The following is a 288,358-nucleotide window of genomic DNA, read 5'->3' as shown; positions in this document are numbered from 1 at the left end:
TACCCATAGATGTTTGTGTATAACTAGGGATGTATGCTGTGTGCGTCGCTTAGACAGGTGGAGAGAATACGTCACTTGTTCATAAATAAAGAGAAGGAGAGAGAGAAAAAATGTGTGGCGAGATGCTCCCTGAGTCTGACTTTGTGTATGCATAGTTACTAATATGAGTAGGCTTGGCTTAAGTGTGTGTGTATCTTATATGACTGTGTGCGCTGTCTGACTGATGTAAATGTGCTGCCGTTGAGCGCATGGTGCGTATGTGTCGAAATAAAGGATGTTTGTGGATGAGTGTCGAAGCAGGTGATCGAGGCAGTGAAAGGAATAAAGAAAGAAACCAAGGACAGGGGTGAGCAGCATAAAACCAAGAGGGGGAAAAGAGAGGAGGGGAAAAAAAAAACGAGAAGAAAAAAAAAAACAGAAACAAAACGTAAACATTCCAATTAAATCACTGACAGAGAGTGACGGTGTTAATTCTGCTATGAAATCACACTTTAAGATGCGATTTGATACTGGTAAGTTAAACAGATGTTAATGCAAGTTAGTGTGAGTGGATAGGGAAATGGTGTAGCTGATTCTTATCTGGTGTGAGGTTAATACAGCCACGGAGTGATGTTGGGGTCGCGGTGGAGCTGTCCGTCCATGTACAGCCGGTCTACAGCGATGACAGCGCGGGAGCCCTTCTGGATGAAGCCGCGTCGGATTGGGAAGAGGACCCTGCGTCGTTCCAAGATCTCTTTGGGGAACTGGTCGTTCACGCTGAAGTCCGTTCCTTTTAATTCCCTGCCGCGGCTTTTCACATGTTGCTTTTGTTTGAAGTGGCCGAATTTGGCCACGATAGGACGTGGTCTCCCGGCCGTAGCCCGAATGGGGCCGAGGCGATGTACCCGATCGAAGACGATGTTCTTCACAGTGTCCTCCGGCAGCTTCAGGTGGGTTTTGATGAAGCTTTTTACCGTGGTCTCCGCGTCCTCCGCCTCCTCGAATATTGTGGTCCACAGAAATGACTGCCTCTTTCAATGCATTAAAGGGAGCGCTGACCTCCGCCCCTTGTTTGGGTCTGCCTGACTACCACTTACCATTCCATCTGTACGTCACAGAGAACGGCACAACCTGCACAGGTGTACTGGCCCAAGAGCATGGCAGTGGCTACCGTCCAGTAGCCTTCTACTCAAAGGTGTTGCCAGCAGTAGTTCAGGGAATGCCGGCCTGCCTAAGGGCAGTAGCAGCTTGCTCTATCATGATAAGGGACTGTGAGAAGCTCACACTCTCACATGACACTATTCTACACACCAATCACCAGGTCACGACCATTCTAGCAAACATAACTACACAACATATGACTGCACAACGTCGCTCAGGTTATGAAGCTACACTGACCTCCACAGCAAATCTCACTATAAAGGCGAGCAGCACACCCAATTCGCCAGCACATTTATTGATCCGTATGCTGTGTTCTTCTGACCGACAGGATGGCTCAGACAGGCTTGACGATCATGACTGCATGACACGTATACAGGAATCCACAGCACCACGTCCAGATTTAGAACAAACACCTATCCCAGACTCAGCCGCGGTTTATGTGGACGGGTCCTGTTCAAGGCCGAATGACAACTCATTTCTTTGTGGCTATTCAGTGGTGACATTGCCTGACATCATACTAGAGGCTCACTCATTACCATTTCACTCAGCACAAAAAGCAGAGCTCATGGCTTTAATAGGCGCCTGTGAGCTCCATTTGGATAAGCGTGTGACAATTTACACAGACAGCCGCTATGCGTTTGGCGTCGTACATGACTTTGGCACATTGTGGAGACAAAGAGGATTTAGATCTGCTGATGGAAAACCGATTGCTAATTCTGATCTTGTGCAGAGACTTTTGCAGGCTATACAGCTGCCATCGGCCGTTGCAGTTGTAAAAACGAAAGGACACAGTACAGCTGACACAGACGAAGCAGCAGGTAATACCTTAGCAGACGTGACAGCCAAGGCTGCAGCTGCATCACAGCTCCCACCTCCACAGGAAGTATTATCTGTGCCCCTACAGCTGCCACTTGTTACACTCCCAGACTATTTAGACACAAATGTTGATTTAAAATTCATACAAGAGCAAGCCTCTGCATGTGATTACACCTATTGGGAGAATAATGACTGTACCTTAGATGACAGGGATGGCCTATATAAAAATCTTGAGGGTTTGATTGCCCTCCCATCTTCCCTGCTGCCAATCCTTGTCCGACATTTTCACGGTGTGAGTCATGTCGGACAAAGAGGGGTAATAGGGGCAATAAAATCAAGATTTGTAATTGAGAAAACATTGCATGCAGTAAAAAGCATATTAGCAACCTGTCTAACATGTGCACGAACTAATGTAGGAAAACCAAAAGCAAAACATCAGCATTTACCACAACCAGATTTTCCATTTCATACATTACAAATTGATTTTACACATATGCCAGCACAAGGAAGCATCAAGTACTTACTGGTAATAGTGGATCAATTTAGTAAATGGGTAGAAGCTTATCCAACCTCAAAAGAAACTGCACAAGTAGTCTGTCAAAAGTTGTGCAATGAAATAATACCCAGATTTGGAATACCTCACCAGATTAACAGTGATAGAGGACCCTCATTTACATCAGAAGTAATTCAAAAGTGTGCCAAAACCTTAGGAATAGACTGGAAATATCATGTGCCATACCACCCTCAGAGTTCAGGAGTTGTAGAAAGAATGAATAGGACCATAAAAAATCGCCTGACTAAAGCAATGATAGAAACAGGAATGACCTGGGTCAAATTACTTCCTCAAGTCCTCTGTGAGATTAGAATGACTCCATCCGCAGCAACCAAATTATCTCCATTTGAAATAATCATGGGAAGACCATTTCCAACACCATGGTCAGCTTCCAGAGGGGCACCGCTATTGGAAGGGGATGTAGACACTGCATTGTCCGACTATGTCCACAATCTGGTAGAAACACTGAATAATAACTATCAGAAAGTTTGTCTCTCCCAGCCTCTCCCCTCCACAGATCCAACCCACAAGTGGAGACCAGGGGATGCGGTGTTGGTGAAGTCGCTAAAACCAAGGACACTCGGGGAGGCCGCGTTTTCCAGCCCCCAGACTGTACTGGCAGTGACGAGAACCAGCATCCTTACGGACGGACAACCTCAGTGGATACACGCCAGCAGGGTTAAGACCAGCCCAACCAGACCATCTCAGGCGTCGGATCAAGCAGACGACGTCTCCGGCGAGCCAACGCCCGGAACCAGAACAAATAAATACACACGGGTAGATGACATCTCCGGCGAGCCAGCGCCCGGATCCAATCCACCTACACACACGCAATCACTGATTAACACACAACGTCTGAAAGAGCCACAGCAAGGTACTCGAACATCCAGCAGGAATAGAAAGCCAAAAGTACCACATGATGTCTAACCTGATAAAGCTAGACTCATTCCATCCTGATAATGGAGAAAATGAAATGCCCATTGTCATCACACGGCGCTTATTCAATGTCTCTCGAACCTGGGACCAGGCCAGAAGACGACTGGAGAACTGTTTTTCATATATATTTAGGTTATTTATCATATCTATCGCATTAACCTTAGGATTTTTCTTTGCTATTTTGTATTGTAAACTGCAACCATGTTCACATTTCTGCAGGTCATATTTTGCTGACGATACCTCATGCTCTATTTTGCAAGACACCTACTTAATACGCTCTTCACGTTCCCTAAAATCAGTAAATGGCAACATAGACGCCACTAATAAACCATTTTATGCGCCCTCTAGAGCAGGAGTTAACTCCTGGTATGAAAATGCTAGAACAGCTGCTCGTGATTTAGGAAACAGTAATTGTTATGTCTGTTCAAAGGGTAATCCAGAACAGGTTATAGTGGGATACCCAATCTCAGGTTTTCCCCTGACAAAGATGCTATTCAATAATGATAAAAAGGGGCCCTTAACAGCAATCATGATGGAAGTGCGAGCAGAACTAAGTCCTTTAGATTGTTTACTCATATACGCAGGACAAGTCTCTGGTACAGATGTCAGAATGATTGACAACACTTCCTACCCTTGCATGAAGCGCCCCGAAGACCGGACTGAACCTCTTTCGCCCCCAAAACAGATGCGCCATCACCCAAATATCTCGATGATATGCATACACCGACCAAAGCTTAAAAACATAACTTATGACGCACAAAACTATACATTTTTTTCTGACTTTCCAGGAGCACGCTGTACCGAAACATGGTTATCAGCGAGTATTGACAGGACAGAAGATAGAGATATGTTTTCTTATATACAGGCATATGTTAGTAAGTATTCAGTAAAAATCTTGTATGCCCCCAACGCACTGAACGACTCATATTGGGGAGGCATATTAAAAGGCTATACAGCTTCGCGCCTGACCAGACCAATCCCACATGCTTATTGGATGTGCAATAATACCCTTAGAGTGGCTTTACCTGTTAATTGGACCGGTACCTGTGGTCTAGTAACTTTAGCTCAAGAACTACTAATACAACAAACCTCGGATTTGCCTGTATCCAGCAGACGTACAAAACGCTCCACTTACTCACATAACATTTACATAGATGCTATAGGAGTTCCACGCGGGATACCAAAGGAATTAAAGGCACAAGGAGAAATATCAGCAGGGTTTGCCTCAATACTACCTTGGATACAGGTAAACAAAAATGTAGCCTGGATCAATTATGTTTATTACCATCAGCAAAGACATACTAATTTGACCAATACGGCCCTTACGGCCCTAGGAGAACAGATGTCTGCTACCTCTTTAATGACCATGCAAAATAGGATGGCCTTAGACATGCTGTTAGCTGAGAAAGGAGGTGTTTGCGCGATGTTTGGAGATGTTTGCTGTACTTTCATTCCCAATAATACCGCCCCTAACGGTTCATTCACACAAGCTATGAATAAACTTGAAGCATTACAGATAGAACTAAGAGCCAATGCAGGTCACGGTCAGTGGCTAGACAAGTGGCTGCAGGACACGTTTGGAAAATGGAAGGAACTAATTGTAGCTTTTGTAACCATTGTAGCATGTATTATTTTGTTTTTGATGATTATTGTCTGTTGTGTGATACCCTGTGTACGTTCAATGATAACCCGTATAGCTACTAGTACAGCTACTTCAATGTATTTGCAATTGGCACAAGTTGACCCGGATTATGTGTCAGGTGTCATCAATGATGATCCTGATGTATGTATTGAGCATTAGATTGGGAATTACTCGATTGTCCAAGAAGAGAATGAAGTTTTCTTCCTTTTCTTTTTTCTTTTTCCTTTTTTTGAATTTTGATATTACGCTTGCTCGAAGGACCAGTTACATTTATGATTTGTTTCACATTTATGATTTGTCTTTATATTATGTTATTACATTCTGTCTTTATACTATGTTATCATTTCATGATAAAAGGGGGGAACTGTTGTGATATTTTGATACTATGGTAGCATTTACAGGATATTGTTTTATAGTGATATTATACAGGAAAACTGTTACTCAGTAAGGCCCATTTACTAGTTGTTTTTCTCTTTCTCTCTGACCCAAGAATTAATGTGTAAGACTCACAGGCTGGTACCCCAAGGTCGAAAATACCACAGAGACGAGACCACTTCCTTACTCCCATCCTCCCTTCCTTATCCTTTAGAAAAGAGCTTGTTAAAGGCCAGGTGGTTTGTTTCAGAATTCACTAATGAAAGAACTCTGTATTCTATGTCTAGGAGTGTATTTTGCTGGGATGATCATAAATTGTAGCTGAACTGATAAACTACACAAAGGATACTTCTTTGCTCAGAAGGCAGGAAGACGTTTCCTTATTTGGTCTGTACCGGTTTGAACTGAGAACCTGCTGACACACGAACCTTTTTTTCCTCTATATAAACTGTTGTATACTGAATAAACCTTTGAGTTGATTTTGGAAGAGCAACCTGAAGCAGTTTCTGTATCATTTTGTTCTCCTAACTGCTCCCGACGTCGTAACTAACCCAGCTGAACGGCATACCTGAGCGTTACTTTGAATAATTAGGAATCTTATAAGGAAAGGACAAAACTCTGCTTATCGGTGCTCACGCCTTGGAGGAAACCCGATCCACGGAGAAACCCGGGACGGAGATTTCTTTCACTTGGTACTCTTAGTCCACCACAATGTATCCATGATAGGGACAGCTAGCCTCGGACCCCTTAAAACCAAGAGAGCAAGACCTGACACTGGTTGTTTGGGGACATCTGGCAGGTGCTTTTGATACAGGACTCAATTGAACCTTCAAACATGAGACTACTCTTGACACCACAGTTAACTTCTGTCCCTGCTGTTACAGCAGAAGATTGGTGTTACTTTACCAGCTTTAGTGCTTGAATTTGTTTTTTAAGACCTTGCTCTGACTTTCTGGGTTATAAGATTTTGCTGCAAAATGTCCATTGTCTCTGCAGTGGTAGCAGAACTGTTCCGTCAGATGCTTTGTGGATCTGGAGAGGGAGCTGGCCGAAACTTCTCCAGCTGAAACTGTTGCCAGTTTGGCTAGAGTGCCTGATGCTGTCACTTATTTATTTTTTGGACTTGAGAGCACTGGCTGAACTGATGGTACTGAACTGAGGAAACTGCGACGTCAGCCTTGTCTTCAGGAAGACAGTTGATTCTGAGGTGAGTATACTTTACCCAGGGAAGATACCAAGTTGCAGGATTGTGTGCAGTGATGCAGTAGAAGGCTGATTCCAGCTCCTGGTTTAGACTTTCAGTTTGGCCGTTTGACTGAGGCTGTGGTTGACTTTGGCCCCAAAGGCGCTGCAGAATGATTTCTATACTTGCGAGACAAACTGGGAGCTTCTATTCAAGACAATTTCTAATGGGATTTCATGAAGTCTAAACTAGAGATGGACCGATCCGATATTACGTATCGGTATCGGTCCAATACTGACCTAAATTACTGGATCGGATATCTGAGAGAAATAAAAAATGGAATCCAATCCATTAAATATCAGAAAAGCACCTCACAAAACTTGCGACACGGCGTAACTCGCCTCATAACCTTACCACGTCGGAGCAGTATGCATCACGTGATAGAGCGGCTGTGGCGTGCGAGACCTGTCGGTGGTCTGGATAGCATTTGGAGCTTCGCTACCAACCCGGCATTTCATCTCCGACAAAGTTATCCCCGAGAGAAGTAAAGCAAGTGTGTAAGTCCATCTCTGAATGTTTGCAAAGCATTCCTGCGTTAAGCTTAACAACCGATTTATGGAGCGACTGCCTCTCTCTCTCCCTCTCCTGCTGCTACTTCAATCATGAAACTGCTTAATGATCAGCTGATCGGCTTTTCTGTCGCGACTCCATCTCTCTTGGTTGCTTTTGGCCCACTTTGCACCAGAAAGAGGGAACCAGCGGATAAGCAACAGCAGCACGTTAATTTATTTAATATTACTTTCTACACCAGGATCTCTTTCTACGTAGCTGACGGCTGGTAACTGTGCAGGGGCGGATCTAGCGAAGTTTAGCCAGGGGGACCGATAGGGCATGAACCGGGAAAAGGAGGCACAAAGACATACTTTTCTTTCTTATTCTCATTTAAAATGTCGAGCTTTTAATAAATAATTATCCGAATCTTACACCCAAAGTCCATTACTGTATATAGTAACTGTTAAGTCTAATATACCCTAGTAAGCTATAGTACTTTTTCCTTTAGGAAGGCACCCTCTGTGCAGTCTGCAGTTCTGTAGAAGAAAGATGTTGAATCTATTTAATTATTCTTGAAAAAAAATTTATTTCTATGCATTTGTTTCACACTGCATCAAATTAAGGTTGATTACGTTGATTAAGCATCATGAGGTGGAGCATGTGGGGTGGTTCCCTAGTTTTCTTTTTTTTTTGTTGTTGTTGCTGGGAGTTGGAACCCTATTAGTTAGGTATTTCTGCTAAGTACTCTTTAAAATACCAGAATAGGGAGGATGGTGTAGGTTTAAGTTTATTAGATTGACCAGTGTTGCTGAACTATGAAATATATATATTTTTTTTTTTTACATACAGGTATAGCAGAATAGCTTTAGTGTTGTTGTTTTTTTAAACTTGAGTATGAACTTATACAAAATGCAGCAAGATATTAAAAAACTGTTTTATTGATTAAAAAACACACTATATCGGCTTCATATCGGTATCGGCAGATATCCAAATTTATGATATCGGTATTGGAAATAAAAAAGTGGTATCGTGCCATCTCTAGTCTAAACACATGGTCCACCATGAGCTTAGCAGTCTCTGCAGCTGAGGGGAGCTCATCTAGGGGGTGAAATGAGCCAACTTGGAGAACCTATCAATGACAGGGAGGATCACAGAGTTTCTGGTGGAGACAGGCAAACCATTGAGTCTCTTGGTTGTCCTAAGGTAAGTGAGGTTTTTATGATCTGTAAAATTGGTAAATAGGTATCCAGTTCCCTCAAACAGATGTCGCTACTCTTTTAAGGCTAACTTGACAGTATGTGATGACTTTTTGCCATTTTTTTTACCAACAAAGTTTCAGCTATAAGGTCTTATGTCTCCTTGCCCACTGCCTCAGACCCCAGACAGGAACTCCTATGTGCTCAGCTGTTTTAGAGCAGTTTGAGTTTGTTTCCTTGAGTGAATTGTCTGTGGCAGTTTAGCACCTAAGATCATCACACTGTCCATCAGATTGTCTTCCCCCAAGTCTGCTTAAAAATGTGTTTAATACTGTTGGGTCTTTTATTAATTAGAGATTAATAAAAGAGATTAATTAACACTTGCTTTGCTACAAGCTTAGTCCCATCATGTTTGAAACAAGCATGTTTAATTTCTCCCTAAAAAACACAATCTGGACCCAACTGTTCTGGCTAATTCCTTTTAGAAGTTATGGACAAAGTGGTCTATTTTCAGTTCAAGCCCACCTTGATCTTAACGAGATCTCTGAAAAGTTTCAACCTGGTTTTAAATCACTACACAGCACTGAGATGGGTTATTAATGATATTCTTTGAACAACAAGAGGGCAGCCCGGCTGACAGCAGCCTTTGACACGGTCAACCATGATATCCTGCTATCATGGCTGGAATCATATACTGGCCTGAAAGAGTCTGCTCTACAGTGGTTTTGGTCCTACATATCTGGAAGGACTTTAACACAGGTCCCCACAGCTCTAAAATAGCCCCTCTTAATTATGGTGTCCCTCAAGGCTCTATTTTGGGTCCTGCCTTGTTTGCACTGTATATTTTGCCACTGGGGTCTATTTTCTCATGGTACAACCTTTCATTTCACTGTTTTGCAGATGACTTGTAGATCTATCTGCCTTTAAAAGCAGGGATAGACTCACTTTAGCTATTATTACGCTGCCCTGATGACGTTAAACAGTGGATGTCTTTAACAAAAATTAAATGAAATGAAAACAAAACAAAACCAAAGTTGTCATTTTTGGTAACTTAATGAACACATTGACACTCCTCTGGGGCCATTATCTTCCTACTGTAAGTCAAATGTTAAAATTCTTGGTGTGTACCATTGTGGTTCCTCTAAACTGTGTGGGCAGGTGAGAGACTAGTCAAGGTAAAGCCATACCTCCGGCTAATGTCTTTGAAAGTGTTATTCGTCTATTCATTACTTGCAGACCTACTGCAATTCTCTGTACTTTGGTTTGGACCAGGCCTCTCTTCATCATATCCAGTTGGTCCAAAATGCAGCTGCTCATCTGCTAACTGGCACAAAATGGAAGGAGCATATTACTCCAGTTTTGACCTACACTGGCTTACTGTTCCTCACAGGACCCAATTTAAAATTGTACTTTTTGTTTTAAATTACTTAATTGCCGAGCTCTTTCTCACCTGTCTAAGCTTCTATTCATTTATGCTTCAGAAAGAACCATGAGGTCCAGGTCAGAACTAACTTTAACTATGCCATGGTCTAAACTTAAATCCTGTGGTGACAGAGCCTTCTCTGTGGCAGGTCCCAGACTCTGGAAGAATCTTCCTTTTAATATTGGATCTACGCAAATGCTTTAACGTTTTAAATCATAGGTGTCAAACTCTGGCCCGCCGTCCAAATTTGGCCCACAGCCTACTTACATTTGGCCCGCGAAGCCATACCAAATTACTATCAGAGCTGGCCTACTGGTATTATACAGCTAATATACAGCGGGGAAAATAAGTATTTGACACATCAGCATTTTTATCAGTAAGGGGATTTCCAAGTGGACCATTGACACAACATTTCCACCAGATGTTGCCATCAAGCCAAATATTGACGTCATACAAACAAATCAGAACATATAAGTATACAAGTTAAACCACAATAAATAAAGTGAAATGACACAGGGAATAAGTATTGAATACATGGAGATAACAAGGGGCAAAATGACATAGAAAGCCAGGAGATCACCTGAAATCTGTCAGTATTGATAGAGAAATCCTGTCCCCTATCAGTACTAATTGATATCAGCTGCTTTAGTCCTAATTGATGGCCTATAAAGGCTCCTCATTACCCAGAAGGCACACAGGAAAGACTTCATGATGGGTAAAAGCAAAGAACTCTCTCGAGATCTTCGTAATCTTATCGTTGAAAAGCATTTTGATGGGAATGGTTATAGGTGCATTTCCAGAATGCTGAATGTTCCTGTGAGCACTGTGGGGGCCATTATCCGGAAATGGAAAGTGCATCAGTTCACCATAAACCTGCCACGATCAGGTGCTCCACGCAAGATCCCTGTCCGAGGAGTCCAAAGAATAATCAGGAGGGTTCTCCAAGAGCCAAGAACCACTCGGACAGAACTTCAGGAAGACCTTGCATCAGCAGGTACTGTTGTTTCAAAGAAAACTATAAGCAATGCACTGAACCGCCATGGCATCCATGCACGCTCACCACGCAAGACTCCATTGCTGAACAAAAAGCATGTCAAGGCTCGGTTAAAATTTGCGCAACAGCATTTGGAGAAGCCTGTGGATTATTGGACGACTATAGTATGGTCAGATGAAAGCAAAATTGAACTTTTTGGCAGTCATTCTACACACCATGTTTGGAGAAGAAATGGCACTGCTCACCACCCCAAGAACACCATACCAACAGTCAAGTTTGGGGGTGGAAGCATCATGGTTTGGGGCTGCTTTTCAGCAAGGGGTACTGGCAGACTTCATATTATTGAAGGCAGGATGAATGGAGAGATGTACCGGGACATTCTGGATAGAAATCTGCTGCCATCTACCAGGAAGCTAAAAATGAAAAGAGGGTGGACATTTCAGCAAGACAATGATCCCAAACACAAGGCCAAGGAAACAATGAAGTGGTTTCAAAGAAAGAAAATCAAGTTGCTTGAATGGCCCAGTCAATCACCTGACCTAAATCCCATAGAAAATCTATGGAGAGAACTGAAGATTAAAGTTCATAAAAGAGGCCCAAGGAACCTTCAAGATTTAAAGACCGTTTGTGTGGAAGAATGGGCCAGAATCACTCCTGAGCAATGCAGACGACTGGTCTATCCATACAAGAGGCGTCTAGAAGCTGTAATCACCAACAAAGGCTTTTCTACAAAGTATTGAATAAAGTGTGTTCAATACTTATTCCCTGTGTCATTTCACTTTATTTATTATGGTTTAACTTGTATACTTATATGTTCTGATTTGATTGTATGACTTCAATATTTGGCTTGATGGCAACATCTGGTGGAAATGTTGTGTCAATAGTCCACTTGGAAATCCCCTTACTGATAAAAATGCTGATGTGTCAAATACTTATTTTCCCCGCTGTATATATATTGTTTAGTATTAAGCTTTGCTTGTTCCATATTCAGTTTTTTAGCAAAATGTGTTTGAGTCCATAAGAAAAGATTCATTCTTATATCTGGAGGAATAAATATATTTCAATAAATATTAACGTTAGCCCGCAACTTTGTTCCAGTTTTGAATTTTGGCCCACTGTGTATTTGAGTTTGACACCCCTGTTTTAAATCATTACTAAAGACAAATTTTTATGATCTAGCTCTTAACACACGCTGACCTAAACATTTTGGTTTTAACAGCCTGAGTTGTTGTTGTTGTTTAAGTTGTTTTAAGTTGATTTTATTTATTTACTTATTTTCTCTTCTATATTTTATTGCATCATTGCTGTGCATTTTATTTATTTTACATTATTAAACACTTCGTTCAGTATGGACTGTTGATAGTCCATCCATTCGCTACCGCTTATCCTTTTCAGGGTCGCGGGGGGTGCTGGAGCCAATCCCAGCTGTCATGGGGCGAGAGGCGGGGTACACCCTGGACAGGTCGCCAGTCTGTCACAGGGCTAACACACAAGGACAGACAACCATTCATACTCACATTCACACCTAGTGACAATTTGGATTATCCAATTAACCTATCCCCACAAACTGCATGTCTTTGGACGGTGGGAGGAAGCCGGAGTACCCGGAGGGAACCCACACAAACACGGGGAGAACATGCAAACTCCACACAGAAAGACCCCGGCCTGATGGTGGAATTGAACTCAGGACCTTCTTGCTGTGCGGCAACAGTGCTAACCACCGTGCCACCGTGCTGCCCTGTTGATAGTGTGCTATACAAATAAACTTGACCTTGACTTTAATTAAGCATTAAGCAGGTATGAGCACTTCCATAAAAGCATATAAAAGTAAACTAATATTAATGCTACCCTTGAGGTACTTTTAATATTAATACTATCTCAGGGAGGAAAGATATCAGCAATGATCTTGGAGAACCAACTGTTGTTGGGTTTTATGGTCATTTCCAAACTATCTGGACCCATCAGTCTACAGACATAAATGTTTTCTGTAGAGGAAAATACTCCAGACCCTATTCAGTAAAAAAATTTGGACAAACCATGTTTTAAATGTACATGGAAAATTTACATATATACAAAGATAATGCTGGCTGCACTCTAACAACTAAAACTGACATTTACTTAAACATTTTGAGGCAGCACTTTTACACTTAAATATATTGAGTAGATTGGAAACTAGTCAAATCTGTTCAATATACTTGATCAATCGAATAACTAAAGCTTAAACATATTAAATTGAAATAAATAATTGTAGTTGTTACACAAACATGAAAAAATTGAGTAAATAACACTGACATGCTTGGTCAATGTAATGTGACCCCAAAGCGCTTTACACTACATTCAGTGAGTGTGTGCATATCAGTGTGTATGTATGTATGTGTGTGTCCAGAGTTCAGCTGAGACAGTGTCCTTCGCCCTGCCAGGCTAAGTAAACAGTCTTCCAGCCAACCCAGGTGGCCTTGCATGGAATGGGAAGAACAGACTCAACACAGTCGTTATCAGGGTGTTGTTGTTCAGCTCCAGCCTTGAGCACACAGCTGGCGCCGAAGGGATAGCCGCAATAAAATGGTGGTTTTTCTTTTATGCGAACAACTCCTGAGAATTTCAAAGCTGTTCTTAACACCCCAACACTGGTCTCTCCATCTCCCGTTGGAGAGCCGCGAGCTTCTCAATGATGTTATCAGACTTGCGCTCCGTGGTCTTGTCATTCTTGTGCTCAAAGAGCAGATTCTGAAAACTCACGACTGCAGTGAGCTTCTCCAAGATGTGATCCAACTTTCACTCAGAGATGTTATTCTGAGTAAACTTCTCCATGATGTAATCCAATTTCAAATTCTAATTCAAATTCTAATTTTATTTGTCACGTACAAATACTTATTTTCCACCCTGATTTACGAATAAATTCTTTACAAATCCTACCATGTGGATTCATGGATATTTTTTTTCACATTCTGTCTCTCACAGTTGAAGTGTACCTCTGGTGCAAATTACTGACCTCTGTCATCATTTTAGGTGGGGGAACTTGCACAATCGGTGGCTGACTAAATACTTTTTTGCCCCACTGTACATTCACGGGTAATTTAGAATCACCAATTAACCTAACTCTAAAAACTGCTTGACTTTTAACTGTGGGAAGAAACCAGAATACCCAGAGAGAACCCAGTGCAAACTAGCCAGATTGCGGATTTGAACCCAGGACCTTAACGTGAAGCAACAGCACTAACCACCATGCCACCAATACAGACTTAACAAAAGTAGGAAAGCTATGATTTCAAGGCTTGATGCAGAATTCTTTTGTACGTTTTTGTCCTTGACAGGTTAAACCACAATAAATAGCAATAGCATACATGTGGTGCGTGTGTAGTTGTCTGCCTCTTATAACTCCAGTGATTTTCCTGCAGTTTGACATCTCGTGCGATCTTGTGAATTTCATGAGTTCAGCAACTAACCACTCTCACTAGATTGTATCATGTCATCTCAACAAGAACAAATTAAGTTGTTGAATTTCGTACAGATTCTTCATGATTTAATTACATTCATAGAAACATGAAATTATTGTTTGAATTACAAGTTAGAGTTTTTTAATGCAAGAACCACCCAATTTACTTAGAGGCGGCTGCTCGACTTGACTGACATGGATGCCTTCCTGAAACCACGATCCAAAGCGTGCGAGACTGAAATCCCGTGCGGTGTCGCAGTAAGTTATTGACTTACTTCACTCGAACATGATATGAACAATTTAATCTAGCCTCTCTGCATATCATGTAGTTTCTACACTATATAGTTACACTTAACTTTAAAGCATGAGGCACTTATGTTACATACACGCAAGATGCTTACATAAATCCAAGAGTTGGCCAATCCCTTTTTTTCAGTGCAGGGAAAAGTAAAAACACAAGACAAGACAAGGACATAAGAGGCTAAGCAGGGAAGATAAGGGAGAGGAGAGGAGAAAAAGTGCCACTGCCTTCGCCGAGAGCCAAACGATACATAATACATGTATGAAAAATGACCACATGTTAACATTTTTCCAAATGAAAAATGTATTTTCATAAACATGGCAATAACTAAAAACAAACAAGCACTAAAAAGACAAGAGCCTTTTCCCTTCTAGCTCAAAGCCATACATACTTGAAGGCTAAATGGCAAACCAGGAGAGCAAACACAAAAGCTCAGAGTATTTAAAAAATGAAATGAACAAAACAATGAAAAAGGCTCATGGTAGTCAATTACTCTACGTTATCGTGTTTTACTTACACTTTGCAGTTGTAGTTGCTGACAATAAATAATTTTGATTTGGATAATTAATGATTTTAGTACAAGATACTGATAAGTATAGATACCTATTTCTGAAATATTTTGATTCAATTTTAAACAAAACTATTAAGCACAGGCAAAGAAGTTATTCTGTGAACCAGATACTGAATTTTTTGTCTGAGATAAATGTAAATAAATACCTTAATTTAACACAAACACATAAGTTAACATTTTAGACATTTATTTCAATTTATCAAACTCAAATAATTACTAAAAGGATACTCATAGATTTTATCAGGCTCATCTAACTTATATTTATAGTGATATTTACTAAGCTTCTGAATGATGACATAATCTACAGTGACTTTCTATCCTCTGCGAGAGTTGTATTATGTTTTTTAATTTAAAAAAACATGTATCTAACATTCATAAAGTAGGAAGTGTGGTTACTGTCCGTACCAGTGAAGAGTTTGTCGTTTCCACAACACTGTTTTCCTCCCAAGGAAAGCCTTTGAAAGGAATGACTTAAAGGCTCTGGAGGTCTCTATATGTGTGTGCAAACTTGTGTCAGAAAGTTCACCAAACTCAGATATGCACAGAATACGCACAGATACAGAGAGTACTCCTCACTGCCGTGTTTGTGCTGCACTTTGCTCAGAGCAGTGGGAAACCGTTATTATGTAACACATGCAACAGAAATGAATGGGGCAGCACTGTGCGTGACGCATCTCATGTGAAAGGACCTTTAGCTGAGTTTCGCTAATGTCAGTTACTGTGAAACCATGACTTGCAAATGTGTTAATAATTTTTATTGATACACAAAAAAAATTCTAGGGCTATCAACACCTATGTCATGCAGGTGATCAGGTACCCTGCTGGGAAAATAAACTGGCCAAAAGAGAAGACAGAAGCCACTGACATCAAGACCAGGAAGCTCCTGACCATGCATGGAGGGTTACACCCCAAATCCACTAAGTGAAAGGAGGAGGCTGGGGACATACTGTCACGGCTGGGGCGGCAGTCGTGTGGAGGTGAGGAAGGAGGATCCAAAAGCAGACGGTGGCGGAGGTGCAAGTGGGTTTTATTTACAGTGCACAATAACCAAGGTGTGGGCAGAACTGAACATAAACCTAAACTGGAAAAGCTAATTACAAAAGGAGGACATGGAGCAAGGAGCAGAGAGACACGGAGAAACACGGAATAACATTAAATACACGGCAGATACACAGAGAAACAACTCGTCATATTGCAGCCATTGCAATTATTTTGTCCATGAAACCATAAAGCTGCACTTTCTTTTGGCCTTATAGTCTGATTTGTCATAACTTTTCCATTTTGTGGTAAGCTTTTCTTTGGCTGTCACTTCTTCACCCTGACCTGTCTTATTTGGCTCAGCAGAACTGAAATATATATCCTGCTGCTTTTACACACACACTCACATAACGCTCAGTGATTCTCTGCGCGATCAACCTCTCACATGTTTAAGCTGCGGGAGATTTCACTTGTCATGTTTGCATAGTAAGCTAACGATTAATAAGACGATGTCAGAGGAATTGGTGCACAAATTATCATCACTCACCAATCAGTGCTGTCGCTCTCTATACACAGTTCGCACGATTGCAAAGTGAAAGCAAAAAAACAAGCGCAAATTCAAACGCGATTTCAATATGTCACATATTGACAGTGGCTCACCGATGCCAATGACATAATAACCCAGCTACATTTCCGAAAGAATGCAAAAGCATTGACATGTATTTTTCCTTCCTACGATAGGCCGACGGGCAGGGCAGAGATAGATTTTGGTAGCCCGACTGGAAAAATCGCTAGCCCCAGGACGTCGGGCTAGCGATTTTGCGAGCCCTGTATCTGATTGAGGAATCACTCATCTTTGGAAAAGAGAGTTTATTACAGAGAAATGGCTCTTTCCAAAATAAAAGCTATACTATCCGCTTCTTCTGGGCTATATTCTCAGCAGCATATTAAACATATCAGGTCCCCATAAGGAGAATCATGTGCTAACGGCTGTCTAAATGACTCGGGTAAAGTTAGTAGCATGCGTGCTTGTTGTTTTTGTCTGCTTCCACTTGTCTTTGCACTAGCATGATGTCGGCGTAAATGTGCAGTCATATTCGTTGTGTTCACACTAGTGCTTTCAGGTTAATCTCGTTGAAATGACCTTAACGCCACAACACGGCAAATCTCCGTTAACGAGCTACCGCGGATCGCCCCGTGCGTGGGGCTGGACGGCCAACACGTTAACGAGCTAACTGTGCTAACACACTAGCTCCCACCCATGTAATTGAGCATTGCGTGGCGCATCCAACATACTGTTTTACTTTAGTCCATGACGCGCTTACCTTCAGGGTCATACGTCACGTAAAAACCAAAATAGTTCCAAAGGCCAGATCTGAATGAGGGTGGGGGAGGTTCAATTTGCCATGTTGCAACGAGAGCTTAGCTTCTGTCTCACTAGCTTGCCCTGCGCTCAGTGAATCTGCGTTCAACTACTCCGCCTAGGCTGCACTGTCAAGTGCAGATCCACTGAGCGCTCAACACAGACAGCATCGTCAGAAGGAAAGTTGATAAAATAAATTCAAATGTTGTATTGTTCATACATATGCGTACCGAACCGAAAGCACTGTATCGAACGGTTCTATATCGATACGAGTATCGTTGCACCCCTAATAGATAGCCCCTTCACTCACGTCACTGTATGTAGCTACCTGCACCTTTCACTATTGAATAGTTGTTTTAATCACGTCTTTGTAAATAAAAAATGATCCACATTGCTCTCCAGCCTCCATGTGTTGAGTCTGCATTTTGAGTCCACTTTGCTATATGTAAGGAAATTGTCTAAACAATTTGTAAAACCCTTCAAATGAAATCATAAACATGCATTTTGTTAAATCTAACTCATAATTGGAAAAATCAGCTGAAAATCAATAACAATTTCAAGAAATGACTAATTTGCTATTACTGCTGGGACTGCTCATTATGGAGTCTTAAATACTACTACTACCTTGATAACCCTACTTTCTCCACACAGTGAGAAGACAATACTTCCCTTTGTGCAGCCGCCTGAAATGGATGATCTCTGATTACATTACAAATAGCATTCCCCATTCAAGTCAACAGAAAGGTTTTCAATGACAGCTCACATGACAAAAGGTCAGCAGCAGGTTCAGAACTGCTAATTAAGTCCAACTGGTGAATGTCAGATCCACAAAGGCCAACTCTAATCCCCAGTCCTGACTAAATAGGGATTTCTGATGTGTGTGTGTGTGTGTCTGTGTGTGTGTGATGATAGCTGACACAGAGAGCAAGGTGATGGCTAGAGGTGTGTCTTTCAGGACTGACTCGTCATCCAGGCAGTTTAATGTGTGTATTCAGAGTTATACTCTATAAAGAAAGAGACTGTTAACCACAGATGAGAAATGCAAAGGGTCAAACAAACAATAAGTATTTGCACAATGTTTTGGAGACAAAGTTGATCAAACTCCCAATTCAGCACTTACAGTTAGTCTGTCTTTTTTATTTTATTTTTTTTTTTTTTGCCTGTCCCGTTTGGCTCTTTTGCATCAGAATTGTTGTCTAAAGGCAAAGAAAGATGCCCAACGGATTTACTTTACCAAATTGACCATCCCAGCCTTGCCGTAATGGTCCATTTGATTCACCTTTTATTGTTTATTTTATTTTCACTTACTGAATACAGGACAGACTTGACTGGGGGAAAGAAGGGGAGAAAGAAAGAGGGAAAGAGAAACAACTGAGAAGAGGGACGGAGGAGAAGGGCAAAAGACAAAAACCAACAGAACGAGCAGAGAAAAAAAGAAAAAGAAAAAAAATGCATATATCAATCACCTGGATCACCTGCTGAGAAAGAAAAAAGAAAACAAGCAGAAGAGAACAAGAGTAATAGAATAAACAACATCACAATGATATATGGGAATATGACAGTAAATACTAAATATTAAACATTATTGTGCAGCACATACAGTGGGGCAAAAAAGTATTTAGTCAGCCACCGATTGTGCAAGTTCCCCCACCTAAAATGATGACAGAGGTCAGTAATTTGCACCAGGGGTACACTTCAACTGTGAGAGACAGAATGTGAAAAAAAAATCCATGAATTCACATGGTAGGATTTGTAAAGAATTTATTCGTAAATCAGGGTGGAAAATAAGTATTTGGTCACCTCAAACAAGGAAAATCTCTGGCTCTCACAGACCTGTAACGTCTTCTGTAAGAAGCTTTTCTGTCCCCCACTCGTTACCTGTATGAATGGCACCTGTTTGAACTCATCATCTGTATAAAAGACACCTGTCCACAGCCTCAAACAGTCAGACTCCAAACTCCGCCATGGCCAAGACCAAAGAGCTTTCGAAGGACACCAGGAAAAGTATTGTAGACCTGCACCAGACTGGGAAGAGTGAATCTACAATAGGCAAGCAGCTTGGTGTGAAAAAATCAACTGTGGGAGCAATCATCAGAAAATGGAAGACATACAAGACCACTGATAATCTCCCTCCATCTGGGGCTCCACGCAAGATCTCATCCCGTGGGGTCAAAATGATCATGAGAACGGTGAGCAAAGATCCCAGAACCACACGGGGGGACCTGGTGAATGACCTGCAGAGAGCTGGGACCAAAGTAACAAAGGTCACCATCAGTAACACACTACAATGGCAGGGAATCAAATCCCGCAGTGCCAGACGTGTTCCGCTGCTGAAGCCAGTGCATGTCCAGGCCCGTCTGAAGTTTGCCAGAGAGCACATGGATGATACAGCAGAGGATTGGGAGAATGTCATGTGGTCAGATGAAACCAAAGTAGAACTTTTTGGTATAAACTCAACTCGTCGTGTTTGGAGGAAGAAGAATACTGAGTTGCATCCCAAGAACACCATACCTACTGTGAAGCATGGGGGTGGAAACATCATGCTATGGGGCTGTTTTTCTGCCAAGGGGACAGGACGACTGATCCGTGTTAAGGACAGAATGAATGGGGCCATGTATCGTGAGATTTTGAGCCAAAACCTCCTTCCATCAGTGAGAACTTTGAAGATGAAACGAGGCTGGGTCTTCCAACATGACAATGATCCAAAACACACCGCCCGGGCAACAAAGGAGTGGCTCCGTAAGAAGCATTTGAAAGTCCTGGAGTGGCCTAGCCAGTCTCCAGACCTCAACCCCATAGAAAATCTGTGGCGGGAGTTGAAAGTCCGTGTTGCTCGGCGACAGCCCCAAAACATCACTGCTCTCGAGAAGATCTGCATGGAGGAATGGGCCAAAATACCAGCTACTGTGTGTGCAAACCTGGTAAAGACCTATAGTAAACGTTTGACCTCTGTTATTGCCAACAAAGGTTATGTTACAAAGTATTGAGTTGTATTTTTGTTATTGACCAAATACTTATTTTCCACCCTGATTTACGAATAAATTCTTTACAAATCCTACCATGTGGATTCATGGATTTTTTTTTTTCACATTCTGTCTCTCACAGTTGAAGTGTACCTCTGGTGCAAATTACTGACCTCTGTCATCATTTTAGGTGGGGGAACTTGCACAATCGGTGGCTGACTAAATACTTTTTTGCCCCACTGTAAGAGAAATAGAGAACTCCAAGAAGAAACAAAGAGAGCCATTACACTGCCCATATGGAAAAGAAATAGCATCTACATGAATGTTAAAATCACCCACAATAATTATTTTACCTGAGCTGAGAACTAAATCAGATAAAAAGTCTGAGAAATCAGAGAGAAACTCTGTGTAAGGCCCAGGTGGATGATAGATGATAACAAGTAAGACTGGTTTCTGAGTTTTACAGCTGGGGAGGACGAGGCTAAGCATCAGACTTTCAAATGAATTAAAAGTCTGTCTGGGTCTTTCGTTGATTTTTCCCATGCATACATGTGACCTCTGTATAACATGCATGTCTACGCAGGTCTGTAATAAGACTTCGGTGCCCATTGTGTGAACTTTAATCAGCAACGAAGCATTGACAGTATTTACTTTCTCTTGGTGTTTAAATCCAGAAATGCATATTTGTAAATGCCTCGGCCGTCTCCCCCTTCCTCGCTGTCTTCAGGTCGCTGTGGGAGGACCATGTGCGTTGGTCCAGTGTTTGATTATCAGATCTCTCTGGGGATGTATGTGTGTTTGTGTGTGTGCCAGTATGACCACATGTAGCTTATAATGAGCCCCAGTGGGGGCTCTCCAGAGGGCCTGTCTATTGATCATTAGCCTGCTGTCCACACTCTAATTTCCAACAAGCAAGCGACGGTTGTAACAAGAGGTCAGATTGCCTGTTACTGGGTGTGTGTGAATTCATGTCTGCATGTGTGTCATGTTAGATTTCACTTGCTGTTCTGTTCAGAGTATGCCATCTGATGTGGAAAGTCTAGGTTTGATATTTGTGATGCGTGTGGTGAAGCAGCAGGCTGGCTCTACTTATTAGGATGTTTAAACTCAGAAAGTCAGAGGTTAGCAAAGTATGAGGACAGCACGCTGCTGTAGAGGACTAACACTGATGTTTAAAATAGTCACTGTCATCTACCGCATGTACAGTGGTGCATGACCGCCTGACTAAAGCTATTTGAAACAAAAACAGCTGCTTTTGCTCCTATATTACTGCTGCATGTGGCATATTCTAATCATTTACTCAAATTTTGTTTATTTTGTAAATACCCCACAGTATTACACCAACCAGATGCCAAAAGCATGCGCAACTTCCTAATAGACAACCAAATATCAGTATAGAACTATGTATATGTACTGTTTTACTTCCATGGCCAAAGGTGTAATCGAGTACCTGTTTGCTTTTACAAACATTTTTGAAAGAGTTTTGACAGAATAGATTGCTCTCAGGAGGTCAGTGAATCCCAATGAATTTCAGTGAATTCACTCACCATTTCAGGGATGCTCTCCACTAAATATTCCACGGTCTGTGGTATTATAACAAAGTAAAAGTCATTGGGAATGACAGCAACTCAGCCACAAAGTCACATAAATTGATAGAGCGGTTACAAAATAAACCTGGGGCCTAGGGCATCCTGGTGCCACGTGCACTTATGGACACCCTTATGTTCAAACATGGTGTTCGATAAGGACAAACTGTGGTTTGCACAGAAGTCCAACAACAAAACACCACTCGGATTAAGATCTGAGAGGCATTCCTCCCAGTCACACCCCTCCAGATCTCACTGTGGTTGCCTACATGAACCTTGAAGTCTCCCAGTAGGACAACAGAGTATTCAAGTAGAGCACCCTCCAGCACCCCGCCCAGGGACTCCAAGAAGGCTGGGTACTCTGAACCGTCATTCAGCTCACAAGCGCAAACGACATTCAGGACCCGCTCCTCAAACAGAAGGTGCAGGGAACAAACTCCCTCATCCACTGGGAGAAACCCCAACCTACAGGCAACAAGCCAAAGGGATACCACCCCAGCCCGCCGCCTCTCACCAAGGGCAAATCTAGTCTGAGACAGAGTCCAGCCCCTTTGAGCACATTGGCATGGACCTCATCGAGCCATTTCACCAGAGTGCACGTGGCTATTGCTTTTATTAACTCTGGTGGATTATGCAATGTGATACCCGGAAGCAGTGCACACCATTTCTGTAAAGAGTGTGGTGCCGTTTCAGGTCATCTCTCGAGTTGGCATCCGAAAGACATACTGATTGACCAGGGCACACCATTCAAGGCTCGCACACTGAAAGAACTGCATAAATTTGGGGATTAAATCTGTTTCGACCAGCGCCTACCACCCTCAGACTGATGGGCTGGTGGAGTGGCTGAATAAGACTTTAAAGTCCATGATTCGTAAGTTCATTCACGAAGATGAACGCAATTGGGATTGCTGGTTAGACTCCTTAGCAGCGTCAGCAACTCCTGTATAACAGAGGGGTTAGACTCAGGCAATTTTTACTGGGAGACAAAGTGCTTGTGCCCTTCTTCTAACTCTAAATTACTTGCCAGGTGGCAAGGGCCCTTCGTGGTCATACGGCGTGTGGGGGACGTCAACTATGAGGTTGTACGGTCGGACAGGGGAGGGGCCACGCAGATATATCACCTCAACCTCCTGAAAGCATGGAGAGAGGCTGGAACCACTTCTCTGGTGAGCCTGTTTAAAGAGAGAGATGAGTTGGGGCCGGAGGTGCCAAATTCCACCATTCCCACCTCCCTCCATTGTGATGACCATCTCAGACAGGCCCAGAGAGCAGATGTTGCCGTGTTGCAACAGGACTGTCCTGGCCTCTCATCGAGCACCATTTTGAAACGCAGCCTGGCATGACGGTGTGTTCACGGCCCCACAGGCTTCCCAAACATAACAGGCAAATTGTTCAAAGGGAATTGGCTGAAATACTAAAAATGGGAGTGATAGAAGAGTCACACAGCACCTGGTGTAGCCTCATTGTACTTGTAGTGAAGAAAGGTGGGTCTATACGGCCCATTTTTTCACGACACTGGATTTCACCAAGGGCTACTGGCAGATTCCAAAAAACGGCCTTCTCCACTCCATACAGTTTGTACCAGTTTGTTACACTTCCATTCAGCTTGTTTGGAGCCCCAGCCACTTTCCAGTGCTTCATGGACCGGGTGCTACGGCCGCACGCTGCATATGCTGTCGCCGACTTGGATCATGTGATCATCGATAGGGACACCAGGGCAGGTCGCCGCGGTCCTGGATTCCCTGAAGCAGGTGGGGCTCACGGCCAACCCAAAGAAGTGTGCACTTGGACAGAGGGAGGTACTTGGGGGATGGGCAGGTGCGTCCACAAACGGACAAAATAGCAGTGATTGCATCCTGCCCATGCCCCAAGACCAAAAAGGAGCTGAGGTGGGTTTTGGGGCTGGCGGGTTACCGCCCACCTTACACTGTAAAAAAGATCCGTATATTTAACAGTGAAAGACAGTAAATATACGACAGGAAAAACCTGTTAACTATAAAACAGTTTAAAACTGTTGATTTGATGTGAAATTGCCGTAAAAAAAGCAATGTGGAAAAACCGTAATATGTACATTTTTTCTCTGAAAAAAAAATACATAAACCTACTGTAAATCACTCTTGCATAGTTTTTTTAACAGAAGATTCCAATAAAGTTTAGAACAGGCAAACACAATTGTTTTTACATTTATTTATTGAAAAAAATACAGGTTTTAATTGCTGAATGTAAGCATGGTTGTGCTGGTAATGGATACATGTTGTAATATGACTTTGATTTTTGCATTAATTTCACATAATAATAATAATGGATTAGATAGCGGTTTTCAAGAAGCCCACAGCACTTTATATTAAATCCATTCTTGATTCATAGCACATTTAATGCAGCATATTCTTTCTCAAATTGTAATATAACAGGTACATATGTCCCAAGATCTTTACACTAGAAATGTATTAGGGCAATTTGTGGATGTAGTTTTTGTAAAGAATATGGGATGTAGCTGTTAAATCTACATTCTGTTGAACTCAATAAACCATGAGTTTAAAATGTAAAAGCTAACAACAACTTGAGAGACCTACAGCTAATGATAGACATGCTATATTATTGAGTGAATTCATATAATCCCCAAAGTGTTAAAATAATAATCTGTTGTCTGTTCTATTTATTCATAGTTAATTATCATATGAAGAAAAAAGATTTTAAAAGCACCTCCTCCCAAAACTAGGCGATTTCCCCTGACGTTTAGAGCACCATTTCACATCAAGGTGCCTGATATCAAACTGGCCAATCAGCGCACTGCATCAGGCTCCATCGCAGACAATGTCAGTACAGCTCCACACAAGTTTTGCTTTGGACTACGGCAGCACGCTATCTTCATTTTCGTGGACTTGTTTCTCATTTTTTAAATTTAACATCTGCCACAGCTCGTCTTCAGTTACTACGGTAAGAAAATAATCCAACTTGGTTTATTTATCGACAGCATTGTGTTGCAGGCAGTGAAGGCACAAATGATAAATTTACGTTAGCTTTAGCTCATTTCTAGCATTGGCGCTAGCTACATCAAGCTGAAAAGAGCCTTGCAAAGCCAGCAGTGCGCGTTTTGAGACGTGTTTTGGAGACTGGCGTATTAACACTGGAAACCGTCTAATTAGTATAGCTATATTTGAATGCTTTGTCTAAATGCGGCTTGGATTTTCCCGCCTTGTTTGACATCCGGCTGAAGCTTTAAGTTAGCTAGCCTCGCAGCTGTGTCATATTGATTATGTATTTTTGCAGCATATGTGGAGAATCGGTTCAGTCCGTGAAAGGTTATGTTTTGCTGCATCATAATCAACCCCGGTGTATTTTTAAATGTGTTGAAGTAAGTTGTAAGCAGGTTTTTTCTGGATATGCTGCTTTAAAGTCTCACTTCTACCGCCACCACACTGGTACCGCAACTGTTTCTCAGAATGCTACCTTAATGGGTTTGAATTGCACTGTCTCACTTTGTGAGGGAACTAAAGCTTTGATTGCTCACTTAAAGGAACACATAGAAGAGGGACGGCATGTAACTTGTCCAGTGAGAGGATGCCAAAGTGTGTTCTCTGTAAAATCTACATTTACCTCCCATATGTCTAGAAAACACAAAAGTTTGGAAAATGTGATTTGTGGTTTAAACAAAGATACTCAGTCAGAGAGTCCATCTACAAGTGCCACCATACATGAAGGTGCCAGTGTATCAGATACAGAAGACCCTGGTATGGATGGGTCTAATTTCAGTGACCTGTATCTCCAAGCTGGTCAAGAAGGCTCACCAGCACCTCTTCTTCTTGAGGACTCTGAGGAAGAACCACCTGTCCTCAGACATCCTGGTGAACTTCTATCGCTGCACCACAGAGAGCATCCTGACCAACTGTATAACAGTCTGGTACGGGAACTGCTCTGCCTCGGACCGGAAGGCGTTACAGAGGGTCGTGAAAACTGCCCAGCGCATCGCCGGAGCACCACTTCCTGCCATAAAAGACATCTACAGGAAGCGGTGTCTGAAAAGGGCTGGGAAAATCATCAAAGACCCCAGTCACCCATTACATGGACTCCTCACCCTCCTGCCCTCTGGGAGGCGCTACAGGAGCCTCCGGACTAAGACCACCAGGTACCGGAACAGCTTCTTCCCCACAGCTGTCAGACTCCTGAACTCTGCCTCCTGACATCTAATTTTTAATCCTACAACTGTTTACAACTTGCATAGTTCCCATTTCTGTATAGCTGTATATCTCAGATTCTGTAAAGTTATTTATTTCATATTCTGTATAGTTTTTCATATTTATATCCTGTTCATAGCCTGTACATAGCTTGTACTCACTACAGCCTGTACATACTTATAGTTATAGAATATTCACAACATACTTCATACCGTGTACATTATAACATACCATAATAGACCCATTTCTGTAATATACTCACATATCTATATTATTGCTAATATATATTGTAATATATCTATATCACTAAAGCACTTCTGGATGGATGCAAACTGTATTTCGTTGCCCTGTACCTGTGCATGTGCAATGACAATAAAGTTGAATTCTATTCTATTCTATTCTATTCTAAATGTATGTATGTTTTACATTAAACTACAGGGACAGCATCTTCTGCCAGCATCTACCATTCAAACCATTGTTGAAGAAATACAAAATATACATGAATTGGGACAGATGTATACATTGAACAGACTAAGCTCACTTCTAAAAGATATGTCAGTTTCAGATGAAGACATTGTAAAAATCTGTGACAGAGTAAAACAATCTGACTTGTTCTCAGCTTGTCACACAGGGCCCCTGAGAACTGCTTATTCAAGAGTTCAGTGCTTTAAAGATGTGTTCAAGTATGTTGAACCCAGAAAAGTGTTTTTGGGCAGGGACGAGAACAGGATGGAGAGATTTGCCTATTATGTTCCTCGGCTAAATACTTTAAAGAGTATGCTGGAATCAAGTTTTGGCAAGGCCTCATATCAGTGGATCTTAATAATGTTTCAAGACTAGATGCATTTGAAGTAGTGAACCCACTTGGTTCTGCAAAAAAGAAGCGCAAGGTTTTGGCTGTGTACTTCTCTCTACTCAATATCCCCCCCCCCCCCCCCCCCCCCCATGCCCGGTCAAATGCTGATCATCTGCAGCTAGTGTTACTGTGTAGGAAGAAGGATTTCAAGGAATTTGTCCATGAAAATGTTTTTTCAGAACTCCTGACTGATTTGAAGGTACTAGAGGAGAATGGGATAACAATGGCAGACAAACCTGTTGTGAAAGGAGCACTCTACTGCATTGCTGGAGACAACCTGGGCTCTCATTGTATGGGGGGTTTTACGGAAAATTTCAGTTCATCAGTGTACTTGTGCAGATATTGTCTGTTAACTCGAACTGAATTTCAGGGTGCTGATCCAGCAGTGCGTGGAGCTCAGCGGACCCGAGAAACGTATAGATCTGCCACTGAACAGCTGGAAAGAGAAGACGTGTCAGAAGTTCAGGTCTATATTTAATTCTTTACAAAGCTTTGATGTTTGCACACCTGGCATGCCCCCATTTCTCTGTCATGGCATCTGTGAGGGTGTCCTCTCATACGATCTTGCTCTTTACCTCAAGTACTTCATCAACACAAATAAATGGTTCACCCAATTCTGAACAGGCGCATCAAGCAATTTAAATACAAAGAAACAGATACTTCATCCAAACCTTGTGAGGTCAGTCCAAAAACATTGAAACTTGGTGGACAAGCTGTTCAAAATTGGAACTTCTTGAGACTTTTACCTCTCATAATTGGAGACAGAGTGCAGAACTCTCAAGATGATGTGTGGCAGTTAACGTTGCAGCTCAAGGACATTGTTGACCTAATTTGTGCTCAGCAAATTTCCAAGGCTCAGGTTACTTATCTGGATGCTCTCATCCAAGAGTATTTGGAAACCAGAAAGGTGCTGTTTCCTAATATCAACTTAAGACCTAAACACCATTACTTATGACATTATCCAGGGCTGATCCTAAAATTTGGCCCTCTCATCAGGCTGTGGACAATGTGCTTTGAGAGCAAACACAGCTACTTCAAAAGATGTGCAAGGCATCTGAAAAATTTCAAAACTCTGTGCTTGACTCTTTCAGAGAGACATCAGATGTTTCAGGCCTTCCTTTCTGCTGGGTCAGTGAGTCCTCCAGCATTGCAAATAAAAGACTACTCACCATTTTACTCAGAGCTTTACAGTGAGCAAGTTAAAGACGCACTCCTACATTTTGGCTTTACTGAAAGCAATACAAAGATTCCAGTTGCTGTTCAGTATAATGGCTTTACTTACAGGAAGGGTCAGTTTATTGCCTCTAAGTTTGATCAGTCAATGGAGTTTGGTGAACTTCTCCTCATTCTTATTAAAGATGAGTCTGCTCTTCATTTTCTCATGAGAGTTTATCATGCAGAATTTCTTTCTTGCTACCACATGTACTCTGTAAAAAATGACACTGGGAGATTAGAGTGCAGACTCATCAGTGAACTGATTGACTTGTGGCCGTTATCATCTTACGTGAACGGATACCAGATTGTTCCACTGAAGCACAGGGTCTTGTCAGACTGAATGCCTTGATGTCATTGGGCCAGAGCCAAACTGTTTGTATGTGTGTCTTAACAGATATGGCTGAATCGCAGGTGCTTACCTTAGAGAACATAGGGGATGCAATTGCAGGAGTGCTTCTGGACCTTCCTGATCAACTTCTCAAGTCAGTAGAAGATACTTTGAAAACAATTGGTGCAGAAACCACAGATGATTTAAAGTACATTACAGAAAATGACCTGCTGCCAGTGCTCAAGCCCATACAAGCCAGAAGACTAGTGGCTGCCTGGACCCAAAATGGTAAGTGTAAAACATTGTCACCACACCAAATGCACAGAGGGCTGTTGAAGTTGGAAATAGTTAGAATATGAGTGTTCCTGAGTCTGATGATGTGACCATCATTATTTAACCATGCTTTCTGTGTAAATAAAACTTGGATGCTTTGTGGGGCAGTTTAATACATTTTGACTTTCGAAATGCAGTCTATCAGACAAATTGCATTATTAAGTTTTGACCACGCTGTGTAACCTTAATATCTCAAAATGTATCTATGCAGTGCAGAATTTAACATAACAGAAAACATGATTTAATGCTTTCATATCTCCTTTTTATGTACTTTTAAAGTCTCTGGCACTTCGACACCAATCGCTGTACATTCCTCTCCAGTGGATGTCCTTCTTTCTCCACCCTCAATTTCTTCTTCACCAATATCATCCACCACTACTTCATCACCTTCAGGAAACTGTACGCCATTACTACCAAACTGGGTAGAGAGATTTGAGATACGATGGCAGAGGCTCCCTGAGGAGTTGGTACAGAACTTGGAAAGACAGAAAAGACCAAGCGCAAGACAAAGACGAGAAATTGTAAGGATTGTGGTCTCTGAAATGATGAAGATTTGTAAGAATCCAACCAAACACAATACTACAGAGATAGCAAAAAGGATGGTGGCCAAGTATTCCAAGTCTCTTCAAGATGTGATTGATGATGATGTTATTGGACCTGGATATCATTCCCTGGTAAAGCAACTTCAGGCAAGAGTTGAAAATGTCAAGCGACCTGACACACCAAAGGTAAAAAAACGCAAAGCAATAGATGACAACAACGACACAGACAAAATACCAGCTGAACAAAAAGGGTTCAAGACACATATGGCTGTATGAGCTGGGACCCAAAGCATTTGCCACTCTCTGAGACTGTGGAGAGTCAGCTTGAAAAAAAAAGAAGAAAGAAATGAAGAAGCTGTTTAAAAAGAATAACTACAATACAGATGTTGTGAAAGAACTAGTCAAGTGCACGTATTACACACAGCATAAAGACATCAACAAAGGGGCAAGCATCCAGAAACTATGCCAGGAATGGCCCTTTCTCTTCAATGAAGTTGGTATGACGGCACAGTTCCAAGAACTGACTGGTGTGAATCTGATGGAGACCTTCTTTGCCAATGTAGACAAAAAGGGTGCACGTCTGTTAAAGTTCCTCAAATATGTTGATGCACAAAAGCACAAGCAAGTCCTGAATGCTGGGGTCCGTTCTTCGTACCTCGCTAAGTAGGTTAGCTGGATTTGATTGTTGACGATTTCGCGTGATCTTGGATCGTTCGGTTCTCCGAAGCTCATCCGGGACTTGCTGTCATAGCAACAGATCCGTAAGCGTGAACCTGCTCCCGAGCAGGCTTACTTTATGTAAACAGGATTAGATCGCGGCCACTCAGGTATGTACACTTCATTTATACGAAAGCAACAGCGATATTTTCCCACTGTTTTACCATAAATAAATATTATCAATGTAACTAAAGATAATGCAGTACTTGATTCTTTTATTGATTCCATACAGATACATACAGGTCACTTCCTAAAAAAAGGGAAATGTACTATTAATCATTCTATTTCATGTATTTGATTATTTCAAATGTAATCCATATTTTAGAGTAGTAATAGTAAATTACTTCATGTAATCAAGATGAGAGACCACGGCTATAAAAGCGAAGGTGGATTTGGGAAGTCTGTCGCAGCCATGTCCTGTCCGTATACGCGAGCCACCCATTGCGGAAGGTGCGAGATTGATAAGGAGAGTTTTCAGAATTCAGCGTATATTGCGGGATAGACAGGATCCTTTAGCTCAGCGCGACAGTGTGCTCATTGAGAGATATCGATTTTCCCGTGAGGGTATTATTTACTTAACCAACTTGTTGACGAGGGGGTGCAGGACCACCACCTGTCTTTTTTTTGCTCTGCCCTTTTCTTGGTTGCTGTTATAAACAAACAGATTATTTCAGGGTCTCTGTTCAAGAGACTAAAAGCAATATAAGTGATAAATATTACCATTCTGTAGAATATTCTTATATTTCACTTTTACTTGTTCCCATGTTCTAGTGGGTCCTGTCGTGGCTCTAATGTGAAAGAGGATATAATATAATATAATATAATAGCTTTACCCTACCGCCTACTGGTGTTGGCCAGAGGGGCCGATGGCGCGATATGGCAGCCTCGCTTCTGTCAGTCTGCCCCAGGGCAGCTGTGGCTACAACTGTAGCTGCCTCCACCAGTGTGTGAATGTGAGAGTGAATGAATAGTGGCATTGTAAAGCGCTTTGGGTGCCTTGAAAAGCGCTATATAAATCCAATCCATTATTATTATTATTATTATTATTGTTAAATTACTTACGAGTTTAATTTGTCAGCAACTTTCTGCCAGCCCTCTCTCCTTGCTTTTGCAGCCTTTGCAGTGTTCCCTTGCGTTTTAATTAAACTCTGAAATCCCTCAATCAAGAGTTCTTGCTCTGCTGCCGAAAAATACTGAGCGCGCTCCTTCGACATTTTCGCCGACCAATCAAAGGGTTGCCGATCAATGTTTCTACTATCGATGCGTAGCCCCTGTTAAGCCACCCAGTGAACTCACATTACTTCATCCAGCTATACTAATCGTCAACAACAGGTGTGTTCGGAGAACCGGGATAGCGAGCTCAAAGTTGGCGCGATGATTTGATCTTGGATGTGTCATTTGATCTTGGATGTAGTAAGCGAGTTACGAAGAACGGACCCCTGTTCTCTAACTTCTGACTGAAAGAGGTCAGTCCAGTGGTTGCTTGCAAGAAGTCATTGAGATGATGCTTCTTTTACTGGCTCATTTTGACGAGAAGGAAGAGCTTCTGTTCCACTGCGTTGAGATGACAAGCCTTGCAGAAGATGTTCAGATGGAGAAAGTGCCACCAACACTCTTCATCATTGTTTGCGGTAAGCTGAAAGAGCAAAATTCAACAGGTTTTTTTGTTTTTTGTTGTTGTAACTGCCACGTTCTTGTACTCTTGGCTTGTTTAGTTTCATGTTCTGTTGCTTCCACACTAATACACTGGCTAACACAACCATATAAGTTCAGCTAGTAACATAACTCATCATATGATGCATGTAACAAGTATCTCTGTATTTGTATATATTACTCTCAGCATAATTTGCAGATGATAATGGTTGTAGCCACTGCTATGCTTTCGACCAAAACAGGCGCAGCTTGATGACATCATCAACATGTGCTATCGCGATAGAGCGGTATAGTCAAAATCTCTATCGTTGGCCAAATTTATATCGTTTCTATCGTATATTGTTTATATCGCCCACCCCTAGTCACTAGGTGGTTCCTTGCACTGTAGCCCTTCAACTTTGAAGTACTATACAGGAAAGGATATGTGAACTGCACAGCTCATTTTCTTTCACGGGTCACTGAGCCCGTGACCTTTAAGCCAGTGTTTCTCAACCTTTTCCCAAAAAGTTGATTCTGTTCATCTGGACATTTTCAGTGGGAGAAATGTTTCGTCATTCATCCAGGTGACTTCTTCAGGCTCAGCTGACTGCAGGTTCCCAACCTTATAAACAGGACATTTGCATAATGACTGAAACTAGCACCACTGATTGAACAATGGGCTGGGAGGTCAGTTCCTTGATCATTAATATACTGAACAAGTTTGGTTAGTTTTAGAAAGGTTTATGATTTTGTAACAATAGATATTTTCACAGTGTTAACTTGAAGCTCCTCTTCCTGAGTTAGAAGAGTAATTTGGGGTGAAAAACATTCATTACAAAGACATTTGTAATATTTCACAAACAAATGTAATCCCGGAGCAAATATACTAGGGAATCACCTTTATTTGTAAAAAAAAAAAAAAAAATTAATAGGAAACAGAGCCATTCATTATCACAACTGACCAGTGAACTCAGCTCATAAAAGCCTGAAAAATGATGTGAAAATTCAGTTTCAGAATTTGTTTCAATCAAGGAAACATTAAATAGAATATTATGTGCCTCAGCACAGACTACAAAGGCATTTACAAAAATTTTGCCAAGCTGTTGGACAGATGTTCATCTACACACATAAACACATAGGCACCTGATTTCCATGACAATCAACATGGCAGTGTTTGAAGCAGGGGGGCATTTTCACAGCAGGAGGCTAATTCCTGCATGCTCGGCCAGGTGGCTACATCCTCCCCCTCTCCCACCTACGCTCTGTGAGCGAATCAGTTTTTTTCTTCTTGTCTTAATTTTTAATGCTCTCATGTATGGCCATGTAAAGGAATTCATGTTTGCAATTTGACATATTTCACTATGAAACTCTGTTTTGATAGGATATCATTATTTGAGGCCTTTGATCACAGTATTGTTTGATTTATATACATCAAAACAATGGAATACACAAGCACAGGTTAATAAAAGACATGATTTCTCTTGTTGCTATATAAATAACATAAAATAAATTTGCTCAGTGAGTTTATTAGCTGACATAATTTAGCCTTCTCAAGCTTTCTTTGCTTCCTAAGCATAGATTTGAACAAGCTACATTAAAAAATGTCCTCATCTCGATAAACAGAGTAACCACAATGACATGCTACAAGAAAAGGTCCAAGTTTACAATTATAAATATCAGTGGGGTGTTGCACTCAATTTTAATTCTTCTGAAAACGAATTTGGAGGTTCTGTTTTTATTTTTCTCTCTATTAGTCGAAAATGAAAACACAGACACTGTCAGCTGAAGTAGAACGATCATGTTGGCTTGTATGTAGTGTACTGCTGTTTAATGATACTGAGTGCAGAGCCTGTCCAGAAAGTCATTAGTTATCATTTTTAGACAGTTTACAGAATTTGTCTACATTAAGTTAAAGGACAGCTATAAGGATACACTGTGTGTGTGTGTGTGTGTGTGTGCGTGCGCGTGCGCGTGTGTGTGTGTGTGTGTCCGTGTGTGTGTGCGTGCGTGTGTGTGCGTGTGTGTGTGTGCGTGTGCGTGCGTACGTGTGCGTGCGTGCGTGTGCGTGCGTGTGTGTGCGTGCGTGCGTGTGCGTGCGTGCGTGCGTGTGTGTGTCCGTGTGTGTGTGCGTGTGCGTGTGTGTGCGTGCGTGCGTGCGCGTGTGTGTGCGTGTGTGTGCGTGCGTGCGTGCGCGTGTGTGTGCGTGTGTGTGTGCGTGCGCGTGTGCGTGCGTGCGTGCGTGTGCGTGCGTGCGTGTGTGTGTGTGCGTGCGTGTGTGTGTGCGTGCGTGTGTGTGTGTCTGTGTGGGCTGTAGTGGTCTATATTTTTGCAGGATTGAAGTGATTAAAAAACGACAACTTGGAGTGATTAATTTACATTCCTTAATTTACATTAATTTACATCCCAACCAAGTTTGGCACTTGGTTGGGATGTATACGATGGAATAAGAGGCTTGAAGCCACATTAATATTAATAAACATATTATCAGTATGAGTATTATTATTCTGAAGCATCAAGATGAGCAATTTCATCATCGCCGTCTTAGTTGCAAAATCCATATGTGATGAGTGAGGGAAGGTTCTGGCTTTTGAACCATCAGCTAATGACTTATTACCTTGAAGTCATGGAATGTCATTCACTTCCTATGGGTGTCATGTTACTCTAAATAACTTCCAGTATGTATGTAGCTGTATGTATGTAGCATGTAGCAGTCACACTAATGTTTTATCAAACTCAAGCTGTGACTTTCTCATTTTACATGTTAAAACTTGCATGATGTCAGTATTTTTGCAGTCTTGTATATAAATGGTATCCTGTTATCCAACCTTTCGCTCCTCTGAATTCATATTTAGATGTGAAAGATTGTGATGGACCGAGCAGTGAAGGAAACTTAGGCACAGGTTAAAATCCAAAAAAATTATTTTTTATTTAACCCAAAAAACATAATTGGTTAAATCATGCAAAAGAATCAAACTCTTGGGCCCATAAAAGAGGTCAAAATAACAAAACTCTACTCAAAGTTGACAACACTACTGATAACTCAAACAAACTGACCTAACTTAACGAGACAAAGGGGAAACTTAAATAGTGGCTGATCAGCCCACAAAAACAGGAGAAGGGGTAAAACACAAAACCTAACTAAACCAAACATAATGAACTCCAATTCCCCCCCATGGTCCTGAGTTATGGCATGAACCAATTTGCAGTCTTCCTTTAAACCTCGCTCCGCCCCTTTTCCACCTCTTGGCTCCTTAATCAAGGGACTGGAACAGCTGCAACTACGGTAACTCAGAAAACAAGAGATTAATCATACATAACAGTGTAAACTAAAATGTGCGCACTTATTTTAGAATGCAGTGTTATGTGGATATGTGAATTAACTCTAAACCAAAACCAGTTATTTATTGTCCTGTAAATTAATTCCTATATTTAAAGAAAGACAAATGTGAATGCAATGTTACTTATAAGCCTCTACACCAGGCCTGCCCAATCCCAGTCCTCGAGAGCTACTATCCTGCAGCTTTTAGATGCATCCCTACTCCAACACAGCTGAATCAAATGGTTTCTCTTCAGCATGCCATCATGTTTGGCAAAGGCCTGATAACAAGCCATTCATTTGATTCAGGTGTGTGGGAACAAGGATGCATCTAAAAGCTGCAGGACGGTAGCTCTCGAGGACCGGGATTGGGCACCCCTGCTCTACACTAACATGGTGGTATTACCACTGTGTGGCTGTAAGTGCAGCCATCACAAAGATAAACAAACTATGATGTTTTTCATGCTGTCAAAATGTTGAATCAGTATGACAGGAATAATTAACAACTAGACTGCACTGCAGAAACTTGTACAGTATAATATGATTTATACTGCTCCAAAAATTAAGTGAACAATTTAAAAATCTAAGATTTGAACTTTTGGCTTTGTTCTAATTGAGCCCTTGTGTTGATAATTTAGGTTTCTGATGGTCTTTATGTCATTTTGTTCTCAACAAATTACACAGTGTATGTCAGTAAGATTTTCAGTGTAAATACTTCATTCATCAACATCTGATGTGTTCCCTTTACTTTCTCAGCAATATAAACGTTTGCAGTATTTTCAGTTTTTGGTTGTATTTTGTGCTTTGTTGTGCGTTTGTGAAACTTCATGCATCTTTAGATGTTCAATAAAAACATCTTCAGATATTCAAATCAACAGTCCCCACTCAGTAAACATGCAGCAACAATGTAACAGTTAGTCTCTAAAAGCCCAGAATTCACACTCCATACTGGCAAAATAACTGTTTAATGCAGCTGATCTCATTTACTGTAGATTATTCCACAAATGATGCATTGAACTACAGTTATTGTGAATAAATAACTGGCTGGAAAAAAGGAAGTATAAATGTTCTGGGGTTTTCTTACACTCCACTGAGTACACAGTCAGTAATTACACTGACAGCTAGCCGTGTGCATGCACCATGAAGAAGAAAGAAATTAATTAGCATTCACAAATATCTAATTTTAGGACCAATAGCAAATATTCACATTTCAGTTTTGTCCAGGTGGAAAGAGTTCCATAGTAGCATCTGATTAAACTCCCATCTTTACTGGAATGTTTCATTTCGTGATTCCAATTCAAGTTATTAGGTTTGGCTATTGTTATCGGGGCAATTTATATGCTGATTGGCAGAGGGAAGTGATTTAAGTGGGCTGAGGCTAGCTGATCTCCATGGCCGACACTCTGTCCCATGGATCACTAGATGCTCCATTGCCCACTGAGCTCATAGAGGACAGTGAAGTGGAACCCAGAAATCGTCAGAGCAAAATGATAAATCTCCCTCTATTTTCATACAGCTACGCTTTTTAGCTTTTTAGCATTCCATACACAGAACTAGACCCCACTTTATTTCCTGTGTGCCTAGGCCAACCATGGTCAGTATCAGGAAGTGGGCCAAATGCATTTTCAGTTCAATTCAATACAGACCAGACCTTAAATTAGAATTTCAGAATGGTCAACATGCCATTGTTGCACATTTAAAATGTTCATTGCCATTGACGTTAGACAGAAATTCTCACATTTTGTGATCAAACCAGACCTATCACACATTTCCATAGCGGTGTACTTATGTCACTGTATGCAATATGAGACCTGCTCTAAAAGCGATGTCACCCTGAAGAACCAAAGTTCCACCTGATTTAAGTTATCACTTGTTGTCTTTTTCAGTTCTCAATTGCTTTCATTGCCCCTGCAAATTCTTAGCTCTCTTCCTTTTCTGCCTATTTTACAGTCAGTACAGACAGTTCTTATGATCAGTCATCATAATGTGAAACAATTGTCTGTAAGAAATGCAATAGATTTTAATTAATTGAAGGATTATATTGCTGAAAATTGTCCCTCTTAATATCATGCACAATCACTCAAAATTCCAGCTAAATCATCGTTCAAGATCACAAACATAGAAAAGGGAATTCTAAGCATGCCCAAAGGACCTTCCTGACCTTCTCAACCTGACCTGGGGTGTAGGACGCAGCGTGGTTTGGTCTGACAAAAGTAACTGTAAGTGTATTAAAGGGAGCAGGAAGTGAGGCACAGGTTTGTCAACAATGAGGCAGTGATTCAGCTCCGATTTTGGAACTTTTGGTATTACAGTTTCACTTCTTTCTTATTTCACTTGCTGTCAACCTTTGATGTCATTCACCTTTTGGTGGTGTCTAAGTACCTAAAATATTTAGTTCAGTTCAGCCACCGACACTTGCTTTGGGAACGATTGTGGTTTAGATTAATAATGTCCGAGTTAACAAGATTAATCTTTCGGATTTAATGATAAAGCCAAATTTTCCTAAATAAGTTCAATTTAATTCAGTTTTACTTGTAAAGTGCCAAATCTCAACAGCTGACTGGAGGTGCTTTATATTGTAACGCAGTGGTCCCCAACCCAGACCGGTCCGTGGATCGTTTGCTGCCGGGCCACGAGAACTACAGGCTCAGGTCTGACATTTATGGTTTTCAGGGTTTTTATCGTTACCTCGTTTTCCTGGGTCTTTTCCCGTGTTGTAGTTCTGTGTCTTATTTTGAAAGAAATGTTTACACGTTACCATAGCGACCAGAGGGCATTAATGGCAGAGAGGAGGATGTTATTGTTGGCGCATTTCACAAGGCCGCTGCTAATAAAGTTACACAATTACACAGTGAATTCACGTTTATTATTATAATTACAAAATACCACAGTTTTGGTCGTGGTCGTATCATTTTATTTTGTTGTATTTATCCGCGACACCTTAGAGACCGGCCCGTGAAAATATTGTCTGACATTAAAACCGGTTTGTGGCGCAAAAAAGGTTGGTATTGTAAGGTACAGACTCCACAATAATACGGAAAACATGATTGGTGTAATCGACATGTCATTTTATTTTATCAGGAAGTCCTAAAAACTCCCTGAAAAGCCTTCAGCTAATCCAAAATGCTGCAGCAAGAGTCCTGACAGGGACTAGAAAGAGAGAGCGGATTTCTCCTGTTTTGGCTTCCCTTCATTGGCTTCCTGTTAAATCCAGAATTCAAAATCCTGCTCCTCACATACAAGGTCTTAAATAATCAGGCCCCATCTTATCTTAATGACCTTGTAGTACCATATCAGCCTATTAGAGCACTTCGCTCTCGTTCTGCAGGCCTACTTGTTGTTCCTAGAATATTTAAAAGTAGAATGGGAGGCAGAGCCTTCAGTTTTCAGGCCCCTCTTCTGTGGAACCAGCTTCCAGTTTGGATTCAGGAGACAGACACTATCTCTACTTTCAAGATTAGGCTTCAAACTTTCCTTTTTGCTAAAGCATATAGTTCTGGACCAGGTGACCCTGAAAACTCCCTTAATTATGCTGCAATAGACGTAGGCTGCTGGGGGATTCCCATGATGCACTGGGTGTTTCTTCTTCACTCACTATGTGTTAACAGACCTCTCTGCATTGAATCATATCTGTTATTAACCTCTGTCTCTCTTCCACAGCATGTATTTATCCTGTCTTCTTTCTCTCACCCCAACCGGTCGCAGCAGATGATTCCTACATTTTGTGAGATTGTTGCTTCTAGTGGCTCTATAAAATTAACACGAAGCAACGAACCCTGCCTGGTATCCCTCTGTAGATCGAAGCTTTGGGAAGTGAGGTTGTTTGTCCCAACACATGCATTTGTAGAGCTGTATAGTTTTTTGATGAAGAATGAAAGAAATGCAAATTTGTTAACAACTGGTGAATAAAAATGAGGCATTGGAAATTGAGCAATTTTTTTTTTAATCTTCTGGATGGGAGCATGGGATCTTTGGTTTAAGAAGCAGCCTAATGTTGGCAAGAGTCTGTGTTTGGAAATATGTTATAATTCTGAAATTGAGTTACCATTCTGAAAAAGTGCTAGCATAGGCAAGAATTCTCTTATACTGCTGAAAAAACATCTGGACCAGAGGGTTTATTGTTTGGGAGATGCTGTAGAGCTTTGTGAAATTCAGAAATGCAAAAAGGTGAATCCAGAGCCACAATCAGCTTTGGTAGATTTATATTGTTAAGATATTCTTCAATGGCAGCATTATATTAATATTTGATGAGTGTGGAGCAGGGAAATTATTTTACTGCTATTGTTAAATAATAAATATAATCTGCAGCATGGATATTGCATTCAGAGGTTGAACAGTGTGTGACTTTCAGAAAGACTAAGTGGCAGGCTGACAGGAAGTTGCAGAGAGTTTGCAGAAGTGAAAGCAGGAAGTTATTTTGAGCAGCAGGCTAAGACGATCATTGCTTTAACAATGTAACAGATAGCTTTAAGATGGCCTTAAGATGTTTATGATGATGTTAACTTTGTATTTCAGGTGCAGTTATGGCTATTTTGTACACATTGCATATCTGTGCTTATTTGAGTTGATGTTCAGGTTCTTTAAAGGTCTTAAGCTTCACTAGTGAGAGTGTCTAGATGATCCATGCTGAGGGAAAACTAGAACATAGAAGGAATTGCAATACATGCTTACAAAACACTTATATCAGGTCATTTTATATTAAGGTTTTAGTAGAGGTTCTTGGTTAAAACATTTATTTAGTAGAGGACATATACATAGTCTCAGTTAGGTTGTAACACATAAGGATGAGCCTCTGGTCTGGTAAAAGGTCAGAAGTGCGAGAGGTGACATAGAGGCTGAGTGAGGTCGTGACACACACACGAGTTAGAATTATTTATAGGAAAGAGGTTCGTCATGTCTGGTTGGAACTGCGAAAGTGTCTCGGTAAAAGAGGAACCGTCCTTGTCTTCTCGGCAAGAAAGAGGAACTGAAAGGTTGACCAGAGGAATCGGCCATGAAAATAGAAGATGATGTTCTTTCAAATTGGGTTAAAAGTCATTGTGGTGTTGATCTGATCTATGTATAAAATGTATTTGTGACGTTAAAGGGGCGTCATTAAATTTAAGCCCTGACAGTATAAAAATCTGTGTATGCTTTGAGTAAGTTGAAGATCAATTGCTGTCTGCGTACAGAGTTGTCTTCCCACACGTGTGTGTTCATTAAAATCATTGTTTGACCAAGAGCTTCTGGACCATGGGTGGTTTGTACTCTCCTTCCTCAATATTTGAACCTTAACATGAGTATGAAGCTTCCCGCATAGCAAAATTGGTATGGCCCGGATCTGACCCACACAATGTGCTTTCACATGGCCCACATACGGCAAAGAATGACAGCGCTTTGGTGGCCCAGATCAGGCTTGCCAGAGGTAATCCACACATGGGTCAGCACAAGGCTAGTTGCAGACACTGTTGGGGAATAACGAAATACATGTACCGCCGTTACGTATTTAAAATACAAAATATGAGTAACTGTATTCCGTTACAGTTACCGTTCAAAAAGGTGGTATTCAGAATACAGTTACTTTGTTGAAATAAATGGATTACACTGCGGTACTTTCCTGTTTCATATTGTCGCGGGTCAGGACTGTTTGGGTTTTGTTTGACAGCTACGTTCTGTTGTTCCAGGCGGCAGCGTTATGGTTGCCATGGTTACAGGGCGACGCTCTCTCTCTGCGACTGTGTTTCCTGGGTGAGAGAGCGCCTTTTCGTTGTTGTTGTTGTTGTGCTAAGCTAACAGGCAGAATGCTACAAGCATAGCTCTAAAGAATGCAGCATCATGGGCAGTGTAGTCCGTGCTGCAGGGAGAATGGACTGCCATACATGTTATGTGTCTGTGAGCGAAGGAGGGAGAAAAAGGAAAAGTACGAACTGTCACGGAGCAGAAACGGGAGCTGGAAGCATGTAAATATAATAATAACCACTGCAGCCAAGAAGAGTGCCTGACGAGCCCAGTTGTAAGTAAGCTATTAAGACTCGACTGTACACCGTGTTCGTGTTTTCCTCCGAAAACAATAAGTTCCGTTGGAGCAGTCTTTCGACGCCTTTCTCTGTCTCTCGCAAGAAAGTTGACCCACACAACAAAGTAAAGCTATTTTTCGGCTACGAGCCGACAGGGACCCCGCCGTATTAGTCAGAGGTCCCTTTACTACAGTTCGGAGTCGCGGACCTTCAGTAACAGTAATAAATCACACAGCAATAGTACATTCACGTTGTTGTAAAAAGCATGCTAATCTATTAAGTAATCCAAAGTATTCAGAATACGTTACTGTCATTGAGTAATGTAACGGAATACGTTACAGAATACATTTTGGGGCATGTAATCTGTATTCTGTAATGGAATACATTTTAAAAGTAACCTTCCCAACACTGGTTGCAGACACACTGGTGGTTCTATGCTGACCCATGTGTGGATTACCTCTGGCAAACCTGATCAGGGCCACCAAAGGGCCGTCATTCTTTGCGGTATGAGGGCCATGTGCAGCCACGGGCCAGTTGTAGACACATTGCTGGCCCAGAACAGTTTCAGCTCTGGCCCCAGATGTCAGCCTAATGTATCTTAATCAAGCCATATAATAATAACATGCGCCGGAACATAATAGTGCAAAAGTAACATGACAAAACTCTGTTCAGACAGTGAACAGACTGATTTTTATATAACACTTTCCCACTCTCTCTGATTACTCAAAGTGCTCTATATAACATTCGAACAATCACACACTTTCGCTAAATGGAGTGCTTCCTAACTACATTCGTACACATTCACACTCTTGACATGCAGACCGGAGGAGCCAGGGATCGAACCGCTAACCTTCTGATCAGTAGGTGACTTACCACAGCAATTTCTTAATGTTGTAAACCTGCTCAACATTTGGCAATAAAACCCTTTCTGATTCTGACTTGCTCTACCTCCTGAGCTACAGCCACCCACTGGCAAAGATGAGTAAACCATCACTAGGTTTTGGATAAAGTGTACACTCACAAACCTGCAAACCTGCATTTGAAAGGTTGGCTACCATACGCACACTGAAGGAGCTGTACGGGTTGTTGGGCATTAAGGCTATCCGGACCAGCTATTCGGACCAGCGTCTACCACCCACAGACTGACGGGCTGGTGGAGCGGCTGAATAAAACCTTGAAGTCCAGATCCGTAAATTCAGTCATGAGGATGAGTGCAATTGGGATCGCTGGTTAGACCCTCTGTTGTTCGCAGTGCGGAAGGTTCCCCAGGCCTCCACGGGATTTTCTCCCTTTGAACCGTTGTACGGCAGGATGCCACAGGGGGTGCTCAACCTGATTAAGGAAAACTGGGAGAAAGGTCCAAGCCCTGCAAAAAGTGAAGCTGCACACACTGGGGAGGCTCTCATGGGAGAATTTGCCCCAGGCCTAGCAGCGTCAGCAATGCCTGTACAACAGAGGAGCGAAACTCAGGGAATTTTCATCGGGACACAAAGTGCTTGTGTTACTTCCTTCTACCAGCTAGAAATTACTCACCAAGTGGCATGGGCCTTCATGGTCACACCGCATGCGGGGGACGTTGACTATGAAGTAGTACGGTTGGACAGGGATGGAGCTACACAGATTTACCACCTCAACCTCCTTAAAGCCTGGAGGGAGGTGGAGACCGCTTCTCTGGTAACCCAAGTAAGGGAGAGAAATGAGTTGGGGCTGGAGGTGCCAAAATCCAACATACCCTCCTCCCTCCATTGTGATTACCATCTCACACAGGCCCAGAGCACGGATGTTGCTGCATTGCAACAGCGCTTTGCTGACGTGTTCTCCCCCCTACCCTGCCGTACTTCTCTGATAGAGTACCATTTTGAAACAGCCTGGTGTGACGGTGCGTTCATGGCCCTACAGGCTGCCTTTGCTACAGGCTGCCATAAAAGACAAATTGTTCAGCAGGAATTGACGGAAATGCTGAAGTTGGGGGTAATAGAAGAGTCGCACAGCGCTTGGTGTAGCCCCATTGTTCTTGTGGTGAAGAAAGATGGGTCTATACGGTTCTGTGTCAACTATCGCAAGTTAAATGAGGTGTCATGTTTTGATGCTCATCCCATGCCCCGGGTGGACGAGCTCCTGGACCGGTTGGGCACTCCTCACTTTTTCGCAAAACTAGATTTGACCAAGGGCTACTGGCAGATTCCCTTGTCTGCAGAGTCCGAGGAAAAAACAGCCTTCTCCACTCCATACGGTTTGTACCAGTGTGTTACACTTCTATTCGGCTTGTTCGGAGCCCCAGCCACCTTTCAGTGTCTCATGGACCGGGTACCACGGTCGCACGCTGCATATGCTGCCGCCTATGTGAATGACGTACTCATATATAGTGAGACGAGGGTGGGGCATGTGCGACGCGTGGCTGCGGTGCTGAAGTCTCTGAGGCACGGCCAACCCGAAAAAGTGTGCGGTTGGATGGAGGGAGGTACAGTATTTGGGGTACCACTTGGGGAGCGTGCAGGTGTCCTCAAGTGTCGATTGCATCCTGCCTGCGCCCCGCCTCAGTCGGGCAGTGAGGATGTGTGGCGTAGGTGTGACCTCTGGCCGGCTGCAGAGGAGGGGTGGCGCCGCGACCTCCCGGGGCAGCACAGAGGCAGTGTGAATAGGTGTGCTGGGATCAAGTGATTGATGGTGACTCTTTTTACGTTGACAGTGATGGGCGAGAGGAGCGGACGTGACAGCGGAGTGGGAGTGCCTGAGTCCCCAGTGTGATTAAATAAAAGTGCTGTCACCACGCCAGTGGACTCGTTGTGTATGCATGTCGTATTTGGTGTTGATCATCAATAATGTTCCCAGTTACTCTTTAAATAATATATAGTTGTTGTTGTTTTTTTGATTAGCTTGTTCTTCAGCCATGTTCAAAGTTCTATAAACAGCCTTTTTTATAGATCACCTTACTTACGATCAGTTCAGCCTTGGAGTGTTGTTCTGTTCATGATAGAGGTGCCCAATGACGCACAGCTTAAAAAGTTCATATAAGGAGCCTTCTGAGCAATTGAGGAACGGAAACAGGATCTTGCATATTTCCAGGATCTCCTTGGGAAACTGGTTGTTGACAAGGAAGTATCCTTTCAGCTCCCATGCGCAGTTCTTCTTGTTCTTTTGTGAAGATATAGTTATAACTCACGCCGCAGACCTGAAGCTCAATAGTTCATTGGATTTTTTTCTTCTCAGAGCCAGGCCTCTTGGAAGTAAAATATACTTGGTTAGGCTTAGCTCTAGCCATTTAATGATTCTGTAATTACCCCTCTGTGTGGGGGATAGCTTTGCAATGACTGCGGTGCATGGTTCAGAAAACTTTTCTGTTTATCATCATGGATTTTACTGAGGTATGATGTCCAAGAATATTTTGTTCATCCATCTGAGAAACTGTGCAATCAATTTACTGATTAACAGTCATCTTGTGATTTTGCAGTTTAGTCACTGCAAACCAGAAAACCTTGGCCTCTTTGGTCTCATGTCTGTCTACTTTCTTTATGTTCTCTGATCAGCTCATTGTTGTAAAAAAGCATTTTCTAACTTTATAGAGTCACTTTTTAAACCTAAAGTCCACTTTCGGATGAAAATGGCCTGTTGTAGTACTGCTCTGAAGATTTTATTTGTTTTTGACAGCAAAATTCAAAACATTGGTCACCTCAAGGCACTTTTCTCTGATATCACAATGTCTTTACCTTATAGAATCAGAGAAAATTTTACCAATCAATCAATCCCCTAAGATTCTTTTGGTAATGGTGTGAAGGAACCATTACCATTACTAATTTGGTAATGGTTCCAAATGAAAGGTCTTTTAACAGGAAGGTAAAATTTGGACTAAAATGAAATATGGTCCAAGAGGAAAATTTCATTACACATATTTTATGTATTCCAGTGGAAATCACCCAGATGAGATGCTCACAAAATAATAATAAATAAAACAGTGTCTCTATTTTGCTCCTGTACTTCTGTCTATCACAGACGAAACTTCATTATTGTATTTATATTGCTCTTCTCTAATTAGACCATTATATTTATTCAGCTGAATATATTTACTCACCTTCACCTCACAATATTACAGGACAGAAAAGAAAAAAACACACACTCACACATGCATACTGAGTACAACTAAAACACATGCATAACAGAGACTTCTGTACACACAAATTACACATGCACTTACACACACATTTTGACTCACAAAGTGAAAGCACAAACTCACTCACAAAAAGTCATTAGTGCAAGTGCCTCTACTAGTTCACGAAGCAGCTGTGTCTTTGACACGTCCACACAGTGCACCACACTCAAGACTAATGATGCCTGAAAGCTTCCCTGTTTTTTGATGAGTGTTTTACTGCCTGCTCTCCGTTTTGCATTGAGTCTGGGCAGGTAGTGTCACATGGCTTTTTGACTGAGTTTTTGAATACCGCCTTTGATTTTTGTTAGTTAATGCAGCCCTGAAATAAAAGGTGGCATACTAATGCAAACCAATAAAAAGCTGCAGGGTCTTCTTATGTTGCATTCCTGTCATACTATATTTATCAGAAAAACAGCTTAAGCCTGTGCCATGCATTACTCCTAATGTGCATAAGCACCAAGAAGTGTGAGAAATGGGGACAGGTCTGGAAGGATCCCGACCACGGCTAGAGGCCAGCCTGCTGGGAGTAGGAACAGACTGCCCAAAGCATCAGCATGAGTGCTGGGGCCAGAGTTCAGAAGAGAAAACAGAAAAAGCAAGGATATAAGAGCCACAATGGTGAGGGGTCGCTAATGGCCGACAGACCAGAGAGCCTGCAAAGGCTGAAAATGCGAAGACTAAATGAAGACTGAAAGTTGCAGAGGCAGGACAGAGAAGAGCCTGCGATCAGGCTTGGGCTACTGATAGCCGACAGAGAACCTGCAAGGAGAGATCCCGACCATGGCTAGAGGCTAGCCTGTTGGCTGGAGGAACACTCCAGCCAAAGGATCAGCTTGAGTGCTGGGCCCTCCAATAGCAGGCCACATTTTCCATTCGATCAGAAAGAAGAACCGAGACAGTGAAAGAGCTGAGGGATGACAAAGGCCAGGAGAGCGGTAGAGCTGAGTTAAGGCTTGGGGCAGCTGATGGCCGATAGAGAGCAGAGAGGCTGCGAAAAGCTAAGTTGCAACAGACGGGGGAGAAGACCCTGCATTAAGACTCAGGCTGCTGTAGGCTGGAAGAGAGCACAGAGACCCTAATGAGGCGAAGAGTTGGCAACAGGACAATGAAGACAGACTTGGATACCACCACTAGCTATATGCCGACTTGTCAGGAGTTTAGACTTGAGTGTCTTAGAAAGAGTAGGCAGAACCACAGGTTAAGAAAACATGATTTGAGCAACCACATGGGATAGTGTTGAATTGAAATGGATGCAAAAAGAAAAGGTCGCTGATAACCTGCAGTCCATTTGGAGACGAGTAAGAGGAAAGCTGTTTATAATTGTAAGGAGTTACCCTACGCCTCCGAGGCGACTTTGATGTGATTGGCACTATCGGACTTGGGTTGGAATGAAAGGCTTGTAAAGCTGTTGAGGCAGCACCCACCTACCTATTTATAGACGATCTTTGAAAATGAAACAGTAGATAGACCTATTTACCAATTCTAAATGCAGGCCTTCTTGAAGATGTACCTTTAGTTTGGAACAGAAAATGGAAACAGTTACTGCATAGAGTCCAGGAAGATGCTGCTTAATGGCATGAAATATAGGGTATGGTGCATGTATTACCAATTTGACCTTATATACTTGAATTATTCCAATGGAGGACCACTCCTGGTAACTATTACCAATGCTAGTATGCCCATAGGATGGTGCTAAATGTTTAGCGCAATGAAAACAGAAGAATAATGAAAACAAAGGACATACCATTGAAAATATTTAACGGGTATGACAAACCTTCTGAGGCAGAAGCCTAAATGATAGAAAGTAGCAGAAGTTGCACTGAGCGCCAGGATGAACAATCTAAAGGAATGTGCATGACTGAAGAAGGCAAAATAAATTGACGAAAGAGATTTAGATCACCAAGCAGAGAAGGCAGGCATGTTTAATGGATGAGGAGCTCAGAAATTTGAGCAGCATTTGATTATTTAGGATGCCTAAAGTGCCCAGAAACTCCACACCTGGTGCACAAATTGATTTCTCATCTGAGAGGAGAAAATTTATGAAACGCGTTAAGATGAGAGAAACGCTTGAATTGGCTAGCGAACAATCAGTAAGCCAATACTTGCGAGTCATGGAGGCTTGTGATACTAATAGAAAAGGTTGAGGTTTTGCGGGGTTCTTTTAAATATAAGGCTCCTGATACTGGACTGAATGAACTTCCACATGAACTGCTCATATGGATAAAATTCAAAGCTAAACATATCACCCTACACTCTATGAGGAACACAGATGCAGGGTGTTCCTGATTAAACGATTATATGAATGTGTGCTGAGGCTGTGTTGACTGGCCTGGAAGAGGTGATTGGACTAGACCAGTGATGACACAAACAGCTTGACAGCATGGGAAAGTGGGAGTGATAAACCTTAGATAAACCCTTAAATAAAAGAAGTATCTGTATCCCACAGGCCAGCTGGATACATAAAGATGTACAAAGGTCAGTCACAACCACATACCATCAGAGGTAATTCAGGTGTTGAAAATCGGGCTGAAAGAACAGATAGATCCCACTGATATCAAGACATAAAAATTCCTCACAGTGCATGAAGGCCTCCACCTGAAGTCCGCCCTGAGGTTCTTGTAATGAAAAAAAAGAGAGCAAGGACTAGAAAGTGTCAAATCCACAATCCAGGATGAAACATTGAGCATTTATCCATACATCAGGAAGATACCGCCCAAGATGAGCTAAGCCAACAATGGCTCAGGCAACTGAAGACTAATGAACGAACAGGAAGAGAAACTGTTGTGGACAGTCAAGCCTCTATGTGGGATGTACCATCAACAGATAGAGGACAGCGGCTGACATCAAGGAATCCTACCAGTGCCAGGAAAAGGTCATCCTAAACAACAACATAGAGGCTCTGATCACAAGAACAGGCCCTAAGAAGTCTACCAAAGGGAACAGGATTCATGGTACCCCAGAGACAATCAACACATACTTTCAGGATTTGAAGGACGTATAATCCAAGTAACCATGTGACTGTGTATACTGGGAGACACAAGTCTGGGATAGTGTACAGGAACATCTATGCCCCAAATGGACCACAAGTCCCAAAGTCCTGATGGGTGACACCACCAAAGGTGGTTTAGAACAACAGTCCTGTGTGACTTCAAGTACCAGACAGACATGAAGCTACTGTCCAACCAAGCAGACACAGGCAAGGTTGACAAGGAGCAGAAGACTACAGCTGTGACAGCTTTGGCAATCCCATCAAATAGCAGCATCAGGACAAAGAAGCACGAGAACACAGAGTTGTGACTGTATATTGTAAGGAAGGTGGGATTGAAAGAGTCCCCCAGCTTACCTCTCATCACATCTGAGAGAGGATAAAGGTCTTAACATCAAGCTTTTTATGTTTAAAATGATACAGAGTGCAATAACAGATTTTATCAATGTGCTTTTGGTAATAGTTACCATCTTTATTCATTATCAAAGACATAATCAATCAATCAATCAAAATTTATTTATATAGCACATTTTTAAAGACCGAAGTACACCAAAGTGCTTTCCAGTAAAATCATGATACAGATAAAAATCACAATATAAAATATAAATTACACATATAAATAAAATATAAAATAATTACATAATCTAAATGCAAAGCCAGATGTAAATTACCCTAATTAGCCTTGAATGCCAGGTTAAACAAATACGTTTTTAAACGTGATTTAAAAGACTGAATGGAATCTGATGCGCGAATATGAAGAGGAAGAGTATTCCATAACCTGGGTGCAGCAACGGCAAAGGCACGGTCTCCTCTGGTCTTCAGCCGAGACCTAGGTTGCACCAAGAGCAGTTGGCCCGATGATCTTAGTGCTCTCTGAGGGCTGTACAGACAGAGGAGATCAGCTAGGTAGTCAGGTGCCATATTGTTTAGAATTTTATAAGTAAACAATAAAATTTTAAAATCAATTCGATATTTGATAGGAAGCCAGTGTAAATTTGCCAGAACAGGTGTGATAGAGTCGTACTTTCTAGTGCCGGTCAAGAGACGTGCTGCGGCATTCTGGACCAGCTGCAAACGCTGAAGAAGAGAAGATTGTAGACCCAAGTAGAGTGAGTTACAATAATCCAGTCTTGAAGTGATGAAAGCATGAATGAGTTTCTCCAGATCTTTGTGAGGTATGTAGGGTTTAGCCTTAGAGATTAGGCGTAGTTGGTGAAAGCTGGTTTTTACCACAGTAGAGACCTGTTTATCTAGTTTGAAGGAACTATCCATGAAAACTCCAAGATTCCTAGCAGCATCAGTTAGGTGGTTAGCAACAGGCCCGAATGTGCCAGTCAGTTGTCCCAGAGGCATATTTTGGTCAAAAACAATAATTTCTGTCTTCTTTTCATTTAAAGTAAGAAAGTTACGTGATAACCAGTCTTTCACATCGCTCAGACAATCAAACAGAGGATGTAGTGAAGATGAAACATCCCCAGTCAGGTGGAGGTTGATTTGAATATCATCAGCACAGCAGTGAAAAGAGACATTATGTTTTTCAAAAATGGAGCTCAAGGGCAACATATACAGAGAAAACAACACAGGACCCAGTACCGAGCCCTGGGGCACACCACAGCGGAAACGGGCAGAAGAAGAGGAATATTTTCCCATCATGACAGAGAACGACCTCTCAGAAAAATATGATTTAAACCAAGATAGAACATTTCCTTTAAGGCCTACTACTTGTTCCAATCTTACCAAAAGGATATCATGGTCAACCGTGTCAAAGGCTGAAGTCAAATCCAATAGAACTAAGACCGCAGAGCGCCCAGAGTCGGCGATTAGAAGAAGGTCATTGAAGACTCTTAGTAGGGCAGTTTCGGTGCTGTGACGCGGTCTAAATCCAGACTGGAATTTATCACTTATACCGTTTCTCTCTAAGTGGGTCTGTAGTTGCTGAAGCACTATTTTCTCTAAAACTTTTGACATGAAGGGGAGTTTAGAAATCGTAATGAAAAACAATTTCAACATCTGCATATCAGTGTCTGTGTGCGGCTGCAAAAATGCGAAAGATAAGAAAGGTTTCACCAATTCTGAATAAGAGAAACGGTATTAACTGCAGTAGTGGTTGATCACAGAACCGTCATTTATAATTGATTTTTGCGATAGTTAATTGTGGTTAATTGCTTAATACTGAACCAAATATAATCACATATAAGTTTAATCGCTATAAGGAAAAAGAAAGTATGGTTCTAATGGTTCTAGTGAGAGGCCTCCCCCTCAGAGTCCGTATGAAGACAGCCTTGGATGTGTGTTTGTGGAAACGTTGGGCAGTGAGTGAGCGACACCAAGGTGCAACTAATCTTAGATAAATGTCTCAATTTAAACGTATGATTTAATAAAAGAAATTGTATCGAGTATATTGTGATCATCAAACACAGAGTTTTGAAGAGAAAAGGTTAAAGAAAGTATTCCTGGATTAAAAAGAGCAGAAATGGATGTTCATGTGAAAATGAACTGAAGATAAATTACACGAGCTGAATGAAACGTGAAGTATTAATATGTGAATTATTGACAAATTACAATAAGTATAACACAAAATAGAAGAAAATGTAATGAAGCTAATTCAAAGTTTAAACTGTGTTTTAACTTATGTCTATAAAAAGTCATATAAGGAGAGGATTATGTGGTGTTGCTGGACATTGGAAGATTATATGTCGACAACTGTGATTGGATGTCCAGAGGGGAGAAGAGGGAGGGGAGGAAATTGGGCAGATGAGTATAAAAGATAGAAACAGCACCTAGAAACATTCTGGGACACTTCCTCTAATTCTCACAATGAGCAGACTCCAGAGAGTCCACAATTATATCAAACAACACTAGAGGGGTTACCGAAACTGTAAACCTGAAAAAGTTTTGTATTCATTCTTTTTTCTGTCTGCTCATTTTTTTTGCTGTATTTAAGTATAAATTTTCATTGGATTTTCATTGTTCCCTGCTGGACTTGTCTTCTCTCCTATTGGACAAAGAGAAGGGCACTGGTGGCCAAGGCGTGTTCATTCTCTCAACCTGTCTCCTCACAACAATAAGAACAAGGTCAACACTGAGTCAGAGTAAGTTCATTAGATAAGTATAATTCAGTTCAATTTTATTTATACAGCACCAAATCCCAACAACAGTCACTTCGAGGCGCTTTATATTGTAAGGTAGGCCGTACAATAATAAAAAGAAAAGGAGGAATCTCAACAATCACATAAATATTAGAAAGAGATATCGGGAGCTGAAATTAGCAAAGATGCTCTATATGCATATATATAGCGGGAGGTGCCCACAGCAGCACCTGCTGCTTGTTGAGAGTAAGAGCAATACCTGCTTTCACACCAGAAAGTCATCATAAGTCTCCAATAACACCAGCAAAAGTCGCCAGATTTGTCGCTAGTTGCTTTTTAGAAAGAAAATTGCTAAGGGTGTCTGAAAACTCGCTAAAGATAGCGACAAAGTTGCTAAGTTGGCAACACAGCTTGATGAGTTCCAAGACTTGGACAATATTATACAGACCGGAAAGACAAAAGTCAAACTTTTTGGAGTGTTTGAATCCCATTAGGAGGAATGGGAATTTTGTGCAACAGAATGGTATATAACATGGTTGCATCACCCCCACCGAGGTCTCCTGTGCGGACTTTGCTGCTGTGCAGGACAGTTTATCTTCATCACTGATTATCTCTGTCTTTGGTATTTTGGATACAGAAAATAGGTGATTTCTTTTTCTCTTTTTTGCCATGCTCTTACACCATCAGTCACAAGAGACACACACACAGAAACACACGCACACTTGTGTGTGTACCCGGCCCCCAAAAGGACATTGTTGCCCTTAATCATCACTAGTGATGCAACTCAGCTTTCATATCTTTTTATATAACCATTTAAACCTATTTACAGGTCAGTCAGGTGTTCTGCATCAAATAAGCAGTCACAAATCTAATTTTATTTTGCCTAAAACGCCAGAATCGCAGGTTAAACCTCACAAAATTTAACCTAAACAGCTAAAACAGTAAATGAGAGCAGGAACACGGATTCTGCACAAAGACATAAACGCAAAGCACGGACCCACTGACGGATCAGAATCAGTGAGATGTCGCCTTTCTCACCCGATGGCACGGACATGGTCGGGGCTGAAAGCCGACAGCTTGCTGATTCTGATCCGTCAGCAGGACCGCACTTTGTGTTTACTCCCTTTTTGTGATAGATTCTGAAGCTGCAGGTTTTTATCTCTCTCCAAACAATATTGACTGAACCAGCAGCAAAAGAAGATCCAAACTACGCTTCACATAAACATCGTCATGAATTCACTCTAAGTTTTGCTGTTTTGCTTCCACCAGGATAAAATCACACTCCATGCAGAGCTCGCTGTCTCTCTGTACTTCAAGAACAGTTTTCCATCTAAAAATCTGTTTTCTGCATTATTCTCTTACTTATTACGCACCAGTCTACCGTTGTTTACAGGCTGTCGGCTGCGTTTTTTTTTTTCCTTTTACTTAATTCCGAAAAGAAAGCCTCATTTCTGCTGTTCAATAGGCTACTAAACAAATTTTAACTTTTTAAAATGATGCAAAATTTCAAAACGCTCAGCTGTGTCTCTAATCAAACCTTTATAACTTTGCTCTGCTTCTCTTCAGCTGCATCAAGTCATGTTCATATGTTGATTAATGACTTTCTTTCGTTTTGATCTACTGCAGAATATTTTTAAGGTAATCTGCTATAAAATCCCAGGCAAGGAACGTCGCCTTCATGTTTTTCTGTGTTTTATCCTCAGTTACTTTGACACAAAAGCATCTGCTGTGATGTTTACACTTTTGATAAAGTCTTGCAAGTGTCAGCTTTCTTTTTATAGATATAAATATACGGAAATGTACTGATACGTGATCGGAATTATAATATTTCTGACCTTGTGAATCAGAATCGGATTGATTCTAGAAATCAGTGACAATACCCAGCCCTACTTGCGGCCGCAGCACAATGCAGCGGCTTCAGCAATGGAGATGCTGAACATGGTCTATTCTATGTCCCCAGTCTCCCTCGTAGTACTGTTGAAGCTCTGCTGGAGGTGTGAGTTGAAGATCTCGCGGACCAGGGCCTCTGCTAGGCATTCCCAGCACACCCTCACTGTACGTTTAGGCACGCCAGGTCTGTCCAGCATCCTCCCCCTCCCACCTGATCCAACTCTCCACCAGGTGGTGATCAGTTGAAAGCTCGGCCCCTCTCCAAGTGCCCAAAACATATGGCCTTAGGTCTGATGATACGATTATAAAATTGAGTGTCCTGGTGCCACATGCACTTATGGACACTCTTATGTTCGAACATGGTGTTCGTTATGGCCAAACTGTGGTTTGCACAGAAGTCCAATAACAAAACACCGCTTGGGTTCAGAGCCGGGAGGCCGTTCCTCCCAATCACGCCCCTCCAGGTCCTGCTGTCATTGCCCATGTGAGCATTGAAGTCTCCCAGTTGGTCAAGAGAGTCCCCAGGTGGAGCACCTTATTCATAATTAAGAATAATTAAGTCATTCATTACGGAAACAGTGAAAAACAGCCGAAAACACATGAGCTGCTGCTACCAGTGCAGCAGAGCACCATGGTAACTAATTTTATACATTTGTTGTATCAAAGTAATTGTAAATTGCACCTTTTCACCCACTTCCCTTAAAGTGTGAGGGGGCTCAAACAGCAGTGTTCAGCTTGCCTCTTCCTTGTCTTCTATAGCAGTCTTTTTCAAACTGTGGTACGCGTAACACTAGTGGTACTTGGGTTCTCTCTGGTGGTACGCGGGAAATCTCCAATTTTTTTAAAGATTCAATAATATACCATTGTGGAGGTATGCAAGGACGATACAAGAGTTCCCAAGACTCTTCTGGGTAAGAAGATGATGGTAAAAACACAACCCTTTTCCACTGTGCCGTCGTGCTGCGATCCCAGCCACCATCGATGAGTCGGAGGCCCCCAGGAGAATCGTGGGGCCGCGGGAGATGCCGTCAGTGAGTCGGGAACTATTGCCTGGATGCCGAAGCTCCTAGTATCCAGGAGAATGCAATCCGCTTCTTCTGCGAGTGAGCAGTAATCCTTCACGGCAAGCACAAAGCCATGCAAAAACCACAAAGGAGGGTCATGAAGCCAAAAATCCGGCAGCTTAACTGCCACAGCACAAATTAAAACGTACAGCTCTGCTATCACTTTCAACATAAATGAAGACAGGAAACTAAGCAGCAGTGACGTTTGTAGGGTTACTGAAGTTGGGCTAGCTGGTATATCATGATGTGCTACGTGGTGGTTAGCTACACAGCTATGTTAGCATAACATAAACACAGTGAAGCTGGAGGATGAACGCTAACGTTTTCCCACTCAGTGAGGGTTCTCGATGGTTAGGAACAAATGTAATCACATGGCAAGATGCTGTAAACGGACCAAACTTCAGTCAGGAGAACAACTGCAATATAAGGTTAGTCATTCATATACTGCTGCATTGGCTGGGCTGTAGTTACATCGTAAGGTTTTAAAAATTGAGCTTTAAAATGATTAGTAGAGATAGGCCGACAGTGATCACTGACTTTTTTAGGGGCTTGTTGAGATTAAATAGAACAAGATAAAAAGCATTAAAACATGTTAAAAACACAACAACCTTAATAAATGCAGAGTAGTTTAGACCCGGAAGCAGGATTCATCACATCATCACTTAAAGATTGGCTATCCCACCTAATATGAATGTTTCAATGCAGTACAGTTGTTATTATTATCACTCGTCACATCCTGTTTATGACACTTCAAACAAATAACATTCATATAAGAAACAAAATTCTCTTGTGTAAACTGTATGTGGTGTTTATTAGGCCTATACTACTGTACTTTAATGTCGGTCATAAGCCATATATTTTATGAAGTGGAACCACTGCTCTACAGTATGTATGTCAGAAAGCCTTTCTCCTGGAAATCAGCCTTGCTTGCCCACGTTAGGGCCCTCCAACTCTCCCTTTACCCAGCAACTTAGAGATGCAGTGAGCAGGTGGTTGAGCATTTGGATAAGATCTTAAAATCTATCATTCATAAGTTCATTTATAACAACAAACACAGTCAGAATCAATTGCTAGACCCTGTGTTGTTTGTAGCAAAAGAGATGAGCTGGTATTCAGTAGAAAATTCAAATTCAAATTTTATTTGTCACGTACACAGTCATACACAGTACGATATGTAGTGAAATGCTTGGACAACTGCTCGTGACCTAAAGAAAACAAAAAAGGAAAGGCTATGAATAAGATAGGAAATAAATATGAAAAATTAAAAAGGGTAAATTTAACTAGGAAGGAATAAAATATAAATTAAGGTTAAAAATGAAATAACTGTACAACACAAATTAGAATGAAGGGTAAATTTAACTGGGAAAGAATAAGATAAAATATATAAATTAAAGTTGAAAATAAAATAACTGTACAACAAAATACACAATACACAATATAGAACTATATAAGAATGTATGAAGAAATCTAAATATAAATAAATATATACACAATAACAGCAGCTGTACAAGTATTAACTGGAAATGAAGAATATAGTGACCAGTGTTGTGCAAAACCAAAGTCCAGAAAGTCCAGTGTGTGTGTAAGAACCATATGTGTGGGTCAGTACTGTGTGGTGGTGTGATTGAGAGACCGTATCGCCTGCGGGAAGAAGCTCCTCCTCAGTCTCTCTGTGTTGGTCTTCAGGGAGCGGAATCGCTTTCCTGACCTCAGCAGAGAGAACAGTCTGTTGTTGGGATGGCTGAGGTCCTTCACCATCTTCCTGGCCTTGGTCCAGCACCGCCTGCTGTAGATTGAGTGCAGGTCAGGGAGCTCGGAGCGGATGGTGCGCTCAGCTGACCGCACAACCCTCTGTAGAGCTCATCTGTCCTGCATGGTGCTGTTCCCGAACCAGGTTAAGATGTTTCCCGCCAGGATGCTCTCTATGGTGCACGAGTAAAAGTTCCTGAGCACCTTGGAGGGCAGTTGGAAGTCTCTCAAGCGTCTGAGGTGGTAGAGACGCTGTCGGGCCTTTTTCACCACGGTGTTGATGTGACAGGACCATGACAGGTCCTGCGTGATGTGAACTCCGAGGTATTTGAAGCTGTCCACTCTCTCCACTGGGCACTCGTTGATGACGGGGGTCTGGTAGTTCCTCTCCTGCTTAGTGCTGAAGTCCACTATCAGCTCCTTTGTCTTACTGACGTTTAGAAGGAGGTTGTTCCTCTGGCACCAGTTCTCCAGATTCCTAATCTCCTTCAGGTAGGCCGTCTCGTTGTTATCAGAGATCAGGCCCACCACAACGGTGTCATCAGCAAACTTGATGATGGTGGTGGAGCTGGTAGTGGCCACACAGTCATATGTGTACAAAGAGTACAGCAGGGGGCTCAGAACACACCCCTGGGGGGCTCCAGTGCTGAGAGTGGTGGAGGCTGAGACATGTCCGCCCATCCTTACTGCCTGTGGTCTGCCAGTTAGGAAGTTGGAGATCCACTGACACATAGATGAGCTGAGTCCCAGATGCTCCAGCTTGGTGGTGAGTGTGGAGGGAATTATGGTGTTAAATGTAGAGCTGTAGTCTATGAAGAGCATTTTAACATAATTCCCCCTTCTAGTGTCCAAGTGAGTGAGTGATGTGTGGAGGAGATGAGAGATGGCATCGTCTGTGGAACGATTTGGACGGTAAGCGAACTGTAGTGGGTCCAGTGTGTCTGGTAGTGAAGAAATGATGAAGTCTCTGACCAGGCGTTCAAAGCACTTCATCACTACTGAGGTGAGGGCTACAGGGCGATAGTCATTGAGAGAAGCAGGGTGGGGTTTCTTCGGGACAGGAACAATGATGGACTCTTTGAAGCATGTGGGGATCACCGACTGAGATAGAGAGATGTTGAATATCTCAGTGAACACAGGAGCTAGCTGGTATGCGCAGTCTCTGAGGATACGACCTGGGATGCCGTCTGGTCCTGCTGCTTTCCTGGTGTTCACTCTCTTGAAGGCTCTCCTTACTTCATGCTCGGAGATGACGAGCACGTTTCCGGTGCTGGCAGTATCTTCCTGTCTGCAGCCCTTAGCGCCGCTAACACTAGCATTGTTGGAGACCTTAGCTGCAGCCTCGAAGCGAGCATAGAAAGTGTTCAGCTCGTCTGCCAGAGTCACGGCCGCGTTCGTCATACCGGTTGTTGGTGCTTTATAGTCCGTTATTGTCCTTAGTCCCCGCCACAGGCTCCTAGAGTCACTCTGTTGGAGTTGTGACTCTAGTTTCCTCCCGTAGCGCTGCTTCGCCTCTTTCACCGCCCTCCGCACGTTATATGACGCGGCTTTGTACGGGTCCATGTCCCCCGTCATGAGTCCCGTGTTGTAGGCAGCGGTGCGGGATCTCAGAGCGTCGCGGATGGTTTTATCCACCCACGGCTTCTGGTTGGGAAACGTTGTGATAGTCTTTGTCTCCACGGTATCATCCGCTAGTTTCCCGATGAATCCCACAACCGCTTCCGTAAACACGTTGACGTCATCGTCGGAGCTGTTTCTGAACATGCCCCAGTCTGCGTCATCGAGTGCGTCCTGTAACGCGGCCACCGATTGATCCGTCCAGCGCGCGACCTTCCTCTGAACCGGAACTTCCTGTTTCAGCCTTTTTTGTATTTTGGCATTAGGAAGATGGCGGCGTGATCAGATTTGCCAAACGGGGGGCGGGATTGTGCCTTGTAGCCGTCCTTGACCGTAGTGTAGCAGTGGTCCAGTGTCCTTTCACCCCTGGTGGGGCAGGTGATGTGTTGATAAAAGTTCGGCGCTGCGCGTTTGAGGTTGGCGCTATTAAAGTCCCCCGTCACAATAAGCGCAGCGTCCCGGTGTTGTGTCTGGTGCTGTGTGAGTGCCTCATGCAGCTCGCATAAGGCGGTGACCGTGTCCGCTTGTGGTGGAATATAAACGGCACTTACAATGACCGATGTAAATTCCCGAGGTAGATAAAAAGGACGACACATGATGGACAGTAGTTCCAGATTTGGTGTGCAGGAGCGTGTGAGAGGAACAACGTTCGCACTGTTGCACCAGTTGTTGTTCACCATTAAACACACGCCGCCTCCCCTTGACTTCCCCGAGTCCCGTGTCCTGTCCATGCGGTGAACCGAGAAGAACTCGGCCGGCTGGATGGCGTGGTCCGGCACCGCTGGGTTCAGCCATGTCTCGGTGAAGCAGAGGAGATTGCAGTCCCGAATGTCTCTCTGGAACTTTACCCTGGCCCTGAGGTCGTCAAGCTTGTTCTCCAGTGACTGGACGTTGGCGAGCAGGATGCTAGGCAGAGGTGTGCGGTGTGCACGAGCTCTCAGCCTGTTCCTGACGCTGGCTCGCTTCCCTCTAGGCCGCCGCCGCGGCGGCCTAGAGAAAACCTCGTGGGGCCTTTTTATGGCCTCTGACAGTGGACTGTGCTTGTCCTGCTAGATCTCATTTCGATACTGTTGACCATAACATTTTATTAAAACGATTAGAGCACGCTGTAGGTGTTGAAGGTACTTCACTACAGTGGTTTGAATCAAATGTATCTATAACAGACTTCAGTTTGTTTTTGTAAACACAGAGTCCTCTTCACACACTAAGGTTAATTATGGCGTTCCACAGGGTTCAATCAGAATTAGAAAGACTTTATTTATCCCCAAGGGGCAATTAACATACAGCAGAGCAGCATGGCGTTGAAGGCAAAGAGGCTAGAACCAATGCTGTTTACATTATACATGTAAACAGAATTATACATGCAGTATCATTAGAAGGCATAGCGTACATTTTACTGCTATGGAGATGACACCCAACTTTTTCTCTGCATGAAGCCAGATAACACACACCGGTTAGCTAAACAGCAGGGATGTCTTGGCTTGACTTGAATGATCTCCAATTTTCTGCTTCAAAATTCAGATAAAACTGAGGTTATTGCACTTGGCCCTAAAAGTCTTGTCAGATGCTTACTCTGGTTCCTGTTTTGATAAAGCATATGGTTAGGGATGGATATTGTTGATCTACTCTAATAGGCTGCTGGGGGATCCCAGTGATGCAATGAGTGTTTCTTCTTCTGTCACCTTTTTCAATCACTATGTATTTATACACCTCTCTACATTTTATCATTAGTTATTATCAATCTCTGGCTCTGTTCCACAGCGTGGCTTTGTCTTCCTTCTCTCACCCCAGCTGGTCGGGGCAGATGACCACGCCGCCCTGAGCCTGGCTCTGCTGGAGTTTTGTGCCTAGAGCAGGGGTCTCGAACTCCAGTCCTCGAGGGCCGGTGTCCTGAAACTTTTCCATGTGTCCTTGTTGCAACACACCTGAATAAAATTAGAAGGTCATTAGCAAGAGTCTATAGAACTTGACTGCATGCTGAAGTGGCAACCTCTAACCCTGCTCAAGTAAATTTAAGTAAATGTACGCGTTTGGAAAAATGTACTTCTAAAAGTACTTTTATTGGACCATGTTCATTCACTCATGAGCTGCTATAACAGGAATCAAATGGCTGAATTGCCACCTCAGCAGTCACGTTCTATAGTCTTGCTAATATCCTACAAATCGTATTCAGGTTTGCTGCAGCAAGGAAATATGGAAAAGTTTCAGGACAGCGGCCCTCGAGGACTGGAGTTTGAGACCCCTGGCCTAGAGGCAACTGTTGTTGTGATTAAGCACTATATTAATAAAATAAAATGGATGGATAAACACAGTGTATAGAAATAATAATAATAATAACAAATGCATGCTCAATCATCCAGGTAAGTAAATCCCAAAAAATTGACTTTCTTTATCCATCCTTTAACTTGTCTTTATCCTTCAAGCTTGGGTCCTCTAACAGAGGAGTTCCTCTTCTTGCCAGAGATCTTCGATGACGACAGGATATTAGCTTGGTTGTTATCAACCACCCTAGGGGGCATATCCCAATTTGACCTCAGGTCTTCAGGCAGAAAAAAACAAGAAACACGAGGAGCAAGAAGCATGAAGATACCAAAAGCATCTTGCTAAGGTGTTACTTGCTATGGGAAACTTATTAGTGTGGGAAAGGTATATAGTTGAGCCAGTATATATTTGATCCCATGTAGATTAGAGAAAACCCAAAATAAATTCAAGCTTGTGCACCCAGTTATTGTTTTTTTTATAATCCCCCTGGAAAGAGAAGAGTAGGATGAAATCATTAATAGTGGATGCTCATAAATGGTAAATAGTCTGATTCCTATATACGGCCTTTCTACTCTATACAACATACCACATTCACCCAGTCACACCCATTCACTTCCTTCTATTCCTTTAAGTGCTTACTAAGAGGCTAAAACAACTTGTTTCATACAGTGGATGGTCTAATAAGCGGCACCAAAGCACAGAATAGAAATCATACAATGCTCTTCTACTCAAAATAAATACGGTGCCCTAACTTAATCATCTTAAGTAAACTCTACTCAATTTTTTGGAGGCAACGAGTTTGCATGGTTTTTTCCAGTCCTGTGAACTAATTAGATTTTACAGTGCAGAGTACAACAACACAAATATGAATCTGGGAAATTAAAAACTCGTTTGGCTCTCGGCGAAGGCAGTCACACTTTTTCTCCTCTCCTCTCCCTTATCTTCCCTGCTTAGCTTCTTATGTCCTTGTCTTGTCTCGTGTTTTTACTTTTCCCTGGAACACTCTCTCACAGTCTGTGTCTAAAACCTAAAAGAGAATTATGGATTTGATCAACTGGTCTCTGAATGCTATTGACACCCTTTTCTCAATGAGAAGTCTGGGCTCGGGAGAGCCTGAGTGCCCTGGAGGTATTTTCCCTGTCGGATACACGATGGACGGGTGACAGACATGGAGGATCGTGTGCCTGGCGGGACTGTCGATCGAGGACGCTGAAGATATCTATCTATTCGGAACCATGATAACAGGGTTCTTGCTGATCGGAGCTGGCTTGGCCCTGGCTTATCGGAGAATTAAGAGAGCGGAACCGGCTGTTCAAACCCCCACAAGGCTGCTCGCTGGGATTGAAACGATGGGACGAGGCACGACTTCTCAGAACGGGCTCACTGAGTGCAGCATGGTTAAGATCTTGGAGAAGCTTACGGCTGCCGTGAATACTCAGAATAAGACCTACATTGGATTACATCATGGAGAAGTTCACTCAGAATAACACCTCTGAGTGAAAGTTGGATCACATCTTGGAGCAGCTCACTGCAGTCGTGAGTTCTCAGAATCTGCTCTTTGAGCACAAGAATGACAAGACCACGGAGCGCAAGTCTGATAACATCATGGAGAAGCTTGCGGCTCTCCAACGGGAGATGGAGAGACCAGTGTCGGGGTCAACGTGTTAAAGAGCAACTTTGAAATTCTCATGAGTTGTTTGCACAAAATAAAAACCACCATTTTATTGCGGCTACCCCTTCGGCGCCAGCTGTGTGCTCAAGGCTGGAGCTGAACAAAAACTCCCTGATAACAACTGTGTGAAGTCTGTTCTTCCCATTCCACGCAAGGCCACCTGGGTTGGCTGGAAGACTGTTTCCTTAGCCTGGCAGGGCGAAGGACGCTGTCTCAGCTGAACTCTGGACACACACACGTACACTGATAAGCACTCACTCATCCCCCTCCCCTTCCAACGCCTTCGATGCTTGATGCCTCCTGGGAACATGAGGCGGGTCTGGGCCCGCGCTGGAGAGTCGGTGCAGTGGCAGGATGGCTGCTGTGTTGCCTGGGATTACTCCTTTTCCCTACCCGACCCTGTTGCTGGCAGTGTTGGGAAGGTTACTTTTAAAATGTATTCCATTACAGAATACAGATTACATGCCCCAAAACGTATTCTGTAACGTATTCCGTTACGTTACTCAATGACAGTAACGTATTCTGAATGCTTTGGATTACTTAATATATTATCATGCGTACATGCGTACACAGCAATAGTACGTGAATGTACTATTGCTGTGTGATTTATTACTGTTACTGAAGGTCCGCGACTCCGAACCGTAGTAAAGGGACCTCTGACTAATACGGCGGGGTCCCTGTCGGCTCGTAGCCGAAAAATAGCTTTACTTTGTTGTGTGGGTCAACTTTGCTAGCGAGAGACAGAGAGAGGCGTTGAAAGGCTGCTCCAACGGAGCTTATTGTTTCAGAGGAAAACACGAACACAGTGTACAGTCGAGTCTTAATAGCTTACTTACAACTGGGCTCGTCAGGCACTCTGTTTGGCTGCAGTGGTTATTATTATATTTACATGCTTCCAGCTCCCGTTTCTGCTCGATGACAACTCGTACCTTTCCACTCCCCTTTTTCTCCCTCCTCGCGCTCACAGACCCATAACGTGTATGGCAGTCCATTCTCCCTGCAACACGGACTACACTGCCCATGATGCTACATTCTTTAGAGCTATGCTTGTAGCATTCTGCCTGTTAGCTTAGCACAACAACAACAACAACGAAAAGGCGCTCTCTCACCCAGGAAGCACGCAGTCGCAGAGAGAGAGAGAGAGCGTCGCCCTGTAACCATGGCAACCGTAACGCTGCCGCCTGGAACGAAAGAACGTAGCTGTCAAACAAAACCCAAACAGTCCTGACCCGCGACAATATGAAACAGGAAAGTACCGCAGTGTAATCCATTTATTTCAACAAAGTAACTGTATTCTGAATACCACCTTTTTAAACGGTAACTGTAACGGAATACAGTTACTCATATTTTGTATTTTAAATACGTAACGCCGGTACATGTATTCCGTTACTCCCCAACACTGGTTGCTGGTCACGTGCTCTATAATGTTGTACTGTGGACATTTATGTGCTTTCTGTGCAGAGGAGTTTTTTTGTTTCCTGTTCTGATGCTGTCCTCTTGTAGCCCAGCATGAGCAGAGGTCTCTTTCTTTCCTCTTGTACTTTCCCATTGTAGTGTACATTTCAGTGTTATACTGTAATGCAACCGTTCTCTGTTTCTGAACATGCCCCATCCCCATGTGATGTCTGTGTTGTGTGTGTAAGGTCGGGGGGCGGGTTCATTCCACTGCAGGGCAACCTGTCACTGCCTGTGGCGAATAATAATAAAATAAAATTTTAACTTGAACTTGAATTATAGATTATGTCTGTGAGATCAGATGATTTTCAGAGCTCACATAAAGCTCCTTTTTTGCTTTTCTTCTTTAACGTTTATGCATTTGTTACTGCATGTGGTCAGAGTTTATACTCTATCAGGCATTGTACAGTTTTGTGCTTTATGAGATATTGTCATCTCCCTTTGGAACAGAGATGGGGCCCAGCCCTGCACACCTGCTGGGAATCAAAACAAATTTCTGTCCGTTTGGGCAGAAACATTTAGGCCTATTGTACTACAGTGGGCCTGAATAATACACTATTTGCGGCTGCATTATCATTATGTGGGCTTGTAAGCAGAGGATGAAAAAACAATGGGATAGTTAGGGAGGGGACAGCAATAGGAGTATGAAACAATTTGGTTTAGGAGAAAAAATGCCCTTCAACAGAAAAGGCCCTGTGGTCTGCATGTGGTCCTAATTAGAAGGCAACATTTTTTGACGGTAAATTGATTTTTAATTGTTCAGTCCCTGATTCATCCAGGTGGCCAAGTTCTCCTATTTTATCCCTCTCTGTATGTCTGTCTCCCTCCCTCTCTTTGAGTGGAACATGTTTGGAGCTGCCTGCCACGCTTAGCAGCAATTTCCTGAACAAGAGCAATTCATTCAGGATTAGACAGAGAGGAGGGTGCTAGGAGGGGGACACTGGAAACACACAAAAACAAGAGTTCATCCATAATTGTCAGTGATGCTTTTCTACTTTAGTCATTTTGGATGTGGTACAGGGGAAATAGTCACAGTGGATGTTTCCATTTACCTTCATTTTGTTGCCTTCTTACCAAGAAGCCACTCAGACTTGTGCAGGCTAATGGCTGTGATGGTGTGTAAAAGCAGTTTGACTGCACTGATCTACATCAGCCATTGTTGAAGCAGGCCTGGGGATTTTCTGATCTGATTACACTGCCACTGGCTGCGCATGAAATCTGGTGCTGTGCCAGTTCATCTGGTGAATGGAGGGGAACACTGGGAGTCTGTGACAGTGGGGTGACACCAGTATCTCCCTTTGTCAACTCCGCTTTTTATTAAGAATCAGCTCTTGTCACAAGGTGATCTGTGGTCAATACTTCTATTTTTGTGGTTATATACACACTATAGCGTGTAACTGCAGCCTGCTCTGTATTAACTATGAATTACATGTATTTTGTCAGCTGCAGCATAACAAGTGATATTAGGATTCACAGCAGTTTCATAAATATATGAAACATAAAAATGTTAAGTTCATTTTAAAGACTGGCAGCTTTTCCAGTCTGAATGTGATGTTGTGCCAAAGACGTTTTGCTTTTCCAACATGAGCTCTATAAATTCTCTTAGGCTCCTCTTGTTTGTGTGTTACTTTTATTTGGTTATTTATTCAATTCGTGTTTCAATTTCAATTCGCATTATTTCTGTTATTACGGTGCATGTGCAATACGGCAATATCCAAGCTGACAGGCAGGTTTCTCATGTTTCTCCTTCGGACTAAACCTAGCTGTACGGTTCAAAGGACTTAGTATGACATGGCTGCATACTCTACATTACAGCCTGGATTCCCATCTACCCGGATGTATAACTCCATGTCACAGTGACATAGTAACACTGCAGTATATTGATTAATACAGCCGTGAAACAGACTGTAAAATGAGGTGCATGCAAAAAGCTCCAGGAGCAGCTCTCTGAATATCAAAAGTCTTACTTTGTGGTAATCTTCTCAGCCACCTGTGGAACAGTATGACTTCTATTTTTAGATACAATCTGCGCATTTTCTCACTTTCAGTCTGCAGCTCTGAATACCCATGTGTTCAGTAACTGTTGTTAAATATTTATCGACCCCAAATCCAACATCACCTGCTCAGTATCCATTGCAATGGCTTTAAGTACTCGAAGGATCGAAGGAGGTGTGACCTTTCCCTCTGCTCGGACACACCGTGGCACCAAAATGAGGTTCATGACATCTGTGATCACTCATCTGCATGCATTCCCTGGTGTTTAGGCTGCAAGTCTATTCTTTATATCGCTTTTATGTTCCCACCAAGTCAACCTCCAGTACAGTTCCTCATCTCTTATTATCGCTTCAAAAGTCACAGTTTCATAGAAATTCACAGAAACTGTAACCCAGGTGCATTTTTCCTAACATCTGTCTTGTTGAACATTAGTTTATATGCAGTGTTGCTCCATTATGATAGCAAAGATGTTGAAATGGAGACATGATTAAAAAGTGAGAAAATCCTTAGCAACGGCCAAGCGAATGACCCAAATCACCAGCTGCTGTCATCACAAAGCAATATACGCACAATGCACAAACAAAAGAAATGAGTTCACACAACAGTTGGGAAAAAATGTCTGTAAAGCTGCGTTTCCATCTTGTCCTTCCACCACAACACATCTCTCACTTTTTACACACCAGTGTTGAAGCCAGAGCGCCAACTGATGTGATGTTTGATTTTTACACCTGCGCTGACGACGTTTCGTCAGCGCAGGTATTTACAGCGAAACAGGTATTTACAGCGAAACAGTGAACCCTGACAAAGCTCATCCACCCATGCAGCAGGGAACGGTCATCACTGTCACCATCACAGGATTTCCAGTCTAACAGCCACAGAGCTACCCCCACGCAGACTGCCTGTTTTCACTGTGAGAGAAAAGCAGCCACGCTGAGCCTGGGAGGACGTGCAGCTTTATTTTAAAAATCAATCAGACAGACAAACTGGTATGAAATGGCAGGGAGATAATATGATGGTGTGGCGTGGTGACCTTTAAACACGGCCTGCCGCTACAGCCCAACCACCACAAAACCCTGACCTTTGTAGAAGCATTACAGAAGCCTCTAATCTGAGAGCTGGTTGGGGGATGGGGACACATGCACACATATGTACCTAATTTGCACAGGCATGGACACCACCTTGTATTTGTTTCATGCATATTTATGGATAAAGGCTGACACACGCGCAGCCATGTATTTACAGGTAGACACACGGAAACATATCGTGCAGACACACACAAACAAACACACACTCAGCAGCCTTCCAGTTGGCTGCAAAGGCCAGATGTGATAATGGCTTCCTGTATGTTAATGCTGCCGGCTGGAACGCCTCTGTCTGCTCCTCAGTATTCCGCTCAGGTGACGCTCACATCATTTTGAATTGCAAAATGCCAGAAGTGGAATGACACATTGTTTTTAATGCCATTGCCAGTGTGCATTTAGAGAAAATACAGAAAAAATATCCTGTGGAGTGTTTGAATAGATAATTATGTGCGGCACTGTGTGTGCATATGTAAGTACGTACGTGTGCAGAGTGCAGACTGAGCAATCTGACCCAGGCAAGTGGAAGACTCGTGGTAATTGTTGGAAATGAGAAAATGGATCCATATATATTGATTATCTTCGTCCATTAGGAAAAATTGGTGATGTTTAAGCAAGTGATGTGATGACACATCAATACAAGAGAGCCAGGAATAAAAAAAATAACATCTATGATTCCAAAGGAAGTGCACATTCTGGCAGTCTGGTTGAATAGAGTCTTATCGAGAACTGCTTTGCTGAAGAGGAAATATATGACTTTTTCAGCTGAGTTATTTCTGCACAAACCGTCTGCAATTAAGAAACGGTAATTTATGGTTGGATGTCATTTGGCAGAGGAGGGAGAAGAAAGAAGAAGGTGGAGAAATGTTGTTTTACTATTTAAAAATGGGGATACTGATGCACATTGTTAGACAGTCTCCAAGGAGACATTGATAGTGCTGCAGTGTTATTCACATGAATAGTGTCATGGTGAAAATGAAGCAGGATATACGACCCTGAGTGAACTGCATGTGATCAGTGTGTAGAAGTGTCTTCCTGCACATTCCTGGCGTCATGGCAACATGACGCCAGTGCACTGCAAAAATGCCCAAGTGCTTAAATACAAATAATCTGAAGTATATTTATTCGTAATGGAAGAACGAACAAAGAATTTCTTTGTAGTGAAGCGAAACTGTGAGTTTAAAACAATGAAAACTTTCTAGTGAACTCCACTGCAATCAAGCTATTCTGCACATACTCTGGATACCTTCTCCACTTTTAATATTAGGCTGCAAGCTTTACATATCAATGAAGCTCATAGTTGGTGCAGGATCAGGTAAAACTGTCATCACTCATTGCTGGCTCTTTGGTTCGTTGATCCAGTTCAACACAGGGCTGTGCATAGCTTTCCATTTACTTCTGGTAGCTGGTAGATCACAACCAGGAAGTGTGAGCAACTACGATGAGGATGAAGAGTGGAGATGACACACCTGTGGATGGAGATGCCTATGAGAGAGAGCATGGACTGTTTATGTCTGTGAAGGTTCTCAGTCATCCAGGTCATCGTAGTCAAAGGAGCTTGCAAAGAAAAGCGTCTGGACTTCTTTAAGTTGCTTGAAGACGTTTCACCTCTCATCCGAGAAGCCTCTTCAGTTCTAAGGTCAAGTCAGTTTCACACCTTGGCTCAGGCGATTAGAGGATCATCAGGGGGTCCTTTTGTCCCTCTGTGGGGGGAAACTCCCACTAGGTTTATATCTGGGACTCTCCACCATTTGACCTTAGAACTGAAGAAGCTTCTCTGATGAGAGGTGAAACGTCTTCAAGCAACTTAAAGAAGTCCAGACGCTTTTCTTTGCAAGCTCCTTTGACATGGACTGTTTAATTCACGCATGGAGAGAGTTTGCACAGGTGTTCCCCTGCCAGTAGGAGGTTCTCTAACATGAATGGGTGGGAGTAGATTGCCTGTGGCCCACTTCCCCCAGTAGATCATGCTCTCACCCCATTGATTGCACTCGCTAGCTCCCTTCTTGTGAAGGCCACATGCCCGAGCAGAGACTCTAGGGTTATGGATTCCCTGCTGGCTAGGCTACACAGGGCCATGTCAACTACCTCCCCATTGACTTTTCTTCGGGCCAAGCCGGCCAGCCCTCTTCCCTGTCTGCCTTACAATGCAAGGCAGCTTGGTCTGCTCTGGGGGCAGAGCCTTGGTTTTAATTTTCCATGAACTGGGAGACCACCTGCAGTTCCTCCGCAGACCCCGCCGTCATGTCCATCCCAAACTTTACGATCCAGCGTCGACCAGAGCTCAGCCACTCTCCCCAGTAGTTCCCCAGACAAGGCTGAACAGCAGCAGGTGTGTGCCATCATCCCCCTTAGGTGTGACCGGCCTCCCGGGGGAACACACTCACCTGTGAGGACTGCTAGCCCAAGGCAAACCCATCAAATATATTCAAGTTCATAAACACTCATGAACCCTGGGTCACCAGACCCAGGCCCATGACACTCAGCTCTCCTGGGGAAATGTGCAATATGGGAGGTGGATGCTGGGGACCACCAAGCTGGGCTTTTCTCACACTATCTTTTGGTTCCCAAGCAGGATGCAGGACTGGGGACTCTGCCTGATTTTGGATCTCAGGGGCCTCAACCACTATCTTCAGTACCTGAGATGCAAGATGCTGAAGGTCCCCAAGGTAAGGCAGGCCATCAGTGCCCTGCATTCCTACTGAAGGCCCTGTCTGAATTCCACCTGTTCCATTCAGGTGAGCTTCGAACAGCTCCCACTGAGAGGTTGGCCCAGGAGGCAGCTCAGCACCAGGCTGCCTTGTGCTCTGGCCATGCTTTGGCAGTGTAGTCAGTACCCGGCAGTCCATTCAGGGATCCTGAGTCGACAGCTTTCTAGGACCTGGTTGTCCCACTAGATCGTGGACACCATTTAGGAGGCATATGCCTCTTCAGGGTTTCCCTTCTGGAGTGCGCGCCCACTCTACCCAGAGGGGTGGCCACATAGTGGGCCTCAGCCATTTGTGCGGCGGCAACATGGTCATCTGCATCAACCTTCCCCAGGTTTAACCACCTGAATGTGGCAGCCAGCCCCTCTGTCGGGGAGAACGTCCTGCCTCTTAGTGGTAGGTGGATAAGGGATCATTTGTGTCCAAAGCAGTCAGTATACTAAACAATGAGATGCTGTGACATATATTGTTTAATTGTTGTATTAAAGTTTTGTATATTAAAACTTATATTTCATTGTGTTTTTTATTATATATTTATGTTATTTTTGTTGGTTCGTATGAAGTAACTTGATTGCTTTATGACTTGGTGAAGCGAAGACAATTCTCCATTGATGTGAATAACAACGTTATTCTATTCTAGTCCTTTAGTCAGGGGTGCTATGAAGGATGGTTTGGAGATGGTGGCTCTGACAGAAAGACAGGAGGCCAGCTGACGATGTTCATGGCTTCATGGGGTGTAAAAAGCATGGACATGACTAGTGTAAAGAACACACGGCAGATCCGTCCACACATTCATGCTATTCAGCATCTTGCTTTTATTCACTGGTTGCTGTTCACACGTGGCTGCAGCTTTCCAGCCGCCAGCCGAACATACACACCAACAACAACAATTCTCACGACCCAGTACAGATTTTAAAGCCGGCAAGGTGTGATTGCAGATGCCGCGCTGGTGCGTTCGCCTCACTCGCAGCGGCACCTCAGACCACGCCCCGCCACAACTAGAAATTAATACAAGAGCTGAGGCTGAGTGCTTTGGAGACAAAGTTAGAGAGGCAAGGCTGAGGTGGTTTGGACATGTGCAGGGGATGAATAGTGGGTATGGTGGACAAAGGATGGTGAAAATGGTGCTGCAGGAGGAAAAGAGGAAGACCTCAGAGAGGTTCATGGATCTAGTGAAGGAAGACATGCAGAGGGTAGGTGTAAAACAGAAGAAGATGGTATAGAATGAGATGTGGGGACTATTAAAGGGAGCAGCTGAAAGAAGTGGTTGCAGATAACATATGACTCTGGCTCTTCCTGTAGAGTGCTATTGTGTCTCTACACAGACTCCAGGGATGGGCACGGTTCTGGTCCTCTTCCTGTCCACAGCCCACTTAGTCTTTGCCAGGGTAACCTGCAGATGCTTCTGTTTGTATCATGTAACAGAGCAGACTGCAGCAGTCCTGCAGAAAGGTGAAATTTGGATATTGTGGTCAGTTTTTCTGTACCCTTAAATTGTGTAGTGAAAGTAGACAGTAAAGGAGAAAATCGAATCACAAAGAAAAAAAAAATTGCAGAGAAACTTATTTTTCATTGTGAATAAATGAAGATTCTCTCACATTCAAAAGGAAAAAATAACTCTTTGTGCAGGAGCTCCTTTGCTTCTTTCAGGCACAGCGTTTGCTGTAAAGTGTAGGGAAGGTGACTGTGTGAGCGTGCAGTGGTGGTCCAGCCTGAGGTGTGACACATTGTTGCACAGCCTTATGCAACACTGACATCTTTTGGTGCTGGTGGGGCTGACTGTCAGTGCAGCCTGTGCGCCAGCCACACTCCCCTAAATAAACACACAGTTTGCCTGTTTGTTGACAAGATTGCAGGTAAGTGGAAGTGTCGCTCAGCCAAATATGCAGGAAATACGACCGTGTTCTGGGCGTAGTGCGGGTGTTAATTTTCACTGGTTCCTAAACACTGGATCCATAGTTCATAGAGGACAGAGGTACAGGAATATCAGGAGTGGAAGGTCTAACAGTATATCAGAGCTCACAACCTTTCTTCAACAGAATGATGACTTGAAATATATTTTGAAGCTAAGGCTTCTATATTGTTACTTAAGTAGAGTCATGGATGCAGAACTTACAGTAATAATTGTTCTTTCATAAACCGTATAAAATTCAAATATGTATGCACTTCAAATAAATCTTTAAAAATGTTTAAAAATCCATGTGAATGAAAATATAAATGGTATAAAAGTGTAAAAAAGGCTAAATACACAGAGACACATAAGCAAAGAAGACGTCATACAAATCAGGAGTCAAAGAGAAAACCTCTCTCTCTCTCTCTGGTAGACATGCGACAGCCCTGACCTTTATTATTATTATTATTATTATTATCATTATTATTATTATTATTAGCACTTTATACAAATTGTCTTGTTTACCCGTTCATACAAGCCATCAAAGAACAACTCGGAGTCAGTATCTTGCACAGGGATATTTGACATGCAGACTGGAGCAGCCAGGGATCAAACAAACAGGTTGCTGTCAGTATTTTTCTTTCCTAGTTTTAAGTTTGAGTTCACTGGAATGAATGAGAATAAAAGGCTAAAACGATACTGCAGTGTTGCAAAACTATAATCACATTATGGGGCAGCGCTTTTACACTTTGACTTTGTTGGATCTGTTAAGCTTAACATTTAATAATACATAATAAATAGCACATATGTCATCATAACAGAAAAACAAACTTTAAAACAAACAAACAGAAAATATAAAATGAAAAGAAAAATTAGAATGACTTAAAAATAAAAGAACTCCAGTGGTCCTGTTCAGACACGTTTCTGGCTAAATCATGCTCATGGCCTTTCTTTATGAGGCAACACATGTACACTCAGCATTTTGGCCAAAAAACATGAACAATCTACAGCCAACACTCAACTTTACTGCGAACAACAAAGACGCACAACGAGAACTCAGCTTCCGGGCCAAAGTCAAACGTGACCGGTCGCAGCTTTTACTTTGAAAGCCGTTAGAGGAAGTGGCATCCTCGGCGGGCCTCTGAGTGCGGCTGCTGCGCGGAGTTGAGGTGGAAGTTTGTGTTTAGTTAGTCTCCGGAGCTGAGAGCGATGAGCGGGCACACGGTCCCTGCAGACTTCTCAGAACACATGCTGGACCTGGACGAGGACGAGGACCTGGAGGTTTTCACCAAGGTAACTCCCGCAGCCGCGGGACTGCGCTTCCAGCCGCTGCTCAAGTTTACTCTTTCCGAAGATTCACCGCCCACACTCACACATACACTCGTCGGGTCGAGGGGCAGCTCTTCGGCGCGTGTTTGCGCAGGCGCAAGAGGTGAAGAGCTCGAGCTTGAAACATAAAGGATGAAAGGTGGGGCTGCTGAAAGTTTTCGCTGTCATGTTGTCATCAGGTTAAAGAGTAGGAGAGCTGTGGAGCCGGCTTTACGCGACTGAAGAAAACTTTTGTGATACTTCTCTCAAAATGTCGAGTTAAGATCTCAGACTTGATAGATAATAACTCAAAACCGAGAAACTATCTTGAAGTTTCGATTTAGAAGTCGAAGCTTTCAGCTTGGCTCTGTGTGTGTGGAAGCCTGTGAGTTCACTTCATTCATGCGTGCACACTTCCGGGCTCAGTCATGTGACATCACTGTAAAAGTGTGTGATCGTCCACGCCGACACATAAAGTGCGCTCACTGTTAAAAATTCACTCGCATGATTGGAGGAAATCTCAGGTCCACGGAAGCAGCAGGTTCCATCTTCACTTACAGTCTATGTACACTCAGCAGTCACGTGATCGGAACCTCCCAGGTGTGTGTTTTCTGACGATCAGCTGAGTTTTGAAGATTTAGTGCTGCTGTGTGATGACTGCAATGTTATTCTCACAGCCACGAGAGCCTGAGTGGCAAGTCTGAAAGAAGTTCTATAACAACTCTTAGTTATTGTGTTTGCAGCTCTCTGTAGATTTCATTTCAAATAAGAGTGAAGCAAGATGTGTGTGGTGGTCTGTGCTCAGGTGGTCTGTGCTCAGGTAAACAGGGCTGTGTTCTAGTTGTGATGAAATCCATAGTAATAGTAGAACCCACTCCAGCTGTAACAGTGATAGTGCTGTGCACTCCAACCTCGATTCGTTGTACTAACCAGGTTCCAAAACAGTGAGACACTGTGCAATCTGTAAATAAAAACCACATTTGAACATCTCATACGTCCACATTTTATTCACAAGAAAACATAACAGATGTTTAAACTGGGAAATTTTTTCTCAGGGCCAGGGGCAGATCTAGAGGGTGTTTTGCATATGACAGTGTTGTTTATTGAAATAAGATTGCAATAACACTTTGAGCCTAGCTACAGTTAACACTGAATATATTGCATAGTGTTACCCCCCTCCATCATTAACAAATGGTTCAGCCCACAGCGCAGACCGGCTTTATTACTTGTTGTCAGTAGCAACCCATGCCTATGATTGTGCCAGAGCACATTTTGAATGAACACCATGGACATTTCAGATTTCACACAGGTGGTTGGTTGTTACACTCTGAAAAAAAACCTATAACTACTTATAGGAATTTATGTTTTTTGTGTGATTTTAGATCAGTTGTGTTACTACAGCATGTCAATGAAAGAAGTGTAAATTCGACACGTGAGGTTGAGCTGAAGCGAATGAGACCAAACAAGGCAAAAAAGATAAAATAATAATAATAGTAATGGATTGGATTTATATAGCGCTTTTCAAGGCACCCAAAGCGCTTTACAAAAATGAAACAATTTAAAGATGAAATACAAAATCAAAATTTAGAAAATCAAAACTGGCCGGTTATATTTTGGACCTCAGAGAGTGAACCCAACAAATCATGAAAATTTAGGCTTCATTTTTGTTGACGGTGCAGATCTCTGACACTTTGTGTAAATTAAGCAACAATTTGATTGTTGTTGTTGTGGTTGTTGTCCCGTTTGGATCTTTAGCCATCAGAATTGTTGTCTTAAGGCCAAGAAAGACGCCAAGCAGATTTATTTTACCAAGTGGATCATCATGGCCTTGCCATATTGGTCCATTTGATTGACCTTTATTATAATTATGTATTTATTTTATTTTCGGTTGCTATAAATGGGACAAACAATTTGATTATTTCTAACAAACAAAGTGTGAACTTCCGCCCCATGTTGTGTAGCTTTCTGGATTTTATACTTATTGGGCTACATATTTATTTATTATACAGGCTGTACAGTACATAGCATCAAAATACACATTTAATGCAACTGAAATGTTTAATTATGTGGGCTACAGAGAATAATTAAGTTATTGACTGTATTTATATGTAACGTGTATGAGCGACATGTATATATGTACACGTTACATATAAATGCTGTAAGTATACTTACGGCATTTAAATCATTTTAACCATATGTAACACCTGCGTATGTGTTTGTTTGTTTTAAAAAGGCTTTGATTTGCCACCCCATCTGATCTTCATGCCACCCTAAGAAAATTTCTTTACATCCAGCCCTGTCAGGGCCATGTTTCCTACTGTGCACTAGGCAGTCCTGGCTGGTTTCATGATGCTCTGGATCAGGGCTGTCCAAACTTTTTGCAAAGAGGGCCAAATTTTATAAAGTGAAGATGCCCAGGGGCCAATGGTTCCGTAACAAAGTTGTATGAAAATATAATGAAGAACAATTTTAATGGTCACAATTACCTTTATTTTTAAAATGGAACTGTACCTAAATAAAAGCCACTCAGGCAAGCAGGAACAACTCTAAAGACACAATTGTGCCTTTCATTTATATATGGAGAGTCAGATAACATTGAACAAACTGTGAAGAATACCCTACATTTCCATGAGTTTGCAATATCTTTGCCTCATGAACATTTTAAACAGGAGTTATAAGTAATGAAAAGTGGTCTGTTATCAATAAAGTTAAACAAAAAGTGAATTTTGCCCTTCACTTTTACAAGATCTTTCAGGAAGCCAAAGTTTTTCACATCTACAGGAAGATTACATAACTGGGAAGTTCACTTGCACAAGAAATACACATATTTACACATATGTAAATATACACAATATGTACACAACACACACAACTATGAGTTAAGAGCATAACATCAACAGTTAAAGCCAAATCTTAAATGTTTAATAAAATGAGCCATCATTTGATTCAGCTGTGCTAAACCCGAAAGAGAACTAAAACATGCAGGGTAGCAGCTCTCCAGTAATTTGGACATCCCTGCACTACTGAGAGGGGTGATACTGAGATCGAGATTTTAGTAAAGCGATCAGGTCTGGTTTGAGGGCAGTGGTTGAGATGCGTAAAATATCGTGGGAGACACTCATCCTTGATCTCACAGGGTTCTTCTTTAAGTTCATGAGAGAGAATTTTGCTCACACAAATATGTGAAACGCGATAGCTGTTGCGTAACTCTTCATTTGGGCATTAATGTCCTCTGGGAAACTGTCAGTAACCTCTTTCAAAGCTGGGAAGTGTGCGGTACAGGGCTCTGTTAGGGACAAGTGTCTTTGGAAAAGTTGCCGTTTGCTTCCAAAGGCCTTGATGTGAGCGTATAGTTGGCTCCCCACTGCGTCGTTTCCTTGAAGATTAACATTCAGCGCATTCCGATGCTTCGTGATGTCGACCAAAAAGCCAGATTTGCCAGCCATACAGTATCAGACAGTTCTTCCACTGGTTGTCCCTTCTCATCCAAAAACTGTCTGATTCTGTCTGAGAGAGAAAAATCGCTGTAGTGCAGACCACCTCACATCGTTGTGATAAATTATGTCACTGTATTCAGCCTGGATGTCATGCAGAATCTGCTGAAACTGTCGGTGGTACGGAGCTTTAGAGCGAATACAGTTGATTGTCTTTGCTACTGGTTTCATAACATCATCAAATTTGAGATGTTTGGCACAGAGAGCCTGCTGATGAATGATACAGTGAAGTTTAACAGCGTTACCTGCTTCTTTGCTGACTTTATTGCAGATCCGCCACAGCAGGTGCACCATCAGTAATGATGCCTTTACTCCATGGTAGCGTCACATCATCAACAGCTTCACAAACAGAAGCCAATCCTCTGGTTTGACCCTTAAGGCTTTTGAGATCCAGCGGCTCCTCTGTCACGTTCATCTTGTCGTCGACTCCTCGTAAAAGAATCAGCAGTTGCGCGGTGTCAGATGCATCGGTGCTTTCATCGCAGTCTAATGAGTAATAATCAAAATCCACTCCTCTGTCCCCCAGCTGCCTGTCGAAGTCTGACGATATATCCTCAACTCTGCGTGCCACAGTGTTGCGTGCCAAGCAAACATTCAGAAATTCTTGCTTCCTCTCGGAGCAAATGTTCTCCACCATTTTCATGACACAGTCTTTGAGAGATGTACCTTCAGTGAAAGGTTTGCCATGTTTAGCTATTAACACTTCGTAGCTGGCTTTCCTGATATCTTCATGTGTCCCACAGGCCCGCGTGATTAATCGCTGTTGCGAAGCCAGAGCAGCTTGGAGCTGCTTCAGCTTTTCAGCGCGCTCACTCCCTGTTAGCTTGTTATATGTTGCAGCAAGTTTAGTCTCGTAGTGTCTCCTAATGTTGAAATCCTTAAACAAGGCAACAGTCTCTTTACAAATCAGACAAACACAACTGCCTCGAGTTTCAGTAAAAAAATGCTGCTATTCCCACCGCTCCTGAAAGCGGCGGCCCTCACTGTCAACCTCTTTTTTTTTTTTGTACTGTCGCCATGGCAGAAATGAGCAGAGAAGGGCGGGCTCACAGCACAGGTGCAGGTAGCTGAAAAATGTGCTGCCACCATGTGGTGAAAAAAGGAATTGCATTTTTAAAGTCATGATTTATTTATTCGGACTAAGGAAGTGAGCCATAAATAATACATAATTAGACTGAAGCTGCGGGTCACGTGAAATCTGACTGTGGGCCAGACTTTGGGCATGCCTGCTCTAGATGTTCTCAGCTGGTGAAACTGGACTCTTACTATGAAGTAAGTGAATGGTCAAGTGTTCCAGGTCCTGGACGAAAGCTGCATTGTCTCATGTACATGTGAGGTTCAGCTAACAGACAAACTCTCCTTTGCAGTACCCCAGCATAGCCTTAAGGGTGAACCAGTGAATCGTCCCACTCATCCCCAGACAGTTTCATTTAAATAGCGCCAAATCACAACAACAGTTGTGTCAAGGTGCTTTATATTGAAAGGTAAAGACTAGTGATGGGAATGGCAATAATTCCATTATTGATATTATTTATCGATTTGATATTTTGTCAATTCTCACTGGGATCTCACTAGGTCTGCTTTAACAGTTACCACCATCAGTAAGCAACATATCAAAGACATGTGAACAAATTAACTGCATGTTTTTGGTCAAATGTTTGTCCATTTTGGATGTGTTTCCTCTCTTCATTGTGATCAGTGTCATTATTCAAAAAAGTAATGAACAATTTTATTAAAAGTAATGCAGTACCTTACTTAATTACTCCAAAGAGAAAATTATTCATTATACTCCTCATAACACAACCTGAAAAACAGTGTCTCATAATTGCCATTTAAATCTAAACGTACAGTCCCACACACCAAAACAAATCCCTGTCCTGATGAGGATCTTTCTCAGTGTTTAGGTCTGAGCACAAAGCCAGCAGCACAGTACAAAGATGAAAACCAGCAGAAAGACGCTTCGACGCCACAGTGATTCCACACATGAACAGGTAGAAATGAAGGCTGCTTCGTGACATCTGTTACCCGATGAGGTGGAGTGACGGCACACTTGACCGCGGTCCTATGCTGGCATTTACTCAGCTTTAGCGTCACTCTGGATTTTTGGCTAGCTTTAGCGTTAGCATGCTGTCTGTGCAGGTGTTTGCAAAGAGCCGAAGTTATGTTAGCAGTATAATAGTTTCTGTCCGTCATGCGGTTTACACTTTACCATTACATTCTTGACCTTCTGTGCAATAAAAGTAATGTCCACGCTGTAAACTGCCCTGCAAGAGCCGATATGCGCGGTCGATAGACAAGCAGACTGACGATGACTACTCAAATTCTCGATTACTACAATGATACAACTAAGGAGGTCCCAAAATATTCCTTCCACCCCCGAATATATCCCCAGTTGAGGTCAGCAGCACCTTCACCCCCACTTTACACCCTCTGAGTAAAGAACTGCCTTCCACTCCTGAGTCACGTGACAGTTTGCCAGCCCCTATGAAAGGAACTAAATTATGTCTAAACCAGTTTACCCGAGCTGGGATAGGGTTACTAGGGCCCCAACCTGGAGCAATGCCTGGGGAGGGAGCTCCAAGGAGAGTGTCTGGTGGCCGCAGCTTGAAGAGACAACATGGGCCCGCCTTCTATAGACCCACCACAGGAGGCACTGTAAGGTCGGCTGCAGTGTTGTGTCGGACTGCAGTCGGGGAGGAGGCCCTAGCAGTCAGATTCCTATCGGGACATGGAATGTCACTTCTTTGGTGGGAAAGGAGCGTGAGCTAGTGCGTGAAGTTGAGAGATACTAGCTAGATATCGTTAGGCTCACCTCAGTGTAATCCTGGCGACTAATTTGTTAGCCGATTAACTGTGGAAAAGAAATTAGACTAATTATCAGTCTGAAATGAAGAAACACTCAGAGATTAAGTTAAATTCAAGAACTGTTTAATGGAAAACGTCGAAAACTAATACGAAAGGTGTTTAAAAGGCATTATTATGATGCTTGGCTGAATATGACAGAATATGACAACCGCTTCAATAAAAGCTGAAGTAACAAAACAATAAATCATCTAGCAATTTTCTCTGGCTTATCTGAATGACTGGTAAGTCTGGTACTGAATAGTGACAGCAAAGATTAGTCGGCTAGTTGAGTAGTCATGTACATCCCTTTGGGTCGGGGGACAGGTCCTGACTATCAGTTGCAGTCTTCTTGGAGTCACTGAGTGGGGTGATGGAGGGTGCTCTGCCTGGTGACTCCATCGTCCTACTAGGGGACACCTTGGCAAGGGCGGTGTGACCTGGAGCCTAATGATGTCTCCACAACTCCAGTTTCATGTAGAGTCCACTCTGGTGTACAGAGGTAAAATGACACAAAATGTGTCATTGTCCAAAAACCTATGGACTTACCTGTGTGTTGCTTCAGTTATTTCACATGGGCGTTACCCATGCAGGTATTCGTGTTGGATGCTGCAGAAAGAAAGAACAGCAGTTTGCACAGGCTCACCTATAAGAACCTTTGAGATCTTTGATCCCCAAAGGCGGCTCCTGTCTTCTTGACTCTACACGAGCGAAACTGTGATTGTGAGCTTATAGGAGAGATGACAGCATGCCGTAGAGCAAAAAGGTGCAAAAGAGCCTAGTCCTGAACATAAACACGAGTCGACATACACACTGATATGAAAAGCGGTTTAATGGAGGGATTTCAGTCAGGACGAGCTGCGTGCATGAAAGAAATGAAGCTACCAACAGTCCTGTTACTATGACAACTGTTGCTGTCACAGTCCAGTGCTGCTGATGAGGATCTGAGCGTGTGCAGATGCGTCCTGCATGTGGCTCAGGTATTTTTACACATTTAACACACTGCACAGCTGTACGGTCCCTGCAGCCGAGCACACATCTATGCTTCCACATCATGTTACCATAACAACCAGTTCACTCACAAAGACATACAGGGAAGTAGTTGTGAATAGATGTTAGCCGAGGGCAGAAGCATCGCTGCTGCTGTTTCTGCTTTCTGCAGATGGAGATAATGTAGAACTATCAACCATCCAGAGACCAGAGCCATGCCACGTTTGTCACCACACACCATCACAGGAGCCCGACGCTGACCTCAGACTGCTGTTAGAGGAAACACACCTGTAGGCAAAGCGTGTACGCTTCACTACTATTTGCATAAAGTGGATCATTTGAATGCAGAAGCAATAATATCCATGGTGAAAGGGCGGAGCTTACAGATGACATGGTCTGTTGTGAGGTGACAGTTTGATGGAAGTGTGTAGATGCTGTTGATGTTGTTGCACTGTGTGGCTGAATTTGAAACCGGGAGCTGCAAAGCTCACTTCGTGATGTGAATATGAGTTTGTTGTTTGGACACCAGCTTCTCTGGTCTGGTGTCTGAACTGTGCGTGTGGAGCTGTAAAGGTAGCCAAACATGGAACGATGGCTTCTGCCTCCACACTGATGTCGGCATGTTTCAGGGGCCAGCTGTAGTACCAAGGACGTGTCTGTCTACTACACCCAGCTTTATTGTCATTCAACTACTGGACAAGATATGAATGAAACACACTTTTTAGTCTCATTATATGCACTATGCTACTAAACATAACATTGAGTCCCCTGTCTTACCCTCTAAATAAGGCTGCCACAAACGATTATTTTGATAGTCGACTAGTCAGATCATCATCCATTGGAAACAATGTGCCAGGAGTCCGACCCAGAAAGAATAATAAGAGTAACATTAACACTAAGTAGCTGCGGCCATTGCTGGAAACTGGAATTGGCTGGGCTGCGCTATGAATTCTGGGATAGGTTGGTCCATGACGGAAGATGCTGACCTTGAATTTGGACACAGCTAGGATACCGGACTCATCTTCTTCTTCTTCTTTGGTGTTTAACGGCAGCTGGCATCCTTGTGCTGCCACACTCTTAAATCCTACTAGTTATTCCTGCGTCTTACAAAGCTTCAAACGACGCCTCGACTATTAAATTAGTCGTTGACGATTCGTGACTAGTCGACTAATCGTGGCAGCCATAAATATAAAGAAGGAATCATTATGAAGCAGAATATTGCACAGCTGCTGTCAGGTGTGGGTGACATCAACACTTCACAGACTCATGTTCAGTAAGTCGTGTTGTTGAGGTGGAAGGTGTTGACTATTGAGGGTGGAGCAGTTTAACAGTCGGGCTGAAGGTTTTTTACTGGACGCAGCGCGGCCTCCTCCTACTAGGCATTAGAGCAAGCACCTGTGCTTACAGGTGGTGCTTGTTCTACATCTAATGGTGTTGGTGCCACTGATGCGTGGTAAGTCTGCAGACTTTTACCGTCTGCAGCTCCTTCCCCAGTGCGTCTGCCATGCCACACAGTGAAGGCGTAGGTCAGGACGCGCTCCACCACACAGCTGTCGAAGGACAACATTCAGTCCAGCACATGCTAGGTCGTCTTCTTAATAGGTGTAGTGTTGATGGTGTTAGTCAGAGGTACGTAATGGACGGGCCGTCTACTCTATCTAATTAGAGAGCAGGGGAAGTGCCAGGTTTGCAGAAGTCCACAACTATCTGCCTGGTTGTCTGGATGTTGAGGATGAGGTATTTGTCCCCACACCATGTGTCAGGTCCTCCACCTGCAGCATGAACAACATCTCATCCTGTAGCTCTTTCAGTCACAGGTCATCGGTGTGGGCAGCTGTGGGCTGAGCACAGTGGCTGTGCAGGCTCTGTGGCCTGCAGCTCAGGAAATGCACAACTGAGCTCCATAAACTTATGAGTCATTGTTGTCTATGTGAGAGGGGGCCTGATGTCGTACTGAGCACTGATAGGAGTCCTCTGCCCCAGGTGCTGTATGCGCTTCCTTATGTAGTCAGAAAAGACGACGTGTTTTCCTTCAGGTCCTCACTGCTGCCTGTCTGAACACCTGCCAGTCTGTAGTCTCTAACATGGACACAGCCCCTCACTGCATGTAGTCCTGCAGCTTGGACACAGAACCCGTTATGACACCATAGTTTGATGAGGAGCCTGTCTACACCTATACATGGTCCTTTATCAGAGCACTTGATCAACAAACTCCAACATGAAGAAAAGTGAACTTTGTAGCTGCTCCATCCACCGTCGTTTGTTTTACACAGGAAAAATATATGTCAATGCTTTTGCATTCTTTCAGAAATGTAGCTGGGTAATTATGTCATTGGCATCGATGAGCCACTGTCAATATGTGACATATTGAAATCGCGTTTGAATTTGCGCTTGTTTTTTGCTTTCACTTTGCAATCGTGCGAACTGTGTATAGAGAGCGACAGCACTGATCTGTGAGTGATGATAATTTGTGCACCAATTCCTCTGACATCATCTTATTAATCGTTAGCTTACTATGCAAACATGACAAGTGAAATCTCCCGCAGCTTAAACATGTGAGAGGTTGATCGCGCAGAGAATCGCTGAGCTTATGTGAGTGCGTGTGTAAAAGCAACAGGATATATATTTTAGTTCTGCTGAGCCAAATAAGACAGGTCAGGGTGAAGAAGTGACAGCCAAAGAAAAACTTACCACAAAACGGAGAAGTTATGACAAATCAGACTATAAGGCAAAAAGAAAGTGCAGCTTTATGGTTTCATGGACAAAAGAATTTCTGTGGCTGCCATATGACGAGCTAAATAACATGATGTTCTGCCAGGTGTGTTGTGAGTTTCCCTCGATTTCTGAGTCGACAAGCGCCTTTGTTACTGGGACCAGTAATTTTAAGAAAGACCCCATCAGACCCCATGACAAATGCAAGAAATGCATTATTGCTCAGTCTGCACTATCTTTCTCAGAACAAACACCAATTGCAAATAACATACTGAAAATAAACCAAGCACAACAAGAAGTCCTGAAAAAGCTGTTTAGAGCAGCGTGCTATGTTGCAGAGTGAACTACCTTTGGGACAATTTAGCAGTCTTTGCAAACTTCAAAAAGCAAATGGCCTCGATCTTGGTTCCACTTGCCTCTTACCCGTGACTTCAGTGGAAATGTCAGATTCAGGATCTGACACAGACTGATTCATGTTCTGCACAGTTCTTACAAGTTCATAGAAGTTTCTGTTCAATTAGAACCAAGTATTTGAGTTGATGATTGTAATTTTTATACAATGTTGTAATTTGTGTTTTAACTATTTCTTGATTAATTTTAAAGGAAACAAAACATTTTTAATTTGGGCTACTTTAATTTATTTTGGGCTAACAAAAACTGAAGAGTGCCTGCCAGAAGGGCTACCAGGGATCTTGAAATTTTGCGAGCCCTGAGTCGTATGTTTTTTATTAGGTTTAGCTGTGGATCACTGGGAACTTAGAAGCAGCATCAGCTCATTTGACCAACTGTCCAAATGAGCTGATGCTGGAGGCAGAGCACAGCCCCACACATGTGCACACACACGCACACTGTGATAGCTTGTGTGTCAGCTTCTTTGTAGTTTTGTAATTGTAGTATATAATGGTTTTATGTAACTGAGTGTTGTGAATGTAAAAGCCCAACAAGGGACAAAGGTTGAAAATCAGCAGCAGCTATAAACTCTGTGTGGCAGCTTCATGCTCCATGTTAAACTGTGTTGTTGACTAAAAATATAAAGTGTAAAAGTTTGTGTTTTTACTGGTTAGAGGTGCTCCACAGTTTGTCTGTCCTTCTCTTCCTCTCGAGTTTGACATTTTGTCATGTCGGGGAGCTCAATGGGAGCCCCGTCCTGTTTGTCAGGACCGTGTTTCTAACTTTGCTGCACAACGAGGTTACTTCTGATTGGATCACTTCCAGATTCATCCTGTCTTTTTACACAACTTAATTAGTTCTGATTAGAGCAGGGCGATATGGCCAAAAATATTTATCACGATATATATTTGAAAATTTGCGATAACGATATAACTGACGATATAATTGATGCGAGACAAAATACAACTCCACAACATTACTAGTGCAAAAAGACAACCTTCCATTTATTTTCACGTAAACAAGAAGCTGGTTTTTATGTACATTAAAGCTTTATAAAAATTTAACAGTGTAAATGCAAATTCCTTGCTGAAAGTTTAACCAAAAGGCATTTCCAGTAGAAATGGGCTGACATATCCTGAGCATAACCATGTATAATATCCACTGAAGTTAAAAAGAGGTGCTTTGCAACTAGGGCTGGGCCATATTATACCGTTCACGGTAATACCGTTATAATGTTAGGCAACGATAGGAAAATGAAATATCGCGATAGAATATGAGTAAAACGCGCATGCGCAGTGCCTTTGTTTTCATACGCACATTGCCGATTGTTGAGTGAAACAGATGAACCAGAATTGGTTTGTAAAAATGGTGTAACTTCAGTGATGTGGAACTGGTTTGGTGTTTGTCCGTCAGATACACAACAAAGCACATTTTTTGCAGAACATGCAAGCGGCCGTTGTTATTGTCGTATTTGTCGGACTAAGATGCTCTTAAATCTGGGAGTAATCTGGGTCCTAAACTCCGTATACTTCAGGTCAAACGAACACTGCAGCATCACTGAGAGTTAAAAACTGTCTAAATTCATCTTTAATAAAACGATCAGCATTGCTGCTTTACCAGGTGTAACTATGAAGTTTAACTTCCAGGCATCCATGAAAACAAAATGTATTACATATATCGGAGTTAGAAGTTAGCAGGAAGTTAGCAGGAAGTTAGCTCGCTAGTTTCGCTAGTTACCCAAGCATGATATAGCATGTTCTGACTGAGATTTCTGAAAACATTCAAACGTACAGCTCTGCTATCACTTCCAACATAGATGAAGACAGGAAACTAAACAGCAGTGACGTTTGTAGGGTTACTGAAGTTGGGCTAGCTGGTATATAATGATGTGCTACGTGATCGCTAGCGACACAGCTATGTTAGCATAACATAAACAGTGAAGCTGGAGGACGAACACTAACACTTTTCCACTTATAAAAGTTAACGTGAAGGTTCCTGATAGTTAGAGACAAATGCAATCGCATGGCAGGATGCTGTAAACGGACCAAACTTCAGTCAGGAGAACAACTGAGATAATCCATCCACAATACGAGGTTAGTCATTAATATACTGCAACAACATGGGAATAGAGCAGCTGCCAGAGAATTCAACATTAATGAATCAAAGGTACAGAAGTGGAGGAAGCAAGAAGAATGAGTTTAATAAAGTTTGATTTATCTGACTGCTTTGTTTCGCTTAATGTGCCTTATAATCCCGTGCACCTTATGGTCTGAAAAATACGTACGTAATAGTCGAGTGTTTTGACCGATGCATGAAACGATACATTTTTAGGCAAAAGTTGTAACGGTCGCTATTGTCTTTGTATTTATTACATGGCGTGCTGTAGGGCTGGGCCATATCATACCGTTCACGGTAACACCGGTACAATGTTGGGCAACGATAGGAAAATGAAATACAGTGGGGCAAAAAAGTATTTAGTCAGCCACCGATTGTGCAAGTTCCTCCACTTAAAATGATGACAGAGGTCAGTAATTTGCACCAGAGGTACACTTCAACTGTGAGAGACAGAATGTGAAAAAAAAATCCATGAATCCACATGGTAGGATTTGTAAAGAATTTATTCGTAAATCAGGGTGGAAAATAAGTATTTGGTCAATAACAAAAATACAACTCAATACTTTGTAACATAACCTTTGTTGGCAATAACAGAGGTCAAACGTTTACTATAGGTCTTTACCAGGTTTGCACACACAGTAGCTGGTATTTTGGCCCATTCCTCCATGCAGATCTTCTCGAGAGCAGTGATGTTTTGGGGCTGTCGCCGAGCAACACGGACTTTCAACTCCCGCCACAGATTTTCTATGGGGTTGAGGTCTGGGGACTGGCTAGGCCACTCCAGGACTTTCAAATGCTTCTTACGGAGCCACTCCTTTGTTGCCCGGGTGGTGTGTTTTGGATCATTGTCATGTTGGAAGACCCAGCCTCGTTTCATCTTCAAAGTTCTCACTGATGGAAGGAGGTTTTGGCTCAAAATCTCACGATACATGGCCCCATTCATTCTGTCCTTAACACGGATCAGTCGTCCTGTCCCCTTGGCAGAAAAACAGCCCCATAGCATGATGTTTCCACCCCCATGCTTCACAGTAGGTATGGTGTTCTTGGGATGCAACTCAGTATTCTTCTTCCTCCAAACACGACGAGTTGAGTTTATACCAAAAAGTTCTACTTTGGTTTCATCTGACCACATGACATTCTCCCAATCCTCTGCTGTATCATCCATGTGCTCTCTGGCAAACTTCAGACGGGCCTGGACATGCACTGGCTTCAGCAGCGGAACACGTCTGGCACTGCGGGATTTGATTCCCTGCCGTTGTAGTGTGTTACTGATGGTGACCTTTGTTACTTTGGTCCCAGCTCTCTGCAGGTCATTCACCAGGTCCCCCCGTGTGGTTCTGGGATCTTTGCTCACCGTTCTCATGATCATTTTGACCCCACGGGATGAGATCTTGCGTGGAGCCCCAGATCGAGGGAGATTATCAGTGGTCTTGTATGTCTTCCATTTTCTGATGATTGCTCCCACAGTTGATTTTTTTCACACCAAGCTGCTTGCCTATTGTAGATTCACTCTTCCCAGTCTGGTGCAGGTCTACAATACTTTTCCTGGTGTCCTTCGAAAGCTCTTTGGTCTTGGCCATGGCGGAGTTTGGAGTCTGACAGTTTGAGGCTGTGGACAGGTGTCTTTTATACAGATGATGAGTTCAAACAGGTGCCATTCATACAGGTAACGAGTGGGGGACAGAAAAGCTTCTTACAGAAGACGTTACAGGTCTGTGAGAGCCAGAGATTTTCCTTGTTTGAGGTGACCAAATACTTATTTTCCACCCTGATTTACGAATAAATTCTTTACAAATCCTACCATGTGGATTCATGGATTTTTTTTTCACATTCTGTCTCTCACAGTTGAAGTGTACCTCTGGTGCAAATTACTGACCTCTGTCATCATTTTAAGTGGGGGAACTTGCACAATCGGTGGCTGACTAAATACTTTTTTGCCCCACTGTATGTCAATAGAATATGGGTAAAACGCGCATGTGCAGTGCCTTTGTTTTCATGGCGGAAAAAGCATGGCGGCGACGGAGAATGAGAAGGGCGAAAGGGGATCGTTGAATGAAACAGATGAAACAGATGAACCAGAACTGGTTTGTAAAAATGCTGCAACTTCAGTGGTGTGGAACTGGTTTAGCTTTCGTCCGTCAGATACACAACAAAGCACCTTTGACTTTTCTGAAAGTCGACAGAGCCCCTTATAATCCCGTGTGCCTTATGTGTGAACTCTGGTTGTGTTTACTGACCTCGAAATTTTATGTGCACGGCGCTCGGAAATCTGTCAAATGTTTCAGTAAGACTTTGCTAAGCTACGACGCCGCACCGCTTGATGGATTGTCGGAACATTACGGCTATTGTAGGCGGAGCCTCGCGGAGTGATACGTACTGTGCTTCAACATAATGTTACCGTATTGTGTGTGTTTAACCTCTTTTTCAGTTTTGTGGATATTATACATGGTTATGCTGAGTAGAGCAGGGCGATATGACCAAAAATATTTATCACGATATACATTTGAAAATTTGCGATAACGATATAACTGATGATATAATTGACACGAGACAAAATACTTTACAACTCCACAACTTTATTAGTGCAAAAAAACCCAACATCAATGTATTTTCACTTAAACAAGCAGCTGTTTTTATGTGCATTAAAGTTATATAAAAATGTAACAGTGCAAATTCTTTGCTGACAGTTTAACCAAAAGGCATTTCCAGTGGAAACTGGCCGACACATCCTCAGCACAACCATGTATAATATCCACACAACTTATCATACATATCCTCATTAAGAAATGAATATAGCCACCACAGTGGCCATCAGAACCATGAAAAAAATATTGCTGTAAACAGTTTATTTTGCGACACCACGAAAGAAATGATAGCGTAAAATGAAACAATAGACGTTTTCATATCGTCATCAGATATATATCGTTATATTGAACAGCCCTACCAGCATGTGCAGCGACGATGAGGCAGAACCAGGTCGCTCTGCAGCATGGACATGGTTTGGTTCTGAAAAGTCTGACACGGACCAGAAAACTGTGCTGTTGTACAAATGATGGCACAAACCGACCCCACCTCAGACTCGAACACAAACCTCTTCTACCACCTACGCAAGAATCACGTGAAAGAGAAAGTAAACCTTAGACTCAAAGGTTGGAGCAGGCTTTTCCCCGCAGCACGCCGTGTAATAAATACTCACAAAGAAACAACTAAAAATACAAAGTTTCTAGACTCAACTCCAGGTACACGACGCCCAGCTGAAAACACGGCACACAGGTCGAGTTTCCTGAGATTCACTGATTTCACACAAAAAGCACAGGTTTGTGATCTACCTTGTTATTGGGATGAGAAATGTTTATATCAGGATCTGAGATTTTGGTCACATCGCACAGCCCTGTTTCTTCAGAAACTGCATAAATTGTTTACTTTCTACAAACATTCATTAAGGCTTTCATCGAGCAAAGCCTTGCGTCTATAACAACATTCAACATAAACATGTTCACCAGTTAAAAACTTCAGATGCTTTGGTGAAGAGAAAATCTCTCCTGAATTCATTTACTGACAGGAGTGCACACACAGCTGACACTGATGTGTTGTTGACATATAAAGTGAGTGAGGCTGTGTTTGCACTTTCTCTGTGCTCCAGAATACTTCCCTGCCAGATGGAAGCCCCTTGCCCAACTCTCCCAGCTCCATGGTCAACCAGTACAGACTGGAGGACGATGATGAGGGCAAAGAGGATGCCAACACTAAGGACATCTTCGTCACCGTCGACCACCCAGAGAGCCAAGTGACGGCGATCGAGACGTTCATCTTGTACAGAGTGGTGACCAGGGTGAGGTGGTGGTCCTACATCAGCGTGGTCACATTGTGTCTCACACACAGTAGTGCTGTTTGGATGCTTCCTGCCGTTAAAAGCATTTAGTCTCTGTAGCGTGAACAGTTTGTAAAGGCAGACTGCACAGGTGCTGCATTTTATCTATGTGAGGGAGCGGGACTGAAAACAGTTGAAGAGTTGGCATAGTGTGGCCCACACCGTTAAAGGGGTGGCCCACACAGTTATAGGGTTGGCCCACACAGTTAAAGGTGTGGCCCACACAGTTATAGGGGTGGCCCACACCGTTAAAGGGGTGGTCCACACAGTTATAGGGTTGGCCCACACAGTTATAGGGTTGGCCCACACAGTTAAAGGGGTGGCCCACACAGTTATAGGGTTGGCCCACACAGTTATAGGGTTGGCCCACACAGTTATAGGGTTGGCCCACACAGTTAAAGGGGTGGCCCACACAGTTATAGGGTTGGCCCACACAGTTAAAGGGGTGGCCCACACAGTTAAAGGTGTGGCCCACACAGTTATAGGGTTGGCCCACACAGTTAAAGGTGTGGCCCACACAGTTAAAGGGGTGGGGTGTTTTCAAAGTGTTGACCACAGAAAGATCCTTACTGTGACAGTACTGTCCACCTCTGTGGTTTTTATGATGCAGTTTGATGTCTGATTGCACTGTGAAATGAAAGCATGGCATGAATAAGCAATTGGAGTTCAAAAAGAAATCATGGAATCAGTTTATATTCTAAGCTTTTGACTCATCAAAGTCACACCTTTGCAGATATAACAGCTGAACACAGCCGTGGCTTCTTTCTACGACAGAAATCAAATCTTCTCCCATTTCTGTGCAGAAGTTCCCATAAATGTGGACCTTGTAGGCTGCTGTGCTTTCACTCTTATGTCCAGTTCATCCCAAAGCAGCTCGATTCAATTCAATTCAATTCAATTCAATTTTATTTATATAGCGCCAAATCACAACATAAGTCGCCTCAAGGCGCTTCATAGATACAGAGAAAAACCCAACAATCATATGACCCCCTATGAGCAGCACTTTGGCGACAGTGGGAAGGAAAAACTCCCTTTTAACAGGAAGAAACCTCCGGCAGAACCAGGCTCAGGGAGGGGCGGGGCCATCTGCTGCAACCGGTTGGGGTGAGAGAAGGAAGACAGGATAAAAGACATGCTGTGGAAGAGAGACAGAGGTTAATAACAGATATGATTCAATGCAGAGAGGTCTGTTAACACATAGTGAGCGAGAAAGGTGACTGGAAAGGAAAAACTCAATGCATCATGGGAATCCCCTCGATGGGGTTTAAGTCTGCAGACTGTGCTGGACCTCCATGTTTTCAAGCTCACCATCTTGTTCTTCTTTCCTGAGGTGGTTCTGGCACAGCTTGGATTTATGTTTTGGGTCTTTATCCTGCTGTAGGATGAACGTCTGACCAACTAGGTCCATACCAGAGGGTCCTGCATGGTGCTGCAGAACGCTGTGGTTTTGGTTCAGGGAGCCTCTCACTCTGTACAAGTCACCGACCCAGCAAACAGCCCCAGACCATCACACTTCCTCCTCCAGGAATTAGTAGCAGAAGCTTTCAAGGCTCGATCAGCCTCCATTGCTGCAGAACACATTTAAACCCAAGTTGTGTTCCCTGAAAAAGGCCAATTTGTATAATTCTGAAATGTACATTATTTTTCAGTTTTGGGTGACCTTTGTTTAACTTCTGTCAGTTCACCACTTATGTTTGAACCATTTCAAGTAATTCGTTGGACTTGAACAACTTGAATTGCAGTAAAGAATTGGCATGTTCAAAAAGCTTTGAGCAGTAAATGTCTGTATATGTGTGTGTTAACAGATACTGTCTGTACTCATGTCTCTCTCTACAGACCACTCGGAGTGACTTTGACTCCAGTGAGTACGAGGTACGGCGACGCTACCAGGATTTTGTGTGGCTCCGTAGCAAACTAGAAGAAAAGCACCCCACACTAATCGTCCACGTACGTATCAGCTCACCAGGTCACTGCTCTACACAGCTGCAGGCTGCTGCACACTACTGCAAGGCATGTGCATGCGTCAGTTCATTCATTCACAGTCACAGGCTGCAGGACCATTTCTTTGCTTTCTGTGCTGTTGGAACATGAAAGATTGTTGAGGTCTGAAGTTCAAGCAAAGCCACCGTCCTCATTTCCAGCTCTGTATGTGTATGTTGGTTAGCTTACTGCTCTGCCAGGACAGAGCTACTCTTAGGTGTGTTTGTCATAGAGAGGATATCTCTCATGTGGTCGCCTCAGGCGTGTAGCCCCACCCACCTGCTGCTCATGCAAAGCTGCTCTGCTAGAATTGACCAATGAAAATAGACTGCTACGAGGAGTCTAATGCATCTCGCCCTCTTCTGCACTTTTCTGGACAAAATGGGGCGACGTGGAACAGCTCCCGGTCTGATATCGCCGTCTCTCATGCTTCTCTCGTTTCTGTCTCCAGCCCCTCCCAGAGAAGTTTGTTATGAAAGGCATGGTGGAGCGCTTCAACGACGACTTCATTGAGACGAGGAGGAGAGCCCTGCACCGCTTCCTCAACAAGATATCCGAGCATCCCATCCTGTCCTACAGCCAGCACTTCCAAGTCTTCCTCACTGCACAGGTGTGTGTCTGATGCACGGATGCACACACCACACACACACACTTCTGGTTTTAGAATGAATTGAATTGTGACTCGTGGTATTTTGACCCTCCAGGATCTGGCACCTCACAGGAAACAGGGACCGGGCTTCTTGAGCAGGATGGGGGAGACGGTGAGAGCAGTGGCCAACTCAGTCCGAGGCCTCAGAAGCCGGCCTGAGGAGTTCGCTGTGATGCAGGAGTACGTGGACGACTTCAGTAACAAGATGTGCTGCATGGACAAAGTCAGCCAGAGGATCATCAAGGAACAAAGAGGTATCCGCTGCAGGCTCTCCTCCCAGAAGGACATGGCTCTTATTCCTCCATATCAGAGGAGTCAGACTCAGATGCTTCCTGGCACCCTCTGTACATCTCATATAGTGTACACAGTTTAAGCTGCTTTAGCCTGCATACAGCTGCAAGCTGCTTTACAACCCAGCACAGCTCCTCCCCTCATGTTGACCCAATGAGTGATGTCTCTGTGGTCACTGATGGAGAGATGGCTGAGCCATGACTGCACATGACAACACGAGTCTTCTTTGGAGGAGAGTTCCTCTTACTGAGGGTACATTATCTCTGTAAACAACATATTCATGTGCACATATTGTTCCACACCTTGTTCCTCTGTTACAGTGTCACCAGTATCCACGGTATCACTGATCAGCTGTGTAGGTGAATTGTGGGTAATACGTGTTTTCGGTCCAAGTGAAAAACTCAATTTCTCATGCTCTGTTCAGACACTTTGTACTTGTTCAAACCGGTTTACTCACTTTAATACAGATTTTACTTGCACGTCAAATCGTGTTTTGTTTTTTGTATTTTAATTTATTAGAAACTATTTTAATCTACTGTTTTGTTGATGTCATTTTCTCTTTGTAAGGTGACCTTGGGTTTTAAAAAGGCGCCCTCAAATAAAATGTATTGTTAGTAGTAGTAGTATGGCATCAAGCCAATTAAACTGGCGTAGTGATCTGGTCCCATCTGCAGGGCTCCTCTGTGGCAGGACGAGCAGTGCCAGAGCTACAAATGACCTCCTGCAGGCCACCGTTGTCAGTGCCTCTAACCACACAATGAGAAACTAACTTCATGAGGGTTTTCCTCATGATTCTGCTCCAGTGTGTCTGCCAGATATCCTTGGGCAGCACGCTAACCCAAGTTACTGTCTGAGTGTAAGCGTGTGCGTTAGAGGGAAAAAGTGCTTATATGAACAGATGTCAGTGGGTTAGTGAGGTAAGTTATACTACAGGCGTCTGTGGGCATCCAAACCACCGAGCAGCATTTTGCCGCATCGTTTTCTCGCTTTGATCTTCAGGCTGTCAGAGTTGGACTCAGCCCTCTTTTCCATTTGGCACCCTCCTCTCCTAACACGTTACCCGCTCCGTGTCAGTACAGACAGCAGCCGCTCACGTGATGTGTTCACAGTGTCTCACCCTTTACTTCTTTGCAACGCTTCCTGTGACCTGCTTCTGTGTAGCTAACAGCACCTCCTGGTCTGAAAACGAGTCTTTGTGTTTTCCCCTGTGCTTCCAGAGTATGTGGACGACTTGAAGCAGTACAGCCCCACCTACGCCCGGTGGGGGGAGTTGGAGGAGGAGCTGACGGAGCCGTTGAAGGGCGTGGCCAGCTGTGTGGTGCAGTGCAGCAAGGAAGCAGAAGAGCACATCCAGCATCTGTCTGAGGTCCTGGTCCCTGCCCTGCACGAGTATGTCCTCTGCGCTGAAACGCTCAAGGTGAGGCATGAGCACGCTTCACCTGTGATGGTGCTCTGCAGGTGGGGCTTGATGCAGAGCAGCAGTAAGACAAGGTGTGATGTCAAAGTTGAACACCGAACACTCGAAGCGCTGTGCGCTCATTCAGGGGCTCGGGGGAACCACGGGGTTCCCTGTCTGGGACCAGTGATCCAGACTTCGGGGGACAGGCATTGAACCGACAACCTGTCCGACCTCCTGAGCAGCAGCTTCTCCTCATTGTGTTTCTCTTTAAAAGTGCAGTGTTAGTGGGCCTTAGCATGTAGCATGGAGGCGACACTCCTGCCACTAACAGCAGAGCAGACACAGCATCGTGTGTGGAGCAGATGCTGGCTGTGACTCAGCCACTCCACAGGTAACATCTGAGAATCACTGTGGAAGTGGAGCATGCAGCAGTGTGACCTTTAACCTAACAACTTAACCTTGTTCATCCAGCTCTGGGAAAGCAGGTGTGTGACAGAGAATATGGAGACAAGAACAAAGTGCTGCTCTGTGATGCCATGTGTGTATTTGCAAATGTCACATTCTTTGTGTCACCTGAGTGTGTGAGTGAAAACGTCACAGCGTGTGCGCTGACAGCAGGTCTCTGGTGGTTTGTGGCAGGCTGTGATGAGACGGAGAGACAACATCCAGGCAGAGTTTGAAGCCAAGAACGAGGCTCTGCTGACCAGGAAAGCGGAGCAGGAAGCAGTAAGTTTAATTTGATCCACACATGCTGATAAAAAAGCACGCACACACTTTCCTCCTCCCCTGCACCTGTCAGAGCCAGCCGTGCGTTTGGGGTCATCTCTGAGATTAGCTGTAATAAAGTGAGGTGTGCAGTGGGCCTCTCTCGCAGGGCCGCCCTCACCTCATATTGGGAAGGAGGAGAGGGCTCCCTGGGAGGATTATCTAAATATCCCTGCTTGGCTGGAAGTCTGTGCCGAGCTCAGAGTGAGTAAAAGCTGCTGATATTACTTCCTGCCGCGCACTGACAGCTGATCGTGGCAGGAGCAAACTTCCTTCTCAGATGACGCTTCGCTTCGTAATGTCAGGACGCAAAGACCCGAGAAGAAAGGCATCTTTGTCTGTGTGTGAGACCTGCAGGTGTCTGTCCCCCTCATCAGGCCGACATGCAGCCCCATCTGTTAGATGTTAATTAAGAAGCTGTGCTTCCCCCACCGTTGTACTCGTGCTTTGTGTGAGCTCTGATTTAATCCAGCCCTCCAGGTTCTGCTGTGTATCAGCCCGCTAATGCCCATGACAGACCTGCACTAATGAGAAGTGAATGTCAGAGGAAGACATCAATCAATCAATCAATCTTTATTTATAAAGCACTTTTCATACAGAAAAAATGTAGCACAAAGTGCTTTACATAGTTAAAAGCAGCCCACCCCACCCTCCAACTCAGTCCCCACACTCTCAATACACATATATCCCCCCACCCACACACACATACACACACGCGCACACTTAAAGAGTAAAAATTGGGTAAAAATTCAGCTTCAAGGTGCTGTGGCGGCGTTACTGGGAGGGAAACGGGTCTCGCTGCTCTGTGGGCGTGGACCCGGCAGGTCTCTGCGGCTGCTGTCAGTCGTGCTTGTGTTGCTCTCTGCTCTGTCTCGCTCACAGCATAGTGTAACAAACGCTGCCTCTGTCTCTGCTGGGGTCTACTGGTGTAATGGGCGATGAAGGTGAGGAAGACGGAGAGCAGGACAGATTGCTCGTAAAGTTGGCACCGCCCACAAATTCAGACAATCAAGTCATATGTGCAGAATGTGTCCATGTAATTCCAAACAGCCAGTGTTGTGTAGCAGTGTTACCTCCAAGTACACACTTTAAAGTGCACATCGTCTCTCAGTGCGGCCCACAGTTCTCAGCACCTGCTCAGCATGTCTACGACCATGCCACCTGGTTGTAGACATGCACAACCACATAAGCATCCACACAAACATGCTGTGTGAGTGTGTGTACACACACACACTCACACAGTGCATCGTAGTGGACATACTGGCGTTGTGCGTTGGAGAGAAAGGTTTGATCAGATCATTGAGATCAGGTCTAATCACGCTGTTCAACTTCCCAACATTTGCTGTTCTCAACAGGAAGCACAAAACAGTCTGTGCATGCTGGGAAAGTGTTGTTCTAAATGTTTCTTCGTGGCAATCAAAGAGGACGTCAGAAGGAGTCCAGCTTGTGCGGGCTAGCACTGATCTTCACATCTGTCAGCACATCTGGTCCTGACAGCTGCTGACCCACTGGCTGTGCTTCCTCCATGTGGCTGCTTTACATTTGACCTAAAGCCTGCGTCATTATGACCAAATTTCATCAGTTAGTTAGCTGACAGCCAAATGCTGTGAGCGACTGGGCAGCAGCTGCGATACAGCCGAGCTCACTGCATCACTGTGCAGCTGGCTGAGTGAATCCAGACTCCCTCTGAGCTTCTGTGCAGTTTTATTGGCCTCATAGGAAACGAGGCCTTAATGCAGTTATGAATGTGCTTATTGAAGGAGACTCTTTAAACACTGTGGTTGTTTTAAACTGCGGCTCATCCTGCTGTGGGGTTGTTGGGCTTTCACTATACGTTGTTATTGCTCTTACATTCATTAACCCACTTCCACTGATGGCCTCAGTGGAAGTGGAACTCCAGAGCTGCAGGTTGTGATGAGCTCAGACTGGTCCACATGTGATCTAACAGCCTGCTCCTTCACCTCCCTTCAGTCACACAGGATGCTGCAGGAGCTGGCTCTTCGTCACCAAGGAAACCAGAACCTCCTGTGCACCCACTAATAATTTGCTCAACCAGCACCAGCAAAAGCAGTGAGGTCAAAACAGAGACTTGAGCATCCAGCTATCATAAGCAGGCCCTTACCTCTCACATCCTTTAGGTCTTTTATTTTGAAAGTGAATGCTGTTATGCTCTTGATTTGTCTACTGTGAACCCAAAACCACTAACAGCTTTGGAGCGTTGCTGTTTGAACCCATCATACAGCTGCAGCGCTGAGAAGGGATCTGATTGGTTAGTGGAATCTGTAGTCACATGTGACTGAGCTGCTGGACACAGCACGCAGTCTGTGTGTGAGTCTGTGTCAGCTGACTACGCTGACCAATAAGACGAGAGGCTCCTCAGACATTAAACTTCCTTCTAGAACATCACCTTTGATGGGAAGAAATGCTCGACTTTATGAGTCACGTATTCCACAGGCTGTGTGTGTGTGTGTGTGTGTGTGTGTGTGTGTGTGCGTGTGTGTGTGTGCGTGCGTGCGTGCGTGTGTGTGTGTGTACGTGTGTGTATGTATTGTGGCCAGGAGGGGGCACTGTTATCTAAGTGAAGCGCACACACTGACCTCTGGCTTTCATGTGCTTCACTGAGAGGTGAGTGTCTGTGGCAGGAAAACTCCCAGCATGCACTCTGCTCCCACAGTAACGCACCTAAATATAATTTCACAGTGACATGAAGTTGTGCTGTAACTGCTTCATCTTCTACACTGGTGTGTGTGTGTGTGTGTGTGTGTGTGTGTGTGTGTGTGTGTGTGTGTGTGTGTGTGTGTGTGTGTGTAAACGCTTTGCCAGGTGAAAATAGGTGTGGAATAAACAGCTTCACACAATTGCATACAAGCACACACGTACACAGGTACAAGTACATGTACCTGCATAGGTAAGTGTAGGTGCTGTTGTGTTAGCACAGAGGCGTGCTGTGGGAGGAGCACAGGGATACATCAGGGCGTCGTGCTTCCATAATGAACAGTAATATGTCAATAAGCATAATGTGTGTTTGGCGGCAGCTTCAGGAGGAGGTGGATGTCCTGGCAGATCGGATGGAGCAGGCCAACAACAGCCTGAAGGGAGACTGGGTCCGCTGGCAGCACAGCATGAAGACTGACCTCAGATCAGCCTTCATCTCTGCTGCAGAGAAGAACGTGGAGTACTACGAGAAGGTGAGCTCACGCGAGAAGCTTAGACGCAGCACCTGACTTTGGTTTGTATCGAAGAGCGTTGTGTGTTCAGGTGAGTGTGAGAGCAGCCTGAGCTGCTGCTGTTGCAGTGTGTGCTCAGCAGCTGAGGCTCAGAGTCCATTTGTACCTACATGACTCTGACTGTACTGATGACAGACTTCCATTCATTTTCACATCTGGAGTCATTAAAATGTGTGTTGTGTTTGCCCAAGAGTGCATGCTGACTGAGTGCATGCTTGTGTAAACTGAGTGAAGAGCACTGAGATATTATTGCAGATGGCTGAAGCAGAGACGCTGGTGGAGCAGAAAGCTCTTACAGCACTCACTCAGTTGGTTGTAGCCCTGCAGCCTCCACCCAGACACGCCCCCAGCTCCTCTGTGCTCCAGCAGAGGGCAGCAGCTCTGCCTGCAGTCCCCTCTGTGCTTACGTCAGCTCTTTGACTTCATGGTGCCACATCCTGCAGGTAGAACGCTGACTCCACCTCTTTCATAGCTTTGGAGATGAAACTTCTCCCACTCGTCAATGTAACACGTCTTCTGTGGATTCTTCTCGGCTCCACTGAGCAGTGGAACAAAGGCTGGACTGGTCTTACTGCTGTAGAGCGCCGTGTGTGCTGCTTAGCGGACCGTACTGGTCCTGGATCAGATACCGGGCTGGATTCTCCCACATTGTTTAGTGTTAGATTAGACACATACAGTGGGGCAAAAAAGTATTTAGTCAGCCACCGATTGTGCAAGTTCCCCCACCTAAAATGATGACAGAGGTCAGTAATTTGCACCAGAGGTACACTTCAACTGTGAGAGACAGAATGTGAAAAAAAAATCCATGAATCCACATGGTAGGATTTGTAAAGAATTTATTCGTAAATCAGGGTGGGAAATAAGTATTTGGTCAATAACAAAAATACAACTCAATACTTTGTAACATAACCTTTGTTGGCAATAACAGAGGTCAAACGTTTACTATAGGTCTTTACCAGGTTTGCACACACAGTAGCTGGTATTTTGGCCCATTCCTCCATGCAGATCTTCTCGAGAGCAGTGATGTTTTGGGGCTGTCGCCGAGCAACACGGACTTTCAACTCCCGCCACAGATTTTCTATGGGGTTGAGGTCTGGAGACTGGCTAGGCCACTCCAGGACTTTCAAATGCTTCTTACGGAGCCACTCCTTTGTTGCCCGGGCGGTGTTTTTTGGATCATTGTCATGTTGGAAGACCCAGCCTCGTTTCATCTTCAAAGTTCTCACTGATGGAAGGAGGTTTTGGCTCAAAATCTCACGATACATGGCCCCATTCATTCTGTCCTTAACATGGATCAGTCGTCCTGTCCCCTTGGCAGAAAAACAGCCCCATAGCATGATGTTTCCACCCCCATGCTTCACAGTAGGTATGGTGTTCTTGGGATGCAACTCAGTATTCTTCTTCCTCCAAACACGACGAGTTGAGTTTATACCAAAAAGTTCTGCTTTGGTTTCATCTGACCACATGACATTCTCCCAATCCTCTGCTGTATCATCCATGTGCTCTCTGGCAAACTTCAGACGGGCCTGGACATGCACTGGCTTCAGCAGCGGAACACGTCTGGCACTGCGGGATTTGATTCCCTGCCGTTGTAGTGTGTTACTGATGGTGACCTTTGTTACTTTGGTCCTAGCTCTCTGCAGGTCATTCACCAGGTCCCCCCGTGTGGTTCTGGGATCTTTGCTCACCGTTCTCATGATCATTTTGACCCCACGGGATGAGATCTTGCGTGGAGCCCCAGATCGAGGGAGATTATCAGTGGTCTTGTATGTCTTCCATTTTCTGATGATTGCTCCCACAGTTGATTTTTTCACACCAAGCTGCTTGCCTATTGTAGATTCACTCTTCCCAGTCTGGTGCAGGTCTACAATACTTTTCCTGGTGTCCTTCGAAAGCTCTTTGGTCTTGGCCATGGCGGAGTTTGGAGTCTGACTGTTTGAGGCTGTGGACAGGTGTCTTTTATACAGATGATGAGTTCAAACAGGTGCCATTCATACAGGTAACGAGTGGGGGACAGAAAAGCTTCTTACAGAAGACGTTACAGGTCTGTGAGAGCCAGAGATTTTCCATGTTTGAGGTGACCAAATACTTATTTTCCACCCTGATTTACGAATAAATTCTTTACAAATCCTACCATGTGGATTCATGGATTTTTTTTTTCACATTCTGTCTCTCACAGTTGAAGTGTACCTCTGGTGCAAATTACTGACCTCTGTCATCATTTTAGGTGGGGGAACTTGCACAATCAGTGGCTGACTAAATACTTTTTTGCCCCACTGTAAGACCTGGACCTGACCTGGCTTTATGATTATTACACCTTACAAGAAAGTAGACCCGAGTACTGGGAGGCCCAGTATTGAGAGCTGACGTGTGTGAGAGCCTGGACAAAAGTCCTTTTTCAGAATCCAGTGGAACCAGCAAGTCTGGATCAGGTCTCTGTTTAAAAAGTCCTGATGTCTGATCCTATCATAGGCAATGCAGCTGACAGGTGAAAGGAGCTGTAACTGCCTCCTGTCATCTACTCTAAGCTAGGAGTGAAACAGGCGCGTCTCTGTGTGGGTGTAATCCAAGAGGGAAGGAGCCAAGTTATGGGAAGTTGTTTTGCACTCAGAAACAGTGAGCAGAGAAAAAGTGCGTCCACAGTCTTGGACAGTGTTTGCCTCTTTGGCTCACACGTCTCATTGGCCTTGTTTTCTATATTTATTCCACATCAGAGGCCTCTTCAGCAGAAGTGCTACATCACTGCAAGCACAAGCTCCGCTGTGTAATAGCTGAGGCACGGTTTGGTTCGGTGTGAGAGCCGTTTGTGTTGTCTTGAACCGCAGCACGGGGAGGTGTTGAGAAAGTAATGACAGCTACTCTTTACAGGGCGGGAGAATAGCCCGAGTGAGGGCATCAGTGGACACGCAGTAATCAGAGTGGCAGTGGGATAAGTGGGCAGGCCTGAGCTTCCTGAGCTGGGATCGTTTCACTGGCTCATTCGTGACTTTGTGAAACTCTGCACAGCGACGTTTAAAGAGCTTGGTGTTTGCACACCGTGTGCTCTGGGGTGCACATCTGAGCAGAGGCTGCGTGCACATATTGTTATTCAGGTGCATATGTGGGCCAGTGTGGCCATGGGGGCTGTGAATGATTTATTGGTCTGGAGCCCAGAGAGGCTATAAGAGTCTAATAAGAAACCTCCACCTGGGAGGATTTGATGGCAGCTAAGAGCGATGCAGGCAGGACTCAGAAATAGATGGAAGTAAAGGAGTGAGGATGGAGAGATCAAGGAAAGAAGGGGTGGTGTTGCTACATCAGGTCAAAAACAGTCGATGTGATCCTTTAAAGCTGGGCTCACACTGTGCGATTTTGAGCCGCTTTTTGAGTCGTGCGACCGTTTTGGCCTTCATCGTGCGTCGTGTAGTATACGCGGCGTAACGAGAAGCGATTAACACCTCACGACCAGCTCCCGATCATCAATCGCTTGGTCGTGGTTTGAAATCCTCACGACCGTCGTGAGGGTGTCACCGCAGCTTCTCACACTGCGCACGCCCAAACACAAATATCAGCGAAAAGGACGGCGCAGCACGGCTGTGCAGCGTGTGATCTGGACACAAGCGATGGAGGCACAACTTGTAGAACTTTGGAAAGCTCATCCGAGCCTTTTTGATGTGGCCTCGAAAAATTATCACGACCACAACAACCGTGAAAATAGTTGGATTCACATGCTGCTCAATCACAGCTGCCTGATCATGTTTTTCATTAGCAATTTAGCAAAGTTGATGGTGGTGGTGTGTCTGTGTGAGTGAAAGACAGAGCGATTTTTGTTATAACCTTCATGTTATGGACGCACAGTGTGAGCACTCGGGTCGCATCAGAGCATCGGGCCGTATAGTGTGCGACCTGCATCGTGACCTAACAACGTGCAGTTCGAGCAGAAGCTGAATACGTGACTGAAAAAATCGCCCAGTGTCTGCCCAGCTTAATGCATCGAGTCCACTCAGTCATATGCAGGACAGGCAAGAGAATATCAAACAGAACAAGTTCATTCACGATCTGTTCATCAGAGTCAGAAGAAGTTACGTAGTCACACTAAGAATGTGACTAACTAGTTAAAGTTATTGTCTTATTACTGATACGCTGACTGTCATGGTGATACACAGTTATGAGCTCTGCCTTCATTGTGGATGGCAGAGCCCATTTCTATGGTTACCTCATAGCAACAGTGTGCTGGAGAAGTGCTGCTGTAAATAGAAATATCATGTCTGAGCCTGTGGTACTGCTGCAGCGTCTCGTCTTCCTGATGCTGCTGTCACTCTGTATCGCTATGTTTGGCACGACGGTCGTCTTCCTCTACTTGTCCGCTACCCTTTGACCCGTTTTGACTTCGGGATGTCCAGACGTACTCTGCACAGATCGCCATAAAAAATGTATATACATAAATATAATATTTAAAAAAAAATAACACCCTGAATCCATGGTTTCTGTGGGAGTACAAATTGAGCAAGTGCAAGCGATTAGTTGGGTGAAGTGTGCGCAGTGAAGGAGGGGATGACCATGTGACCTGATGAACAAACGCATGGAGATATTGAGATGACAGTTTGGTTTCTAAGTAGATTATCTTATTGGGCATCCTCTCTCTCTGCACTCACCAGGCATCTGGACAGGATGCATGATGGGAGAAATGAGAAGAATCTGGCAGAACTGTACTAAGTAGAGAGGTCAAAGGTTGCACACAGGTGAGAGAAGAGCTTTGGTGAGGAAGCTGCAGGTGGCCGAGTGTCTGCGGGGCACGTACGAGGGCTGCGGTAAGCGTAACAAGTGGTTCACAGCGGAGGTGGGATTACACTGAGGGACATGTCTAATTCCTGCTTCCAGTGGTGATGAACAGGCTGGCGAGCAGGTGGAGAGTGAGTAGGGGGGCAGCAGGGTGATGACGGCTCACCAGCTGGCCCCACGTTTGTTCCTGACACCAGCTGAATACCAGCCCGCTCTGAGTTCTGGTACTTCTCTGTCTATGTTTTAAAGAATTATATGTTTTTGTGCTACGACAGGACCAACACACCCTGCCCATCTCTGTGTGTTCGTCCTGATTCTGGTCACCTGCTGAGCACCAATGAGTGTGGAGGAGAGCTGTCAGCTGATCAGGCTTTCCTAATGAGGTCAGAGTTGAGTCAGGGCCGTGTTTCTGACTGTGCACCGTCCTCTCGTCCCATTCGTCAGACTCAACATGTGGTTTTAGTGTCAGGGTCACAGTTGGGTTATGGTTAGGTTAAAGGTTAAAGGGTAAGTGGCGAGGGAAAGCGTCATGCCAATTACATGTCCCCACAAGCTATGAATACCCGACGTGTGCGTGCACGCGTGGACAAGGTGATGTGTGTGGAAGTAGAAAGCAGCAGCAGCCTGTTAGGATTGGTTGTCATGACGCCGTTTGTCTGAGGCGACGGCGTGCTGCGCTGTCGCGAGGCTCTGACTCTGCCTCGCACAAACTTTATGTCCGCCTCACACGGGCGTTTGAGTGTGTCTGCTCGTGATGGTGTGTGCTTGGCATTTTCACTGTGTGGTTTCATGACTTCTTGCTATCAAGGTAACTGCTTTTTTTTAGGGGGGAGGGGGGGGCTGGGCAATATGGCCTAAAATTCATATCTCGATGTTTTTTAGCTGGATGGCGATATACGATATATATCTCGATGTTTTTTTAAAGCCATAAAGTAAGAACAAAGAGTTCTTAGTCAAAGCTGTGATCCAGATGTCACACAGGCATGAAAAAATTACTCCGAAATAAATGATCAGCATTTATTAAATAAGAATTCTCCAGAAATAAAAGAAAACAATGTTATTTTTGTGCATAACAAAGAGCTCACAACTGTGCAGTCAAATGTAAACTAACAGACGCTGAGCAGAATAACAAAGATTTCACAGCTGCTCTGTTCCCAAAGGTTCTGCTGCCGACAGTCTGGAGTTTGAAACCGTGTCTCTTACAGGAGCCATTTGTGCTCCTTATACACACACAGTACGGTAATATTACGTTGAAGCACAGTACGTATCACTCTGCGAGGCTCCCCCTGACTACTGCAGCTGTAATGCTCCAATCCATCAAGCGGTGCGACTTCGTATTTTACCAAAGTCGTACTAAACATTTCTGACAGATTGCTGAGCGCCGTGTTCCACGTAAAATCGGTTCGCGGTCAGCAAGCACAACCAGAACTCATACATAAGGCGCACTGTCGATTTTTGAGAAAATGAAAGGATTTTAGTGTGAGGTTATAGTCCGAAAAATACGGTGTAGGAGTTTGTAAGTAGTTTGTTTCGAGGCAGGAGGCCGGAGACTTCGCGGTCTGGGACACAGCACGCAGTTTCACACACTCTTCATTTTGCACTTTATGGCGCTGTTGGTGAAAATACTAGCAGTGCTAGCTGCACGGTGTCAACGAGGTAACCGCTAAGCATTGACGCCGTGCAGCCCCACGCACGGGGCGATCCGCGGTAACTTGTTAACGGAGATTTGCCGCGTTAATACAGCTTTGGCGTTAACGTCATTTTAACGAGTGTAACGCTGCAGCACTGAAATAGTCATCTCCTAATGTTTTCTTTTTACCGACCAGCTCCTCTTTGATAGCTGCCGTGATGCGCACACACACACACACACACACACACACACACACACACACACACACACACACACACACACACACACACACACACACACGAAATGATGAGGGCGTTCATCACACTGTTGGGTGTGACGGGGCTGCCAAGAACCAACAACACAGGTTTACTTTGGTTTCACAAACATGATGCAGGAGCAGGTCATGGATGACGAGCTTGAGTATTTCTTCTCTCTCTTGACTGTGTTTAAAGATGGGACACACTCTGGGGTCAAATTGAAACAAAGGCAGGTGTGACTTGAGGTCAGAGGTCAAATGCGATATCTTAAATCCGTGTTCAGTATGTTGAAGGACATAACTAAAGATTATCTCGGTGATTACTCGATGATCAGTCCCTCTGTCCATCTCTGCCTCCTGTGGTGCGCTGGGCTTACAAAAACACATTTATGTGGTTTTACAATATGACATGTAAACAATAAAAATCCACGTCGACCAATTTTTATAGTTAATGTCAAAGTGACAGTGAATATGTCAGTCATAGTTTCTACGTTCACGCTTTTTGTCAGTTTTCCACCAACAATGATGAAGCTGACTTTGAAGGCCTCGTGGATGGAAGGACCGTGAGTACGAGCTGCCGCTCCCTGTGCGCTGAAGACAAAGTTTCGTTCTCCACCCAGCGTTCACGTGGCTGCTGCTCGTAGTAATATTAACATTGTCCGTCTTTATTTCAGTGTCTGGCGGTGTGGGAGTCGTTCCTGGTGTCACAGAGAGCAGAGGCCGGCGGAGGCCAGGAAGACGTTGCTTAAAATGTGGAGTTCAAAGGTCGACGCCGCCCCCGCCCCCAACCCCCACATGACACACACCGCTCTCTCCAGCAAAACCTTGAGATGTACGAATGTACCACTGCCCACTGCTTTCTGTCTCTGCTCCTCTGACAGCAAACTGCTGAATCCCAGTCTGACCATTCCAACATTACTAAAACCAGCACTGTAATCCACACACACACACACACGCACCAACCATGTGATTGGCACAGGTTCTCTGTGTCGTTGTTGTGCTGCATGTTCCCTACAGTGGCGGCCACAGCTAGCAGCTGGCTCCTGTGTCAGGTGACAAGGATGCCCTCAGGTGTCCTTGGGTAACTCGTGGATTTGGCAGCAGGAGGCGTTTTCACACAAAGCAGGGACGATCAGGTAGAGCCTCAGAACATCCTGCTCAGTGATTTTGCCACAACAACAAAGTTGAAGTTTAATTTGTAATAAATGGTACATTGATACTGATTTCTACTTTAATATTTAAAGTTTATAATGAAATTCTGATGTTTATTAGTCTTTAGTGATGCAGTAGTTTTAGTAAGTTCTGAATTGTATAGAAGTGATGGTAGACAACAACAGACACACGGCTCATGATGGTGATGATGAGCCTGTGGCAGTCGTATTTGCTACATCAGCCCGACGTTGTTGTGCAGATTCACCAAAGAGTCGTGTTTCCTCACAGCTGCTGCTGTCTGCACGTGTGCAGCAGCGTGTTTAAGCCAGACGGGCATCTCGTACTGAAGCGTCCAAAGGATCTGTGAGCTGAAACGTAATCAGTCAGTAATTGAAAAGCAAAGCCGTTTTCAGGCTCCGTCTTTACTCACCTGCTTCTGTCCTGTTACTATCAATCATTAAGATGAGGAAATGATGGGTTTGCAGGAAACATCCATACATAGCACTACAGTTTTACAGCCCTGTGTTAAAATAATAATAATGATAAAGCGTCAGTCTTTTGGAGATTATAAACGTGATGGTCTGAGTCATGTGTCCATGCTAATGGTAACAATAGTGAACCAGAGACATAAAAGCACAGCTGCGATGAACTCGTCTACTTTTATCAAGACGAGCTACTGAAAGTTGAAAATCTGAGTCCTCATTGCCAACTTCGACTGCAGGTCGGGAGACAGCTCTCTGCCAAAGTTATGCACCAAACAAATGTCTCACATTTCATTAACAAACCTCACGTGTGATGCAAGTTGAATCAGATGCATGTGAGCTGCAGACAACACTGCTGGAGATGTCTGGAAGCTTTAGTCAAGTTTACTCATCTGCACTACAGCGGCCCCGTTCCAGCTGTTCCACCCACCGTTTCATACTGTGGACCTTCTGCTCACTGCTTTTATCATTGTGAAAAATAATATGTAATAACACGATTTGAGATACTGACAATAAAGACTGATGTGACGCTACAGAGATTGTCTTCTTTTTGGAGTGTAGAGCAGCAGCAGGAGTTCTGTTGGGTCATCAGTCGGTGGACCGTCCATTGACAGCATGGTCCCTGCATCATCTGGGCGTGCTCCTAAGTAGTTTTGTTCTCAGCAAATTAAAATGCATATCAATAAAGATTTTCAGCGTGAATATTCAGTTCATCGCGATCCGGTGTGTGATTTCAGTTTAGACATGCTGCCCGTATCACTGAGGGAAGACGTGCAGGTTCAGTTCCCTGCATGCTCTCATCTGACATTGCTGGAGTTGCAGCATATTGAAGATTAAACCAGTCAGCAAAGTTTGTTTCATTGTGAGCAGGCCACAAGCTGAGGTGATGCCTACTTCTGTGTCATCAGGCTGGAGCAGCATCGCACATGAATGACTTTCCTGTGTTTAAATGGAAACATGTAACACTGAGAGTGCTGATGATGTACAGATAAAGTCAAAGATTGATGTCTTCCTGCTCCTGACTTGTGAAGTTTTTTAAATATAGTATAGATCTCTGTCACCCTTCCTCTGACGATGTCATGATGAATTAGCAGGGCCCTCTTCCTCTCCGTAGCAAAGTCATTGCCCCCGATCGCAAGCAAGTAGTTATCGAACAACTTTTTCCATGCAGCAAATGGAATTTTCGGTTCGCCCGGACAATCCAGGAACACAGCCGGGGGTTGCAAAGAGAGCAGAGCCATAACTTAATCACCACTACTCTCGTCGCCACTTGTTGTGTGGTGTTAGTTCAGCAGGCATTACACACACACGCAGGTAGGAACAGAGGATCACCGGAGATAACTCCTTTCTTTCTTTTTTCTTCTTCCAAAATACCACCACGACAAAAACATACTCACTAGCGCCCTCTAGCGCATCTGGTAAATGCATCTACAGAACAAATGCAATAGTATGTGGACACAACAAGTGCTGAGTATGTTTCAGTTTCAGTTCCAAAATATCCTCGTTAAAATCAGATTTTTTTTTTTTTTGCCTGTCCCGTTTGGCTCTTTTGCCATCAGAATTATTGTCTAAAGCAGGGGTGTCAAACTCAAATACACAGTGGGCCAAACTTCAAAACTGGAACAAAGTCGCGGGCTAACGTTAATATTTATTGAAAAAAAACTTCCTCCAGATTTAAGAATGAATCTTTTCTTATGGACTCAAATAAGTTTTGCTGGAAAACTGAATATGGAACAAGCAAAGCTTAATACTGTATAATACCAGTAGGCCTGCTCTGATAGTAATTTGGTATGGCTTCACAGGCCAAATGTAATTAGGCTGCGGGCCAAATTTGGCCCGCGGGCCAGAGTTTGACACCTATGGTCTAAAGGCAAAGAAAGATGCCCAACGGATTTATTTGCTAAATACGGGACAGATTTGACTGGGGAAAAGAAAGGGGAGAAAGAAAGGGGGAAAGAAAAACAGCGGGGAAGAGGGACGGGGATAAAGGGCAAAAAAACCCAAAAACAATAAAATAAGCAGACAAAAAATATGTATATCAATCACCTGGATCACCTGTTGAGAAAGAAAAAAAGAGAAAACAAGCAGAAGAAAAAAAAAAGCAATACAATAAACAACATCACGATGATCTATGGGAATATAACAGTAAAAACTAAATATTAAACATTATTGTGCAGCACATAAGATCAACAGAACAGTGTGCTTTGAGGTAGGAGCCAAAAAGGGTGTAGTTTGTGGGTGTGATCACCCGTGTGTACACCTGTGAGCATGGACGCGCTTGTTTTTAAAAGTTTCTTCATGTAGTGATCTGCTAGAGGGTGTGGGGGGGCCACAGCCCCGTCCTCCAGGGCATGAAGCAGGTATGGAGGAGATCAAAACTCCAGACATCCAGAGGCCCCCAGAACACAAGAGACCAAGGAAGACCAACAGAGGGGCAGCCGCGCCACTGTCCCGGAAAGAGCTGAGGAGAGTCCCAGATGAGGGCTCACTCAGCAGCCGCGGAGCAGAAGCCAGGGGGGGTTGCAGTGACGCGCCCGTGAGCTCCGCCGGCAGCCAGCTGTGCCTGAGTGACCGAGCCCCAGGCCGAGAGGCCGGGGGCACCCCACCTCCGAAGGGGCCCGAGCGAGCCCCAGGCTCCAGGCCCCGATAAGCGGCCGCCAAGGAGTGAGCCGGTGTGTACCTGGACGCCCATCCCCGGACACAAAGAACCACCAACACACCGATGTCTGAGGGAGTCCGCCGCTGGCAGGGGGAGTGGTGACGTCTGATACCCAACCTGACATATAGACACAGACATACAGGCACACACAGATACAAACATCCATCCCCACCCTCATGCTCTCATATGCACTTACTCCACACTCAACCAGCGTGGAGACAGACACAAAGAGTGTCACACAACAATCTCCCCAAACATACTCTATACCCCGGGTCTAGGTACCTTTGCCCCTGGAGGGGGAAACTGCACCCAGACCCAGGTGGTGTTACTCTTTTCCCTGTGGTGGAGAGAAGCAGACCGCCCCGACTCGGCAGCAGGAGGGAGGCCCCACATTCCAGACCTCAATCGGACAGCCAACTCCTCCTCCTGGCCCCCCGCTCCAACAGGCCGCAGGGAACAGGGGTGTGTGAAGACTCCAAACCTCGCTCCGCCCACTCATATGTAGTGTTGATGCATGTGTGTTCTAAGGTGCATTTAAAACCCAGGAGGGCATGGAGCTACCTGCCAGAGAGCAGCAGGTAAGCGCATAGTCCCTCCTGCTCCCCCCGCTGACCCCAGTAGGCACCCCCATACTCTGCAACCCGCCAGGAAAAGGGGGCCCAGGCCCATCCGGACCGGGGCCCAGTACACCAGCGCCGCCTGGCCCCACAGTGCCCGGGACAGCCCACCCGACCCCACCACAGAGAAAACTGCACCCACCCCGTCATCCACTCATCTTCCAGACTACACGAGACAATAGACGCCCAGGCTGAGATCTTCCTCCACTTCTCCTATATCGCCCCCTCCTGCAGAGAGAGTTCCTGAAGAGAGGAGACCTCCTGCAAGATGTAACAGCCTCCCCCACCAGTTGAAGAGCCCCCCAGGTGGCTCGATGCACTGGCGGCACCCTGCGCCAGGGCTGGGCCCCCATACACCCACCCGCCCACAACCCCGGCAACACACCAACCAGGACCCAAGCCCCCGAGGCCCGGCCAGGGCCCCAGCCCAGAGACGGAGCCACATCCGTCAGCACAGACCCTCCCCTAGCCCCGCTGCACGCAGCCACGAGGAAACCGTCACCTAAGAGCCAACAGAGCCCTTAATAGGCCATGACCGCTACCCCGGGTTGAGCCCTCCAAGGAAGATGCTCCTGGGGAATCCCCCAACTCCCTAAGCCTGTCCCTACCCCCACACCAATCACAACAGTGAAGGTGGGACCAAACTATGACCCCCCTACCCCCACTAGGTGATGGAGCTGATCAAAGGAGCCCAGAGCAATTGATCTGATGTGGTGGCAGAGGCTGTATCAAGACTAATGTAATCTAATAGATAATTTCTATATTGGTTAGAATTAAGATTATTTTTATTTTTCCAGTTCATGAGGACTGTTTTCTTGGCTATGCATAGGGCAGTGAAAACCATATGGGCTATATTCTTTTCTGAAGTGACATTATCTAAGTTGCCCAACAAACACACTAAGGGGGAAGTTGGAATGTTACATTTCAGACACTTCGATAAGTCTTCACATATCTCGCGCCAAAACTTCTGAACTGGTGGACAGAACCAAAGAGCGTGGATATAATTGTCCGGTGAGTTGGTTTGACAGTGTGAGCAGTTGTTGGTAGACGTAAAGCCCATCTTGAACATCCGATGACCTGTATAGTGCACTCTATGTAATATTTTGTATTGAATTAATTGAAGACTGGGATTTCTAATTAGATCAAAGGTTTTTAAGCAAATCTGAGACCAGAAGTTTAGGTCTAAGTTAACTGATAAATCCGCTTCCCATTTTGCAATAGGAAGTGATATTGATTCATCTGTTTTAGAAAGCATTCTGTATATTTTGGATAGTAATTTGGGGGTTTTAAGAGTAAGAAATTGAACCACACTTGGTGGCTGTGGTATGGTTTTCATACAAGTCCAGACAAACCCCCATTTTTTTCCAGCCAATTTGCTTTCAAGAAGGTTTTTGTAGCTCTGTTTTGCTTTCAGGATTTTGGTTTTCAGGTCTTTGGTGGCTGCAAGAAAGTTAGTAACAGCCCCCTCTTTAAAAAAAGCCAGTCTCTTTTTCCTTAAATAGGATTTAATGCTTTTGGTGACCCGTGGCTTATTGTTAAGGCACACCTTAACACGATTAGGGGTATAATCATGTCTTTACAAAAAACTGCAGATGAGCTAGTAGCATCCACCAAAGATCATCTCCACAAGACTGGATAAAAACTTCCCAATTTGTACATTTAAAACATTCCTGCAAAGTAAGCACAGATTCTTCTGACCACATAACAACAGTTCAGCGGAGGAAGTGGGAGGGATTTAAGTATTAAGTATTCTTCACCGATCCATAACAAAGGTCCAAGATTTTAGCCTTAAAGCGCCTGTACCCCCTACGATAACTGAGAAAGTTCAGGGTCTTGCCAGTCATCAGGATTTTCTATACAGGCGCTGTGGAGAGCATCCTCACACAGGACATCTCATCCTGGTTTGGGAACAGCTGTGTTAAGGACCAAAAAGCTCTTCAGAGAGTGATCCGTACAGCAGAGCGCTGCTGCAGGACTGCTTCACCCCCTTCAGGACATCTACACCAGGAGTTTCTGGACCAGAACAGCTCAGACACTGAAGGACCCGTCCCATCCTGGCAACAAACTGCTCCAACTTCTGCAGTCAGGCAGAAGGTTCTGCACCAACCGGGGAAGGACAGAGAGCCTCAAGAGGAGCTTCTATCCCCAGGCCCTAAACCATAACACACACACACACATGTGACTGAGACAGGACTCTCTTCTAGACACTTTATACACACTTTAACAACAATGTACATTTCAGATTTTTAATTTAAAATTTTCACAATTCACCCACTTGCTGCACATAGTGATCCCGATGTATATATTCACTTAATGTATAAAATGTTCTTCTCGCCCCTTTTGCACAGTCGAGGAGTGTGTCAGGATACATTTCACTGCGCGTTGTACTTGTACATGTACATGTGACTGTTGAATCTTGAAAACAGAAAGAATCCAAGCGTATATACCAAACAAGTGAGAAAAACAACTAAAAGAGAGCTGTGTGAACAGACAAAATCACACAATTCAATACATGATACACTTTAGGTAAAGTAATAGTAAAAGTTTCTCTAATGATTAAAATTTTATTTGTGAAGAAGTTCACGAAGTCATTACTAGTTAACGTTAAAGGGATGGTTGGCTCAACTGAGCTCTGACTGTTTGTCAGCCTGGCTACAGTGCTGAAGAGAAACCTGGGGTTGTTCTTATTTTCTTCAATCAGTGATGAATAGTAAGATGTTCTGGCTTTGTGGAGGGCTTTCTTATAAAGCAACAACTATATTTCTAGGCTACAGTTTTCTCTAAATTAGTGAGACACTATTTAGTTTCCATCTAATGAGCTTATAGAAGGACGTAGTGTGTCTGAGTTCTGTTCCCCACTGCTTTACAGTCCAGAAAAGACAAAACAGGGTTTTCATGAAAACTGTTAAATGTTCAGTTTCTATGCCAGATGTCAAAAAAAGTCTCATTACTGTGGTGGGTGAGCTCTTTTACATTTTGAAAGAAGCCAATTGAGTCTAATAACAGATTAAATGTCTTTCTGCTTCCTGTTCCCAACACTGGATAGTCATGTTTTGGGTTGTGTAATAAAATTGACCAAATTCAGAGGTGTGATGGATGCCATCTTTCCTAACAAAAACTGCGTTTTCCCCAGAAATTTCCTAATTATCTAGAAATTATTTTTTGGACACCACTCAGACAGCCAGCAGTTTAAGGAGAACATGTGGCTAAACATGTCACTCCTGGTCTGATTGGGGAGGAGACCAGAGAAAACATTGTTTTGGCAAGGTTACACACCGATTCAATATTGATTTTAGTGACTTCCGACTGACGTAACCGGGTGTCATTACTGCCAATGTGAATTATGATTTTACTGAATTTACGTTTACCCTTAGCCAGCAGTTTTACATTTCCCTCAGTGTCGCCTGCTCTGGTCCCTGGAAGACAGTTGACTATGGTTGCTGGTGTCTCTAGTGTCTTGATGCATGCTCAGTCATCAACATTTTGGGACTTGTGTCGGAACAGATGTGCCGATTACCAGAGTTTGTTCCTCAGCCGGTGTGTTGCTGAGTGGGGATTACACGACCGTTCACTGACTGTACCACTGCAGCACAGTAATCTAAAACATTTGATCTTAGTGCCAAATGATTGAACGATGAACTGTTTAAAGTTGGATAACATATTTCATAAAACCTATAAAGATTTGATCATTATTTCTAGAAGGCAGCCTGTTGATTCATTTCAGGATATTTTCCTTTTGCTTAAACAGGATCTGCATGACACTGTGACACCTGCAGCATATTAACCTCCACAAACTGTTTTTATCTCACAAACAGAGCCGCAGTCTACATGCATTACTGACTATATTAATTTCTGTGTGGATAACACCGTACCTACCAGGACTGTACGGTGTTTCTCCAACAACAAACCTTGGATTACCCCAGAAATTAAAGCTGTCCTCAAGCAGAAGAGGAGGGCCTTCAAATCCAGAGACAAAGAGGAGTTGAAAAGGGTGCAGAGAGAGCTGAGGGGACTGATAAGGAATGGGAAGGACAGCTACAGGCAGAAGATGGAGAACCAGCTTCAGCAAAACAACGTTGGTGAAGTCTGGAGAGGCCTCAGAACCATCTCAGGCCACAAACAGCAGAACTCTCTGCCTGGGAGGGATGTGAGATGGGCAAATGAACTGAATCATTTCTTCAACAGATTTGATTCAACCATGAGACAGTCTACAACATCGGCTGCAGACTCACCCACCCCCACTGCTGCTGTTCCACCTCTGACACCTCAGACACTTCACACCTCCTCTATTCACCCTGCTCACTCCTCCCCACCCCCAACAACAGCATCCAATACACACTCAACACAAGGCTCCAGCCTGTCTCTCTCAACCACCCAGGTTAGGAGGGAACTGAGGAGGATTAATGGCAAGAAGGCAGCGGGCCCAGATGGCATCAGCTCGAGGGTCGTCAGGTCCTGCGCGGACCAACTGTGTGGGGTGATGGAGCACCTCTTCAACCTGAGCCTGAGGTTGGGAAGAGTCCCACAGCTCTGGAAAACCTCCTGTGTTGTACCAGTGCCAAAGACTTCACGCCCCAAGGACCTCAACAGCTACAGGCCGGTGGCTCTGACATCCCACCTGATGAAGACCCTGGAGCGGTTGGTCCTGGCTCAGCTTCGGCGCCTAACAAGCTCATCACTTGACCCACTTCAGTTTGCCTACCAGCCTGGCATTGGAGCGGATGATGCCGTCATTCACCTCCTACATCGTTCCCTCGCTCACCTGGAGACCGCTGGAAGCACTGTGAGAATCATGTTCTTTGATTTCTCCAGTGCCTTCAACACTATTCTTCCCTCGGTTCTGAAGGACAAGCTGGAGAACTCTGGAGTGGACCATCACCTCACTACCTGGATTTTGGACTACCTCACCGACCGACCACAGTATGTGAGGACTCAGGGCTGTGTGTCGGACAGGGTCGTCTGCAGTACGGGGGCCCCACAGGGAACGGTTCTGGCTCCGTTCCTCTTCACCATCTACACTGCAGACTTCTCCCACAATTCCACCCAGTGCTTCCTGCAGAAGTTCTCTGATGACTCTGCAATAGTCGGCCTCATCACTGATGGGGACGACAAGGAGTACAGAGGACTGACTCAAGACTTTGTGGACTGGTGCCAGCTGAACTACCTCCAGATCAACGCCAGTAAAACCAAGGAGCTGGTGGTAGACTTCCGCAGGCACAAGCATTCTCCACTGCAACCACTGAACATCCAGGGTATGGACATTGAGGCTGTGGACAGCTACAGGTACCTTGGTGTTCATCTGAACAACAGACTGGACTGGACTCATAACTCAGACGCCCTCTACAGGAAAGGGCAGAGCAGGCTGTACCTGCTGCGGAGACTCAGGTCGTTTGGGGTGGAGGGCCCACTCCTGAAGACCTTCTATGACTCTGTGGTGGCTTCTGCTATCTTTTATGGTGTGGTCTGCTGGGGCGGCAGCATCTCTGCTGGGGACAGGAAGAGACTGAACAGGGTGATCCGAAGGGCCAGCTCTGTTCTAGGATGCCCTCTGGACCCAGTGGAGGTGGTGAGTGACAGGAGAATGGCGGCTAAGCTGTCATCCCTGTTGGACAACGTCTTCCACCCCATGCAGCAGACTGTGACAGCACTGAGCAGCTCCTTCAGTGGGAGACTGCGGCACCCACGGTGTGGGACGGAGAGATTTCGCAGGTCTTTCCTCCCCACTGCTGTCAGACTCCACAACAAAGACTTTAACTGAACAAACACACACATCCACACATGTGCAATAACACTAAGTGCAATAATCTTTTCTGGCATCGTTGTATTTTTACTCAGTTGTATATAGCATTCGTATTCTATTTTTATCTTATTGTATATTTTTATTCTATTTTATTCTACTGTATATAGTATATTATTTTATTCTATTCTGTACAGCTGTGTACTGTATTTATTCTTATTGTATTCTAATTTTTGCCTCATAACTTTTGCACTGTCCACTTCCTGCTGTGACAAAACAAATTTCCCACGTGTGGGACTAATAAAGGTTATCTTATCTTATCTTATCTAAAACCACCCCAGGTAATGTTAGATCTCTGTGATCTGTTCTACTGTTGAGCTGAATGTTTTTTATTTTTATCCTCACACCTGATGCAACATAGTGTCAGCACAGCCCAGCTCTAGAGCAGCCTAACAGCTGCACTGCTGAACAGGGTTACATAATGCATTCTGCTGCAACAAGCACGATGCATGAAAAGTGGTGACGCATACGAAAATCTAACAAAATCCCTGAAATGTGATACAGACATGCTTTTCTTCATGATGCAATCTATTCAGTCTGCACCACGAAGAAAAGTGCATGCTGATGAGGAATCAAGCATTCATCATCATCTTCATCACAGGAAACACAGAGTCTGTACATTCACTGAGAGCCGCAGCTGCTACAGGCTTGTAGAACTGTCAGTTCAACAGAAACAACAAACCTGAATATCAGGTAGGAAAACCATTCAAACAGCTCTCCAACCCCCATAGAAGCCAACGATGTCCAAACCCACAGCCCGGCTGTGATTTTACCACACGGCAGTCTTGCAGAAGTCAGTGACAGAAAATATTTACAGAACACTGATTTAAAATAATCCTCTTCCCAAACTTTATGACAATGTTAAAATGAAGGAATTTTTCTTGTTCAGATGGGCAACATTTGCATTACATTGTATCTGTTGTCACCTTGAATAGGCTTCCTTCTACAGACAGCCAGCATAGGGCTCAGTACAACTCTGACATCAGAATGTGAGCCCCATTAAGACATACATGCACCCCACAGTCTATGCCTGTTATGACTCTATACTGGAGATGGATTCCAAAGATGAATAACTTTTACTACAGAGGTGGTTTAATGAGCCTGCTCTAACCTGGCCGGCTTTAAAACCTAAGAAGATGGGACTGCCACCTTCTGGTGACTCGCTTGGATTCTCCCAGATTATATTACCCTAAAAGCATCTTGATAAGAAGAGAATTTTGTACCATCAAAGGCACATTAACCTCCTTTTGTCCATGGTATGCAGGTAGAATTATGTGTTCTAACCCATACTGAATATGATGTATAAGAAAACCTTACGGTGGTCATTCAGGAAGTTTGAACCACATCTCCTGTTCTCTATAAACGTGTCATGGTATTTTAGGTTTTGAATTTTTTAATCTTGTTTACTCAAATCACTCCTCAAGATCAAAACAAGACTGTACCTGGTCTCTAATGGTATAGTTTGTTTCCTGTGCTTTTGAGTTTTCTGATTGTATTATGTGAAATTTAAATTATTTTAGGTGTAATTTCCTTTAGCATTCCCCTCCAGGGCTCTAACTTTTTGCCACAGTTGCACTGGTGTGCCTTGGATGCACCAGCACAAAAGTTAGGTGCACCCAAATTTTTCAACTGCATCCCTTAACTCCACTGCTTTACCTTTTTTATTTTTTATTGCTGTCCATACAGACAATATTGATTTGTAAATGATTTACTAATAATCTTGTCAACACAAAGTTCTTTATTTGGAGCACATTTCTACAAAAAAGATAAGTTACTGAAAAACTGCTTGTGCTTAAAGTGCGTTGGCACTCTTTGGTAATATTGTAGACAATGTTAAACATTAATCATCACATCGGCTCCTCTGACGACCTGTTTGCTGCTGCCTGCTGCTGAAAGGCCGTGGGGAGAGGGGACAGTTGGGCAGTGCATTTATCACTGCATATAATCTGTTTTCTGGATACACTATATTGGCTCAGAGTCAGAGCATTGGCTATGAATTTCAGACAGATCACGCCTTAACAAAAAGTTATCAATAGTTCTTTTCATCTTTTCTTATTACCCACAGCTACATCCCTTTCTGTCAGGCTTAGGCTACTCAGTAGTGCTGGGTATCATCACTGATTTCTATAATCGATTTGATTCAATTTTGACAGTCAGAAACAATGTTCCCTCTAATCTGCGCGCGTGCGCAATTGCGCACTGCTGGCATGGTCTCTGCCCACAGAAAATCTGCGTTGCGTACAAAAAAAAAAAAAACTAACCTGAATTGAAATTAAAATTAAAACTTTAACAATTCTGTTTTGCACGCTGCAATGCATTGTGGGAGCACGGCACCATTTTCGGGGTCTACAAATCAAAACAAACACACTGTGTTGGAACGACGACGACAAGAAACATGCTTAAAAGCAGCTCAAAAGACGTCACAAATTTAGAGGATCATCATTTAGCCTGGAGAAATAGTTTGCTGCTTTATAAGAAAGCCCTCCGCAAAGCCAGAACATCTTACTATTCATCACTGATTGAAGAAAATAAGAACAACCCCAGGTTTCTCTTCAGCACTGTAGCCAGGCTGACAAACAGTCAGAGCTCTGTTGAGCCAACCATCCCTTTAACGTTAACTAGTAATGACTTCATGAACTTCTTCACAAATAAAATTTTTATCATTAGAGAAAAAATTACCAGTAATCATCCCACAGATGTACTATTATCTACAGCTACTCTTAGTACCATTGATGTTAAGTTAGACTCTTTTTCTCCAATTGATCTTTCTGAGTTAACTTCAATAATTACTTCCTCCAAACCATCAACGTGTCTTTTAGACCCCATTCCTACAAAACTGCTCAAAGAAGTCCTGCCATTAATTAATGCTTCGATCTTAAATATGATCAACCTATCTCTAATGATCGGCTATGTACCACAGGCCTTCAAGCTAGCTGTAGTTTACTCAAAAAGCATCTCTAGACCCAGCAGTCTTAGCTAATTATAGGCCAATCGCCAACCTTCCTTTCATATCAAACATCCTTGAAAGAGTAGTTGTCAAACAGCTAACAGATCATCTGCAGAGGAATGGTTTATTTGAAGAGTTTCAGTCAGGTTTCAGAGCTCATCACAGCACAGAAACAGCTTTAGTGAAGGTTACAAATGATCTTCTTATGGCCTCTGACAGTGGACTCATCTCTGTGCTTGTCCTGCTAGACCTCAGTGCAGCGTTCGATACTGTCGACCATAATATCCTATTAGAGCGATTAGAACATGCTGTAGGTATTACAGGTACTGCGCTGCAGTGGTTTGTATCATATCTATCTAATAGACTCCAGTTTGTGCATGTAAATGGAGAGTCCTCTTCACACACTGAGGTTAATTATGGAGTTCCACAGGGTTCAGTGCTAGGACCAATTCTGTTTACATTATACATGCTTCCCTTAGGCAGCATCATTAGAAGACATAGCATACATTTTCACTGCTATGCAGATGACACCCAGCTCTATCTGTCCATGAAGCCAGATAACACACACCAATTAGTTAAACTGCAGGAATGTCTTAAAGACATAAAGACCTGGATGGCCGCTAACTTTCTGCTTCTTAATTCAGATCAAACTGAGGTTATTGTACTCGGCCCTGAAAAGCCTAGAAATATGGTATCTAAGCAGATTCTTACTCTGGATGGCATTACCTTGGCCTCCAGTAACACTGTGAGGAACCTTGGAGTCATTTTTGACCAGGACATGTCCTTCAACGCACATATTAAACAAATATGTAAGACTGCTTTCTTCCATTTGCGCAACATCTCTAAAATTAGGAAAATATCCTGTCTCAGAGTGACGCTGAAAAACTAGTTCATGCATTTATTACTTCCAGGCTGGACGACTCTAATTCATTATTATCAGGATGTCCAAAAAACTCACTGAAAAGCCTTCAGCTAATCCAAAATGCTGCAGCAAGAGTCCTGACAGGGACTAGAAAGAGAGAGCAGATTTCTCCTGTTTTGGCTTCCCTTCATTGGCTTCCTGTTAAATCCAGAATTGAATTCAAAATCCTGCTCCTCACATACAAGGTCCTAAATAATCAGGCCCCATCTTATCTTAATGACCTTGTAGTACCATATCACCCTATTAGAGCACTTCACTCTCGCTCTGCAGGCCTACTTGTTGTTCCTAGAGTATTTAAAAGTAGAATGGGAGGGAGAGCCTTCAGTTTTCAGGCCCCTCTTCTGTGGAACCAGCTTCCAGTTTGGATTCGGGAGACAGACACTATCTCTACTTTCAAGATTAGGCTTCAAACTTTCCTTTTTGCTAAAGCATATAGTTAGGGCTGGACCAGGTGACCCTGAATCCTCCCTTAGCTATGCTGCAATAGACGTAGGCTGCCGGGGGATTCCCATGATGCACTGAGTTTTTCCTTTCCAGTCACCTTTCTCACTCACTATGTATTAACAGACCTCTCTGCATTGAATCATATCTGTTATTAACCTCTGTCTCTCTTCCACAGCATGTCTTTTATCCTGTCTTCCTTCTCTCACCCCAACCGGTTGCAGCAGATGGCCCCGCCCCTCCCTGAGCCTGGTTCTGCCGGAGGTTTCTTCCTGTTAAAAGGGAGTTTTTCCTTCCCACTGTCGCCAAAGTGCTGCTCATAGGGGGTCATATGATTGTTGGGTTTTTCTCTGTATCTATGAAGCGCCTTGAGGCGACTTTTGTTGTGATTTGGCACTATATAAATAAAATTGAATTGAATTGAATTGAACAGAACATGCCTAACATTAACTTATCTTGGTAAGTCATGTATAATTTTCCATGAATGTTAAATTTATTTAAATAAAAGTTCAGGTTTATGCACACAAAACACTGGAGATGATGCTTTTCTTCTCTGTCTCTGAATCATGGACCATATAAATGTAATTCTGTCTTGATAGAGCAACTCTAACAGGGCCACACGTTATCAAATTCCATTATAAGGGGAAGTAACAAATTCTCTTGTTTTCTGTCTGCTCATCTAGATTTTCAGTGAGGTCATTTGTCCCCAAGAGCTCTGAGGCTGGTGAGTCACAGGCTGTATGTATTGATCTCACTCAGTAACATATCCAGTCTACACAATCTCACTTGTTTTGTCAACTGTCAAGGCTCTGAGGCTGATGATTTTTGCAGACGAGAGATGCAAATCTTATCACAGCTAAGAACAAAAGGCACATTTTAGGTAGTGGAGATAGAGACTCACACACAAATAACACTGACACATGAACAGAAGAGGCAAATGAAATGAAAAGAAGATAACAGGGAGAAGCGGTGCTGCCTGAGTAGTATCAGAGTGGGCCACGGTCATTAAGCCCTATTATGTCACATTTGTTCTCAGTCTGGAACTCCACTGGTCTCAGGGCGCAGTGCGTGGGATGCAGTGTTCACATGATGTCAGGAATAGAAAGAACAGGCTAGCCCATCAGTGTTTGCGCTATGAGATAAAAAAAAAAAAGTGATCATTCATTTCTGTGAACATTTTATCTCGTTCAGATTTAGACAACAAAGAAATCATATAATATACCTTCTGTTAATTTCCCCTGCTGTAGTATTTCAGAATATGTTTATGTACAATACTGACTGCCATTATTCTAATAATTTATTTATAAGGAGAGTTTTCTTACAAATATTTCTTTACAAGATTAGATAATAAAATAAAAATATAAAAAATAGCACCGATGACAGACGATATTTCAGCAAAGTAGTCTACCACAGTTATCACTGTTTCATAATGTTAATCATTTTAATCAATCAATCAATACTAAAACCCTAACTGTGAAGATTAAAGCTATTTTTTTCACCTCCTCAATTAAAGCTGAAGTGACATTTAAAAGTTTGGGTTTTTATGTTTTTCTTGTTAGATATGTAATGATGATGTCAGAGACAATGTTCAAACTTCATGGCCATGAGCCTACATGTTTTTTCTATGGAGTTCACTTTAAAAAAAAATAAAATAAATGTAAAATAACAGAAATTTAACATCATACAAAAATACTACTACTGTAATACAACATTACTGTATTTCATTTTGTTATATTTGTCATTAAAAACATTTTTAAATAATTTTTTTTTAAAATATACCGCTGCTGTAAGATGACTTTATCACTCTACATATTTTTTTCATTCCTTAAAACTCCACTGTGGTCGAAGGACACAAATTAGAGAATGATTAGATTTTAGACAAATCACTACTACAAAAACAAAAAGTGAAAACAAAAAACAGGAAGTGAGAATGACTTGAAACAGGAAGACGCAGAGACAATAATTTTACAGAATAATTACACTAAAGAACACTGAAGGACCACACAGAGGGAAGAACTTCAAATCTATTATCAGGCAGGACTAGAAGGTGAAAGCTGATGGCGACAGCAAAGGAGACTTGCAACCTGCTATACGACATCCACGTTTCATGATGTGATCCGAGTTGGAGAGTTGTTCCTTATCTCATTGTACATCTGTATAGTGACAATAATGGCATTCTTTTCGGTTCTGTTGATAGCCTTTTAGGAGTTTCCAGTGAAAGGGAAATTCCTGAACTTCCTTAAAATGCTTGTGACTATATTTTTTATATGCAGTCTTATTTTTCAGTGTTGCCCAACCCTTTGAAGCTACAACACATATTTCACATCAGAAAAATCACAAGACACACCACCAAACACAAATGTCACAAAAAGTATATTTATTGAAATAGAATGAAAATTTACTCTGTTTACTTTGTGTTCAACTAAACAATCCCAGGTTTCACACTAAGCTGATATTCTTGGAGAAAGTGCAAGGCCCATAAACCGGCAAATCAGGATCTCCCCCATAGAAAAAACGTGAGTAGCAAAAATACAGTCACTCATCTCACGCTGCTGTAAGGAGCAGTGACAACTGGTCTGATGAATCATGTTTGCATTTATATCATGTGAATAGTATGTGCATCACTTACCTGGGGAACACCTGGAACCAAGAAGGCAATCTGATGGAGACAGTGTGATGATTTGTGCAATGTTCTGCTAGGAAATCTTGGGTTGTGCCAATTATGTGGATGCTAATTTGATAGGTACCAACTACCTCAGCACCGGTTCAGGCGATGTACACCCTTTCATGGAAATAGTATTTCCTAATGGCTATAGCCTCTTTCAGTGGGATTGTGCATCCTGTCACAAAGCAGAGTTGGTTCAGGAATGATGAGTGCAACAATGAGTTTAAGCTGTTGACTTGGGCTCCAAATTACCCATATCTCAATCCAATCAAGCATTTGATAAGTCCACGCCATGGAGGCCCCACCTCACGATTTACAGGATTTAAAGAATCTGTTGCTGACATACCAAAGCACACCTTCAAAGCTTTACAGAGACAGCTACTTAATGTGGCCGCCTCGTCCTTGACAGGACCATGTTGGATCCTTGGTCTTGTCATCTATCCATCCATGAATCCATCTCGAGATGTTAAGCATTATCTCGGGTGATGTTTGACAGTAAAATAAATAAACAAATAAATAACTGCAAAGTGGGGTGTGCATAATTATTCAGCCCCCTGAGTCAATACTTTGTAGAACCACCTTTTGCTGCAGTTCCAGCTGCCAGTCTTTTAGGTTCTGTCTCTACCAGCTTTGCACATCTACAGACTGAGATCTTTGCCCATTCTTCTTTGCAAAACAGCTCCAGCTCAGTCAGATTAGATGGACAGCGTTTGTAAACAGCAGTTTTCAGATCTTGCCACAGATTCTGGATTGGATTTAGATCTGGACTTTGACTGGGCCGTTCTAACACATGGATACGTTTTGTTTTAAACCATCCCATCGTTGCCCTGGCTTTATGTTTAATAATAATAATAATAATGGATTGGATTTATATAGCGCGTTTAGGGTCGTTGTCCTGCTGGAAGGTGAACCTCAAATTCAAATTCAAATTTTATTTGTCACACACACACAACCATACACAGTATGACATGGGGGTGAAATGCTTGTAGCTGTACAATGCCCGACCTCCGCCCCAGTCTCAAGTCTTTTGCAGAATCCAAGAGGTTTTCTTCCAAGATTGCCCTGTATTTGGCTCCATCCATCTTCCCATCAACTCTGACCAGCTTCCCTGTCCCTGCTGAAGAGAAGCACCCCCAGAGCATGATGCTGCCACCACCATATCTGACAGTGGGGATGGTGTGTTCAGAGTGATGTGCAGTGTTAGTTTTCTGCCACACATAGTGTTTGCATTTTGGTCTCATCTGACCAGAGCAGCTTCTTCCACATGTTTGCTGTGTCCCCCACATGGCTTGTGGCAAACTGCAAACGGGCCTTCTTATGGTTTTCTGTTAACAATGGCTTTCTTCTTGCCACTCTTCCATAAAGGCCAACTTTGTGCAGTGCACGACTAATAGTTGTCCTACGGACAGATTCCCCCACCTGAGCTGTAGATCTCTGCAGCTCGTCCAGAGTCACCATGGGCCTCGTGGCTGCATTTCTGATCAGCGCTCTCCTTGTTCGGCCTGTGAGTTTAGGTGGACGGCCTTGTCTTGGTAGATTTACAGTTGTGCCATCCTCCTTCCATTTCTGAATGATGGCTTGAACAGTGCTCCGTGGGATGTTCAAGGCTTGGGAAATCTTTTTGTAGCCTAAGCCTGCTTTAAATTTCTCAATAACGTTATCCCTGACCTGTCTGGTGTGTTCTTTGTCAGTGCGCCCCAGGGTGGCTGTGGCTACAATGTAGCTTGCCATCACCAGTGTGTGAATGTGTGTGTGAATGGGTGGATGACTGGATATGTAAAGCGCTTTGGGGTCCTTAGGGACTAGTAAAGCGCTATATAAATACAGGCCAAAAATACAGGCCATTCTTTGGACTTCATGGTGTTGTTGCTCCCAATATTCTCTTAGACAACCTCTGAGGCCGTCACAGAGCAGCTGTATTTGTACTGACATTAGATTACACACAGGTGCACTCTAATTAGTCAAAGGAGCTTGCAAAGAAAAGCGTCTGGACTTCTTTAAGTTGCTTGAAGACGTTTCACCTCTCATCCGAGAAGCTTCTTCAGTTCTAAGGTCAAATGGTGGAGAGTCCCAGATATAAACCTAGTGGGAGTGACCCCCCACAGAGGGACAAAAGGACCCCTGATGATCCTCTAATCGCCTGAGCCAAGGTGTGAAACTGGGTGTGGGTCCCAATCAGCCAGAGTTTCGGGTGTGTTCATTGTGAAACCTGGCCCCACCTTATCATGCGAATTCCTGAGGTCAGATGGCCCAGGATGTGAGTGGGCATTAAGGCGTCTGGGAAAGGATCTCAAAACTGGATTATAGATGGCAGAGAGTTGGTGTCGTAAACCCCCGCCTCTGTTCAAAGATGGTCGCTCACAGTGGACATAGATGGCTTCTTTCACTCCTCTTTCAAACCATCTGTCCTCTCTGTCCAAAATGTGAACATTGGCATCCTCGAAAGAGTGACCTTTGACCTTAAGATGCAGATGGACTGCTGAGTCTTGTCCTGTGGAGGTGGCTCTTCTGTGTTGTGCCATGCGCTTGTGAAGTGGCTGTTTGGTCTCTCCAATGTAGAGGTCTGAGCATTCCTCGCTGCACTGTACAGCATACACCACATTGTTAAGTCTGTGTTTTGGCGTTCTATGGCCATCTATGGCCATCTATGTCCACTGTGAGCGACCATCTTTGAACAGACACCAACTCTCTGCCATCTATAATCCAGTTTTGAGATCCTTTCCCAGACGCCTTAACGCCCACTCACATCCTGGGCCATCTGACCTCAGGAATTCGCATGATAATGTGGGGCCAGGTTTCACAATGAACTCACCCGAAACTCTGGCTGATTGGGACCCACACCCAGTTTCACACCTTGGCTCAGGCGATTAGAGGATCATCAGGGGGTCCTTTTGTCCCTCTGTGGGGGGGGGGGGGGGGGGGGGGGTTACTCCCACTAGGTTTATATCTGGGACTCTCCACCATTTGACCTTAGAACTGAAGAAGCTTCTCGGATGAGAGGTGAAACGTCTTCAAGCAACTTAAAGAAGTCCAGACGCTTTTCTTTGCAAGCTCCTTTGACTACGATGACCTGGATGACTGAGAACCTTCACAGACACTCTATTTAGTCATTAGCACTCATATGTGCAACTGACTGCACTCAGACCAAAGGGGGCTGAATAATTACGCACACCCCACTTTGCAGTTATTTATTTGTAAAAAATGTTTGGAGTCATGTCTGATTTTTGTTCCACTTCTCACGTGTGCACCACTTTGTGTTGGTCTTTCACGTGGAATTCCAATAACATTGATTCATGTTTGTGGCTGTAATGTGACAAAATGTGGGAAAATTCAAGGGGGCCGAATACTTTTGCAAGCCACTGTATGTGGAGGGTTTCTGACTTAATGTTTTTTAGTCTTCAAACAACTGAGCTGCACATATTCCTCTGATGGTGAAAAGATCGCCTTCCTGGTGGAGCTGCTGTGTGGACATGCACTGAGGTGGGCTCAAGTGTTAAACTTGCATCCTAACCTTTTATTCGCAGATTTCATCTCCAAGTTTAAGAGTACGTTTGATAAATTTCAGAGTACAGTGGGGCAAAAAAGTATTTAGTCAGCCACCGATTGTGCAAGTTCCCCCACCTAAAATGATGACAGAGGTCAGTAATTTGCACCAGAGGTACACTTCAACTGTGAGAGACAGAATGTGAAAAAAAAATCCATGAATCCACATGGTAGGATTTGTAAAGAATTTATTCGTAAATCAGGGTGGAAAATAAATATTTGGTCAATAACAAAAATACAACTCAATACTTTGTAACATAACCTTTGTTGGCAATAACAGAGGTCAAACGTTTACTATAGGTCTTTACCAGGTTTGCACACACAGTAGCTGGTATTTTGGCCCATTCCTCCATGCAGATCTTCTCGAGAGCAGTGATGTTTTGGGGCTGTCGCCGAGCAACACGGACTTTCAACTCCCGCCACAGATTTTCTATGGGGTTGAGGTCTGGAGACCGGCTAGGCCACTCCAGGACTTTCAAATGCTTCTTACGGAGCCACTCCTTTGTTGCCCGGGCGGTGTGTTTTGGATCATTGTCATGTTGGAAGACCCAGCCTCGTTTCATCTTCAAAGTTCTCACTGATGGAAGGAGGTTTTGGCTCAAAATCTCACGATACATGGCCCCATTCATTCTGTCCTTAACACGGATCAGTCATCCTGTCCCCTTGGCAGAAAAACAGCCCCATAGCATGATGTTTCCACCCCCATGCTTCACAGTAGGTATGGTGTTCTTGGGATGCAACTCAGTATTCTTCTACCTCCAAACACGACGAGTTGAGTTTATACCAAAAAGTTCTACTTTGGTTTCATCTGACCACATGACATTCTCCCAATCCTCTGCTGTATCATCCATGTGCTCTCTGGCAAACTTCAGACGGGCCTGGACATGCACTGGCTTCAGCAGCGGAACACGTCTGGCACTGCGGGATTTGATTCCCTGCCGTTGTAGTGTGTTACTGATGGTGACCTTTGTTACTTTGGTCCCAGCTCTCTGCAGGTCATTCACCAGGTCCCCCCGTGTGGTTCTGGGATCTTTGCTCACCGTTCTCATGATCATTTTGACCCCACGGGATGAGATCTTGCGTGGAGCCCCAGATCGAGGGAGATTATCAGTGGTCTTGTATGTCTTCCATTTTCTGATGATTGCTCCCACAGTTGATTTTTTCACACCAAGCTGCTTGCCTATTGTAGATTCACTCTTCCCAGTCTGGTGCAGGTCTACAATACTTTTCCTGGTGTCCTTCGAAAGCTCTTTGGTCTTGGCCATGGCGGAGTTTGGAGTCTGACTGTTTGAGGCTGTGGACAGGTGTCTTTTATACAGATGATGAGTTCAAACAGGTGCCATTCATACAGGTAACGAGTGGGGGACAGAAAAGCTTCTTACAGAAGACGTTACAGGTCTGTGAGAGCCAGAGATTTTCCTTGTTTGAGGTGACCAAATACTTATTTTCCACCCTGATTTACGAGTAAATTCTTTACAAATCCTACCATGTGAATTCATGGATTTTTTTTTCACATTCTGTCTCTCACAGTTGAAGTGTACCTCTGGTGCAAATTACTGACCTCTGTCATCATTTTAAGTGGGGGAACTTGCACAATCGGTGGCTGACTAAATACTTTTTTGCCCCACTGTATGGATAGGGATTTGTCCTGGTGTGTGGGACTCTAGCATCAGGTTTAAAAAAACACCCAGCACGCCCCTGTGGGCGGTTTATCCTTCAAGCTCGGGTCCTCTACCAGAGGCCTGGGAGCTTGAGGGTCCTGCGCAGTATCTTAGCTGTTTCCAGGACTGCGCTCTTCTGGACAGAGATCTCCGATGTTATTCCCGGGATCTGCTGGAGCCACTCGCCTAGCTTGGGAGTCACCGCACCTAGTGCTCCGATTACCACGGGGACCACCGTTACCTTCACCCTCCACATCCTCTCGAGCTCTTCTCTGAGCCCTTGGTATTTCTCCAGCTTCTCGTGTTCCTTCTTCCTGATATTGCTGTCATTCGGCTGTTGGAGGGGCGCTTTTTTGAACTGCAGGTCCTTGAAGGGTAAGACGGTTTGAAGCTGGAGGATCTCTATATTAATATCTGATAAAAGTTAGCTCCCCTAACTGTCAGTAGATGTTGAAAGGATAAAGTTGTGGTATATCAGTGGTTAGAAATACCATTATTACTTTAGGATTAGTTTAACACAAAGTCAGACCTGACCCGGGACCATTGCTGTGAGTCACAGTGCGCAGCATAAAGGTCCTTTGACATTGGACGCAGGATGTGCTGTTAATGCTAACTGCTAACTAAAAGCCAAGGATCCAGAATTTGTTGCGCTGGCTGCTGGGCTCTGTGGGTTTTTGCAGCAGCTCTACCTGTACTAGATGCACCTGCTCCTTGTCGTTTCTATCTCTGACTTTATGTTCTCTACAAGAGTTTGTTTTTTATCTTCAAATGTTCAATAAAAACATGAATCTTCTAATTCATAACGAAGAAAGCTTTGTAACTATCCCTACCAGTGTTGCCAACTTAGCGACTTTGTCGCTATATTTAGCGAGTTTTCAGACCCCCTTAGCGAAAAAGAAAAGAAAAGAAAAGAAAAGCGACAAATCTGGTGACTTTTTCTGGTGTTATTGGAGACTTATTTATGCCGACTTTTTGACGTGAAAGCGCATATCGCTCCTACTCTCAAAAAGCAGCGGGTGCTGCCGTGGGCACCTCGCCTGTGCCAAAGCGCTCACGGGCGGAGGACAGTCCTCCCCCAGCTGCTATCAGGGCAGGAGATGTTCACACCTATGCGTCCAAACTGCAAATGAATCGCGCATGAGCGAAGCCGCTGCTCCTGCACTGACTGTAACGCAGTCAGTTCTTCTTTTACTCTTATGCCGTTTTGTGGATCACAAGTTTTAAAACTACATATAAACACACACACACACACAAAGTAACTCCACCAGAGTGCCTATTTCGGGTCATCTTTGGTCGTCCAAGCCCGGATAAAGGAGCAGGGTTGGAATTGTGACATTAAAGAAAACAATAATTGCTAAAAGAAATTTAATTTGTAGTTCTAAATAAACTCTAAATGCATTTAGGACGTTTTTTACTCACTTTATGTCTCTTCCACGATGTTATTTCTCTCTCCAACAACGTAGGTTACAATTAGATTAGCATGATCAATTATGCAAATTAGGCGATGATGTCATTTAGCGGCTTCTAGCAACTTTTAGGACAACCAATAGAGATTTTCCTTACTGAGGAGTTGGCAACACTGATCCCCACTAGTGAAGACTGTCATTTCCACAACAGTGAGTGCAGAGTTTCACACATAAGTCCACATACAAATCTTTTTTACACACACACAAATTCTTTTTACACATACAAATCCTGGTTTACAAGTACAAAATATTTATGACCACAATTTGAGTCCATACATATGACAAGGACGCACATATGATACTCCTACTCTTAGGCTGGGATCAACATTCACTCAGCTTTAGTGTCACTCTGGGTTTTGGCTAGCTTAGCTTTAGCGTGCTGACTGTACTTTCACAGAGCTGAAGTTGTCTTAGCAGCTTAATACAGTTGTTTCTGTCCTGGATGCAGTTTGCACTTTACCATTATGCTTTTGTGCAATAAAAATAAACGTAATATCCACTCTTCCCTACTATGTTTGATAACAATATCCTCTGATAACGGAAATCAGTAAATTGTAGCGCAAGCACAAGAACCGGTAAGTGAGATCGAAGCAGACTATCGATTCCAAGGATTTCAACTACCAGGAACCGGTTCGCTACAAAAACCAGTTCTCGATTCCCAGCATGACTGCTATGACAGCATGATCTCACTGTCCAGTTTCATACTGCAACAGCAATCTCCTGTCTCAGTCCCGGCTGCCCATCAATCACTCAGCAGTCTCACTGCTGGTACCTTTTGCAACGGAAATCCAACTGCCCAGCATGACAGAGGTCACACCTTCAGCTTGGATGCCGTGATGCCAGGTCCCAGTCTGCCTCACTCCTCCCAGGCCGAAGCTATCCTGTAGCCTATGCCTTTAGTCATTAGCAAGTCCTTGATGCACACACATAGTCAAAATGTACACAGGAAGGACAAATGAAGAAAGTGGACAGAGAACATCCATATTTCCTGCACCCCCCTGCCTTCCTAGAGGTTAAACTCTGAATATAATTAATATTCGCTTGAAAACACTTTTTCTTGCAGATTCAAGGACTGGATGAAAAAAGAATTATTAGTTAAGTGTCTTTAAAAATTAAAGCTTTGAAGGAAAGTCTTAATCAAGTATGATTAATCAAGTATGATTATTAATACTTTATTAAGAACGATTAAGACCTAACAGAAAAAAGAGATGGGATTTGAGTCCTTTTAGTGTTTTTTATTCAAAGGCTGTAAACAACTTCTTCTATAGTGTAAAAGGTCACAGTTTTAACTTAAAATTTGAAAAGAATTGAATAGAATTTTGAAAAGCAGAACATGAATAATATAAAAAAATAACTTGGTCAGAAGAGGTGCAATGACATCCATACAAAGTAGTCCACCAGAAGTAAAGAATCACTACAGCATGGAGGAAAAAGGTAAAAATCACAAGTTTAGAAAAGGTTGCAACCCTTGTCAGAAAAAGGTCATTTAAGGAATGGGATACACAGTAGAACTGAAATATAAATAGAACAGAGAGTATAAAAATGTAAGTGTAATTGTGAACATTAACATGAAACATACTCTGTTTTACTTAAATAAGATAAAGAAGCAATAACAGTTATCTGAGAGATAAAATAAACATCTATTGTGAACGCACCCACACACAATGCACAGTCATAAGAAAATAGATAAGCAGTAATCTACAATATGACTGAAAGGATATACATATAAGCATTTTTTGTAGTTTTAACATATACGTTTTTACAGTTCTCTTTTGTTTTGAATATGCTGGGATAGTCTTGATGCATGCTCAATCATCCAGGTAAGTAAATCCCAAAAGGTTGATTTTGTTCATCTGGATGTTTTCAGTGGGAGAAACGTTTCGTCATCATCCAGGTGACGTCTTCAGTCTCAGCTGACTGCAGGTTTCCCCAATCTTATAAACAGTACATTTGCACAATGATTGAAACCAGCCCACCAATGAACAATAGGCTGGGAGGTCAGTACCTTGATCATTAATATGCAAATTTTCATGAGCATTGATCAACAACCACTGATCAGAGACCACTGACCAATAGCCATGAGAGTTGGGGAATATCAGTAATGGGGGACATCTAAACGCTGATGTGTACCGTAAACCTACACATACGGATCAGTATCTAAGGTTTGACTCTCATCATCCACTGGAGTACAAACTGGGAGTCATCAGGACGCTACAACACAGAGCGAACACCATCCCCACTGACACAGCAGCCAGGGAGGCAGAAGAACATCAAGAAGAGTAAATGTGGTTATCCCAGCTGGACTTTTGTCAAAGCTGGAAAGGCGCCTAAAGAAAGCTCCAGATGATCCAGTAGAGAAGATGAGAGATAAGATAAGATAAGATAAGACTTTATTGATCCCACGACGGGGAAATGTTTGCGTTAACTCAGCTCAGGTACAGATATCAGAAGGAAAATACAAAAAATACAAATAAAATACAAACAAATAAAAAAAGAGAAGGACAACCGCTGCCTATGCAAAAACCCTTTATGTGTCAGGAGTATCACAACATTTGAGTTTTTTTGTCTTTGAAACCCCAAAACACGCTGCGCCAAAAAATTGGCCCACCCCTGCAGTCAGCTGAGACTGAAGAAGTCATTTGGATGAGTGATGAAATGTTTCTCCCACTGAAAACGTCCAGATGAACAGAATCAACCTTTTGGCATACTGGGACAGTGTTGCAGCTCTTCTGATACACATTTGAGCAGGTTTTGTTCCTCAAAATCTCAAATATTCTGTGTGATTTGTTTTCAAGCAGTTATGAAATTTGTGGCCATTTCATTAGCAATGAGGGAAGTCATAGCTTGATTTAAAGTGCTGTTTTGCGAACATTCTTATTCACAGTCTTCATCAATAAGTGCTTTAGTTGTCACTACAAAAATAGAGATTTGAAGGGCCAAAAGATTTTCTGTGTGTTTTAATGCCAAAGAAAGCCCAAAATGGTTTTGCTACAAAGAAGAACGAGTCCCAATACAAATGACACCGCAATGACAACACAGATGAAAGTAGTGTTAAGGAAAACAGATATCTTTAGATATTTTATCATTTCAAGTATGTCTTTATCAAAAATTTCATGTGACAGTCTTTTTCTGATGTAAGCAGTTAATGCAGATGCACGCCATTCATTAAACCTAAATGCCAAATATTTACTGCTTAATCATCAATCATTACCATCCATTTTCTTCTACTTATCCAATCTTGTAATTACATGTTGCTTTTGCTTTGGTGGCTGATTTTGCTATGAAATAAATGGAGTCACCATACTAAATTTGGTTACTATTACAAGAAACAAAGAAAAACTTGGGAACTTTTAAAGTATGGGCAACATTCAACAATAATAACTTAAAATTTAGTTTGCTCATCATCTTAGTCAGTTATGGACTAAGTCTTTTTGGAACTCTTCTGCTTTGTATATCAGCTCCTGGGCACTTTTCAAGTGTTGAGGGCAGGTTTGAAAACTATATCACAAACTTTTATAGGAGAAAGTCAAAGCAGCAGTCTCGAAGTCGAAGGCAAACAGACACAAAACAAAAACAGAGGGAGGGGTGATTGTCTGGTGCAGCTAAGAAAGCCTAAATACTTTTGTCAAAGTATAGTCAGAGTGTATATTGTTGTCATTGGTTGCAGCTGACTGTATACTGTATAAACACATAGACTGTTGTACCCTAAACCCTTAGTGAGATGGCTGGAGAAGTCAGACATGATGAAAAACACTTCAGTTTTCCTTATTTGCTCCTTTGACTTCAGCCTGTATTTATCAAAGTTCTGAGAATTTTCATGTGTGGTCCAACAAAACACTGGACTTCCCAAATGTTGGAAACTAGCATGAGAGAACATCCCCCAAACACCATTACCCTGCTTTTTAGACACTGTGGGGGCTACGTTAGCAGTTTTATGCTGCATCTGTCAATCGTTCTAGTCTACCACTGCTGCTTTCTGTCTTACGGGTGATCGTGGCTCAAGAGTTGGGAGTTCGCCTTGTAATCCGAAGGTTGCTGGTTCGCGCCCCGGCTTGGACAGTCTCGGTCGTTGTGTCCTTGGGCAAGACACTTCACCCGTTGCCTACTGGTGGTGGTCAGAGGGCCCGGTGGCGCCAGTGTCCGGCAGCCTCGCCTCTGTCAGTGCGCCCCAGGGTGGCTGTGGCTACAATGTAGCTGCCATCACCAGTGTGTGAATGTGTGTGTGAATAATAATAATAATGGATACTTTATTGATCCCCATGGGGAAATTACTTGTTTTTCTCTGCATTTGACCCATTCACTCAGTGAAGCAGTGGGCAGCCCACTAATCAGGCGCCCGGGGAGCAGTGTGTAGGGACGGTACCTTGCTCAGGGGTACCTCAGGGTAGCCGTTAAGTGGATTCGAACCGCCGACCTTCCGATCATGGGGCGACCACTTTACCTACTGAGCTATCCCTGCCCCATGAATGGGTGGATGACTGGATGTGTAAAGTGCTTTGGGGTCCTTAGTAAAGCGCTATATAAATACAGGCCATTTACCATTTAAATACTCAGAAACTCTGTTTATGCAATCAGAATTGGTAAAGTATACCTTTCCTCTTTAGTCTGTTTATTTTCTATCACTGATTTAAGTTGAAATTTTCACTGTGATTAATTTGATAAATACAGGCTCAGTAGTTACATTCTAATACTCACAGCATTGCTTTAGAAATGTGATGCAACACAAGGAAGTAATAAAATATAGAAAGAGAGAGTTTTTCCTTATAACCATCTTATTGGAAAAATACTTTTTCACATATAAAATAATAATGTACTTGACTTGAGCAGCACTGATGTTGTATCCAGTCCAGTCCTTCACATGATCATCTAGTCTCCCAGTCTGCTTGGCTTCATTTGGGAGGCGAGAGTCCAACAACGATTCAGAATAAGTGCATAGATGGAAGCAGAAGAAACCTTTTTTCTTTGAGTACAAGAAATTGCGAGTTAAAACAGGGGCCTGATAAAGACAACAAAGAACAACATACCACAGACCAGACACACACTAAGAATGGGTTTAGCGCTGCACTCTTAATAATTGGATTGGACGGTGAAGAGAGTGGACGTCCAGTGGGTCTGCCGCACAGCCGATTCCACATCATGTGACCTCAGCGAAGGCGATGTGATTCTATAAAGAGGCAGGAAGAGCAAAAAAACAAAATCAGGACAAAAGACATAAAAAATTGGCGAATGCCTCAAAAATAAACCTGGTTTGGCATTCCTAAATACACATGTAGAAATCTGAGAAGACATCACCAATGGCATTTGACCTGAATGTAAGTAAATGCCTGTGAAGTTAGCCATTATATGTGATCATTTAAGCATGTTTATTTTGGGTCATATTCATTAGGTGGTTGACATTGTGGGACGTCTACTACTCAGAAGGCTTGATCCCTGGCTCACCGCGTCCATGTGTCGAAGCAATTGGAGAGCTCCAATTGAGTAAAAGAGTTATTTCAGTAGCAATTAATTTACCATGATTAGTAAATGACTGATTCATGAGCCTGCAAAGCTTTTCCTAGTGTAGGATGTTTAGGTTGTTCTCTTAAAATGACCTCATTAACTCCAATCAAAGCAGCACTCCAATACTTCTCATTAGGTTCTAAATGTGTATCATAGAGTCCTGCACTGTTTAGGAACCACTGAAGCACTAAAACGATTAAGTAGTGGATGGTTGAGATTAGATTTAGATAATTAGTTTCTCCACAAGCAAAGTGGATTTTCTAATGTTTAGTTATGGAGCACCGGAAAAAGTGGACGGCTACATAATGATTTTTTTCCACACAGGTAATCAGGGGAAAGGATGCACAACTCAGACTTTCATAGTCAGGAAAATGATTTCACTAACTATTAATCCAGATGTTAAACTAAACCTTCTCCTACAGTAATGATTTTCCTCCACGCCTTTAAGCTAACCACACCTCAGCTATCCAGGCTGATGAGCCACAGTGGTTGTAAAGGTCAGGTGAGTTCAGGCAGGTCACAAAGTCAGTTTAGTGCACAGTGCAGAACAGCTCAGTGCAAGTCTGCAGAAGCTGATGGTTCAGCTGATACCCGTCTATACATTCAATTGCCAAATTCCATACACAGCATGCTATTTAAGCTGTGTTAGCTTGCATACAAATGTTGCACATCTGCAAACTGCTTTGCAACCCACCCACCCCCCACATTCATTGCCTGGTGTGTACTGTGCTAGGCTTTTGCTACTGCTCTCTCCAGAACAGAGCTACGTCCCCAAAGACACATTTCTATAGTTGGGGAAAAAACTATTTTCTTTTGTCTATAGTGGTTCTGACTAAATGATTTTCTCTTCTGTGTTTAAGGCTGGGTTTGTTAGAGCAAATTTCTTTTGCATTAAAGACTCACCAAACACAGTGGATATACAGAATTACATGTTTCTCATCTAAACAAAAAGAGATGCTGCTCTATAAATGATTCTCCATCAGTCTTGCAGATCTGATAGAACAGATGGTATATTTGCATGACGTGACACGAGATTAGTGCAACAGGGCTGTAATTCCAAACTCCTAATTTTTAGCAGTAGCAGTCGGGATTTTATCCTTTCCTGACTTTTCCTGACTTCAAACACGTGTCACTCCAACAAGTGAATACAAAAATCCAAAAACCAAAACCAACCAATTTTAAAAAAAGCTGCTGCTCCTATTAGAATAAACAGTATGTATTTACTGATATCTTCAGCTCAGAGTTTTAATATTATCCTCCTTGTTCTTTAATTACCATTTCCATATGTTCGTAATATAGCCTGTATATGAACATCTGGTATCATTCCACTGTGTTTTAGAGGTGGGATCACACCAGTGTAATAATATTTTGATTTGTGCAGTGATGGTAGACCACAGCTTCCTTCCTTTGGACTGTTTCAGAGCCCATCACAGCACAGAAACAGCTTTAGTGAAGGTTACAAATGATCTTTTTATGGCCTCTAACAGAGACTCATCTCTGTGCTTATCCTAATACTGTTGGCCATAATATTTTAATACGGTGATTAGCATATGCTTTAGATATTAAAGGTACTACGCTGCAGTGGTTTGAAACATATCCAAAAAGACGCCAAAGTGCTCGCTTATACAGGGTCATCTGATTGTTACAGGTTTCTCTGTTTTCTGTGTATTATTGTAGAGTGTTTACCTTACAAAATTAATATAACTGTTGTTATTTGGTGTTATATAAATAAAACAGAATTGAATTGAATCAAATTTAAAAAACACTCATTGTGTAACTGAATACACCAGTAGGTTGGTTGGGGGATAGTGCTCCCAGGAAAACAGCATTATTGGCTAGCTTATTATTGAGAAGAACAATAGAAAAGAAAAAAGGCAGAAGATTAGGACAACAGGTGTTTTGATAGACACCTTGACATTATCGCAGCGAATGGATTGCTTTATGCTAAAAGCAGGAATAATAAAGCCTAAATGTAAAGAGACTAATGTGTCTTTTCTTCTTCCCTTTGAAGATGCGGATGGATATTATGATACCCAGTGTGTCGGGATAAGAAACTTATGACAACTATGGTAACCTTTGACCTATTATCTTGTAAACCCGTTTGGTGTGCTTGGGGAAAAAAAGACTTCACCTAAAGATAAAGTGGGGTTGAATTGCACTTAAATGCACCAACTCTTGAAATGTTTAAATCACTTTAAAAACACACCTTTTTTCAAAGGCTTTTAGGAGTAGTACCAGAGTCAACCTGTAGTCAGTTTTAGTCAGCTGTTGGTCACTCTTAATCCTTTTATTTTGTTAATCATATTCATTGTATATCTTATTGTCTACTTTACTCATGTTTTATTATTTAATATATATACTGATTTATTTTAATCTTCTTTTTCATTCATGTATTTATTTTATTGTTATTTATATTTGCTTCTTTGTCTGCTTAGTGTTTTTAACTGCTATCTCTGTTTTATTATTGGAAAGCACTTTGGTCAACTTTGTTGTTTTTAAAGTGCTATATAAATAAAGTTGGATTGGACTAATATTATATCAAAAGTCAGTCTGATACCAGAGGACTGGTTGTTATGAAGTGTGAAAACAAAACTGTTCCATATGCTTAGAACATTACTGCTGAGACTTCTTGTTACTGTCCAGGAGAGCTTTAAGAAAGTAGACTATGACACAGAGCCTAAGCCAGTCATTCCTACAGATGCATTTCTACTGTACAGCTAATATGGTTCTCTTTTATCCTCCTTGACTGCAGAGACCTATGAGCATTTATATTGGAGGAGATATTTGGTAGTTTTCTCCGGTCAGGTTTCTAATAAAATTAGGATTCCCCTTGTATACTGTATTAAAGGTAATCTGCTTTCGTAGATTTAGAGGTCAGGACAAAATATTAGCCTGTTCCACTCATTTATCTTTGAGGTAAATTATTCTCTGTGTTGGAGACTTAAAGTGATGTCACTGCTTTAAAGATTCAAGCAAAAGAGAAGAGAGAAGCGTGGGTCTCATTTTTGCGACTCAAAGGTTGCTTCCTGCAGTGGCATTTAGTTTATTGTGGCTCGTTTAGCTTCCAGGCATCTTTAGACTGTGCTATTTTTAGAGCAGGCAATTTTCCGCAGAGGCTGTCATAGCTGAGGTGAGAGAGTGAGATTTGGTGCTCTTTCTCAGGCAGCCAAGTGCAAGCTCTCAGCTGGAAATTGTGAACTGAATCATCAGATAGGGGTGGTGTATATTCCATATTTCACTCTTAAATGAGTGTCTTAGAGGAAATGAAAAGACACAGCAAGCTCAGTGAGTGCACTTCAACACGTGCCCATGTTTGTAAATTTTCTCCCCAACAAACACAACAGTGTCGATGAAACGTTTGCACCATCAAAGGCAGCCGTGGGTGCCTTTTTGGTTTCATTCTCTAACAGTGGACTTCGTGGATTCGACCCATCGAGGGTTATTTTTAGAACGTAACTACAGCGATAAACGAGGAACCACTGTGTGTGTGTATATATATATATATATATATATATATATATATATATATATATATATATATATATATGTGTATGTATGTATATATATATGCAGCAGCATATATCACTGAATCACTGAGATGCTTGGCTACAAGTTAAACAGCCACAAGAAGCAGTACCCTCCATGGAGAAGGAGACTAGAGGCTAGGATCAAAGTAGCACGGTGGAGGTTATCCAAATATCGGCGCTGCAGAAAGGTGCGACAAAGAAGGTGCCTAAGAAGTACAGGAAGCTGTCCATACCTGAGGCCTTGGAAACTGCCAAGCACCGACTCACAGCCTTGGCCAGCCGCTTGAAGAGGTACACCAGAGAGGTCGAAGGCAGTAGAATAAACCATCTGTTTTCCAAAGAGCCATCCAAAGTATACTCTCAGTGGCAGGGTAACAATATGAGAACAGCACCACCAAGGCTGGAGACGGAACAATACTGGAAGAGCATATGGGAGAAGGATGCAACCCATAACAGCAATGCTCAGTGGCTAGTGGATCTGAGGGCAGATCACAGCGACCTCCCTGAACAGGGTCCAGTAACCATCACAGTGGCAGATATCTAAGAACGGTTCTCCAGTATGAAGAGTTGGATAGCACCAGGCACCCACATGATTTGCGCCTACTGGCTGAAGAAGCTGACTGTATTCCATGAGCGCTGAGCGGCACAAATGAACCAGTTACTAGTTGACGATCATCATTCATCAGGAACTCAATGGGGATGTGGCGGACAAACTGGAGGCCAACTTCAAGCCCATAGCACAAGTCACCATCAAGTGCGCGATCTACCAAGGAGATGCTCTGTCCCCACTGCTGTTCTGCATAGGCCTGAACCCCCTCAGTGAGGTCATTGACAAGACTGGCTACAAGTCCAGCACCCTGAGGCTGTACGCTAAGCGGAAGGAAGGAGGCCAGGGACTGGTGAGTGTCAGCACCATGGTCCAGGATGAGACAACGAACATCCACGAATACATCATGAAGATGGCCCCAACTGACTACGTGCTCAGTGAATACCTCAGGCAGCAGAAACCCAAGAATGAGGAAGAAGAGGAGGAACCATCATGGAAGGACAGGCCCCTGCACAGTATGTAACACCAGCAAATAGAGGAGGTGGCTGACAGAAATCTTACCAGTGGCTGGACAAAGCTGGATTGAAAGACAGCACAGAGGCACTAATCATGGCAGCACAGACCCCAGCCTCTATGGAGCTTGTGCTCAGAGCTTGTTCCTATCACACCTGGCCAGACCCCAGGTGCAGGCTGTGTAAAGATGCTCCTGAGACAATCCAGCACATAACAGCAGGGTGCAAGATGCTAGCAGGCAGGGCATACATGGAACGCCATAACCAAGTGGCCGGCATAGTGTACAGAAACATAAGATGACATATCTTATAGCTATTCCTTGTTGTCCTTGTGGCGTGAAGCACTCCACAGTGAAGCACCTGTGCAGGTTGCTTCAATTTTGAAGGGACCTGTTGCTCCCTCCTGGCTGTTTTTTTTTTTTAAATCAACTTCCACAGTGCTCTGGGCACCTGGGGGCAGTTTTTATAAAACTTGTGAAACTTTCCTCCACTTCTTTTTCTGGCACAACTTCACCTGTTTCCAAGGTGCATGGAGAGGATGAAAGAATTCACAAAGCAGGGACTCCAGCAACACTTGAGGGAAGATGAACAACTTTAATAATTGACCAACGCGTTTCGGCTTGTGGCCTTCATCAGGGTCATAGTAAAACATTGTAAAAAATGCTTAAATACAAGACAGGAAACAGAAAAAATTTCAAATTAACCAGTCAAAACTTCATAGATAGGTCAGCTGACATATAATAGGTAGGTATTGGTTAATTGGCTCACGCCCAAGTAAATACCGGACTAGATCATTACTGATGAGGAGGAGGGGGGTGACATAACCCCCATATGCCTGAAAATAACACATGCATGAAATGCATTAGAAGGAGTGCTATGAATATACACAGAAGAAAGAAAAAAAAAAGGACAGTCTTTAATGGTAAAAGCACGTTTGAACTTAGAAAACAAGATTACATCATAACATGGGAACACATTTGTTAAAAGATCCTTATTTATGTCTCTAAAATGTAAAATCTAGACTTAAAATGTGGACTTAAAGTGAGATGTCTAGAACGCTACTCCTTCTTTGGTTGAAATGATAATAATTTAAAAAAAAAAAAAGCGTGCATTTCCTTGAGACTAGGTCTACTAAACTACCATCTAGTTCCATCCTAACAAGGCTGGCTGCCTTTGTCCTTAAAAGGAACTATTTCTTTTTTAACAACACACCATACCTTCAGATCTCTGGCACTGCAATGGGAACCAAAATGGCCCCCAGTTTTGCCTGCCTTTTTGTTGGTCATCTGGAAGAACAAATTCTATATAATCACCAAAATAACCCTTATTTATCATTCATTGTGTCTTGGAAACGTTATATAGATGACGTGTTTCTACTCTGGAAAGGACCAGTCTCTATATTACTAAAGTTTGTAGAATTCCTTAATGGACACTTTGCAGGCTTACGTTTCACCCTCAATTACAGTACTGAAGAAATTAACTTTCTGGACATGGCATTAATTGTCAATACACCAAAAATGTTAAATCATTCAAAGACCCTATAGGTGACAAAACCATTGCCATAAAGGGCTTTATCACATGCAGAACTAAAAATGTAATCTACATGATACAGTGCCCATGCAATAAAATATATATAGCATCCCACCCTCTGAAGGATCGAATTAACAAACACAGAAGCTCGATCAAGAGGAATGATTTAACCAGCCCTGTTGCAAGACACTTCAATGATAAACATCCAAATTCACCATTATTTTTCCTAGGCATAGAAGCCATTAAACTAAGCCAAAGAGGTGCCAATAGAAATTTTATCTGAAAAAAGAGAAGCATTTTGGATATTCTGTTTTAAGAGTCTGCACCCCTGAGGTATGAATGAGGACTTTTCTATCAATGAGTTTTTATGAACAACACCCCTTTTTTTTTTTTTTTTTTTATTATTTTAACCAAAGAAGGAGTAGCGTTCTAGACATCTCACTTTAAGTCCACATTTTAAGTCTAGATTTTACATTTTAGAGACATAAATAAGGATCTTTTAACAAATGTGTTCCCATGTTATGATGTAATCTTGTTTTCTAAGTTCAAACTCAAAAAAATAACTCTTTGAATGAACATAAAAAAAAAATCAAAGAATTTCCACGTAATTAAATTGCTTTATTTTATCATTATGCAATTCTGTTATTCCAACTTAATGTACTTGAGTTGGACTAACTTGATTAATTAATGATGAATCAACTGTTTTACTACAGTTGTGTCCAACTTAATTTAATTGATTTGATCCAACCCATGCAAATGACGTTAGTGCAACAAAACATGCTTATTCGTAATAGAAATCCATTTATTAATCCATTTATATTAAGTTCATTTAAAGAGTTATTTTTTTGGAGTGTTCAACAAAGTCTAGAGTCTGGTTAACATAAAATGTTAATGGTTTTATAATAACTTGCACTCCATCCGTCCTCTTATCTTTACCAGGGTTGCAGTGAGGCTGGGACCTATCCCAGATGTGACAGGGTGGGAGTCAGAATACTGGACAGGTCACCAGTCTATCACAGAGAGACAGACAACCATTTGCCCTCATGTTCACAGATATTTTAGAAACACCAATTAACTTAACCCTAATTACTGCATGACTTTAACTGTGGCAGGAAACCAGAGTACCCAGAGAGAACCCACTGCAAACTTGGCCAGATTGCAGATTTGAACCCAAGACCTTCTTGGGTGCTTTGACAGTGCAGTGCAGTGAATTTTGTAAATTTAACAACCACCCAATTTCATTTTTTTGAGTGTATTTCAGCTGACCTATCTATGAAGTTTTGACTGGTTAATTAGAATTTTTTTCTGTTTCCTGTCTTATATTTAAGCAATTTTTTACAATGTTTTACTATGACCCTGATGAAGGCCACAAGCCGAAACGCGTTGGTCAATTATTAAAGTTGTTCATCTTCCCTCAAGTGTTGCTGGAGTTCCTGCTTCTTGATGTATCACTCCAGCGCCTCCTTATTGATGATTAGGTTGCCAATCCTCTTTTCATCCAGCAACTCTCAAGCAAGCCCAAAGGGATCCCTGATGAAGCTCTAGTTCTCTCTTTCTCTTATTTTGTCCTTCTCTTTCCAATTCTCTCCACTCTCTGCAACCTGGCGTGATTTTGTTTGAGCTTGTCCCACAGCTCCTTCAAGCTGGCTTTGTCATGGTGTGCCGCTTTCCTACAGTTGCGACGGAGTTGGCGTCAGTCTTTGGTCAGTTGTTCCATCTCTCTCTCTTCTGCCTTTCCTTGGGGCTGTGGGCTCACTCCTCCTAAGCTCATCAAACATCTCTCTGCAGACCTCGAAGATGAACTTCCAAAGGCTGTTGAGCTTGCTCTTGGCAGTTCCCTTATATATCACCTCCAACAGTTGCTGCAAAGCATTAAGGTTTTGCCGTTTGCCTCGGTCATCTGTTTGGGTACCTTCTCCATCCCAGGGTTTTCCTCACCTGTTTCAGATGATTCAGCTCGGTCCTGCAGCACTGTGGTTGCTCCCCCAGCTTTTGGAGCCCCTCGTCTGACCTGCTTCTCGTCTATCTGGTTTCTGCATTTTCTACCATATTGCATATTTCTATCTTGATGGATGCATATCCCCTGCTCGACATTACCTTCTCCCACCGACAAGCACACTTCTCTTGTAGTCCTTATTCATTCAGTCAATTTGAGGCAGTAACATGTCTCTAAAAGTCGAATTGGGATTATGTTTCCCACTGTGCAGCATCACGGCCCAGACGGCGTGTCTCCTGCCACCCTCAGACACTGTGCAAACGAGCTGGCCCCAGTGTTTTCTGGCATTTTCAACTCCTCACTGCAGGCATGTCATGTGCCTGCCTGCTTCAAGTCCTCCACCATAATCCCTGTCCCCAAGAAACCTAGGATCACTGGACTAAATGACTACAGACCCGTGGCTCTGACATCTGTGGTCATGAAGTCTTTTGAGCGCCTAGTTCTCTCCCATCTCAGGACCCTCACGGCCCCCCTCCTGGACCCCCTGCAGTTTGCATATAGAGCCAACACGTCTGTAGACGACGCCATCAACATGGCCCTACACTTCATCCTGCAGCATCTGGACTCCCCAGGAACCTACGCCAGGATCCTGTTTGTGGACTTCAGCTCTGCCTTCAACACCATCCTTCCAGACCATCTCCGACACAAGCTTTCCCAGATGAATGTGCCTGATCCCATCTGCCGGTGGATCACTGACTTCCTGATGGACAGGAAGCAGCATGTGAGGCTGGGAAAGAATGTCTCGGACTCCCGGACCATCAGCACCGGCTCCCCTCAGGGCTGTGTTCTTTCTCCTCTGCTCTTCTCCCTGTACACCAACTGCTGCACCTCCACCCACCAGTCTGTCAAGCTAATCAAGTTTGCAGATGACACCACCGTTATTGGGCTCATCTCTGACGGGGATGAGTCTGCCTACAGGAGGGAGGTTGAACGTCTGGTGTCCTGGTGCAGCCACAACAACCTGGTGCTGAATGCCCAGAAGACAGTGGAGATTATTGTGGACTTCAGGAAGCACACAGCCCCACTCCCCCCCATCATCCTGACTGACACCCCCATCACCTCTGTGGACTCATTCCGCTTCCTGGGTACCACCATCACCCAGGACCTGAAGTGGGAGCCCACCATCACCTCCGTCATCAAGAAAGCCCAGCAGAGGATGTACTTCCTGAGGCAGCTGAAGAAATTCAACCTGCCAACACGGACGATGATGCAGTTCTACACTGCAATCATCGAGTCCATCCTCACCTCCTCCATCACCGTGTGGTACGCTGGAGCCACTATCAGGGACAAACAGAGACTGCAGCGTGTTGTGCGCTCTGCTGAGAAGGTGATTGGCTGCAGACTCCCATCTCTGCAGGACCTGTACACCTCCAGGACACTGCGGCGTGCAGCTCAGATCTCAGCTGACCCTTCTCAGCCTGGACACAGTCTGTTTGACCTGCTCCCCTCAGGCAGGAGGCTCCGGTCCATTCGCACCAGAACCTCTCGCCATAAGAACAGTTTCTTCCCCTCTGCTGTTGGACACATGAACAATAAACGTATGACTGTTCCCACCACTAACACATGACCCTACGCTGTGTTCACTGCATCATTCCATGTCTGGCACTGATCACCACCTGCACTCATGTATATATCTTTCAACGTAGCACTCTTAATTCTTATTCTCATGTATATATCTCATGTATAGCTCATGCACATATCTTTCTACGTAGCACTTTTAATTCTTATTCTTTTATTTTTTCATGTCTATTTAAGTGCTATTTATGACACTATGTTTGCACTGAAGCACCGCAGCAATTTCCTAATGTTGTAAACCTGCTCAACATTTGGCAATAAACCCCTTTCTGATTCTGATTCTGATTCATGGCAGAATCGTGCCTTTTAAATGAATTGCTGCCTGAGGGAGCCCTGAAGATCATGGGGGCTCCAAAAGTTTTTGGTTTTTGGCACATGTGCAACAGGGCCAAAAATATTGAATACCATAAAATACCTCTGAGAAGTATTTTATGGTATTAAAAAAAATCACCGCACTCTACTATTTTTATTTTCTTTTAATTTTAAGTTTCTGGAACTGGGGTTGTAGCAACTCCTAAATTTCTTCCTCAGTAAATTATTCCGACTGCTGTCATGCTTCAGTTTTAAACAGCTTCTGTGGGCTGAAAATGGTTCAGCTTTGTAAATCCTTGAAAACTTCTGTTGGGACACCACTAATTTTTTGTAATACAATGATTTTCAGTGTACTTGGGATAGCCACTTATGTATAATATCTACTATGGTACTTAATCCTGCATATTTGTGACCACATTATTCACAAGAACCACTATGTTATAAATAAATCCAATAACAGCATTTAGAGGGATTTATGAGGGTTATGGAGGTCAGCAATAATAATGCTGAACATTGTGTGTTACATGATTCAATATGCAACTTTTCTAAATATAAGTACCAGAGAACTTTGTAACATTTAAGACAGAAAAAAAACACCAGACACTTTTCATATGAGTGAGCGACCAAAGAAGGCCAAGTGGCCCATAGAAAGATGTGGGTATGGGCCACATTTGGAGAAGCATCTAAACAGATCCAAGTTCAAACAGTAGCATAAGGAAAAGCCCAAACATACAGTCAGACACATAAAACATGCAGAGTGACCCCTTGTGACAGGGGGCAGCCAAAAGTAAGTTCTCTTATTGTAGATGTAAAACAGAAAGCACTCAGACTGAACGATAGCTACAGCAAAATATCAGCCAGTTGTATGACATATTGCAAAGAAAGAACAGAAGGAAGTGTGACATTGAATCTGGCAGAGCTCACATCACTTCACAGAGTAATTTATTTGCCTTTTGTTCCTGAGCCACTTGAACCAGCTGAGACCTCGCAGCCAGCGCAGGAAGGCCTCGAGGCACTCCTTAATGTTGCAAGAGCCTTCATCTTCATCATCCGTCTCCTGCAGCAGCAGCAATGTGTTCATGAGTGTGTGTCTGTGTGGCAACAAGTGGCAACAAATGGCAAAAAAACAAACAAACAAAAAAACAAAACAAATGGCAACATCCAACATTGCGATTTTGATACTAGTTTGTGTATCAAAATGTACAACTAATGGGTCACAGTGTAAACATCTACTAATTCTGTCAATGCTGCTGATTATTTTATGATTTCTGGATTTTGAATTCCTTATTTAATATGTTCTCTGTTTGGTTCTTAGTTTGGTTCTTGTTAATTGTTAGATTTTCATATATGCTGAGCCTTATTAGTTTATTAGTTCCAGTTTACACTACAGTTTATATTGTTCCCTCAGTGTTTTCTGTCTTATCCTAATGAGTCAGGTTTGCCCACTCCCCCACCCCAAATCTCATTTGATTATCTTCAGCTGCACCTTGTTACCCTCCCTTGTCCAATTCTCTGATTATCCTTTTGTGTATAAATAACGTTGTCTTCAACTCAGTCTTTGTCTCAGTTTCTGTTATCAAACCCGCATGTCCCTGCCTGTTAAAGAAATGCTGTGTATTTTGGTTTCCTTACAATGGATTCTGTAATTCTGGAATCTGAAAATAGCCTACCTAAAGCTTTGCATTTTTGTTCACACCTGTCTGCAAATCTGCCCTTTGCTTTCAATTTCCAACATTAGTTTAAAAATTAATTAGTTAGTAGTTAACTACTGTAACAGGTTTTGGTGACAGTAGTGCTGGAAGTGGTAGCTTTTCCTTTAATTATTCATTAAGTGTCTTTAAGAAACGAAAAATATACTACTCTCATTTGATTTGAGGACATTAAAGATCAGTTACTATTAACCCTCTGGTTGTGTTCACCCCCACCCCTTACTTTAATGTTCCCGGTCACAATTCACCGGTCAGTTTTAACAGCTCTAAAAAAACATAAGAGACATTTTTCACCACCAAGCTCAGTTCAATGGGTCGTTCAATGAGTCGTTCAGCGGTCATTCAGTGGGACATTCAGTGGGTTGTTTAGTAGGTCGTAAAAGTGGGTCTTTCATTTTATCATTCAGTGACCCATTCACGGGGTCAGAGGCCAAAGGGGGGGGGGGATTCCCATTCATTTTCTATGGCAGTGACCTTAGACCAGGAACACCACGGGTGTGACACAATTGATTAAACCACTCAAAATTCAACGAAAGAGGTGCTCATCACTTTTATATGTTCAAGTGCATAGTTTGGAGGACGTCATAAGGCCTCGAGGCAATCGGATGTAAAACACAATGTTTATGAGTTTTTTCAGATTTGACCCGAACACGACAGGATGTGCAGGGGGTTTATGTTTCCCTGGGATGCCAGTTCGGGGGGCTTTTGCCCCCTGGTAGGGTCCAGGGTGAGGGGCCAGACAAACAGTGATTATATGTGTCACATCAAGACAACAGTTGGCCCTGCCTGGGATAGTGTTACCAGTGCCAGGCCTTGGAGATGGGCCTGGGGAGGTGAGCGCCTGTTGGCTGGGCCTCATCCCATGGGGCCCAGTCAGGTGCAGAAGGGTCATAGGCCCACCCTCCTATAGGCCCACCCCCTGCAGAAGGCGCTGTAGGGATCAGGTGCAACGTGTGCCAGGCAGCAAAGCGCAGAGCCCCTGGCGGACCAATCCCAACTACAGATCACAAATCCTTGCGGGCAAAACCCCTGTGGTGGCCAAGCCCCTGGGGTGCATGAGGGCTTGCGATTGAGATATGGAATGTCACCTTTCTGTTGGGGAAAGAGCCTGAGCTAGTGTGTTAGGATGTGAGTCTGGGGCTTGACTCTGTCCTAGTCTGAAGATGCCCTTGGTGAGAACCCAAGCGGTGTTCTGTTATTGGACTTCTGTGCAAACCACAGTTTTCCCACGAATGCACATATCACCAGGATACCCCATGCCGCAGGTCGTTGATTGATTTTGCATTCTTATTATCAGATCTGTGGCCGAATGTTCGGGATACTTTGGTGAAGAGAGGGACTGAACTGTCAGCAGATCACCACCTGGTGGTGAGTTGGATCAGGTGGCGGGGCAGGATGCTGGACAGACCTGGCACATCTAAACATACAGTGAAGGTACACTTCGAATGCCTAGCAGAGCCCCTGGTCCGAGACATCTTTAACTCCCACCTCCAGCAGAGCTTCAACAGTATTGTGATGTAGACTGAACTGAGTCTGAATGGACCATGGACCATGTTTAGCACCTTACTGATGTACTGCTGCACTGAGCTGCGACCGCAAGGTGGTTGGTGCCTGTTGAGGTGGTAACCCCTGAACCAGATTAAGGGCAGCATCAGGTGGAGAAAGGCTAATCTGTGGGACTTCGGAGGCAGCTGATGTGTACCAGCAGGCCAAGCGCACCTTGCTCGGGCAGGACTTAATGCAGAAACTCGGGGTGGGGGGAAGTTTTGTGAGGCCACAGAAACTTTTGGAGTGACTCAAAGTGATTCAGGCAAACTGTCAGGTGACTCCAGAGAGTAAAGCGGTGCTGTATCCATATTGTGCATAGTGTGGTTGGAGCGCTTCTGACTTCAATTGAGGATTGGATGTTGTAGGGCTGTTGTGGTTGACACACCTCCACAATGTTGTGTGGAGATATGGGGCAGTATCTCTGGATTGACACACTGGGATTGTGGTTCCTATCTTTAAAATGGGGGACTGCAGGGTTTGCTTCAACTATAAGGGGATCAGTGTGCAAATACAGTGGGGCAAAAAAGTATTTAGTCAGCCACCGATTGTGCAAGTTCCCCCACTTAAAATGATGACAGAGGTCAGTAATTTGCACCAGAGGTACACTTCAACTGTGAGAGACAGAATGTGAAAAAAAAAAATCCATGAATCCACATGGTAGGATTTGTAAAGAATTTATTCGTAAATCAGGGTGGAAAATAAGTATTTGGTCAATAACAAAAATACAACTCAATACTTTGTAACATAACCTTTGTTGGCAATAACAGAGGTCAAACGTTTACTATAGGTCTTTACCAGGTTTGCACACACAGTAGCTGGTATTTTGGCCCATTCCTCCATGCAGATCTTCTCGAGAGCAGTGATGTTTTGGGGCTGTCGCCGAGCAACACGGACTTTCAACTCCCGCCACAGATTTTCTATGGGGTTGAGGTCTGGAGACTGGCTAGGCCACTCCAGGACTTTCAAATGCTTCTTACGGAGCCACTCCTTTGTTGCCCGGGCGGTGTTTTTTGGATCATTGTCATGTTGGAAGACCCAGCCTCGTTTCATCTTCAAAGTTCTCACTGATGGAAGGAGGTTTTGGCTCAAAATCTCACGATACATGGCCCCATTCATTCTGTCCTTAACACGGATCAGTCGTCCTGTCCCCTTGGCAGAAAAACAGCCCCATAGCATGATGTTTCCACCCCCATGCTTCACAGTAGGTATGGTGTTCTTGGGATGCAACTCAGTATTCTTCTTCCTCCAAACACGACGAGTTGAGTTTATACCAAAAAGTTCTACTTTGGTATCATCTGACCACATGACATTCTCCCAATCCTCTGCTGTATCATCCATGTGCTCTCTGGCAAACTTCAGACGGGCCTGGACATGCACTGGCTTCAGCAGCGGAACACGTCTGGCACTGTGGGATTTGATTCCCTGCCGTTGTAGTGTGTTACTGATGGTGACCTTTGTTACTTTGGTCCCAGCTCTCTGCAGGTCATTCACCAGGTCCCCCCGTGTGGTTCTGGGATCTTTGCTCACCGTTCTCATGATCATTTTGACCCCACGGGATGAGATCTTGCGTGGAGCCCCAGATCGAGGGAGATTATCAGTGGTCTTGTATGTCTTCCATTTTCTGATGATTGCTCCCACAGTTGATTTTTTCACACCAAGCTGCTTGCCTATTGTAGATTCACTCTTCCCAGTCTGGTGCAGGTCTACAATACTTTTCCTGGTGTCCTTCGAAAGCTCTTTGGTCTTGGCCATGGCGGAGTTTGGAGTCTGACTGTTTGAGGCTGTGGACAGGTGTCTTTTATACAGATGATGAGTTCAAACAGGTGCCATTCATACAGGTAACGAGTGGGGGACAGAAAAGCTTCTTACAGAAGACGTTACAGGTCTGTGAGAGCCAGAGATTTTCCTTGTTTGAGGTGACCAAATACTTATTTTCCACCCTGATTTACGAATAAATTCTTTACAAATCCTACCATGTGGATTCATGGATTTTTTTTCCACATTCTGTCTCTCACAGTTGAAGTGTACCTCTGGTGCAAATTACTGACCTCTGTCATCATTTTAAGTGGGGGAACTTGCACAATCGGTGGCTGACTAAATACTTTTTTGCCCCACTGTACATAACTCTTTTTTTTTAAGTGCAAAATATAAATACAAATAATAGAATAATTTTAAAATCACATAAACCTATCTTCTTTTCACAATTAAACATAGAACATTTACCATAAAAAAATATTAGCATCATTTTTGAACAAGGCTTCTTCTTTGTGTGACAGAGCTTTAACCTTTGAATGGCACAGCGAACCATAGACAATGATTTCTGGAAATGCAGTGATATGCAGTGATATCCACAACAGGATCATGCCTGTTTTTAATGCAATGCTGCCTGAAGATTACAAGAACCTCTGGCCATCTTTCCTCCTAAGAAACGTTTGCTCTCTAAGGGTGCATTTTTCTTTAAATACCTAGGTATCCTCCTAAAGGTAGATGTTCAAACAGTACATGACCAGGGTAAGTTGGGTCTCTTTAATAAAGGATTTTATTAATGTTCTTGAGACCTCTGCAGTTCTTCAAGTGAGAGCAGAAGATGGCTGACTATATCTGGTAGGGCTGCACGATTAATCGTTAGAAAATCACGATCTCGATTCATACTTATGTGCGATCTCATTTCCAAATGACAACGATTAAAAAAAAAACAAAACGACGATGATTGTACCGCATTTTGATCCGGGACGTAATCTGCATGAAAACAAGCGCTCACTCTTCCTGCTCAACAAATGACAAGGGCGGAGCCTTATACCACGTGATACAGAAGCTGTGCCGTGTGATGCTAAAATTAGCAGGGAAAAAACAACGGAGAGCACGTCAGGGATGACGAGAAAGTGACAGGAGAAAATCCGTCCCGGTCAACCACCCAAACATCAATAACGGGAACCTTATACAGCGCTTCCCTATACCCATCGAACTCCCGCAGGCACAAAGACATCACGGAGGCTATCACTTATCACCTGACCACAGATATGGCTCCCATCAACACTGTGCAAAACGAGGGATTTAGGAAAACGATCAACACCCCAGACAAACGCTACACAGTGCCGTCCCGCAACTATTTTTCTATTGTTGCACTACCTGCTCTATACACGCAGTGTCGAGCAACGGTGGAGACGGAATTTCAAGCAGTACAACATTTTGCGGCAACAACAAAACGTGAGACATTTGTTGTTTTTATGTTTATTTATTGTTTTTATGTTCAGTCTCAACTGTTACGAAGTTGATGTGCAGTTAATAAGTGCAATAAATATTTATACTGGAAAAGAAAATCGTGAGAGAATCGTGATCTCAATTCTAAGCCAAGAAATCGTGATTCTCATTTTATGCAAAATCGTGCAGCCCTAATATCTGGATAACCCTGTGGAGCTCTTTCTTCTGTGCTACTGTGCAGCTGGAAAAAATGCCAGGATTCTTTCTACTGTGCAGCAATAGAAGGACACCCACCATTTTTCAGGGATGTTATTCTTTGTGAGAATGCTCAGAAAGCAGTCTCTTCTTCATTACCTCAGCAGTGTGCATTTCCCAGATCAGATCCTCGCTGATGTTGACTCCCAAAAAGCGGAAGTCCACAACAGGCCCCTTGGTTTTTGCAGTGTACAGGAACAAGTTGTGTTTTCTACACCACACTGTCAGATGCTCCACCTCATCCCTGTAGGTGGTCTCATTGGCCAAAGGCAAGTGGAGTGTGGCCAGTGGGACAGAACAGCATGGAGAGCTGTGGCCACAGTAACATCAGTAGACCTATTATCTCTGTAGGCAAATTGGTATGGATTGAATGTGGTAGAAATGAAGAACATAATGTGGTTCCTGATGAGTACTTCATCACCACAGGAGTCAAAGCTACTGGCCTGTAGTCATTGAAACTGGTGATGGTTTGATTTTTGGCCAGAGGGACGATGACAGACAACTTCAAGCAGGGTTGGACAACCGACTAACAGAGGGACTGATTGAATATCCTCGCGAAGACCCCAGCCAGTTTGCCTGTACAGTCCTTCAGTACGTGAGATGCCGTCAGATCCAGCTGCCTTCCGAGGTTTGACGGCATGCAGCGTGCACCTCACATTGTGCTCCTCCACTGTGAGAATGGGACTTTTGATGGTATCAGGATAGGATCCAGCTGCCTCTTATGATCCCACCTCAAACCGGACAAAGTAGAGGGTCAGTTCCTCTGCCAGACCTGCTTGCTTTAATTGCTGTCCATGTGTTCTTCAATCTTTTTCTTGTAGTCTGACTTTGCCTCATGGATGCTTCTCTTCTGGTTGGCACAGGCTTTGATGTACAGAGCCGCGTCACCAGACTTGAAGGCGGTGTTCCTCTCCTTCAACAGGCTCTGGACCTCCCAGATCATCCAGGGCTTCTGGTTGGGATGGATTTAAATGTGTTTATCCTCTGTGACAATGTCTATGCAGTTGCTGATGTAGCATAGTACACTGTCACAAAACACTTCCAGGTCCAGGTGTTCTAAAATATCCCAGTATGTCTTGCTGAAACATTCCTACAACTGCTAAGAGGCTCCGTCTGGCCAAGTTTTGACTGTCTTTGTGCTATTTTTGTAGCAGTTTTGATGAGTGGGATACATTCCAGGATCAAAAACAGTAATGTGTGGTTAGACTTCCCCAGGTGTGGTAGTGGTTTAACCCTATAGCCCTGTTTGATGTCCACTGTGTTGTCTGTCAGTAACTGCTGGGATACTGGTGGGCAAAATAAACAGTGACACTTCCCTACCAAGACTTTTGGTGCCTGCTAAACTAGTTGTCAACAATTGCACCCATTTAGTCCAAGAATTTGGTGACTGAGACGCCGAACAGAATTTTATTGATCAGTCTCTGTCTCGCTTTGTCTGGCAATCATGTTCAAAAAAGGAGTGGCTGTAGCTCAGGAAGTAGAGGTTATCTAGTAATCACAAGGTTGGTAGTTCATTTCCTGGCTGCATCCATTGGAGCATAAATATTAGATAGAAAGCACATATTTATAACAACAACAAAAAAGCATATGAAGAAGTGCATGAGTGAATGGGGCAAGTTGCTTCGAGTGCTCAGGTAGAGTAAAAAAAGTGCCAAGTTAGAGCTAGAGCATTCTACCAAATTAGTCTCTTCCTTTTCAATGATCCTAGCACTCCCCTGGTTCTTGAAGGCTCTTGGCTTAGCACTCATAGCCCAAATATAGATTGGAACAATAATTGTATCTCTGGCTGGAGTCTCAGTAGTCACCAAAACTGTTTAAAGTTAGTTTGTGTTCCTAGCCTGTCTACCTGCCTGATCTGTCTTTTGTCCCTGGTGTATATCATGGGCTAGCTGACATTTTCAGTAAACACAGCTCTTTCTCTCTCTCCCTCCATACCGGCCATATGAGTGCTCTATTGATCTGCTTCCTGATGCTCTGTTGTTTTCAAGATGTGTGTACAGTCTCATAAAACATGAACGAGAGGCTTTGGAGAAAGTACCACAGACTCACTAGCTGCTCGTATAATCCGTCCCTATTCTCCGCCCGCTGGATTTCTTCTTTGTAGAAAAAAAAGAGGATAAATCAGATTTTCTTGATTTCCATGGTCTGAACATGGAGTCAGAATTTCAGAAGTACCCCCAAAACAGGATACAGCTTCAGCAATTCCTGGGGTTTGCAAACCTTTAGGGAACAGAGGAGCAGAACATTCACTGATTGCTGTGATTGAGTAAATGAACCTTGCCTAACTCCACTCTGCCAAACACCTCAGCTGATTCTCTTTTGCCAGTAGATTCAACCTAAGCATAACCACCAGCCAAAGGTGCTGATCATGCTGTGGATTAGGATATGATGTAGTAAAGAATGCCGGTCGAGGATAAGCTGCAAGTGGACAGAAGCCAGCATGGAGCCCCTGACCACAGAGGAGGGTGCAGCAATTTAACTGCTGAGAACTTTTTTTATATGATGTTTCATGTTTTCCCTTTAATGTTATTTTTTTTATTATAGGATTGGTGGGTCGCCTGGAGGCTCTCACTGGGAGGGGGAAATGCCATGGTTCCTCAGTCCTCAGTGCGTGTGTGTGTGTGAATGTATGGATGTCTGTTAGTTTGCATTGGGTGGGATGGGCCTCATCCCACGTTCCTGCCCTTTATCTCCACACAGCTGCTAGTGATCACTCACCTTTTCCTGGTATCTTGGTTTGGCTGCCAATAATTAAGAGAATGAACCCTTGGAAAAATGTGCCCCGTGGAAACATCACTAAGTTCTTATGCTTTGGGTTGGGCTTCAATCCTCACTTCAATAAACTTTCTGAACTGTCATGTGATGGAGTCCTGGTGGTTCCCTTGATACAGCTAGCATTTGCTGATGTACGCATGTTAACAATAAACGGAGATGATGCAAATAGTTTTCAAAAATCATTACATGAAATAACTTTTATGTATTATGTAATGTCGCAACTTTACTCATTTATGTATGGTTAATCAGGATTTTCAACATGGGCATCATGGCAGTGAGGTATGATTAGTGGTGTGGCTGTAGAAGGGAAATAAGTGCCCGCTCATGCAGGATGGCCAGGTGGTGCAGGTCTCCAGGTCTCAGATATCTTCCCTTGATCCAGGAGAGATATCCAGCGTTCAAGAAAGAATACAAGGTGGTAAAGGCAATCCCTGAGTCAACAGAACCTGGTTCCCAGAGGGTCTTTGGTAGGGGCATTTGTAGGTGGATATTAAGTGTGTACATTGGGGATGTTCACTGATATCCTGTAGTACCAGTGGAAATGAAGTACAAGGGCAGAAAGCACAGAATTGAGGCTGCTGCTAGCTCCCAAACGCTTGCCCTGTTTCTGGGAATAGATTGGCCAGGGTTTAATAAGTTGATGGGACAATGTATGGAGGTGTGTGGACGACAGACAGGGAAATATGGTATATGTGCTGCATGTGGGGGTGACACAAGGTTGTCCATACTGTGGAGAGGGAAGAGGAACCTGTAGAGCCTCTGATGGCTCCCGTAACACACTTCATGGAATAGTTTCCACTTGAGCTGTGTCATCCTGATTAAAATTTACTGTCAGTTGGTGCAGCCTGATGCACCACGAACCCACACACAGAATTCACCCAATCGGTGACTGTGACCTGTTGCACTACAGTGTACTGATTGTTAGCAGCATAACATGTTTTTCATTTGATACTTTGATGCATTTACTCTGCAGAGTGATTGTAGATGACTCCTCTCATGTCACATTTAACTCTTATTAAGCAGACCAGATGTACCAAATCAACAGTCTGAGTTTCAGTGGAGATTTTTAGATTCTGTCTCCTTCATTAATTTATTTCTTATGGAAATGGCAGATCAATATAGGATGAAACATTGCTGCCAGAATGTTGTTTGCATTATTTTAATGCAAATACATTTTGTAAATACAAAATGTTTTTAAATGATGATTGATTTATTCATGGAAAGAAGCTCAGGTATGCAAGCCTATGAGACTCTACGTGAAAAAGTGAAAATTGCTTGATATGCATCAGTGACACAACCAGTTATTAATTTGGGGGGGGGGGGGGGGGTGCTTTTTCATATAGGCCAGTTGTACAAACTGCTTTTTGCATTTACCTGTGTTATCTTTGTATAATATTATACATTTCTTTGGTGATCTGAAACATGTGTGATCAGCTACGGGACTTTTCACGGCACTGTACGATCCAGAACACTGTAGTAGAAGTTAGATCAAAGTGTCCTAACATTGGAATCATGCTCCACATGACTTGTATTTTTGCTTGGTATGCAGACTGAGTCAAATATGTTTTCTACACTAATACATACATCAGATACAGTGGATTTAAATGCATCAGCTTTTGCACACATTCCAACGTTCTACCAATGATGGTTGAAGACACTAGTCCCATTATCACTGTATTTAAAATCTAACACACATGCTTGATTTGATGTTCAGCATTTACCCAGGGTGTCATATATGATTGTATTTAAGTTCCTGACTTTATCTAAGTGGTATCTTTAAAAGTCACACAGCCTAACTCTTTAGATTTTTATAGCGTTTGTATAATCCAACATTGTGTCTTGACAGTTTTTACAACTCTTAAGGTTACCTTAGCATATTAAACTTCTCCTTTCCCCATTTGAGGCTGATGTTTGACTTCGGAGGTAATATTTCTTGATCACACAAGTCTTTAACTAAGACACCAACATTTATTCCTGTCCATTGATTTATAAACTTATTTCTTTTTTTAAACAACTAGCTTCAATTTCTTAAAGTGTGAAATTGTGATGAAGTATTTTAGCAGTGTGCTCTGTTGGGCAGTACCAACCTGTGAGGTGATGTACTTCTCCAGCGGACTCTCCCCTTGGCCTATGTTTAACATGGCTATATTGGGCCGCTGCTCCACTAGTGACTCCTCGCTCAGTAGTAACTTCCCTTTGAAGTTATGGACCACACACACCACCTACAAGCGCAAATTATAACACATCTTTAAATTAGTATGGTTCTATGGCCAATGTGGCACATACACACAGTACCAACAAAATATATAGTTGTTGCGTTCGTCTTTCTGATCCTCCCCAGTTGGTGTCTGGTCTTCTTTTCTGTGCATCTTTTAAGAAAAGTAATGGTCCACCATGCCTATGCTAGTTCCATTCCCTGCTTCAGAGAGTCCTGCATCCCAGGTTGCTGTCTCCACTGAGCCTCAGGTATTACCCCTGTTCTGTGGCGGTGTGTCCCCAGGACCTGAACCATTTTCCAGGGGGCAGGATTGCTGGAGGGGAGTTTTCCTCCAGGGTGATCTTGTGTTCGGCTGTTCTCCACACTTATTCCCCAACGATGCCAATGATGGCAGACAGTTGGTGTCGTAAACCACCGTCTCTGTTCAAAGATGGTCGCTCACAGTGGACATAGATGCTTCTTTCACTCCTCTTTCAAACCATCTGTCCTCTCTGTCCAAAATGTGAACATTGGCATCCTCGAAAGAGTGACCTTTGACCTTAAGATGCAGATGGACTGCCGAGTCTACCCGTGGAGATGGCTCTTCTATGTTGTGCCATGCGCTTGTGAAGTGGCTGTTTGGTCTCTCCAATGTAGAGGTCTGAGCATTCCTCAGTGCACTGCACAGCATATACTATGTTGTTAAGTTTGTGTTTAGGAGTTTTGTCTTTGGGATGAACCAGTTTGTGTCTGAGTGTGTTGCTGGGTCTGATGTACCTCGGAGTACCTCGTGCTTGGAGAAAACTCTCCTTTTTTCTGATACACCGGCTACATAGGGGATGACAATGTTGTTGCATTTGTCTTTCTTATCCTCCCTCACTGGTGTCTGATCTTCTTTTCTATGCTTCTTTGCTGACTTGATAAAAGCCCAGTTAGGATAACCGCATGTTTTAAGAGTTTCCTTTACATTCCTTCTTCTTCTTCCCTTCAGGCTTAGAGGGAACATGTTCTGCCCGGTGGTGTAGGGTCCTGATTACTGAAAGGAGGTAGTGTTCCAGAGGGTGGTGGGAGTCAAAGAGGAGGTACTGGTCCATGTGTGTGGGCTTTCTGACCTACCATTCATTAGCTCAAGCATCAAACAACATGTATGCTTTAAAAGCATCAATGTAAGAGAAACCTAAGGTAAGATAAACCTTTATAAGTCCCACATGTGGGAAATTTGTTATATATCAGCTCCTTTCTGACAGCATGGTGGAAGTTTCTAAAAATGACGGAGTCTCCATTAATCCCACACAAATGTACACCCATTTGAAACAACCCTGATATACTACAAACACTAATATGTTTAACTTTCCAGATTGGAGTTGTAAAGGAATTAAATATATTTGAAGGAACAGACTTTATTCCATTTGACAGACTAGTTATTTATTTTTATTGCATTCACAAACTCCAATCAGCCTTTTATGGCTGAGGAGTAATAAAAAACTTTCTTAAATCAGTTATTTCAATCAGTTTACAGTACACATGAGCTTTGGGTATGAGTCTCACCAGGAAAGTGGCAATGGCAGTGCCAATGATAAAGCCAGCGATGACATCTGACCAGTGGTTGCGGTATTCAGCCACACGGTTCAAACCAGTGAGGAAGGCCAGACACATTAGCCCGAGAGACAACACTGGCTTAGCCAGACGAGTGCCTTTTGCCTGCACGGTATACGTCACATACATCTGCAGGGAAAGAGACATACAAGGACAGAGAGAAGCAAGCATTAAATCATCAGAAATGTCTTGTAACATCACTGGCTTCACTCCATTCTATATTATCCCAAAATGCAGCTAAACATGGAACAAAAAGTACGGAAGTTTGTATTTGGTTGATCATTTCTTTCTTGTAAGAACTTTTTTTTCACAGTAAAGCATACTTGTGGGAAAGCCTGTATATTTCCTCTTAGTGGGTGGTTGAGTATGTGTGCTGCACCCATGAAAAACTTGCCAAATCTGCCAATGCCAAACAGCTTATTCTGTTACTGACTCTTGTTTGATGTTGTTTATTGGATTAGCTGATTGAAGTCTGAAGAAACAAGTCATACTGGCAATTTAACAATCTATCCATTTAACAAACAAAAGCCTGAGTAGTATGTGGAAGAAACACTCACGTGGCATCCTATTCTTCAATCAGGATTTATGGCAAGTTGGCTAGGAGAAACTCAAAACGAGTCAATAGCAGTATCAGGTGTTTGGCATTGCCACAGAAGATTTGGCAAGTTTTTCATGGGCACAAACAACATAATTTATTTAAAACCTACAAATGCATTTTTTCTGACAGATGTAGCACCATTAAGGGGAAATAAACAGGCTTTCCATGAGATTTATTTACAACAAAGAAACTACAGAACAAAAAAGTTTATATTTCTGTCAGTATTTGAAAACAAACTTAATAAAAAGCATACTAAATCAGATTCTTTACTTTTAAAGTTGTCTGTAGGTAAATATTTGCTCAAAATGAAGAATGGATGGATGGAAGTTGAAAGTGAATCACGAGCTGTTTGCATCCATCCTGTTATTTACTGCCATCCTGGATCTTCTTTGAAAGCTAGGTCGACAACCAGCCAAGGCAGCTTTTGTGTGATTGTTCAGTACACTTTTATGCTTATGTTAGTGCTGTCAGCGTTAATCTCGTTAAAATTAGGTTCACGCCATAATCGCATTAACGCGGCAAATCTCCATTAGCCAATTACCGCAGATCACCCTGTGCGAGGGGCTGCACGGCGCTAACGAGCTAACCACGCTAATGCGTTGATGCCATGCAGCCCCACATAGCCCCCCAAACATAAAATGCTATGTACAGATATGTAAATGGTAAATGGCCTGTATTTGTATAGCGCTTTACTAGTCCCTAAGGACCCCAAAGCGCTTTACACAACCAGTCATCCACCCATTCACACACACATTCACACACTGGTGATGGCAGCCACCCTGGGGCACATTGACAGAGGCGAGGCTGCCGGACACTGGCGCCACCAGACCAGACGTTGGCAGATGTGTAAAAATAAGTCAGTTGTTTGGTGGTGGCTATGGCGGAGCTTCCACAGAGGCCAGCAGGTGGATGAGGGAAGGGGAGGCAGGAGGGGGAGGCAGGAGGAGGAGACACCCGAGGTCCGAGTGTCAGGTGAACTGAACTTCAGGTAAGAAGTTATGACCTGCAGTCTATCTGGGTCAGATATAAACCAAGTTTAGGTGGAGTTTATTTTCGTTGTGCTGACTTTTTACAGTCAGTTACAATAACTCGTACTCCGTACTAGCTAGCATGACGGAGTTTCTATACAGCTGGGTGGTGCTATGATGTTACTGATAGTGAACTTTATTTTATTCATAAGGTTACCCAGATAGCAAGGAGACATTGAACTGATGTTTATTTTTAGTTATTCGTTATTTGAAGGTTGACGTATGTATGATATTACTAAAGCTGACTTAAAAAGAAGGAGAAAAGCATAAATTTCACATAAATTTCAAAGCATAAATACCAACGCTGAACAAAGAAAACATTTTCATGTCATACCCTACCTGGAACTTATCTAGAATATCATGTTTTTCCTCTTTTTATTGACATTGTGCTTTTTTTTTTTTCATTTTCTCAATTCAGATCAGTGTCTTCAAATTATTGTTAGTTTTTAACCATTTTTGTGTGATGTTGTAAATTTTACTATAACTTAAGGCAAAATAAGCAAAAAACACAATGCAGTTCAATACTAATGTTTTGTTTTGTTTTCTTTCAGACCTTTCAAACCTTTTATTTTGGAGGTTGCTCATCATCAGAGTCAGTTACAGACTCTGATGATGAGCAACCTCCAAAATAAAAGGTTTCCCCAGGCACCATGTGTGAAAGTACCACGTAATAATGTAATGTTTAGTGTGTGTGTGTGTGTGTGTGTGTGTGTGTGTATATATATGTGTGTGTGAGAACAGGAACCTTTGTAGACGAGTTGTATGTAATCTTTAATTTTATGTTTTTTTTCTAAACAGCCTCCACCACTCTGCAGTCTGCCCCCCAACCCACTACTAGTAAACATCCTGATGCCTTGGCCAGCTACCGGCTCCTTTCGCCAACCTACACAGCTATGCAACCTCCCCAGCAAATACAGGGAGTGCAGAATTATCAGGCAAGTTGTATTTTTGAGGAATAATTTTATTATTGAACAACAACCATGTTCTCAATGAACCCAAAAAAACTCATTAATATCAAAGCTGAATGTTCTTGGAAGTAGTCTTTAGTTTGTTTTTAGTTTTAGCTATTTTAGGGGGATATCTGTGTGCAGGTGACTATTACTGTGCATAATTATTAGGCAACTTAACAAAAAACAAATATATACCCATTTCAATTATTTATTTTTACCAGTGAAACCAATATAACATCTCCACATTCACAAATATACATTTCTGACATTCAAAAACAAAACTAAAACAAATCAGCGACCAATATAGCCACCTTTCTTTGCAAGGACACTCAAAAGCCTGCCATCCATGGATTCTGTCAGTGTTTTGATCTGTTCACCATCAACATTGCATGCAGCAGCAACCACAGCCTCCCAGACACTGTTCAGAGAGGTGTACTGTTTTCCCTCCTTGTAAATCTCACATTTGATGATGGACCACAGGTTCTCAATGGGGTTCAGATCAGGTGAACAAGGAGGCCATGTCATTAGTTTTTCTTCTTTTATACCCTTTCTTGCCAGCCACGCTGTGGAGTACTTGGACGCGTGTGATGGAGCATTGTCCTGCATGAAAATCATGTTTTTCTTGAAGGATGCAAACTTCTTCCTGTACCACTGCTTGAAGAAGGTGTCTTCCAGAAACTGGCAGTAGGACTGGGAGTTGAGCTTGACTCCATCCTCAACCCGAAAAGGCCCCACAAGCTCATCTTTGATGATACCAGCCCAAACCAGTACTCCACCTCCACCTTGCTGGCGTCTGAGTTGGATTGGAGCTCTCTGCCCTTTACCAATCCAGCCACGGGCCCATCCATCTGGCCCATCAAGACTCACTCTCATTTCATCAGTCCATAAAACCTTAGAAAAACCAGTCTTGAGATATTTCTTGGCCCAGTCTTGACGTTTCAGCTTGTGTGTCTTGTTCAGTGGTGGTCGTCTTTCAGCCTTTCTTACCTTGGCCATGTCTCTGAGTATTGCACACCTTGTGCTTTTGGGCACTCCAGTGATGTTGCAGCTCTGAAATATGGCCAAACTGGTGGCAAGTGGTATCTTGGCAGCTGCACGCTTGACTTTTCTCAGTTCATGGGCAGTTATTTTGCGCCTTGGTTTTTCCACACGCTTCTTGCGACCCTGTTGACTATTTTGAATGAAACGCTTGATTGTTCGATGATCACGCTTCAGAAGCTTTGCAATTTTGAGACTGCTGCATCCCTCTGCAAGATATCTCACTATTTTTGACTTTTCTGAGCCTGTCAAGTCCTTCTTTTGACCCATTTTGCCAAAGGAAAGGATGTTGCCTAATAATTATGCACACCTGATATATGGTGTTGATGTCATTAGACCACACCCCTTCTCATTACAGAGATGCACATCACCTAATATGCTTAATTGGTAGTAGGCTTTCGAGCCTATACAGCTTGGAGTAAGACAACATGCATGAAGAGGATGATGTGGACAAAATACTCATTTGCCTAATAATTCTGCACTCCCTGTAGTCTGCGTTCAGTGCCTTCTCTAACGACGGTATGCTTTGAAACAATGAGCTGCATCACAATTTCATTGTAATCTTAACTTCAAAACACTAATTTATGCTATTAAATATCATATTTAGCTTTTTTAGATTCCAGAGAGTCTGAGGCAAATTCTAAAATATTCTACTTTGAGATTTTATATAGGATTTCATTTGTATGTTAAAAGGCTAAATTGTAAACAGTTTTAACAGATTGAACTACTTAAACCTGAATGCAAAATGTGAAGCCATCACTTATGGATATAGTTGTTTTTCTCATCACAATGCTTATCCAGTTTATCACAAGCCAGTATTCTTTGTGTTATTGTTCTTTTGAACAGATTCAGCCTTCCAAAAACGTATAATCATGATAACAGAGCTGATCAGAGAAGTCGGGACCCTCCGTGAAGAGTTCAGAGCCTTTGGTTAATCCTGCAGCACTGAACCTGTTGATGCTGGGGTATTGCCTCTGGATTAGCCTTTTAACATAGATGAGATGAACTGCAATGACCGGAGGTGAATAAAGCAATGGTAAGTTCTTAAAGGTTCTGGGAAATTTGTAACCCAGAACTTTAGAGATTATCAAATTCGGTTAAACTGCATAAAAATGGCCTTCTCCTGTATGTTCTGCTTGAATATACAACAGCAGGCTATCGTTGGAAGATCCAATAAATAGGAATAGAAATGCATTTCACTGCAAATAGTTTGGTTTATTCATTTGATCTCTAGAAAATTAGGCTTTGAGCCTTTCAGCTAATGGCTCTTTGAGAATCAAAGTGAGGCAGCAGTCTGCTGATTTCTGCCTTGTGACTTTCATATTAATCAGCCTAGTAGTTTAGATGCTTTCTCCCTGCTGAAGACAATTGACAAGAGGTTATTCATATTTAAGATCTAACTTGGCCTATTGTTCTTCTTCTTTTTGTTTGTTTGTGTCCTAGATGACCTGACTCAGCAGGTTGGGGGGGGGGGTGCAGAATGCCTGATATCCAGCTCGATCCCAGAGTAAGCTTAAAAAAAAAGTGTCCTGTAACCAATACATGTAACAAAGAAGCTTTTTTAAATATAATAAATTACTTTGTTATTGATACAGAGATGTCTGTCATTTTTTTTATTATTACATAATGCCAGATGCTTCATATTATATGGATATTATTATGGACATCAGCATATAATGGTTTCCTATTTGTGGATCATACACATGTCTTTTTTGCAGGTTTAAGTATTGATTGTAATTTGCAGCCGTTTAGTATTGATACAAATACCTGTTAAGTACTGATTTTTAATCATGACGTTATTGTTGTTGCAATAGTAACCAAGGGTGCAGTGATTCAATATCAGAATCTGACACTGTTTCAACATTAACAGTGTTTGAAAATTTGGCGTCGAATCAATGTCAGCGTTCAACATTGATTCAATATTGGGTAGTTGATTGATTGGGTAGTTCGTAGAGTTGCCAACCGTCCCGTAAAAAGCGGAATCGTCCCGCGTTCAGAGAAAATATTACGCATTTCGTATTGAGCTGAAAAGGAACATAGTTTGTCTCGGACTTCAGCTACAATGGAAAAAGACACAAAGCTGGAGTTATTCTGTCGTTACGCTGTCAGCTGCTTCTCCTCTCATTCTCTCTCCCTCCCTCTCCAGTTTCTTCTTCAATCATGAAACTGAAAGAGGAAAACAGTGCAGGTCGCGCTAAACAACAGCAGCACATTTAAGCTTGATCAGCTGTTGTTAGAATTTATTTAATATTAATTTCTAGTATCAGCTGATGTTTGCTGGAGCCTCAGCTGTAAAGCTGCTGGTCATGATGTTGGTTTGGATATGTGGTGAGAGGGAAACATGAAGATGAAACCAGGAGATGTCCTTACTGGATCATCAGAGCTGAACAGGTGATGGAGAAACAGGTTTACCTTTTAGGTGACATGAATGAGTTGAAGGGAAGTTATGAACTGTTTCTGAGAGACAAATAACACCAGGATCCTTTTCTAAGTAGCTGACAGCTGGTAACTGTGCAGGGGCGGGTCTAGCAAAGTTTAGCCAGGGGGCCAGGTAGGGCATTAACAGGGAGAGGGGGGGCACAAAGACATACTTTCTTATTCTCATTTAAAATGTCTAGGTTTTAATAAATAATTATCTGAATCTTACAACCAAAGTTTTTATCTGATGTAATATATATAGAAATCATACATATACCAACAAGACTGTACATCACTGTCACCACAGCGTTTGTTTTCATTCAAAGGCTTTATGGCTTTAATACCTGGGGGGCCGGTCTCTAGTCAAAATGCCCGGGCCGATGTTTTGTCCCAGTCCAGCCCTGGGCACGACACGCAGTGAATTAATCTGAGTGTCATGTTTCGGCTGTGTACAGGCAGGAGAAGGACCCAAACACAAAACTTACCACGCAGGAATAAAACTCAAAAAGCTGCTTTGTTGCAGAATGGCACAAAAATATAACAAAACTAAACTGGGGCACGGATAAACTGACACACAGGGAAACGCAGCCATGAGGGAGACTACGACACTGACAAAGAGAAACACAGGGCTTAAATACACAGAGGGATAACGAGGGAATGAGACACAGAAGGAGAGCACAGCTGGGAGAAATCAGGCTGGACGAGACAAGGGAAGCAAAACTAGAGACACTGACATGTGACATGGACCTTCAAAGTAAAGCAGGAAACACACAGACTGAACTCTAAACATGCAAACTTAACAGCAACTGAGAAGACAGAACATAGGGACCAGAAACATGGTACAAAAGGTCACAGTAGACACAACATTGAACACAGGGAAGCCATATTACAAAGCCAAAGAACTAAACCTATGATAACCATAACTGAAATCTAGGGAAACAAGAAACAGTACAACAAAGGACTCAAAACATAATCCATAATATAAAAACACGAGATCTCTTCAAAATAAAACAGGAAACATGAGAGGCAGACATGACAACATAAGACAACAGACATGAAACACACGAAGGGCAAGGGAGACTTCACAGGGGTTGAAAACACAAGGGGGAGCTAATAAGCAAATGAACATAGGAAACCTAATAAGCTTAAACATACTATAAACATCAAAAGAACTAAAACTCAAAACACTGGGTCATAAGACCCAGGATCGTGACACTGAGAAGGTGCATTAAAAAATAAATGGCCGGGCCAGCGGTGCACATCGCAAATTAGCTCGCATACACATTAATTATACTGCTTCTTAATGATGGTATGTTAGCTAACAACCCCGACTACCAGATTCAGCTTGCAATTGGCTAAAAATAACTTAGCCTACCAGTGAGAGGGACGTTGCTAGCTGGCAGTCTTTTCAAGCAATGTTGAAATTTCCACATTCCAACACTTCAAATGCTTCAGGAGCTGTTCGCTCAGCGCAGCACCGTGGAAATACACGGATACATCCGTAGACTCGAGACAGAATTCACAATGTGTTTTCAGGACTTTCAGGTGTATGGACCAATGTCTTCTTTTTGCCTCAGACAGTCAGAAATATTATAATTCAGATCATGCATCAGTACATTTCCATATTTTTATATCTATAAAAACGAAAGCTGACACTTGTGAGACTTTATCAAAAGTGTGAGCATCACAGCAGAGGCCTTTGTGTCAAAGTAACTGAGGATAAAACACAGAAAAACATGAAGCCGATTTTCCTGGCCTGGGATTTATAAAAATTTTCTGCAGTAGATCAAAAACAAAAGAAAACCATTAATCAACATATGAACATAACCTGATGCTGCTGAAGTGAAGCAGCGCTAAGTTACAGAAGTTTGATTAGAGACACAGCTGAGCGTTTTGCAATTTTGCATAATTTTAAAAAGTTTACATTTGTTTAGAAGCCTATTGAACAGCAGAAATTACGTTTTCTTTTCGGAAGTAAGTAAAAGGAAAAAAAACAGCGGCCGACAGCCTGTAAACAACAGTAGACTTGTGCGTAACAAGCAAGCGAATAATGCAGAAAACAGATTTTTAGACAGGAAACTGTTCTTGAAGTACACAGAAGGAGAGAGAGAGAGCTGTGCATGAAGTGTGATTTTATTGTGGTGGAAGCAAAACAGTAAAAGTCAGAGTGAGTCCATGACGATGTTTATGTGAAGCTTAGTTTGGATCTTCTTTTGCTGCTGATTCAGTCAATATTGTTTGGAGAGAGATAAAACTAACAGCTTTAGGAAGCCGCAAAAAAAGGGCGTAAACACAAAGCGCGGACCCGCCGACGCATCAGAATCAGTGAGCTATTGGCTTTCAGCCCCGACCGTGTCCGTGCCGTCGTTGAGAAAGTCACATCTCACTGATTCTGATCCGTCGGCGGGTCCGCGCTTTGTGTTTACATCTTTGTGCAGAATCCGTGTTCCTGCTCTCATTTACTGTTTTAGCTGTTTGCTGGTTGTTGAAATTTTGTGAGGTTTAACCTGAGATTCTGGTGTTTCAGGCAAAATAAATGTATATTAAAAAATCTATTCAAGATTGTAATGAACGGATATCACGTTATCCAAGCTAGAATAGATTTTAATCGATAAATCGATAATCAAAACCCAGCCCTATGTATATCAAGTTAAGAAATAAATAATCCAAACTCTTCTTGAAATGGTGGAATGCAGAAAGGTGAAGGTGGAAGAAAAAGGAAACATGTTTGCATGGTACGAAATGAAATGGGTTCATTTGATCTAGTTCAACAGCAGAATCATTAAGACTTTAGTTGGAGAATTGCGTAAGCAGTGCACGTGTCACTGTCCTGGGTCTTGGACCCGGGATTTAGACTTGTTTTTTTCTTTGTTTGTTTTGGGGCTTTTGGGGACTTTGATCTCATGTTTATTTGATGTTCTCTTTTGTTATTAGTTGTTGGGTTTTTTTTTTTTTAATGTTCACTTTTTTGTTCTTAATGATCTTTGTGTTAAATGGTAAATGGCCTGTATTTGTATAGCGCTTTGTGTTCATACCTAAATACTAAGAGCTCATCAGAGAGTCCTCATTAGGATAGGGATTCGTGTTATTGAGATTATTATTATGAGACAGAGTATTATGAAAGTAATGTTACAACTAGTGTAACATTACTTTCTCCCGGGAGTACTTAAGTAACGTAACGCATTACTTTTAAGAAAAGTGTTTTGTGTAATATGTGTAATAATTACTTTTTTTGAGTAATGACTTCAAAACTTATGAGAACCCAGTGAGAATAAAAAAGTGAAATAGATAATGGAATTGGAATCGCTGAATTCTTATCATGTGGATGTGGATTATTATTAAATATTAGGTCTCTCTCCTCCAAGTCTCTGTTAGTACATGACTTAATAATTGATCAACAAATTGATTTACTCTGCCTTACAGAAACCTGGTTGCAGCAGGATGATTATGTTAGTTTAAATGAATCAACACCCCCGAGTCATTCTAACTACCAGAAATCTCGAAGCACAGGCCGAGGGGGCGGTGTGGCAGCAATTTCTCACACCAGCCTATAAATCAACCAAAGACCCAGACAGACTTTTAATTCATTTGAAAGCCTGATGCTTAGCCTTGTCCACTCCTCTCAAAATGTAAAAAAAACCCACCCACCACTTTAATCACACTCTAGATCTTGTTTTATCATATGCCATAGAAACTGAACATTTAACAGTGTTTCCTGAAAACCCTCTCCTGTCTGATCATTTCCTGATAACATTTACATTTACAATAATTGATTACACAGCAGTGGAGAGTAGACTTTATCACAGTAGATGTCTTTCTGAAAGCGCTGTAACTAAGTTTAAGAATATAATCCACCCACTGTTATCATCTTCAATGCCCTGTACCAACATAGAGCAGAGCAGCTATCTGAACGCTACCCCAACAGAGGTCGATTATCTTGTTAATAATTTCACCTCCTCACTACGTACGACTCTGGATACTGTAGCTCCTGTGAAAACTAAGGTCTCTAATCAGAAGTATTTGACTCCGTGGTATAATTCTCAAACACGTACCCTAAAGCAGATGACTTGTAATCTGGAGAGGAAATGGCGTGTCACAAATTTAGAGGATCATCATTTAGCCTGGAGAAATAGTTTGCTGCTTTATAAGAAAGCCCTCCGCAAAGCCAGAACATCTTACTATTCATCACTGATTGAAGAAAATAAGAACAACCCCAGGTTTCTCTTCAGCACTGTAGCCAGGCTGACAAAAAGTCAGAGCTCTTTTGAGCCAACCATCCCTTTAACGTTAACTAGTAATGACTTCATGAACTTCTTCACAAATAAAATTTTTATCATTAGAGAAAAAATTACCAGTAATCATCCCACAGATGTAATATTATCTACAGCTACTCTTAGTACCATTGATGTTAAGTTAGACTCTTTTTCTCCAATTGATCTTTCTGAGTTAACTTCAATAATTACTTCCTCCAAACCATCAACGTGTCTTTTAGACCCCATTCCTACAAAACTGCTCAAAGAAGTCCTGCCATTAATTAATTCTTCGATCTTAAATATGATCAACCTATCTCTAATGATCAGCTATGTACCACAGGCCTTCAAGCTGGCTGTAGTTAAACCTTTACTCAAAAAGCATCTCTAGACCCAGCAGTCTTAGCTAATTATAGGCCAATCTCCAACCTTCCTTTCATATCAAAAATCCTTGAAAGAGTAGTTGTCAAACAGCTAACAGATCATCTGCAGAGGAATGGTTTATTTGAAGAGTTTCAGTCAGGTTTCAGAGCTCATCACAGCACAGAAACAGCTTTAGTGAAGGTTACAAATGATCTTCTTATGGCCTCTGACAGTGGACTCATCTCTGTGCTTGTCCTGCTAGACCTTAGTGCAGCGTTCGATACTGTCGACCATAATATCCTATTAGAGCGATTAGAACATGCTGTAGGTATTACAGGTACTGCGCTGCAGTGGTTTGTATCATATCTATCTAATAGACTCCAGTTTGTGCATGTAAATGGAGAGTCCTCTTCACACACTGAGGTTAATTATGGAGTTCCACAGGGTTCAGTGCTAGGACCAATTCTGTTTACATTATACATGCTTCCCTTAGGCAGTATCATTAGAAGACATAGCATACATTTACACTGCTATGCAGATGACACCCAGCTCTATCTGTCCATGAAGCCAGATAACACACACCAATTAGTTAAACTGCAGGAATGTCTTAAAGACATAAAGACCTGGATGGCCGCTAACTTCATGCTTCTTAATTCAGATAAAACTGAGGTTATTGTACTCGGCCCTGAAAAGCTTAGAAATATGGTATCTAACCAGATCCTTACTCTGGATGGCATTACCTTGGCCTCCAGTAACACTGTGAGGAACCTTGGAGTCATTTTTGACCAGGACATGTCCTTCAATGCACATATCAAACAAATATGTAAGACTGCTTTCTTCCATTTGCGCAACATCTCTAAAATTAGAAATATCCTGTCTCAGAGTGACACTGAAAAACTAGTTCATGCATTTATTACTTCCAGGCTGGACGACTGTAATTCATTATTATCAGGATGTCCAAAAAACTCACTGAAAAGCCTTCAGCTAATCCAAAATGCTGCAGCAAGAGTCCTGACAGGGACTAGAAAGAGAGAGCATATTTCTCCTGTTTTGGCTTCCCTTCATTGGCTTCCTGTTAAATCCAGAATTGAATTCAAAATCCTGCTCCTCACATACAAGGTCTTAAATAATCAGGCCCCATCTTATCTCAATGACCTTGTAGTACCATATCACCCTATTAGAGCACTTCGCTCTCGCTCTGCACGCCTACTTGTTGTTCCTAGAGTATTTAAAAGTAGAATTGGAGGCAGAGCCTTCAGTTTTCAGGCCCCTCTTCTGTCGAACCAGCTTCCAGTTTGGATTCAGGAGACAGACACTATCTCTACTTTCAAGATTAGGCTTCAAATTTTCCTGTTTGCTAAAGCATATAGTTAGGGCTGGACCAGGTGACCCTGGATCCTCCCTTAGCTATGCTGCAATAGACATAGGCTGCCGGGGGATTCCCATGATGCATTGAGTTTTTCCTTTCCAGTCACCTTTCTCACTCACTATGTATTAACAGACCTCTCTGCATTGAATCATACCTGTTATTAACCTCTGTCTCTCTTCCACAGCATGTCTTTTATCCTGTCTTCCTTCTCTCACCCCAACCGGTTGCAGCAGATGGCCGCCCCTCCCTGAGCCTGGTTCTGCCGGAGGTTTCTTCCTGTTAAAAGGGAGTTTTTCCTTCCCACTGTTGCCAAAGTGCTTGCTCATAGGGGGTCATATGATTGTTGGGTTTTTTTCTCTGTATCTATGAAGCGCCTTGAGGCGACTTATGTTGTGATTTGGCGCTATATAAATAAAATTGAATTGAATTGAATTGGGGGATTCCCATGATGCATTGAGTGTTTCTTATTCACTCACTATGTATTAACAGACCTCTCTGCATTGAATCATACCTGTTATTAATCTCTGTCTCTCTTCCACAACATATCTTTTATCCTGTCTTCCTTCTCTCACCCCAACCAATCACAGCAGATGGCCCCGCCCCTCCCTGAGCCTGGTTCTGCCGGAGGTTTCTTCCTGTTAAAAGCGAGTTTTTCCTTCCCACTGTCGCCAAAGTGCTGCTCATAGGGGGTCATATGATTGTTGGGTTTTCTCTGTATGTATTATTATAGGGTCTACCTTACAATATAATGTGCCTTTGGGTGACTGTTTTTGTGATTTGGTGCTGTTTAAATAAATTGAATTAATTCCCATTGGTAATTTTGAGTCTTAATCTACATACGTACTGGAAGTGATAGACAGTGATGTAGTGATGAAAGACCATAGAAAGAGAATGATGTTCCACGACTTCCGAAGACTGTGTGGAAAAAAACATGGGTGACGGGAAGTGGGTGGGGTACTGTCAATGAAAGTGAGGACTATAGGTGATTTACATATGACCTGGTGATAAATACATAGACCGTTACCTAAGCAACCTGAGCCTGAAAGTGACAAACTATAACCTTCACCACAATGGTGAAATGCATACAGAGTTTTAGTGTTTAGTTTCAATCCCTGTTTATTTTAAATTAATTTTCTGGTTAGGGGTTATTTTCACATTTATTTCTATATTTATTTTGCTTGTGTAGTGGTGTTATCATGGAGATAACTGAGGGCAAGGCTGGACAGAGGGTTGCTGGGAATGAGGCTGAAGCTTGTGGCTATGATTGACATGGTAGAGATTGTGGGCGACACTGAGTTTTGCTTTCTCTCATAATGCTGTTGAGCTAGTTCAGCTTTTGAACCTTAACACAGTTTGTGTGTGGTTGTGGTGTTTTTTTAGTTAGTTCGTTTTTTTTATCGAGTTTGAGGGTATTGAGGTCTTGTCTCTGTGTTACTAAGTTACTGTAGTGGCTTCCCAATTCCTGCTGCATCCTTCAAAGGATCTGAAGACTGCAAAGGCCCAAACTAAGGGGCTGTTAAATGGGATTGTCCAGCCTTCAATTCAATGCTCCAGTTGCCTAGCAACTGCTAAACTATCAGCTAGAGACATTTTTAACAGCATCATTTTACAGAGATGAGGTGAAAAATCTTCTATCTTCTAATTCGCTTTACTTTTACTGGGGTAAACTGCTATGTTTCATGGGTATGTGATGTATCTACTGCTACGAGACCATGACCCTATAAAAACAAGATTGTTAGGCTGTGTACCTTTAGCTGAAAGACAGTTTGTGTTCTGCTCTCCGCGTGAGAGGATGAAAATGTTTGAGAGGTGTTGTAAACCACAGTGCCACCTTCTGGTGTTAAGAATGTGCAATCAGTTGTAGTCAGTGGTATGGAAGACAACATTGTGTGACTAGCTTGTTCCTCTGTGAATTAGTATTTTACATTGTTGCCTTGTAAACAATCTGTCTGAGAGTATTCTTTGGTATACCTAGTATTTTAAATGTTATTAAACTAACATTTTTAGTTTGTTAAAATTTAATTGAAGCCTAAATAACTGATATTTGGGGTACAATGACTGTATTTTTTTGTCATTCAAGTCAAAGTATTTTGGCTTTAGATCAATTGGAGACTGTTAATGTTAATACGGATCTTTGCAACAATTAGTTATGAGAAGCGTCAAGAAAGTCAAGAAAAGTTACGCCTTGTTTTTATTGGACAAGTGTGAAGTGTCTGACTTTGAAGATGGAAACTGGCTGCAAGAACAGAGCAGTTAGCCAGTGTGGTTCATGCTTATTTCACATTAAGAATATAAACATGATGGCAAGGCCTACACTGAAGATAATATATGAAATATATTTCATAAAAAATTACAAGTGGTGAAATGTCATTCACTGATGCATCACAGCCTACTCTCACAGAAGTCAGTCATCTTAATAATTTTACCTCCTCACTATGTACGACTCTGGATACTTTAGTTCCTGTGAAAAATGAGGCCTCAAATCAGAAGTACTTGACTCCCTGGTATAACTGTCAAAATGCCCACTGAGATAACTCATCGGCTCGAGAGGAAATGGCGTGTCACAAATTTAGAGGATCATCATTTAGCCTGGAGAAATAGTTTGCTGCTTTATAAGAAAGCCCTCCACAAAGCCAGAACATCTTACTATTCATCACTGATTGAAGAAAATAAGAACAACCCCAGGTTTCTCTTCAGCTCTGTAGCCAGGCTGACAAACAGTCAGAGCTCTGTTGAGCCAACCATCCCTTTAACGTTAACTAGTAATGACTTCATGAACTTCTTCACAAATAAAATTTTAATCATTAGAGAAAAAATTACCAGTAATCATCCCACAGATGTAATATTATCTACAGCTACTCTTAGTACCATTGATGTTAAGTTAGACTCTTTTTCTCCAATTGATCTTTCTGAGTTAACTTCAATAATTACTTCCTCCAAACCATCAACGTGTCTTTTAGACCCCATTCCTACAAAACTGCTCAAAGAAGTCCTGCCATTAATTAATGCTTCAGTCACGATCATGATTGAAGCTGTAGTTAACTACAAAATCCACTTCTTACTTCACCACATGTTGTGTCTCCATTGTCTGTGAAAAATATCGCTGGAATTTGAAAGAAGAAGGAACACTTAGGGCCTTATTTGCTAAAGTCGACAGCAGCACAAAACCTGCTTTAGATGTAAAAAAAAATGCTGGATTTATTAAAGAGGCACAGTATTAGTTTGGCGACTGACAGTTGTGAACATATGTGACATATGTATTTGTAAGTTTCACTATCATTTAAATGAGTCACACACATGTAAATGACAAAGTCTGTAAGACACAATTTACTGCAAATCGCATGAAATCCAAGTTTTATGCCTCTTGTGTTTTTGATAGTTGAAAATAAACTGTCCTATTAGCAAGAAGGGAAGATGTTATTGGAACAAGTGCATAATCACACTTTGCGTGGATGGCTCAAAAACCAAAACTTTGGCACTCTGAGTGTTTCGAGGTGAGTCCACTTACTGTTCCTCAGTAATGCTGCTTTCATGAAACAAAGCAGAAAAGTCATTTTCTCAGCACACAGCCAGTGTATTCCCTCTGCTGCATGTGTAACAAATACAACTGTTACTGTGTCAGGTCCAAGCCTGAATGTTGCGCACAGCACAGTAACATAGTAACTGAGATGGCTTGTAATCTGACAATAATGTAAAAACATTATTCAGCTGTTCCACACACATTTCATGTTTACAGGGTGCAAGAGCTTGTAAAGAAACGCTACCTGATGAATCTTGCTCTGTGCCCGATGTCCTAATAACCCTTTACTCAGTCGTTTCTATCAGAAGTTGTTACTTATATTAAAAGCATATTGATTTTCCTTCAGCCTCATCTCATTTATCTGAGTTGCCTCGCTGTTTGCAGAGAGAAAGACGTGCGTAACCTGAGCTCACTCTGGATTACTTTGGTTAGCAGCGTTCTCCATCATGCTCAGGATTTTGAGCCACGTAAATCACATCCTGCAATTGTGACATCACAGTAATTTGCCTATCATATTAAATCTTTCCCATGGAATATAAAATTAACCTTATTTTCTTAAATTTAGCTGCTGTGTGACTCTGTGACTGCACAAAATTCCCTCCATTCATCATTTATCCGAGTTGAACTGCACTGAAGTAAAAACTCATCCTAAGGACATTACAAATGAACACTGATTAACCTTAGCATACCTTTAACAGTTAATATAGATCATGATCTTAGGCTGATAAAGCCTTCTGTGTTCTTCGTGCAGTAACAACTCAACAGGAAGTAGTTTTGATTCCAGCTGTGTGATGTTCAGCTGTGAGTTTAACAGGCTGCTGTTAAAAATAATATCAGCAGGTTATGTCATGAACAGAAAATGCAGTTACAATGAACATTTACACGTTCTGCACCACTTTGCTTATTCCGTTGCAATGAATTATGGGATGGCGTTTTCTCCTCTCCTTTCAGGATGGTCCAGAGTATCCTCTATAGGATGAAAACTTTGAAATTTTCTTTAGAATTTCGAGAATTCGAACAGATCTTATTCTGGCCACCACGCAGATACTTCTGCGGCACGCCTCTCACTTAGGAACCCTTCAAATCAGAATGCACTGAATGCATCCTCAGGTTGGTGGTGTGCTTTGTTGTGTCATACTGTGCAGATGTCTGCTTTCCTACTTCTTGATGTCTTTATTTTGGATTTTCTGTTAGTGTTCAGAGGTTTTCTTCCTATGCTGTCAACATTTTATTAACCTGTGTGGTGAAACCCGAGCAGACAGCTATGACTGCATGTAAATATGAGCTGATAGGTTAAATCTGTCTTTCTATTTGTTTCCCTGTATTTAGAGATGTGCTGGCAGAACAACAGTACTACTGAAAAAAAGAAAAAAAAAGAAAAAGAAAAAAAGAGGAAACAGCCAAACACAACAGATATACAGGAGAGGAAGTAGAGACAGACAGTAATGGCCAAATAAAACAAATAAGTGAGGTAACAAGCAAAGGGTGTCGGGAAACGAGTGAGAGGAGAGCTGAAGACAGAAGAAGAAAACAGAGAAGAGTGAGGAGAGATGAAAATGTGTTCTGTTATTTTACATTTTCCTGCTTTTCTTTAATTGGTTTATTTATTTTAATTAATCAACGTATTTGTTTGTAACCAGGTTAAAACTGAAATTTATTAAAATGTGTTGAAATATTCAAAACGTGTAAATCCATGTTAAAATATAAAATATAACATTCTGGGTCACAATGTGTTACGTTTAAAAGCGCATTTGCACTTGTTTTAGTGAGGCTGGCATCCTGTTTTATTGTGAAAAGCTTTGTAAGAGAAAGGAAATGTTGTCACTGCTAGACTGCTATGAAAGACGTTGCAACAGAAAGTATGAGAAGTTGTGCAAGTGTGTACGTATGACCTAGACTATGTGCTCGACACGCTTTGTCAGTGCATGCATTTTACAAACTGTCGGTGAGAAGCTGGGGACATCCACCGTGCAGCTGCAACCGCCATCATGGAGATGTTCGCTAATCATCTGCAGAAAACATGGCCTCTACCCATACAGAGCCTATACATAAAATTTGGACTATAAATAGCCCTTACACAGAGGTCCTATGGATGTCATTATTTGACGACCAGCTGGCAGTTCAACCTCTCCCTGAGTCATGTCACGTTTCCCCCCCGTCTGAAGGCCTCCGCTATCATTCCCATCCCCCATGGACCCACAACCCCAGAAGGCCCAGCAGCAGCTGCAGTTCCTCTGTGTGCTGAAGTAGTATAAAGACATAATAATTGCCTTGTAAAAGCATCTTGTTACATCGTGTTGTATTCAGTGTTGTAAATCCACAGAGAGCAGCAGGTCAGCTCTAACGTGGAGCTCACATTAGAGTGATTGTAAGTTGTGGTTCTTCTCTCCATGTTTAGCCACTACAACTGATCTCAGGGTTCACCCAACCGCTGAATCTCAGTTTAACCCCTTACTGCTCTCATTTCACTGCTTAGTGGATGCAAAGTCACCCTCTACAATGTAGGGAACAGAAAATTTTGTTTTTTTCTTCAAAATTCTCTTTCATTTCTTCCTACATAACAGATTCTGTCATGAACTGGCTGTGTGGAGGCAGATGAGGACCCAAACGCAAGACAAAAAGCTGAACTCAAAATTACTGCTTTATTGCAGGCTTCACAAAGAAACAGAACTAAACTGGGAATGCTAACTGAGGACCGAGGGAACACATAAAAACACACAGGTTCGGGGAGGAGACATTGACAACGCGACACCGAACTGAGGGAGACATGCACATAAATACACAGAGGGTTAACGAGGGAAGTGGGAGCACACGGGGAACACAGCTGACACAGATAATCATAACGAGACAGGGCAGGAGTAACACAACACTGACGGGACACTGTCAAAGTAAAACAGGAAGTACACAGAGGTGCAGACAGGAGGAGAGAGACAGGAGAGCACAGGCATAGCGGGCTGGGGAAACATGGAATAAAACACAAGGAGGGGAGGGGAGGGCTCACAGATACAGAGGGGCACACAGGGGGTAAAAGTCACAAGGAGGAAATCAAATAAGGAACAACTTAACAGAGCAACCCAGGAATCATGGCCTAAATAAAGAACAAAATACAAAAATACATGAAAACTAAGAATGCTGGGCCAACATGGCCCAGGATCATGACAGATTCAGTACATTTCAGTGTCATCAGCTGCTACTTAGCCAGTACTTTTTATGTAAGACAGTGGACTGGTTACAATGGTTAAAACAGATCAAACTTGTCAAGAATGTAATGTTTCAAAAATGAATTGTTGAGCACAGGGTTCTTATCTGAACCTGTGAAGCCCACTGCAGCTACTAATTTGCAGGGCAAAGAGAAACAAGCTCAGAAACATTGCTCTGGTGGGCCAACAATTGTTCTTATTTAACCATAAACCAGACAAAAGAAGTGAACATCGAGCTTTACCGTCTCTAATCACAACTGAAGAGAAAGAATCAAGTGGAGTGACACAGCCTGGAGCTTCTGTCCTTCCCTTCCTCCTAACCATCTGGGCTTCAGAGGAATTGCTGTAAATAATATATCATATGGCCTGCTGACTGAGTTACAACAGACAGTAAAGCCACATTATTTTTAATCATTACACCAGTGCTAGGTCAGCAATCTGAACATTTAACACAGCTGATGATATTGAAACCATCTGAGGAATTCACTGTATTTCTGTTACAAATATTCAGAAACCTTTACAATCTGTGATTCATACAGCAGCAGTTCACAACAGCAATTATCTAAAGGGACTTTCTACTGTAAGGTAAAGAACCTGGAGATTTTAAACCTAACAATCACATGACCCCCAATGGCAACGCCTCCAGAACCAGGCTTAAGGAGGGTTGTGGGTGAGGGGTGGAAGACAGGCTAAGAGTTAAATTATGACTAATAATTAAACACAGTGGTGGTGTATAAAACACACAGAGTGTGTAATAAGTTGAGTGAAGAAGTAAACATTAAGCCTGCCTCCCAAATCCAAACTGGGAGCTGCTCAAATGAATAAAGGCAGTGCTTACAGTTGCACACTGTAGGAAGCAGCCTGGTTAAAACATATTCCAAGATTTTTTATAGTGTTACTGGAGGACGAAGTATGCAGTCTAAAGTAAGTATTTGGTTAGACATCATCTTTCTAAGACACCATATTTCCAGTCAATTTGACTAGTATACAAACTGGAACGGGTTAATTGCAGAAGGGTGTGAAAACAATGTGGTCTTAAAATGCTTCAACATACTAGGGGTGAGAACCAGAGGTAGGTCAGAACATTCCTTTAATCCAATGTATTTAGGAATGGCTGACCTGGTCAAAATGTCTCCTGAAGTTCAAAACTGAGAAAAGGTTATTTAAATAAACGTGATTTAAATAATCGAACATAGTTTTTGCTGTTCGACATGCTGGTCTGAGTATTCCAGAAACGGCTTAGCTACTCAGATTTTCCTACATACCAACTTCAGAGTTTACAAAGAACGGTCTGAAAAAGAGAAAAGATCCAGCGAGCAGCAGTTCTGTGTGCAAAGATGCCGGACTGATCCCAGAAGTCAGAGGGGAATAGCCAGACCTGAACTCAAATAACCACGTGTTAAAACTAATGCATGCGGAACAGCATCTTAAACAGATGAGCGACAGCAACAGAAGACCAAACAGTGTACAACTCGTGTCAGTCAACAACAAGAAACTGAGGCTACCATTTCTGGTACAACAGTGGAATGGTAGGGTCAGAAATGGGCATAATCACTATGAAAGTATGGACCTATCCTGCCTTGTGTCAACGGTTCAGGCTGCTGGTGGTGTAGTGATGTAAGAAGAGATATTTCCTTGGCAGACTTTGTGCTCTTTGGTTACAGTTCAGTTCAGTCAGTACTAAATAAATGTATAGTGTATAGGATTATAATTGGACTGTTGAAGAAGCTAGGGTACCTCAGAGGTACAAGTAGAATATACAAACTCCTCACAACCAGCCCCAGCTAGAGCTTGAATCATGACCCCTCTTTCTCTGAGGTGACAGTATGTAACAAATCCACGACCCGACCACATCTCACCGCTCTTCGGCATACTTTCTTCATTACGGTTGCTTGTTCACACGCGGCTGCAGCTTTTCAGGCACCAGCCAAACACACACCAACAACAACAAAGCTCAAGACCCAGTACAGACGTTTAAGCTGGCGAGTGGATGCCGCTCAAGTGCGTCCTCCTCCACCGCAGCTGCGCCGCTGACCGCGCCCCGACACACAATACTAAGCAGTGCACCACCATACTATAGGGAACTGATTTGAAATGTGCAGTCTCGAAGTGTGTGAGAAATCACTTGACATTTTAGGAGGACAAAGGTGAGGAGCCTCTGGCACCGTTAGCCAGAGCTGATGCTCTGTCTGCAGAAATGCCACCAACAGCCTGCAGCTCTGTAGGTGGAACAACTCCACCACAGAAAACGGACACACATTACTTTACTGTTTAGTCACTTAAGCATTTGCAAAATGTATTTTGTCAAATAGCTGTACTCCTGACTGGGATGACTTCCTATATACTAAGCAGAGCCAGACTGGGTAGCATGTCTTACGGTGTGTTCACACCGAACGCGATGGACGCGAATAGAGCGTCAGGTTTACATGTAAAGTCAATGGAAAGGCGCGATGACGCGCGATTGCGGGTCCCGCGAAAATTCGGAAGCAGATTTGCGTCGCGAAAACGCCAAAACGCGTGAAACGCGCGTCAGTGCAGCGCGTCTGGCGCGTTTGACGCGCGAATAAAACCACGCGCGTGAGTTTTTGTGTTGCACTTTGTGCATACGCGCGTTTCGCGTCTACCGCTCGAGTTGGAAAAATCTGAACTCCAGCGTCAAATCGCGCCGCGACAACCAATCAGGAGCCTGGTGACGTGGCTGTTACCTAGGTCAAAGGGGCAGATCCAGCCAAAGCCTTTCATACTTCAATGGAGGGGAAGGCTAATCAATGCGGTAGCAAACAACTCGGAGCTGTACAACACCAGCTGCTTTCAGTACCGAGACAGGAATAAAAAGGACCGAGCTTGGAGGAAGATATGTGAAGAGATCGGGCAACCTGGTAAGTTCATTCATTTCTCTTTTGAAAGTTTTCACTGACCCGGGGAAGCCGCACAAAAGCTAGCAAGCCACCGCTATTTTCCCACTGACGTACAAATACCGTTCTGCTTTTATGCATGTTGTCATTTAGGAATATATTTTATTGTTTATTAATAAACAGCACACAGTGGTCCCGCTGTTCATCCGTCACTGCTTTGCTTTTTCGCTGATTTTTTATTGCACAGTACAGCATTGCATTCTGCAGCCTGATTGACAAATCTCCTGCGCTTGCCAAATTTATCACGTTTGGTTTTGATAACCATCGCGTCCAATAGAAAAAACAGCACAAAAACACCCATAACTATGAGCCTCATTCGGAAATAGACACCTGCACCGTGAGGGAAAAAGGCGCACGAAAGTGGCGGGCAGATGAAGACAAACCGCGGCATAATAATACTTTTACGTTTTGCAATCTACAAAGGTTTGCACTTTGAGAATCAATTGTGAGAACTGTGACCAGGGGCTAGTTATTCTGAGAACCCCTGCAATAAATGAGGGACCACTGTCTACTCTACGATTATTATATCGAACCTGTTAACATTTAATACTGTATTGATAGAACCAACTGATTCTGCAGCAGAGCATCCCCAGTCCCTGAGCTCCTGCTGCTGCACCCACAGATATGTACAGCAAGCACTGATACCGTTTTAGTCGGTGGGATTCCCTTGTGATCACCTTTACTAAATATCTACAACCAATCTGATTATATCCTGTTATTGTTTTTTTTTTTTCAATGTTGAAATTAAAATCTAGTAGCAGCCTTCATTTCTTTGTGTTTTGTGCTGTTTTACAGGCCCACAGAGGAGGACGGCTCCGAGGCAGATGAGGGACGGGTCCCAGGACGGTCCATCGGCGGTGGAGCTGGCCATCCTGGAGTCCCTGAAGAGGCCACACCAGTCTCCAATGGAGCATTTCCTCCTCAGCCTTGTTCCTGCTCTGGAGAGCAGCTGGTCCTTTTTATTCCTGTCTCTCTGTAAATTCTTATATTTTATATATTTATGTTTAATGTTTTTCTGTTTGAGACTTTTAATATTATTTTAAATAAATGTTTATAATGACTAATGTCTCAGTTCTACTACACAGCAAATGTTGGCACACGACTTGACACATGTAGACTTTATTTCATATTATACTAATGACAAAATATACTGATACAGTGGGATGCAGAAGTTTGGGCAACCTTGTTAATAGACATTATTTTCCTGTATAAATCGTTGGTTGTTACAATAAAAAATGTCAGTTAAATATCATACAGGAGACACACACAGTGATATTTGAGAAGTGAAAAGAAGTTTACTGGATTTACAGAAAGTGTGCAATAATTGTTTAAACAAAATCAAGCAGGTGCATCAATTTGGGCACCACAAAAAAGAAATGAAATGAATATTTAGTGTATATCAATGTGTGTGTCTCCTATATGATATATGGGGTGCCTTTGTCTGGATGTGCTTCCCATCCAGAGCTGCACAGCACAGAGGAAAGTTCCAGCGCTCCTGGAATCCCTCTGTGATGGAGCGCCAGTCTCCAGGTGAAGGCACAGCCATGAAGTCGTCCACTAGACAGTCCCAGATGGACGTCGCTGCCTGGGGGGTGATCTGGCTCACCGTGGACACACCGACTCTGAAACTGAACGCGATGGTCCTGAAGGAGTCCCCGGTGACAAGGAACCTGGACAAAATTGTTCAAAATTAGTATTATTAGTATTATTAGTATTATTAGTATTCAAAATTAGTATTAATAAAGACTGGTGACCCCTGCTATAGAGTCTGACAGCTGCAGGGATTATATACAAATATTCAACTATCCCAGAATTAAACCAGGTCTAAATAAAAAGGAGTGAGTATCACTACAAAGGTTAACTCAGTGGTCCTAATGCTACAGTTTGATATCAGCAAACACCGAGCGCATACATTGATGTGACACCACAGCCATGCTATCATGCAAACACTGATAACAGCATAAATCGAATTAAATCGGGGCTTGATGAGACCTTCTGAGTATCACTAGAAATATTATAAAGAGTCGTCTCTGTACCACAGTTTGCTTTCAGTAAACACCGACAGCATTCACTGTTAGCATAGCACATCCATGTTAGCAGTGTATAACTGGATGGATTAGCATATTAGCACAGATATCAATAAAGGACTACCGTATTAAATAGTTTTACTAACCTCAGGCAGACGGACAGGCGCTCTGCAGGTGGGACTGAGCGTCTGTAGTTGGTGTCTAGGCGGGCAATGCTGGGACCGACGAGGGAAAGCAGGTCCTCAAACTGGCCGACGGTGATAGCGCTGGAATCGGCCGTCATCCAGGCGCAGCTCCTGGAGCAAGTGGTGAAACTCACCAAACTGCTCATGCCTCTGGAGGACCTGATGGACCTAGGTATGGCGAGAACGTCTTTTACGCTGCTGCTCTGCTCTCCACAGTACATAGAGAAGGGAGACTCTCTCTTCAAGCGCTAGCTCGATAGCTGCCATCTTGCAAAACCAGGTCTGGCACAACTCCCTCCCACATTCCTCCCACATTTCCGGTTCACGCGCGTCAAAATATCATATTTTGACGCGCGATGGATTTTTCTTGGACACGCGTTGAGACGCGAATGTACACGCGTCAAATTAGGGGCGTTTGGGGCGTTTTATTCGCGTCCATCGCGTTCGGTGTGAACACACCGTTACAGATCCAAATCTGAATGGCTTCAGCCAGAAATGTTGCCAACCCTGCCCTCACACACCTCTTTTAAACTGTTAAACTGTATTTTGTTTTAATAAATGTAGAAGTCTGTTTTTTTCGAATCCAGTTACTTAAATGAGGACAGCCTAAAGATATTTGAGCACCCATACACACTGGAGCTGTTTCCTGGACAACAACTGTGTAACATATGTATGTTAATATCTAATTATGGCCTTGTTTTGGTGCCACCATCACCCTTGGATCAGACAGGAAAATGATGGGTAGAGAGAAAGAGAGAAACAAACTCGTATAGATGAGAGGAGGCGTGTCTGTGTTTAGCTTCACTCTCGCATGTCAGGGTTTCTGGGTCGTTGACCCAGCATTTTCAGTTCATGTCCACTGTTTATCCTCTGTACGTTCCACTTCCTGTTTTGTGTTACGTTACTCTGTGTGCATTATGTTCTAGTTCTTATTCCATGCATCGTTAGTTCAATTGTGTTCAGCTGCTCACTCACCTGTCACCTATCAGTCATTGTTCAGCCAGTATATTTAAGTCCTCAGTTCTCTCCTGGTCGGCGTTGCGTCATTGATGTTGTCACTGCTGTCTATGCCCCATGTTTGCCTTCCAAGTCCAGATCAGTCAGCCGTTCATTCAGTCAGCCAGCCAGCCAGCCAGCCATCTCCTGTTTTCGTCATTCCTCCCTCACAATAACGTAACACAAAACAGGAAGTGGAACGTACAGAGGATAAACAGTGGACATGAACTGAAAATGCTGGGTCAACGACCCAGAAACCCTGACAGTACCCCCCCCCCTTCAAAGGCCGGCACCCGACGGCCAAAAGAAAGAAAAACCAGAACAGGGTGGGCGGAGGGGGCCCAGGACGGAGGGACGGAGTCCGAAACAAAAACAGTTCAGGTGGGCGGCCACGTGGCCCGTGGCCGAGACGAGACATTTCAGGTGGGCGGCCGCGAGGAAGGCGGCGGCAGTCGAGACGAGACGGGTCCGGTGGGCAGGAGGAGACTGGACTACAGGGGACTGGGCAGGAACAGGCTGGACGGGAGCGGGCTGGACTACAGGCTGGACGGGAGCAGGAGGGTGAACTGATTGGACTGAGGAGGCTAATGGATAAACAGGGGTCGGTGAGGCTAATGGCTGAGCTGAGGTTGGTACGGCTAAATGCTGAGCTAAAGACTGAGCTAGTGAGGGGGATAAAGCTGCAGCTTGGGCTAGTAAGGCTGGTGTCTGAGCAGGGGACACCCTGCATCGTCACCGTGAGTCCTGCGTTTGAGTCCTTCTCTCCACATCCACTCAGCAACCCCTGACACACATCTGTTAGCCTCCAAGGGTCTAACTGTACTTTCTATTAACCACGCACACACACGATGGACCAAACAGTTCTATTTCTCTCTCTTTCATTATTCTTCATCTTTTTTTTTTTTTAATTAATCAGGACTTTAAAAATCTCATGCTTTCCAACTTTGAGTATAAAATATTTGCATAGTAGAGTGGTGTTTTGCTAGGCTATGTTGTGCAGTTCTTTTCTATGACTGGATAAATGAAGACATTTTTGATCAACAACCACTGATCAATGTCCATGAGTACCTTTCACAGAGAGTTGGGGAATGGCTGCAATCACAGCATTGTAAGATGGTGACAGATGTACCCTTAGGCCCCCTCCTCGATTCAGAGATGGTCTTTCCCGTTTCATGTAAATGGCCTCCTTGACTCCGCCCACAAACCAGCGTTCCTCCCTGTCCAGGATGTTACATCCTCATCATTGAAAGAGTGTCCACTGGCCTGTAGGTGTAAATAGACTGCAGAGTCCTGGCCTGACGAGGTAGCTCTTTTGTGTTGTGCCATCCGCTTCACCAGAGGTTGTTTGGTTTCCTCGATGTATAAATCCTGGTAATCCTCCTGCACTTAACAGCGTACACTATGTTACTCTGTTTGTGTCGGGGACCCGATCCTTGGGGTGGACCAGTTTTTGGTGCGGCGTGTTTTGGGCTTTTTTTTTTTTTTAGAGAAAACGTGTCTTAACTATTCCAATATTCCTGACACATAAGGGATCACTGTGGGTTTTCGCTTAGTCGGCAGTTGTTCTTCTGTCCTGGATCGGCTGGAGCTTTCTTGAAACGTTTCTCGACTGAAAAACCTACTTCCAGATGAACAGAATCAACGTTTTGGGATATTAACAACAAATTTTACTTCTAACTCATCCACTGCAGAATGATAAATTGAATTTGGATTATTTCAAATTAAATAAATGTCACCATAACCTGGCCACAACCAGGTGCTCTCCAGGAGATTTCAGACAGAGTGACAAGAATTATCAGAAGAGTTGTGTGAGATCCAAGGACCACTTGTAGGGAGCTACAGAAAGGTAGCTCTTCACAGTTCTCCTGAAATCAGCAGGTACCATTGTTTCAAAGAGAACAATAGTAATGGACTCAACCACAATGGCCTGTTTAACATAGTCTGGTCAGACGGGCCAAACTTGAACTCTTTGGATGGCATAATACACACCATGTTTGGAGAACAAAAGGTGCTGCATATCACTCCAAAAACATCATATGAACAGTGAAGTCTGGAGGTGGGAACAACATGGTAAGGGGCTGTTTTTTTAAGAAACGGCACTGACATGTACAGAGACGGTCTTGATCAAAATCTGATGCCATCTTCCAGGATTATGAAGTTGAAATCGGGATGGTTCGGCAAGACAATGATCCCGAACACACAGGCAAGAAAACTCTGAATTGGTTTCCAAGAAAGAAAATTTCTTGACCTGAATCCAACTGAAAATCTATGGAAAGAACTAACAGTCAGATCTCATAGAAGAGGCCTACTGACTGTTTGTGTGGAAGAATGGGCCGAATTCACACCTGAGCAGTGCATGCGACTAGTTTCTTCATACAGGAGGGGTCTTGAAGCTGTTTTTGTACGCAGTATTAAATAAATTTCAGCTTTTTCAATACTTATTTTACCTGCTGAATGTGTATGCCTGTCCTTAACTGAGTTAGGGTGATTTTCCATCACACAAAATACTATCAACTTTATAATTATATCAACAGAACAACCTGCTATCCATCCATCCATCTTCATCCGCTTTATCCGAGGCCGGGTCGCGGCGGCAGCAGCCTAAGCGTTCCTCCGTTCCAACCTGCTATCTCTACTGTAAAATACATACACCCTGTATAATATAACTTAGGTGTCTGGGTGCAGGTTTCCTTCTTTATTTGATTACTCTGAAGTGTCTTGGTGAGTGTTTCATTGTCAAGCCCTATATTTCCTTTTTAATCACAGACATTGGCAGCTGTCTGCAGAGGCCTGTCAGCAAAATGGAGAGTGTGACATGACATCAATCTCTCTGCCTTGCCAAGTTTAAATGGCTTCCTGTGTTATTACTTAGGGGGATCTGTTCATTTGTGTTTGGCATTTCATATCTAATGTTATTACTGAAGCATTCATCAAACAGACTGCCAGAAATCTGAGTGAGAGTATTAACTGTGAACTCTATTAAAAATAGACCTTTTTTTGTGCATGAAAAATTAGACACAACACTGCAATGGGATGATACCACTTAATCTGACTTTGCTTCCATTCTGGTGTCAGCTACACACCAGTATGGCTTCAGTAGCTTCCATGGTTGGAATGTTATCATGTTAACAGTACAGGGGTGACTGCAGCTCAGTAGGCAGCGCACCCCACCTACTAATCAGAAGGTTAGTGTTTTGATACCTGGCTGCTCCAGTCTGCATGCCCAGGAATAACTTGGGCATAACCCCAGGTTGCTCTACGATGTGTTCTTCGGGTGTGAGTGTGAATGTTAGACAGAAAGCATTCTTCTGAGGGTAGACAAGTACACTATTAAAAAGTGTCCAATACAGAAGGACAGACATATATAAACTTACCACCAAAAGTAAGAAAATTTGTGTTCACTCAGTTATTTATTTGTTGTAACAATTCTTCTTGGCAACAAATCTTAAACCATTGGAAAGCCTGTTTCTTTCCCCTGAAATGGTGCTGCATTTGTAAAGATAATTCATCTGTGGGTTAAACAGCCTGCGACAGACTGGCGACCTGTCCAGGGTATGCACCGCCTCGCGCCCTGTGACAGCTGGGATAGGCTCCAGCGCCCCCCGCAACACTGAAAAGGAGATGCAGAAGCGAATGGATGGATGGATGGATGGGTTAAACAGCAGAGTTGAATGCACCCTGTTCTGACACCCTGACAATCAGGTGCCTGATTGGTGCCTATTTAGTAGCACCTGTGAGCATGGACCCTGCTACAGCGATCAGACAGCGTCTGCTCTAAGCATGCCACATTTGACAGGGCCTGTGCCATAAGGCAACTTCAAGCTAGAGTTCTTCAAAATGAAGTTGCAGCATTATTTAGAGGGAAGGCTAGTACCATCTTCAAATTGAAGGCCAAGGGCATGACAAGGTGAAAAAGGTTTGCTTAAAATTATTGCAAATTTATTAAAAATAAAAAAAATAAAAATATAACATGCACAAAAGTATTCACAGCCTTTGCTCAATGTTTCAATTCAATTCAATTTTACTTACACAGCGCCAAATCACAGCAACAGTCGCCCCAAGGTGCTTTATATTGTAAGGTGACCCTAGGATAATACATACAGAGAAAAACCCAACAATCATATGACCCCTTATGAGCAGCACTTTGGTGACAGTGGGAAGGAAAAACTCCCTTTTAACAGGAAGAAACCTCCGGCAGACCCACACAGCAGGTGTGGACGTGAGCTGGGGCTCACAGGTGCCATGAAAGGCAGGAGGTGTGCAGGACCCCACTGCATGCTGGCCTCTGGTGGAGATGGGGCAGGTCCCGAAAGCATGCTGGACTCTGGCACGGTGACCCCAGGCTTTATCTGCGGAGGGCTCTCCCTTGCTCTGACCGCCAGCTCCAGCCAAGTAGGTTTCTGGCGTGCTTCGACCTCCACCGGGTCAGGCTGATCATGTCCCTCTGGTGCTTCAACCTCCGGCTCAGGCCAAGCCGGTCCCCCGGACGCCTCCACCTCAGCTTTCCAGCCGCCAGCCTCTTTATGCTTGCGAGGCGTGATTGCATATGGCGCTTAGGTGCATCTGCCTCCCCTGCAGCGGCACTGCAGACCACACAATATACAGATTGTACTGTACTATAGTGTTCAATGGGAATCATCCTAAATAAACACAGTGACTATGCAAGCAAAAGTGTTCTGCTGTTATTGTGTCTGTGGAAATGCTAGAGAAGTTTTGTGAAATATTATGTGTAAAATAAATATTTTATAGAAAATCGCGATTTTGTGTAAATGTTAATTCGTTTAAGCTAAGCTATGACACAGAAACTAAAGTAAGTGTGTGAAGTTACTCTATGGAAATTATAAATACTTCACAAATAAAGAACATGGAACAAACTGAGTAGCTACTTCTTGAGTATCAAGTACTAAAGAAGCAGACAGCACTCATCTTTAAATTTGGCCGTCGCTTGTATATTAAAACAAACCCTAGAAAGATGCCAGAGCACAGTACAGTATCACTCCTGGGTAAAAAAGTGAGATTTTAAAAGACAAACAGTCTGTCACAGCTGGAGAGAAATCCTTCCCGCTCCACCACAATCACCCACACATGCAGGGCCTTGGGGTAAAGGTATGTCACCAGGGTGCAGGGTAGGCACCCCCGTCCCCTACTGGCTGCCTGTGCCTTAATTTTATCTCACAACTTAGACATTCATGCCTCCCCCCACTGCAGGGAAAAGGGTAACACCACCTGGGTCTGGGTGCAGTTCCCCCTCCAGGGGCAAGGGTACCTAGACCTGGGGTATAGAGTACGCTTGGGGAGTGTGATCGTGTGTGCAGCGTCTCTTTATGTCTGTCTCCACGTTGGTTGAGTGTGGAGTAAGTGCATATGAGAGCATGAGGGTGGGAATGGATGTTTGTATCTGTGTGTGCCTGTATGTCTGTGTCTATATGTCAGGTTGGGTGTCAGACGCCACCTCTCTGGGGACATCTCAGGCCCTCCAAGATATGCAGGCCTATCTCCCCCCACCACTCCCCCTGCCAGTGGCGGACTCCCTCAGGTATCGGTGCGTTGGTGGTTCTTTGTGTCTGGATGGGCGTCCAGGTATACAGCGGCTCACTCCTTGGTGGCTGCTTGTCGGGGCCTGGAGCCTGGGGCTCGCTCTGGCCCCTGTGGGGGGGTGGGGTGCCCCCGGCCTCTCGGCCTGGGGCTCGGTCACTCAGGCACAGCTGGCTGCCGGCGGAGCTCACGGGCGCGTCACTGCAACTCCCCCTGGCTTCTGCTCCGCGGCTGCTGGGTGAGCCCTCATCTGGGACTCACGGCAAAAAATCACGGTTTTAGTAACGCAGTAACGCAGCGTTCCTACGGGAAAGTAACGGTAATCTAATTACCGTTTTTGCAATAGTAATCCCTTACTTTACTCGTTACTTGAAAAAAGTAATCAGATTACAGTAACGCGTTACTGCCCATCTCTGTACATGATAATCAAAAGAGACACCAATTAATTCTCATCAGTGCTAATGCTAATGCTAGCTATCTTACAGTGGCAGGAACCTGTTTCAAATGCACAAGATTTTAGTGTTATTTGTGTTAGAGCTTTGCCAAGTTCAAGCAAAATAAATTTTTTTGCTAGAACGATGATTAAGGACAAATGTCCCAATCCAAATTTTGGCACTTGCACAACTTGACGACTACCCACTGTTTATCTGAAACAGCACAGCCTGGAACTGGTTACTATGAATGTAAGCAAGTAATGAGAATTTCATGGAAAAATAAATTTGCCCCTTCCTGATGTCTTCTGTTTTTGCATATGTGTCACGCTTACATTTTTCAGATCAACAAATTTTAACATTAGGCAAAGAAAACAAAGTCAAATAAAAAACACCTGGAACTAAAAATGTTACCAGGAAAATGTAATTGCCCACTACACCTTATAACTGGTTGTGGGGTTATCAAGCAGTTGCAATAACAGGAAATGTGTCTTTTATATCACTGTGAAAGGAATTTGGCCCACTCTGCTGAATTCCTTTAACCACATTTTCCTTCAGGATTTTCTGTTAGAGAGCAGGATTCATGTTTCCATTAATTACAACAAATGATTCAGGTTCTGGAGCAGGAAAACAGCCCCAGACTATTACACTACCACCACCATGTTTGACCGCTAGTATGATGATTGTTTTTATAAAATGTTGTGTTAGTGTTATGCTGAATGCAACAGGAACAAACCTCCCAAAAAGTTCAACTTTCGTCTTGTCATTCTAGAGAATATTTTTATCATCAAGATATTTTTCGCCGCCATCTTCCTTGCGGCCGCCCACCGGACCTGCTCAGTAGTCGCCATTGCCACCAGCGTGGCCGCCCACCAGAACTGCTTTGGCTCAGCCGCAGGCCGCGTGGCCACCCCCCCGAACTGTTTTGTTTCGGACTCTGTCCCTCCGTCCTGGACCCCGTCCGCCAACTTTGTTCTGTTTTTATTTTTTCTTTCGGCCATCGGGTGCCGGCCTTTGAAGGGGGGTACTGTCAAGGTTCCTGGGTCGTTGAGTGATTTCAGTTTGTTGATGTTCAGTTTAGTTTGCCACATTAATGTTCTCATTTCCTGTTTTTTCCCATGTCAGCTTGTCTCTTGTGTCATTAGTCAGATTATGTTCAGCCCTGTACTCATCTGTTTCCAATCATTGTCATCATTCGACCTGTGTATTTAAATTCCTTGGTTTCACCAGTTCTTTGTCGTGTCATTGATGTTGATGTTGCCAGTATTGTCGTTCCCGTTTGTATTCAGTTATTCAGTCAGTTAGTCAGTCTTGCCGTTCCTGCTTTGTTCATTCACCCGCTCCAATAAATCCTCGTCATTCCGCACCGTGAGGCGGTTTAATGTTGCAAAGCACCTCTTTTTAACTTCAGTGGATATTATACATGGTTATGCTCAGGATATGTCAGCCCATTTCTACTGGAAATGCCTTTTGGTTAAACTTTCAGCAAGGAATTTGCATTTGCACTGTTAAATATTTATATAACTTTAATGCACATAAACAGCTTCTTGTTTAAGTGAAAATAAATGGATGTTTGTTTGTTTTTTGCGCTAATAAAGTTGTGGAGTTGTATTTTTTTCCGCATCAATTATATCATCAGTTATATCGTTATCACAAATTTTCAAATATGTATCGTGATAAATATTTTTGGCCATATCACCCTGCTCTACAACAAAGCACTATTTTTGGTAGAGCATGCTAGCAGGCCGTCGTTATTACCGTGTTTTTTGGAAAATACGGCACACTTGAAATCAATCCTTTGACTTTTCTGAAAATCGTCAGTGCCCCTTATAATCCCGTGTGCCTTATGTATGAATTCTGGTTGTGTTTACTGACCTCGAAACGATTTTATGTGCACGGCGCTCGAAAATCTGTCAAATGCTTTAGTACGACTTTGCTAAGCTATGAAGCCGCACCGCTTGATGGATTGTCGGAGCATTACGGCTATCGTAGGCGGAGCCTCGTGGAGTGATACGTACTGTGCTTCAACATAATATTACCATATTGTGTGTGTATAACCTCTTTTTAAGTTTTGTGGATATTATACATGGTTATGCTGAGGATATGTCGGCCAGTTTCCACTGGAAATGCCTTTTGGTTAAACTGTCAGCGAGGAATTTGCATTTGCAGTGTTACATTTTTATATAACTTTAATGCACTTAAAAAACAGCTGCTTGTTTAAGTGAAAATACATTGATGGGTTGGTTTTTTTTGCACTAATAAAGTTGTGGAGTTGTAAAGTATTTTGTCTAGTGTCAATTATATCGTCAGTTATAATGTATGGTGATAAATATTTTTGGTCATATCGCCCTGCTCTAGGAGCAATTACAGCTGATCCAACAGACTCTGGATTGCTGTGTTTGACCCTGGCATTGCTGTAATGACTAAGACAACAAGAGGGATAATTTTCATCATCTTCTTGGAGTTGCAGTATTGTGTGTGTCAGTGTGTGCAAACTGCATGTATGTCCTGGACACACACATTGGCCTGTGCTAAATGACCTATATAACAGAGACAATCTGTTCTCCTCACCATGCAGGCAGGCAGTGATCGTCCAAAGCCATGCATCGATCACTTATGGGCACTTGGGTACACATTGGTTCTGACACAGAAAATCAAACAAATCAGATCATCAGAAAGCATTGGAAGCTTTTTTGAAAAGGTTTCATTGTTGTGCTTTGCTTAAAGGATAAATCAACAGTCACACAGGATGGCTGTAGGAGGTAGAGCAGGTCATCTAGTAATTGGAAGGTTGTTGTTGCTGCTTCAGTCTCCAGGACCAACTATTCTTTGGTCACATACTAACCCCAAGTTGCTCTCCGATGCATCTATCAGTGTATGTATGTGTGTGAATGTCAGACTGAAAGCACTTGAGCAAAAAAGCATGGAAAAAAGTGTTTGTATGAGGTAAGTTTGATAAACAATAAACTGGACTGGTAAAAAAGCATCACTGCACAGTGCAGGACAGGCCAGAGCCAAGGTAGCTGAGGTCTTTTAACATCGGACCATGCTCAGGATATTCTTTGAGTCTGTGTGATCAATGCCATCCTCTATGCTGTTTCATGGTTTCCAAGATAAGGACAATGCTGCAAAATGCCTCCCACCCACTCCATGAGGTGCTAGCCAGTCACAGGGGCATGTTCACTTAAAGATAGGGCTGGGCGATATATCGAGTTTTTTAAAAATATCGATATATTTTTATACGAGATGTAAGATGTGACAATATCTTTTATATCGATATAGTCTATGTTACGTTATAATTATAGTTGTGGAGCCACAAGTTTGCCTCTCTTTCGTCCACTTTTGTCTTTACGCAACGTTACTCGACCTCACCTCTCCTTCACTGAACACAACTCCCCCTCCTCCCACATCGCTTCACCTGCAGGCAGCGACAAGATGGGCACGGCAAATCTCCGTTAACGAGTTACTGCGCATCGCCCCGTGCGTGGGGCTGGATGGCGTCAATGTGTTAATGAGCTAACCACGCTAACGAGCTAACCACGCTAACGCCATGCACGGCCTGAAATCCTTTCATTTTCTCAAAAATCGACAGTGCGCCTTATGTATGAATTCTAGTTGTTCAGGGTCAAAAATGTTTTAGTACGACTTTGCTAAGCTACGGAGCTGCACCGGCTTGATGGATAGTCGGAGCATTACGGCTACCGAGGAGCCTCGCGAAGTGATACGTACTGTGCTTCAGCGTAATATTACCGTATTGTGTGTGTGTATAAGGACCATAAATGGCACCTGTAAGAGACACGGTTATGAAGCAGATTTCAAACGCCAGGCTGTCAGTCACGAACTGTGAAATCTGTCTCTGTTATTATGCTCAGCGTCTTTTAGTTTACATTTTGACTGCACAATTGTGAGCTCTTTGTTATGCACAAAAACAACAGTTTTGTTTTATTTATGGAGCACTTTTATTATATAATAAATGCTCATAATTTATTTTTGAGTAGTTTTTTTTCATGTACATCTATGTATGTTAATAAAAGTGCCTGTGTGACATCTGGGACACAGCTTTGACTAAGAACTCTCTTTTTGTTCGTACCTTATGGCTTTAAAAAAAATATCGAGATATATATATCTTATATCGCCATCCTGCTAAAAAATATCGAGATGTGAATTTTGGTTCATATCGCCCAGCCCTACTTAAAGACTAAGATTGCCCAAATGCACCACTCAACAACACAGGAAATCATTCCTGCCTGTGGCTATCTCACTACACAAGCACCTTGAGGCAACCGTTGTGATTTAGCGCTATATAAATAAAATGTGACTGATCTACCAAAATTACTCCAAGAGCACGTCAACCAATCATCCAGGAGGTCACAAAAGAACCCAGAACATAATTAAGGAACCGCAGGCTTCACATGTCTAAGTTAAGGTCAGAGGTCATGATTCAACAATAAGAAAGAGACTGGGCAAAATGGGATCCATGGGAGAGCTCAAAGAGAAAACCACTGCTAACCAAAAAGAACACAACAGTGTTACATGTGCCAAAAAACATCTTGATTATCTCCAAGACTTTTGGGGAAAATATTCTGTGGACTGACGAGACAAAGCTGAACTTTTTGGAAGTCACCTCTTCACAAAAGGACCATCATACCAACAGTAACATATGGTGGTGGTATTGTGATGATCTGGGGCTGTTTTGCTGGCTCAGGACCTAGAAGACTTGCTGTGGTAAATGGAACCATGAATTTTGCTGCATAGCAGTAACCCACCTGAGATTGTGAGACTACCAGGCGCCCTGTGGGTTACTGTTGGGAACAGCAAGCGACACAGACTGTGCAGAGATAGGTGACACGGAAACAAAAGCAGGGATGCAGAGCGGGGCTATCACGTCCAGCAGCAAAAACAACAAAACAAACCCTATTTCCATCCATCTTTCTCACCAACGCCAGCTCCCTCGCAAACAAAACGGAGGTGATACAATCAGAGACAACAAAAGGATTATACTAAACACATATGGCTGGATGTAAGAAAAACTCACAGCTAGGTAGAGTGCAGCATAGACGCTAAGCGCAGCCTCTTTGGATGGGAAAGTCTTGCGGGCACGTAGGATGTCGTCCTGGTTTCCTGTGCAGGCCTCCTGGTGGCTGATGTAGCGCAGGGCCTGCTGGCAACCCAGTGCTGTGTAGTTTGGCTTACAGACAGTCAGGAAGTACGGTGCCAGGTTTCCTGTCACTACCTGCCCTGCGTTGACAAAGATGTCAACAGTGAAGAGGCCAAAGGTGTAGACTCCTGGAAACAAACAAAAAAATGTTAAGACTGACGAGAGAAATGCTGCTGTTAGCAGCAACATAGTACTGAGACTGAAAAGTGAGGTGCTAATTAATATTAATGAGATACAGTCAGATTTTGTGAAACTTGATATTCCTCAGTTCAACACAACTCAATATAATTTTATTTATATAGCATCAAATCACAACAAGAGCTTTTCAAGGCGCTTTATATTGTAAGGTGACCCTACAACATTACAAAAGAAAAAAAAAAAAAAAAGAGAAAACCCCAACAATCAAATGAACCCTTTGAGCATATGGGAATGAGAAAACTCCCTTTTCACAGAAAGACACCTTCAGCAGAACCAGGCTGAGGGAGGGACGGACATTTGCCGCGACCGGGTAGGGTTCAGGGAGGAAGACAGGACAAAGACATGCTGTGGAAGAGAGCCAGAGATTAATAATAACTAATAATTAAATGCAGAGAGGTGTATAAACACATAGTGAATGAAACACTCAGTGCATCATGGGAGTCCCCCAGCATCCTACAGTGGGGCAAAAAAGTATTTAGTCAGCCACCGATTGTGCAAGTTCCCCCACTTAAAATGATGACAGAGGTCAGTAATTTGCACCAGAGGTACACTTCAACTGTGAGAGACAGAATGTGAAAAAAAAAAAATCCATGAATTCACATGGTAGGATTTGTAAAGAATTTATTCGTAAATCAGGGTGGAAAATAAGTATTTGGTCACCTCAAACATGGAAAATCTCTGGCTCTCACAGACCTGTAACGTCTTCTGTTAGAATTTTTTCTGTCCCCCACTCGTTACCTGTATGAATGGCACCTGTTTGAACTCATCATCTGTATAAAAGACACCTGTCCACAGCCTCAAACAGTCAGACTCCAAACTCCGCCATGGCCAAGACCAAAGAGCTTTCAAAGGACACCAGGAAAAGTATTGTAGACCTGCACCAGACTGGGAAGAGTGAATCTACAATAGGCAAGCAGCTTGGTGTGAAAAAATCAACTGTGGGAGCAATCATCAGAAAATGGAAGACATACAAGACCACTGACAATCTCCCTCGATCTGGGGCTCCACGCAAGATCTCATCCCGTGGGGTCAAAATGATCATGAGAACGGTGAGCAAAGATCCCAGAACCACACGGGGGGACCTGGTGAATGACCTGCAGAGAGCTGGGACCAAAGTAACAAAGGTCACCATCAGTAACACACTACAACGGCAGGGAATCAAATCCCGCAGTGCCAGACGTGTTCCGCTGCTGAAGCCAGTGCATGTCCAGGCCTGTCTGAAGTTTGCCAGAGAGCACATGGATGATACAGCAGAGGATTGGGAGAATGTCATGTGGTCAGATGAAACCAAAGTAGAACGTTTTGGTATAAACTCAACTCGTCGTGTTTGGAGGAAGAAGAATACTGAGTTGCATCCCAAGAACACCATACCTACTGTGAAGCATGGGGGTGGAAACATCATGCTATGGGGCTGTTTTTCTGCCAAGGGGACAGGACGACTGATCCGTGTTAAGGACAGAATGAATGGGGCCATGTATCGTGAGATTTTGAGCCAAAACCTCCTTCCATCAGTGAGAACTTTGAAGATGAAACGAGGCTGGGTCTTCCAACATGACAATGATCCAAAACACACCGCCCGGGCAACAAAGGAGTGGCTCCGTAAGAAGCATTTGAAAGTCCTGGAGTGGCCTAGCCAGTATCCAGACCTCAACCCCATAGAAAATCTGTGGCGGGAGTTGAAAGTCCGTGTTGCTCGGCGACAGCCCCAAAACATCACTGCTCTCGAGAAGATCTGCATGGAGGAATGGGCCAAAATACCAGCTACTGTGTGTGCAAACCTGGTAAAGACCTATAGTAAACATTTGACCTCTGTTATTGCCAACAAAGGTTATGTTACAAAGTATTGAGTTGTATTTTTGTTATTGACCAAATACTTATTTTCCACCCTGATTTACGAATAAATTCTTTACAAATCCTACCATGTGAATTCATGGATTTTTCTTTCACATTCTGTCTCTCACAGTTGAAGTGTACCTCTGGTGCAAATTACTGACCTCTGTCATCATTTTAGGTGGGGGAACTTGCACAATCGGTGGCTGACTAAATACTTTTTTGCCCCACTGTACGTTTATTACAACATCACCTGGTCCAGCCCTAACTATATTCTTTAGCAAAAAGGAAAGTTTGAAGCCTAATCTTGAAAGTAGAGATAGTGTCTGTCTCCTGAATCCAAACTGGAAGCTGGTTCCACAGAAGAGGGGCCTGAAAACTGAAGGTCATGAAGATATGTTGGGACCTGATTATTCAAGACCTTATATATGATGAGAAGAATTTTAAATTCAATTCTGGATTTAACAGGAAGCCAATGAAGGGAAGCCAATACAAGAGAAATCTGCTCTCTCTTTCTAGTCCCTGTCAGTACACTAGCTGCAGCATTTTGGATTAACTAAAGGTTGGTTTTTAGGACATCCCAATAATAATGAATTACAGTAGTCCATAAGAAGTAATAAATGCATGAACTTTAAATTTAAATTTATTTTATTATTTTACATTTAAAAATTTTTTCCTGGGGACCCTGTGACACCCCATTGAAGAGCCGTAGGCTGGATCTCTTAAGATCTCACTGTTGGGTTTGTAAGGCCATGTTACTCCTAAATTTCTCTTGTTCAAAGAGAAGATATAAAACAAAGTTCTAAGTTAATCGACCTTAGTGTTCTCCTTTTTAAAAGAATCGATAAAGAATCGAAAATGGAATCGGAATCGTGAAAATCTTATCAATACCCATCCCTACATATACACACACATACATATATATACACACACTGTAACATGCCTCTGTGGGATAGGCATTTATCCTGGCTAATGCTATAGCTCCCAATGACAATGATTTTGTTTCTCAGCACTACTTTAACAATGAGAGATAGAAACTATTTTTATACAGCAAAACATAATAAATGGCATTTGCAATAAGAAAAATGTGTGATTCGCACAAGTAACCTCGTTGTGCTGCCTCTTCTGTCTGTGCTTTATCTTCCAACAGAATGATGGTGTTGCGACACTGGCAAAGTGCTCCATAAAATAACAAGGACAGGACATAAATCATTCAGCTTACTTGTACTTTCAGTGTGAATAATTCCCTCTGTAAGCAGCCTGTTCATCTCCTCTGTTCCTCACTCCTATGTGAGTCTGCACACAGCCGGCCTTGAACAAAATCCCCTGCTGCTCACCATCACACACCCACTGTGACCATCACCCAGGTGCCACTGTCCATTCACGCTGCTCCTAACCAAACCAACCAAGCATGGAGGGCTTTAACGGAAATAACAGCTTCCCTCGTACAGGAGCCCAGCCCGCTGACGCGCTAAATTACCTACTGACCCCGAGTCGGACAATCGCTTCTTACACACACACACTGAAAGAGGTGTTTACCACACAAAAACACACACATATGTATATGAGGTTCCATGATGTGTTGCTGGGTCAACCACAGAAGCTTTTCCAATCACTGTCAAGCGTCTGTGCTGCTGCAAAACTAATTCAGCCAAGGCTATGAAGTGTGCTGCGAGACATTAACAGACAGGCGGCACTGCAACAGTTTAGTGTGGCATATCTTTCTTCTTCTTTCACGGATTCTAGTTTTAAATGTCACTGCGTGACTCATTGCTGTTCCTTTGTCATCCCCCAAGAGCCACTGAGGCTTACTGCCGACAGGTCATTTTCTTAATAAGCATCAAATAGGTTTTGTCAGGCATCATGTGACTCAGTCACCAAGTGCTCGCCGCACAACGCATCGTTTTGACTCTGTCCCACTTTCTGAAGCGAGTGTGGAAAATGTGGAGGCGCTTACAGCGAACCCATCCCCCTCTTCCTCTTTGTTGTAGGGAACACAGAGAGAGATGATCAAAATTGCTTATTAGGGCATAAATCTAATGCCTGCTTCAAACAATGCCATGATCTGCCGCAGAGCCGCTGTATAGTTTGTTTGTTCTGTGTAGTCGCTCCTCTCTTGGTGCATATCTGTGTGTCGGAGGGTGAGGACGGGTGAGGCAGTGCACCTCTTATTTGATCTCCAAAGTGCTGCAGTGTGATGTGCAGCAGAGTCACTGTTATCACAGTTTCCCAGATCCCCCCCAAGTTCATAAGCAACACTTTGGAGTGCTCAGCTGTAGTAAGCTGTAAGTAAGTCCTAATACTGGACACAGTGTTAAATACAAAGATGCAACAGCAATACGCAGTGTGACACAGTGTGAAAGTGTTGATTTAACTGGGAAATGTATTTATTGGACAGAGACTGAACTTCAGTTTCATTTTCCCCCGTGGAGCTCGTTGAGTAATTGCGAAGAATTCGTCAGTACTGAAGAACACATAAGCACGGAAGCTCGTTAACATTTACGTTAGCAACTTCTACTTATATGTCCTGTTTTTCTCCCCAATGTTGAACAGCTTTTTTTTTTGTCTAGGCAATTCAACTAACCAGCAGATACGACACCTTCAAGGCATTGACTTTAACTGAGTTAGAGGGCTTGTGGAAAACATTGTTCAAGCTAAACAAAGGGTTAGAGTTAGCAAAGAATCTAAGAATGCAGGAGTAAGGGCAAAGTAAACAGTATCTGCCAGGTCTGGTCCAGTCAGACCAACATCTACTTTCATGTTCCTACACTAAATTAAACACAAATGAGGAAGCAGTTTAAGAACCTGAATGCTCGGAAAGCTCCCGGCCCAGACGGCGTGTCTCCTGCCACCCTCAGACACTGTGCAAACAAGCTGGCCCCAGTGTTTTCTGGCATTTTCAACTCCTCACTGCAGGCATGTCATGTGCCTGCCTGCTTCAAGTCCTCCACCATAATCCCTGTCCCCAAGAAACCTAGGATCACTGGACTAAATGACTACAGACCCGTGGCTCTGACATCTGTGGTCATGAAGTCTTTTGAGCGCCTAGTTCTCTCCCATCTCAGGACCCTTACGGCCCCCCTCCTGGACCCCCTGCAGTTTGCATATAGAGCCAACAGGTCTGTAGACGACGCCATCAACATGGCCCTACACTTCATCCTGCAGCATCTGGACTCCCCAGGAACCTACGCCAGGATCCTGTTTGTGGACTTCAGCTCTGCCTTCAACACCATCCTTCCAGACCATCTCCGAGGCAAGCTTTCCCAGATGAATGTGCCTGATCCCATCTGCCGGTGGATCACTGACTTCCTGACGGACAGGAAGCAGCATGTGAGGCTGGGAAAGAATGTCTCGGACTCCCGGACCATCAGCACCGGCTCCCCTCAGGGCTGTGTTCTTTCTCCTCTGCTCTTCTCCCTGTACACCAACTGCTGCACCTCCACCCACCAGTCTGTCAAGCTAATCAAGTTTGCAGATGACACCACCGTTATTGGGCTCATCTCTGACGGGGATGAGTCTGCCTACAGGAGGGAGGTTGAACGTCTGGTGTCCTGGTGCAGCCACAACAACCTGGTGCTGAATGCCCAGAAGACAGTGGAGATTATTGTGGACTTCAGGAAGCACACAGCCCCACTCCCCCCCATCATCCTGACTGACACCCCCATCACCTCTGTGGACTCATTCCGCTTCCTGGGTACCACCATCACCCAGGACCTGAAGTGGGAGCCCACCATCACCTCCGTCATCAAGAAAGCCCAGCAGAGGATGTACTTCCTGAGGCAGCTGAAGAAATTCAACCTGCCAACACGGACGATGATGCAGTTCTACACTGCAATCATCGAGTCCATCCTCACCTCCTCCATCACCGTGTGGTACGCTGGAGCCACTATCAGGGACAAACAGAGACTGCAGCGTGTTGTGCGCTCTGCTGAGAAGGTGATTGGCTGCAGACTCCCATCTCTGCAGGACCTGTACACCTCCAGGACATTGCGGCGTGCAGCTCGGATCTCAGCTGACCCTTCTCAGCCTGGACACAGTCTGTTTGACCTGCTCCCCTCAGGCAGGAGGCTCCGGTCCATTCGCACCAGAACCTCTCGCCATAAGAACAGTTTCTTCCCCTCTGCTGTTGGACACATGAACAATAAACGTATGACTGTTCCCACCACTAACACATGACCCTACGCTGTGTTCACTGCATCATTCCATGTTTGGCACTGATCACCACCTGCACTCATGTATATATCTTTCAACGTAGCACTCTTAATTCTTATTCTCATGTGTATATATCTCATGTATAGCTCATGCACATATCTTTCTACGTAGCACTTTTAATTCTTATCCCTACTTTTATTTTTTCATGTCTATTTAAGTGCTATTTATGACACTATGTTTGCACTGAAGCACCGCAGCAATTTCCTAATGTTGTAAACCTGCTCAACATTTGGCAATAAACCCCTTTCTGATTCTGATTCTGATTCTGACAAATCAAACTAGGGGCTGCTCACTACACAATTACTCTTTACAACGCACAGTAAGGAGACAGTCCTCTAATTTGAATAAAGTTCTAATAAATAGCATAAGCATAATGTTTTTCTTATTGTGTTTCCGACCCGCTGCAGGTGATATCACATTCTAAACAGCGTTTAATCTTTGAAAATGAGTTTTTCCACAGCAGCAACAATATCACAAATCTCTCTGAGGGCTCTTTTACTCTCCTATTTGTGTTTCTATAGCTGCTTTTGAGAACAGCCCCTTACAATTCAAACTGCTGATAAGCTTCACCAGCAGGCATTATTAAGACAATCAGCCCTTCTGGTCTGATATGAAAGAATTAGTGCACAAATCCTTTGCACTGGCAAGGGAAAGAAAAGCAACAATGTTCACTGAAGACATGCAGGAAAGCTGCTAAAGGATCAGAAAACATCAAAAGCTGAATAGAAAACAATGATTATTTGTATGAATGAATAACACTACATACATAATAGGGAAGAGGCCCAAGGTTTGAAAATAATCTCAGTGTGTGTCAAATAACACACACTACAGAAACAAGGAGCTCAGACAGCAGCAGCATCTTCTTCAACCAGTTAGAAGAAAAAAAACGAAGAAAGGAAAGACCATAAACAGCAAACAACACACAATGCAGGAGAGTTTAGACAAAAGTTAATTACATGCAATAGTGGGAATCAAAAGTCTAGAGTAGAGGTGTCCAACTCCAGGCCTCCTTGTCCTGCTAGACCTCAGTGCAGCGTTCGATACTGTCGACCATAATATTCTATTAGAGCGATTAGAACATGCTGTAGGTATTACAGGTACTGCACTGCAGTGGTTTGTATCATATCTATCTAATAGACTCCAATTTGTTCATGTAAATGGAGAGTCCTCTTCACACACTGAGGTTAATTATGGAGTTCCACAGGGTTCAGTGCTAGGACCAATTCTGTTTACATTATACATGCTTCCCTTAGGCAGTATCATTAGAAGACATAGCATACATTTACACTGCTATGCTGATGACACCCAGCTCTATCTGTCCATGAAGCCAGATAACACACACCAATGAGTTAAACTGCAGGAATGTCTTAAAGACATAAAGACCTGGATGGCCGCTGGTTTTCAGGCCCCTCTTCTGTGGAACCAGCTTTTTTTCTATCTCTACTTTCAAGTGCCTTGAGACAACTGTTGTTGTGATTTGGCACTGTATAAATAAAATTGAATTGAATTGAATTCAGGTGTGTTGACCCAGGGTGAGATCGAAAACCTGCAGGACACCAGCCCTCGAGGCCTTGAGTTGGACACCCCATGTCTAGAGTGAAGAAGAAACACTCAGTGCATCATGGGAAGCCCCTAACAGCCTAGGCCTATTGCAGTGTAACTAGCAGGGGTCACCTGATCCAGCCCTAACTATACGTTTTAGCAAAAAGGAAAACCTAATCTTGAAAGTAGAGATAGTGTCTGTCTCCTAAATCCAAACTGGAAGCTGGTTCCACAGAAAACTGAAAGCTCTTCCTCCCATTCTACGTTTAATTATCTCAATGAGCGCTCAAAGTGCTGAAGTAAAGAAGAAAAAATATTATATAGCAACCATTAACCACTTACCATCTAGGAACCATGAGTAAGCCTGAGAGCAAATTGCTCTATTAGGAAAATTAGGTACTGTGAGGTCTTTAGAGTATGATTGCGTGACACTCGGATGAGCCACTGACAACGTCTAGATGAACAGAATCAACAGTACCATGTCTGAGCAATGTTTTAGCCGATACTAATTCATTGTGTGAGTGTGAGCAGCACACAAACATGAACAATACTGCAGTCTGCCCAACAGCTACAGATGATGCTGACATCAGTGCTTGTTTCAGGTTACACATTGCTCCATCAAATTCCAGAAGCTTAGGGAAGACTTCAAGAGACTTTAGCTGAAAAGAAAATACCTTTGTAAGCAGCAGTGGTGCACTTAAAAAAAAAGGTTAAAGCTGCAGTGCAGTGTGCTCCCAACGGGCTCAAAACTTTTAAATATTGATGTTATCTGGACTGTTTTACATAATGTCACTTACAGAGTAGGCTGAGCACGAACTTTATAAATGTAAAGTTCAACAAGCAAAGCAACAGAGGTAAAACAGACTCCTGAAGATGAGTGCACAAGTGCCCCACGACCCTCGGCTGTGTTCTAAATATAATCTTCCCTGAGCAGCACAGCCTGTGAGTCATTATGCAAAGCTACGCCTGGCCTGAGTGTTAAGGGAAGGCTATGGAGCTGCAAGACGGCTTGGTTCACATCATGCAAATGTTGGCTACAAACATGTGTGAGCATGCATACTTATGCACATGAACAGATACACTCAGGCACACATGCAGAAATGCAAACACATGGAATGTGTCAGGTGTGAATACTAGCACGCTCTAATATTTGTAAAGACGCAAGAATACCAAAGAAAACGTGCAGGAGCCACTGTGGTGACCAAAGTGAGCTGGTCTGTGACAAACACAGAGGAAACTGATGCTACTTCATCGTTTTTCTTCATCACACTACAAACGCAGGTGTACAGTGCATCAAAGCGCTTCATTTGTTCCACATTTGGTCTTGTTACAGCCAAAATGGATTTGACTTAGTGTTGTGTGTGTGTGTGCTCTCTCATCCACAAGCTCTCCTTGAGTCTGTGTTTTCAGTTTGTTTGTTCCTGCCCTGACCCGTGATTGGATTGTTTACCTGTGAATCACCATCAGTAAGAGCTAAGTTTTAAACTTGTGTCTGGCTTGCTGAATTCTGCATTATGGGTCCTAATCTTGCCTGTCAGTGGTGCACAATAAAGGTGCCATCATGGTCCCCTTTGACAAGAGGACAGAGCCTCAAAATAATATCCCAATATTTCAAGGAAAATGTTATTGTGTCCTTTTCAAATAAGCTATTGTCACTGATGGCACTCTGCCTAATTTGCAGCAATATAGTGCCACAGCACAAGCCAAATGTGAGCAGAAAGTAATGATTTCCCTGGACACTGTTTGGAAGGAGGCCCCGGGGCAGACCAAGGAAACACTGGAGAGGTTTTATGTCTCGGTTGGTCTGGGAATCTTTCCATCCATTTCTTTAGCTTATCCGGGGGTTAAGTGGAAGAAAATGGATGGATGGATGGAGAAGTACAAACGTAACTGTGTAACACTTCAGTTTAACAACTTCTAAAGTAACCTTGCAACTCATCAGGAGCTGCACAATAAAACTGAAAAATGTGTGTTAGTTTTGTCCCTGCTTAGTTTAGCTCCTGTCCCAGTTTTTTCTTCCATCGCTGTATTTAGTCTAATCTTGTGTGTGTTACCGTTCCACTTCAGTCATATTTATTGTCCCAGACTCTCTTTGTCTCTTGCTCAAACTTCAGCTTATCCTCCCTTCATTTTTCTAAGTTCCTATGCTTCCTGGCTGTTATTCCAGTTGCTTTCGGTTTCCTTTTAAGGCATTCATCAGCTAGTAAAGGCTCACTCAGAGTCCAGCCCAGTCTGCTGAGGGTGTCTACTTTTGGGTCCTCTCTCTCCCTGCACTCCATTGATGAAAGTTTGCTGTTTCCAGATTTACCAGAAAGACTTTTCTCACATATTGTACAGATCACTGCTTTGTTGAAGTAGCTCCCTTTTTACTGAACCTTTATCAGAGGTGGACACACAGTTGTCAATGTCAGACATCTCTGGGTTTGTCTCGTGTGTTCACATTAACACATGGTGTTGCTACAGAAATATCATCATGATATGAGGCTTTCCTTAAATCATGTAAAATTTATACAGAGATCGTCGCAGGAGATTAGTTGTGCTATGCTATATTGGAATAGATCTCTTAAACTTTAAATCCAGGTGTTTTGAGTCAAGCATCCAGCCAAGCATGTAAATAATGAGTCCTAACCCCCCTGGAAGCATTTAGGAACCACAGCATGGAGACCATGGAAAATCACCGAGCGGTTTCACCAACTGTTGAGGTGGAAAATGCCAAAAAGTCACCAAAGCCTCAAAGACCAAAAACCATTGAGACCAAATGGGTCTCCATAGTCCAACAGTCCTTTTGTAGGTGTAAGGTGTAGTAAGCATAGGACAACCAGTCAGAGTGTACTTATTATTCTTCATTCAACTTAGATAATATAGTGTTACTGTTTCCTTATGTATTTAAGATTCATATTTACCTAATTTCTTTCTTTATTTGACTCGTCCCTGATATCGCACTTTAAAATCTCAAAAAAACGTTGCAAATACGGACTTTTTACAGCTAAGGAAGATACACGTGTGGTTTAAAGTGAAGTTAGAGATCCAGTGATTTATAGTCAGTAACATGTGCCTAGATCAGTTTTACAGCAGGTGCTGTGAATGAATGTTTCAAGGAGGCAAACTGCTAGAGATGGGAGGTGATGTCCCATACAACACACAGCTGTTCATTTGCCCATCTGCCATCCCATCTGTGTGAATGTGAGGTTCACTCAGACTTTTATCACCAAACTTGCTATATTATGCATCGTCTTGTTTTGGAAACAAGTGTTGGTTGTTATAGAATAATTCAAGCTGAAAGATGCTTCAGCATTCGCTGCAGTCCCAGATGGAAGCCTTTCATGCTGACACTGACTAATCAGAAATGTGGCTCTTTCAGTAATGTGAAGACACATGTCATATATCTTGACACTATTTATGTATCATAACCAAAATAAAAAAGTGGAAAACTACAACAGCGGAGCTAACAGGTCTCTATCTTGCTTCACTTTTTAACACTTTGTGCTGATACCCTTTAACACCCCAAAGCAACTCCTCAGCTTAAAAGTCAAATCAACTCAGGAATCTTTTGGCGTTGAGGCTCAGAGATTCAGGCAGGCCCAAGCAAACAGGCGACGTGGAGCCTTCATTACTCCACACAGCACAGCACAGTCTTTCTGGGATTCATTCATCTGTGCTCACTCACTGTGCCAACAAGCCTGCCCAAAGTACTTATCCATAGTCATGCATAAATGCACCATAATCGACACAGGCAGGCATGCTGCATAAAATGGGATTTCCAGATTGTGTATTTTAAAGAGTACTTTATAATTTGGAATAACAGCTGCTACTAATGTTACTGTAAAGAGAAACTGACAGCCCTGAGACCCATTAGATGATAGTAGCAAAAACCTTATTTCTACCCTTTAAAAAAATAAATAGATTTTCAGGGTGCCAGCCACAGGATTTTTCTGGCAAAGGAGGAAATGTAGCTCCTGAGTCAATCCACAACCTAGATTGTAGAAAGTACTACCAGCTCAAGTCAGCTAAGGACAGATGGTAACCAAACTGTCATGTTTCGGCTGTGTGCAGGCAGGAATTGGACCCAAACGCAAACTCACTAGAAACGGGATTGAACTCCAAATGGCAGCTTTAATTGCTAAACAAAGAACGTCTACAAATCCTAAACTGAGAAGAATCTAATAAAACACACACAGGGAGAAACACACAGCATGACGGCGATCACAACACTGACACAGAGAAACACAGGGCTCAAATACACTGGGAAGTAACGAGGGGAATGAGACACAGAAGGGGAGCACAGCTGGAGAAATCAGAACTGACGAGACAAGTGAGCAAAGTAGGATACACTCACATGAGACACAGACCTTCAAAGTAAAACAGGAAGTAGCACAGATGCAAACTAGACTAGGGGAGACAGGAACTAAGAAAATCAGAGAACAACAACAAACAGACACAGAGGGCAGCTACTAACTACTCAGAGAACTAAACAGGATACAAGAAGGCCAAACTAAGACAATAGACTATAGAATAACAACAAAGAACTAAGAGCATAATACAAAAACTCAGAGACACAAGAAACTCAAAGCACTGGCTCACCGACCCAGGACCGTGACACAAACGACCTGCAGAGGACATATTGGAACACTAGATATACAAGTCAGAAACATGTTGGGTTGATTGTCTTTAATAAAGTCCCACGGAAGAATTGTTTACATCAAAGTGTAATCACAATCACAATAACGTCATTTATCTGACACCAGCGATGTCTCCCAGTGTTCATAAGGGGTCACTGTAGACCATAAATTTGCTTCATAGCACGTCATACAAGTTGCTAATAGTAAGGCACGAATATGGCAAAGCTAGCAACAGTTAAACTAAACAGCAAAAAAGTCCTTTAACTTAATTCCTGATACAACTGGATGTAATTATTGAATAGATTATGGCCACTGCTGTTATCTCAGTGCTAAATAATCTTACCAACATAGTATCAATGTACTGAGACACATAATTTTAACATGCACGAACAACAACAACAACCAGCATCATGCCAATTAACTTGCCAAGGGAATAACACTTACTGATTCATTACGGCACAACTCAATCACACTAACTCAGTTACAGCTGCAGCAGCTCCTTTAGGTATATCCACTCTGCATGCTCAGCACATGGTGCGCTTGATTCTTGCCTCTAGACACCCCGAGGCAGAGCAGGTAAATTTGAACACGACCTATAATAAACCTAATTCCTTCAACTAAAACAACAGTCTGCAAGTTTCATACCCAAGTGAATCATATTCCCAGAACAATCCAGAGGATCTCTGTCACCTATATTAAAGGGTGCCCAGCATTATTATTAGATAACCACTCTCTATACCCCATCACAGGCCAAGGTCACCACTAATGGGATCATCTCTCAATGTTTAAGCGTGGAGAGAGGGACAAGACAAGGATCCCCACTCTCACCCTAATAATTCGCAGTTTTCTTAGAACCACTTGCCATTCCACAAAAATATCAAAGGTAATCAAACCTCTATATTAGAACACAAAATTCATTTATATGCTGATGATATATTACTGTATTTACAAGAACCAACAAATTCAGTAAAGGACATATTTCATCTCATTACAAATTTTTCACGAACATCAGATTGGTCAAAATGAATTACTAATAATACTTCCAATAATGAAGAACTCAATGATTCCTGCAGACCAAGATTTGAACTTTTGAGCTATCAAAAGCTAGGTATAATTACCTCCCCCAAATTATCACTCACTTACTCCAAATTAATAATTTTTCCTTAATGATTGCATCAAAATGTTTTCAGTCCTTAGACTGTGTTACTATTTAGCTAACCGAATAAAATACATCATAAGATGGATTCACCAGAATGAAGCACACAATCGATGGAATGAAACTTTCAGACTTCCCCTTTATTACCGCTTCAGTTATACGCCATAACTGCCTCAAAAACCCTTTGATCTTCTGCACCTTAACGGCCTGGTGAAAACCCTTGAAATCACAAACTCAAAATAAAACCTCTGTAAGGTTCTATCAGCCAGTCATCTGTTTAACAACAACAACTAAAGAACACAGTTAAGACAAAAATGTCCAACCCACAGCCCTTTACAACCACTAACACATGTAAAAGATGTTTCAATTTCAATTCAATCTGGCGTTTGGAGGTGATGAGGCAGGAGATTGGCGGATCCCGCCTACTCCCCCCCTCCTGTCCTTTCTCTTCCCTTTATCTCTGCCTTGTACTGGGGTCCTCCTGGCAGGCCCAATGCCTGGTCCCTGCATCCGGCTGTCTGGGGTGGGCACCTTCTGCTCTATCGGGGGATGGCAGGAGTGGTGGGGGTGGGTGGCTGGGTGGCTGGGTGGGCCCATGCAACTGGGGTTGTGCTTCAGCGCCCTGGTTGTGCTGGCAGGTGTCCTCTGTGGGTCTTTTTGCAGTACATCGGCTCCTGCAGGCTCCTTCCAGTCTTTATGTTGCTATGGTGGGTCTGGGATGAGCCATCTATTTTCTGTTAGACCTTGGTTGATGAGCTGTGGGCTCTGGTAGAGACCTTCCTGTACATTTTGTGATTCTACATGCTGGTGCACTGTGGCTTGATCTTGACCTTCATTGTTGCGGCTGCTTAGGGTCTCTGAGTTCATGGGTCATTCTCTCACCACCATAGGTGTTGGTGTTTGGGCTCTGGTGAGTCAGGTGCCTGTGACGAGAGTGGGGGTGTCCTCACTGCATGAACCACCATACTGCCTGTTGTCATTTCCTCGTTCCTGTTTTTCTTTTTTGGGATGTTGCTATGGTACATTTTCCCTTCATAGATAGCAGATGGTTGTTTGCGGCCGAAACACCCAATGAATCGGGGTTACACAAGTGATGATGTCTCGTATTGGTGGCAAGTGGTAGTTCATGTCAGTCTAAATGAAGAATCATATTGTCACATAAGGGCTGAAACACCAAAGTAGTTTGAGTGCTTCTCCCACCTGACTGAGAACCTTCACAGACATATTCTCCCACCTCCAACCCACTCAAAAATTGTGCTAGTTATTCTAGGGATTCTAGTTCTATCAAGCCCTCTGATTAAGATGTGGGTTTATGAGATTGGGAAATCTTTTATTTACATTTTCCAACTGTTTTGGAAATAGGATTGTGCTATAATTTTCACTGTTCACAAGTGTAGCTGTTCTAAATTTTACTATGAGATTGAGCTGAGAAAGGAACCAAATAGGCTTAATTCAAAATAACAGCATGTCATATTTTCACCCTCTCAGCCCTCCATGGATTTATATTTCATTTGATCTTATTTTACTTTTGGTTGAGTTCCTTGCTGCTTCCTCTGACAAGCCTGTCTTTTTCTTTTGCCAGGCGCAGTGATTAGTAGTTTTTCAGAGGGCAAAGCACTATCCTCGTCTTGTTTTATTTGTATAATTGAGCTGCCATTTGCTTAAGACACTTTTGTACCTTGTAGCAGAGAGAATTACAGAGTTAAAGTGAGGCTTTTAGTTAAGCTATCTATCTCCGTTCTATAGCCTCTACATTGTGCTAATGACGTGTGCTTCATAATGATGAAGTTCTTCCTTCTTGCTTTTAGAATAGCTTTTCCTTTGTTGGATAAAATATTGTTTTTGTGGCAGTTCTCCTCTTCGAGCCAGAGCCTCGGTTTTAGGGTAAAGCAATTCTGAATCTGCATTAAAGTCATTCTTCTAGCGGGGATGGTGTTGATTCTTAATGTGGCACACTTTCATCACTTTACAAAACCCCTCTGCAGCTAAAGCTCTTCATCCTTCTTCTCCATGTTGCTGGGAAAAGACAACTTTATCATAAAGTCACTGTGGAGCACTTTCATAACTGACATCAATTAACACTAAGACATGAGCTTTATTCTGATACACTCTGGCACTGTTTAACGCAAGACAACCAATTCCAATATAAGATAAAGGGATAAAAGGAGCTTTAGTCTGCAATGAGAGGACTGTTAATGTTAAGGAGCAGCATGAATAGTGTGCTGAATGTGTAAATGCAAGGATAAAGCCAGGCCCCCAAGTGGATTCATCCCTAAGGAACTATGTAATACTCCTCAATCTTATCTCCATCTCTCAATTACCCATCAGAGAGAAGAGGCCAACCTGCGGTGAATGATTCTTACACACTGACTCTGTTACTCTGATCTTCTCCTTAGCCCTTTTGTGTGACGTGTGAGAAAAATATTGCATTGAAGTTGGATATTATCGCATGGGCTCTTCTTCTTCTTCTTCTCTTTCGCTGCATCCTTTAGTGGCCATCCCTCTGTATGTCCTCCTTCACTACATCCATGAACCTCCTCTGAGGTCTTCCCCTCCTGCCCTTCAGGTCCATCTTCATCATCCTTTGTCCACCATTCAGTATCCTTCCTCTGCACATCTCCAAACCATCTCAACCTCTTTAACTTTGAGCTGTCCCTCTGATGTCCTCTTTGCTTATCCTGCCCGTGCTGCTCAGTCCAAATGAACATCTTCAGCTCATGTTGGGATCTTGGTGTCTGTCTAAGAAAGCAGCTGATCGAGGCAGCTAACAGGAGTGCAATGGGAATCAAGCTGCCAGAGAGACACTGAAAATTGCAAAAAGGTTTTGGAAGAAGCCATGTATGGGTCGTGCCAGGTTCTTTTTACAGTGGTGTTGAAACCCAGGCTGGCATGACAGAGCCCCAACCTGTGTAGCTGATGGGGGCACTGGCCCAGATGGTGTCTGAGATGGCAGCTGTGCATTTGAAGCAGTTGGAGAAGGTACATGCCTGGAGCAAGCAGCAGACAGAAGTATTGGAAAACCTCATCACTTGTTCTGGCTCCTTGCTGACTGGAGGAGGCCCAGGTGGCAGTTATGAGCCTCCACGCAACAGCAAGGGCACCCTTCCTAAATTAGATGGACCATCCTAGACTGGATAGACCATTGGTGCTGGTTCCGGAACAGTTTGATAGGGTTGCAGACAGCCCTTCGCTTAAGTGAGGCGACTGCATGAAGCCACGGCCAGGAAGCTGCAGCCCTAAGTAAACCTCAGCTGCTCGACACTGTCGTCCAGGAGCAGTTTGTCTCGGTCAGAACAGTGGAGTGAGTTCACTGTCACTGGCTGGCGAGCCTCAAGCAGCTTGGGTGGAACCACCATGGGAGCAGCTGGGGCAAGCAGCGACCAACTGACCAGTCCTGGCCCAAAGGAAGAGGCACCCGGTGGCATCACCAGCCCGGCCAGTGGTTATGGAGCTCTAGCCATTTCCTCCCACTGGAAATGGATACTAACCCCTTCTCTAACCCCTTCTCCTCTGTTGTTTCTCTGCAGGTCATGAGGGCTATGGAAGTTGTGCTCAGCTCATCGGAGCAGCACAAGCATCAGAGCAAGAGTGCTGGAGATGTGGGCGACTAGTGCACATCCGCCAGGACTGCCCGTTATTGGAGGTGAAGTGGGTGTTCCGCGTCGCCCATCCTGAGACATCCTGCCCCAGTCCAGGAGACGAGGGTGCCAATGGTCACAACAAACGCGATAAACTGATCTGGAAAGCCAGCAATGTTGTGGGGATGGAGCTGGACTCCCTTATGATGTCCAAGGCGAGCACAATGGTGGACAATACCTCCCGCCCACACTATGACATCCTGGCCTGTCACAGGAGGGTGTTCAGTGAGAGACTGAACTTACCCAAATGCAGCACTGAACGGCACAGGAAATCATTCCTGCCGGTCCATACGGGTCAAACCGCCAAATCAATGATGTAATTTTAACTGCCTTCAATCAGCCCTCACACATCTGACTCATATGTTAGAGTGCTGTTCATTGACTTCAGCATTCAACACAATCATTCCCCAGCAACTCATTAACAAACTGGATCTGGTGGGGCTCAGCACCTCGCTGTGCAACTGGCTGCTGGATTTCCTGACAGGAAGACAGCAGATAGTACGGGTCGGCAACAACACCTTTAGCTCAAGAACACTGAATACGTGGGCTCCCAACGATGTATGTTGAGCCCCCTTCTCAACTGCACACCATCACACAGCTACATCAAGTTGGCCTCAGACACAGCTGTGTCACATCAGCAACAACGATGAGACATAGAGGAGTGAAGTTAACCATCTGGCTGAGTGGTGCAGCAACAACAACCTTTCCCTGAATGTGGAGAAGACTACGGAGATCACCACAGACCTCAGGAGAACTCACACCCTGCACACCCCACTAGCCATCAACAGTGCTGCTGTGGAGAGGGTAAGCAGCACCAAGTTCCTGTGTGTGCACATCTCAGAAGATCTCTCCTGGTCAAAGAACACAGCATCACAGCCTCAACCGCCATTATTGGAAAATCTCGGAAAAAATAGTCCTTCATAAATTGCTGACCTTGTTAGAGACTAATGGAATCAGCGAGAAATTCCAATCTGGGTTTAAACCACGCCACAGTACCGAGACAGCGCTATTAAGAGTTTTTAATGACCTCCTTTTAACTGCTGATTCAGGGCGCTCAGTGGTCCTAGTTTTATTTGACTTAACGATGCGGTTGATTAGGGCTGTTCGATATAACGATATATATCAGCTGACGATATAAAAACGTCCATCGTTTCATTTTACGCTATCGTTTGTTTCGTGGTGTCGCAAAAGAAACTGTTTACGTCAATATTTGTGTGGATGCCCTCAAGGGCATCCACACAAACACTATTGAGATCCTGTTTCTCTTTATTCTTTATTCCACTATATTCCAGTTGCTTCCGTACACTTTTTGGCACTTAACTACTCCCACAGTTTTCATCCGATTTTCACCGTTCAAACTTTAAAAAATTCTGCTCTTTCTGCTAATGCCGGCTATGACTTTTGGTGTTCATAACTTCTATACTTTTTGAGATATTGAATTTTTTTTGCAATATTTTTTGCCCATTTCTGCCATATCATCAGTGGCCTCACTGATTTTCCTTGCCGGGCTGACCTGTGTTTTAGCTCAGTGAGATGAGCGTCAGTTCTCAGACTTGGAGGCCCGGGTTCAAATCCCGCTTATGGCAACATTTCTTTCAATCAACAGTTAAACTTTTTTAACTCTTTTCAACACAAATTTAAGCTTTTTCAGCCCTTTTCAGCAAACTTTTCAGTTTTTTCACCACTTTTCAGCACAAATACCAGCTTTTCAGCTGTTTTTAGTAAAAACCTCTTTTCAGCAGAATTTTGCTCATTGAACTCTTTTCAGCACAAATTCTTCTGATTGAACTCTTTTCAGAAAAGTTTTTCAGTTTTTTCTGCTATTTTCAGCAAAAACCTCTTTTCAGGAGAATTCTGCTTATTCAACTCTTTTCAGTAGAAATTCTGCTGATTGAACTCTTTTCAGCAGAATTTTCATCTCTTTTCAGCAGAAATTCTACTTATTCACCTCTTCTGTAAAATTTTCAGCCTTTCCACCTCTTATCAGCCCAATGGACTACTTGCACTAACACTTCCGCGTTCTATGTAGTCCTGCTCCAGTGCTTCCGGTGCGGTTAAACCATGGCGACGTTCTACACTCGATGCCTACAAGAGCTCCCAAAATTGAACATCACCGATGTTCATCGGATTTGCAGAGTGACGACTACTCCCGCCAGCAAATTAGATAAAGGATTTAAGTTATATGCTGCATCATATATACACAACTACGAAGGTAAGAAAACGTAAATTAACCGACAAAGAAACGCTAGCTAACGTCAAATGCAAACACTACGTTACTCCGCTATGTCCTTCATTTGATGTCAGTTCTCTACATTACATGTTTTCTTAAACGGTGTTTTATGTCGTCCTAAACTATAGTTGAGGTTTTCTTAACTAATGTCACTTTTGTTGTTAGACACTGTTATATTAGCGTTAGGTAGTTGGCTAACTATGGAGGTAGTTAACTACCTAATGCTACTCTTGCTAAGTGTAAAATATATATGTTTAAGACATGCTGAAATGAGTAATACAGAAATAATGCTAATGGTACTTGTATCTTTATTCAGTGTCCAATAAAGACAGGTTGTCAGGGGAGGTCGGTGTGAGAGCCCTGTGCTACAGGTCGATGAGGAAGAGTGAGGCACCACACAGACTAAGTGTAGGCAGGAAGCTGTGTAAAGTTGTTAATCCCCGTTCTGTGGGGTTCAGTTCATTTAAGCATTAGTTAAGTTCATTCCTAAAGGCCCATCAACTTGAATGTTTTCCTTGTCTCCCTGCTTTATCACTCCTAATTTGACTAGTCAGATAGTTAAATCAACGTGTGTTTGGGTGATCAGAAACATTTGACAACAAGTTAATACTGCAAATATACACAATCTAAGTTATTACAGTTATCAAGCATGGTTAAGTTGTTTTAATAGGGAGAGAAGGAAACACTAAGCATTCAGGAGGGTACGTAACCATAACACTGAACTATGTTCCTGTTCGGCTCTTCCATGAAGATGTTACATTTTTAATTTTCGTTCTTTCTTCTTAGATTAAGCTTCTGGATTCATCGCCGGTGATACTGACACATAGCCAGTGCTCCTGTGTGGCAGGCGCTGTTATGTGCAATCACACAGTGGCATTGCTCTTCCAAACAGCACGCTACTCACAACTCAGAGTGCCGGTTGTCCCCCCTGTGCATAGCTGCACGGAATCTGAACAGCAATGGCACAAGCCACGGACAGTGGTAATTTAAATGAGGTTAAAGTTTTTGAATTAGTCCATGTTTACATATGAACAGCAACACCATCCATAGTAAATGTGTCTTCTGTTAGGGTGTGAGGCCAGGACCCATCAACTCCATGATCTTCACTAAGCCAGTACCAAATAGGATGGCCCAGACTGGAGTACGGTAATTACATTTGTAAAATTTGGTTTCATGTGTTACAAATGTATGTTGCTATTTTTTTCATACATACATGTGTCAGAATAGGTATTAATTTACATACAACATTACACTTTCTGAAGACGGCTAACTCAGTCATGTACATATACATCCCAGTCTCTAACTTATGCACCACTGTTTTACACCTTTTAGTTTTTAGTTTAGTTGTTGTTCAGTATAATAACCTTCTCCCTTACATTATTGTCATTGATGTTTTCTTTAGGAGTGGCTTCTACAGAGGCATGGTGGGTCCGTTACCAGATCCCTGCTTGTTCAGAATAACGGAGGCATATGCAAAATTTAATATTGAGGACAGGCCACTTGTGACCACAATGAACATGAGACCTGACAAGCCCCTTGTGGAAAGTGCCTTTGGGCTGGTGCAGGAGGGCAGTGTTCTGTCATATCAGCAGCCGGTTTTGACAACCCGGTACATCACACTACACCGCGATGCACCACCAACACCGCACTTGCCTCTGGAGGGGTATGACATCTTGCCATCAGATTGTGTGTTTGTGTGCTCAGAAGAAGAGCTTCTGCATCTGAAAAGCTTGTCTGTAACTCTGGAAATGGCTCACAAAATAGAGGAAGCTACACGTGAGCAAAGCTCTTCGTCTGAGTGGCATCAGCTCCGCAGGCCCAGAGTGACTGCCTCTAGGTTTCGGGAGGTGTGTCACATCAGAGGCCAGAGCTCGGCCGAGTCACTAGCAGAGCGTATATTGAAGGGAACAAGGCAGACAGCAGACATGAGGAGAAGAACTGAGATGGAGCCTGCAATAGCAGCAGAGTATAGTAGGCTAATGAATGTTAACTACTCACCCTGTGGTCTGGTCATTCACCCCATTGCCCCCTGGCTTGCTGCATCTCCTGATGGTGTTGTTTTTGACCCCAATGAATACCCCCAGTTTGGCTTCGTCGAATTCAAATGTCCCAATGTACAAAACTTTATTGACTGCAAATATGTGCAGATGGAATGTGGTACCCCTAAACTAAAAAAGAGCCACGCATATTACTGGCAAGTGCAAGGACAACTGCTCATCAGTGGGATGCAGTGGTGTGACTTTGTTGTGTGGGCACAAGAGGACTACCTAGTGCAAAGAATATACATGGATATAGATGTGCACAATGCAATCAGAGAAAAGGCAGACTATTTCTTTTTTTACATATATATGCCAAGATACCTGTGTTTGAAAAAATGAACAGTAAAAACATAGCAAAAAGAAAAACAGCTCCTTCAGGCTGGCTGGAACAAAATAACTGATGTTTTATTTTCAATATATTTCATGAATTCTTTTGTTGTTACATGTTACTTTTATGTGACATCAATAAACTGTTATTTAAGCAATGGCATCAATTTAATTTTTAAAAACACACATTAAAACGTTGAATTTGTGCAGAACTTATTTACATGGTAAGTATTTAAAACTCCATGCCTAGCATACTGATATACATTTAGACAATAACTGAACTGTAGAAAATGACAAATGATATTTTTGATGTTACAAAAGTTCAATGTCACTTATGGTTTTAAAACGATTTAGTGATTTACTTTATAATTTTGATAAATAGTTTTGTTGAATCTGAATAGTAATAATAGTAGTATAATTAAACAGTATTATTAACATTAAACATTTGCAATGAATTTGAATTATCAATAACTGAAACTCAACTATCGGCACTCAAGTACCAGTTCTGTAATCAAGTATTGTCAGCTGAGAAGGAAGAAATTCAACTGTAGTGGCCTCAGCTGCAGGTCATTTTCCATAAGTTACTTGTACTGGCACTGGTGTCTTGGGAAAAATCCATCTTGTCTCACTTAACCCATTTTTTAACTAATGCTGTGTTCTGGTAATTTGACAGCATACATGCCACTGCAAACAGTTGGTTGATATTATAAACATGTGACATGGTAATGATGCTATCAAAAAGTTTGTTCTGTTTGATCCTCCTAATGACTCGCTCCACATGTACCCTGAGTCTGGCTATGGCCTGCGTCTCCTTAACCTGGTATGCTGGCATCTGCTTCTGCTTAGATAGAAAAGGTGGGCAGTACACTTTGCATTTACAACAATCAGTGATTAGGAAGCCCTTATCTACCATCACTGCCATGTCTTCAGTCAACTTCTCAGCAATGCCTGATTGTTTGAATAGTTCCTTGTCACTAACCGAACCAGCATACAGATTAGAGATGAATGTCACTGGACCATGTGGAGCTATGCCAACCAGGGCTTTCATCGTACAGTGGGATTTGTACGAAGAGTACATTTCACTTTGGAGAAGTGGTGAGGATGGTGTCTGACACCTCAGCTCTGTACAGTCAAGGATCATCTGGGTGTCTGAGAAATCTTTGAATTCCTCAGGGAGGTAAGCTTGCACTTCTTCACGTGTAAGCCAGATGCACTGAGACCCCAGTGCAGTGGCAAGAAAATTTGTCCATGTTGCAATAATGCGGCTCACTGTGGACTGGTGTATGTTAAATCGGTGTGCCAGGTCCCTCTCCTTCAAACCAACTGACAGGAAAACCAGGAAAAGAAAAAACTCGTCAATTGGCTGTAGCAGCTGCCTCTGGAAGGTGAAAACAAAAGGGAAAATGTTACTCCTTAAGCTATGAACTAGTAAAATTATTCTTTTCTTGGCTAAATGTTTTGTAATGGTTAGGCATACCATACTGTACCATGAGGTAAACAATGAGGTGCTGTAGTGCACAGGTGTATGTATGTAAAGGATACTGAGTCTAGCATACATACACCTGTGTATGTATGCTACTGTACATAATGTAATGTTATTGTACATAAATACAATAACATTACACCTCTAGTTCTAACTACCAACAAACCCATAACCTACTGTTGATGTGCGTGCAGGTGTCAACACTTCTTCGTTCCGATTGGCAGCTGACTTGGCTCTTGAAACCCGGATCATTTTATAGATGCAAGGCTCAATCAAAACCCAGAATGCCATCAAATGATCATAGCTTGGAAATCTATTCACGAGAGAGCCATACATCATGTCAATCATTAATTAACATTACACACTGACATAAAAATAATGTGAACTGTGACAAATATGCTAATGGAATGCTGTATAAAATAGTCTGATTAAGAGTATTTGGTGTTGTATTTTACCTGTAGCATTAGGATATTGTTTAAATACTAAAGCATCTACATAAAACATACAATCAGCAGAGAAAAAGTAAATTTCTATTTTGTTTTCATTAAGACTGGAAAAACTTTCGAAATTTAACTGATGGTGACCTTGGTATATTTTAAACAGTTAGCTTGAATAGAACTTAGATGTACCTGGTATAGAATCGGATGTCAGCAAAACGCTGTAACCCAAATTCTCGCTGGACACGTAACTCCTGTATTTTCTTCCTCAGAGTCTCCACGTCTTTGGACAGGTCTTCTGCAGCTGATGCAGATATGTCCAATGCAGATGGCTCAGGGACTGAGCAGTAGTCATGATCTCTTGTAAGACTGTGCTCTTCTTGATCGTCAGGAGGAACTAGTTCAGGGCGTCGCTCCGTTCTCTCCCAAACACTATGCCGCGGTGGTTCAACTTTATAGCCATTCCACTCAAAAAGTGTTGGTACAGCACCTTTAATAAGCCGCCTTCGACCATCGAGGGTTGTTGGCTCTATGAGTTGATCACTGGCAAAGTGTCTGCAGCAGAGCCTGGTGTGAGAGGTAATCGTGAAATGATCCCGGCGTATATTTACCAGCCATTGTCTTCTCAAGTCGGAATGGGTCGGAAAGGCATGAAAACTTAGTATGCCGTTAAATTTGGCTGAACCTGAACAAAGTGGGACACAGCAATGCTCGGAGTATTTCTTCTCCTGTTTTTGAAAATGTTCTGTTTTAAATACTTTCCTTTTTATACTCATTCTGAAGCGACATTAGCATAGCTACCGATAGATAAGCAAACGTACCGGAAACGCACAAGCGGTACTATTTGGAAACGGAAATACGTCACATGCCCTAGTGCAAGTAGTCTATTCTCCGCAGCTTCTGCTCATTTCAGCACAATTGTCAGTCTCTCCACCTCTTCTTTGTGAGAAAGACTGTGGCGCAGAGAGATATGTGCCTGCCTTGAGTACCAGAAGGGCCAGGTTCGAATCCTGCTCAGGGCAACATTTTTTTTTTCAACCTTTTCTGCTTTTTTCAGCAGACATCTTCAGCGTTAAGGCATCCACACAGCATTTTCGCAGGAAATGCAAATTTTTCTAGTTTTTCATCATTTTGATGGTCACTGTAGTGGCTATATTAGTTTCTTAAAGTTCTCTCTTTGTCTTATATTTAATATAACCACACTACGGACGGACAAGTGCCTGTTTTTACACGTTGTCGTTAGCAACCAAGACGGTAAAAAAATGGCGTGGCTCCGCCGTCTGCTTGTTTGTTTTGCATACCTTTTACAATAAAGCTCAAAATCCTGTTGAGACTTTTCAAAATAAACTAAATCCCATGAAAGAGTATGGAGAGCATTTATGGATGAGAAGCAAAAAAGAGCCATCGGGTGCTAAAAAATAAACCTTAGACTCAAACGTTAGAGCAGGCTTTTCCCGGCAGCACGCCGTGTAATAAATACTCACAAAGAAAACAATGGCCGTTACAACTTATGTCTAAAAATGTATCGTTTCATGCATCGGTTAAAAGTCTCAACTCCAGGTACATGACGCCCAGCTGGAAACACTTCAATGCAAGTCAATCTGCCTGAGATTCACAGAATTTACAGAAAATGTTAAATTCTTGTGATTTATATCGTTATCGGGATGATAGATGTCTTAGAATAGAATAGAATAGAATAGAATTCAACTTTATTGTCATTGCACATGCACAGGTACAGGGCAACGAAATGCAGTTTGCATCCATCCAGAAGTGCTTTAGTGATATAGATATATTACAATATATATTAGCAATAATATAGATATGTGAGTATATTACAGAAATGGGTCTATTATGGTATGTTATAATGTACACGGTATGAAGTATGTTGTGAATATTCTATAACTATAAGTATGTACAGGCTGTAGTGAGTACAAGCTATGTACAGGATATGAATATAAATATGAAAAACTATACAGAATATGAAATAAATAACTTTACAGAATCTGGGATATACAGCTATACAGAAATGGGAACTATGCAAGTTGTAAACAGTTGTAGGATTAAAAATTATCGAATGTACAGAATGATTATTTACACAGAGCTATACAGTAGTGCAGTTAAGATAAGTGAGGGTGTAGATAGTTTCTACAGAGGCTATATAAAGTGCTAGTGGTTGTGAGTGGTGGTTCAGTCCATGTTATTATTGTGTTTGAGGGTACAGTTGTCCATTGTGGGTGTGTGTATGTTCAGTCCATGAGTTTAACGTGGGTCAGATGTCAGGAGGCAGAGTTCAGGAGTCTGACAGCTGTGGGGAAGAAGCTGTTCCGGTACCTGGTGGTCTTAGTCCGGAGGCTCCTGTGGCGCCTCCCAGAGGGCAGGAGGGTGAAGAGTCCATGTGATGGGTGACTGGGGTCTTTGATGATTTTCCCAGCCCTTTTCAGACACCGCTTCCTGTAGATGTCTTTTATGGCAGGAAGTGGTGCTCCGGCGATGCGCTGGGCAGTTTTCACGACCCTCTGCAACGCCTTCCGGTCCGAGGCAGAGCAGTTCCCGTACCAGACTGTTATACAGTTGGTCAGGATGCTCTCGATGGTGCAGCGATAGAAGTTCACCAGGATGTCTGAGGACAGGTGGTTCTTCCTCAGAGTCCTCAAGAAGAAGAGGCGCTGGTGAGCCTTCTTGACCAGCTTGGAGCAGTTGGTCGTCCAGGTGAGATCCTCGGAGATGTGGACTCCCAGGAACTTGAAGCTGCTCACACGCTCCACAGCCGTCCCCTTAATGTGGATGGGTGGATGTGGGTCAGCATTCCTCCTGTAGTCCACGATGAGCTCCTTGGTCTTCTCGGTGTTAAGCAGCAGGTTGTTTCTGTCGCACCACTCAGCCAGACGATCCACCTCCTCCCTGTAGGCGGCCTCATCGTTGTCACTGATGAGGCCAATCACCGTGGTGTCATCTGCAAACTTAATGATGGTGTTGGAACCATCAGCAGGTCTGCAGTCGTGGGTGAAGAGGGAGTAGAGGAAAGGGCTCATCACACAGCCTTGTGGTACACCGGTGTTCATTGTGATGGTAGATGAGCAGCGGTTATCCAGCCGGACATGTTGGGGGCGGTTGGTCAGGAAGTCTAGTAACCATTTGCAGATGAGGGAACTGATACCCAGGTCTGTCAGTTTCCTGATGAGTTGTGAGGGGTGGATTGTATTGAATGCTGAACTGAAGTCTATAAACAGCATTCTGGCGTAGGTGTTGTTGTTGTCCAGGTGTGAGAGGACAGAGTGCATTGCGATGGAGACTGCATCCTCTGTGCTCCTGTTCCGGCGGTATGCGAATTGGTGGGGGTCCAGGGTGGGGGGGAGACAGGATTTGAAGTGTGCTAGGACCAGTCGCTCTAAGCACTTAGTGATGATGGGGGTGAGTGCTACTGGGCGGTAATCATTGAGGCAAGATGGGTTGGAGTTTTTGGGTATCGGGACGATGGAGGTGGATTTGAAGCAGGCCGGTACCACAGCGTGGGCCAAGGACAGATTGAATATGTCTGTGAGCACTCCTGCAAGCTCCCCAGAACACGCTCTGAGAACACGCCCGGGGATGCCATCAGGGCCTGCAGCCTTGTGGACATTGATCCTGCTCAGCACCGCTCCTACATCGGTGGGGGAGAGAGTCATAGGTTGGTGGTCTGGCGTCATGTCTGCTTTGGTTGTGGTTGTGGGGTTCCCTCGCTCAAAACGAGCATAAAAGTTGTTGAGCTCGTTGAGGAAGGAGACATCAGAGGATGCGGGGGAAGGTTTGGTGGTCCTGTAGTCTGTGATGGTCTGGAGTCCTTGCCACATGCGTCGGGGGTTGGAGTTGGAGAAGTGTTCTTCTACCTTCTTTTTGTAATGGTGTTTGGCTTTTTTGATGCCCTTCTTTAGATTAGCCCTGGCTGTACTGTAGGCGTGTGCATCTCCTGACCTAAAGGCAGTGTTGCGGGCCTTCAGGAGGAGACGAACATCCCGGTTCATCCAAGGCTTCTGGTTGGGGTACATGGTGATCCGTTTCTGGGTGGTGACACTGTCTGTGGTTTTGGAGATGTAATCCAGTACAGATGAGGCGTACTGGTCCAGGTCTGTGTGGGTGAACATATTCCAGTCTGTGTTTTTAAATCTGTCCTGGAGCACTGCGTCTGTCCCCTCTGGCCACACTTTAATTGTCCTCACAGCAGGTTTCACACGTTGGATGAGTGGTGAATACCGAGGTGTGAGGAACAGGGAGAGATGGTCCGATTGTCCAATGTGGGGGAGGGGTGTTGCTTTGTAGGCTCCAGCCAGGTTGGAATACACATGGTCTAAAGTCTTGTCTCCTCTGGTGTGGCAGGAGACATGTTGGTGGAATCTGGGGAGGACTGTCTTTAAGTTGGTGTGGTTGAAGTCGCCAGCAACAATAAAAGCAGCCTCGGGGTGTTTATTCTGGTGTTTGTTAATGGCTGCAGAAAGTTCTTTCATGGCCAACCTAGCATTAGCGTCGGGGGGTATATACATGGCAGTGAGTATGATCGAAGTGGGTTCTCTGGGGAGATAATAAGGTCTGCATTTGACCATTAAAAACTCCGCATTAGGTGAGCAGTGACTCTCAGTAGTAGTGGAGTTCATGCACCAAGCATTGTTAATATAAATGCACAAACCTCCACCTCTGGTCTTGCCGGAGTCATCTGCTAGCCTGTCGGCTCGGTGTGTGTGGTGTCCTGCTAACTCGATAGCATTGTCCGGGCAGCTGTTGTTCAGCCATGTTTCGGTGAAAAACATGACATTTGAGTCCATAATCCGTCTGTTGTTAGTGATGGAGAGCCGTATCTCATCCATTTTGTTTGCCAGAGAACGGACATTGGCGAGAAAAATACTGGGTAAAGGCAGCCGGTGTGGTGTTAGCTTTAGCTTAGCCCGTAGCCCTCCGCGCCTACCTCGCCTTTGTTTACGATCTCGGCGCCGTCTGCGTGCACTTCCGCCCAGCCGGGGAGAGTGGGCAGCCTCCGGTGTTCTGGAGATCTCTGGGATGAGTCGGAGATCGGCGATAAAACTGTTGGAGTTGTGAGTCCAGATGTCCAGAAGCTCTTGTCTGCTGTAGGTCAGCAACGCACAGCAATTCTGGACGAATAATCCGGTTAAAAGTAGATAAAAAACCGCTAAATAGCAGATTCTGGAGAGACACTGAGCCTCGCGTTGTTCACGCGCCGCCATCTTGGATCTTATATCGGGATATGAGATTTTGGTCATATCGCACAGCCCTACGGTTGATCACAATATTCTCCTGGCAAGGCTAGAACAAGTAGTTGGACTTAAAGGTAATGAATGTCCTTTCATGGTTTAAATAATACTTATCCAAGAGGTCTTTCTCTTCGTTTAAGGCATGGCTCTGTAGAGCACCACTGTCACTGTGGAAATGCAAACGCACCCACATTTGCCACTAAAAACAGACCTGCAACACAAACGTATTCAGGAGCCCCCAGTTTTAATCAGAAACACTGATAACCCAACAGCAGCAGCAATGATGACGCTGGCACAGTTACACAATGCAAAGAGCAAACAGGTGGAGCTTTACTGAGACGATTAGTTCAGGTTGAGTGAAAGAAAAGTTGTTTCTAGCGTCCAAAACATCAGTGCTGTTCCTGTAGTCGATCTTAGTTTTTCAGTTTAGTGGGAAAAAGTGTGTTTGTTGATCAAAGGACCTGATCAACAAACTCAACTAACTAGTTTATTATGTGAATGTCACATGTGGCCAGTTTTCTCACAGACTTATAGAAAAACATTCAGCTTTGACAGGTGAAGTAACAGAAACAAGCATACACACGCCTAAAACTTACCGAGGAAGCGGAATGTCCTGCGTACCAGTGGGTTGAGGTAACAGCAGTCTCCGGTGGCCACCGTCTTCTCTAAACGGTCAAACTCCTTGGATGTGTACTGGACCAGAAACAGCACAGTCTCTGTCACTGTGATCTAGGAGAAATAGGGGCCACATACACAAAGAAAACAGATTACTGAAAGGAGCAGCACTTTACCTGTGAGTGGGTGCTGCTAGTGTGGGTGGTGTTATTTTGTCAGTCATTCGTACCAGTGCTCTCTCAGTGGGCTCCATCACTAGTGACACAGCTGCTGAATACACAAAAGGACTCAAGCCTGTCTATGTGCAAATATGTATGCTTTTGAAAACAGGACCGAGCCCACTTTCTATACAACTCTCTAAAGTTGACTATTAGCCAAAGAAAGCTGCTACAGACAAACATGGCAGGCCACTGATCCTTACACTATAGAAGTCTTCCAGTCCCCAGGGTGAGGTCTGAAGAGCTGGAGCAAACGTCTAAATCAGGGACGGATGGAAACCTTTCAAACAAGTAATTTTCTAAACAGCTGTTTACGTCAGGCAGCTTCAATGCAACATTAAAATTAATTATAAATAAACTGTATTTATTATTGTTTTCAGACACTGATGCCAGTGAGCAGCAGAATGGTGAATGTGTAACTGATGCAAAAGAAGCCAGTGTGTGTTTGTGGAATGAAAGAACAGTGTAACAGTGTAACAGTGTAACAGTCAGTGAATCACTGACATGTGTGTGGCACCGAGTAATATCACACTTTATTAAACACACAGTTCCTGTTAGCAGACACACTCATGTTTGGGTCTGGATGTGGGATTTCTCTTCATGAGGAGAAAAATATGAATATCCACTAGAGAACATAATAGCTTTTAGACACAAAAACTACGGTGGCTTAGGGAACCAGTGAAAAGTGATAGAAACCCGAGGTGACCAGTAAAAACAGGTACGGTGGTTGACGCAGTCACTCCTCTTCAGCTAAGGCAGTGTTTCCCAACCACTGCACCGCGGCACATAGGTGTGCCGTGAGAAATGATCAGGTGTGCCGTGGAAGATTATCTGGTTCCACCTGATTAGTAATCTAAGCGATCGGTGTGGGTATCGGGCAGAACAATTACATTCTCTTCCACTAGAGGGCAGTACAACTACCTGCTCTAATTAAATGGGTTGCCAGCTGTCAGTAAAACAGAAGAAGACGAAGAAGAAATTACATAACAGCCATGCTGTGAGTGAGCCGATGCAGCGTAATAGTAATAGATACATATGTGAAAGGACAAAGTAGTCAGTGGGACCTGGTGCTGGAGAAAACTCTGACCCCGATGAGGACCTAAATGGTAAATGGTAAATGGCCTGTATTTATATAGCGCTTTTACTAGTCCCTAAGGACCCCAAAGCGCTTTACATATCCAGTCATCCACCCATTCACACACACATTCACACACTGGTGATGGCAAGCTACATTGCCATCACCTAGCACAAGCACTGGTCAGAAGAAAGCAAAAAAGGTATACTGGGGACAAACCAAGCCAATTTTTTTCTTACTTCCCCTGTCATAAATCATAGCACCATAACTCACTTTCTCTCATATGTCCAAGTTTTTCCCTGCAAATACTTTATTTCCCAGTCTGTTGGGACAGTTAACTAAGCAGTGTATTTGGTTCCTCCAGGGATCAAACCAGGCTGCTTTCACTCATTAGGTGAATGTAAAGCATCGCACTCTGGAGCCACTAAAAGAGTCCACACGATAGATCTCTTACATTAGACAACTGATAAAATATAACCAAATAAAACTCAACACCAACGCGACTGGCACCAGGTGGAGTGGAAGTGATGACCCTACCACGTCAGCTACTCATCATTGATATGAGGAGCTGTATTTCCATGGTGACACTGGTAGGGATGTACTGGGATGAAATACACTGCACACCGTGATAGTCGTAACATCAGTAAAAGAATGCAGGGCCTGCACTGTGCTCAGTAACACTGCACTGACCACTTTAAAGCCTGTTTTTCAAACAGAGCCACATGAGCCTATCTGACGATGATGAGGATCAAACTATGCTGGCTAAAAGTCACTGTTTTATCCTTTATTGTACACATATATGTATTGTATATGTGTGAATGTGTGCGTGAATGGGTGGATGGATGACTGGATATGTAAAGCGCTTTGGGGTCCTTAGGGACTAGTAAAAGCGCTATATAAATACAGGCCATTTAGCATTTACCATTGTAGAATAGACCGTTAAACTCAGACACTAACAGCAGGGCGAATTCCCCCTCTCTGAGGAATTTGAGGGGGATGATCTGCCTGGACTGTTGTTGGCACCGGAAGGTACAAAACTTTGATGTTGATTCTGCTAGACCGAAAGTTCTCCCCCAAGTTTTTGACCAATCAATCCTGTTTTTATAACTTACAATAAAAAGTGATTACCTGGAAAGAGAAGAGCTCAAAGAAATCATTAAAAGACTCAAATTACCATGACATTCATGCCCATTGTGACTGTATGGAAACCTTTAACCACACCAGTATAGTTAGTAATTAAAACCTCAAGATGTACAAGCCAGTACATTGTAGTAATGATACTATTTTTAGAGCCTCATCTCCTGACTTCGGTGCAGAAGATGAAGCTTGAAGAGGAAGACAATGAGGTGGAAATGAGAGAGGAGAAAGAGTAGTGGAGGAGAAGGCATGAAGAAAGACACAATAAGGAAAGAGATCATGTACAAATGCTAAATAGTCAAATATAATCTGAAAGAACTATTTGTGATCCTAAAATCAAAAGTTACTTATACGGTCTCTTGCATACATAAACACATAAAAAGTGAATAGAAGGGAAAGCAATGTTCATTTCAGCCGCTGTACTAAAGATGGTGGGGAAACAAGGCAAGCTGGGGAAACTAAACTAAAACCTAAACTGTAATAAACTCAAATTAACAAATATAAATATATATATATAGCAGCGTGTGGCTGCTATATAAACTCGTTAGCACGGTTAGCTCGTTAACGTGTGTAGCCCCAGCACAGGGCGATCTGCGCTAACTCGCTAACTGAGATTTGCCGCGTTAATGCGGTTATGGCATTAACGTCATTTTAACGAGATTAACGCTAACAGCACGAATATATGTATATATATATATATATATATATATATATATATATATATATATATATATATATATATATATATATATATATCCATCCATTCGCTTCTGCTTATCCTTTTCAGGGTCGGGAGGGTGCTGGAGCCTACGCCAGCTGTCATAGGGTGAGAGGCGGGGTAGACCCTGGACAGGTCGCCAGTCTGTCGCAGGGCCAACACACAGACACAAACAACCATTGGGCAATTTAGATTGATCAGTTAACCTATCCCCACAAACTGCATGTCATTGGACTGTTGGAGGAAGCGGGAGTACCCGGGGAGAAATGTGGTGACGTTCCATCCGTCCATTTATTTTTGCATTTTTACTGCCATCTCAGATATCATCAGGTGCCGTTGCTAGGCTGCAAATGTCACAGTAAAGCAGTGTGACAAGTAAAAAAGGGACAAAGGATAAATCTTCTGCTGTTTTTATTATGGGAGAAACTTGTGCTGTTGCCATGGTTTCACTCATTTTATTATGAGGAACAACAAAAGACATGGAGGAGTAGGCTCCACATGCTCAGCACAGCTCTGTTCTTACATGTCCCCCACATACATGTGTGCTGTCAGGACTACAACACGGTTCTTACACGACTGCGACAGACCTTAGAGTTTCCATCTGATTTCATGTTTAATGTTAAATGTATTCTGCATACATGGCCACACTACTGCATCGCGGGTGGATCACTTTGCTTTACGGCTACAAGCACACTTTAAGTAGTGACAGAATCACTTTCCAAGGAATCAAACATCATTAGAATATCAGCAAAGAACACAAACAAGCTTCTCGCTGTGCTACACACGGAGTAAGGCTGCTACAATATCATATCTCCACTACATCATTTTTGTAGCCCATGCATAATTATCTAGGTTATGAAATAGTTTAAAGTATTATCTTAGAATAATCTACAGTAAGAAATACCATTCACAAGTTGGAAAATTAAAGATGGTTCAAGTCCCAGAAATTCACCTGAGCTCAGCTCACCATGCAATGCTAAGAGAAACTGCGAAATCCCAAGAACTCCATCTCAGACCCTGTGGGCTGTAATTAGCACATTAAATATTAAAGTTCATGACAGTACAGTTAGAAAGACTCTGAAGAAATATGATTGGAGGTGTTCCCATGGGAAGCTGAACAAACAAGACTTTTGGAGCAAAGTTCTCTGAACAGATGAGACATGAGTGGAGATGCTGGTCACCTGGTACTCCACATTCACTGAGTCAACCACAAACTCTTATATATGCCAAACTATTCTAGAGTCAGAGGTGAGGCCCAGTCAATGTCCAGACCTTGAAATGCTGTGGTAGGACCTCAAGAGAGCTGTGCATAAAGGAATGACCACAAACGCCACACAACTGAAGCATTTGTGGAAAAACAGTGGGCCAGAATTCCTTACATTTAGTTAAATAAATAATGGCACTGTGTATTATTTCATGTGTTCTTCTGGTTTTATTTGACTACATTTACCTGGTAAGGATCAGATGATTTATTTTTTTTAATGTTAGAACTATTTACTCTCTACCTTCAGATTGTTGATCATGGACATGTTATTACCGTAAGTTACCACTTCAGGGGTTATTATTAAAAGTCTTGCATGCTAGGGTTAGCCAGACCCTTTAGCAACCCCAGTGTATTGCCTGTGATCATCATTGAGAATGGCAAGAAATGGCTAAGGGGCTGCCTGATTTCCAAAAAGCCTGAGCAGCACTTTGTCCCACTTTCTCACTGGCTGTAACACAAGCTGACAGGTCCACAGTGACAATGTGCTACTTGTTTAGTCCCTTAACCACCTCTCTGCCCTCTCTCTGTCCTTATCGTCCTCACTGTAGAGCTATACGCCATTGGTTAAGTCATGCTGACAAGGCCAGGGTGACCTCAGCAGCTCCTCAGTCAGGGATGAACTTGCTCACTTCTTTCAGTCTCTTCTCTTTGAATCTTGCTTATTTAATTTCACACCAGTCTATATCAAAGCACTGAGCTCTGTTCATCAGTAAGACAGAATCCACTTACACTGAACCAGCGTCTCAATACGTCTCAATTCTCAAGCCAATAATTGGGTTTGCAGTGGCAATCCATTTTACCAGAACAGTGAGACCTAGCTAGTAAATTGAAGAAGATTTGAGCATGCTGACACCAAGAGATTCCCAGGACATTTTTAGACACTGAAGCCTCTCGTCTGTGTGGTATGCATCTGTACACAGCAGTCATTTAAAAGGAGGCTCTGAACAGTGGCCCAAAACAAGCAGCCCCATCAATGACTGGCCACCACGGTGCATGATAAAGTACTCATGGCATGAAGAGCTGTTGATGCTCATCTTGCTAGAAAATCCAATCCAATCCAACTTTATTTACTGTATATAGCACTTTTAAAAACAACAAAGTTGACCAAAGTGCTTTCCAATAATAAAACAGAGATAGAAAAGGTTGCAGAACCCTCTCTTAAGACATATTTTAAGCATAGAAGCATGCAGGAATTTAGAAACGCCTGTGTGGTTCAGAATGATGATGGCTGTGCTGATCAGGGGCAGGGAGTGTTTTCATGTGTAAGGTTGTGCATTCAAAACGTTTCCTTTTAACAGAAAACAGACACACAGAGTAAGATGGCTAGAGATAAATAATAACTAATGATTAAATGCAGAGTGGTGTATAAATACATAATGAGTGAAAAAAGGTGAGTGAGGTCTAAATATTGGCATCAAACTAAGTTATGTGCTCAGATTCATATATTGAAGAAAAAAGTTCCAAATCTATCCAAAGCAGATGTCGCTTCAACCAAACCAAGTCTCCTAACAATGACACAACTGTTCTCTCAGTTTTAAGCACATTTGTTTTCTCTCCAACATAAGCAACAGTGTTTTCCTTTTTGTTCCTTTGTAAGATGAATTATGAAAGAGATTGTTATGGCTGCTCAGGGGTCTGTGAACCTTTTTAATAGACTAAAACACACCCCAACCACAGCATGGTTAAACACTCACTTATTCAGTCATTTATATTTCTGTGGGGACAAGCACAGCATGAAGAGTAGCATAAAACTTATATGAATGAAATTAAAATTAAAATCAACCTTTAAGATTTAATATTGAATCTTTAAACTATGATGAGTTTGCATTTTCAACCCAAACAGCAGGACATGGGACCAGTGCAGAAACAGAAGGAGAGCCTTTCCCCATTATGAAACTGGAAGTGCCTGCAACATATCAAACAACCGTGTTTGATATGTCAAAATCTTAAAATTCAGGTGTTTTCAGTCCGACAGGTACACCACCTGTCAAACGTTTTATAACACCCTCATTTTTCTGTTTTTTTTGCTATTCAAGTGGTTCAAGTCCAATGAATAGCTTGATGGTACAAAGGTAAGTGGTGACTTAACTGGTTTAACTGCCAGAGGTTACAAAAGGGTAGGGTTACCCAAAACTGAAAAATAATGTACATTTCAGAATTATACAACAGGTCTTTTTCAGAGAACAGAGCGTCAGAGCGTCAGTGCCCATAGGTGTGAATGTGAGTCCGAACGGTTTTCTGTCTCTATGTGTTAGTGTAACCGGTGTGATTCTGCGTTGTGTCTGATAAAAAAGGTAAAAGAAAGAAAGACCTCCAAGTAAATAATTTGCCCACTCCAGCTCCTCTCCCACAGGGGAATTGTAGAAAAAGGGCATTTATTTTTACATTAAACATAAAATATGCATTTACACGTAACATATTTGACATAAGATAAAACAAAAACATCAACATGAAATCCGACATACCTGATAAAAAAGGTAAAAGAAAGAAAGACCTCCAAGTAAATAATTTGCCCACTCCAGCTCAACCCACCACAGCTCCCAAGCTAGCAAGGAGTATATATTCATGCTAGCATTTATGGAGCCTAAAACACATTTATGATACACACATACTACACACTTATCACATCTTACAAAAACAGGCTTAATAATGACAATAACTGAACTAACATCGCAATCAGAAACATCAGGGTGGCTAAATATGAATTATGTGTGTTTTTAAGGTGTTGGAAAGAAATGACACCCACCTCTCCCACAGGGGAATTGTAGAAAAAGGGGAGAGGCAAAAGGGGTACACTGTATTTATAGGATTGCACCAAAGAAGAAGAAGAAAACAATAAGGAGGGGCTCTAACTGATAATGAACATAACTACAGGCTTGGAGGTCCTAAAAGTCAGGTATGATAGGAGCAGTTTGGGGGTTTAGAATACATTTTGTGTAATTATAACAATGTGATTTATGACTCTGTTACATTAGTCCTGCGACAGACTGGCGACCTGTCCAGGGGGTCTGCTTCATCCCCCTCCCGCCAACAGGGATAAGAAGGGAATGGATGCAAAAGAAATGGCTGTTGCAAACTACCGTAGGCTGTAAATGGCATGTTGTGTGGCATGGTACACCCCCGCCCACCACCACTACCAGAAAAAATAACATAAACAAAAAAACTATTAATAACTATTCCGACCTGTCTAATATGTAATATTAACAGGAGGCTGAGGGTCTGTGTGCAGCATGAAACCAGCTGCACCACCTCTGGGCTGATATGCAGAGCATGGGGCTTTCTGGCTAAGCCCAGTGAGCATCAGAGCAAATCTGTCTAAAAGCCAGACTGTACAACACCAAACATAGCAGTGTTACCCAGATCTGTGACAAGCATCAGTGTTGGAAAAACATCTTGTTTGTTCCTTACACCTCTATGCAAACTCACTGGGATGGCTTCATGGAGATGAATGCCAGCACTCTGTGCTGGGACAACTGAAAATAACAACTAACAAATCACTTTACTTTCCAAGTCACAGTCTCTACAGATCTGCCTTTAACACTGAGAACACTGGATATGTCACAGATATTGGAAATATCCTTGCTTCAATAGATAGTCCACTTACGTTTCTGGATTAAAAGGTGTAAGAAGCACACAGAGGCCTGCCTCCCAGCACAATTCAACCCCCTACAGGATCGACCCTTCCACTGCGGATGCTATTGCCATCACTCTTCATACCACGCTGACCCTCCTGGAACACTCAGGTAAATAGGTTACAGGTAAGCATTCAGTATGCCGGCCATCGTAGTGCAGTGAGTGCTGGACCTGAAGCTCCCACATTCAGCCTGTACCTGTACTTGGAGATTATGTATCGGAATTTCAGGAGCAGGACCACACCTCCAAACACGCTCCTTCCGGTTGTCATCTACAGAGGTTCCCCCAGTTCTGCAAGCTGTACATTCTCATTTATATTCCCCACCCTCCCTCCCTCCTTGTTCTCAATTCTTTAACTTCCTCATTTCTGTTTAGTACATGGGGATCAGAATCAGAATCAGAATCAGAAAGGGTTTTATTGCCAAATGTTGAGCAGGTTTACAACATTAGGAAATTGCTGCGGTGCTTCAGTGCAAACATACTGTCATAAATTGCGCTTAAATAGACATGAAAAAATAAAAGTAAGAATAAGAATTAAAAGTGCTACGTAGAAAGATATATGCATGAGATATACATGAGATATATACATGAGAATAAGAATTAAAAGTGCTACGTAGAAAGATATATACATGAGTGCAGGTGGTGATCAGTGCCAAACATGGAATGATGCAGTGAACACAGCGTAGGGTCATGTGTTAGTGGTGGGAACAGTCGTACGTTTATTGTTCATGTGTCCAACAGCAGAGGGGAAGAAACTGTTCTTATGGCGAGAGGTTCTGGTGCGAATGGACCGGAGCCTCCTGCCTGAGGGGAGCAGGTCAAACAGACTGTATCCAGGGAGAGAGGGGTCAGCTGAGATCCGAGCTGCACGCCCCAGTGTCCTGGAGGTGTACAGGTCCTGCAGAGATGGGAGTCTGCAGCCAATCACCTTCTCAGCAGAGCGCACAACACGCTGCAGTCTCTGTTTGTCCCTGATAGTGGCTCCAGCGTACCACACGGTGATGGAGGAGGTGAGGATGGACTCGATGATTGCGGTGTAGAACTGCATCATCGTCCGTGTTGGCAGGTTGAATTTCTTCAGCTGCCTCAGGAAGTACATCCTCTGCTGGGCTTTCTTGATGACGGAGGTGATGGTGGGCTCCCACTTCAGGTCCTGGGTGATGGTGGTACCCAGGAAGCGGAATGAGTCCACAGAGGTGATGGGGGTGTCAGTCAGGATGATGGGGGGGAGTGGGGCTGTGTGCTTCCTGAAGTCCACAATAATCTCCACTGTCTTCTGGGCATTCAGCACCAGGTTGTTGTGGCTGCACCAGGACACCAGACGTTCAACCTCCCTCCTGTAGGCAGACTCATCCCCGTCAGAGATGAGCCCAATAACGGTGGTGTCATCTGCAAACTTGATTAGCTTGACAGACTGGTGGGTGGAGGTGCAGCAGTTGGTGTACAGGGAGAAGAGCAGAGGAGAAAGAACACAGCCCTGAGGGGAGCCGGTGCTGATGGTCCGGGAGTCCGAGACATTCTTTCCCAGCCTCACATGCTGCTTCCTGTCCGTCAGGAAGTCAGTGATCCACCGGCAGATGGGATCAGGCACATTCATCTGGGAAAGCTTGCCTCGGAGATGATCTGCCAGGCCCGGGAGCCGCCGCCAGTCCCCTTCGAGGCCTTCCCCAAACCACAGCTCAGTTCATGTCCAAGCATCACCTTTACCTACTAAAACGCTGTCAAACCTCAAATGAGGACGTGGGCCCAGCGAGTGAAATTCTTTTAAACAGACCACAGCGTGTAAAACTTGCCCCCAGTTATCGATCTACAAGCTCGTAGCATGCGTGATAATCTGGTATTTTCTGGTATTCCAGAAGCCGCTGGAGAGGACGCGGAGACCACGGTAAAAAGCTTCATCAAAACCCACCTGAAGCTGCCGGAGGACACTGTGAAGAACATCGTCTTCGATCGGGTACATCGCCTCGGCCCCATTCGGGCTACGGCCGGGAGACCACGTCCTATCGTGGCCAAATTCGGCCACTTCAAACAAAAGCAACATGTGAAAAGCCGCGGCAGGGAATTAAAAGGAACGGACTTCAGTGTGAACGACCAGTTCCCCAAAGAGATCTTGGAACGACGCAGGGTCCTCTTCCCAATCCGACGCGGCTTCATCCAGAAGGGCTCCCGCGCTGTCATCGCTGTGGCCCGGCTGTACGTGGACGGACAGCTCCACCGCGACCCCAACATCACTCCGTGGCTGTATTAACCTCACACCAGATAAGAATCAGCTACACCATTTCCCTATCCACTCACACTAACTTGCATTAACATCTGTTTAACTTACCAGTATCAAATCGCATCTTAAAGTGTGATTTCATAGCAGAATTAACACCGTCACTCTCCGTCAGTGATTTAATTGGAATGTTTACGTTTTGTTTCTGTTTTTTTTTCTTCTCGTTTTTTTTTCCTCTCTTTTCCCCCTCTTGGTTTTATGCTGCTCACCCCTGTCCTTGGTTTCTTTTTTATTCCTTTCACTGCCTCGATCACCTGCTTCGACACTCATCCACAAACATCCTTTATTTCGACACATACGCACCATGCGCTCAACGGCAGCACATTTACATCAGTCAGACAGCGCACACAGTCATATAAGATACACACACACTTAAGCCAAGCCTACTCATATTAGTAACTATGCATACACAAAGTCAGACTCAGGGAGCATCTCGCCACACATTTTTTCTCTCTCTCCTTCTCTTTATTTATGAACAAGTGACGTATTCTCTCCACCTGTCTAAGCGACGCACACAGCATACATCCCTAGTTATACACAAACATCTATGGGTACACTGAGGTTCATTACATGGAATATAAATGGAGCTGGCTCCAGAGAAAAGAGGTTAAAAATATTTAACCAACTCAAAAAACTACAGGCGGATGTTGTCCTATTACAAGAGACCCACAGACCTCTTAGAGGTTCGAATGAACTTAAAACACCTGAGTTTCCCAATGTGTTCTCAGCTTGTTATAATTCTAGACAAAGGGGAGCAGCAATTTTAATACATAAAAATATTAATTTCACAGTACTCGATACAGTTATAGATCCAGAGGGCAGATTCTTAATCATTAAACTATCTATACGTGATAAAAAGCTATGTATTGCAAGTGTATATGGTCCAAATGTTGATGATCCCTCATTCTTTCACGGTTTTTTCAGTGCACTCTCTGAACACTTAGATGGCACACTTGTTCTTGGAGGCTACCTCAACCTTGGACTAAATGAAGACATGGATAGGCTCAATACAGCGGGAACTCAGCGTAATTGGCAGTCCACAAATATAATCAAACAGTATATGAGTGACTTTGGTCTTTGCGATGCATGGCGCTCCCTTCACCCCACCAGTAAGGAATATACTTTTTTCTCACATGTCCATCACTCCTACTCTCGTCTGGATTATTTTTTGGTCGGCAGCTCACTGCTGAACGACATTTCAGACACTGAGATTCACCCTATAGCTGTCAGCGATCATGCTCCTGTATCTTTAACACTAATGCACAAGAATAATACTACGCCAAGAAAAAACTGGAGATTTAATATATCACTACTTAAAGATGAAGACTTTATTAAATACTTTAAAAAAGAGTGGACTTCATATTTGGACTATAATGACACTCCCGAAACATCAGCTTCTGTTCTATGGGAAGCAGGGAAAGCTGTGATGAGAGGTAAAATAATTTCTTTCTCATCACATAAAAAGAAAGAAGAAAACAAAAATATTCAGGAATTAGAAAAAAACATCAAATCACTAGAAGAAGCCTACGCGTCCCACCAAGATCAGGAAACATTGAACAAAATACGCAAAACAAAACTAGAATTAAATGAGATAATTGATAAAAAAACAAAATTCTTAGTACAAAGACTACGCCTACAAAATTATGAACATGGTAATAAATCCGGTCAATTTCTAGCAAACCAGCTAAAAATAAATAAAGAAAAAACAACTATATGTGCTGCTAAAGATTTATCGGGGAACACAACATATGATCCGATACAAATAAACAACATTTTCAGGGATTTCTATAAAACGTTGTATTCACCACAAATAAACCCATCTAAAAAAGAAATTGATCAGTTTTTGGACAACATAACTCTTCCAAAATTATTGGACACTCAAGCAATGGCACTGGATTCACCACTGACACCAGGTGAACTCCAGGAAGCCCTGATAAGTATGCACAATAATAAGGCTCCAGGTCCAGATGGCTTTCCTGCAGAATTCTACAAAGAATTCTGGTCGATTCTAGCACCAGTTTTCTACAGAACGTTGTTGGAAATTAAAGAAAAGGGCAGACTTCCATCAAGTATGAATTCTGCAAACATTAATCTCCTGCTAAAACCAGGCAAAGACCCTGTATATCCCTCAAGCTATCGTCCAATATCCCTTATAAATGTAGACCTTAAAATAATCTGCAAAGCTCTCTCAAAGAGACTGGAGAAAAGATCTCAGCCTGGGTGTTTATTGTCTTATGTAGTCTGGAAGATGAGTGGATGGTGGGGTGGGTGCAGTTTTCTCTGTGGTGGGGTTGGGTGGACTGTCCCGGGCTCTGTGGGGCCGGGCGGCGCTGCTGCACTGGGCCCGGTCTGGATGGGCCTGGGCCCCCTTTCCCTGGCGGGTCGCGGAGTATGGGGGTGCCTACTGGGGTCAGCGGGGGAGCTGGCCCCAGGGAGGGGTCACTTGCCCCTCCCTTCCTTCCCTCCCCATCTCCAGCTGCCTCCCTCTTCCCGCTCCACCACAACCACCCACACATGCAGGACCTTGGAGTAGGGGTATGTCACCAGGGTGCAGAGGAGGCTACCCCCCCTCTGTCCCCTTCTGGCTGCCTCTGCCTCAATTTTATCCCACAACTTAGACATTCACATTACTCACACTCTCATAACACATACATATAGGATCTTGGGGGTGGGCACGATACACGGAGTCCAAAGTACCATCAGGGTGTACACCCCACCCCTGGCATCGTTGCCCACCTCTCAATTTTAAATACACGTAGACATTGAGGGCTAGCAGGAGGGACCATGCGCTTACCTGCTGCTCTCTGGCAGGTAGCTCCATGCCCTCCTGGGTTTTAAATGCACCTTAGAACACACATGCATCAACACTACAATGAGCGGGTGGAGGGAGGTTTGGAGTCTTCTCTCACCCCCATTCTCTGCGACCTGCTGGAGCAGGGGGACTAGGAGGAGGAGTTGGCCGTCCGACTGCGGTCTGGAGTGTGGAGCCTTCCTGCTGCTGCGGAGTCAGGGCGGTCTGCCTCCCCCCACCGCAGGGAAAAGGGAAACACCACCTGGGTCTGGGTGCAGTTCCCCCCTCCAGGGGCGGGGGCACCTAGACCCGGTTTGTAGAGTACGCTTGGGGAGTGTGATCGTGTGTACAACGTCTCTTTATGTCTGTCTCCACGTTGGTTGAGTGTGGAGTAAGTGCATATGAGAGCATGAGGGTGGGAATGGATGTTTGTATCTGTGTGTGCCTGTATGTCTGTGTCTATATGTCAGGTTGGGTGTCAGGCGCCACCTCTCTGGGGACATCTCAGGCCCTCCAAGGTTTGGAGGCCTATCTCCCCCTACCACCACTTCCCCTGCCAGTGGCGGACCCCCTCAGACATTGGTGCGTTGGTGGTTCTTTGTGTCCGGGGATGGGCGTCCAGGTACACACCGGCTCACTCCTTGGCGGCCGCTTATCGGGGCCTGGAGCCTGGGGCTCGCTCGGGCCACTTCGGAGGTGGGGTGCCCCCGGCCTCTCGGCCTGGGGCTCGGTCACTCAGGCGCAGCTGGCTGCCGGCGGAGCTCACGGGCGCGTCACTGCAACTCCCCCTGGCTTCTGCTCCGCGGCTGCTGAGTGAGCCCTCATCTGGGACTCTCCTCAGCTCTTTCCGGGACAGTGGCGCAGCTGCCCCTCTGTTGGTCTTCCTTGGTCTCTTGTGTTCTGGGGGCCTCTGGATGTCTGGAGTTTTGATCTCCTCCACACCTGCTTCACGCCCTGGAGGACGGGGCTGTGGCCCCCCCACACCCTCTAGCAGATTATTACATGAAGGAACCTTTTAAAAAACAAAAAACAAGCGCGTCCATGCTCACAGGTGTACACACGGGTGATCACACCCACAAACTACACCCTTTTTGGCTCCTACCTCAAAGCACACTGTGTTCTGTTGATCTTATGTGCTGCACAATAATGTTTAATATTTAGTATTTACTGTCATATTCCCATATATCATTGTGATGTTGTTTATTCTATTACTCTTGTTCTCTTCTGCTTGCTTTCTTTTTTCTTTCTCAGCAGGTGACCCAGGTGATTGATATATGCATTTTTTTTTCTCTGCCCGTTCTGTTGGTTTTTGTCTTTTGCCCTTCTCCCCCGTCCCTCTTCTCAGCTGTTTCTCTTTCCCTCTTTCTTTCTCCCCTTCTTTCCCCCAGTCAAGTCTGTCCCGTATTCAGTAAGTGAAAATAAAATAAACAATAAAAGGTGAATCAAATGGACCATTACGGCAAGGCTGGGATGGTCAGTTTGGTAAAGTAAATCCGTTGGGCATCTTTCTTTGCCTTTAGACAACAATTCTGATGGCAAAAGAGCCAAACGGGACAGGCCAAAAAGAAAAAAAACAAAAAAACAAAAAAAAAAAACTTGCCCCCCCAACTCACTCCCCCCTCACACTTTCTGAGGGTCCTGAAGCAGAGGCTACTGGTGGCGTTCTACAGAATAACCATTGAGAGTGTACTCACATACTGCATCATAGCCTTGCAGGAAGTTCAGCTAGCCAAAAAAAACAAAACAATTAGCTGCCCCCTGCCCCACCTGGAGGAGATCGCCACCTCTTGCTGCCTTAGATGGGTCAAAGTCACCCTTTCAGTTTATTGAATCACAAAGATTAAAGACAACACTGGATATCGTGTTAGGTGGGGTGTATGGTCCAGCACTGCTGGTGCGTTCATTGTGTGCTCCAGTCCAGGGATGGCCATTCTGCTTTAGTACAAGTGAAGAGAACTGAAGTGAAACCAAGTGTTAAAAACAACGACTGCAGCCGCTGTCTGTGCTTTTCATGCTGTCATTTCTGATCTCTCACGTTTCTTGCTTCTCTGTCTCTCCTCTTTTTGACAAGCTCAAACATCTTGTTTTGTTTATTATTTCCTACTCTTCTTAGCAAAGACAGATCAATAGATCAGCTATCAGGTTATCGTTTCACTTTACATAGTAGCTGAGAATTTAGTGATTCCGATTCCATTATTCGATTCCTTATCAATTCTCTTATTGATTCTCATTGTGTTCTAACTAGCTCCAGTCTGAGAGCTACCAGCATCACTAAGACATTACATTTGTGCAAATTAACTGCATGTTTATACACGTTGGAGGGATTTCCTCTCTTCGTTGTGATCAGTGTTGGGTCATTATTCAAAAAAAGTAATCTATTACACATATTACACAGAACACTTTTATTAAAAGTAATACAGTACATTACTTAATTACTGTGTTTGGCCTGTTTGCATCCATTCTTTGCATTGCTGCAATCTAGGGGCTGCGGGAAGGATAATGTTTCTGGAATCTGGATGGTGCCAGCTGAAGCTGCAGAGGCTTCAAAATCCTGAAATCACTTCATGAAGTAATGGTAGTGACGCCCATCTTTTTTATGCTGTGTTTTTAAAGAGGGGTGCATATCCAAGTGTGTGCATGATGGATCAGGGAGTACAGAAAAGCATCACGTGTATATACTCACCAGTCTACTGCAAACCACTAAATCTCATCTGATTTGAACCAGAATTATACAAATAAGCATGTTATTTCCAAACTGGTAGCTTTGCAAAATGTAACATTTATTGTAACATCATCTGCTGTCCTTGTCCAATCCAAAAAATTAGACAAGCAATTGGTACATCAACAGCAGATTCAGAATATGTACTGTGTCCACCAAAAAACTGTTCAAACACCATGAAACAGTTTCATCCTATTAACAGCAAAGACCTGGAGGACATCTTAGGTCAACTGAACTCCTCCTCCTGCTGTTTAGATGTCCTGCCAACAAGTTTTTTCAAAAAGGTCTCAAAGACTTTAGAGTCAGACCTGTTACAGATCGTCAACTTTTCTTTAATGTCAGGTGTGTTTCCAGAACCACTAAAAACTGCTGTAATAAAACCTATACTGAAAAAGGACAATCTTGACAAGACACAAATGAACAACTACAGGCCGATCTCAAATCTCCCATTTTTAAGTAAGATCATTGAAAAAGCAGTTTCTCAACAGCTCAGTTACTTCTTAAAACAGAATAATTGCTACGATGCCTTCCAGTCAGGTTTTAGACAGAACCACAGCACTGAAACTGCTCTGACCAAAGTGTTTAATGACATATGTCTGAATACAGACAGTGGAAAAATGTCAGTCTTAGTTTTACTGGATCTCAGTGCAGCATTTGATACAGTTGACCACAACATATTACTCAAACGACTGGAGAACTGGGCAGGTCTTTCAGGAACTGTACTAAACTGGTTCAAAACATACTTAGAAAACAATAGGTAACTTCACATCTGAGCAGACAAGTATCACATGTGGAGTTCCCCAAGGTTCCATCTTGGGACCCCCTCTGTTTAACATCTACATGCTCCCACTGGCACAGATTATAAAGAACAACAAAATAAACTATCATAGCTATGCAGATGACACACAAATATATATCACAGTGTCACCAGGAGACCGAGGCCCTGTACAGGCTCTTGGTAAATGCATTGAAGAAAATTAATGACTGGCTGTGCCACAATTTTCTCCAGCTAAACAAAAACAAACTGAGGTAATAGTCTTTGGCGCCAAAGAAAAAACGATTACAGGTCACCAGAGAACTTCAATCTATACACCTAAAAACCACAAACCAGGCGAGAAATTTGGGTGTAGTGATGGATGCAGACCTAAACTTAGAAAAACACATTAAGACAATAACAAAATCAGCTTACTATCACCTCAAGAATATTTCAAGGATAAAAGATCTGATGTCTCAACAGGACCTGGAAAAACTAGTCCATGCATTCATCTTTAGTAGGCTTGATTACTGTAACAGCATCTTTACAGGTCTACCTAAAAAACTACAGCTCATTCAGAACTCTGCTGCTCGAGTCCTCACTAAGACCAAAAAAGTGGACCACATCAGTCCAGCTCTGAGGTCTTTACACTGGCTGCCTGTCCGTCAGAGGATAGACTTTAAAGTTCTGATGCTGGTCTATAAAGCTCTGAATGGTTTAGGACCAAAATACATCAGTGACCTCCTGACCCAGTATGAACCTTCCAGATCCCTCAGGTCATCTGGATCCGGTCTTTTATCAGTTCCCACAGTCAGAACCAGACACGGAGAAGCTGCATTCAGCTTTTATGCTCCTTATATCTGGAACAAACTCCCAGAAAGCCTCAGATCAGCTGAAACACTAAGTTTATTTAAACCCAGGTTGAAGACTCACCTATTCTCAGCTGCATTTGAATAAAGCACCAAATCCACACTTTTAAGCTTAAATTTCAAAACTTACATTTAACTACTGATTTTATCTATTGTTCTGATTTTATCTGTTTTGATTTTATATACTGTTTTGTTTGTTTGTTAATTAGTTTGTTTGTTTGCTTGTTTTAATCAATTTTAAATCATGCTTTTTATTTGTTTTTATTTCTAATGTCTCTGTAAAGCACTTTGAATCACCTTGTTGTTGAATTGTGCTATACAAATAAACTTGCCTTGCCTTGTCTTCTTTCTGTTCCCCTGGCCAGAAATTCCTTTTGTGTTACTCTCTTCTGGAGAAGTAACACAAAAGGAAATGTCATAATAAACAACCTGAGCTGTTGCAAATACCATGTGATCTGTCAAAGAGGCTTTTCTTTTTTTCTTCTGATGCCTGACACAATCAACAGGTTCCAGTCTGTTTGACTGTTTTTCCTCTGGTGCATTTTGAGAGGAAGCATCTTCATCCACACAAGTTTAACATTACACAAATCTGCTTGTCCTTATGTACTGTGAACCCATTAATAGTATTTATCTGCATCAAGTAGAGGAAAATCAATTAGTTGAATGCCTTCATATAGAAAAACATTACCGGTTTCCTTCCTCTGAGTGAAAACTACACTTATGCAATACGTTTCTGAAAAGATTTTTTCTTGTTAGAGACACCAAACAGAATGAAATTCATAAATAAATAAAGATGGTTTACAGATGGCTCCTTCTAGTGGCAGCCTGCTGTAGCAGTTCTCTGTCTTTGTAACGTTCTTTAGTGTCTTTGATGTTTCTGTTGCTTTTTTTTCCTTTTCTTTTTCATCTCCATCACCCAGACTGGCCTGCACATTACATCCACGTAAATGAGAAGAGAGCTAGACAGGCTCAGAGAGGGGAAAGCAGCAGGACCCGACGACGGCCTGTGCTAGCCAGCTGTGTGGAGCACTCCTACGCCTATACAACCTGAGCCTGCACCTCCAGAGAGAGAACACATGCCTGGTCCCAGTGCTAAGAAGAATGAGAAGTGGGCTACTGGAACAAGATGGAGATGCATAAGTGGGCAAGAGATGAAAACAGGGCGTTGTTGGAATGCTACTCACAAGTAACCCCAGGGGAAGGGGTTACATGAATAGGATGTGGGACCTATGGAGTCTTTGATACCTCCATCCAGACTTTCAGAAGAAGGAACTGCTCTCACAGCTAGAGACTGACGAGTTGCAACACAAATGCTACAGCAAGGGGGAGCCAGGACGACAGGTTAGGGGGAGATATCATCACCCCCACCTGAGATTGGGTACCAAGCCCCAAGTGCGATGGAAGAAGGGTCGTTGAGTATGAGAAAAATTGACCTGAAAAACAGATTCATGATGAAGCTTGAAACCTGCACCCTCCATTACCAAGATTACATGAAGTACCCTCTGAAGATCTAGTAGAGGATGTGAATGAAACACTACAGACAATACCTACTGCGACCATTACTGAGACTAATCAGCTGATCTACCCTACGGCAGCCGTGGTCAGTGAGATGCTTGGCTACAAGATGAACAAACAGCCACGAAGAGGAGTATCCTCCATGGAGAAGGAGACTAGAGGCTAAGATCAAGGCAGCAGGAAGGAGTCTAGACAACCATCGGAGCTGCAGAAAGGTGCAACAAAGACGGTGCCTAAGAAGTACAGGAACCTGTCCATACCTGAAGCCTTGGAAACTGTCAAACAAAAACTCACAGCTTTGGCCACCTCCAAGGGCAACTGGCAGCACAAATGAACCAGCTGCTACTTGACGAGAGACACCCAGAATGGCTAACTGAAGGCCGGACAGTCCTGATCCTCAAGGACCCGTAGAAGGGACCCGTCCCCTCCAATTACCTACTACCGACCAATAACCTGCCTCAGCACCACTTGGAAGCTCCTGTCAGGCATCATAGCAGCTAAGATGAACAGGCACATGAGTCAATACATGAGTGGGGCACAGAAAGGGATTGGTAGGAATACCAGAGAAGTAAAACACCAGCTATATATATATATATATATATATATATATATATATTTGTGTTGTACCTCGTCAATCTCTAGCTGTGAGAGCAGTCCCTTCTTTCGAATGTTGGAACACTGAGCTACTAGTTGTTTCGCCGTCATTGTGGATGTTGGGTATCGAAGAATCCATAGGTCCCTCATCCTATTCATGTAGCCCCTTCCGCCGGGGTTACTTGCATAGTAGCATTCCAACAACGCCCTGTTTTCGTCTCTTGCCCACCGATGCCTTCTTGTTCCAGTAGCCCACTTTTCGTCAGGGTGCCCTGGTTCCTCAACACCTGACGCGGACCTTGTTGATCCGGGTGACGTCCGAGCCGGCATGCCTTCATATTTATCTGTCTCGCTCATGTCTTAGGACCCTTACTGGATACAGACGCCCCAGGCAGGAATCGAACTTGCGATCCTCTGTTCCAAAGGCATGTAGTCTAACCACTACGCTATCCAGCTGCTATCAAGCTTGATAACCTGGATCCCCCGTAGCCAGTTACTAAGATTACGTGAAGTACCCTCAGAAGGTCTGCTAGATGATGTTAATGCAGCACTACGGGCAATACCTACAACCACGATTACCGACACTAACAAGCTGATCTACAATACGGCAGCAGTGATCAGTGAGATGCTTGGCTACAAGATGAACAGCGACAAGGGGCAGTACCCTCCATGGAGAAGGAGGCTAGAGGGCAAGATCAAAGTAGCACGGAGGGAGGTTAGCCAACTAACGGAGTTGCAGAAAGGTGCGACAAATAAGGTGCCTAAGAAATACAGCAAGCTGTCCATACCTGAGGCCTTGGAAACTGCCAAGCAAAGACTCACAGCCTTGGCCAGCCGCTTGAGGAGGTACACCAGAGAGATAGAAGGCAGGAGAATAAACCAGCTGTTCTCCACAGAACCAGCAAAGGTGTACTCTCAGTGGCAAGGGAACAATAAGAGAACAGCACCACCAAGGCTGGAGACGGAGCAATACTGGAAGAGCATATGGGAGAAGGATGCAACCCATAACGGCAATGCTCAGTGGCTAGAGGATCTGAGGGCAGACCACAGCGACCTCCCTGAACAGGGTCCAGTAACCATCACAGTGGCAGATATCCAAGAAAGGGTCTCCAGTATGAAGAGTTGGACAGCACCAGGGCCCGACATGGTTCACGCCTACTGGCTAAAGAAGCTGACTGCACTCCACGAGCGTCTGGCAGCACAAATGAACCAGCTGCTAGTTAACGAGAGACACCCGGAATGGCTAACTGAAGGCCGGACGGTCCTGATCCCCAAGGACCCCAAGAAGGGACCGGTCCCCTCCAACTACCGACCAATAACCTGCCTCAGTACTACATGGAAGCTCCTGTCAGGCATCATATCGGCTAAGATGAACAGGCACATGGGTCAATACATGAGCGGGACACAGAAAGGAATTGGCAAGAATACCAGAGGCGCAAAACACCAGCTACTGGTAGACAGAACAATCAGCCGAGACTGCAAGACCAGACTGACCAACCTGTGCACTGCCTGGATTGATTACAAGAAGGCCTATGACTCAATGCGCCACAGCTGGATACTGGAATGCCTAGAATTGTACAAGATCAATGGGACCCTAAGAGCCTTCATCAGGAACTCAATGGGGATGTGGCGTACAACACTAGAGGCCAACTCCAAGCCCATAGCACAAGTCACCATCAAGTGCGGGATCTACCAAGGAGATGCTCTGTCCCCACTGCTGTTCTGCATAGGCCTGAACCCCCTCAGTGAGATCATTAACAAGACTGGCTACGGATACCGACTACGGAACGGAGCAGTTGTCAGCCACCTCCTGTACATGGATGACATCAAGCTGTATGCCAAGAGTGAACGAGACATCGATTCACTGATCCACACTACCAGGCTATACAGCAATGACATTGGAATGTCGTTCGGACTGGAGAAGTGTAGCCGGATGGTAACAAAGAGAGGGAAGGTAGTCAGAACTGAGGGGATTGAACTACCAGAAGGCAACATTGCAGACATAGAGGACAGTTACAAGTACCTGGGGATCCCACAGGCGAATGGGAACCATGAAGAGGCCGCTAGAAAAGCTGCAACCACCAAGTACCTGCAGAGGGTCAGGCAAGTCCTGAGGAGTCAGCTGAATGGTAAGAACAAGATCCGGGCCATCAACACGTACGCCCTGCCCGTGATCAGGTACCCTGCTGGGGTAATAGGCTGGCCAAAGGAGAAGATAGAAGCCACTGACATAAAGACAAGAAAGCTCCTTACCATGCATGGAGGGTTTCACCCCAAGTCCAGCACCCTGAGGCTGTACGCTAAGCGGAAGGAAGGGGGCCGGGGACTGGTGAGTGTCAGCACCACAGTCCAGGATGAGACAACGAACATCCAAGAATACATTGGGAAGATGGCCCCAACTGACCGAGTGCTCAGTGAATACCTCAGGCAGCAGAAACCCAAGAAAGAGGAGGGAGACGAGGAACCATCATGGAAGGACAGGCCCCTGCACGGTATGTACCACCGGCAGATAGAGGAGGTGGCTGATATCCAGAAATCCTACCAGTGGCTGGACAAAGCTGGACTGAAAGACAGCATGGAGGCACTAATCATGGCAGCACAAGAACAAGCTCTGAGCACAAGATCCATAGAGGCTGGGGTCTATCACACCAGGCAAGACCCCAGGTGCAGGCTGTGTAAAGATGCCCCAGAGACAATCCAGCACATAACAGCAGGGTGCAAGATGCTAGCAGGCAAGGCATACATGGAACGCCATAACCAAGTGGCCGGCATAGTGTACAGGAACATCTGTGCCGAGTATAACCTGGAAGTCCCGAGGTCAAAATGGGAGATGCCCCCAAGGGTGGTGGAGAATGACCGAGCTAAGATCCTGTGGGACTTCCAGATACAGACGGACAAAATGGTGGTGGCTAACCAACCGGACATAGTGGTGGTAGACAAACAGAAGAAGACGGCCGTAGTGATCGATGTAGCGGTTCCGAATGACAGCAATATCAGGAAGAAGGAACACGAGAAGCTGGAGAAATACCAAGGGCTCAGAGAAGAGCTCGAGAGGATGTGGAGGGTGAAGGTAACGGTGGTCCCCGTGGTAATCGGAGCACTAGGTGCGGTGACTCCCAAGCTAGGCGAGTGGCTCCAGCAGATCCCGGGAATAACATCGGAGATCTCTGTCCAGAAGAGCGCAGTCCTGGGAACAGCTAAGATACTGCGCAGGACCCTCAAGCTCCCAGGCCTCTGGTAGAGGACCCGAGCTTGAAGGATAAACCGCCCACAGGGGCGTGCTGGGTGTTTTTTTAAACCTGATGCTAGAGTCCCACACACCAGGACAAATCCCTATCCATACAGTGGGGCAAAAAAGTATTTAGTCAGCCACCGATTGTGCAAGTTCCCCCACTTAAAATGATGACAGAGGTCAGTAATTTGCACCAGAGGTACACTTCAACTGTGAGAGACAGAATGTGAAAAAAAATCCATGAATCCACATGGTAGGATTTGTAAAGAATTTATTCGTAAATTAGGGTGGAAAATAAGTATTTGGTCACCTCAAACAAGGAAAATCTCTGGCTCTCACAGACCTGTAACGTCTTCTGTAAGAAGCTTTTCTGTCCCCCACTCGTTACCTGTATGAATGGCACCTGTTTGAACTCATCATCTGTATAAAAGACACCTGTCCACAGCCTCAAACAGTCAGACTCCAAACTCCGCCATGGCCAAGACCAAAGAGCTTTCGAAGGACACCAGGAAAAGTATTGTAGACCTGCACCAGACTGGGAAGAGTGAATCTACAATAGGCAAGCAGCTTGGTGTGAAAAAATCAACTGTGGGAGCAATCATCAGAAAATGGAAGACATACAAGACCACTGATAATCTCCCTCGATCTGGGGCTCCACGCAAGATCTCATCCCGTGGGGTCAAAATGATCATGAGAACGGTGAGCAAAGATCCCAGAACCACACGGGGGGACCTGGTGAATGACCTGCAGAGAGCTGGGACCAAAGTAACAAAGGTCACCATCAGTAACACACTACAACGGCAGGGAATCAAATCCCGCAGTGCCAGACGTGTTCCGCTGCTGAAGCCAGTGCATGTCCAGGCCCGTCTGAAGTTTGCCAGAGAGCACATGGATGATACAGCAGAGGATTGGGAGAATGTCATGTGGTCAGATGAAACCAAAGCAGAACTTTTTGGTATAAACTCAACTCGTCGTGTTTGGAGGAAGAAGAATACTGAGTTGCATCCCAAGAACACCATACCTACTGTAAAGCATGGGGGTGGAAACATCATGCTATGGGGCTGTTTTTCTGCCAAGGGGACAGGACGACTGATCCGTGTTAAGGACAGAATGAATGGGGCCATGTATCGTGAGATTTTGAGCCAAAACCTCCTTCCATCAGTGAGAACTTTGAAGATGAAACGAGGCTGGGTCTTCCAACATGACAATGATCCAAAACACACCGCCCGGGCAACAAAGGAGTGGCTCCGTAAGAAGCATTTGAAAGTCCTGGAGTGGCCTAGCCAGTCTCCAGACCTCAACCCCATAGAAAATCTGTGGCGGGAGTTGAAAGTCCGTGTTGCTCGGCGACAGCCCCAAAACATCACTGCTCTCGAGAAGATCTGCATGGAGGAATGGGCCAAAATACCAGCTACTGTGTGTGCAAACCTGGTAAAGACCTATAGTAAACGTTTGACCTCTGTTATTGCCAACAAAGGTTATGTTACAAAGTATTGAGTTGTATTTTTGTTATTGACCAAATACTTATTTTCCACCCTGATTTACGAATAAATTCTTTACAAATCCTACCATGTGGATTCATGGATTTTTTTTTTCACATTCTGTCTCTCACAGTTGAAGTGTACCTCTGGTGCAAATTACTGACCTCTGTCATCATTTTAGGTGGGGGAACTTGCACAATCGGTGGCTGACTAAATACTTTTTTGCCCCACTGTATACACACACATTTTATAGCAGAAAATCACAGACTCCTTTTAAACATTTTGTGTGCGTGTGTGTGTGCGTGTGTGTGTCTGTGTGTGCGTGTGTGTGTGTGTGTGTGCGTGTGTGTGTGTGTGTGTGCGTGTCTGTGTGTGTGTGTGTGTGTGTGTGTGCGTGTGTGTGTGTGTCTGTGTGTGCGTGTGTGCGTGTGTGTGTCTGTGTGTGTGTGTGTGTGCGTGTGTGTCTGTGTGTGCGTGTGTGTGTGTGTGTGTCTGTGTGTGCGTGTGTGTGTGTGTGTGTGTGTGTGTGTGTGTGTGTGTGTGTGTGCGTGCGTGTGTGTGTGTGTGTGTGTAGGCTAGCAGCTGAAGCAGAGTTCGGGGCTTGCAGACAGTCCTGCGTGTATCGAGCTATGTAAGCTCAGCCTGCACTGTCAGCGACTGCAGCAGTAATAACTGCACTTAACATTCAAGCTGCACTGCACTGCTCAGGCTTGCATTTGAACTTCAGTGCACAGTCGGCTTGTAATTGGAAAAGCTGATGAGAGAGCCGTTGGACATTAGCCAGGAAGCACGGTAGAGTGTACTGTGAGTCAGATACTAAGGAAAGGTTAAGATCAAGCAGGAAGCTGCAGGAGCTGCATCTGAGACGTGAGAGCATCAAAGAGTGAAGTATGTATCATCTCCTTCTCTCCCAGATGATTCCCAGGTTTAATAAACCCGCAAAATTGTCACCTTTTAACTTTCTGACTGAGTTCTGACAGGGATAATCATCTATGATGTTGTTATATACTGTATCTCAGTGAACATCAAGCAGATTAGTCTTAAAGCTACACCAGTCTGTAATTCAAAGACAGATAAAATGACTGTGTAAACTATAAATAAATAATAATAAATGCAATTTCATTTATATAGCACCTTTCTACACAGAATCACAAAGTTCTGCACATAAGATAACAAATAACTATTTATATTTACTATGTTATTCACAGGGTGAGCTTTTTTGTCTTTTTTTTTACCAACCTCAGTTTCAGCATCAGCGGTCAGTACACTACAGAGTTACAGTGTCAATCTAGCTGAGCATGCAGCAGCCAAAGAGGTACGCTAACATAACGCTATAAGCTGATAAGAGTTCATCACACTGATGGTTGTGATGCGGGTAGAGAGGAACTGCAGCAACTGCTATATTTGAGTCTGTTGACTCCACAGGGATTTCTCACTTCAGCTTCTTTATTACGCTTTAGCTTTTGCTTATTTCAGACATCCCAGCAGACGTGGCTGAAACAGTCAAAAGTAGCAACGGTAAGATAAAAAAATCGGCACCATAAACATCAAAGTCGGGTCCACACACAACACTGAGCGTTTGTCCTTGGTGTGAGTGTTATAACATTTCTAACCTTCATGATGTTCAATGTTTTGTTTGCTTTCTTTCTTCTAATTAATAACACCATTTAAATTTGTAAATAAATAAAATACCCACGCTGAGAAAAGGTGGCCCGATGGTCATTCATTCTATGATGAGATGTAATAAACATGAAAGAATCTTCAGTCTGGAGTGATGGAAAACAATGACTCAAATGCTGCATTTTATGATTTGGGGAACCGCTTCTTTCACATTTTGTGTTATAATTTGCACTAAAGATGAAGCTGTAGACGGTGCATGCTACATGGAAGCTGAAAACACCAAAAACTTGTTACATCTCGTTCTGTGAATACTACGAATACTGAATCAGACTGATCAGTGTGCGTTAGTGGGCAGATCTCATTAGTGTATATTCTAATAATCCTTGATTATCTTGAAAGTCCCATAAGCTAGAGTGACTTTCTAAAGGCTCTTATTCTGCTCCAGCCACAGAGAAACAAACGGCACTGATGCATTTCATCCTGCACTGCATGACTCCAGCGTACAGCTACAGCAGCACAGCAGCAGCCAGCCGTCGACAGTGTGACAGCACAATCAGTGTCAGTGAGGCTTGATGCGGCCAGGTCAGGTGTGCACTCACCAGCAGCGTGGGCAGCCCGGCCACCGCGGCGTACAGCAGCACGGGTGGGACGGCGCTGCTGTCCTCCGGCCCCAGGTACGGTTTGGTGTACGTGGTGTCGTAGCAGAAGAAGCCCTGCACGTGCACGGTGAAGGTGTCGGTGTATTCGAAGTAGTAGGCCAACATGACGGTCCCGGCCATGATCACCAGCTGGAAATACAGCATGATGCACACGGAGAGCGTGAGACATTTAATTAGAACACAGTCTCTCTCTCTCTTCTATTCAGCCCCCTCCTCCTCCGCAGCGGCGTCCACTTCCGCTGAGCGGCTCATGACGGCTCGGCTGTGCGCCAGAAGCCTCCGTGACTGCGTTCAGCACGTCCTCCACCCTCCGCTGCTGCCGCTGCACACTGACTGAGACAGAAGGGGAGGTGTGGGGGCGAGCGACGTGTGTGAGGGTGTGTCTGCGCGTAAGAGCTGAGAAGGCTTGGCTAAAAGCTTGACGTGATCCACGTGTGTGTGTGTGTGTGTGTGTGGGTGTGCGTATGTGTGTGCGTGTGTGTGTGGGTGTGTGTGTGTGTAAACCATATGTGTGCGTAAACCCGGACGTGTGTTTAGCAGCAGAGAAAGGATCAGCTGGAGAGAACGGAGAGACGGGATTATGCGCAGGGAGGGGCCATGGACGTCATATGAGTGCTCAGGGAAATGAGGAGATGAATAGAAGTGAATGAGAAGAAGGTGCATGATGCAGAGTCTCCATCTGGAGGGATGCAGATGCTCTCTGTGGCACATATGGCAGGTCACTTCCTGTCGGCGCTGCTGAAAGAAAGATTCAGAACTTTAGTGAAAGAGTGCAAATCACTGGCTTTATGAGTCACAGGAGGCGCCTTCTTCACAGGAGTCTGCTGTAGCAACATGTAACAGCACAGGTGTGTCAGTGTTTTATCTGTTTATAATTATATGATGAATAAAAAATGACATATAACACATGAATGCATTTTTGTTTTACAGAACTGTTCAGCTAAACTTTAAAATTCAACAGCTAACAAAAGGAGAAAACGGAGACTTATCAGCAACACCGTTCAGTAAGGGGGGAGTCGTGTAATTGTTATGATTATGTAGTGGCTTTAAAAAATAACTGTAATCAGCCAAGATTGTTATTTTTCTCAGACGCTCCTGGACAAAAGAGCTCATCTCCACTTTGAACGAGCCAAACTAAATATCTGTCATCTTTAAAAACCTGATGCAGAGCAGGAGAAAAACACCATCATGATGGAGGCAACAAACACTCGTGGATCATATAAGACTCACCATCGAGTGTTATATGTGATTTATAAAGTGTTAAAGCACTCTTGTCTGTGTGTGCTTTTGCTAATAGTAACTTTATTCTTTATTGTTAATCAAGGATATAATCAAATGTAATTTGAGTAGTAAAAATGTTTGGATTTTGAGGTGTGGACATGATCGATCACTGACCTTTATATTCATCTCTGGGAGTAAGAAGATCAGAACTGTGCAACCAACCTGTCAGTAGTTTTAAATGTTGTAATGGTTAAACACGATTATGATTCACATGTGGTTTTGCTGACAGTTTACTATACTTAGTGCCAATCAGAATATACTCAGGTAGATATAATTGTGTTTAAGTTGAGCAATGCAAAAATGTAATAACGATTCTAAAGACAGGCCTAACTGAAACTTGAGAGTTGTGATGCTGCGAGGCGATGCACAGGACACTCTGACCTCTGACTTTAGTAAAACGACGACTGCATTGAGTAAACTGTGATTAACTAACACAGAGTTTTAAAGAAAACGTATTGCTTTAACTGCTTTAAAAGGGATTGTGCTAAGATGAGTGCTCTTGTGAGAATTTGCTAAAGACAAATCCAACTGAAGTAAAATAGCATAAAATTAAAAGCTGAACTTAAATACCGTAAATTAGCTGAACGTTCGGTGATGGAGAGGATAATGTGGTCTGGGTAGATATCAGCGTCTTTTAAGATCAGAGCATAAACTGGGAATTTCTGGAGACGTTCTGTGTCGTTCGCTTCGTCTTCTGGGAACGAGCAGTTCACAAGACGTCCACCATTGGAAATTCCAGCAGAGACATGAAGAAGGATCAAACTCCGCCCAAGTTTTAGAGTTCTTGGCTTTTTCTGCTCATTTTGCTGAGTTGAATGATTCATTGGGAAGGACCAAAGTACTACATTGTGCTCTACAAGGGCCTGATATCCACTTACGAGGACGTTATGCTGCCACTGCTCTATCAAAATTTACAGCAAATGTCCTCATATGTGGATCTCATTTTTCTCAGAAACAAAAATCAGGTAATGTTTTGTTTTTACATTCATCAGGCCCCAGTCAGCCCAAGTAGTGAAGAGAAATTAGAAAAGCATGCCATGAAAGAGTTCAGGTCTCAGGAGGTTCAGGAGGTTCAGGTCTCAGGAACACTACAACACTAAAGAGAACTAATATGATCCTCTATAACTAGACACAAATCCTAAAACAGGAAATTATACAGTGTTTAGAAAAAACTAATAAGCACAAGGAAACAAAACTTAATGAGACACTAAACTGCATAATTTTCAATAAAAAACTGGAAAAAATGGGGCGTCCTAAAACGTTTGGCAGTGTACATAAAATCAAACTGTAGCCATGCAGTCTGTATCTGCTGTGCTGTCTGTCTGTGTTTTGAGTGTTGTGTCTCTTAATGTGCATATTGATTGTATTGATTGTCAATGTTTTTCTTCTGCATGTGTTGTTTTTTATGTGTGGCCTCATAATAATGTAATAATAATAATACGCAGGTTTTTACCTTTATTGTTTCACAAAAGCTTAAAAAGGGAATGTCCACAGTTTGGATACACAATATTTGAAAACAATTTATCAGGAGCAAAGCAAAAGCCAAATGAAAAAATAGAAAACTTATTTCTGTGTAATATACTGGGAATCACTATGGAAAGTACCTGATTCAATGGTTTATAAGGAAGTGAATCACTGGCAGGATTTGTGGAGTGTTTTGATGATGAGCCACGACTACAGATGTGTCCAGCTGTTATATCCCGTGGCTACTTTGATGAGTGAAAAGTCTGAATACATTTTGGTCTATAAATTGATTCCTTGACTTCTTTTTAAACTCCAATTGCTAATCTGCACTATGCTAATCTAGTGTAAAGATTATGTTCAGTCAGGAATCCATCAGCATCCTTGAGCTGTAATGCAGGCTTTCTCATGTCCTGTCCTTCGCCTACACCTTGCCTTATCACAGGCTCTGTATCTGCCTTATCTTAGACTCTGCTCTCTCCTGCCCTGAAGTGGCCCCTGAGCTGTACTGCAGGCTCAGGCTCTGCTTTGCTTTATGCCTTTGCTATCCAGAGCCCTCCCTAAGTTTTCTAACTCATCATGATGCATGTTTATTCATGTTATGTCTGACCGTGTGCCTCTGCGATGCTGCTGCTAACATACATCTGTTCTTTAACAGGAAGGAACTTCCTACAACAGCAAGACTGCGGTTTCTTTTCTTCTGCTGTAATTTCTATCACTGCTTTGATTTCATTCTGCTGTGAGGGGCCATCAGAGTCCAGTTGGCAAAAAGCATAATTGAATTTTGTATATCAGCAAATCATGTTCACTTTCTTCACTCATCTGTCTGCTTTCCCACGTGTTTGGCTGTCAGACTATTCTTTTACATCACTTCCACTTTCCAATGCTGTAAAATTCAATGATGACATCATTGTCCACCTTCCTTTCAACACTTCACATCAGAGAGAGCAGCTAAACAAGACCACACAGTGAAAGGCCAATACGTTCGATTGTTGCTGTTTTACACCCAGTTATGGACAATGAGTAGTGATGACATCCTTTGTGGAGTTCAGGAAGCAGAAGAGATATGGGCATAGTTCTTTCTGGGTCTATACTTTTTATTTGATGCTTTAATGGTCAGTAAGCTTTCCTAGTAAGTATAAGTATATAAATGTTAAGTATACTTCTAACATTTATAAGTACAGCAGTCCCTCGTTTATCGCGGGGGTTACATTCTAAAAATAGGTGAAATCCACGAAGTAGCCAACTTTATTTTTTACAATTATTATAGATGTTTTACGGCTGTGAAACCCCTCACTACACACTCTATACACTTTTCTCAGACAGGCATGAACATTTTCACACTTTTCTCTCTTGTTTAAACTTTCAAAGTTCAAACCTTTGTAGAAAAATAAGTCCAGTATTATAGAAACCAAAGATCAAACCCTGTTTTCAGGTCCAGAACATGGGAATAGAGCAGCTGCCAGAGAATTCAGCATTAATGAATCAATGGTACGGGAGTAGAGGAAGCAAGAAGAATGAGTTGAGTAAAGTTTGACTTATCTGACTGTTACAGGAGACACAAGATTAACTGACAACGGTCTACAGCCAATCAGGATGCAGAACACAATGCACTGTAAGAAAAAAATCATGCAAAATATCAGAGAAAACAAATCCGCGAAACAGTGAGGCTGCGAAAAGTGAACCGCGTTATAGCGAGGGACTGCTGTGTATACAAATGTTAGCAGTATTCACTTTCTTTATTCTGTACAGTTCTCTCTGTTCAGACAGCAGATGTTTCACGGCTTACGCACCTGTGTTAATTACTATCTGCCTTCAAAAGCAGAAACTTAAAAATAATATTATATATATATTATCCATTCGCTTCACTTCTGCTTATCCTTTTCAGGGGCGCTGGAGCCTATCCCAGCTGTCATAGGGCGAGAGGCGGGTACACCCTGGACAGGTCGCCAGTCTGTCGCAGGGCCAACACACAGAGACAGACAACCATTCACACTCACATTCATTCGCACATTCACACCCAGTGACAATTTGGATTATCCAATTAACCTATCCCCACAAGCTGCACGTCTTTGGACGGTGGGAGGAAGCCGGAGTACCCGGAGGGAACCCACGCAGACACGGGGAGAACATGCAAACTCCACACAGAAAGACCCCGGCCTGATGGTGGAATTGAACTCAGGACCTTCTTGCTGTGCGGCAACAGTGCTAACCACCGCGCCACCGTGCTGCCTTATATTATATTATAATTAATATAATTATAATTATACTATAATTATATAATTGTAATTATTATTAGATTATAATTATAACTATAATAATTAAATAAGTCCATGACCAGTACAAGTAACTCACTATACTACTTCTTCCACAGCAAAAAAATAAAATAAAATAAAAAGAAATAGAAATGTCTGATCAAAGCTGCTAAATCTGTTCAAAGTTAATCACAGGGTTCTGTTTTACTGAAAGGAGTCCCAACACACCGATAAAAGCAAACGAGTAAGCTCTATACAAATTCACAAAGACTATCAGTTGCCGAATTGCTGAGATGTGTGATCTGATTCTGTTGCCACCAGAGGGTGACAGAACACTATTCTGTAACACCAAAGACCCACACCTGGCACAAAAGGAGCACTGTAGCTACAACAGTATCAACAAAAGCTGCAGATCATGAAAGTTGTTACTTCCAATCTGAGTGAAATGCAAAGATCATCTTTGGATTGTGTTAGAAAGGTACAAAGTCTCAGTACTGAATAGCCATAATAAAGCAACCAAGCCAGACATACTGATTCACAACTCTCCAGTAATTTGACTCAGGTATCGTTGAAAGAAAGAAAGAAAGAAAGAAAGAAAGAAAGAAAGAAAGAAAGAAAGAAAGAAAGAAAGAAAGAAAGAAAGAAAGAAAGAAAGAAAGATAGATAGATAGATAGATAGATAGATAGATAGATAGATAGATAGATAGATAGATAGATAGATAGATAGATAGATAGATAGATAGATAGATAGATAGATAGATAGATAGATACATACATACATACACTGGTGAGATTGTGAACAACACGCACTCAAACTAGTTAGAGTAGTCTCATTGTTTTAATAGGACAACACTTAAAACAAAGTTTTCTGATGCAACTGAAAGTATCCATCAATCCCATCTACTCGTACCTCATGAAACACGTCTTACCTCCCCCGTCAGAGAGGTGAACCACTTCTTTCGCTCTTTTCTACTTGGTGGTTTTGAAGGCATGTTGACTTCTCTTCTTACCAGGGCAGCTAAAGAGAGACAAACGAGATCAGAGAAGAAATGATTCAAATTTTTTTCATTACAAAGCTTCAGAAACATTTCAACATATTGCATCTACAGTTCTAAAGCCTGGAGCAGCTGTACTCCATGGAGAAACCTGACCACTGTGAGAAAGTATCTGGGAACTAGATAAAAGCATTTCAGAGTGAAATTTGCAATATGATTGGTGAAAGCCCAAAACTTTGCCATCAAGACAACAAGAATGTTTCCAAAACTACAGCAATTAGTTTCAGTTCCATTAAATGCAGTAAAGTGAGATAAACCTGTGCTAACTTTTTTGAAATATTACTGTTTCAAAGGTTACAAGACCCACAGGCACACATGCAGACAGCTTCAGTGAAGCTCCACGTATGTGGAGCTGGTTCCAAAGGAAAAAAGGCTTAAAATGACAGGCAGACATTGTCTTTCTATGAGGGTCCTCGCAAAGACTAAGAACGCTCTCTCATCTGCTGACGTCGAGAAAGTAATTCATGCCTTCATTTCACCCAAGCTTGATTATTGCAATAGCCTTTCTTTTGGAATTGGACAGGCTCCGCATTCTTGACCTGTCTGAAATGTGACAGGCGCACATAAAAAGACCATTTATACCCCGTTCTAGCTTCTCTAAACTCTTTTGAGTCATTAAAATTAAACACCTGATTACCTTTCTGAAGTTTGCTGACTTTGCCTTTTTTATTTACGCTCCCCTGCTATGTGTTATTCTTTTTAGTTGCACAGGACTTTGGTCAACTCTTGTTGTTTTTAAATATACTTTAAAAAAAATTAGACTTGACTTCACCAGATTTGCAATAAATGAGAACACCCCTGCAATAAGAGGCGATCTTCACCCGGGCTGATGTCTGTAAAAGCCAGAGGAGACTGACTGTTCCGCAGGCACCAACAGCACACGTCCTTTTGGACACCATGCTGGAGTAGGATGTTGTTTCATCGTGTTTCAAGTCTGCCACTGATTCAAGCTGCCCCAAAAATCCACCATTACATTTGGTAATGACTACCACCCTGAAGAAGTGCTTCGAGAGGCTGGCAAAGGACCACAGCATCCCTTTTGCTGCATCATGTATTCATCGCATTCAAGTTTGCTTACTGGCCAAACCTCTCCACAGAGGACACCATTTCCTGTGCTCTTCACCTGAGCTTGGCACATCTGGAAGAGTTACGTCCAAATGCTGATTGTTCACTTAAGCTCAGCAGCTGGTGAGCAAACTGACCTCCCGGGTATCAGCACCCCTCATGTAGGGACCTCCTCAGTGACAGAGCTCAGCATCTCTAAATGAAACATTTCATGTAACACATTCACTGTCCAGTTCATTAGGTATACCTGTGAACATCTCATTAGCACAAATTAATCAGCCAATCACAAGGCAGCAACTTATTTGTATTTTTGCATTTGGGCAGAGAGAATATTAACTGACTGATGTTAGAATTTATTTTTATTGTAAAGGCTATATACCTCATAATTGTTAGGTGATGGCTGTGTGCGGACAGGGATAGGACCCAAGGTGCAGACTCCGGAGACAGAACTTAAACCAAAACAGCTTTAATGCTGAACGCAAACATAACATAACTGGAACAAAACTCAAAATAAACTAACACCGGTGGATGGGCAAAACACACAGCAAAATAAACGGTAGATCGCGACACCGACATAGAGAAACACAGGGCTTAAGTACACAGAGGGAGCAATCAGGGAATGGGTAACAGGAGGGAAACACAGCTGGGGCAAATCAGAACTGACAAGACAAAAGGAAGCGTAAACTGAACACACTGAGATAAGACAGAGACCTTCAAAGTAAAACAGGAAACACATAACACAGACTCACATGCAGGCACTACAGAGGGAACAGAGACGTGGGACCAGGGCAGACACAAACACTGACTGAACACGGGGATATAGGAACTAAGGATACACAGAGACGCGAACTAGACAAGGGGATACAGGTGATAGGGGAGACAGAACAACTAAAGAAGACAGAGACATAAACCATAAGACAGAACTCAAAGAAACCAAAGACTAAAAAGTGTAAATAATATAATAAACTCAAATACCCTGGGTCAACGACCCAGGCATCCTAACAATAATTTGTGTGTCTGTGTTTTGTCCTGTGTTGTACACAGATGTGCACTGTAGTCTGGTTTTGGATTTAATTCAATTCAATGTTATTTATACAGCCCCAAATCACAACAACAGTCGCCTCAAGGTGCTTTATATTGTACAGTAGATCCTACAATGATATATACAGAGAAAAACCCAACAATCATATGACCCCCTATGAGCAGCACTTTGGCAACAGTGGGAAGGAAAAACTCCCTTTTAACAGGAAGAAACTTCCAGCAGAACCAGGCTCAGGGAGGGGCGGGGCCATCTGCTGCGATTGGTTGGGGTGAGAGAAGGAAGACAGGATAAAGACATGCTGTGGAAGAGAGACAGAGGTTAATAACAGATATGATTCAATGCAGAGAGGTCTGTTAATACATAGTGAGTGAGAAAGGTGACTGGAAAGGAAAAACTCAATGCATCATGGGAATCCCCCGGCAGCCTACGTCTATTGCAGCATAACTAAGGGAGGATTCAGGGTCACCTGGTCCAGCCCTAACTATATGCTTTAGCAAAAAGGAAAGTTTGAAGCCTAATCTTAAAAGTAGAGATAGTGTCTGTCTCCCATTCTACTTTTAAATACTCTAGGAACAACAAGTAGGCCTGCAGAGCGAGAGCGAAGTGCTCTAATAGGGTGATATGGTACTACAAGGTCATTAAGATAAGATGGGGCCTGATTATTTAGGACCTTGTATGTGAGGAGCAGGATTTTGAATTCTGGATTTAACAGGAAGCCAATGAAGGGAAGCCAAAACAGGAGAAATCTGCTCTCTCTTTCTAGTCCCTGTCAGGACTCTTGCTGCAGCATTTTGGATTAGCTGAAGGCTTTTCAGTGAGTTTTTTGGACATCCTGATAATAATGAATTACAGTCGTCCAGCCTGGAAGTAATAAATGCATGAACTAGTTTTTCAGAGGGGCAAATTTTGGAAGAGAGCCGGAGATTGATAACATGATTTAGACTGCTACACACAGATACTTCCAGACACAAACAGAGAGAAGTCTCTGAGGTCTGCCTGCTCTAGAGATGGCACCAAGTTACAAAACTTCAAGGCTGACTTAAAACTTTAATAGAAATGGGAGTGTTGCCTTCAAAAGGCTGATCTCTATATAAGGAGATGTCAACTGAGGTGCAGAGGAAGACACGTGAGCTCAGACCTAAGGCCACCCTTTCAATCAATCATGTTAACGTTCGGTTGCCTGGGTGCAGCAGTCTTTGTCTCTGAGCCACAGAGGTCCGAGGTGCCATGTAAAACTAATTTCTAACAGTTTGATAATAAATCTATGAATAAATTGATGATAACATTGAGCATATGTGTCTTCTCTCATAAAAAACCAACAGTGGTAGTTCTCTGGGCAAAAATTCAAAATGTCAAAGCAGAAAGACTAGACTGCTTCAAGCTAACAGGAAGGACCATGAAGTCAAAGAACCACTTCATACGACCCAAGTGTACAAAAGAGCATCTATCAGGGCTCTAGAGTGCGACCAAAATTGCGTTGAAAATACGACCTAATTTCTCAGTGGTGCGACTAAAAAAAATCCTAGGTGGCACTGGTGTGACCAGCCGTTAGAGATAACAAAAAGTGTCCGCAACTCGGAAAGCCTCCATGTGGTCAACAACTGACACACATTATGCCCCTATCGTGATCTAAACCAATCAGAGACAGTCAGGGGTGGGACCTCTCTGATTGGCTGTGGTCCAGACATTCCTGTCGATGTCGATGTATGTTTGAAAGTGCAGGCGGATAGAAAGAGGTGAGCACGGGGGGGGGTTTCAACAATCGATTTTCCGATTAAAATGGATTTTAGCTTGAATGATGTGATATTGATTCATTAAATCCTGAATCGATTTTTAAATATAAATGTATTTTGCCAGAAACGCCAGAAGCTCACAAAACGATTTCAACAGCCACCAAACAGCTAAAACAGTAAATGAGAGCAGGTACACGGATTCCAGACAAAGACGTGAACACACAGCGTGGACCTGACGCGTCAGTGAGATGTCAGCTTTCTCGTACACAGACACGCCGTCGGGGCTGAAGGTCAACGGCTCACACCAAAATGTACTTCAAGAACAGTTTCTCGAATCTGTTTTCTGCATTATTTGTTTGCTTATTGCGCACCAGTCTGCTGTTCAATACTGAAGAAACGTAAACTTTTTAAAATGATGACAATTTGCAAAACACTCAGCTGTGTCTGTAATCAAACCTCTGTAACTTTGCTTCACTTCAGCAGCATCAGGTAATGTTCATACGTTGATTCATGGTTTTCTTTGTTTTTGTTCTACTGCAGAATATTTTTAAGGTCATCTGCTATAAAAAGCCAGAACAGGAAAATCTGCTTCTTGTTTTTCTGTTTTATTCACAGTTACTTTGACACAAAGACCTCTGCTGTGATGCTCACACCTCTGATGAAGTCTCACAGCGTCAGTACTGATAAATGATCAGAATGATGATATTTCTGACTGTCTGAGTCAAAACTGAATTGAAGTGAATGGATTATAGAAATCAGCGATGATACCCAGCCCTAGTGGCTGACAGAAGAAGATGTAGCTGTGGGTAACGAGAAAAGGTGAAAAGAACGATTGATAACTTTTTTGTTAAGGCCTGATTCATGGCTCTGACACACAGCCATCAACCTCTCAGGTTATGTCTAACACTGGTTCGGAGACAGCATCACATAATGAGCCACATACGATCGACTCCGAGCCAGAGCCCACTGAAAGTAAAAGAAGGAAAGTTTATACATTTGGAAGAGAGCGGCTTGACCAGTTTCCCTGGCTAAGATACAGTAAAGCTGACAACATGATGCACTGCATTTACTGCTGTGGGTGTGGACAGACCGCGGCCGGCAATACTGCATTTGTGACTGGTGCTAATACGTTTTAAACTGAAACGCTGAAAAAGCACAGCGTATCCAGAAAACACATTACATGCTGTGATAAATGCACTGCCCAAGTGTCCCCTCTGCCCACGGCCTTTCAGCAGCAGGCAGCAGCAAACAGGTCGTCAGAGGAGCCGATGTGATGATTAAGTTTAACATTGCTTACAATATTACCAAAGAGTGCCAACGCACTTTAAGCACTTTTTCAGTAACTTATCTTTCTTGTAGAACTGTGCTCCAAATAAATAATAATAGACTGTATTTTTATGGCGCTTTTTGAGACCCTCAAAGCGCTTTACAATGCCACTATTCATTCACTCTCACATTCACACACTGGTGGAGGCAGCTACAGTTGTAGCCACAGCTGCTCTGGGGCAGACTGACAGAAGCGAGGCTGCCATATTGCGCCATCGGCCCATCTGGCCATCACCAGTAGGCAGTAAGTGAAGTGTCTTGCCCAAGGACACAAAGACCAAGACAGACAGAGCTGGGGATCAAACCAGCAACCTTCCAGTTACAAGATGAGCTTCCCAACCCCCTGAGCCACGGTCGCGCCCCAATGAAGAACTTTGTGTTGACAAGATTGTTAGTTAATCATTTACAAATCAATATTGGCTGTATGGACAGCAAATTTCCACCCCAAAAAGTGCACATGTAAAACTGCGGTGTTAAGCGATGTGGTTGAAAAATTTGGGTGCACCTAACTTTTGTGCTGGTGCACCTAAGAAAAAAAGTTAGGCGCACCAATGGCACAAAGGTAGTCTAGAGCCCTGATCTATGAAAGCAAAACCTATCAAATGTTGAAGTAGACTGGCACACTGACCAACTGAGCATAAACATCACAGCCAACCTGAGTGTTGTTGCTGATCATGTCCATCCCTTCAGGTCCCTAACCCTAACGCATCTGAATTTAAATAAAAACCACACAATCCAATGCACCTGCATGCTGTATTTCAATTTCAATCACACATAAACATGAAATATATCTAAGTTACATATTTAAAAATCCATATTTAAAGGAAACAGGAAAAAAGGAAATATTGAATGGTTAATTGCTCAAATTATATTTTTTGTATCATGTGTGATGGAGATCAAGAATGGCCTGCATTTGTATAGCGCTTTACTAGTCCCTAAGGACCCCAAAGCGCTTTATACTACATTCAGTCATCCACCCATTCACACACACATTCACACACTGGTGATGGCAGCTACATTGTAGCCACAGCTGCCCTGGGGCGCACTGACAGAGGCGAGGCTGCCGGACACTGGCGCCACCGGGCCCTCTGACCACCACCAGTAGAATGTAGTGATGGGATTTCCGGCTCTTTTTAGAGAACCGGCTCTTTCAGCTCGGCTCACTAAAAACAGCCGGCTCTTTCGGCTCCCAACCGGCTCTTCAGGTTGTTTTGTTGCTTTAATTAATTAATTATCAACAACAACATAAAATTATGCACAAAAGGAATTAGTAATGTAAAAAAACGTGGTTTTCTTTATGCATGTTTATACATAAATTTTTATGGGGGCCCCTAGAGACGAAACATGCACAAACTCCAAAACACATTTCTAGCATTAACTAAACTTCCAAAACAGAGCTACTAGATCACTTAAATTACACAATCGAATTCATATGTCTATTGTTTTTGTATTAATACACAAACACTCATATATATATATTAAAATAATTTTTAAAAAAAACCCTCATTTACCTGTTACTACCACACACCCAATCCAATTGTTGGTACTTCCTGGCTTGTGTAGCCACTAGGTAAAAGCTCAACACGGCCCCTAGCATCCTGGAGCACTTCCGTTGTGTTTTGGAGTTTGTACGTTTTGGAGTTTGTACGTGCTTTGTCTCTAGGGGCCACTGTAAATATACTCCACATAAAATGTAATAAATAAATTATAAAATACACAAACCAACTATTTACATTTCATACATTTTAACTTTTAACTACTTAAATTTTCAGCTTTTTCCTGTTAAACAAATTTAAAGTGAAACAACACAAAACACTGCAAACCACAACACAACACAATCAAATATAAATTAAAATATGGGAAAAAAAGCGACAAAAAGAAAAGAACGCCCAGATCTTTAATTAAGGCAAAGGTTGGCATTTAGAAATATTAATATCACACTCAACTGACTGCGTTTTATCTTCCCATTGCACTGATGGGTGGACAGTTCTCAGGTGCCTGTGCATGTTGTTTGTGGAGCCGGCTCTATATTATATCCTTTTCTTGTACACTCTGCCTTTGTTTTGTCAATAAGATTGAAATGGCTCCAGACTTTGCTTCTTTTCTTGGTGTCACTCATTTTCTTTACTGTACCTTTCCAATGTGACGGTGTTGTCTCTTGTTGATCCCGGCTCTCTTTCTTTCCCTCTCCCTCCTGCTCTTGTTGTGTGCTACTGCTGTTGCGAGTGTAACTACCGCCCCGCCCCCTCAGCTCAGCGCTGAGCAGAGGGGGGAGGGGCGCAAACGCAAGGCTCTGTTTGCCGTCTCTGCTCAGCGCAAACACAAGGGTGATTTGCAACGTGAAGCGAAAAAAAGTGAAAGAGAGGGCAGGAGAAAGAAAAAAAAACCTTGTTCACTTCAAAGATCCGGCTCTGAGAGCCATTTCGACCGACCCATCACTGGCAGAATGCATGCTTAGTTCTGTCTGGGAAGCTCACTGGTTTATGGCTTAAAAAGAAACTGCAGCGGTTCTTTTTGCAGTCTCTGCAATGATGTCAAAGCTCTGAACAGAGCTGTAGAAAACTTTTTAGAGGTGAGTGTACAGTACAATTTTCAAAATGAGTCATACAGAATTTAATTATCAAAAGTTACATTTTTATATTTACTAATATATACAATGATGAATCAGCCACAGTTTCCTAATTATATCTGAGTATGATATCCATCCTTTCAACATGCTTTTACAACCTAAATAAATAATCTAATGGATGCCTAATTATTTCCGACCATCATCAAAAACTTGTGAAACGGCGTTGAATAACATTTTCTTGTAAAGTTCACTGTTAAAGTTTTATGTGCCAAGTTGAGACTTTGTTTGTTTGTTCAGCATTGTGTAAAAGTGCTGAACGCGCTGAGCCACCATCCTCAAACATCAGTGGAAGACACTGACATCCAAAGTGGATAAAAGAGGTCCCATCGATCCCTGCCACAGGTCTCGGTGATGACATAATATTACTGGTTTGAACACACAGGTGTGATCTGTTAAGTATGATGTTATCAAGGCTGTCGCAGATACCGACAGAACCGTCAGCTTTCTGTCACCTCGGAGGAGACCAGCGGCAGCAGACGCGGAGACTCGTACCTTGGCCAGCTCCAAGAGTTCGCGCAGTCTCTCTGGAGTCTCTGTGGGTAACCGTCTGAGCGCAGCGCTGTCCGGTGTCTGCAGCTGACACAACGCCCAGGCCCACCGGGTCCGTCAGCCACCTTATCCCGTCACACTTCCTGGGATTTTCCTTTTAGTAACGGGACCCACAGTGCTGCACGATCGCAGATTCTGGTGATGAGACGCATGCGCGGTTTACTTAAGCGCTCGTGGGGGAGATCAATGTTGCATTAACGTGTCAGAAAAGCTAAAAGAGAGAGATGCGTAGAAAAAGAAAATAAATGAGCTCATTATATTATAGCAAAAACAAACAAAAAAGGAAAAATAAACAAAAAAACATGTTGTTTTAATGCAAAAGTCGTCCTTTTGCGTTTCTACCATTTAAATCAAAAATAATACGGAGGTGGTTCTGGTGGTTACCACTTAACTATATTCTACTTTTTTAATCAATAGAAGTTTTTTTTTCGCATCTAATGTCATAAAACAATTATAATGCTGAATGCTGAGGAGCCATAATCATAAAAGGTGCACTGATAACGTCAATTATATTTATTTTTTCATGAAAACATACTCATTCATAGCTTTTATGATAAGTAATGTTTTATTGTAACCATTGCTTTCAAAGACTCTGCATAAAAAAACTATATTTACATGCAATCTATGTTTATTGGCTTTCAAACTCTGTCCTGTATTAAATTCATTTTCCTCTCCAAAACATGTTGTTTATTACAAACTCAAAAAGTTTTCACTTAAAAAAGTCGAAAGTTTGGTGTTTTCTTTGGACATGAAGGCAGCATTACCTTTGCTGTAACTTGTATCTGTTCCAACAACAGTAACAGGAGTTCTGGTGACACAGTCTCACACAGTGTGCATGTGGTGTCAGCTTACCAAGCCAGCAGTTATGTTACGCTGGGAAGAAGCTGAAGTATCACTGCTGAGAGTCTCATTATGTAACTCTGTAATGCAACCTGCTCTCATTACAACAACAGCATACACACACTGTTAAAGAGTCTAACTAGCATATGGTGTCCTATTGTTCTGTTCAGATTAGAAGAATCCTAGAAATTAGAATCTGAGAAAATGTGATTTTCTCTGACAATACTAAATGTTAATTTACTCAAACTCATTTATAATACCACATCAGCAGTAAAAAGAAACCCAGTAAATTTGCAGCTGTTTAGTGTCCCCAGAGGTTTCACATGGTTTGTGTTCTGTTAGTCTAACAACAGAGACTTACTTAGACTTAGGTCCTGCTGTTTGCATTGGGCGGCAGATCTCCGCCAGCACAATCGATCAGCTTCGGCTGTCTAAGGTGTGTAACTCACCGATGAAAGTCCTCCGCCATGTTGTACGGGGGCGGCCTGGATTGTGTCTTCCAAGGGGTGGGTTCCATGGGATGGTGATCTTGGGCAGTTGGTGCGGGAGTTGGCACAGTGTTTGTCCCCCAAAAGGCCGGTCAGTCACAATGTCATTGAGGGGACATGTGGCAGTCCGGCGGTGGACTTCTTCATTGGTGACATGGTCCGAGTAAGAAACAGGGAGGATCCGTCTTAGACATGAGTGTTGAGCCACATTGAGTCTTTGGCGATTTTGGCTGATGTTTTCCATGTATCACAAGTGCAGATCGCGGTAGGTATAATGATGGAGTTGAGCAGATGGATCTTTGTAGCCCGGTCGATCTTCGGGATCAACCAGATCAGCCAGAGTCACTGGAAAACCGCACCCGCTTTCACAATCTGACACACGACTAATGATCAGCATCTCTGTCGCCTGCAAGGATGCTGCCCAGGGTGGTGAATTGGTTCACCTCCACCAGACATTGCTGTCCTACCTGTGGGATACTGTGCCGTCACGTAACCAATTCTCATGACCTTGGCCTGGTTCCCGCTAATCCGGAAGCCCACTTTGGCTGCCTCTTGCTCCAAGTTTTCATGTCATGGTGTTCATGTTTTTCCAGACGTCAGCCAACAAAACAATGCCATCTGCGAAGTTGAGGTCCGTCTGGCATGTTGATGGACGCCAAGGTATCCCAAAGCCATCTTGGTCCATAGAAGTCTGCATAATAATAATAATAATAATAATAATAATGATAATAATAATAATGATGATGATAGTAATAGTAATAATAATGAGTAATAATAAATAGTAATAATAATTTTGAGCTGTGACTTAAATAAGGGAACGGAATCTATATTTCTTATAACTGGAGGAAGTGAGTTCCTGAGCCGAGGAGCAGAGCAACTGAAAGACAAGATGAGCAGAAGGAACAACAAGATGAGTGGCAGATGAAGATCTGAGAGAGCAGGAAACAGAGGTTATTTGAAGCAGATCACACAGATAAGGAGGGGCAAGGTTATGGATGCACTTAAACGTGAGAATTTAATATTTAAAGTTTATCTGAGCTTCTATGGGCAACCAGTGAAGCTGTTGAAGAATTGGGGTAATATGGTCTCTTAATGGAGTATGAGTTATGACCTGAGCTGCAGAAAGAAGAAGTTGAAGTTTATGGAGGGACTTATTGGGGAGACCAAATAAGAGGGAGTTGCAATAATTGATCTGGGAAGTAATAAGACTATAGACAAGGAGCAGCACGGGGAGTAAGGAAGGGACGAAGTCGGTTAATGTTAGGTAAGTGAAAGTATGTGTAACGATGTAAAATAATAAACATGGTTTTGTTGTGGTTAAATTCCTGTTAAACTTGGGATCGCAACCATGGGTTTATTTTGAAAGATTTGATTTTAAAACTTTTATTTTGAAAATCCGCAGTGGAAGTCTGCTACTGGTAAACGGGCTTTCCCTAAGCTTATCCCTTTAGTAGCAATGAAGCTTTTGCTGTGGTAAGTTCTTCCTCAGTCCGCCCTGACTGAACATGAGTTTAAAACATATTTGAAGATCCCCATTGAGGTTAACATGACAGCATTAACAGCATGAACTGCCCATACAGTAGCATCTGAGTAGATTTCAGTTTTATGATCTTGTTTCGCAATTAATGGGTTAGACGGTAGGAAAAATGGACACGCTGAGCTAGCAGCTAACAGCTAGAGGAGACTGTCGTGTCTAATAATTTGAAATTTCTCTTGATAGTTGGGCGGGATCCTGTTGCTGGAAACCCATGGTTACTCATGTCCCATGTTATTGCAGGTATGTGTATTTTGTGCTGCAGGCTAATTCTGTTTAAGAAGTACTGCTTATTAAGTTTTGCCCAGTAGATGGCAGCATTGTTCCATTTACTATTGTACATGAAAGGAAATTTTGGCTTTGGTCTGGAAGTGTATTTATTTTCACATGAATGCGCATTTAAGTGAATTAATTTCTCTTTTTTTTTTTACCTAAACCACAATGCAGTAATATTTTTATTTTATTTTATAGAATGCACCCTTTCCTCATATCGGTCTCAGTGGTGATGTAGCGATCCTCTGTGAGGACGCAGCAACTGGATCGAAGGTAGAGGGTTCAGAATATTTTGATGAACTGTTCAGGGATGCCATATGACGCTATCAAATGCCTATGTGAAATCGACAAAATTAATCGAGAGATGCTGCTGGTATTCCAAAGTCTGTTCGGTGATTGTGAACAGGATTAAATTCTGCTCTGTGCACAACCAGCCACTGCAGAATCCGGCTTGTTCTTCCCGGAATTTCTGGTCCAGGGCCTTATGAAGTCTTCGGCTATAGTGTGATTCCTCAGTTGTTGCAGTCCGCCAGGTTGCCTTTCTTGGGGAGCTTTACTGTAACTCCTCTTAGCCAATCTTCTTGCACTTGTGCCGATGACCAACATAAGCTGACGGGGCACTGATGTGCTTCAGCATTTCTGCAGACACCATGTACATGCCCAATGCATTGCCATTCTCAAGGAGTTTGATCACGGCTGCAGTTTCTTCAGTGGTTATGGCGTCTGTCCTAATGTCCAAGTCATTCAGAGTCTTTTTGAAGTGTTCCACCCCTGACAACAGAGGCCTCTAGTATAAGAGGAGATTTTGTCATATCCAGGTAACTTCAGGGTTAACCCCGGGTTTTCTGCTTCAAATGTGATTCACTTTTTACTGAGTTAAATCAGGACTTAACTTATGCCCTAATCTGGAAACTAGCCTGCTTGTTATGCCATTCCATGCTAAAACCACCAACTGTAGTTCACATTTTGTATCACATTGTTGCAGGAATGTGCATGTAATAATTGGTAATTTAGAAACTGTATAAATGTAGTTATACGTGATTCTATTCTGCTGCTGAGTGTATGTTCTTTAAGGCTCAGAACTGAAGGCTGCATTCAGGACTTTATCACACTGGTACATAACGAGAGGGACCTTGAACAAGTGTGCACACATGTACACACACAAACAGCATCTCACTTCATGCTTGCTCTTTCCCTAGCCTCTTATGTCACTTATATGTTTGGTCTTATTATTGTCTTATTTGTTGTGATTTCTGAGCACATGCAGAGGTTTTTGCTTGGGAAGCAACTGTCACCTTGTTTTCAGGGTCTTATGTAACACTCAGTGGTATTGAAATATGTAAAGCTTTTCTACTCTACCTAAAGTTAAACAGCTGAGAGCATCTTGAGGACTGCAGAGAAAAAGGTTTGCACTTGGGATTTTGAACTGTGGTGTTTCCACTGCTGAGGACTTTTGGACACAGTTTAAAAAAGTCTTCATCAGAAAAGCACTTGTAATTGTTAGAATTGATATTTTTTAGGTTGTCATTTGTGCTTAGAAACATATAATTATTTATGCTTGGAGATATATAATCATTTATATGTTGATAAAATATCTTAACCTTATTAGGTCTGATAAGGACTGTGTACACTCTGTACCATGAGATGAGAGGAAGCGGTCTCGAGTTGGCCATGTCATCAGAGAATTTCTGGAGGAGACAGTCACAGATGGTGAAGAGGAAAGGGGACAGAACAGGGTGCTCAGTTGCTGCAGTCTCACAAACAGTGGTCTGCCTGTCAGGAAGTCACTGATCCACTGGACCTGTGTATCCTCCACCTGCATGTCTTCCAGCTTCTCCCTCAGCATCCTGGACTGGATCATGTTATCGGGGCCAGAGAAGTCGAAGAAAATTATCCGAATTGTGGTGCTCGTTGTTATTAAAGCTTTAGCTTGAGTGTAGAAAGGAGCTCTTCTCTTCTGTGGTGGTTAAGAGAAAGTGATGTATGGTTCTAATGAAAACATTAGACAGTAGAACTCTTTTGCTTTGATTTTTTTTTTCAGTCACATTCTGTTTACATAATTTTTATTTAGACGATGTGTTCTCAAACTTCTACTTGCAAATGCATTTCTGTCTGATTCATCTTTTTAACACTCCTCATAGCATGAAAAATAGAAAACAGCGTTCACCTGGCGTGTTCTTTATTTGATTAGACATTTACAGGAACAGGTCTCTGTTTACAGCTTATCATCCTCAAACTTTCAGACCAGTCAATATTTGCGTGGACTTTGTCCCTTAAAAATACATGACATAAACAGAACTGACCTAAACAGCTGTTTTCTCTCTTCTCAGTAATTTGGTCACTCTGTTATTGCCTCAGAGGTAATTTGTTGTTATGCATATCTCAGGACATCTGACTTTTCAGATGTTAAATGGATTTCCTGCAGGTGCTCCAGTAGCATACCGGCCCACGGTTTGTAGGATTCTCATGTATTTTTAAAACATGTCTGAGAATCACATTATATTTTGCATAATTACTATGTCTGGAACTTCTTCTTTTCTTTTCTTTTTTGCCGTAACATCTCAAAAATGTTGCGATGGGGGCAACAGAACCCTGGAACAGAAAGTAATACTAAGAAAGAAAGAACTGTTGGAACATTTTACACATGATTAGTTGATAACAGGTTAGTAAGATGATTCAGTCTAAAAACAGCATCTCTGATGGTATGGTGCTGCATTAGTGCCTAATGCCATAGCAGCTTTCACATCTGAAAAGGCGTACATGTTAAACAGTATGTACAGGTTATAGAGCAGGAAATGCTCTGATCCAGACATCCTTTTTAGGGAAGGCCTTCATGTGTCAGCATGATGATGCTAAACCACATACTGCATTTATCCCAGCAGCATGGCTTCATAGCAGGCGAATGTAAAATGGCATGATTACTCAGTTCAAACATTTGATGTTTTTCTGTGTTCTATTGAAGATAAAATACAATTGTATGGAATTGTAATTGAAATTGATTCTATTTCTTACAGTTCAAGTACACTAAACCTTGAGCTTATTAAGCAATAAAATGGGGAGCAAATAGTAAGGGATACAATATCTGAGAGATCTTCAGTTTTTCCTTTTTATCCTGTTTTTTCTGGGAAAATCAAATTTGTGTTGACACAGTATTTCGTTAATATTTCAAACAAATGTACACACAAAGTTCACACAGTCCTGTGTGGTCTCCTGTTTTTCTGTTTCTCCTGAGAATCTTCACTTATCAGCAAAATGTTAACGAACTTCTTCTAGGAAAACCTTAATATTCAAATGAAAATAAAAAACATTAAAAATGTAAATATAAATTACACTATTTTGTGTGTAAGTAGTGTTTAATTTATTTTGACTGCATGTTTCAAAGTGAGTACTGTGTTATTGTTCAAAAACACAAGTTAATTGAAGCTGTATTTGTATCCTTTTAATTAAGCAATTAATTCATCTTCTTAGGTATGAAAGAAAATTAAAGAAGCAGAAATTCAAACACCAGGAGGCACTGCAGAAAGGGTCAACAACTGCAGAATAAATGACAATGAGTGAAAGCATAACAAACATAACATAAACCAGATGTATTTTATCCAGATTTATTATTTTATTGTTTGTCATATTGTCACACATCTTTTCAGAATGATAATTAAACTAACACTTGCGAATCTTTCCTTTCCCTTATGTTTTTAATATTTAACGGCAGGATTGGTAAAGTCCACAGTGAAGTAAGTTGAGCTGTATTCAGCCTATCACTGACGGATCCAAGTGGATTCTTTTGCCCTGGACAGGGTCAGAGTCAGGCTCACAGTCAATGTCCATGGTGGTTGGGGTCGTACTACATTCATCAAACTCTCTAGCAAACTCCCAGAACTTGTCTCTTACGTCTCTGTTCACAATGCACAGCGCCCCGCCTCGTCTCTGATACTGGGTTTCAGCCCTGTTGACATCAGCTATACAGGTCCATTCACTGCTGGATTCACTGTTGGTCACACACCACTTTGAATGGTCCTTTGTAGGACTCCATGTACTAGCAGGACCCAGAACCTTTTTTATAGTTTTAATGTTGTACACATGATTGGGGCCTGAGCAGTCAGAATTGGCCCGATCTTTCTGGCAGGGCCACGTCTGCACATACACATGACTCCGAACTGCCCGGGCAATAGTGCGGTACAGGTCTCCATCTGCAAAAGGATCAAGGAGCATTTAAAGCATTTCCTGTCTTTTTGAAACATTGAACATTTTAAAACCCGTTTACACTCACACTCTCTTCTCAGACACTGCATTTCAGCCATTGATGAAGACATAACGTCAGTAACAAAGTGAATAACAGTACGTGGATTTCAGATAGGCAGCAACTGTCGGCAGCTATAGGCAGCATTATAATATCATCGCCTAAATTTCTATTTGGATGTAAATACATATATGTTAACTGGCATTGAGCTAGGCTGATCCTAAAACCTGTCCTCTCTTTAAAGATTCCAAGTCATCCATTCTCATCCCCAGTGATATTTGTCTGGTCTTAAACCAGACAAATATCACTGTAACCATTAAATGCTTAACCAACAAAAACTGGTGTTATGGCAGCCAACTAGGGGGCTCCACTCACACCCAGGTTGCTGGGAGGTTTGTTGTCAAGTGTGTGGCGCAAAGTTATGTGGAGACGGATAAAGTCGGAGTGAAAAGCTGGAGTTCCTGTGTCGTCTGTGCCATACCTCCACAGTGTAATTTAAAGGATGATTATTACTTTAACCTTTAAACATGCAGACATCTCACCTGGCTCTTGCAACTGTTGTTTAGCAATGCTATAAAACCTCAGACCTCCTCTTGATGTGAGTGTTTGGTAATCACTCGATGGGGGAACTTCAACCCATTTTGTTGCATCTATGAGCTCTTGATGGAAATCATCTGGAATATCATGTTCAAATGGAAAAGCTCTGATGTACTGCAGATGTTTGCCTGGAAAGAGTTAAACAAGATCTTTACTGTGAGGTTTAGATCAGCCTCTGGGCTTTAAATTGTGAAAGGTCCAGAGTTCGAATTGAGCTTTTTACCGATCCGTGTGAACTGGTCATAGTTGAAAGTTACACAGATGAACGTCTGAGCAAATTTGAATCCAGTTTCAGGCCAGAAATTGTTTTGGTCTCTTCTGAAGGGGAATTGAGGTGTGCTGTGCAAGAGCCAGACCCCAGCTCTCTCTCTTTCCACCATGATCACCCCTGTGGACAGTAAACAGTTACAGTGCTGGTCATAAAATAAGGAATAGGATTTATTCAAAGCACTTTAATCCTGCCTTCATAATAATGATTCAGTCATTTTATAAGATCAATAGTCTAACAAACTTTTTTACAGTGTTTGTTTTATATGTTTGACAATGTGTTGTCTGTAAAAAGAAGCTTTCTTTACCTTTACTGTGGCCAAATGTGGTATGTGAGGAACATCCTGGAGGTTGATCACTGTAGCTGATGAATCCAAAGTTTGGCAGCTGTAAATCATGCAAAAAAAGAAATAATCTGCATTAACACTTTCACGAGACTTCCTCGGCCTACATGACAGCACAGTCTCATAGACGTTTGTGAAATGGTGAAAACACTGAATCTAATCTAATTCCTGCTTCTGGACGTGGATTTTTTTCTCCTGGTAATAAAAATTCCTCAGTTGCCTGAAGCTGTCTCATGTGATGCGCTTTTGCCTCTTCGACTAAAGTGGGCATGTTGTTTTTTTCACTTGTCCACTGACAGCACTACCCAGACATTGTTTTTCTTCAATCCCTTGCATCCGCTTGTAATAGTTTCAACTGGATATGTCAGAACTACTGTTAAGCACCTAGAATTTAAGCAAATCATTATTTCTCTCCATTTCATGGAGCTAAAATTAAAAACTCATGATAAAACAGCATTCACACTTTAAATCTGCAAGTGTACCTGTATTGAGTGTTTCCAGCAAATGCATTAAATCATGTGTTCTGGTAGAGGACCATTACTGGACCAAACTAATGGTCTCACCATGTTTCTAATTTTCTTCAAGATTGGTCTCAGGGTGTTGGCCAAGGCACCAGATGGATCTTTGAGGTTCTTGTAGCCGGGTTTATTGTGCATGTAGGACTCGCTGTTTGCTGAATCAATGTACAAGTAGTTCATCTCGTTTTTATATCTTCTAGGGTTAGATCTAGGGATAATCTCTCCAGGTGCTTTGTAAATGATGAACCTGATGAGAAACAAACAAAACATGACATGAAAAGAAACAAACTCCAAAGTGAAAATGTTAACCTGTTAGATGCACCGGTTCACCCAACATCAGCAGAGGTTTGATCACAAACCCCTTCGTATCATATTTTGATGCTCTCCGTACACTCTTAGTGGCATTTTCCAACATGAGGAAGAATGAAAACTTCTTATTGGGAGGTAAAAAATTAAGTCACATACAGTCGGGCAAAAAAGCATTTAGTCAGCCACCAATTGTGCAAGTTCTCCCACTTAAAAAGATGAGAGAGGCCTGTAATTTTCATCTTGGGTATACCTCAACTATGAGAGACAAAATGAGAAAAGAAAATCCAAAAAAATCACATTGTCTGATTGAGGTGGGGGTGTGGTCTCTGGCCTGCTGCAGTATGGTGAGCTCTCAGGGCAGCGTTGAGGTGGCAGAGGAATTAGGTGTGGACTAAAATTAATCATGCTCTTTCTGCTCTATTTATGTACAGTGATGAAGGAGGTGAGGAGAAGAGTGTGTGAGGAGTCGTGAGAGCAGGGGATGCTCCTGGAGTAGGGATGGGTACCGGTATCCGGTGCCATGATGGCACCGGTTCTGACATAAACGGTAGTAACCAGACCGAAAAGCAGCACATATATCGGTGCTTTTTTTTCCTGAGCTGTGATACACTTCTAGCCAATCATTTTACGTTTCCGAGGATAGTAGGTGGGTCCAGGTACGTACGTTCTTTTATGCAGAGCTACAGATTAAAAATGCCCAAGGCGAAGCGGTCAAAAGTCTGGCTGTACTTCACAGCAAAAGATGCAAACTCAGCAGCAACAAGTGCTTTAAGCTGATACTGTGATACTGTCAAAGGAGCTAACACCTCGAATCCGATGAAACACCTGGCGACTCATAGCGTTTTTTTAAAAGCCCAGAAATGCGCCGTATTTGATAGCTTGCTGCGAGACCTCACACCGAGCGCATCTACTGCGGGTGTGGTGCCTGTTATGCAACATCCCCCAAAAACGCGAAGAGGAGAGTCCTGGCCCCTAGCCCTGCCAGTGTAGCAGAAATGATGAGGATGATGATGCAGCAGCAGCCGTTCTTCTCTGTTGTTCGTGTGTAATTTACGTTGAGTAGGCTAACCACATTATTACATTAATGCACGTAAGGTGAACTAGCAAACACCGTCATAGCTACATGCGGCTGTCTTCTTGTTTGATGGCAGATGCTCCCTTCACCCTGGCCAAAAAGGCTAAAATGACCAAAGAAAAAGAGGGAAACAGCTAAACATGAGAGGTTTTTGACAAAGTTTGTGTTTTTTCCATTGTTTAAGCACTGCTTCCAGCCAAGAGTGATACCATATATGCCCCATAGCTGCAGAAAAGGCTAACATTGTTATCTTTTTACAAAAAAACAGCTGAACATGAGAGGACAAAGTTTGTGTTCTCCATTCTTTAAGAACCGGTTTGAGCACCGTTTAAGCACCGGCACCGTTTCAAAAGTACCGGTTTGGCACCGGTATCGGATAAAACCTAAACGATACCCATCCCTATCCTGGAGTTACCTGTGCTGTCACGTTGAAAAGTGAAACAGCTGAAAGTCGCAAAGAGTTATGAGCACAGAAATCCTGTGTGCGTGTGTGTGTGTGTGTGTGTGTGTGTGTGTGTGTGTGTGTGTGTGTGTGTGTGTGTGTGTGTGTGTGTGTGTGTGGAGTCCGTGCCACACCAATTACTAAAGAATTTTTTGCTAATTATGGTGGAAAATAAGTATTTGATCAGTAAGAAAAGTTAATCACAAAACTTTGTTATATACTATTTGTTTTCAATGGCAGAGGTCAGGAGGGGAAATCTGAACTGTGTATAATGTGGGTGGAGCGCTGCTGACTTCGACTTCCTTTCAGTTCTTATGAAACCATTGAGAGAGCTTGGTCCGCATAGCCGGCAATACGTCGAACTCGTTCCTGGTGGGTGATGGGCTTCGCCAGGGCTGCCCTTTGTCACAGATTCTGTTAATAATTTTTATGGACAGAACTTCTGGGCGTAGCCAAGTGGCGGAAGGCTTTCTCAGGATCTCATCTCTGCTTTTTGCAGATGATGTGGTTCTGTTGGCTTTATTGGGTGATGGCCTCCAGCTAGCCTTGAAATGGTTCGTAGCCGAGTCTGAAGCAGTGGGAATGAGAATCAGCACCTCTAAAATTTGAGACCATGGTCCTCAGTCGGAAAAGAGTGGAGTGCCCACTCCCAGTCAGGGACGAGTTCCTGCCCCAAGTGGAGGAGTTTAAGTATCTCGGGGTCTTGTTCACAAGTGATGGAAGAAGGGAGCCGGAGAGCGACAGACGGATTGGTGCTGCAGCTGCAGTGATGTAGACGCTGTACCGGTCCTTTGAGGTGAAGAGAGAGCTCAGTGTAACAGCAAAGCTCTCAACTTACCTGTTGATCTACGGTAGATTGGGTCCCGGGACCACCACTACCTATGGGTAGTGACCGAAAGAACAAGATTGTGGATACAAGCGGTGGAAATGGGCTTCCTCCAAAGGGTGGCTGGTCTCTCCCTCAGAGATAGGGTGAGAAGTTTGGCCATCCGGGAGGGGCTCAGAGTAGAGCAGCTGCTACTCCACATCGAAAGGAGCCAGCTGAGGTGGTTCGGGCATCTGACAAGGATGCCTCCTGGGCGCCTCCTGGGTGAGGTGTTCCAGGCCCCGAGGCAGACCCAGGACACGCTGGAGAGATTATATCTTTCGGCTGGCCTGGGAACGCCTGAGTGTTCTCTCGGACAAGCTGGAGGAGAGGTGGAGGAGAGGGAGGTCTGGGCTTCTCTGCTGGGCCTGCTGCTCCCGCAACTTGGCCCCAGATAAGTGGAAGAAAATGAATGGATGAACGGTCTCAGATGAATAAACACTACTGAACTATTGGACTGTCCTGCAGATTGAGAGGGTACCAAGTGTGTCAAGGCATGAAACCCAGGGGACTTTGTTAATATGCAGGATGTGATTAGAATGAGCGCAAATGACTTCATTACAGACTTGTAAAGTGTAAAGTTTTAAAAACATACCAGTCCACTGGACCATTATTGTTATTTCTGCAGGTCACTGTCTGCAGCTGGACTTCAGATCCCCCCAAAAACAGAGTGAAAGTCAGCACGAGCCTCCACATCCTGAAACACACACAGCACATTACCTGGTTTATGTTGGCACCTTTCAAAGACATTTTCCTATTTATCCTAACTTCATTAATATTTTAAAATCATTTTAGAAGCTTGTGGGGATAGGTTAATTGGATAATCCAAATTGCCACTAGGTGTGAATGTGAGTGCGAATGGTTGTCTGTCCCTGTGTGTTGGCCCTGCGACAGACTGGCGACCTGTCCAGGGTGTACCCCACCTTTCGCCCTATGACAGCTGGGATAGGCTCCAGCGCCCCCCGCGACCCTGAAAAGGATAAGCGGAAGCGAATGGATGGATGGATTTTAGAAGTGGGTTGACCCCCAAATATTTTTAACAGCACCATGTGCACTAAAGATGCCATACTGAATGATTTGGTATTTCAGATTCATTTAGTGTCAATAAGCACTCACTTTTCAGCCTCACTCACCTATTCACACACACACACACATAAGCACACACACACACAAGAATCACATGCACACTCACACTCTGATGGCTGTATCAGAGCAATGATGGAGTTCAGTCTCTTGCATGAGGACATTCAGGCGTGCAGACCCACTCCTCCTGAGCCCTGTGTCATATTTTAGTAAGTTCTGCTGTGCAGACTGCACATACTGGGGTACAAGCAGAGTGCTTCTTTTGGCCTAAGACATTTTAATTACTAAGCCTTTTCTCTCCCTGTCAGCACATCAGGAGCAGTGAAGCTTCTTACCTTCCACCGCTTCAGTCGTCTCAGTGTTTCTGACAGAGCATGATCTTCACCTCAGATCTGTCCACCTCTCTTTGTGTATTCCTCTCTTCCCCCTCACTTAAATCCTCTCCAGCAGGCTGCTGATCAGAGGTTGGATGGAGTTTCCATTTATGGTCATTTAAATGAAGAAAGAAAACAAACTGCTGTTTGATTTTTAGCAGTCAGCATGAATTTGGACTTTGTGCCTCACAAACACAATAAACTGAACTAAAGTGCACCTTTATTTATTTTAGAAGTTGTTTTTATCTCTCTACATGTACAAAATGGAGACTGGGTGAGAATTAATGGTTGGGCCAAACGAGGTCAGAAGTTTTATGTATCTAAACTCACACTCACATCACCTCTGCAGTTTTATTGCGTTCATGCACTTTATGAGCTGACTTTGATCACGGTCTGTGATGCCCTGCAGCCACTGCCTGTAAATCAGTTGGTGAAGTTATTTGAACTATTCTATTCAGCCTAAAAGCCGTACGAGGTTTGTGTGAAGTAATTACCCCTTTACAACAGAATCAGTGATCTGTTAGTTAATGTTTCCTTTTACATAACTTCTGCCTGTACTTAATGTTAGAATCCAGCCACCTATCAGGTGAACCCTAGTTTAACGAGAGAGGGTATATTGTGTTTAAACCAGGTTTCTGGAGTTCTCAGGAACTGCATTGGTGCCTGAAAAATGTAAAACATTTCAAGCATTTCTTGGCTTTACAAGCGTTTTTGTTTTCTTATTGTTTATTCAAATATGAGAAAGAGAAAAAAGGTCTGTAGTGCTGACTCGCATTTTCACTTTGCCTTTGAGAACAGGTCTGATTCCTTACTCAAGTTATTCCTCCGTTTAACACAGGTGATCCACACTGTTTTAATAAATATATAGACACTTTTTATATTTTGCCATGGTTTCCAAAAACATTATAAAAGATTACTGTAAAAAAACAACAACTTTATTAACCTCCTAGGACCTGGCGTCCACATATGTGGACATCACATTTTGGTTCACCGAAAGCAGATGGTGTGTCTTCAGCTTTCGGATGGAAAAGTGACCACGGATCCGGCTGAGATGAGACGGCATGCAGTGGCCTTTTACACGGACTTGTTTAGTGCGGATTGCTGTGATGTGGACTCTGCTTCGGACCTTCTGCAGGGGCTTCCTCAGCTGAGCCCAGGGGATTGGGACGTTTTGAACAGGGATATAACCTTGGATGAGCTGTCTGCGGCGGTGTCTCAGATGGCTTCAGGCAAAGCTCCAGGAATAGATGGTTTACCATCAGACTTTTTTAAGCACTTCTGGAGTCTTCTGGGTCGGGACCTGCTGGATGTGTTTAAGGAATGTTTTATAGAAGGGATACTTCCAGCTTCCTGCAGGCGTGCAGTTATCTCTCTCATACCAAAGAAGGGAGATTTAGCCCTTCTTAAAAACTGGAGACCAGCGGCCCTTTTATGTGCAGACTATAAGATTCTTTCCAGGGTTTTATCGAACAGACTGAAAATGGTCATTGACCTGCTGATTGGTGTGGATCAATCTTACTGTATTCCAGATATGTCTGTGATTGATAACTTATTTTTAATGAGAGATGTGTTTGATATTTGTAAAGTGTACAATGCTAAAGTTGGCATCGTTTCTCTTGATTAGGAGAAGGCTTTTGACCGTGTGGACCATGATTTTCTTTTTTCCACCTTGAAGACCTTTGGTGTTGGGCAGGGGTTTCTCACTTGGGTGAAGCTGTTGTATAGCGATGCTTGCTGTGTTGTGAAGGTAACTGCAGAAGGAAAATGACTGAATTCATTTCATTAAGTGATTTTAAATCTAAACTACGAATCCTTGAGGCCAAGTCCATAACATGCAACTGTTTCAATTAGATTGATTGTCATTTTAACTGACTTTTTATTTTATTTGAATTTTATTTTTTATTTTATTTGTATTCTTTGTTGCATGTGTGTTGTTGCTGCCTGTGTTTGAGTAATTTCTGTAACTGTGAGACATCTGCTGCTGCCTATCTTGGCCAGGTCTCTCTTGAAAAAGAGGTTTTTAATCTCAATGGGATCTTCCTGGTTAAATAAAGGTTAATAATAATAATAATAATAAAGGTGGGAGGGTTTAGTTGTCCTGTGCCGGTTCGGAGAGGGATTAGACAAGGTTGCCCTATCTCTGGACAGCTTTATAGCATTGCCATTGAGCCTTTTCTCTGCAGACTGAGAAGCAAGTTGAGGGGTTTCTCTTTGCCAGATATGGTTCAGAGCCCTCCTGTCATTGTGTCGGCATATGCTGATGATGTTAATGTTTTTATTACGGATCAGAAGGATGTGCAGGAATTGCAGGAGGGCCTGTATCTTCCTGTGGCGGAGGGGGGACAAGGCCTGATAGATGTTTTGTCCAGAACAGCAGCCTTTAGACTACAGACGGCACAGAGGCTGCTGTGTGGCTGTGGTCACAGCTGGCTGGCTTCTGCTCAGTTGCTGCTTAGGAGAGCGGGCCGGCTTGGATTGGATAAACACCTCTTTCTTCTGAAGTTGGATCAAGTGGATCTGTCTGGACTTGTGCCATTTTACAGCTCGGTGGTGAACGCCTGGCGGACGCTGAAGGTCACATGTGCTCCTGACCCCAGACCTGGGATGTGGCTTTTCGAGGAGCCGCTGTTTTTTAATGACTTTTTTCCCAGCACTGTGTTTTCTTCTGCTACAATAAGGTCCAAGTTTGTGGAGGCTGGCGTTGTCAAACTGGGTCATCTTACAAGGATGTCTATGGGTGCACTTGGTGGTGTCACAGGCATTAAGTCCTACAGAGTGCTGGAGAGGATTATGGAGGAAGTTTGGCAATCTCTGTCGCCATCACTGAGAGACTTTGCTGGAGACCGTGTCCTGGCTGATCGATGGGCTGATGACAGCGAATATGTTTTCCCTTCATTGACGGTCAGTCCTGCCTTTGAGGAGCAGCCTGAGGGGAGTGGCATGCTGCTCTCCCTGGGGACACCAGTGCTGGATAGTTTCAGCTCTTGTGGCAGGAAGCAGCTTTATTTCTGCTGTGTTAAGGTGCTGAATTTCCTCTCTCTGGTTGGAATCAGGGAGTCAAGATGGACTGAGTTTTTTGCTTCGGTTTCTAACCCTAAAGGCAGGTGGAGGGTCCTGTATAAGCCTCCTGTTGAAAAACGGATGGCTGACCTCCAGTGGAGGATTATACATGGAGCAATAGCCACGAACAGACACAGAGCCCACCTGGACCCAAGCACTGGGGAGGGTTGTCCTTTTTGTTCAGAGAGGGAGACGCTGGAGCACTTAGTGGTCTGTTGTCCGCGGTTAGTGGGTTTACTTTCTTTGTTGCAGGAGTGGGTGGAATCTTTAGGGGAGACTTTCTCTGTACCTTTGTTTGTCTTTGGCCCGAAGTATTCAGTGCAGAAGAGACAGACCTTGGTTCTGATTAATTTTTTGTTTGGCACAGCTAAGCTGGCAATATGGAAGACTAGGAAGAACCAGATGCTGGGTCAGGGTTGGACTGATGTTGTGCAAAGTCTAAAGGGCCTGTTGGCATCCCGTCTGAGAGCAGAGCATGCTTTTTACTCTCTGACTAACAGTCTGGACTCCTTTGACACTGTGTGGGGCATTGGAAGGGTTTTGTGTTCAGTAGGAGCGGATGGGACACTTGTGCTTAACTTTTAAGTGTGTGTGCTGGGTACCTTAGTTAATGTTTGGTGTACAATGGATGTTGTGATTATGTGGTAGCATTTTTGTGTTAGTTTTTTTTGTTTTTGTTTTTAATTCGGTGTAAATAAAGTTGTGTGAAAAGTCAAAAGTCTCTCTCCCTCTCTGTTCCTCTCTCTCTCTCTGTGCTGACAATCAAGCCAATCACCAACATCATCAAATATACAGTTGAAACCAGATATTTACAAACTCTTCAGATAAAAACACTTTTTTAATTGTAACATCAAATCAGACTGATTGTTTATTTTTTTAGATAAATATAAAAACATATTTGTTAACTTTAAGAGTAAAGAGAGAAACTGTCTGTATTTCTTAATTGTAAATGGCACCAAATTGTATTCAAACTGAGCCACACTTATGGAGCTCCACAATTCTGTTCCTGGTGTTTTGTTGACATCTCTTGATGTTCCCATGTCACAGAAACAGGCTCTGTGTTTTGCTTTATATGCATCCACAGCTGTGCCACCAGTTTACTCACATGGACTCTACGAACCTATCAGAAGCTTCTTCAGCTCAGAATGGAATCGTCTGGAGTTTTCTTATTAATTAACAATAAACTTAGTGTATATGTACTCCTAAACTTAATTTGTTCTTGTTGAGATGACATTATACAATCTAGTAAGAGTGGCTGGATCCAGGCAACTAACCGTATGATGTCATCTCAACAAGAACAAATTAAGTTGCTGAATTTCATGCAGATGCTACATGATTTAATTACGTTCACCATAGAAACATGGAATTATTTAGTTCAAATTACAAGTTTGGATCTTATGCATGTCACACCCATCCAATTTCATTTTTTTGAGCCTGCATCTTTTGCTCGTTTCTCCTCCTCTTCTTTTCTCTTTTTTCTAAACTGAGCACCTGATGGCTTTGAACTTTTCTTGTCCATCTTCCATTGGTTTTAATTTTGCACCCCAGTATGAACACCCATCCCCCACAACCTACACCTTAGTTCACAGATTCACTTTGTCTATGGTTTATTTCGAGGATTTCGCACAACCCAGGATTCAAATCATGAATACATGATGGGCTTGGATTTACATCATTATGAATGAAATGTGCTCTATCTGGAAGCAGCTGGCCCCTCCCCTTTCGATGTGTTGTGTGCGAGACTTTAAATCATCAAACTGTAAATTATAAATTTTTATTGATCCTTTACCCCGAGTCCTAAAGCGTATATTCATTTTCTTACTCTTCTTATATTTATTGTTTGTTTACTTGCACTGCTGTAACTGGAGCCTCGTCGTCTCGTCTCTATATGCTGGACTGTCTGTAGCGGAGATGACATTAAAGTTTACTTTGACTTCAGCAGCGCGCAGGCGCACCGAGGGCTCTCGCGCTCACTTTATAGAATGTAGAACAAACATCGGTGCAGATTATAAGTCTGTATCATAATATCTGTTTGTTGTTTTTATTTTGTTTTGCGAGTTGGTTATTAGACGCCGCCCCAGCCAGCCAGAGACTCCCCGCCACCCCGCCCTCTCCTCCCTGTGCCGCCAGCAGCAGGCGGAGGGCGCTCTTACTCCCAGCAAGTGGGCGATAGAAAACCGATCGGTGCCTGTGACATTCCCGATACGCGCTGGCTGACGTCGGGGCAGCATGAGTACGAGCAATTTTTTTTTTTGCCGATGCCCGTGATGCCGCCCCCCACCACGATGCCGCCCCGGGCAACCGCCCGTGTCGCCCGTATCAAAAACCGCTACTGGCTGGGCTCAGTTGCCTATAGTGCCTGATCGCGGCAGGTATAATGATGGAGTTGAGCAGACGAATCTTCGTCATCGGGGCCCTGTTTCAGGAAGCCGGTTTGGAAAACTCAGAGTGAAAAACGACACTCACGGTTGAGTAACCCCGAACTGTCCAACTCGGAATATTCGGTTTCAGAAAGGCTGATAACAATTAGTTCAGTCAACGCGGAGTTGCTTTAACCCCAAGTGAAGCGCGCGGACGAGGATACATAAAGCCCTGATAAGCGGAGCACAGATTAAGCGAGTCACCATGGAGACGGAGGGAAAGAAGGCGCGGTCAATGTATTTCACAGCGCTTGAGGCCGAAATTCTGATGGCAGCATATGCCGATAACATGCAAATTCCGCGGAAAAAAGTAACACAGCGACAGCTGCAAAAGCATGCATGGCAAAACATAGCCGACAGAGTCAATGCGTGAGTGTTAATTTAAACATTGATCTAGGGATTTCCACCCATTTAACACGTTATTTTATCATATATTATTTTATTTGTTATTTTACACATTTTATTTTGTGATGTGATGTGAGCGCAGGTGCAACCCAACAGGCCCCAAACGTGCCTGGCAGCAAGTAAAAATGAAATATAAAAATATAGTCCAAACAGGTAAGGTGTAATTGTATTATGAGCCATAGTGCTTGGTCTGTTTGTCCCATGTAAATCAATTGCAGTTAGAGGCTACATTAATTTTCTTTCTGTAAGCACTTATTGAAATTATCTGAGCACATTACAAGTACATATTTGCTTACTCTGTATGCTCAAATGTGGCCCGTTATAGCCAACAGAAAAAAAGCGGAGGCCCGAAAAACAGGTGGGGGTCCTCCACCACCACCACTCACAGAGGCTGAGCAGTTGGCCCTCAGCCAAAACAGTGGGCGCCCTGTGGCCGAAGGCATCTCTGCGGGGACATCCTCTGAGTCAATAACCCCGCAAGACACAAGTGCCTACATAAGGGGTAAATTCAAAATAATACATGATGTGCATACATCCTTTCTCCACAGTCACCTTCGCAGTGCTACTCATTCATTTGATAAACTCTTTACCATAATGAATTATTTTGTAGTGAAGTTATTTTCCGACTGATTTTGCCTTCCCTCAGCCTTGGTTGTCTTTGAGAGCATAATGACAATGAAGTGTAAGGTGCTTGGTATGTTTGTTAATTGCCATTTGGTCCCTTGTAAGTTATAAGTGACCTGTATAAACCTCATATTCTATCAGTTGATGGTGATGGTGTACTGCATCTGGTGCAGCCTCCTGTTGAGCCAGACCAACATGCAGTTGTGAGTAATACTCCACAGATTATATGAGTTTACAGTAGAACAGCAATGTTGTTTATTTCTTTACTACAGGAAAATAATGAAGAAACATTGACAGCTGTTACAGAGGAGGAAGCAACAGAGACACTTTATGAGGTTTACATCTTTTAATACTTTGTGTACAGGAAATACAGGTGACCAATAAAGCCAGTTGAACAAAAAATCTGTTTATTCTTCTTTCAACATGTTGAGGTGATGGGTCAAAAGAAATGATTGTGACATATGGTGTCTCTGACTGCTCTTCCATCTTGTATGTCCGTGGGAGGGTCAGGATGTTCATGGTTTGGATCACTGCTGATGTTTGGTTCAGAAGGACAGTGTTCTCCTCTAATTGTGGCAATGTTGTGAAGAATCACACATGCCACAATAATGTCACATGCCCTTTCTGGGGTGACCCTGAGTCTTTGCAGGCACTGGAACCGGGCCTTAAGCATTCCGATAGTCATTTCAACTCTGGCTCTTGTCCTGCAATTAGCCAGATTATATCACTGCTGTGGGCCCGGTTCAGGGTCAGGGTAAGGGGTAAGCAAATCGGGTAAACATGGATACCCCCTATCACCAAGCAAGTAGCCAGTGAACCCTCCCAAGATAGAAGGGTACACTTCAGTTCAAATGTCCCTGAAGCAATTGGTCTTTATATATTTTAAAGTATTCTCAACTCACCATGTCCAAATTTTGTGCTCAGTGTACATTCACGGAATATTTGTGAGTCATGGACAGAGCCTGGCCACTTGGCTTCCACATTTGTGATAATGTTGGCAGCATCACATATGATCTTCACAGTGCAGAGAACACAAATTAGCATCCATTACTATAATGAAATAATTTGTTAGTTTGACATGCTACAGGGAACTATGTACCTGTACATTAATGCTGTGGAAAGACTTCCTGTTCACATAGTCTCCTTCATTTACTGAAGGAGCAATGATTGGAATGTGAGTACCATCTGTACAGCCAATCACGCCTGGGAACCCTGAAAATAAATGTGCAATTTAAGTAGTAGTTCAAGTATCACCACATCATACATTAAGTTTTGGTCATCCTGATACCTGCAATTTTGTGGCATCCCTCTTTGATAAATCTTGTGGGTCTATGACCGGGGAACACCACAAACGAGTACAGGAGACGTTTCAGTGCAACTGTAACATTCCTGACTGCCCGACAGACGGTAGCCTTGGAAACGTGCTCAGCGTCACCAATATTATACAGAAAGCTCCCGTTTGCAAAAAACCGAAGTGCAATACAAATAATATGTACAGAACTGAGAGAATGTCCGCGATGTGTCACATGCGTAATATATGGCCTGAGGATGTTATCCAAATAAATTATAGATTGTGCTGAGAAACGGTAACGTTCGCACAGAAAATCATCAGGAAATGATAAAATGTCCAAACGCGCTCTGATCACTCTCTCCCGGCGGAGAGCTCTGCGGAGAATTTGGGCTTCACGATCTACTGGCTCTTCAAGGAAGTGGCACGCCATGTCCGACACTTCCTACTGTCAGGTTTCCGACAAAGGGGCGGAGACAGTCAGGGTTAGTTGTAGTAAACCTGCTAGGGGGCAGGTTAGCTTCACGGAGTGTGTCGTCATAGTGACTCACTCAGGCTGCAGCTGAACTCGCTTTGTGAAACCGCAAACCCAGAGTTTTCGTTAACTCAGGGTATACTTACTCAGTTTTTCCACTAAACCGGCTTCCTGAAACAGGGCCCGGGTCGGTCTTTGGAGTGAAGCAGATCAGCCAGAGCCGCTGGAAGACCGCACCCACCTTCACAATCCGACATACTGATCAGTATCTCCGTCGCTTGCAAGGATGCTGGTTGGGGAATTGGTTAACCTCCTCCAGACATTGCTGTCCTACCTGTGGGATCCTGTACCGTCATGTAACCAATCCTCATAACCTTGATCTGGTTCCCGCTAATCCACAAGCCCACTTTGGCTGCCTCTTGCTCCAAGTTTTCATGTCACGGTCTTCATATTCTTCCAGATATCAGCAAACAAAGCGATGTCATCCGCAAAGCTGAGGTCCGTCAGGCATGTTGGTGGATGCCAAAGTCATCTTGGTCCATGACAGTCCGCATAATAATAATAATAATAATAATAATAATAACAATAATAATAATAATAATAATAATACATTATATTTGAGGGCGCCTTTCTGAAACCCAAGGTCACCTTACAAAGAGAAAAATGTATCAATAAAGCAGTAGATTAAAAATAGATTAAAATAAATAAAAATAGCAAAACAATAAACAAGATTTGACAACATCTGTATTAAAGTGAGTAAGCCGTACAAGTATGTTTTGAGCTGTGACTTAAATAAGGGAAGAGAATCTAGGGACACTTATTCAGGGTCTCTTTGAAGTGTTCCACCCCTGACACAACAAATCCAGTAAACGTGTTTTTATGGTTTGGTGTAGTAATCTGTCCTCATCTCTTTTGATTTAAATGTTTTTTTCTCTGTACTTTATGTTTATTTTGTGGGTAAAAGTCCTGTCAGCCTTCTGCTGAGATCTGGGCCCTGTTTCAGGAAGCCGGTTTAGTGGAAAAACTGAGTAAGTAAACCCTGAGTTAACGAAAACTCTGGGTTTTCGGTTTCACAAAGCGAGTTCAGCTGCAGCCTGAGTGAGTCACTATGACGACACACGCCGTGAAGCTAACCTGCCCCCTAGCAGGTTTACTACAACTAACCCTGACTGTCTCCGCCCCTTTGTCGGAAACCTGACAGTAGGAAGTGTCAGACATGGCGTGCCCCTTCCTTGAAGAGCCAGTAGATCGTGAAGCCCAAATTCTCCGCAGAGCTCTCCGCCGGGAGAGAGTGATTAGAGCGCGTTTGGACATTTTATCATTTCCTGATGATTTTCTGTGTGAACGTTACCGTTTTTCAGCACAATCTATAAGTTATTTGCATAACATCCTCAGGCCTAATATTGCTCATGTGACACATCGCGGACATGCTCTCAGTTCTGTACATATTATTTGTATTGCACTTCGGTTTTTTGCAAACGGGAGCTTTCTGTATAATATTGGTGATGCTGAGCACGTTTCCAAGGCTACCGTCTGTCGGGCAGTCAGGAATGTTACAGTTGCACTGAAACGTCTCCTGCACTCGTCTGTGGTGTTCCCCGGTCATAGACCCACAAGATTCATCAAAGAGGGATGCCACAAAATTGCAGGTATCAGGATGACCAAAACTTAATGTATGATGTGGTGATACTTGGACTACTACTTAAATTGCACATTTATTTTCAGGGTTCCCAGGCGTGATTGGCTGTATAGATGGCACTCACATTCCAATCATTGCTCCTTCAGTAAATGAAGGAGACTATGTGAACAGGAAGTCTTTCCACAGCATTAATGTACAGGTACATAGTTCCCTGTAGCATGTCAAACTAACAAATTATTTCATTATAGTAATGGATGCTAATTTGTGTTCTCTGCACTGTGAAGATCATATGTGATGCTGCCAACATTATCACAAATGTGGAAGCCAAGTGGCCAGGCTCTGTCCATGACTCACAAATATTCCGTGAATGTACACTGAGCACAAAATTTGGACATGGTGAGTTGAGAATACTTTAAAATATATAAAGACCAATTGCTTCAGGGACATTTGAACTGAAGTGTATCCTTCTGTCTTAGGAGAGTTCACTGGCTACTTGCTTGGTGATAGGGGGTATCCATGTTTACCCTATTTGCTTACCCCTTACCCTGACCCTGAACCGGGCCCACAGCAGCGATATAATCTGGCTAATTGCAGGACAAGAGCCAGAGTTGAAATGACTATCGGAATGCTTAAGGCCCGGTTCCAGTGCCTGCAAAGACTCAGGGTCACCCCAGAAAGGGCATGTGACATTATTGTGGCATGTGTGATTCTTCACAACATTGCCACAATTAGAGGAGAACACTGTCCTTCTGAACCAAACAGCAGCAGTGATCCAAACCATGAACATCCTGACCCTCGCACGGACATACAAGATGGAAGCGCAGTCAGAGACACCATATGTCACAATCATTTCCTTTGACCCATCACCTCAACATGTTGAAAGAAGAATAAACAGATTTTTTGTTCAACTGGCTTTATTGGTCGCCTGTATTTCCTGTACACAAAGTATTAAAAGATGTAAACCTCATAAAGTGTCTCTGTTGCTTCCTCCTCTGTAACAGCTGTCAATGTTTCTTCATTATTTTCCTGTAGTAAAGAAATAAACAACATTGCTGTTCTACTGTAAACTCATATAATCTGTGGAGTATTACTCACAACTGCATGTTGGTCTGGCTCAACAGGAGGCTGCACCAGATGCAGTACACCATCACCATCAACTGATAGAATATGAGGTTTATACAGGTCACTTATAACTTACAAGGGACCAAATGGCAATTAACAAACATACCAAGCACCTTACACTTCATTGTCATTATGCTCTCAAAGACAACCAAGGCTGAGGGAAGGCAAAATCAGTCGGAAAATAACTTCACTACAAAATAATTCATTATGGTAAAGAGTTTATCAAATGAATGAGCAGCACTGCGAAGGTGACTGTGAAGAAAGGATGTATGCACATCATGTATTATTTTGAATTTACCCCTTATGTAGGCACTTGTGTCTTGCGGGGTTATTGACTCAGAGGATGTCCCCGCAGAGATGCCTTCGGCCACAGGGCGCCCACTGTTTTGGCTGAGGGCCAACTGCTCAGCCTCTGTGAGTGGTGGTGGTGGAGGACCCCCACCTGTTTTTCGGGCCTCTGCTTTTTTTCTGTTGGCTATAACGGGGTCACATTTGAGCATACAGAGTAAGCAAATATGTACTTGTAATGTGCTCAGATAATTTCAATAAGTGCTTACAGAAAGAAAATTAATGTAGCCTCTAACTGCAATTGATTTACATGGGACAAACAGACCAAGCACTATGGCTCATAATACAATTACACCTCACCTGTTTGGACTATATTTTTATATTTCATTTTTACTTGCTGCCAGGCACGTTTGGGGCCTGTTGGGTTGCACCTGCGCTCACATCACATCACAAAATAAAATGTGTAAAATAACAAATAAAATAACATATGATAAAATAACGTGTTAAATGGGTGGAAATCCCTAGATCAATGTTTAAATTAACACTCACGCATTGACTCTGTCGGCTATGTTTTGCCATGCATGCTTTTGCAGCTGTCGCTGTGTTACTTTTTTCCGCGGAATTTGCATGTTATCGGCATATGCTGCCATCAGAATTTCGGCCTCAAGCGCTGTAAAATACATTGACCGCGCCTTCTTTCCCTCCGTCTCCATGGTGACTCGCTTAATCTGTGCTCCGCTTATCAGGGCTTTATGTATCCTC

General features: G+C 43.1%; 4 protein-coding genes and 4 long non-coding RNA genes across 10 annotated transcripts; 4 read left to right on the top strand and 4 right to left on the bottom strand.

Moving 5' to 3' along the window:
• The first annotated feature begins 71,814 nt into the window (after positions 1-71,814).
• snx7 (sorting nexin 7) lies at positions 71,815-105,968 on the top strand. The gene is made up of 9 exons (XM_080865908.1): positions 71,815-72,015; positions 88,216-88,404; positions 90,280-90,390; positions 90,875-91,033; positions 91,128-91,326; positions 92,581-92,780; positions 93,402-93,488; positions 96,563-96,715; positions 104,076-105,968. Exons 1-9 carry the CDS (start codon positions 71,932-71,934, stop codon positions 104,148-104,150), a joined length of 1,257 nt encoding a protein of 418 aa, XP_080722034.1. The 5' UTR covers positions 71,815-71,931; the 3' UTR covers positions 104,151-105,968.
• Positions 105,969-131,986: 26,018 nt separating this feature from the next.
• On the bottom strand, positions 131,987-262,058 carry plppr5b (phospholipid phosphatase related 5b). The gene is made up of 8 exons (XM_080864863.1): positions 261,985-262,058; positions 254,560-254,648; positions 248,574-248,762; positions 222,061-222,193; positions 192,391-192,641; positions 156,485-156,661; positions 154,827-154,961; positions 131,987-132,917 (listed from the first exon to the last, which is right to left on the bottom strand). The coding sequence occupies exons 2-8, from the start codon at positions 254,620-254,622 to the stop codon at positions 132,888-132,890; spliced, it is 978 nt and encodes a 325-aa protein (XP_080720989.1). The 5' UTR covers positions 254,623-254,648; positions 261,985-262,058; the 3' UTR covers positions 131,987-132,887.
• LOC308385731 lies at positions 177,656-179,241 on the top strand. Its single transcript, XR_013969615.1, has 2 exons — positions 177,656-178,145; positions 178,977-179,241. It is a non-coding gene; the product is annotated as an uncharacterized lncRNA (long non-coding RNA).
• LOC308385729 (uncharacterized protein) lies at positions 179,294-180,552 on the bottom strand. Its single transcript, XM_080864864.1, has 2 exons — positions 180,355-180,552; positions 179,294-179,851 (listed from the first exon to the last, which is right to left on the bottom strand). Exons 1-2 carry the CDS (start codon positions 180,537-180,539, stop codon positions 179,581-179,583), a joined length of 456 nt encoding a protein of 151 aa, XP_080720990.1. The 5' UTR covers positions 180,540-180,552; the 3' UTR covers positions 179,294-179,580.
• Positions 212,836-213,776, top strand: LOC308385730. Its single transcript, XR_013969614.1, has 3 exons — positions 212,836-212,919; positions 213,008-213,084; positions 213,341-213,776. It is a non-coding gene; the product is annotated as an uncharacterized lncRNA (long non-coding RNA).
• A 4,023-nt stretch (positions 262,059-266,081) lies between the features above and the next one.
• On the top strand, positions 266,082-269,689 carry LOC308386118. Its single transcript, XR_013969721.1, has 3 exons — positions 266,082-266,134; positions 266,363-266,437; positions 267,774-269,689. It is a non-coding gene; the product is annotated as an uncharacterized lncRNA (long non-coding RNA).
• A 222-nt stretch (positions 269,690-269,911) lies between these two features.
• On the bottom strand, positions 269,912-272,307 carry LOC308385901 (plancitoxin-1-like; the record flags this gene model as incomplete). The annotated part of the gene is made up of 5 exons (XM_080865094.1): positions 269,912-270,351; positions 270,944-271,126; positions 271,222-271,386; positions 271,574-271,652; positions 272,173-272,307. 5 exons carry the CDS (start codon positions 272,305-272,307, stop codon positions 269,912-269,914), a joined length of 1,002 nt encoding a protein of 333 aa, XP_080721220.1.
• An 11,091-nt stretch (positions 272,308-283,398) lies between these two features.
• On the bottom strand, positions 283,399-284,737 carry LOC308386417. 3 transcript variants are annotated; one of them, XR_013969793.1, is made up of 4 exons: positions 284,694-284,737; positions 283,884-283,996; positions 283,687-283,798; positions 283,399-283,488 (listed from the first exon to the last, which is right to left on the bottom strand). It is a non-coding gene; the product is annotated as an uncharacterized lncRNA (long non-coding RNA). The 3 variants fall into 3 exon arrangements; XR_013969794.1 differs by lacking the exon at positions 283,399-283,488 and having other exon boundaries at positions 283,626-283,798; XR_013969795.1 differs by lacking the exons at positions 283,399-283,488; positions 284,694-284,737 and adding an exon at positions 284,073-284,644 and having other exon boundaries at positions 283,626-283,798.
• Positions 284,738-288,358: the final 3,621 nt, after the last annotated feature.

This window comes from Rhamphochromis sp. 'chilingali' (assembly GCF_963969265.1).
Source record: "Rhamphochromis sp. 'chilingali' genome assembly, chromosome: 18".
Taxonomy (NCBI): domain Eukaryota; kingdom Metazoa; phylum Chordata; class Actinopteri; order Cichliformes; family Cichlidae; genus Rhamphochromis; species Rhamphochromis sp. 'chilingali'.
This window is presented reverse-complemented; position numbering and strand designations above follow the sequence as displayed.

Excerpts from the sequence above, each read along its gene's own strand:
- snx7 (XM_080865908.1), top strand. The coding sequence starts at position 71,932 with ATGAGCGGGCACACGGTCCCTGCAGACTTCTCAGAACACATGCTGGAC. Across the intron at positions 90,391-90,874 it reads ACCCCACACTAATCGTCCAC|CCCCTCCCAGAGAAGTTTGT; the intron begins GTACGTATCAGC and ends TTCTGTCTCCAG. Across the intron at positions 91,327-92,580 it reads GATCATCAAGGAACAAAGAG|AGTATGTGGACGACTTGAAG; the intron begins GTATCCGCTGCA and ends CTGTGCTTCCAG.
- LOC308385729 (XM_080864864.1), bottom strand. The coding sequence starts at position 180,539 with ATGAGCAGTTTGGTGAGTTTCACCACTTGCTCCAGGAGCTGCGCCTGG. Across the intron at positions 179,852-180,354 it reads CGCCTGTCCGTCTGCCTGAG|GTTCCTTGTCACCGGGGACT; the intron begins GTTAGTAAAACT and ends AATTTTGTCCAG.
- plppr5b (XM_080864863.1), bottom strand. The coding sequence starts at position 254,622 with ATGCCTTCAAAACCACCAAGTAGAAAAGAGCGAAAGAAGTGGTTCACC. Across the intron at positions 248,763-254,559 it reads TCACCTCTCTGACGGGGGAG|CTGGTGATCATGGCCGGGAC; the intron begins GTAAGACGTGTT and ends CTGTATTTCCAG. Across the intron at positions 154,962-156,484 it reads CTGCCATTGCCACTTTCCTG|GTGGTGTGTGTGGTCCATAA; the intron begins GTGAGACTCATA and ends TTGCGCTTGTAG.